This window comes from Pleurodeles waltl, chromosome 9 (genome assembly GCF_031143425.1).
Source record: "Pleurodeles waltl isolate 20211129_DDA chromosome 9, aPleWal1.hap1.20221129, whole genome shotgun sequence".
Taxonomy (NCBI): Eukaryota; Metazoa; Chordata; class Amphibia; order Caudata; family Salamandridae; genus Pleurodeles; species Pleurodeles waltl.
This window is the reverse complement of record NC_090448.1, coordinates 210,404,737-210,690,686: the sequence shown is the minus strand read 5'-3', so window position 1 is coordinate 210,690,686 and position 285,950 is coordinate 210,404,737. Positions and strand designations below refer to the sequence as shown.

General features: G+C 45.6%; 2 protein-coding genes across 2 annotated transcripts; one reads left to right on the top strand and one right to left on the bottom strand.

Moving 5' to 3' along the window:
- Positions 1 to 27,804: 27,804 nt before the first annotated feature.
- LOC138259090 (protein SPMIP1) lies at positions 27,805 to 36,846 on the top strand. Its single transcript, XM_069206563.1, has 2 exons — positions 27,805 to 28,351; positions 36,169 to 36,846. The coding sequence occupies exons 1-2, from the start codon at positions 27,919 to 27,921 to the stop codon at positions 36,297 to 36,299; spliced, it is 564 nt and encodes a 187-aa protein (XP_069062664.1). The 5' UTR covers positions 27,805 to 27,918; the 3' UTR covers positions 36,300 to 36,846.
- A 49,005-nt stretch (positions 36,847 to 85,851) lies between these two features.
- DNASE1L3 (deoxyribonuclease 1L3) lies at positions 85,852 to 222,599 on the bottom strand. Its single transcript, XM_069206562.1, has 8 exons — positions 222,386 to 222,599; positions 151,121 to 151,209; positions 144,967 to 145,065; positions 144,170 to 144,282; positions 140,722 to 140,834; positions 112,415 to 112,572; positions 93,268 to 93,364; positions 85,852 to 86,122 (listed from the first exon to the last, which is right to left on the bottom strand). Exons 1-8 carry the CDS (start codon positions 222,515 to 222,517, stop codon positions 85,994 to 85,996), a joined length of 930 nt encoding a protein of 309 aa, XP_069062663.1. The 5' UTR covers positions 222,518 to 222,599; the 3' UTR covers positions 85,852 to 85,993.
- Positions 222,600 to 285,950: the final 63,351 nt, after the last annotated feature.

The following is a 285,950-nucleotide window of genomic DNA, read 5'->3' as shown; positions in this document are numbered from 1 at the left end:
TCCAAATAAGATGCTATTAACTGTTGTTAGGCCTATGTAGCAGCTCCTGTAAGTTATGCTCTAGTCTTTCCTCCTTCAGCAGACTTGTTATCTGTGGTGGTATGCATTGTTGGGACGGGAATGTCCCCTCTATGGAAGATGTATATGCACTACTTCCCAGAATAGCCCAACTGCAAGTGAATCTGGTACCCTTACTTTCTTTTGACCGAGCATCCATGAAATTCAGCATATGTGTCTGGACTTTGGCCCGAAATTGACTATGAGGCAAAATGGTGTATCCCATAACTCACACCAGACATCAGTCGGTTTCCCTGAGACATGTACAATGAGTGGTTGTGACAACATACTGTTTTTGAATTCATAGTGTTCGGACAGGCCTATTTCAATGTTCTAAGAAAGCGTGCAATACCTGCAGGCCTGCTCATGTAAAGTCCTGCTTGCTTTTAAATCTCAAACCAATGTGTATGTGTCGAGTATGGTGCCTGTTACCATGACTGTGGCTGTTTGACTGTGCATGCTTTAGTGATTGGCATACATTTTGGACTAGCACTAGTATTGACAAGGCACAAGATGGAGTTGATATAGCAGCCCCATACAGTGGGAGGGAATCACCTGTATCTGCATTCCTGAGTTACACAATGTAGCTCCAGACACAGTTGAAGGGAAGGAGACAGGACTGCCTTTAAAAATTCCATTTGATTTATTAGCAGAAAAATGTTGATTAGATCTTAATGAGCACAGTCATTTGGGTTTGGGTGATGGTTGGGGAATGGAGGGGATGAGTCAGCAGATCCAGTTGTTTAGGGAGGGAGTTTCTAGGCAGGGCCTGTCCCTTTTGCCTTTCCCTGAGCAGCCCATCCAGGAATGCTAATGAAAGCTAGGTGCAAGGCACCATACACAACCAGCTCCTGAAAGGTAGAGAGTGGATTCACACCGCGGCCTGGAAACTGTAAAAGTGGACACAAACCTTCCCACTTTACTTTAGTTATAAGCTGTTTCATTGGCCAAGGACAGAGGTACTCCACAGATAACTCAAAGAGCTGCTGTGATCCAAGGATGGTATGGCTGACTATCATTCTCCTATTGGTGAGAGGACATTGCATGAAATTGCACATCTTGTTGGAAAAGCTGTGGGTCTGCTGAAACATGGGAGCCTGCCTGCCTGTTAATAGGTGACAAGAGAGTCCCTTTCCCCACAGGAGCTATCTGCCCAAAGAGGAGGCCCAGGTGCTGAGTCTGTGGAGAGGAACATCCCATAAAAAGCATTTTGCCAAGGGAGTGTGTCTGGAGCTGATCTCTGTGAACTCAAGGGTCTCATGACCTCCCTGCTTGATCAAGAAACCACTTATGAGTGGCAATCCACCAGCCCATCTTTTCCAGTGACCACCTCAGAGGAAGACAGAGAATGTGGGCTGTTCCTGAGGACATTGCTTAAGCACCACAAACTGGAGGAAAAGAATTGTCCTCCATGAGCACCTAAACTGGTATGTGGTGTGTCTTCCCTGAGCTGCGGCAGGCTTCACCTAATGACTTGGAGAATAAATGGCTGGACTACTGAAACAAGCTTTTGTGGTTTTGAACACAACTTCTCTCCCTGCATCGACAACAGCTGCACACCTGTGCTGAGAGGTTTTGAGTGTGTTCCACGATCAGGAAAAACAACAACGCCTGAGAGACATTGACTTTGAATGGGCTAAACAAACTCTAGTGGGGCTTTGAAGTATAACTGTAACATAAAGGACCTGCTTAGTCCAGGATTATGGACAGACCTAAGGGTCACAGTTTACAAGATAGCCTGCTCCATTTTACAATAGCAAGTCTGGACATGCACTTAAGTCAAAGACCTTCTCTGTCTCTGCATAGTGAACTACCATAGACCTTGTATTGTGAATCCTATTAGTACTACTTCTTTATGTAGTGAATAACGTTTTGGTTTGATTAAAATACATACCTTTTCCTAAAAGAAAAGGACTGGATTTGACATTCTTTTATTGTGCCTATTGTTTGATTGCTTGAGCTCTGAATCTCTAGCCCCTACACTTACTTCCCTGAGACACCTTGGACTGCATGTACTTGCTACCGAGAGTCAAGTATGGTGAAGGTGTACTTGACCCAGTTTTCACCATCCTAGTATGACAGACCCCATGACACCAATGGTAAATGGCCCCAATCACCATGGTTGAGACACAGTACCCCTGCTTGTGATGTGGCCCTCCAAACAGGTTCTGATATGCCCTAATTTACCTCTCAAAACTAATCTCACTCCCTTAGGGGTCCCCACACAATTTTGCATTCAGATCAGCTCCCAGTAAAATCAAACTCCTTGTTATGTGATTTCTAGAAATTTAGTAGGACTGTGTAGATAAACAAAACTTCACAATATAGAGACTGAGGTTTCTTATATCAGCATAGTCACCTGGTCAGTAAACTGTTCTGCCTCCCGTAGCTCCACCTGTTAAGTAGAACCCTTGTTCCTCTGAACTCATGACCCCTGTCAGGCGCTCGAGGCCCTCCTCCACCCGCAGGCTTCTGCCTGTGCCTCATCCCTGGTGTCCTCTCCTCTCCCTACTTAATGACAGCAGATGCGCAGCTGCACCACTGGCATGCCAAAGGCAAGCCCGTCTGTGCCCATCCATATCTGGACCGTGCCCAGTGCCAGAACCCCTGGTGCTTTCCCCCCCACCGCCGCTACTCTCGTCTTCGCTACGATGCCACCACCCTCCACGCCCTCAACACCGGCCACTCACCCACCTACCATCAAGCCACCCCACAGCTCACCCACGGACCCTTCTCCTGCTGGAACTGCACCTTCACCCCCTCCACGCCAACGACCCACCCGCCAGGACAAGACGCAACTCTCAGATGCATCCTACTCAACACCCGTTCCATTCACAAACATGCCGTCAAACTTTGGAATCTACTCAACTCAGCTTACCCAGACGTCGCCTTCCTGACCGAGACCTGGATGAACCCCTCCTCAGCACCCGACATCGCCATAGCCATCCTGAACGGCTACAAGATCACCCGCAGATACTGCTTCAAAAACCAGGAGGAGGCATTGCCGTCGTCCACAAGACCACCCTCAGGATCATGACCAGCACCGAAGACACCCTCGGCAGCGCCGAACACCTGCACTTCCAGATCCACATCGACCCAAACACCACTCTCAGAGGGACCCTCATTTACAGACCCTCCAGTCCCCGACAACAGTTCAGCGACTCCATCACCGACGTCATCAGCACGCACACTCTCGCATCCACAGACTAAATACTCCTTGGGGACCTGAACTTCCACCTCGAGTACACCAACAATAACAACTCTACCACCCAGCTCGACAACCTCTCCAACCTCGGCCTCAAACAGCTCGTCACAACATCCACCCACTCCACAGGACACACGCTTGACCCCATTTTCTCTGCCAGCAAACACATCTCCTTCAACCACTGAACTTCACTGGACCGACCACTGCTGCATCCACTTCTCCTTCGAGAAACTCACAACACACGATCATTTGCAACAGATTCCCAACCGCAGATGGAACGAGGTCACCGAAGATCAACTGATCACTACCCTCTACTGGAACCTACCCACTGACACCACCGACACTGACACAGCAGCCCACAACCTCAGGCAATGGATCAGATCAACGACTGTGCCAACACTCTCGCCCCAATCAAAAATCCTTCCAACAGACGCACCGACAGAAAGGCCTTCTGGTTCACCGCCGACCTCCAAGAATCTAAGCAAACATGCTGACGACTCGAAAAGAAGTGGCACCAAGATCAGACACTGGACAACCACACAGCCTTCAAGAACGCCATCCGCAGACACTGCCAACTCATTCAAACCGCCAAGAGAACTGCCTTTAAAGAACGCATCAACAACAACGCACGCAGCCACAAGGAGGTCTTCAACATCTTGAAGGAGCTCTCCAACCCCAGCTCCAACATCAACAACATCCCGCCATCACAAGACCTCTGCGACTCCCTAGCCACCTTCTTCTACCACCGGATCGCAGACATCCATGACACCTTCAGTACTCAGACTCCCCCATCAACCACTGACACCACAGACTCACCACCCACCAACCTCCTCCGCTCCAGGACCCACGTCAACAACAACGACACCATCAAAATCATGAAAACCATCAACTCCAGCTCACCATCCGACCTCTGCCCTCACCACATCTTCAGCAAAGCAAGCTTCGTCATCGCACCCCAACTCCGGAAGATCATCAACAGTTCCTTCGAGTCCGCCACCATCCCGGAGAGCTGGACACATGCCAAGACCAATCCCCTCCTCAAGAAACCCAAGGCAGACCCAAAGGACCTCAAGAACTTCTGGCCCATCTCCCTGCTCCCCTTCCCGGCAAGAGTCATAGAGAAAATTGTCAACAAACAAATGACCTGCTTCCTTGAGGAGAACAACACTCTGGACCCATCCCAATCTGGATTCCGCAGCAACCACAGCCCCGAAACTGCCCTCATTGCCACCACCAATGACATCAGAGCCATACTGGACAACGGCGAAACCGCAACTCCATCATCCTGGACCTCTCAGGCGCGTTAGACACCATCTGCCACCACACCCTACACACACGCCTCAGAGACACAAGAATCCGCGACAGAGCCCTGGACTGGATCATCTCCTTTCTCACCGGCAGAACTCAGAGAGTCTGCCTTCCTCCATTCCGCTCTGAAGCCACCAAAATCATCTGCGGTGTACCCCAAGGTTTGTCCCTCAGCCCGAACCTCTTCAACGTCTACATGGCTCCGCTCGCTAACATCGCCCGATCTCACAACCTCAACATCATCTCATACACGGATGACACCCAGCTGAGCCTCTCCTCACCAAGGACACCGCCAAGACCAACCTCCACATAGGAATGAGGGCCATCACCGATTGGATGAAGAACAGCTGCCTGAAACTGAATTCCGACAAGACTGAAGTCCTCATCTTCAGCTCCACCCCCTCCGCATGCGACGACTCCTGGTGGCCTGCCACACTGGGAACCGCACCTACACCCACTGACCACTCACGCAACCTGGGATTCATCCTGGACTCTTCACTATCTATTACCCAGCAAGTCAACACCATCTCCTCCTCCTGCTTCAACACCCTCCTCAGGCTTCAGAAGATCTACAAATGGATCCCCACTGAAACCAGAAGAACAGTCACCCAAGCCCTCGTAAGCAGCAAACTGGACTACGGCAATGCCCTCTACACAGGAACCATGGCCAAACTCCAGAAAAGACTGCAATGCACCCAGAACGACTCTGCACGCTTCATCCTGGACATCCCCCACCACTGCCACATCACAGCCTTGGCTCCCGTCAACAAGAGAATCACCTTCAAACTCCTCACACACGTTCACAAGGCACTGCACAACACTGGACCAGAAGAACTCAACAGATGGCTCTCCTTCTACACACCGACCCGACAGCTTCGCTCCGCCGACCTTGCCCTCGCCACCATCCCACAGATCTGCAGAACAACCACCTGCAGCAGATCGTTCTCGCACCTCGCCGCCAAGATGTGGAACACTCTTCCCACCCACCTGGTCAGACCATGAACCTCCTTACCCTCAGGAGACATCTCAAGACATGGCTGTTCAAGCAGTAGCAGCCCCCCACCCCTCAGCGCCTTGAGACCCTCACGGGTGAGTAGTGCGCTTTACAAATTCCCTGATTGATTGATCAGTAAATGTTGGTTTGTTTGGCTAGCTCACAGCACCAAATACCCCTAACCTTGCAGGGTGACAGCTGTTGTTGGTAACCTTGAAATGACCACTCCACTTCCCAAGGAATTCATGGAAACAGATCTAACCCTTTCGTTTATCACATTTGCATGCCCAAGGTGTCACAAAGAAAAGATATGAGAATACACTTTCAAATATTTATTGAAATGATCTCATCTATGTAAATAAAGCATGAGCTGCGATTATTAAGCAGAGGAGACACATCATTGTAGTAAGCATTATTAGAATGGTGAAAAACACAATCAATTAAACCACAATAGTCATTCCTGATGTTACTCCTATCTATCATTAGTACTTTACACTAGAAAGAGTATAGTGGGAGTACCCTTCTGTCAAACCTGTTGGAATGATCTTTCTCAATATCTTGGCATTATGTGTCAGAAAGCCAGCCTCAGTGCATTAACGAATGCACCAGTCTAAATGTGCAAGGTACATATTTCCCTTGCACAGCTGTCTTCCTTCTCAAGATGAATGTCCGGACCAGCAGGGCTGCATCTCATTCACAGCAGTTCTATGATAACTTCAGCGCAAAGTGCCTCTCGTCGAGTTCAGCATGAATGCAGAGATGTAGAACATTGGCTTTAGTTAGTCTGGAGAGAAAAAGCTGCCTCCTATGAGCACAATAATATGACAAACGATGACGTTCTAAATGTGTGACCCTGGAACTAATTGTACAGACTATAGGGCGACAACGTCTACCAGGAATAAGTATATGTGTGGCACATTCTTGTATTAGGGGAGAATATGTGCAAACCACCATCAGAAAAAAAAGCTAAGTTAAAAAGGAAAGCTAAAATGGAGGCTATTTGTAACCCCTACAACATCCTTCTTTGGCCATCATATACATTTATTACATAGAAACCATGGCCGTGTGCTGCACTAAGCTCCACCACCGAATATTGGTATTCTGAGCCATCTGCATCTAAAACAGAAGCCTGCAGATTGGTAAACATTGATGTTTGCAGGCACTGATTTACCCTTAGCCTCCCCTTCTATAAGCACATTTATAGTCGCATAACTCTCCCTCCTCAGCACATCACTAAGCACTGCATTCTCCTGCAGGAGACAGAAGTCAAAACCCTCCATAAAACAGTCAGTCTGAATCTTGTGCTTTTGCTCCCAAGCCCGCTGATTTCCAGGATACACACTTTATCTCAGAACCCAACTCCCCAGTCAGTGCACTTGATTCAGAGATTACCCTAACAGGCTGGAGGGCCAGATGGGGACAAAGATAGGTCTCCTGCTTGTGACTCTGAGTGACAACCTTCTATGGCGGGAAGAAGCTCACACTCCTTTAGTCTCTGCAGGGTGGAAAGGTGGCATACTTCGACTCAGTTCTTTCCCCACGAGTTCTCCAAGGTGTTCGGGATTTACTCTGCCCTGCTCAGAGAATTTTTTCTAAGGAAAAAAGGAAGCAGTATTCCCTCATTTCACCTGTCTAGCCTCCTGGCCATTCCTAGGCCCTTCCCTCAACCAGATGGATTGAACTGGTCTGAGTCACTGTTTCCAAGGCTGACAAGGGCACATTCATATTCAAATAGTTTCGATCTTGTTCCCAAGTAGTCGCATCTCTCTACTGAGATCACGTCTTCTCAGCCAATCCGGCTCCAGTTTTAACTTTCTTTTCCCCAAGCAAACCATGATTAAATCAGCCCTTGGTGACTGTCTTTCGGCCGGTGAAAGAGGCAGAACATTGGTCAGTACCATGTCACACGGCGTAATGACCTTGGGTGGACAGTAGAACCTTCCACTCTGGTACTTGTAGTTTTGTTTTCTAACCTATTAATAAATGACTCCAAGCACCAGAATGGAAACAGAACACTCGGATTGGGGGAGCAACCCATGCACAACACGAGTCACCGCAAAACAAATACAGTATTTTATTGATGTTAATCAGGGCGAAGTGCAGATGGGCACTTTATAGCAAAAAGAGCAAAAACATCTAAAATGATGTCTGGGAAGGGGGTCTTTTAGCAAAATACATGTCTTGCTACCAAATGTATCCATGTTCTATGAGACACAGTAAGAGAGTTTTGACTTTCTATTTGACAGGTCCTTGCATGCTGGAAATATTAAACACGTTCTTTTAATGAAAAAATCTACAAGTTCCAAAATGAAGACTGTTACTGGCCAAACATGAGCTACGCAAAAGGTAGAAATGCACGGCAGCTATGCACGTGAATCTTTAGTGGGAATTACTTGCATTCCCAACATCTAGAAAATGAACGCTTACTGTTCCTGTTTCGAACTTGAGCCCCAGCAGCATGTGATTTTTACACAACTGTGATCTCTCTCACTGTCCACAGAACCCCAAGGCACTGGCACTCATTTTTAGGGACCAACACTTATTTTTCCTCATCAGACATTTCCCATGAGAAAGAGGGGTAAAACATGTGAACGGGAAACATGGAGGAACAGGAAAAACTGAAAACAGTCACAAAGGGAGAAAGCAGGTACCTACAAGAGTGGAATAAATGGTCAGGGAGAACCTAGCAGTTGATTTAAGAGTCCCAAGGTGGATTCAGGTTTACAAATCTTGGTTATTGGCACACTGACATTTAATAGCGCCAACCACGGGTTTCTGAACAGTGCTTTAGGCACCAACACTCTTTATTTTCCAAATTAAGCTCTGGCAGTTGGACATCATTGCTGGATCAACAGGTGGTGTCCGTAAACATAAAGATTCCTGTATGATTCATGGAATGAGCACTCAGGTGGACACGTAAGACATGCATTTAACCACTAATGCACACGTTCCCACACACAAAAACACATAGGGCCTCATTATGACATTGGTGGTGATAACGCGTCCAGCCCTTATAAAATTACCTGTACCTGGACACGTTGGAGGTCGGTGAATCTTTTAACCGAGTCGGGCTCTCCTCATCTTCAATAGTCGAGTCACTCAGATCAATAAATCAATAACCGTTGTAATCAATAATCAGTACTCAATTGATAGATCAATATAGCACATCAGAAATCAATAACAGTTGGTATTTCGGTGCACCATGACCTTTCAGTCATGAATAACCACACCAGTTTATTAAAAGTTAGTGAATTTATTTCCCTATATTAACAAAGCTAGCACGATATATATATGTCTCAAAACCAATTGATATATGTATATGAACATTACTAGCTGTCCATAACGGCGGAAGAACGCAATCTACGCAAAATCTGGATGATGATACACTCTGTTATAGCAATGCAAATCACCAATGTGACTAACTGTATTTGACTAATTGCATACATTCGGTCAGCATAACAAGATTTCAATTCGGCATGGTACATTGGATGTATACCTCGACTAACCTCTAATTAGCATCGGCATGTGGGACTTCATGCGAAACGAATTTAGTCAACACAAATTTGGAAAACTTCTAGCTAGGGCCCTGTCAAAATAGCAGTTGGTGCCTAAAAGGAAAAACACAATGCATAATACATTTATCCTTTCATATTTACCAAATACAATCAGCATTCAAGAAAAGTCTTCGTCCTTCAGGTACCGGTTCGATCAGCATGGGGCAAGTTCAAAGGGGCAAAGTTAAGGGCAAGCTTCCTTGCAACGGCAAGGAGAGTAGGGCAAAGTTACTACATGGGCAAGACGGGGCAAATCAAAGTTAAAGTCTCTAGGGTGAGAATTCTTAAAGTCTCTTTCTCTCGGATAGAGAAAAGGGCATCAGGGTGTCGTTCCAAAATGGAGTCTGGCATCAGGCTTCAAACTGGCATCGAGGAAAATGGCTGACTTCTCTTTGTCCGGTGGGTTTAAGTAAGAAACATTCCAAATTCTGCAGGGTCTTCCATTGGAGGGTTCATAGGTTGGCTTCAAATTGTCCAATGAAAATTGCCTTTTACTAGAACTTATTTGTGCATACATTAGCCTTGGAGCCTTGGAACACAAATTGTATCATGGTTTGCCAATTATTTTTGGTATCTGTACCTTCATTGTCCGCACCTGCAGAGACTGACCTTGTATCAAAGGGGATGTAACCGGCCTAGCACGAAACCTTGGAGATAAGTGTACCAGCCAGTTTCTACTGGAAAAATACAACTTCAAGCAAGAATATATGTTTCATTAGTTCAAGGAAAAAAAAGAATCACGCAGTTAGAATTTGAAGCCAGGCAACTAGGCCAAAGCCTATACTAAATTTAAGCTAAGCAAAACAGTTTTCAAACAAGAAATCATGGCATACATTTGCGATTATGACGGATTACTACAATTTTAATACTTCGTGATTAATAAAGCTCGTTTATAATGATGGCAAACTAACCTGAGGGCACAATTCCCCTCGTACATTATTTCTTTTACTAAAATCACACTACATTACACGTATTGATCACATGGTATACATGAATATATGTCGGACCTTCTTTTTCTGCGTCATCAATCCCTCCTCTGATGACTAATTATGTCATCACATCAAATCCACCCACAAATTTTATTCCATTAAAATTCTGTATAGTAATTTGGCACTTCAGTCAATTCCCTTTTTCTTTTAGTCCCTTTTGATTTTTCTCTATAGATCTCCACCATTTTGTTTTCTATTTTCTCCTCTCTCTTTCTTTTGTTCCTTGCTTTTATTATTTTAATAGTTTTCCATATTCCCCAAGGACCTAATAAACAAATTAACACTATTAATATTCCCTTTATTATCTTTAATAACAATCCGTTCCAAACGTTGCTGAGCCAATTTCCCACGGAAGCAAATCCCTTTCCAACCTTCTCCCAAACTCCGGGCTCTTTCAATTCCTTTAAATCTACGCTTTCTCTTGTTATGTTCGTAAGCATTGTTCTAATCTTTCCACTATTATCTGGTATATAGGTACAGCAGTGACGTGTACCAAGCATTTTGCAAACGCCGCCATCCTTTGCTAAAAGAATGTCTAAGGCAAGCCGATTTTGAAGAGTCATAGCTCTTTCTGCAGCAAGTTCAGCATCCATCAGGATTATAGCTCCTGAAAACTTTGTCAGCATGTTATCCACAATAGTAGACAACTTTCGTATTTTGATTGAATTCAATATGACTCCTACTGAAGGAATCAATGCTCCAAATATGTCTCCTACCACACCAGAAGCTGTCTCCCTTTTCTGAACACGATGTGATTCAGACAGCTTTGGAAATTTCTTTAAGTCATCTAGTTGGTAAACTTTTGGGAACACTATTCCCAAATAACACCTCCCATACCATCCTTTGGGAAGACGATAATAGGCGTTGAGTCCACAAATATAATATGCTCCAGGAATAACTGGATCTTGTCCATTCAGCATGAACGTCCACTTAGATTGAAATGCATACGTATGTTTACATTCACTCGTTCCCACAAAAACTGTGTCATAATATGATGGAAATCTATGTATACAAAATCTGCCTACATGCAATGTATCTAAAGCTATTTTCCCTTGTGTCTTTATTGCAGCAAAAGCATAATTATCCACAGACGTCCTTTCGTGTAATTCCCTCTCTAATTTCTCCTTCATTTCATTCTTCCTATCATCAGTGCGGTCTAAAAATTATATTTCTACTGGTGAAAGCAAGCATGTAAGGTTCTCTCTATGTGCGTGAGCTGTGTGAAAAGGTGACATCGGTTCGAAGAATTCCCTCATTAATTTGGCATAATAATCTCGAGCTATCTTACTTAAATGCCCTATTATGGGGACATATGCAAATGTAACATCGTAATTAGAATAGAAATAATGAATGTCCTTTTGAGCATAAAATCTGGAAGCTACTATACTACATGTTATTCCATACGTAAGAGGCATGCTGTGATACGTTACCCCTTCCACTACTGAGGTAGGTATTTGTGTACACACATAACAATCTTTCGCATCCATGGTCTCAACATATTCACTCAGTAAGCAATAGAAAACGTTAGATGAAAGTTCCTTCTTATCATGCAAGTGTCTCTCGTCTTGCTCGAGTCTCTTGAGAGCTGTTAGTTCAGTAACGATAATAGGGTTAGAAGTAGAAGCATCATTCGTCTCACTCTCACTTTTACCATGCATTCCAAGAATTATTGCTACAATTATTAGTACGCATGCGGTTATCAAGCCTATACACATGTATTTACAATACTTCATTTTACGCCCCTGTGTAGTGAAACTAGTCATGATCTGTATAGAATCAGAAAGTTGAAGGCACTCTATCAAAGCGGTTTTGCAGATATTTACAAAGCTGAACGAGTTCAAGGTTCACACAGTTTGCTTTAGCAGCTCAGTCTCTTATCGGTTAGCAGCGTTGTCTCAAAATCGGTTTCAAAGTCAATCAAGTTAGCAATGTCTTAGCTGGTTGAAAGGTCAATCAGGTTATCAATGTTTTCAATCAACAGAGTCCATAGAACTTTTGTTTCCAAAGTGTAGCTCTGCTTCTTCGTTCTCGAGACTGAGGGATACGAATTAGTCTGACCAGTCGTTATTGGCTATGTATGCCCACTCCGGACCGGAATACCTTCTGCTCGGTATCCTTTTTCTTTTCAATTTTGCATCTCTCTTTGATTCTTTCTCACTCGTACTTTCCTCTTTGGCCAAGTCTTTTTCTTCACTTGGTGTTGGTACTACGACAGACACTTCCTTTCTTTTCTCTTTCACTCTTGGCCCTTCACTGTCATTCAACGTTTCTCTAGTCCTTAGTTTCACTGGTGATATGCTTTGTCTACGTTTTGCACTGGGTCCACTTGACGGACCTGCAACCTCTTCCGAAGGAGTTTGAACAGTTTCAGTCTGTCTGTTTTCGTCTTCTCCCTCTGGGAAATCAATCAGTTTTTCCTGTTCCCTTCCTGTGTCGTCTGCTCCTGGGAAAGCCCTCCTCTGATCAGACTTTCCTGCTCCTTCACCTCTTTCGAGCCCTTTGTCACCGTTACTTTCTTCAGGCTCTTTGTCACTCTCAGCTGCTTCAGGCTCTTTGTTACCTTCAGCTGTTTCATCGCTGTCTGAGGCTTCTCCTTGGTCTTCCCCAAGTGAATCAGTTGCTTCGTCCTCAGAGAATATTTCTCCCTCCTCTGTTTCTGCCTGTTCGCTTCTAGTCCTTTTTCGCTCTGTCTCAGCGCTTGGCACTTTGTTATCAGGTACTGGTAATTTCAGCGCTTCAACTTCCTCGTCTGTGGGACACAATACCCTCTTTGTGTGACTGGCGTGAATCCAATTGGGAACTCACGCACACTTTACAGCAGTGGTAGTCGTCAGAATCACTTGGAAAGGTCCTTTCCAACGGGGTTCCAAACACGACTTCCTCACGTGCTTCTTTATCACGACCCAGTCACCTGCTTTCAGGGTGTGTCCTGGACCTTGGATCGGTGGCAAGGTGGTTGCCTCCACCTGGTGAGAGAAAGAGCGAACCACATCAGCTAGACCTTTGCAGTAGTCTAACACCATATCATCTGTAATATTCAAAAGTGCATTTGCAGGAACTGCTGGAAGTCTCATAGCTCTGCCCATGAGAATCTCGTGTGGAGACAGTCCAGTCTTTCGGTCAGGGGTGTTTCTCATTGACATTAACACCAAAGGCAAGGCGTCGGGCCATTTCAAGTTTGTTGATGCGCATATTTTCGCCATTCTTGATTTCAATGTGCCATTCATTTGCTCCACTAAACCTGATGCTTCAGGGCGGTAGCTACAATGCAGCTTTTGCTCAATGTTCAGTGCTGCACAAAGCAATTTTATTACTTCATTATTGAAGTGACTTCCCCTATCTGATTCTAAAGAGATCGGGAATCCGAAACGTGGTATTAACTCTCTCAAGAGTAGTTTTGCAACTGTGAGACTGTCGTTTCTGCGTGTAGGGTATGCTTCAATCCAGTGACTAAAAATGCACACAACCACCAACACATACTTCAAGCCTCCATGCACAGGCATCTCAATGAAATCCATTTGCATCCTGCTGAATGGACCCCCTGCTCTTCCAATGTGGCTCAAGTTTACTACGGTTCCCTTCCCTGCGTTCATCTGTTGGCAAATGACGCAACGGTGGCAAACTGCTTCAGCAACTTGACGGAATTTGGGGTTAAACCAATTAGTTTTAAATAACCTAATCATGGCATCCCTCCCTAGATGAGCTTGTCCATAGTAAAATCTGGCTATCTGTGTCAAAAGGCTATTTGGAAGAACGAATTTCCCTTCACTTGAAACCCATAATTCATCTAGTCTCTTTACACATTGTGATTTAGTCCACGAGAGTTTTTCATCCTCACTGACATCATTCTGTAGGGATTTCAATTTGTCCATTGTATCTATAACCTTTAGAGCAAATATTTCGCTTTGTTCAAGTTCTGGTTCACTTATCAAATTCCATTCATCCCTGAGCAATATACAGTTCAATGCGCAAAACCTTGCGACTTGATCCGCATATCCATTTCCTAGGGAAACATAGTCTTGTCCCTTCGAGTGTGCACTGCATTTCACCACTGCTACTTCCCCTGGTAACTGAATGGCATGTAACAATTCTCTTATTCTTTCACCATTTTTCACTGGTGATCCTGAAGAGGTCATGAAGCCTCTCTGTGACCACAATTGTCCAAAATCATGCACTATTCCAAACCCGTATTGGCTGTCAGTGTAAATAGTAACTTTCATCAATGCAGAAAGTTGGCAAACTCTAGTAAGGGCTACCAATTCTGCTACCTGTGCTGAGTAAACCCCTTGAAGCCAAGAGGCTTCCAGAACACCTGTTACAGTACATACAGCGTACCCTGCTTTCAATACACCCAGTGCATCTCTTAAACATGAACCATCAACAAAAATGATTTGATCATTTTCTTCTAATCTGGTATCTTTGATATCAGGCCTTGGTTTGGTGCAAAATTCAGTCACCTGAAGACAGTCGTGCTCGATGTCTTCAGCGTTCTCAATTTCAGCATTTTCACTGGGAAACAAGGTTGCTGGATTCAACGTAGTGCACCTTTTCAGCTGCACATTAGGTGATCCCAGAATTATTGTTTCGTACCTTGTGAGTCTAGCACCAGTCATGTGCTGTGTTCGGGAACGTGCCAAAAGTATCTCGACTGAGTGAGGGACCATGACTGTTAAAGGGTGTCCCATCACTATTCCTTCACTCTGAGTGAGGCTGATACCAACTGCGGCTACGGCGCGCAAGCACCCTGGCAGTGCTGCTGCGACCGGATCCAAAGTAGCTGAAAAATATGCTACTGGTCTGTTTACGCCACCATGGGCTTGGGTCAAGACAGACAAGGAACATGCAAAACAATGTGAAAGGTTTTGTGTAGTCAGGCATACCTAAAGCTGGAGCCCTGCACATGCATTCCTTTAATTCAATAAAAGCATCCATCTCATCTCCTTTCAGCTCAATCTCATCCAACGCATCTTTCTGGGTTAATTTCAGCAAAGGTTTTGCTAGAGTTGAGAAGTTGGGAATCCATTGGCGACAGTAGCTCACCATTCCCAAAAACTTCCTCACTTCCCTCCTCGTCTTTGGGGGACTCATTTGAAGTACACTTGTTATTCTTTCCTTCATTATTCTCCGTGACCCTTTCTCTATTTGGTGACCCAAATATTTCACTTTCTTCTGGCAGAATTGTAATTTTGAAGGAGACACCTTGTGTCCATTTCTTCCCAAATGGTTCAATAGGGCAATGGTGTCAGCTGTGCAGTCACTTTCTGTCTTGGATGCAATCAGTAAGTCATCAATGTACTGTACTAGGGTTGACTCGAATGGTAATTCCAACGCTTCCAAATCTTTCTTTAGAATCTGATTGAAAATTGACGGTGACTCCGAAAACCCTTGAGGAATTCGACACCAACTGTAAACTCTGTCTAAGAATTTGAAACAAAAGAGAAATTGGCTGTCCTCATGAAGAGGCACCGAAAAGAATGCTTGTGACAAGTCGATGACTGAGAACCACTCGGCATCTCAAGGGACTTGAAACATTATCACAGCTGGATTTGGTACTACAGGGCAGCATTTCATTATTATGTCATTTATTTTCCTCAAGTCCTGCACAATTCGGACCTTTCCACTTGGCTTTATTAGTCCCATAATTGGTGAATTACATGGACTGCTTAACACTTCTTTCAGTACTCCCTGCTTTACAAACTCATCAATGAGTTGGGCGACTTTCATGAGGGTGTCTTGTGCCATATGGTACTGTGGGGTCTGAGGAAAGGTTACATTGGGTTTTACAGTCACTTTCACTGTTTCCACTCCTTTCACCAGTCCCACCTCTTTTCCTGTCATATCCCACACTTCTTTTCCGACCGTTTCCTGTAACTCAGCTGGAATATCTGCTTCAGTGATCATCGGAAAAAGGGTAATCAGAGGATACTCTTCATCGACAGTCTCCATCTCATCCCCTTCTACACTGTCCTCTTCTTCCCCATCACTGCTCGTCTGAATTCTAATTCCATTGTTCGAACACATGATCGAACATCCCAATTTGCACAATAGGTCTCTCCCTAACAGTGATATCGGGCTTGAGTCGCATACCACAAAATTATGTGACCCTTGATAGTTACCAATTCTGACTTGTACTGGATCTGTGATTGGGTTTGTCAGGTACCTGTTTGCTACTCCCACTACTTGAACTGTTCTCCCTGAAAGTGGCAGATTTGGCACTTCAATGCTCCTAACAGTGGAACGTGTAGCTCCTGTGTCAACCAAGAATGAAACGCGATGACCCATAACTCTTCCCTCCACATACGGACCCTTTTGATCAACTTCCAAAGATGCTGCAAGCACACAATTTCCCTCCTCATCTGAACTTCCACTCTCCCATACATCGTTTATTCCGTTCTCGCTGTGTAGTGGGAATTGGTGTACTGTGTCATTTTGACTCATTCCCTGACCCGTGACCTGTTGAGGAAGCATTGCTTGCTGCTGATTCATTGGTGCTAAGGGTATTTGCATTTGCTGATTAGGTACCATGGGAAACTGCTGTTGCATTGGCTGCAATTGTGTCATTTGCACACAGGGCATTTGCACCTGCTGCGGTTGCATGGGTTGTAGACCCTGCATCTGGTTCATATTGTTTTGAAAATTTGGGTTCGGACCTCTCAGTTTCGGTCCTCTCATAGTTTGAAATGCATTGACATCATTGTTTTGCTGGCCTACACCTTCCTGCACCATCATTGGGCACTCCCGTTTCCAATGCCCGACAATTCCGCACATGTGACATGGCATCACCTTCTTCATTGCCTGTATACCATTTGGAATCATAACGGTATTCAAATCAGGACCATTATTCACAAAACCTCCTCGGCCTCTGCCTCTCATCTGCGGCTGAAACATAGCATTTCCCTGTTGCTGCTGCTGCGGCATCTGTTGTTGAAAACCTTGCAAACCTTGTAAACCTGTCTGAGCTGCTCTGAGCTGCATCACCATCACCTTTTCCTTCAATCTTTTCTGCTTTGTCTCAATCTCATCACTGCAGTATTTTGCATAATTCAACACTTCATCGATCGACTTTGACTGCCAACAAATCAAATGCGATTTAATCATCTGGCTAATTTCAGGTCTCAGCCCTTCCACAAACCTGAACACAAAATGAAGCATGTCCTTTGGCTCAATCGTTTCCGTGCCACTGTAATTTTTAAACGCCTTCAACAACCTCTCATAATATGCGTGTATAGATTCTTTAATCTCTTGGGCGGTCCTGTCAATCCTTTGCCAATCCCCATTTTTCGACGCAACCTTGGTTTTCAAGTGCTCAATCACCTTGTGGTACAAACTCATTACCGTAGGTGATGGCGCACCTGTGTCCCTATCTCTCTCTGGTTCACTCGTCGGCCAACCTACAGCTCTTTTACAATCTTCCCACAAATCAGCCGGAACTACAATCTCAAATAAGGTATTCAGGTCTTCCCAGAGACACTTTGCGAGTTTCACAAATCTATCTGTTTGTTGATACCACTCGATCGGTTTTTCTCTCAATTTGGGAAAGTCGTCCGTAAAGGATTGAATATCGCACCTGTGCCATGGTACATGCACAAGTTTTCCCCCTGCTGTCTCTCTCATTGGTAACATGGTTATCAGATCGTCATTCTGTTGTTTTTTCTCACTTCTTTCTGATGTATTTTCCTTCTTTTTATCCTTTTTCTTGACCCACCTGTTTTCCCGCTTGTCTAAACATCTCCAGACCTGTGCACTCTGCAGTATCTCTTTAAGGTGTGTTTTCATCCCTGCGGATCTCATGTGTTCGAAGTCTTTTGTGTCGAAATCTAACCTGTAACTTCTACTCAGGTGTTTAGTCTTACCTATATCAATCTCGTGTCTGTCTGCAATTTCTTGTAATTTCTTATGTATGCTGCTCACTTCTCTTGTAATCCTAGGGCACATGTATCTTAGTTCTTCCTCCGTGTATGATTCTAATCTGTTCAAACCCATTGTTCCCTCAACCAGTTCATCTGCCTCCATACCCAACCTTATTTTATTCAGGTATTCTTCTCCCTTCCCGCTAGATACACTCTGTGGGGAGTTCAGGCTGTTGAACCATTGTGTTAGCTGTTGCGCGTTCAGTCCCATCAGTGTAGCAGTTACATCAACTGCCACTGACGGTTTCTGTAATGTTTCAGTCTGTGAGGTTAACGGTACTAATAGTGGTGGATGTGACCTTACCACGGTTGACGGAGCACAAATTGGAATTGGACTAAATTCCGACAAGGACCCAGATCCATTTGGCAGTGCCGCTATCGGAGTTGTCTCTGGAGTGGTTTCTATGCATCTTCTCCCTGTCCCATTCTGTATCATTAACCCTTGGTCGCTGGTGCTTGAATTTGCCTGTATGTACAGTGGTACTGGTGGACCTACAGTGATAGGTAGGGATATCGCGTCTGGATTCTGTCTGTTCCCCGAATTCTGTGGCATGTTAATCCCCACATTATGGTTCATCATTGCTGGCATACCTAACTGGCTTTCTACTACTCGCACTTCTTGTGTCTGCTTTTGGGGCATCGAGAACTGTGTTGATTCAGCTTGAATCAATGTCGGTCTCTGATAGTTTTGTCCTCCCTGCGCCATTGAATCGGAAGTCATTCCCACATTATGCTCATCACAACAGTGCCTTTGAACCTGTGGCTGATAGTTATCAGCAGGTTTCAATGTTGGCACGTCTGGGTACATCCTCTGAACCCGTGGTATTCGTGGTGAGAAAGGCATGTCAGAACTGCTCGGCCTCTGAGATCTTCTCAAATTTGGCGTTACATTACCCTGTATTGGTTCTGGAGGGGCAGTACTAATGCTTGAGCCTTTTTCGCTTTCCACATATGGCGGTGGGCGATCATTCAGCAATTGTATAATGAACTCCTCATCATCTGACTCGTCTCCCCTTTTCGAGTTTCTATTGCTCTCTCCCTCTCTGGACTGACTCCTGTTTGTCTTACAGGTGGCTTTCCTTCCTTCTGTCTCCGCTTCCTCGGCAATTGCTGGAAACAATTTAATTCCCTGCAATACGTCTGATCTCCAAACCTTTTGTGTGCTGTCCCATCTAGCATCCGCTAGTGTCTTTTCTACTTTTCTTATTCTTGTCTCAAATTTCTTTTGTTGTTGGTTTCTAGCTATTAGCTCCCAAATTGCCAATGCCTCAAACTGTGCTGGCCTTGGGGGTACTTTCATGTCGTATAGCGCAAACCTCAGATTTTCTAAAACCCTTAGGTTAAACGACCCGTGGATAGGGAACGCTACACTTCCATGTTTTTCTGTTAATTTGCACCATTGCTTTAGCCAAAGACATGGCGCTACACCCTTTTCTTTAATGACGATGTAAGCTGGTGTACCCTCAGGCGGTGTTTCTTCTCCTACATTTGCTTTAATATAAACATCTCCCCTCATGGCACTCTTAAATGCTTTGAAAAATTTCATCTTTCCGTCTTTTGTTTTTCTAAAAAATATGTAATCAATAAGTGACTTTAATTCCCGGAATACTCTTCGCTTGCCTTTCCCCTTCCAATTGCGCTTCACGGACTGCGTCCAATCCGTGTGCGACCCTTCTCACCAACCGACCTATCCCAGCGCGGCTCCTAGTGACGTCACACTCACACACTGCGGCTGACAAAGTCCTGCGGCTTGTCCTCTTTTCATTCGGCTTCACTCATAAACTAATTTCTGCAATATAACGCGAGCACTTAACCAAAAGAATAAAACGGATCTGTCGGTTTACTACAGGAAAGGTAATCCAATCGCTTCAGAAACCTTAGGGATTTTTCACTAGCCTCGGCAGTTATTCCATCTTTCTCGGTTTCCCACTTTCGCAAGCAAAATTTGACCTGCAAACTTTACTCTCGACTGATCAATGAACTATTCTAGTGCACTTTAGAATTCGTCAAATCTCAAAGTCGAAGTTTTCTTTCACTCTGCAACATTCATACCGACTTGTTGACCACACCCGATCAACCTATTAAACCGACCAGATCACAACATCAAACAAGTGTCACATACACTTTTCAACATACTCCGGAGTCTCTTGACCTCGCAGGGCCCGTCTCAACATCAACAACCACGTGGACAATTTGTTATTTTTTTTTGCTCAAAGCGCTACACACACGTGAAGTTCGACGACTTCCCTACTCTCACACCTTTGGAGGAACAGTCCTCTAATATCTTTTAACCCCTTAAATCCTCACAAACCTCTCAATTAATCTGCGGCGATAAGCTGTGCATGCGGGAAACCCTAACTTCACTCATACCGTCACTAGAAATGCTGAGACCATTCTCATACCTCTATATTCCTCATTCGCAAGCTCCGAGATCCCGGGAAAGTCATTGGGGACTTAGGGCATCATCATCTCTCCGACTTGTTTTATCAAAGAAAATTCTAACCTGATTCTGTCTATTGTTCGGATGGGGTCCCAAAGGGCTAAACCATCCTCTGCTACCATCTACTGATAACGCGTCCAGCCCTTATAAAATTACCTGTACCTGGACACGTTGGAGGTCGGTGAATCTTTTAACCGAGTCGGGCTCTCCTCATCTTCAATAGTCGAGTCACTCAGATCAATAAATCAATAACCGTTGTAATCAATAATCAGTACTCAATTGATAGATCAATATAGCACATCAGAAATCAATAACAGTTGGTATTTCGGCGCACCATGACCTTTCAGTCATGAATAACCACACCAGTTTATTAAAAGTTAGTGAATTTATTTCCCTATATTAACAAAGCTAGCACGAGATATATATGTCTCAAAACCAATTGATATATGTATATGAACATTACTAGCTGTCCATAACGGCGGAAGAAACGCAATCTACGCAAAATCTGGATGATGATACACTCTGTTATAGCAATGCAAATCACCAATGTGACTAACTGTATTTGACTAATTGCATACATTCGGTCAGCATAACAAGATTTCAATTCGGCATGGTACATTGGATGTATACCTCGACTAACCTCTAATTACCATCGGCATGTGGGACTTCATGCGAAACGAATTTAGTCAACACAAATTTGGAAAACTTCTAGCTAGGGCCCTGTCAAAATAGCAGTTGGTACCTAAAAGGAAAAACACAATGCATAATACATTTATCCTTTCATATTTACCAAATACAATCAGCATTCAAGAAAAGTCTTCGTCCTTCAGGTACCGGTTCGATCAGCATGGGGCAAGTTCAAAGGGGCAAAGTTAAGGGCAAGCTTCCTTGCAACGGCAAGGAGAGTAGGGCAAAGTTACTACATGGGCAAGACGGGGCAAATCAAAGTTAAAGTCTCTAGGGTGAGAATTCTTAAAGTCTCTTTCTCTCGGATAGAGAAAAGGGCATCAGAGTGTCGTTCCAAAATGGAGTCTGGCATCAGGCTTCAAACTGGCATCGAGGAAAATGGCTGACTTCTCTTTGTCCGGTGGGTTTAAGTAAGAAACATTCCAAATTCTGCAGGGTCTTCCATTGGAGGGTTCATAGGTTGGCTTCAAATTGTCCAATGAAAATTGCCTTTTACTAGAACTTATTTGTGCATACATTAGCCTTGGAGCCTTGGAACACAAATTGTATCATGGTTTGCCAATTATTTTTGGTATCTGTACCTTCATTGTCCGCACCTGAAGAGACTGACCTTGTATCAAAGGGGATGTAACCGGCCTAGCACGAAACCTTGGAGATAAGTGTACCAGCCAGTTTCTACTGGAAAAATACAACTTCAAGCAAGAATATATGTTTCATTAGTTCAAGGAAAAAAAAAGAATCATGCAGTTAGAATTTGAAGCCAGGCAACTAGGCCAAAGCCTATACTAAATTTAAGCTAAGCAAAACAGTTTTCAAACAAGAAATCATGGCATACATTTGCGATTATGACGGATTACTACAATTTTAATACTTCGTGATTAATAAAGCTCGTTTATAATGATGGCAAACTAACCTGAGGGCACAATTCCCCTTGTACATTATTTCTTTTACTAAAATCACACTACATTACACGTATTGATCACACGGTATACATGAATATATGTCGGACCTTCTTTTTCTGCGTCATCAGTGGCAAATGCCACCTACTGACATGGTGACAGCTGCCAACATACCGTCGCTGTGGCTACCGACCGTCCATCGAATTATGACCATAGCCGGAATTCCCTCCAGAAGGCAGGCGGAATTCCGGCTACGGTCATGGCGTTGGACGGTGGCGCTGCTGCCAGCAGCAGCGCCACTCCAGCAAAACACTACCTACCGTATCATGTTCCATTATACGGCCTGGCGGCGTTTTGCTGGCGGACGCTGCTGCTGGCAGAAGCGCCACGTCCCGTCTCCTGCCGGAGGACCCCCTGCAAGTAGGTAAGTCACGTTCTCCTACAGGAGGGGGGGGTGTTGTGTGTGGGGGTGTGTGTGACTGTGTTTGAATGTGTGCATGCGTGTGTAATGCATGTGTGCATGAGTGGGTGTGTGTGTACGTGCATGTTGTGTCGTGTGATTGCGTGTGTGCCTGGATGTATGTTAGTGAGTGTTGCTGTGAGTGTGTAAGAATGTATGCATGCATGGGTGAATGTGTGTATGCGTGTGTGGATGGGTGAGTATGTATGTGTGTATATGTGTGTATATGTGGGGGGGTGGGAGGGGGATGGGGATGGTAGGGGATGACTCTGGGGAGTGGGAGAGGGTGGGGGAGACCCCTGTCAGTCCCAGGGAACGAATTCCCTGGCACTGATAGTGCCTACTGCCATGGTTTCCGTGGCGGAACAGAATCCACGGAAATCATGGCGGTGGGTGGGGTCGAAATGCCATGGACGGCATAGTGATGGCCGAGGCGGTCGTTACCGCTGTGGCAGTGGTTGTGTTATTTTGGCGTTTGGCTTTGGCCAAACCGCCAATGTCATAATAGTGGAGGTACGTACCGCAAGCCTGTTGGAGGTACTACCTCCACTATTGCACCGACCGCCGGGGTCATAATGACCCCCATAATGACACATGTGCAACACAAACATAACATTGCGCAAATAGTAATGTCCTACTGATTAGTTTAACTTGCATATATTTTTCATTTAAAGTGTATGTTATTTTATATGCAGTTAACTGATGGTGAAAGATCAGCAAAAGAGTCAAAGAATATTTTGTTATTTTTTAGTCATTCCTTTGATTCCCCCTCCATCGTCACTGACCCCATCCCATTGCACTCATGATGACAGTATCAATACTTTTAATGAATCGTGACCTCGCACTGAATACCTAAGTAAAGTCTGAGATTTTTTTTTTTTCTTGATATTGTGTGAATTTAATCTCTGATCTGTATTTACTTAACATACTGCACTATGCATCTAAGCATGGACTGCTCCTCCATAATAGTGGAGGAGCATCTCTCTGCTGCTCAGAGTCAGGTAGTGTCAAATAAAATATTAAAACAATTTTATTATCATTTTATTTGTCTCTGTCTCTCTAAAAGCCAATGAATCTTGGAGGTGGCGGGGCTAGGCCACAGGGAGGAGGAATGGTGGGCACTGTAAAGTGTGCATGTCGGTTTGGCCGGCCATCTTAACCTGGCCAAACAGACATGTGCACTTAGATTTCTCCAACCAAGCTGTATTGCAGAGCTTGGTGTAGAAATGGCACGGACTCCCTGTGCCTGAGCGAGCATCCCAACAGCCCGCTCAGGCCAATCCCTGTGCTGCTTGGTATAGCATGAGAGCAGTGTCCGGATTGGGAACCTTTGCTTTTGTGGTGACTGCCAAAAGGAGAAGGAGCAGCCGGCAGCAGGACCAGGAGCATCAGCAGCCGATACTTTTTTTCAAATTATTTTTACACATCCCACCAATCCCCCAGCACCACCACTTTTGATTGGTGGTAGACACCATTGCATCTGACACAGTTGTACAAATACACTGTCCTCTGGTGATAAAGGGGTTTGAGAAAAAGAAATTAATCTAGTCAATGGATAAATTGCCTATGTGTGACCAGGAGACCTAGGTTCTGATCCCGGCTTACTTGCATGACTAAATTGTATGATCTAAGTCCAATCAAGTTACTCCAAGTGTCTAGCATTCTTGATAGTGACATTGAGAGAACTTTCACGTTATTCAGTTCAAGAGGGATAATGTACAAAACCGTCACTTGTATATGTTTTAATGGCCTTTAATGTTCCATCATCCACACAAATAATATTAGCCATGATGTAAGAGACGGAGACCAGACAATGGATTTACTTTGTTCACTCATAGCTTTGTCAGGAGAAAGGGTTTATAAGTGTTTTTAAGTTCATGTTTAGAAAATGTCAATTCAAATAAATGTCAATGCAACGTTGTGATCTAATGTACTGAACTGAAACACTTCCATATGTTAAAGAAATATTTTCAACATTTTAACATTAACTTTGTTATTATGTTCTTATATTTTGTTTGTTGTGTAATTTGCATCCCAAATATTTGTAAGGTTCTGCATTTTTTGGCACTTAAGAGTGAGCCAGACAACTGGTTCGGACTTCGCTCGGCTGCACAGCCATTTAGTGGGCAATTTCCCAAGGTCCAAACTTCCAAGACTTCCAAACTTCCAAGAGGCTCGGTACCTGCTGTCCTTCCACAAGCCCCATCAATGGACTATTGCACTGGCAGAGTTTGCCACAGTGGGTGGATGCTGGGTTCAACCACATGATGGTGCCTCTTCTGTTTCTGACCTCTCTGCTGAGACTATTTTCTAGCTACGTAATATCGCACATTATACTCAAGGAGGGGCCTATTTGGTCTGGACTTTCTTATTTGTCCGGTTTGAAGCAATTATGCTTTGAACCAGTTGCTCCAGGTCTCCCATCTGATTTCCACTTCACCGAGCTCTCTAGTTCTCGGTCTGGTGGTACGGGCTCCCGATTCTGAGATAAATGTAGAATTGCTAAGGGATACTCTAAGGCAGAAGTCGGGCTTTCTTGGTGCTATAAGACTATAGAAAAGTTATGAGTACCAGGCATCATGACATTAGGTGTGAGACTGTTGGCCACACAATCTGCACTGCCTCATAATTTTTTCAGGTTTGACGTCTAGTTGAGTGTGAAGTGAGTCAGATGTTTTTGTTCAACTTGTCTGGACTAGCAGAAGGCATTTCCCAAAATGTTTGCCATGGATTTTAAAATGTTTGTTTAGAAACATAATCAAATTTTGATGTTGCTATCTCACTAAGAAAGACTAGGTAGATTTGGGTAGGGGTGATGTCCCTAACACAGTGCTCAAGGGCATCAGCCCTAGCCAAGTAAAAGGACATAAAGCATCATGTGAATGTAGCTTACCTAGAGACAATTTCATAGAGCGCACAATGAATAAATAGTGCGATATAAAAATAGTTAATAAATACATAAAGTAGTGTGTGATGGCCACTCCTTAGATGTGTCTGTAAATCTGGCCTTTTGTCTTGAATTTTTACAGTAGTGCCCTGAATTTGCTTCAATGCCATGTGGTCACCCTGGAAATGAATGCATTGGTATAAGTGGATGGACAGACTTCACTTATCCATGATTTTGATTTACCTATGCATCAGTTCAGGTACTCTCTCATCCATTTGCTTACTGACCCACTCATCTTCCATGAACTCACATATTGACCCCACCTCCAGTCACTCATTGTAATCCACTCCTGAACTCATTATTACATTCACTTCAACGCCTCCTCAAGGGTAGTAAGTGCTATATAAATGCAATTACAATTATAATCTACTCACCTATCCACACAACCGTACACCCACTTGCCAGTCCACAAAAATGCCCTTTCACTTGCATAAATGTAAACCTATTGGCTTTGTCAATGTTTGTTATATAAGCACATGCAATAATCCATGCTGCAGGGTGTGCAAGAACCCCTTTAGCAGAAAGAGGAGTGTCTGTCGGTTACCCCCTGCTTGTCAAATCATGCTCCCAGCTGTTTTTACTTGGTTCTGCTCCTGGTCCCACTTTATTTGGTTGAGCATAGCAGCGCACAAGCGCTGCTTTTCCGACGTGATGTTATCAGTGGGCTTTAACCACACCCACTTCACACCCATCACTTTAACTCGTTCATGGGCCTGCCATTCAAAAATCCCTTGATGACATTGGTAAATGCTTTATTTTTGTCCTGCCTTGGGCCGGTTTTGTTACTGCCTTGGGGACCCACCCTGTTACATGGATTATTGCACGATTGCCGATACGTTTTACTGGAAGCTAACTGTTTTTTTTCTTTGGTGTCTCTCCTTTGTGCTCATGGCGGCCATGTCGCTGCTCCCAGCAGCTGCTTGTTGTTAAAAGCAGATTAGAGATTTCAGGCTGAACGCAAGTCAACTGAGTTCTCTTGCTCCTGTGGGGAAAAAACAAGCACATTGTTTGAGGAGCTGTTATAAGGTTAACTTTTTTTCTGGCACGATTATAGATGCTTCAGGTGAGAGTCCAAACAATATGTTGCCATCTGTCATTGTTAGAATGGCTCCTCGCACTTCCTGGTCTCTCGACGTCTAGATCGATCCACAGTCCCTGTGTGTTTCAAGCCCCACTGAAAATGCAAATTTGTGTACAATCAATCAATCAATCGTTGAATTTATAAAGCGCGCTACGTACCCGTGAGGGTTTCAAGGCGCGGGGGGAGCTTTTGTTGCTGGTCGAAGAACCAGGTCTTGAGGAGTCTTCTGAAGGTGAGTAGGTCTTGAGTCTGTCACAGGTTGGTGGGGAGGGTGTTCCAGGTTTTGGCGGCGAGGTATGAGAAGGATCTGCCGCCGGAGGTCTTTCTTCGGATGCGGGGACGACGGCGAGGGCGAGTTTAGTGGAGCGGAGCTGACGGGTGGGGGTGTAGAAGCTGAGTTTACCTTTAATTAGAGATCCTGCTGTTCCCTGGACTGACCTCGTCGTTACCTTCAACAATTATCACATCAGTATGTGGACACCACAGCAAAAATGAAAGCACTAGCTGACTCTTAACTGCCATTTCTCATTTATTAGTCTCAAAATTATTTTCTCAGTTAAAAAAAAATTGCCTTGGGTTCACAATGTTTCAGATCTCAACCCGTCAGTACGGCTACCACTCATTACTATAGGTGAGTGGCCCTTCTCTGTGCTCAAAGTATCTTATTATCAGTTTAAGTGAATAGCTGGCTTCGGAGTTAAGGGCGCGAATCCTCGTGCTATCGGTGTCTTTGTGTGGCCAAATAAATATTGTTTGTACCGGCCCAACTTCTTTGGGAACCGTAAAAAGCCGCAAGGAAATGAAAGTGCTCTAGTTATATACATGACCAATGGAATTATGTGGCAGGAAAAAGATCAAATTATGAAGCACGGTTGACTCATTTATGGCGCAAGAAAAGTCCAGTTGCTCTAACGCAAACAAATTCTTGTTTTTATATGTCACTCCTTGGTTTAAACATGTCTACATTAATTTTTCATAGGTGTTTATTTGTACTTTTTCTGTAAACTTGATTATTTTCACTATCGGTTGCGGCAAATTGTTTTAAAGATGGATTAAATGAATCCATTGTGTTTTTTTAACTTGAGTAAGAAAATCTGTAAATTTGAGCTGACTTCAGCGTGTTGTGCAGTGGCATTTGTTTGTTTCACGGTGTCTTGGCATTGTGCAGTCCTGTGCTTGCTTCCGGCTGCTTTTCATTTTGTGTCTAGTTACCTGTCCGGTCACGGTGCCCCTCCCTCTGCTCCCCTGGGAGTCTGTGCACGGAGTCCTGCCTACAGGCAGGGTCGTCTCCCAGGAGACCGAGGCTCGAGGTTTGTACACAGTGCTCCGCGGAGGCGCTGGGACTGTTTCCATCTATCTACCAGAGGCCGGCTCGGAGCGCATAAACATGAAGGACCTGCTGACCACCAGGAACCAGAACTGCTGGAAGGAGCTGATTGCGAAAGAGGCTTTCACCAGGGTGTCCTGGAAGGCCAAGTATGGGCAGCAGGAGCGCCAGCCGCTGGCCATTAGGAGGAGGCGGGTGGTCACCAACCTGCCTGTAGTCACCACCAAGCTGCCCATGATCCGCGCTCCAAGCAAAGAGGAAGAGGACAAGAAGGAGGAAGAACCCGCACCCCCCGAGCTCGTCAGAAGGAGGGGAACCCTTTCCCATGCAGAGATGAGACCTGCCACCCCTCACACGCGCACTCTGCTGTATCAGGGCTTCTCCAAGGAGGGGAAGGGAAGGTCCATGTACCTGCAGAGGCGGAACCTGGAGAGTCCCGAAGCCAAGTTTCAGCACCCACTGCTGTCATCCTGGGAATATGGCTGGAGGCTAGGTGAGGGGGTCGGGGGGCATCTGCGCTGGCACTGCGCCTTGTATAACCTCATCCTAAATATACATCTGTGGCCACCCTTAGTGTGTGTGTGCGCGCGCGGGGGGTCGATGTATGTATGCATCGCGTCTGTAATGGCTGCGCCCTAGATCACTGCTTCCTAAAAATCCAGCACCCTGAAGGAACCTTGGGTGGGTTTCGTGTGCGTGAGCCTGCGTGCGTGCCTCCGTCGCCAGAAATACCCTCGCGCATCACATCTTCACTGCCTCTGCATCTCCGCACCTAGTTAAAACTCACCGCCCTGAATGCTAAGTGGGTGCGCGTGAGTCTGCGTGCGAGTCGTGGGTCACTGTTCAGAAAGAGACACCTTCGCACGCAGTTGCCACATCTGAAGTCTGCACTCTGCATCACTGCTCACTACATGTGGGGTGGGAGGGGGCCCTGTTCAGAAAGCTATCTTTGCATAGTTATCATATTGTCTTGTGTGCACAGGATAAACCCGTTTGTCTTTTTACCTAAAAGTTAAGTGTGTTCTGTAAATGTGTGACCTTGATGTTGTGAATGGAGTAGGCCTCAGCTTTCGAATGTGCAGTAGAAACCCGCCCGCAGACTTTCAAGCCCTCCATGCTTAGCTTCAGTTTAGGGTCGTCTCCAGGGTCGGTCTGAACTATAGGGCAATCAGGTAGTGCCCGATTGGCTGGTTTCACAGATCGGTGTGTGGGTCTATATTTTTTAGCAGTAGAGGGCCGGTTTATGGCCGTGTGGGGCAGTTTTTACAGTTGATTTCCCTGAAATTACCGTTTTTTTAATCTATCGCCATTATTAATAGGGGGGAGGGGGCGCACTTATATTTTGGTGCCCGGGCCTATTTGTACCAGTCCCAACCAGGTAGACATCCCTTTCCGGCTTACTACATAACACAATCCAGCAGATGGTGCACACGAGTACATCGAATTACTCTGGCTCACTCAGTGGTTCAAGAGGTGCCGCTCTGTTCCAAAGGCTAAAAATATGTCTCTAATCTCTGAAATTAATAGTGTGTGTTTTTAAGTAGGGTTGATAGTTTGGCCCCCAACAATCCACATATTTTGCCACATTTTCTGCACTTGTATATCCCCCTGAGTAAAAACAGAAGCTAAGTGCTACTAGTGAATACGTAATGGTGTCGTAGTCATAATATCAATGATACTAAATATCGAGGGCAAAATCTATTTAAAAAAAAATCAAACTCCACATATAAGTACCAACGTGGTGTATCCTCAAGGTATGCTGATGTGGAGTTAGAATAGATAATCTAACTTCCCTGTATACCCTACATTTTCGACATATTGTCCCTTCATATTCAGTCCTCAATATTCTCGTATGTTGATATTCTTCATGTCGATATTCAGTAGTATTCAGTAGTATGGTCCAATATAGTAAACCAAAGTACAATTATAATTTGAAAATTAAAGTTTCTATTTTTCTCCAGTAAATTCATGGTAGTTAGATAATTGTTTCAACGAGATAGGAAAAGCTTTCAAAGCAAAAGCTCTGCCACCCTTGCAGAATGTTCTGATCTCAAGACACCTTTGAAAGAAAGACAGTGGTTGAAAGCAGATTACCAGGTGCGCGCCATGTAAAACAGCCCAGGGCTAAATAGAGGGACTTTGTTGTGAAAAGCTTTGATGCAGATATAGGGCCTTTTGAAGATGTACATAATAAATATGAACGTAATGCAATGTTCAACAAGGCTACTTCTCAATGAAAACAAGTACTCCTAGTTGCTTTATAACATGAAGCAAAATAGTGTATACCAGAAACTAAAAACCTATTTTTGGATATTACTGGGAGGAGCCAAATAAATAAAGCCCACCCTTTTTTACAAAATGCATGTATATGTAGGGCAAATTTATGTCGACTTCAAAAATGTATATACATTACACAATTCAATTTTCTCTGAAAATTAGCGTGGGCAGTGTTAAGAGAATGGATGCTACACGTGTGGTCTTCCGCCAAACATTTTGCCTACTTACCTTCTGTTGCTGATAATAGTATGTGTTGGGTTTAGGACTCTATGCACTTTACCAGTGCTATCCAGTGCAAAAGCGTTTGTGCTCCCTCCTTAAAACATGGTAAAATTGACCTACATCTAATTGGCATATTTATTTGATTTGCTTAGAAGTCTCTGGTAAATTGGTATACCATACAACCATGGCCAGTAAATTAAATGCGACCATCATGTGTTCTTTATGCTTTTGTTGCCCTAAGTGGGAATTTTATGCCCAGATGTGGGTCCTGTGCTCACTGCGCCACTGGATTCAAGCTGGCCTGGATGATGAAGAGTCATTCCCTGAAACCGGTCCCAGAATTCTTGATTTTGGTGCGGGGAGGACCTGGTTGGCAGTTCAAACTGGACTGTCTCATGTGGAACAGGGTCAAGACTGATTTGCATATGGCTGGATCCAAACTGGTGAGGCGTGGTGGGCAAAAAAATGATAGATTAAACCTAGATCTTTGTGACTGGGGTAAATGTTTGTATTGTTCTGCATTCCAGCCATCATCTATTCTTTTTGCTTTTGTTGCTCTAAGTGGGAAGGGTATGCCCAGATGTGGGTCCCGTGCTCACTGCTCCACTGGATTCAAGCTAGCCTGGCTGATGGAGAATGATACTCTGAAACCGGTCCCAGGATGCTTGGTTCTGGTCCAGTGAAGACCTGGCTTGGCAGTTCCGGCTGGAATGTTCCCACAGGGAACAAGGTCGAGGCTGATTTGTATATGGCTGGGTCCAAACTAGGTGGCATGATGGGCAAAAAAAATGATGGATTAAACCCAGATCTTTGTGACTGGAGGTGAATGTTTGCATTGTTCAGCATTCTGTCCATCATCTGTTCCTTTTACTAGTGGGCCTGCAGCACATATTGTGCCACCACCTAAGTAGACTTTTAAAACATGTCTCAGGTCTGCTATTGCATCCTGTGTACAGTTTTAAAGTGCCAACTCAACCTAGCAAAATAAACCTTTTGCCACACCTAAACCTCCCTTTTTACTGCATATAATTCACACCTGAAGGAGGCTTTAAATAGCCCATAGCACATGACACATTGTATTTAAAAAGTTAGACATGTGCTTTTAGGTATTCAATGCCCCAGTAGTGAAAAACTCACACTTTCACTACTGGGAGGCTTCCCTCTCCTATATGATAACATTAGGTTACCTTTTTTCATTATTAAGTGATAACGTTTGTTTGGGAACAGGTATAAATGTTATGTTTGGTCTCAAATGAATTGTAATTTAAATTTCTATTTAATGGTAAAGCCTGATATTAAGTCACCATTTTGAAAACACCACTTTTAGGAAATTTGCATTTTATTTTCCTACCCATTTATTGCCTGTTGCCAGTGTCCTGAGTCACAAACCTTTGATTAAAGGGACAGTAGACCGTTGTGTATTCCTACCAGACAGTGAGACAAAGGGTGACTATGTGCTGGCAGGATTGGCCACTCTGTCCGGATAGTAGGGGTGGGGCTGTTCCCTGCCCAACTTACATTTCAAAGGAGCTGCCTCCAGCACAGTCACAAGGAACTTGACATCAGTCTGTTCTCAACCTAGACATCTTGGAGCCTGGGCAGAGGAGAAGGGAAATTCCAGACCCAGATGTGAAGAGAAGTGTTGAAGTTTCTCCAACTTCAAAAACTGTCACCGGGTATAAATATTGGTCCCTAATACCAACTCTTCAGTACACTCCAAAACCTGTGGAGGACAATCAGAAGGCCTCCCTTGTACTTCAGTGGACTTCACTGTTACTTGAAACCTGCTTTGTATCCCTGGCGACTGCCCTAGGGCTACCAGGTGACTGCCCTGCTGCTTCAACCCTGCCTTGTCTCCTCAGAGGACTGCCCTGCTACTTGAAGCCTATCTTGCCGGTTGAATCGAAGACTGCCATACTGACTCTGAGGGCTAGTTGTCTGGCTTCCTGCTCTGAGCTACTGGGACACAAAGCACTCCAACAACTTAAACCCTGCACCTGGACCCTATCTGAAGTGAGTGCTATCATCTGATTAGTTCCCACCAAGTCCTGGACCTTTGGAAGTGGTGCTAAAGGAGCCAAAAAGCAAAACAATTGACTTTGACATTTTTCAACTAAAAAGTGTCCTAAGTACAGACAGGAGACTGAGACATACCTTCTTGCTGATCTGCCCAAGGTGCATCACCTGTCAACCTGACTTTGCAGAATCACCTGCTACCTTTTTCTCAGCAGCCTCTCATCTCTGGAAGAGCCCTCAATAGTTACAGCTTGCAGCTTAGTCCCACTGGAGATTTTCGACTTCCAAAAAAGTGACAAAGTCTAAATGTAGAAATCTTCACTGTGGGTTTGTCCATTGGCTCCCCGATGATGTTGCCTCCTCCTCGAATTTTGTTGGCTGACTTGCCTAGTCAAACTTTACCTACTCAAACATTTTTCTTCTAAATTTCTTTTAAGTCTGAAGATAAGCCAAGGCTGAGCCCAACCCACATTGTGTATCCGACCCGTGCTCCATCGCATTCGACCATAACATTGGACTTTTCCCTGGTCTCTTGTGACTAGATGCCAGTGGTTGGTGCTTTTAGGCGCTATTTGTCACTGTAAAATTTAAGAAATCATAACTCCAGTTCTACTGATTGGTTTTTTGTCACTTCACTGTCAAATGTTTTTTACAATTTTATTTTATTTTCTGAATTAGTGTGAGGATTTTTCTTATGGGGTATTTTCACTACATTACTCTTTCATTAATGCATAAATACTTAACACATTGCCTCTAGATTAAGACTGACTGCTTTTGTATTACACTATCAAAGGGTTAAGCACAAGTTAATTTAGTGACTTTTGTAGTTCACCAAGACAAGGATTGTGGCAGTTGCTTGAGAAGGGCTCACTCCTCCCTCAATATACAGCTTGATTTCTAACATTGGTGATCAGTGATGGGACTCAGTACTTGTGTTTGGGAAGTGACATTCAGTGATTTTATGTAACACTAAAATCTCATTATAAATAATTTGATACAAGATTTGACTTCCTTTTAATAGACCATTTTGCTTTTTCCAAATTTACTCACGTTCTACCTGACTGTCTCTGTCTGTGACTCCACCTGCAAGCATGAAGTCTGAGTTTAAGAATCTGGAAAACTGCACTGCAGCTAAACTCAGAGATCCTGCATCGGGGGCTTCTTCCCTGGGAGGAGCCCCACCAGTTACAACCCAGAGCAGAATAATAGGTTATGGAGGGGCAGGAGGACCTGGGCACAGGTCCTGAGCTGCAATACTCAGAGGAGGAGGACAAATCACCCTGAGGAGTGAAGCCTCTTGTCAGGGCAGGAAGCAGTGTACCCTTGTGTGGTTTGCCTACAGAAGAGCTGGAGGACAAAAGAGCTGCGAGGGAGCTGATGCTGCAGATGTCCAAACTACATTTGGAGGCAGCTGAGCAGGGATGGGACAGATATGCGCAGACGTGGATCCCATGCACACTGTGTTACAGGAACCAATCGATACGTGGCTCATGAGGCCTAACAAGGGTAAAGGTGATCTTGGGTTGCTTGTGTTCCGGTTAGGGAGGACCTGGTTTGGCAGTTCAGGCTGGACTGTTTGCATTGGAGCAGAGTCAAGACTGATTTGCATTTAGTTGGGTCCAAACTGAGGTGGCATGGTGTGCAAAGTAACAATGGACTGGGATGCGGCCCTGAATAATTACCAGTGGCCGATATTAATTCAGACATTCCATCCATCACTTTTTCGTAAGTTTTACAAAAGTGTCATTTTCAGAATTGTGAATTTAAATCCAGCTTTACCATTAAAGAACATTTTAAATTACAATTCTTTAGACACCAAACATGATATCTTTGCATTTTTCCAAGCAAAAGTTATCACCAGGGCCACTGAAATTATGTGATTATGCGGCTGCAGCAATTTTCACATAAATATAGGTTTACCTCATTTGCCACATAATCCATCATCTGCCTCATTCTCTGCAGATAGTAACAACAAAAAATGTGTTTCTAGCTCAAATGGGTCAAAAGTTACCAAAATACAGTGCCATGTTGCTGTGCAGTGGAAGGCCTTTTGCAAGTCTGTACTGGTCACCTTTCTGTTGCTTATTACTATATTTGGGGTTTAAACTGGTACTAATGAGGTGCAACCAATGCCCATACAGTGTTACCAAGTTTAAAAATGGTGAAATAATGAAGTAATACTATTGCAAAATGTGCTGCATTATGCTGCATAATTTTCCTATTTTTGCTGCATAAGCTATTCAACCCTGCGGCATAGGTTGGCCCTCTCTTGTACACAATTTCAGTGGCCCTGGTTATCACTTACTGAATGTAATAAAGTAACCCTATATTAACCTATGGGAGAGGTAGACCTCACGATAGTGAAAAACGAAGTGAGTTTTTCACTACTATGACATATAAAACTTTAAAGTACATGTCTAACTTTTGAAATATAATTCACCCTTGCTTATGTCCTATTTAGGGTCTACCTTTGGGGCGACTTAAATGTATTAGAAAGGGAGTTTTAAACTAGGCAAAGGGTATATTTTGCCAAGTCCAATCAGCAGTTTAAACCTGCACACAAAATGAATGGCAGGCTTGAGACATGTTTTAAAGGGCTACTTAAGTGGGTGGCACAATAAGTGCTGCAGGACCACTAGTAGCATTTAATTTACCGGCCCTAGGTATATGGTATACCACTTTACTAGGGGCTTATGAGTAAATTAAATATGCCAATCAGATGTAAGCCAATTTTACCATATGTTAGGGAGTGAGCTCAAGCACTTTAGCACTGGCCAGCAGTGATGAAGTGCACAGAGTCCTAAAGGCCAACACAAACGTGTTTAGAAAACAGGAGTGGTGAAGGAAAAGAGTTTGGGGGCAAATTCCAGTTACCCGAGGCATCACATACGTCTTCTATGATTTGTTCTAGACCAAATGAACAATTATTATGAAAAATAGTAATATAAGATATGTTAATGATTATTTTTTCATATATTATCATTTATGATTGTCGTTCAGTGTATCTGGTCCAGTGTATCCTGGTGATATCTCTATGTAACCTTCAGTTTACAAATCTACAAATCAAAGGTGGGCGTCTCAGCTTTTCAGTTTTTCTAAATTCAATAGCATGAGCACCATTGAGTGGGTTAATCGTAGGATCTGTTATTTATCCAAAGTGCTAGCAGAAACTGCTACATAGTGCAGAGTTTATCTTTGGTGATTACGAGACTGTTAAGTGGTGTCTAACTGATCATTGGGAGCCACAACAACGTTAGGTTTTTAGGATAACCACAAACTTTGCAAATCATCCCTATTTGGGTTAATTGCAGGCACTTTCTTCTCAGGTGTAAACCTTGTTAATATGTCGTATCTCGGCCCCCAAAAACCAGCACAGCTCATCTATGGATACATCTGATTCTCCTCAATTATTTTGCTTACTTATGGATCCGTACCTGGACTTCCCTCTGAAGGAGCTGACTTGGCTTTCATTCCAACAGCGAGAACAGTGCCATAACGCTTTCTTCTAGGCAGGACCCTGGTTTATCGAAGCCAAAATGCCCGACTACTTCCCTAAGCGAGCTTCCAGATATTCAGTAGCAAAGTTAAAGACGAACTTTAAGACTCTCCTGTCTGGCTAGAGACTTTAAAAGAGAAGCCAATCTTCTCAGAGTAGCGTTTCACAAAGTCCACGCGCCTTCAACTTAATGTAAACCTACTCTCTTCTTTGGGAATGTCATACATAACTCAGTGTTTTGAAAAGTGTATCTCTGGCTGGGTTTCACCCTCATAATGAAAACTTTGTATTTATTTCAGGAGATGTTGTGAAAGATGCTCGGAACCCCATCCATGGCCGCTCAGCAATAGTCAAGGACACCTTCTACGTCAGGAATGGAATCTTTCATCACCCATCAACAACTGATAGAATGTTGTACACCTTGGGATGAGTGATCATTGTTTTTTGCAGCAGAGGAGCCATTTTGACAAGAGGGCTTCTATATGTCTGTCAGACCATGAAGTTGGAGCAAAACATGGTCATCTAATGTAGAGCTAATGTATACACTTACTGAGGATGTGTCATCACTGATTCTCGAAACAAACAAAAAAATCTCCTAGCTGTTTGCAGGGCCTATTTAGTGAATGGCTCTACTTCCTATTATATGTCATCAACGAATAAGGAATTCTTATTGTGATTTGACCTTTGCGGCTGATGGTTGATAGAATGAAGCATCGCACTAGATCAGGAGTTTAAATATTGCTAAATCATTCATGAGCATACTGGCTACAGGACCATAGAGTTCTTCTCAATTTCATAGCATCCCGTTTATTAGCTGAGGATTTTACCAAAAAGATCTAAACACACATCAACAATTTTGAACTTGCTCGACTTTGTAGGAAGGTTAATATTTTAACCCTAGTCGAATTTGAAAAGATTTATTGTACCTTTTCATTCCTACTATATAATGTTAAAAATAAACACGTTCTACAACTGTATCAAGTGGATTATTCTAAAATGTGGATATTTCATGTTTGAATGTCCATGGTCTGCAACATCATGTGTACAAATAACAGTCTATAAAGTCTTCCACTGTAACTTGCAGGATTTCTATGGAATCTGTAAGTGTATTAAAACATCAAGAAGTATACCTGCTGGTTAAGGTAGTTGGTTTGGTGCAAAGCTCAGGAGCAGAACTGAAAAATGTGAGTCACATAAAAACTTGTCCTAAGGATGAGGCTGAATATACCATAACATGGAGTTAATAGTGGTTCAATGTGACTCCACATATTCATCAGCTCCTAAGAGGATGACCCACACAGAATTCGATAAACAGATTGTCAAATACACGTATCTTCTACATTTGGTTCACTAACTATACGCTTCGTCTTCTGATCATAGGTAGAATTGTCAGCATCTCAGATCTATCATGAAATGTATAGAATACAAGGCAATTTAACACGTATGTCAAAAGTCTTGATGTCCTCCATAGGTGGATGAAAGAATTTGTCTCAAGTTCAAAACAGCCAAGGGAGAGGTCCTCTGACTGTCTGTCAAGATACATCATTGTATTTACTGATGTCCAGTGATGGGAAGGACATTGTATTTTTACACGCCATATCATTGTGAAGTTTGAAGTCCAGACATCCCCTTATGAATGCCCATTCAATTTATTCGATGTGGCCTTGTCGTTTCAGTGGGAACACTTCAAGTGCTGTCTCCTTCCTGTCACTCTAATTAACTGTGGGCCTCATATATCAAAGGCTTTTACCCATTCTGTGTCTATAGGCTAATGCTTTGATATATAGAGGCCTTTGTTCCAAATGTAATAGATCTTTACAGTATCACAGGCTTTACCGTGCAAACCTCAATAGATTGTATGTCAGAAAGTTGTTAGAAGAAATATTCTGGCAGACGTATATTGTGTACTAAATATCATTTACAAAAGTATCATCCCACAGGTTATTGATTTTCCATTACTAACCACGAAGGGTCCATGTTTTTGTAAACAACATTTAGGAGACAATATTTCCATCAGACAACATTTTGGTTACAACATGTTTTCAATAGCCGCTGAGTTTACGGCCATGTATATCTATCATGATAGTGGATTACTAATGAATGCACATGACTAGGAAAACCTCGCAGCAAGCCTCACACAACAAAACTGTAAACACAAACTGGCAAAGTAGATAATGACTTGGACTACTTGTGAGCTGAAAAACAGGAATACACTCAGCTGAGAATTTAAGGGAATATCGAGGTAGCATTGCTACACAAGCCTCTCACACTATATTGATGTAATATTCTTTATTCTTTTGTTAGCTTTGTTACCCACTTTGTAGTGTTAATTCTACAACAGAGTGATTCAGTGAGGCTGCATAAGGTAGCAGATATAACTCCCCTTTGATAAACGAGGAGGTGGCAGAAAACCGGTTTGCCACGTGCAACAAGAATCCTTAGACTGGCCTTCTAATCATATTGTTAACTGTTTTCCCATTATGTAGGGAATAGGAAAATCAGGCTCCTCTATTAATACTCTCTACGCAAGGTTACCCTTTCTGGCCTATCCAAATGAGTTGGCGTCAAAAGACTCCTGATTTACTCAGTAGTGTAACACAAAAGGATGGCCCCCCTGCAAAGTCTTATGAGGGGCCCCTGATACTCCCACAGATATTCCTAATCTAAGGCTTAATGGGAGACCCCCGAAATGTGGGAGCCCCTACTGCATAGGCTGCAAGAAGCTTTGCTAGGCCGCTGGATTCATTGGTAAGCAGTTGAGATGCAAGGAGACACACTGATTTGCTACAATCATATTGTTCGTGATTTGCAAACTGAAAACTTCCAGGGCTGGCTAGCAGAATCCCAACAGGCAGACACAATTCCAACTCTGCGAAAACATACTCTGGTTTCTTACCAGCTGCCGGCAGCTGGCAGCATCAGGCAGAAGACTGCAACACTTGAAGTGAATATCCTGAAATAAAGTACCACTCTTTTAATCTGAAGCATCCCTTGCTTGTTAATTACACCTAGATGGCTTATTTGGGGAAGGACACTGTGCATATTCATGACGGAAATAATGGTGTTAGGAACCGATAAAACGACAAGAAGTAGATATGTACAGCTCAATCTAATACATCGCTCGGTTAAATTCCTTCTAACACATAAACATTCAGCCTTTTCAGATTACATTGAAAAAGGGTGAGTCCGAATGGTATTTTCGTGGCTACTAGCAATTATGTTATTCAGTAAGAGATCCATAAACAAGCTGAACAAAAATGGGAGGACCAGGGTGCATTACAATGATCCTAAGTGAGTCCTTAGCCCAATACGTAGTACTGTGTCCTGATCATAAAACATCGAATGAGGGACGATAGTACAGCTCATGAGGGTGGTGGACAGAAGATGCACAAAAACATTAGCAATGCCAGTAAGTCTCACCCCTATAACGTGAATGGCGAGCAGTTGACTTTGCCAATGTTTATCTGTAAAGTTTTGCTTAAAAAAGGTACAAAAATATTTAAGGTATCTCAAAACTGTTCACTGAATTCAATATGGTCAATCTTTATAAAGGGCATGGTTTGTTTCTCAAATAAGTTTCACTCAGGAAACTCTCAGCACAATTTAAAAGGAAGAAGGAAGTGTCTGAATGTAAAGGTAAACTATTGCCAAACCCTAATTTACTTTCTACAGGACTCAGCCTTTTGGTCATCTAGAAGTAGACCGGTGAACAGATTTATGGATCTCTAGGAGAACTGTCATGCTAAATGCACATTTTGCCTAAGATGCTAGCTTAGTTAGAGCAAACAGATTGACCCTTCCCTTGCACAATAAAAGCCTTTGTATGCCGAAGCTTGTGTTTTCATGAATTGTGTAGAATGCAAGGGCTAAAGCAAAAGCAACCCTTAAAGTCTGCTCTTTACCTATACCCCAGCAAAAATATCCCCGCTACTGGGATTTTGCAGATGATTTGGGAGGTGTGGAGAATAACACAGTATAGTGGTCTTTGAGGGGGCAAGCAGCGTATGAGGAAGAGAGCTAAAAAACACATGCACTCTCTTGGAGTGCTTGATGGAAAAAACGGGTAGGTCTCTAAATGTGATTAGTGGAAGGGTGCAAGTCAGCAAATCAAAAGGATTATACAAATGCTATGCTTCAGGGGAGTGACAAACACAAGAAGAAGAAGGCAAACCATTGAATAAGAAGCAAACAAATGAAAGTGACAATAAAACCAACCAATGGTAAGCAATAAGCAGGCTGTAAGCTCACAATATGTCTCTCTCAATCAGACAGCTTGCACTGTCTGATAGGCGATACCTAAAATCATATTTTTTGACTCCACCAAGATTGGTTTCTTTGCATGAGGACAGTCATCTTTTAAGATGAGATCAGGTGACACAGCAGACTTTATTGGAAGGATTATCAAAAAGTATGTCAAAGTGAAGCAACAGATGCAGTCATGATGTCATATCTCCACATCCACGGGATCGTAGCTACCATTAATGCAGTACATGCAAAGACATCCAGGCATGTGGGCATGGGGCCCTTGTTATCCCTTTTTATGGCTTTTTGTTACTATCCAGTTCGATGACAAGAGAGATATTTTCAATGCTGAAGTTAAGGTCAATGGGCAACTCTTGATCCCGCTACATACCCAACTAAATAGGAGATACACAACCGAAACAACTTCAATTTCTAAGACTGAATGCAGAGCAACAATAGTTGATAACCGTATTAAGACAGTATTGATATTCTGCACTGTTGAATTTGCCTAACTCACTCTCAAGCTACATCTACAACAAAAAAGAGGTAGTTTTAGTTTATGGCATTAACATTTTTGAAAGACAATAAAATGTGTTGAGCCGGTCCTCACTCCTGTTCCCTGTGCTGCTGCTTGCAGCCTCCAGTCTGTTTTTGCCACTGACATCTGTGCTGTTCTGCCTGCCATACTCAGTTGTTCTATACTAAGTATTTAGCATTTTCTCTGTTGACACAGCTTGTTTTCCATTGTTTTGCCATAGTTCTTCCTGTTTTTCTTTTCCGCTGGATTGCTCTCTTGCCGCTTTCCCACCCGTTTCACTCCTGCTGTTTCCCTCTTGCTTCCCACCTGCCCCATCCCCTCCCAGGACCTTCTTAATGAAGGCCGCAGCTCAGATGCACGCAGTGGGCGCACCGCTGACATGCCAAAGGCAAGCCCATCTGGGCCTGGGCCGTGCCCAGCGTCAGGAACCCTGGCCCTCCGGGCACCCACATGTACTCCACTGCAGATCTCCGAGCCCTGAACGCCGCAACAACTGTTGCTTCGCATAACCCCATTTCACAGCACGACCGTTCACTTGCCACCGCTGTCTCTTCACCTGCAATGTAGGACCTCCTGCCCTCACAGGAACCCGTGCCTCTCCCACTTCGAGACAACCCCTGAACAACTCCGATGCCCCTGATCAACACAAGATCTCTCTGCAAACATGCAACTGAAGTCTGGGACACCATCTCGCCCCTCGCTCCAGATGTGACCTTCATCACAGTGACCTGGTTCAACCCCTCTACTGCTCCCGACATTGCCACTGCATCGCCCAACAGCTACAAGATGACACACTAGGACCACACCAACAACCTAGGAGGGGGCATCGTCATCATCCACAAAGAAACAATCCGCAACATCACCACCGAAGATGACACCACACTGATCATAGAACACCTCAATTTACAAATTCACAAAGATGACAAAAACAACCATTAAAGGCACCCTCGCCTACAGACCCCCATGCCCATGCACTGGCCTCTGCGATGCCATCACAGACTTCATCGCTCCACTTTCTATCGAGTCTGAGCACTACATCTTCCTCGGAGACCTCAACTTCCACCGGGATGACCCCAAAGACATTAACTCCGCCAATCTCCTGGAATGAATGGACAACATCAGCCTCACCCAGCTGGTTACAGACCCCACACACAAAGCAGGACACACTCTGGGCCCTATCTTCACGTCCAGCAACAGAGTCAAATACAGCCATGCCACAGAACTCACCTGGACAACCACTGCATTGTCCACTTCACCATTGCAGGACCACCGCGCACCTCCACCAGCATCCCCACCACTTCTTTCTGCAGCTGAAGCAAAGTGACACAGGCCTCATGGAAGGCCTCCCTCAGCACCATCCAGACCGATGCTGCAACCAAACTAGAAGAAGCGGTTCAGAACTTCAACACCTGGATCACCAGTGCTGCTGACCGAGTCGCCCCATCAAACTAGCCAAAACCCGCAGAACCACCAAACAAGCCAGCTGGTACACACCAGAACTCAGTACAATGAAATGCAGATGTAAATACTGGGAGAGAAGATGGAGCACCAGCATAGACACTACAGACCAAAGCACCTTCAAGTCAGCCGTCAACGAATACCACCAACGACTCAAAGACATGAAAAAGGATGGCTTTGCAGACCGCATTGAGCCATCAAGGCAAGCGCCAATCACACCAAGGAACTCTTCACTATCGTCAGAAAGTTCTCCTGGCCTACAGCCACCAAGAACACGATGCCTGTCTAACAGGAACTCTGCAGTGCTGTAGCGACCTACTTCCACAACAAGATATTCATCATCTATAGGAACTTCAAGCCCCAACCCACCAACCCTCTCAGCCTCCTCACTCTAACAGAAGCATTCCCCAACCAGCATTCTCACTGCATGGAAACAGCTCACCACACCAAACATCACAGCCATCAGGAACTCCATCCACTCAGGAGCACCTATGGGCCCCTGCCCCCACGTGCCTTTTCAAACTAGGAGCAACGAGATCAGCCACCAACTCACCACCATCCCCAAAGCATCCATTTCCACAGCCACCTTTTCAGATGCATAGAAACACATAGAATTCAGACCCCTTCTCAAGAAACCCTCCCCCAACCAGAGCGAACTCCAGAACTACCACCCCATCTTGCTGCTTATCCTTGACCGCTCTGAAGCCTTTGACACCGTATCCACCACACACTCTTCAAAAGACTGCACCAAATTGGGATCAAGGGAGACTACTCATATGTATTGCATCATTTTTCACAAGATGAATGCAGAGAATCTGCCCACCTCCTTTCAACTTGGAACCCACGAGCACCATCTGCAACGTCCCTAAAGGTTCATCCCTCAGCCCTACTCTCTTCAACACTTAGATGACTTCCCTAGCCAACATGGTCAGAGCCCACAATCTCAACATCATATCATACCCAATAATACTCAGCTCCTCCTCTTGCTCTCAGTAGGCCCCACCATCACTAAGACCAACTTCCACAATTGCATAATGAATGTTGGAGATTGGATGAAGGACAACTGTTTGAAACCCAACACTGACAAGATCGAAGTGCTGGTCTTTGGCAACCATGCCTTCCTATGGAATGATAGCTGTTGGCCTGCTGAACTTGGACCCACTCCTTCACCAAAAGACGACGTCTGCAACCTCGGCATCATCCTGGACAGAAAACTCACCATGAAATGTCAGATCAACGCAATTTCCTCCACCTGCTTCCACACTCTCTGCATGCTCCAAATAATCTTCAAATTGCTCCCCATTAACACATGAAAAACAGTCACAGGTGCCTTATTCACCAGCGGGCTGTTCTACGGCAATGCACTGTACACAGGAACCACCACCAAACTCATGAGAAGGCTCTAGACGATACTGTACTCAGCTGCCAAACTGATCCTCAACCTGCCACAAAGGACCCATATCACCAAACACCTGAGGAACCTCCAATGGCTCCCCATCCAGAAAAGATGCCAATTCATGTTACTGACAAGCGCCTACAAAGCCCTCCACGACCAAGGACCAGCATACATGAACCAAGGCCTGGACTTCCACCTACCATCCAGAAACCTTTGCTAAGCCTCCCTCTCCCTTGCACAAACTCTGCATATCCGCCGCAGTGGCCGCTTCTTCTCCCACCTCGCCGCCAAGTCCAGGAATGCACTCCCTGTCCACCTCCGAACATCACCCTCACAGATGGATTTCAGGAAGAGAATCAAGACCTGGCTTTTTGACTAAGCCCAGAAATCCAGCCCCTGGATACCCTCACAGGTGATAAGCCACGCTTGACTAGTATTGATTGATTGATTGGTGGATGTGTGTTTTTATTAACATTTACTTGATTGAGCTAGTATTAAACTACTTCCCTTTATACATGTGTTCTTTAACAGCTACCACAGTCATCTTAAATTGGATATCCTTCCCAGCCTGCTCTATGAGGAGCGTATTCTGAGAAACGTATTCAGAGTTGGGTGGAAGTGGAACATCTGCCAAAAAATGGTGGATCTCCCGTCTGCCGAATTAGGTGTGCATTAATGTCAAAGTCACTGTAAATACAGCATTTACAGTCTTTGATGGCTGTCCTGTTCCACTAAACTCTAAATAAGGCGGATAGTTCCTATGCCAAGCTGGGAAGTGTTTTTGAGACATAATAAGATATACATAATTTCTGATAGAAATCAAGTTTGAAAGCCTTGGTAACTCCACCAGATTTGAGATTTTCTTGATGGGCAAGGCGAGTAGTAAACACAGTTTGTGGTCTTATAAATGCTGGTGCTTTTCCTTCTGCTGAAAACAAACAGAGTGGTTCAGTGCGGCTCTTTTCTTATTCATTCAGTGTAACTCTCTTGACAACACACAAAGCATTTCACTCTATTTATTCTCCACAAGAGGAATCGTTTCTCATATATAAATAAACTTAGTGCAGACAGTGCAGTGATGTGCAACATTTACAATGATACATATGTACAACGGGATGTCTCAAAGTTCCATAGCCAAACAACTGTGCAGAATGTATTTGCTGATTCCGTCTTCAATTTGATTGAAGAACCGACAAAAACTTCCAGCTTTCAGGTGCAGCCATGCGGAATGCACCACGATGCACGTCGACAACCCGCCAGATCCTGTGGACAACTATTGTCTATTCAGCGATAAGTTGGGATCCAGAGGCCCAACTATTAGTGATCACCCAGCACATAAACAATGTACATTGATGGGAGGTGTTGTGCCAGAGGACACGTTCTTGTCCTGAAGAGACCTGTGAAAATTGTATGTAGGGTCAAAACGTCAACAATTTTAAAAGGGATTGTCTGTTATTCAATCAAATTGAAGACAGGAATCAGCGAATAAATTTTGAACTGCTGTTGGTCTATGAAATTTCGAAGTATCCTGCTTGCACATATGTATCACTGTAAATGTTGCACACCACTGCACCTTTGAGTACTGCGCTGTCTGCACTAAGGGCCAGATGTATGTAGCTTTTTTCATGGTTGAAAATGGCCCGATTTGCTGAATGGGGCCGTTTGTGACGGAAAATAAACATTTTCCAATATACCAAAACCTATTTTTCGATTCAGTAACCTATTACCGACTCGCAGAATAGGTTAACAATTGGGTATTAGGAAGGGGCATGTTAAGGCCGTCCCTTCCTTATAGCAACTCGTAGTGATATGTATGAATGTTTTGCAAATTAATTGGGGTCGCAAAACATTTGCTTTTTACCATCAAATTCAATTTGATGGTAACCCATTCGCAAACGGGAGCGGGTCCCCAAGAGACCCCTTCCACTTTGTGTATGTATGTGAAAACTTTTTTAAGGACATAAAGTGGACCCATGGGCCACTGCCTGTTTATTTTTCTTTTTGAAACACATCCCGTTTTCCTTTAAATAAAACGGGGCTGCATTTTTAAAAAAATGCTTTATTTAAAAGCAAACTCCGACATGGTATTCTGGGGTCCCCAGCAATTGCGACCCAGTGGAAATCGCAAACAGTGTACACACTATAGCACATAGCTGTTAGCAAAATCGCAAAAACAAAGCTACATACATCTGACCCTAAATGTGTTTATAGATGATAAACTATACCTATTCCGGAGAATAAATTGAGTAAAATGCTTTCTGCGTGGAGCGAGAGTTTTATTGACTGAATAAGAGAAGAGTCCCACAGAAATATTTTTTACCCTGGTTCTGCTACTGAGCATAAGGGTTAGGTCCTGTGCATTTGTTACATTTCCTTCCGCTGAGGCAGCATCCCAAAGAATGTAATGAAATGGAAGTGACTTAGAAGAAGGATGGGTTTTGGATAATTTTAGCACCTTTAACATGATTATGAAAATCAGCCGGAGAACAACCTGCGGTCGGTCGCCTTCTTTTATGAGCAACCTCAACTTTTCTGTACGATGGAAAAAGGCATTCTTTTTATAATGCAGGAGGTCGAGATATCGCCTGCGAGCAGAACTGAAAGAAACCTCCTTATGTGACAACACGCACAGTATGCCCTACCAGCCCGTACTCGACTCTCCCTGTCCATGCATATTTTCAAATCCCCCATTAAAGTCACCTCATACTTTCAGTACCAGAGCAATGTTTTATTGTATGTTGGGTAGCTCCTGAGCCCTAAATCCCATTTCATACCCCTTGACTTTACCATGTGCTCTTACAGATTGGCCACTCGCCTGCCTCCTCCTTTTCGCCCCCATCTCGTTCAGATTATGTGGTCACACCTGCACTTTCCGTGGGATCTGATTATTCATATCCAAGGGTTTCCACTACTATCTGTTGAAAATGTACTTTTATCTGCTTCTTAACATTCGTTTATTGCCCCTTGTCTCATATTTGGGGTTGGTCTCGTATCTGTGCTCCCCTGACGTGTATAGCGTCCTGACACACGGACTAGGGCCCTGGAAGCGCTACATCAATGACGGTTAAATAACTACAGTGGCTGCTGGGAATTTTTAGAGAGGAAAAATGACACTGCAAACACTTGCCTTCTTTGTGTGCAAAAAAAAACCAAATTTATTCAGGTAGGCGAGCTTTTAAAAATATGTCTGAACACTTGTTTCTTCGGGTAACTTTTAATTAGAAACCTATATTGTCACGAATTATTTTTATGAATCGTTTCATTTGATTTAAGTAAGCGTCCTAACATCAATTATCGTAATACCTTAAAACTAGATAATAATAGTGTGCCACACTCTAACGAGCAAATGTTTTTTTGCTGTTGTTTACAAAGAAGACAGTTTTGCAGAACACAGAGGGCACTTTGAGAAAATTAGATGAAGCGAAAAAGTAATGCCAGAAATCTAATAAGGATTAGACAGCAGACGTGTGACGCAGCCTTCTTGGCAGCCCAAAGCGAGTCACAGAAGTGCTAAACACGATAAATAATGAAGCGATCAGTGGAGCGAGCCCCTGCAAATCAGTTACATGGTCAGAAGCCCTTGTCAAAGACGTTCTACAGAAAGTGCACTGCAATCGGCCACTAGATACATTTTTTGTTGACTCTTTTCTTAATAAAAGATCAAACACAGATGTGTGTTACAAACTCGTCCAGCAGCTCAACTAAAGAGAGGGTGAACCCCCAGGGACTGCCGAAGAGACGGAGACGGGGGCGTACTGTGATCACAGCTACATGAGGAATTATAAGTATCCTCTTTGGCTATAAAAGGGTCCATGTTAACAGGATTTTACAAGCTGAAATTCTCAGATAAACATTCACTAGTTTTGCAGAAAAGGGCGGAACTGGCGAACTCAAAAACAACATGTCAAACTCACAAGGCTCTTACACAAACACACGAGCATTGTGTTATTCACAGTGATGGTAGTTATTAAAATAGTGTTGTTGACAGTGGTAGTGATAGCATCGTTTGTGATGGTGATAGCAGTGGTGTAATGGTAAGCGTAAAATGGTGGTAATGTTTGTAACAGTAATGATGATGGTAGTAGCAGAGATGATTTGGTGATAGTGATGATGGGGGTGAAGGTGGTGGGGTGACAGAGGTTGTAGGAGTAGCAGTGATGGTGGTCATAGTGTTGCTGGTAGTAGTACTGATGGTGATAGTAAAAGAAAAGAGGTGGTGTTTGTGGTGATAGCGGTGGTGACAGTGGTTGTGCTGAAGGCCCTCTGGTGGTTGTGGTAGTTGTACTGATAATAGTAATGATGATGATGGTGAAAGAGTTGGTAAAATTGAAGTTTAGTGTTGAAGGTAGTAGCAGTGGTTCTAGAATAGTAATGGCAATAGTGGCAGTAAAGGTGACAGTAAAGGTGACAGTGGAGATGGTGGCAGTAGGGGTAATAGTGACGATGGTGATAGCGAACATGATGATGGTAGTGTTAGTATTGGTGATAGTGATATAATAATGGTAGAGGAAATGGTGGAAGAAGTGTTGATGGCAGAGATGATAGTGGTGGTAGTGCTAATAGTAGTATTTGTGTGAAGGCAGCAACAGTGATGGTGGTAATAGTGGTATTGATGGTGGTTGTAGTGGTATTGGAAGGAGCCATGGAGGGGATAGTGATGATGTTTGTGTTATTAGTGGTCATGGTGGTGATAGTTGTAGTAATTATGGTCATAGTGGAGAAGATCGTGAAACTAGTGATGAGAGTAATGGAAGTGATCATATGACTGATGTTGATGATGGTGGAAATAGTAGTGGTGATTGGTAGAAATGATGGTGGTGGTGATAATTGTGATTGTGGAGGTGGGGCTAGTTGTGATGGTTGTGATAGTGATGAGGAAGATAGTGGTAATGATTGTGAGGATAGTGATGGTGGTAACAATAGCAATAGTGATAATGTTGGTAGTGATGATATCACTATTGGTGGTGCAGGTATGGCTAGATACAATGGTGGCTGTGATAAGTATAATGATATTGGTTGTGATGATGATGGTGGTGCTGATAAAGGCATTGATCATAGTGATGGTGGTAATAGTGATGATGGCACTGTTGGTATTATTGATGGTAATCGTGGTGAGAGCGGAAACAGCCATATTGCTGGTAGTGGTATCAGCAGTGGGTGGGGTAATAGTGGAGAAGATAATAGTGGCACTAGTTGTGATAATGGTAGTGATGTTGGTGATAATGGTAGTGATAGATGTAGTGATTGTGGTGATGCGTTATGGTGATGTTGGGATGGTGATAATGGTGGTAGTGATGGTGGTATTGTTGGTAGTAGTTGTGGTGGTAGTAATAGATATTATGGTGATTATGGTGATGATAGAGCTGGTGGTGTTAGGGGTGAGGGTGTTTGCAGTGATAAGAAAGATTATACATGATGTCAATGAGCCTGGGCTGTATATACAATAATGTAAATGGGTTCCTTATAGGTCTTACAGAAAAATCCCTAAATGGTGTCTACTATGGGTAACTGACAGAATATCAGAAAGAAAAATATTGTGTGGACAGAATATCAAGTCAAAAATCTAAAGTACAAATATATCAAGAAGGTAAGTGAAAATAGGTAAGTATAGATTTACTATTCTTAGCTCCCTAACTATGTACCTTGCATATACATATATATCATCAAGGTACATGTATGTGGAGTTATACGTAGTAAAACTTTGCTTACCTATGGAAATGTACCTTCACAATATTCTTGTCCTCGATATTCTTGACACAATATTTTGTCCACATGATATTTTTTCTTCGATATTTTGCATAAATACTATCTACAATAGAGGAATTACTTACTACTTGAGAAACATCAATAGAAACAGTCACATACGTAATATGTAGCAGAGATACACAGGCATCATCACATAGTCCTCTTCAAGTCATCTGGAAAAACGAGTATGAAGGAAACGAATCGATCACTACGCATTTATTTTACAAACAAATGTGTCTTATTATTTTCATATCATTGCACAGTCCTTGTTTGATTTCATATGGAGATGTCCTGACACAACTGAAGTGTCAAAGTCCACCTGGAGATAATTCCAATATTCCTAAAATAGCTGCAAAAAAGCATAGCAGGGCTGAGCCATTGATCTGCAGCGCTAATTTCTTGTGAGTTAATCCTGGTGCCTGATGTATTTTATGTATTAGGAACTCTTCTTGCTAAAAAAAGGTGGACGTGTTTCGGCCTATTTAAATCGGGCCTATACTCCAATGGCTAAAAGGGTAAGACTCAGTCTTCGGGACCTGATTCATAAAACTAAACTTACACTTTTGTGTAAGTTTACTACTTTTAGGTATTCGCAACACATGTTGAGTTTTACAACTTGGTGCTCCCTGTACTTAGGCGTGCAGATTTCTCAGCTCCTCGAGTCTTCAAATTAAGGCCAGTGAACGAAGCACACATAAGTAAACGGAGTGCAGAGTTGTAAAACTTTACACATAGTTTGTGAATGCCTAAAAGTAGTTAACTTAAACAAAAGTTTAACTTGACCTTTGTGAATCAGGCCCAGTGTGTGCTGTCCTTAGGTCTTAACGAAAGAGTGAATGACAATTCACAACTATCAAACAAAAAATACACTGTTTCAAAATAGAAAGAAAGAAAAAAGGACAAAGGGAAGTCCTATTATTCGAAGCAAGAGCCCTCACACACCCAATGGATGTCATGCTTCATCATAGAGTCTGCTCCTCGTCAGACCGGCGCTGCAATGTCTGATGGGTACCCCATGAGGGGGGGCTCTTTGCCGGAGATCTTTTCTCAATGGTACGTTGCCTACAGCTCAAGGGTAGGCACAGAAGAAAAGAGGAGAGAAAACAGAAAAAATGTCTAAAATTGTCTCAAGACCCCGACCTTAGGGAAACAAATTTATTAATCCAAAGTGGGTATTGGCCAAGTTTAACCCCTTCGCTGCCAGGCCTTTTCCCCCTCCTGTGCCAGGCCTTTTTTTGCCTATTTGGGGCAGTTCGCGCTTAGGCCCTCATAACTTTTTGTCCACATAAGCTAACCAAGCCAAATTTGCGTCCTTTTTTTCCAACATCCTAGGGATTCTAGAGGTACCCAGACTTTGTGGGTTCCCCTGGAGGAGGCCAAGAAATTGGCCAAAATACAGGGAAAATTTTGTTTTTTTCAAAAAATTTGGAAAAAGTGGCTGCAGAAGAAGGCTTGTGGTTTTTCCCCTGAAAATGGCATCAACAAAGGGTTTGCGGTGCTAAACTCAACAGCTTCCCAGCTTTCAGGAACAGGCAGACTTGAATCAGAAAACCCAATTTTTCAACACAATTTTGGCATTTTACTGGGACATACCCCATTTTTGCAATTTTTTGTGCTTTCAGCCTCCTTCCAGTCAGTGACAGAAATGGGCATGAAACCAATGCTGGATCCCAGAAACCTAAACATTTATGAAAAGTAGACAACATTCTGAATTCAGCAAGAAAGAAAACAGAGGTGTTTTTTGCGAAGTGCCTACCTGTAGATTTTGGCCTCTAGCTCAGCCGGCACCTAGGGAAACCTACCAAACCTGTGCATTTCTGAAAACTAGAGACCCAGGGGAATCCAAGGAGGGGTAACTTGCGGGGCTCGGACCAGGTTCTGTTACCCAGAATCCTTTGCAAACCTCAAAATTTGGCTAAAAAAACACATGTTCCTCACATTTCTGTGGCAGAAAGTTCTGGAATCTGAGAGGAGCCACAAATTTCCTTCCACCCAGCGTTCCCCCAAGTCTCCCAATAAAAATGATACCTCACTTGTGTGAGTAGGCCTAGCGCCCGCGACAGGAAACGCCCCAAAGCGCAACGTGGACACATCCAAATTTTTGGAAGAAAACAGAAGGGTTTTTTGCGAAGTGCCTACCTGTAGATTTTGGCCTCTAGCTCAGCCGGCACCTAGGGAAACCTACCAAACCTGTGCATTTCTGAAAACTAGAGACCTAAGGGAATCCAAGGAGGGTGACTTGCGGGGCTCGGACCAGGTTCTGTTACCCACAATCCTTTGCAAACCTCAAAATTTGGCTAAAAAAACACATGTTCCTCACATTTCTGTGGCAGAAAGTTCTGGAATCTGGGAGGAACCACAAATTTCCTTCCACCCAGCGTTTCCCCAAGTCTCCCGATAAAAATGATACCTCACTTGTGTGGGTAGGCCTAGCGCCCGCGACAGGAAACGCCCCAAAGCACAACGTGGACACATCCAATTTTTTTAAAGAAAACAGAGGTTTTTTTGCGAAGTGCCTACCTGTAGGTTTTGGCCTCTAGCTCAGCCGGCACCTAGGGAAACCTACCAAACCTGTGCATTTCTGAAAACTAGAGACCTAGGGGAATCCAAGGAGGGGTGACTTGCGGGGCTCGGACCAGGTTCTGTTACCCAGAATCCTTTGCAAACCTCAAAATTTGGCTAAAAAAACACATGTTCCTCACATTTCTGTGGCAGAAAGTTCTGGAATCTGAGAGGAGCCACAAATTTCCTTCCACCCAGCGTTCCCCCAAGTCTCCCGATAAAAATGATACCTCACTTGTGTGGGTAGGCCTAGCGCCCGCAACAGGAAATGCTCCAAAGCGCAACGTGGACACATCCAAATATTTGGAAGAAAACAGAGGTGTTTTTTGCGAAGTGCCTACCTGTAGATTTTGGCCTCTAGCTCAGCCGGCACCTAGGGAAACCTACCAAACCTGTGCATTTCTGAAAACTAGAGACCTAGGGGAATCCAAGATGGGGTGACTTGCGGGGCTCGGACCAGGTTCTGTTACCCAGAATCCTTTGCAAACCTCAAAATTTGGCTAAAAAAACACATGTTCCTCACATTTCTGTGGCAGAAAGTTCTGGAATCTGAGAGGAGCCACAAATTTCCTTCCACCCAGCGTTCCCCCAAGTCTCCCGATAAAAATGATACCTCACTTGTGTGGGTAGGCCTAGCGCCCGCAACAGGAAACGCCCCAAAGCGCAACGTGGACACATCCAAATTTTTGGAAGAAAACAGAGGTTTTTTTTGCGAAGTGCCTACCTGTAGATTTTGGCCTCTAGCTCAGCCGGCACCTAGGGAAACCTACCAAACCTGTGCATTTCTGAAAACTAGAGACCTAGGGGAATCCAAGGAGGGGTGACTTGCGGACTCGGACCAGGTTCTGTTACCCAGAATCCTTTGCAAACCTCAAAATTTGGCTAAAAAAACACATGTTCCTCACATTTCTGTGGCAGAAAGTTCTGGAATCTGAGAGGAACCACAAATTTCCTTCCACCCAGCGTTCCCCCAAGTCTCCTGATAAAAATGATACCTCACTTGTGTGAGTAGGCCTAGCGCCCGCGACAGGAAACGCCCCAAAGCGCAACGTGGACACATCCAAATTTTTGGAAGAAAACAGGAGGTGTTTTTTGCGAAGTGCCTACCTGTAGATTTTGGCCTCTAGCTCAGCCGGCACCTAGGGAAACCTACCAAAACTGTGCATTTCTGAAAACTAGAGACCTAGGGGAATCCAAGGAGGGGTGACTTGCAGGGCTCGGACCAGGTTCTGTTACCCAGAATCCTTTGCAAACCTCAAAATTTGGCTAAAAAAACACATGTTCCTCACATTTCTGTGGCAGAAAGTTCTGGAATCTGAGAGGAGCCACAAATTTCCTTCCACCCAGCATTCCCCCAAGTCTCCCGATAAAAATGATACCTCACTTGTGTGGGTAGGCCTAGCGCCCGCAACAGGAAATGCTCCAAAGCGCAACGTGGACACATCCAAATATTTGGAAGAAAACAGAGGTGTTTTTTGCGAAGTGCCTACCTGTAGATTTTGGCCTCTAGCTCAGCCGGCACCTAGGGAAACCTACCAAACCTGTGCATTTCTGAAAACTAGAGACCTAGGGGAATCCAAGATGGGGTGACTTGCGGGGCTCAGACCAGGTTCTGTTACCCAGAATCCTTTGCAAACCTCAAAATTTGGCTAAAAAAACACATGTTCCTCACATTTCTGTGGCAGAAAGTTCTGGAATCTGAGAGGAGCCACAAATTTCCTTCCACCCAGCGTTCCCCCAAGTCTCCCGATAAAAATGATACCTCACTTGTGTGGGTAGGCCTAGCGCCCGCAACAGGAAACGCCCCAAAGCGCAACGTGGACACATCCAAATTTTTGGAAGAAAACAGAGTTTTTTTTTGCGAAGTGCCTACCTGTAGATTTTGGCCTCTAGCTCAGCCGGCACCTAGGGAAACCTACCAAACCTGTGCATTTCTGAAAACTAGAGACCTAGGGGAATCCAAGGAGGGGTGACTTGAGGACTCGGACCAGGTTCTGTTACCCAGAATCCTTTGCAAACCTCAAAATTTGGCTAAAAAAACACATGTTCCTCACATTTCTGTGGCAGAAAGTTCTGGAATCTGAGAGGAACCACAAATTTCCTTCCACCCAGCGTTCCCCCAAGTCTCCTGATAAAAATGATACCTCACTTGTGTGAGTAGGCCTAGCGCCCGCGACAGGAAACGCCCCAAAGCGCAACGTGGACACATCCACATTTTTGGAAGAAAACAGGAGGTGTTTTTTGCGAAGTGCCTACCTGTAGATTTTGGCCTCTAGCTCAGCCGGCACCTAGGGAAACCTACCAAAACTGTGCATTTCTGAAAACTAGAGACCTAGGGGAATCCAAGGAGGGGTGACTTGCAGGGCTCGGACCAGGTTCTGTTACCCAGAATCCTTTGCAAACCTCAAAATTTGGCTAAAAAAACACATGTTCCTCACATTTCTGTGGCAGAAAGTTCTGGAATCTGAGAGGAGCCCCAAATTTCCTTCCACCCAGCGTTCCCCCAAGTCTCCTGATAAAAATGATACCTCACTTGTGTGGGTAGGCCTAGCGCCCGCGACAGGAAACGCCCCAAAGCGCAACGTGGACACATCCAAATTTTTGGAAGAAAACAGGAGGTGTTTTTTGCGAAGTGCCTACCTGTAGATTTTGGCCTCTAGCTCAGCCGGCACCTAGGGAAACCTACCAAACCTGTGCATTTCTGAAAACTAGAGACCTAGGGGAATCCAAGGAGGGGTGACTTGCGGGGCTCGGACCAGGTTCTGTTACCCAGAATCCTTTGCAAACCTCAAAATTTGGCTAAAAAAACACATGTTCCTCACATTTCTGTGGCAGAAAGTTCTGGAATCTGAGAGGAGCCACAAATTTCCTTCCACCCAGCGTTCCCCCAAGTCTCCCGATAAAAATGATACCTCACTTGTGTGGGTAGGCCTAGCGCCCGCAACAGGAAATGCTCCAAAGCGCAACGTGGACACATCCAAATATTTGGAAGAAAACAGAGGTGTTTTTTGCGAAGTGCCTACCTGTAGATTTTGGCCTCTAGCTCAGCCGGCACCTAGGGAAACCTACCAAACCTGTGCATTTCTGAAAACTAGAGACCTAGGGGAATCCAAGATGGGGTGACTTGCGGGGCTCGGACCAGGTTCTGTTACCCAGAATCCTTTGCAAACCTCAAAATTTGGCTAAAAAAACACATGTTCCTCACATTTCTGTGGCAGAAAGTTCTGGAATCTGAGAGGAGCCACAAATTTCCTTCCACCCAGCGTTCCCCCAAGTCTCCCGATAAAAATGATACCTCACTTGTGTGGGTAGGCCTAGCGCCCGCAACAGGAAACGCCCCAAAGCGCAACGTGGACACATCCAAATTTTTGGAAGAAAACAGAGGTTTTTCTTGCGAAGTGCCTACCTGTAGATTTTGGCCTCTAGCTCAGCCGGCACCTAGGGAAACCTACCAAACCTGTGCATTTCTGAAAACTAGAGACCTAGGGGAATCCAAGGAGGGGTGACTTGCGGACTCGGACCAGGTTCTGTTACCCAGAATCCTTTGCAAACCTCAAAATTTGGCTAAAAAAACACATGTTCCTCACATTTCTGTGGCAGAAAGTTCTGGAATCTGAGAGGAACCACAAATTTCCTTCCACCCAGCGTTCCCCCAAGTCTCCTGATAAAAATGATACCTCACTTGTGTGAGTAGGCCTAGCGCCCGCGACAGGAAACGCCCCAAAGCGCAACGTGGACACATCCAAATTTTTGGAAGAAAACAGGAGGTGTTTTTTGCGAAGTGCCTACCTGTAGATTTTGGCCTCTAGCTCAGCCGGCACCTAGGGAAACCTACCAAAACTGTGCATTTCTGAAAACTAGAGACCTAGGGGAATCCAAGGAGGGGTGACTTGCAGGGCTCGGACCAGGTTCTGTTACCCAGAATCCTTTGCAAACCTCAAAATTTGGCTAAAAAAACACATGTTCCTCACATTTCTGTGGCAGAAAGTTCTGGAATCTGAGAGGAGCCACAAATTTCCTTCCACCCAGCATTCCCCCAAGTCTCCCGATAAAAATGATACCTCACTTGTGTGGGTAGGCCTAGCGCCCGCAACAGGAAATGCTCCAAAGCGCAACGTGGACACATCCAAATATTTGGAAGAAAACAGAGGTGTTTTTTGCGAAGTGCCTACCTGTAGATTTTGGCCTCTAGCTCAGCCGGCACCTAGGGAAACCTACCAAACCTGTGCATTTCTGAAAACTAGAGACCTAGGGGAATCCAAGATGGGGTGACTTGCGGGGCTCAGACCAGGTTCTGTTACCCAGAATCCTTTGCAAACCTCAAAATTTGGCTAAAAAAACACATGTTCCTCACATTTCTGTGGCAGAAAGTTCTGGAATCTGAGAGGAGCCACAAATTTCCTTCCACCCAGCGTTCCCCCAAGTCTCCCGATAAAAATGATACCTCACTTGTGTGGGTAGGCCTAGCGCCCGCAACAGGAAACGCCCCAAAGCGCAACGTGGACACATCCAAATTTTTGGAAGAAAACAGAGTTTTTTTTTGCGAAGTGCCTACCTGTAGATTTTGGCCTCTAGCTCAGCCGGCACCTAGGGAAACCTACCAAACCTGTGCATTTCTGAAAACTAGAGACCTAGGGGAATCCAAGGAGGGGTGACTTGAGGACTCGGACCAGGTTCTGTTACCCAGAATCCTTTGCAAACCTCAAAATTTGGCTAAAAAAACACATGTTCCTCACATTTCTGTGGCAGAAAGTTCTGGAATCTGAGAGGAACCACAAATTTCCTTCCACCCAGCGTTCCCCCAAGTCTCCTGATAAAAATGATACCTCACTTGTGTGAGTAGGCCTAGCGCCCGCGACAGGAAACGCCCCAAAGCGCAACGTGGACACATCCAAATTTTTGGAAGAAAACAGGAGGTGTTTTTTGCGAAGTGCCTACCTGTAGATTTTGGCCTCTAGCTCAGCCGGCACCTAGGGAAACCTACCAAAACTGTGCATTTCTGAAAACTAGAGACCTAGGGGAATCCAAGGAGGGGTGACTTGCAGGGCTCGGACCAGGTTCTGTTACCCAGAATCCTTTGCAAACCTCAAAATTTGGCTAAAAAAACACATGTTCCTCACATTTCTGTGGCAGAAAGTTCTGGAATCTGAGAGGAGCCCCAAATTTCCTTCCACCCAGCGTTCCCCCAAGTCTCCTGATAAAAATGATACCTCACTTGTGTGGGTAGGCCTAGCGCCCGCGACAGGAAACGCCCCAAAGCGCAACGTGGACACATCCAAATTTTTGGAAGAAAACAGGAGGTGTTTTTTGCGAAGTGCCTACCTGTAGATTTTGGCCTCTAGCTCAGCCGGCACCTAGGGAAACCTACCAAACCTGTGCATTTCTGAAAACTAGAGACCTAGGGGAATCCAAGGAGGGGTGACTTGCGGGGCTCGGACCAGGTTCTGTTACCCAGAATCCTTTGCAAACCTCAAAATTTGGCTAAAAAAACACATGTTCCTCACATTTCTGTGGCAGAAAGTTCTGGAATCTGAGAGGAGCCCCAAATTTCCTTCCACCCAGCGTTCCCCCAAGTCTCCTGATAAAAATGATACCTCACTTGTGTGGATAGGCCTAGCGCCCGCGACACGAAACGCCCCAAAGCGCAACGTGGACACATCCAAATTTTTGAAAGAAAACAGTGCCTACCTGTGGATTTTGGCCTGTAGCTCAGCAGGCACCTAGGGAAACCTACCAATCCTGTGCATTTTTGAAAACTAGAGACCTAGGGGAATCCAAGATGGGGTGACTTGTGGGGCTCGGACCAGGTTCTGTTACCCAGAATCCTTTGCAAACCCAAGGGGGGCAGAAATGGCCTAAATACAATTTGCCCCCCAGGGGAGCGACCCTTGCCTGATGGGTCGCTCCCCATCTCTAAAAAAACAAACAAACAAAAAATAAACAAACAAAAAAAAAATTCCCCTGGCGCCTAGAGGGTTCTGCCCCCAGGGGAGGCAGAAATGGCCTAAAATAAATTGCCCCCCCCCCCAGGGAGCGACCCTTGCCTAAGGGGTCGCTCCCCTTGCGTGAAATTCACGCAAAGAAAAAACTCCCTGGTGTCTAGTGGTTTCTACCCCCCTTGGGGGCAGATTGGCCTCATCAAAATAGGCCAATCTGCCCCCAAAGGGGGCTGAAATGGCCTAAATATAATTTTCCCCCAAGGGGAGCGACCCTTGCCTAAGGGGTCGCTCCCCACTTAAAAAAAAACAAAAAACTTAAAAAAAACAAAAAAAAACAAATTATCCCTGGTGCCTAGAGCAGAAAAGGCCTTCCCGAAAACATGCCCTCCCTGGGAGCGACCCTTGCCCAAGGGGTCGCTCCCTTTTGTCAGTATCAGTCAAAAAAAAAAATCCCTGGTGTTTAGTGGGGTTTCAAAAGCCGGATTGCAAGCAATCCGGCTTTTGAAACCCTCGGAGAGACTTCAAAGGGAAGGAAATACCTGACGTCACGGGGGGGGGTGGGAGGGGAAGGTCTTCCCCTTCCATCCCCGGCTTGGGGGGGGAAGAGGGGGAACGGGGAGCGCGCTAGCGCTCCCCCAAGTTCCCCTGTGCCATGGACGAGATGATCTCGTCCAAGGCACAGGGGAACTGTAGCCTTGGACGAGATCATCTCGTCCAAGGCACAGAACAGGTTAAAACAACAGAGGGAGTGAGGAATAAGATAATGCTCAATCACTCTCTACAAAGCTTAAAGAAAGCAGGGAGCGAGGAACTACCTTGCATTGCTTTTTAATAGGTCAACATGTTTCGCGTCTCAGGGGTCCATCCGGATCCAGTGACGCTTCTTCAGGACCAAACAAATCAATACTTCTCCTATTATCCAACACAAAGACACCTGTAGTCTAACACTATCAGTCTCAATGTCTCCAGTCACTTACAAAAGTCAATTACACCTCAGGCTTGTCACTTCTAGAGCTCAACCGTCCCTAATATGGAATAGGCTCCATAGGAAACCGCAGGCCTGGAGACGGAGGCAAACATTTTGCAGGCTCTCCGTCCTCTGTAGGGAAGCTTACCCCCCCAGCCCCGTTCCCGAAACCCAACAATTCACAACAACAATGACTGACATGGACTGACATAAATCCTCATTATGAAGTATTACTAAGAATATTGATGCATTCATTTTTAAGATTACAATAGGCTAGTAGGTCAGAGCTAACAAGTGTTGACCAGTGCCTAATTTGAGCAAGTGGTTTCCAGTGCTGGACACCAGCACTTATTTTTCTGCATCAGGCATTTACTGTGAGTAAAAGACACATATGGGAAAGACGGAGGAAGAGAAAAACGAAAACGTACCACAAGGGGAGAAAGCAGAAAGCTGAAAGAGTGAGCTGAAGGGTCAGCGAGTGGCTGTACATTGGTTAAAGAGTCCCAGATGGCTTCAGGATTACGCTGCCTCAGTATTCTGTGCTCGCACATTTATTTGCACAAGCCTTGCATTTCAAAGGAGAGCTTTGGGCACCGGCACGCTTTTAGTTGCAAATTAAAGCACTGGTATTGACAAAGCCGTTATGTTTGGCTCAAGGCTCCTCTCACATACACATACACAGACACACACACATGCATTACTCAGCCACTGTAGATATCTCATTGGGTCTGACCTACAGAAGTGAGTTTTTGTTAAGTGCTGGTCACCCACTTATTGCAAGCTTTTTGCAGCACGACTTTTACAACACACAGAGACCTTAGTGCACAGACAGATCTTATCTAAAAGGGACAGAGAGAACATTGAGAAAAAAAAAAAAAATCAAGTTTTGCGTTCTGCATTTGCTCTCCCGTGTGGAATTCCGCTCGTTCTCTCTCACATCTTCACTCCACCCTGCAATCTTTACTCGTCCATTGCTCTCCCACCCGTCCAGCTTTATACTTTTAATTTTTGTTTTAAATTTTTTTTTTACTTTTTTCTTGAGGGCCCAGCAGCTAAATACTGCTTCTTTCTTTGTCCAGTGTTCTTCTTTCTCCAATGTTGTTTGTTGTTTATTTAATTTATTTAAATACCAGTCATCTTCAAACAGTTTATTCAACTTAAAATCAAAAAGGGAAAGAGGCCTATAGTGCTTCACATAGAGTGCAGATGGGTCATCACCTCGTGATGGATTCACACTCACTGGTGACCATCGTGGAATGCTTTAGGCTTCTGAAAACCCATGCTAGGCGGTCACCTGTGTATACAAACAAAACACATAGGCGTGCATTGTGATGCACTGTCTGATGCGGATTTTTAAAAACTTTAAAATAATTCTTTACAAAGAATTCTGTACATAAAAGCCAATGGCTTGGCTCTCGCATTATAAAGTTGCGACCCATTGGTTTCCCCAATGCTTGTAGGGGCTGTACAAGGGAACAAGAAGGCGTCTAAGAAGAAATCACCTTGCCCAAAATATCCATATTAACCAATCTCGTGATTTGGTAAAAAAATGTACCTACGAGTTAGTAAACTTGTTCCTGCTTTTTTTTACACAAACTTTTTTTGTATCATTCAGAAAAATGAATACATAGGGGGTCATTCTGACCCTGGCGGTCATGGACTGCCAGGGCCAACGACCGCGGAAGCACCGCCAACAGGCTGGCAGTGCTTCTGGGGCCATTCTGACCGCGGCGGTAAAGCCGCGGTCAGAAAAAAGAAACCGGCGTTCCCGCTGGCCCAGGGAATCCTCCACGGCGGCGCTGCAAGCAGCGCCGCCATGGGGATTCCGACCCCCTTCACACCACCCTGTTTCTGGCGGTTTTCACCGCCAGAAACAGGATGGCGGGAACGGGTGTTGTGGGGCCCATGCCGCTGGCATGGGCACTGCAGTGGCCCCCTAACAGGGCCCCATTAAGATTTTCAGTGTCTGCTTGGCAGACACTGAAAATCGCGACGGGTGCAACTGCACCTGTCGCACACCAGCAACTCCGCCGGCTCCATTCGGAGCCGGCTTCATCGTTGCTGGTGCTTTCCCGCTGGGCGGGCGGGTGGCCTTTTGGCGGTCGCCCGCCAGCCCAGCGGGAAAGTCAGAATGACCGCCGTGGTCTTTTGACCGCGGTACGGTCTTCTGGCGGTGACCGCGTGGCGGGCAGCGACCGCCGCCCGCCGTGGTCAGAATGACCGCCATAGTGATTATTTTGTTTAAGAAAATTGGTAACTCAAAATATCTTATGGGCAGTAAAACGTGGGCAATATTTTTAGCCCATCAACATGCATTTTAAGAGGAAGGAGGGTTTATCTAACTGTTCCTATGCTTCTCCATTTATGAACCTGGGATTGGTTTTCTCTCACATACATATTTACTGTGACCACAACATTATGACCTAGATTTCCTAAGGGTGGTGCGGGTGCATTTGGGTGATGCACAGTCTTCTGCTGTGCCAGCAGGGTGTTTTTTAATGGTAAGTAAATTAAAGCGATGCTTTGCGGTGCTCTGTGCCATGTGTGCGCCCGTGCAAAAGGTTACTACAGACCCCTGTGGGTTTCTTACTAACTGACCTTTCACCTACTGATCCCGGTAGGGACCCGTTCCAGAGGCTGAACTTCATTTCCCGTACTGCGTTTGTGTACATTGGTTCACAGACGAGGTGATGAAACCGAATAATACTTGTCTTCACTTCAAAACAGTTTCTTTTTGTTAGTGACACCCAGCTTGTGCCCGATCTTTTATCTAATATTCATTATGAAAATACGTAATCAAAATCCATATTTTAATTTTATTGAATAGATTCCACGTATGTTGTATACAGTTTAAAGGTACATAATATTTTGGGTAAACCTTTGTACATCTTGCCGCTGTTGTACAGATTAAGAAGCACTTGGCACTTTAGCACCGGAACATATTTATAACCTGGATGTATATGGCTTCAGGAAAAAAAGAGGAGATTCAGTCCTAACTAGTATACCGATTTTATTTATTTAATTACACTTTTGCAGTGTTCAATACATGTTGGCTGCATTCAATGAAATATAACAAGGGAAGAACATGTATAAACACAAAGCCATGTCAGAGATAGGCTTTCTCATTACCCACTGCCTAATTTGAGGTTTTCTACCTCGTATGGGATTAGCATGTGTGAGCAGCAAACCACACGCACACGCCTGGAAAAGATGCATGGCCCTTTATCTTAATCTGTGAATGTTTCACGGAAAGAGTGAGAAGTTTCCCTGCAGACTGCACAGCCTATTCAAACTGGCTGGCATTGTCCATTGGTCTAGTCATGAAGACACTCCTAAATATCTACTTGACAAACTGATCATCTTGGGTGGATCTCGACCACTCCGAACTGCTGCCCTTTTCTTCCTTCAAGCGCCAGGCTTCTAGAAAGCAGCCACCGTAAATCAAGAACTCCCTTGAAGTTGACCTCCACTCTTCTAACAGGGCTGATCCTTCATACCTACCTTCAAGAGATATCTAAAAATTCTTACTCTCCTAAAGCCACTTCCAGTTGGGAGCATCTGGACGTGATTGTCAAAGTCTGGGAATGTTAAATAACCCAACTAACCTAGCTTTTATGTTTCTATATAATATCTCTTGCTGGATGTAAATCATGTATTGCAATTTAGGCTCCATGCTATCACACCTCTTAGAACCTCATACACAAAGTCCCCAAACAGATATGCCTTGGAGATCAATAAATCTGACCATCTTTCATGTGATACCATACATCAATGTCTTCATTAGTTGTTACTGAGTGTTAACAGCAAGCTCTGTATTTGTCTCACATTCAGAACTGTGTCAAACACTCTGCTACTCTGGGAGGGGGAGTAGGGTTCGAGGAAATTGGGGTCTGGTTCACGCTATATAAAACTACAAATAAATAAATATGCCAAAGGCAAGCCCGTCTGTGCCCGTCCGCGCCTGGACCGCGCCCAGCGCCACGACCCCTGGCCCCCAGAACTCCTAAACCCCGCAGCACTGCTACGACCCCAACACCCTCCACGCCCTCAACCCGGGGCGCTCCAGCACCTGCTTCCAAGCCAACCCGAAACGTACTCACGGACCCTTCGCATGCCACACCTGCAAACTCACCTTCCACCGCGAAACCACCCCGGCCGCCAGCCCACGTGCCAACAACCACCTCAAATGCATCCTGATCGACGCACGCTCCGTCCACAAGCACGCTATTGAACTATGGGACCTCCTGGACTCCACTGCACCGGACGTTGCCTTCATCACTGAGACCTGGATGAACGCCTCTTCGGCCCCCGACATCGCCATAGCCATCCCCGACGGCTACAAGATCTCCAGGAGAGACCGCACCAACCAAGTCGGTGGAGGAATCGCCATCATCTTCAAGGACTCCATCAACGTCACCACCTCCACCGAAGACACCCCCCTCGCCGCCGAACACCTGCACTTCCAGATCCACACAGACCCCAGGACCACCCTCAGAGGAACTCTCATCTACAGACCCACTGGACCACGCGCCCTCTTCAGCGACTCTATCACTGACTTCATCTCCCCGCACGCCCTTGCCTCGCCGGACTACATCCTCCTCGGTGACCTCAACTTCCACCTGGAACAGAACAACGACCCCAACACCACCGCCCTGCTCGACAACCTCGACAACCTCGCCAACCTCGGTCTCAAGCAACTGGTGAACACCCCCACCCACATCGCCAGACACACGCTCGACCCCATCTTCTCCGCCAGCAACCACGTATCCTTCAGCCACTTCTCCGTAATACACTGGACCGACCACAGATGTGTCCACTTCACCTTCCGAAGCGAGACTCGCCACCTCAGCACACAATCCATCCCACGCCGACATTGGAACAAAATCCCAGCGGAACAGCTTCTCTCCACTCTCAGCGACAACCAACCCACCTTCTCCACCGACCCCAACGACGCAGCCCTCAGCCTCACAATTGGATCACCAACTGCGCAGACAACCTCACTCCCCTCAGATGCCTCCCAAGTCAGACCAACACCAAAAACCTCTCTGGTTCACAGACACCCTCAAGGAATCTAAAAAAAACTGCTGCACCCTCAAGAAAGCCTGGCGCAAGGACCACACCGCAGACAACATGTCTGCCCTCAAGAACGCTACCCGCGAACACCACCAACTGATCCGCTCCACCAAAAGAAATTCCTTCACAGACAGACTGGACAAGAACACTCACAACAGCAAAGAACTCTTCAACATTGTTAAAGAGCTCTCCAACCCTAACGCCAACGCCCTCACAAGACCTCTGCAACTCCCTCGCCACCTTCCATCGTAAGATCACTGACCTACATGACAGCTTCGACACCAGACCCAGCCAACCACCACAGAACCTACAACCCCTGCCATCACCCTCAACGCCTGGACTCACATCAACACGGAAGAGACCAAAGCCCCCATGAACTCCATCCACTCCGGTGCCCCCTCGGACCCCTACCCACATTTCATCTTCAACAAAGCTGACGACATCATCGCCCCGCATCTCCAGACCATCATCAACAGCTCGTTTGCTTCTGCCACCTTCCCCGAGAGCTGGAAACATGCAGAAGTCAACGCCCTACTGAAGAAACCTATGGCGGACCCCAGCGACCTGAAGAACTTCCGCCCCATCTCGCTCCTCCCCTTCCCTGCCAAAGTCATAGAGAAGACCGTCAACAAGCAACTTACCAACTTCCTTGAAGACAACAACCTACTCGACCCCTCTCAGTCCGGATTCCGAGCCAATCACAGCACAGAAACCGCCCTCATCTCAGTCACAGACGACATCATAACTCTGATGGACAACGGAGAGACAGTCGCCCTCATCCTCCTCGAACTCTCGGCTGCCTTCGACACCGTCTGCCACCGAACGCTAATATCCCGCCTCCGCTCCACCGGGATCCTAGGACAGGCCCTGGACGGGATCACCTCCTTCCTCTCCAACCGCTCCCAAAGAGTCTACCTCCCACCTTTCCGCTCAGACCCCACAGAGATCATCTGCGGCGTCCCGCAAGGCTCCTCGCTCAGCCCGACTCTCTTCAATGTCTACATGAGCCCCCTCGCCGACATCGTATGCAAACACAACATCAACATCACCTCCTACGCCGACGACACTCAGCTGATACTTTCCCTCACCAAGGACCCAACCAGCGCCAAGACCAACTTGCAAGATGGAATGAAAGACGTTGCAGAATGGATGAAACTCAGCCGTCTGAAACTGAACTCAGACAAAACGGAAGTCCTCATCCTCGGAAACACCCCGTCTGCCTGGGACGACTCCTGGTGGCCCACGGCCCTTGGTCCCGCACCAACCCCTTCAGACCACGCACGCAACCTCGGATTCATCCTGGACCCACTTCTCACCATGACCAAACAAGTCAATGCAGTATCATCCTCCTGCTTCCTCACCTTCCGCATGCTCTGAAAGATCTTCCGTTGGATCCCCGCCGACACCAGAAAGACTGTGACCCACGCCCTCGTCACAAGCCGCCTGGACTACGGCAACACCCTATACGCAGGAACCACAGCTAAACTCCAGAAACGTCTGCAGCGAATTCAAAACGCCTTCGCCCGCCTCGTCCTCGACATACCCCGCAACAGCCACATCTCCGCCCACCTGAGACACCTGCACTGGCTCCCCGTCAACAAAAGGATCACCTTCCGACTCCTCACCCACGCACACAAAGCCCTCCACAACAAGGGACCCGAATACCTCAACCGTCGCCTCAGTTTCTACACGCCCACCCGTCAACTTCGCTCCGCCAACCTCGCTCTCGCCGCCTTCCCTCGCATCCGCCGCACCATGGCAGGTGGGAAATCCTTCTCCTACCTGGCGGCCAAGACATGGAATTCCCTCCCCACCAACCTCAGGACCACCCAAGACCACCTCGCATTCCGGAGGCAACTCAAGACCTGGCTCTTCGAGCAGCAGAAACCCCATCCCCCATCCCCCTAGCGCCTTGAGACCCTCACGGGGGAGTAGCGTGCTTTATAAATGTTTGTGATTTGATTTGATGTACATTATATGTATGTGGTAGGGTATTTCGCTTGGGCAGCAGCACCTGTAGACTTATAAGAGAGCTGGTTTATTAGGTGTATTAATTAATCAGGACAAACTCTTCTTTATTGAAGCCATACTTAACCACTCACCCAATGTGATGTGAACTAGGCAAAAAAGAAACAGTCCATACTTTATAGGCCCTAAACAGTATTGTTGAACTAAACACCTCTACAGAAGATTTCTGCTACAGTAACTGGACAGTACTGGGGCATCAACCTCATGCATAGTCATGAGCAGTTCATAAGGAGCTAAACCTTATATGTATGAGCATGCCTGTAGATGGTACAACCCATTTGCACTTTTGGGAGGATTCTAGCTTAGATCTCCATACTTAAATTTTTTTGCCACTGTCCCTTTCAGCTGTACTTTAAGATTTAAATTTTTGCGTAGGAGTCAAAGTGCTCGTGAGAAGCTGGCATGTTCTTATTTGCCCTGGCAATGAGACTACAAGAATGGGGTCAACCTGGGACTTTCCAGCTCTGCAACCCTTGTCTTCAGCAAGCTCTCAATGCAGGAGCCTCAATACTTTTCATATATTTTTTTATACTCGACAGGTCTGATCATATTTCATCAGGATCCCAACTTCCTCAAGAAGCACACCAAGACATTAATAGGAAATTTTGGGAGTGGTGACTTAAACTGTAAGGATTGTGTGCACCCTGGCATCAAAGGCCAGGACAGAGTGCCTGTGTGGTGGCCCTCTTGGTTCTGGACAGGCAATCAGATTTGGATGGCATATGCCCCTGTTGTATATTTACTGCTCACTCTCAACAAAGATCACACAAGAGAGGGACAGAGGGAAAGCTCTGATGTGCTTCGACTGTCCCCTGGTGAAGGGGAATGCCATAGCAGACAATAGCATGTTCCTTGAGGTCCTGGCTGAAGGCTAGCTTGAGTCAGGGGTAGTACTCAGGTCTTTTACTTTTTATTAATTGAGGATATTATCTAGTATGGACTCAACCCTAAAGCATGAAAGAGTGCTGTACATAGGAGAGAGTAGACAGATCAATGACCAATTTTTTTTTACTGTATACAGTGTTTGGTAAATACCGGGTGATGTACAACTATGTATAAAATGCTACTGAATGGTAAAGGATATGAATTGCACAAGGTCCAAGAAATAACTAGGTGCAAAAAGGACAACAAATCAATAATGAAACATGCACAGGATATACAATAATAATCACAGTGACAGCTTCACAAGAAATACTTGAAAGGCTGAATATAAACTTATCAACAGAATTTTCATCTGTGCCGTAAAGGCCTCAAAAGATGGGTTATTTCTGATTGAACAATCTGGGAGCTCATCCTGAGAAGCCTTGTTTGAAGGTACGTTTAATCTGTCATGAGAGAAGTTCAAGTTGGATTGTGTTGGTGCTACAAATGAGACAATGAGCTCCAGAAATCAATCTCTCAAAAAGATCAGAATCTCTGTGTGAAGAGATTTATGAAAAGTGCTAGTCAGTTGGAGAAGGCTTCTTGCTTCAGTCGGTTGCCAGTTCAGTGAAATCAAAAACGGAGAGATGTGATTGCACAGCCTTGAACCTGTCTAACCTGGGGCCTGAATGGACATCTGTCTCAAAGGAAGCCAAATGGAGTGTATGGATCCGCATTGGTAGATCATTACCATAGTCCAGTATTGAGAGGACTTAAGATTGAACTGTGATTGAAATCTTCAGACCGGAGGAGATGTTTCACTCTGTGCAGGAGTTTGATTTGAGATTGATGGTCAAGGTTTTTGTGGAGTTGAAAGCCTAAGGATTCGGTGCAATCAGTGCTGGAGGGTTGGCAAGTGTCAATGCTTGTGGCTTTTAGCCAGGTTTGTGCCAGTGAGGAGCTGCTGGGAGAAACTATTACCATCCAGCATGAGAGTTGAATATCATCAGCAACCCAAAAGGAAGGCGCTCATCCAGCCTAACATCATCCCTCTCACTCCGTCCTTTCCACCAATATGGTATAACACCTGGTGTCAAAACCTGCAGGGAAGTCCAGTAGAATTAGAGCTGTATCACGTGGCAACAAGCTCCATGCCCGTTCCATGGCAGGTGCGGACCCCTACTTGCTGCTGATTGACATGGCATAGTGTTTTCTCTAATGACCAAAGAAAGCTGGATATGAACTACTTTTTCAGCAAGGTTGCTGCAGAAAGGCAGCAGACGTATAAGGAGATGGCTGCTTAATAAGGAAGGATTTAGGGAAGGTTTCTTTAACAGATTTTAGAAAATGAAAGTGAGAGATTGGTAAGGCTAGATACTGCACAGATATGGTGAGAGGGTTCCAAAAGTGAACAATTACAGAACATAAAGGAGTAGGTAATTGTGTGCCTTATGAGAAACAACGGGGTTCACTTGAGACATATCTTCCAAAAGAGCTAAAAGTGCAGCTTGGTGCACTAAACGTGTGCAATGCACCATAGAAATTTCTAAAACGTAAGTTACCAAAAGCCTTTTGGTATATTTATTTGATTTGAAGAATGAACACATCTTCCACCTGAACAGAGAAAACCTTCATTGCGGTAATGCTAAGAGGTAGACCTTGGTTACATTAATCCCTTCATCTGTGCGTTGCAGTTGGTTACTGGCCTGGCGTAAACAGGCGCATACAAACATATTTGCAATGGGCATCAAGGAGACTCTTAGCAGCAGAGCTGTATTTTCATATTGTACCAATGAGGATGCTGTGGCCTCTCTGGGAGTGGGGCTTACTTTATAGCTGTGTGCTTTGCCTAGTGCAGGCAATACAAGAGATCATTCTAGGTTGTCCAAACTAATAAATGGGGACATGATTTACAAAAAGTGCGTTTTAAATTTTCGGAATAATACGTATCTTGGATGTTAAATATAGGCATAGCCAGAGTTTGGTTGAGACAGCAGAGAGGTCACCTCTGCTCTTTTACTCTTTCACTTCGATATGGGGAACCAATAACAGGCCAGCTTGCATTGAGCAACTATAGAGTGAGGGATGCTATTGCCCAGTATTCTCTTGGTTATAATGGCGCTGTCCCTTTTAGTCATCAGTAAGAAAGTCAAAGAATTTAAAAGAACCCTTGCTTGCACAAGGAGCCAGGGAATTCTTGAGCTTGATAGAGACAGGCTAGTATTTAATCAGGCTGAATATGAGACACAGTTTTGCAGCCTTCTAAGTTACTACACTGGATAGACCATCATACCAGTGTCATCTTAAGTCTTTCAAGGGGCCCAGGCTAAACATATTTTGAAGGCCCCTGTAAGGAACAATTTTTAATTTTATTATCCATTTCCAGATAATTCAATCCCACATGATGTCAAACAATTCTAAATTATGTGTTTAATTTTCGAAGGATTACACGAAAGAGTAAAAATATTTTTTACCTGGACCCCAAATATTATCACGAGAGACTGGTTATGAGAGACAGAGTTAGGTAATGGTAGGTAGAGAGACGGAGATGTTTATATAGGGAAATAGAATAGAGGAAAGTCACATAAAGAGAAAGTTCATTTTCCTAGGGGGCCCTTGTAAGGTGGGGGCCCTGGACAATTGCCCACTTTGTCCATGCCATAAACCGACTCAGGGGGTCCGTGACAGCTTAGAAAATTGAATAATATTAGCAGATTATGGGCCTCATTACGACCCTGGCGGGCGGCGGAGGCCGCCCGCCAGGATGCCGCCCTCCATAATACCGCTCCGCGGTCAGAAGACCGCGGAGGGTATTATGAGTTTTTCCCTGGGCTGGCGGGTGGTCTCCAAAAGACCGCCCGCCAGCCCAGGGAAAAACTCCCTTCCCACGAGGATGCCGGCTCGTAATCGAGCCGGCGGAGTGGGAAGGTGCGACGGGTGCTACTGCACCCGTCGCGTATTTCACTGTCTGCTACGCAGACAGTGAAATACAAAGTGGGGCCCTCTTACGGGGGCCCCTGCAGTGCCCATGCCATTGGCATGGGCACTGCAGGGGCCCCCAGGGGCCCCACGACAATCCTTACCGCCATCCTGTTCCTGGCGGGCGAGCCGCCAGGAACAGGATGGCGGTAAGGATTGTCAGAATCCCCTCGGCGGCGCAGCGAGCTGCGCCGCCTTGGAGGATTCTTAGGGGCAGTGGAAAACCGGCGGGAGACCGCCGGTTTTCCCGTTCTGACTGCGGCCAAAGCGCCACGGTCAGAATGCCCAAGGGAGCACCGCCGGCCTGTCGGCGGTGCTCCCGCCCCCGTTGGCCCTGGCGGTTCTCTACCGCCAGGGTCATAATGAGGCCCTATGTCCCCAGCTTTCAGTAATGACTCATTGTGGGGTGGTGGGAACGGTCCCCGTATTCCAATAATTATTCAGTGGGGGTCCATGGGTTCGAGTACTGATAAAGTGGGGGTCCACAGAAGTCAGAAGGTTGGGAAACACTGATATAGGTCATTGATATATCCAAGGCTTACGTTCACTATTGTGCCAACCAACAATGGTTGTTTTTTCAGTTTGGTGAAAAGGAGAGTCTATCTTCAAGTTTAGCCTCAGAGTGAGCCGTGAGCCGTAATCCAGTTTACTATAATCCAGCTGGAGAGGATCCGTTGGCATAGATAATCCTGAATTTTTAATAAATGCAACAAAATTATTCTAATTGTAAACAGCGACAAACCATTCACACATGTGCGTCAGCCTTGTGCCCTGTTCCTTTAACCACAATTTGGACTGTCACTGTTTATAGACAATACCAGACATCAAAATTCCTGTTCATAGGTACAGAGGTGGTATTGGTATCGTACATCTTCCCCTTTCACAATAACATATGAACACAGTGATGGGTCAAATGGGGGTTATTTTATGATGAGTTTTTGAACTTGTCATGTTTTTGTGGGTGATATGGGATTCAACTGTCTGGACAGCTCGATACATAATTAATTGCCATGTTAATTGCATTAGTCACAAGAGGAAGCATTGTCTCTACGATGCCGTCCTGCGTTTTTTGCTCTTTTTGTTCTTTTTTGGTGCATGCGATTTGATCATGTCCAGGATTCCAGTGTTTGTTTTCAGCTCCATCTCCACCGAGAAGTGGTCACTGACTGCCAGAGCCTGAAAAGTCAAGCACACGAGACACGTTGTTAAGATGCCTCGATATAAGCACTTGAATGACTAACACAAGGCTACAATACAGTGGCCAAAATGTACGTCAAACACACATCACACTTTTAGAAAATGGCATCAAACCATGTAGTAGGCTTGTTGTTAGAAATGGGGTCTCTAGTTGGCAGAGGTATGCACCCTTGTCCAAATAGGGACCACAATCCTAGTCAGGGTAAGTCGCACGCAATCCAAATTATCCTGTGCCCACCATCTGGTAGCTTGGTACTGAGCAGTCAGGCTTAACTTAGAAGGCAATGTGTAAAGTATTTGTGCAATAAATCATACAGTAACACAGTGAAAACACCACAGAAATATGCCATACAGGATTAAAAAATAGATAATATTTATCTGATTAAAATAAGGTAAATGCTATAAAGATTCAATAAGCACAAGTTGAAATAGAAATTTGGTAAGTTTCAAAAGAGTCTTAAATCTTAGAAATCAACAGTTGTTCCGTGGTTACACAAAGTACCTTGTTTGCGTAAAAAAATAACACGCACGGAGACCGCAGAGGAGGATATGCTTGGAAAAATATGGTGTGCGTCGGATTTTCCAACGCGGCACAGATGATGCGCCATTTTTTTCCACGCTGCAAGGGGATTGCGTCATTTTTCGGCACGCAGTCTTGGTTCCTCACTGCAATGGGGGGATGTTTTTGATGCCCAGGGACGATGTGGGGAAATCCTGGACACGCTGGAAGAAGACACAGGCGTTGCATTTATCCAGTAGGGCGATGCGTCGAATTTTCTGTCTCACGGAAGGCGCAGCGTCAATTTTCCTCTCAGGGAATCGGCTGCATCATTCCGGTTCGGCTGTGCGTCGATCCGGTGGGGTGCTGTGTCGAAATTTCAGTTACAAGGCAGGCGCTGCGTTGATTTTCCACTAGGGAAGTCGGGCTGCGTTGTTCCGGTTCAGCTGTGTGGCGATTTCTCGGTCGCAAGGCAGGCTGTGTGTCATTTCCGGCAGGCTGTGCTTCGATGTTCGGCGCACAAGGGATTTCCTGAAGAGATGAAGTCTTTTTGACCCTGAGACTTCAGAAAACAGGAGGCAAGCTCAATGCAGTCCCTTGGAGAGCACTTCTCAGCAAAGTCAGAGGCCAGCAAGGCAGCAGGGCAGCAGTCCTTCTCAGAAAAGCAGTCCAGATGAGTCTTTTGGGCAGCCAAGCAGTTCCTCTTGACAGGTTGCAGGCTCAGGTCCAGAAGTGTCTGCCTTGGTGGGGTCAGAGACCCAGTTTATATACCCAAAAATGCCTTTGAAGTGGGGAAGACTTCAAAATGTGGTTTTGAAGTGGACATGTTCCCCTTTCAGTACAGTTCTCTCTGCCAGGGTCCCAGTAGGGGGTTTGGCAGCCCATTGTGTGAGGGCAGGCCACTAGCCTTTGAAATGTAAGTGTCAGGCCCTCCACCCTTCCAGCCCAGGAAGATCCATTCAATATCCAGATGAATGCAGATGAGACCGAGGGCCTCATTACAACCTCGGCGGTCTTTTGTAAAGACCGCCGAGGCTGCGGGCGCCAGAATACCGCCAGTGCTGGCGGTATATCTGGCTCCCTATTTCGACTTTTCCGCTGGGCCAGCGGATGGTAACAGTGTTAACGGAAAAGTCACATCAGCATTGCAGCTGGCTCGTAATAGAGCCGGCGGCAATGCTGATGTGCAGCGGGTGCAGTAGCACCCGTCGCGCATTTCACTGCCCGAAATTCGGGCAGTGAAATGCGCAATGGGGCTGTGCCTGGGGGCCTCTGCACTGCTCATGCCAAGTGCATGGGCAGTGCAGGAGCCCCCGGGGACAACCCGAGTCTCCTTACCGCCAGCCTTTCCATGGTGGTATCTACCACCATGGAAAGGCTGTCGGTAAGGGGAGTTGAAATCCCCAGGGCAGCGCTGCCCTGGTGGATTACGACCGCCGAGACCGCCATGGCGGTATACCGCCGGTCCCGGTGGTATGACCGTGGCGGAAGCACCACGGTTGTGATAAGGCTGCTAGTACCGCCAGCCTGTTGGCAGTACTACCGCCCCGATAGCCCTGGCAGTCAACGACTGCCAGGGTTATAATGAGGGCCTGAGTGTCCTGTGTGTGTGGTTGTCTGGGTGAAATGCACAAGGGAGCTGTCAACCAGCACAGACCAGACATTGATTGGAGACAGGCTGTAAGGCATAGATGTTTTTGAGTACAAAGAAATGCTCACTTTCTAAAAATGGCATTTCTAAAATAGTAATATAAATTCCAACCTCACCAATAAGCAGGGTTTTCTATTACTATTCTGGCAATGCTAAAATGTGAAATTCACGCAAAGAAAAAACTCCCTGGTGTCTAGTGGTTTCTACCCCCCTTGGGGGCAGATTGGCCTCATCAAAATAGGCCAATCTGCCCCCAAAGGGGGCTGAAATGGCCTAAATATAATTTTCCCCCAAGGGGAGCGACCCTTGCCTAAGGGGTCGCTCCCCACCTAAAAAAAAACAAAAAACTTAAAAAAAACAAAAAAAAACAAATTATCCCTGGTGCCTAGAGCAGAAAAGGCCTTCCCGAAAACATGCCCTCCCTGGGAGCGACCCTTGCCCAAGGGGTCGCTCCCTTTTGTCAGTATCAGTCAAAAAAAAAAATCCCTGGTGTTTAGTGGGGTTTCAAAAGCCGGATTGCAAGCAATCCGGCTTTTGAAACCCTCGGAGAGACTTCAAAGGGAAGGAAATACCTGACGTCACGGGGGGGGGGGTGGGAGGGGAAGGTCTTCCCCTTCCATCCCCGGCTTGGGGGGGGAAGAGGGGGAACGGGGAGCGCGCTAGCGCTCCCCCAAGTTCCCCTGTGCCATGGACGAGATGATCTCGTCCAAGGCACAGGGGAACTGTAGCCTTGGACGAGATCATCTCGTCCAAGGCACAGAACAGGTTAAAACAACAGAGGGAGTGAGGAATAAGATAATGCTCAATCACTCTCTACAAAGCTTAAAGAAAGCAGGGAGCGAGGAACTACCTTGCATTGCTTTTTAATAGGTCAACATGTTTCGCGTCTCAGGGGTCCATCCGGATCCAGTGACGCTTCTTCAGGACCAAACAAATCAATACTTCTCCTATTATCCAACACAAAGACACCTGTAGTCTAACACTATCAGTCTCAATGTCTCCAGTCACTTACAAAAGTCTATTACACCTCAGGCTTGTCACTTCTAGAGCTCAACCGTCCCTAATATGGAATAGGCTCCATAGGAAACCGCAGGCCTGGAGACGGAGGCAAACATTTTGCAGGCTCTCCGTCCTCTGTAGGGAAGCTTACCCCCCCAGCCCCGTTCCCGAAACCCAACAATTCACAACAACAATGACTGACATGGACTGACATAAATCCTCATTATGAAGTATTACTAAGAATATTGATGCATTCATTTTTAAGATTACAATAGGCTAGTAGGTCAGAGCTAACAAGTGTTGACCAGTGCCTAATTTGAGCAAGTGGTTTCCAGTGCTGGACACCAGCACTTATTTTTCTGCATCAGGCATTTACTGTGAGTAAAAGACACATATGGGAAAGACGGAGGAAGAGAAAAACGAAAACGTACCACAAGGGGAGAAAGCAGAAAGCTGAAAGAGTGAGCTGAAGGGTCAGCGAGTGGCTGTACATTGGTTAAAGAGTCCCAGATGGCTTCAGGATTACGCTGCCTCAGTATTCTGTGCTCGCACATTTATTTGCACAAGCCTTGCATTTCAAAGGAGAGCTTTGGGCACCGGCACGCTTTTAGTTGCAAATTAAAGCACTGGTATTGACAAAGCCGTTATGTTTGGCTCAAGGCTCCTCTCACATACACATACACAGACACACACACATGCATTACTCAGCCACTGTAGATATCTCATTGGGTCTGACCTACAGAAGTGAGTTTTTGTTAAGTGCTGGTCACCCACTTATTGCAAGCTTTTTGCAGCACGACTTTTACAACACACAGAGACCTTAGTGCACAGACAGATCTTATCTAAAAGGGACAGAGAGAACATTGAGAAAAAAAAAAAAATCAAGTTTTGCGTTCTGCATTTGCTCTCCCGTGTGGAATTCCGCTCGTTCTCTCTCACATCTTCACTCCACCCTGCAATCTTTACTCGTCCATTGCTCTCCCACCCGTCCAGCTTTATACTTTTAATTTTTGTTTTAAATTTTTTTTTTACTTTTTTCTTGAGGGCCCAGCAGCTAAATACTGCTTCTTTCTTTGTCCAGTGTTCTTCTTTCTCCAATGTTGTTTGTTGTTTATTTAATTTATTTAAATACCAGTCATCTTCAAACAGTTTATTCAACTTAAAATCAAAAAGGGAAAGAGGCCTATAGTGCTTCACATAGAGTGCAGATGGGTCATCACCTCGTGATGGATTCACACTCACTGGTGACCATCGTGGAATGCTTTAGGCTTCTGAAAACCCATGCTAGGCGGTCACCTGTGTATACAAACAAAACACATAGGCGTGCATTGTGATGCACTGTCTGATGCGGATTTTTAAAAACTTTAAAATAATTCTTTACAAAGAATTCTGTACATAAAAGCCAATGGCTTGGCTCTCGCATTATAAAGTTGCGACCCATTGGTTTCCCCAATGCTTGTAGGGGCTGTACAAGGGAACAAGAAGGCGTCTAAGAAGAAATCACCTTGCCCAAAATATCCATATTAACCAATCTCGTGATTTGGTAAAAAAATGTACCTACGAGTTAGTAAACTTGTTCCTGCTTTTTTTTACACAAACTTTTTTTGTATCATTCAGAAAAATGAATACATAGGGGGTCATTCTGACCCTGGCGGTCATGGACTGCCAGGGCCAACGACCGCGGAAGCACCGCCAACAGGCTGGCAGTGCTTCTGGGGCCATTCTGACCGCGGCGGTAAAGCCGCGGTCAGAAAAAAGAAACCGGCGTTCCCGCTGGCCCAGGGAATCCTCCACGGCGGCGCTGCAAGCAGCGCCGCCATGGGGATTCCGACCCCCTTCACACCACCCTGTTTCTGGCGGTTTTCACCGCCAGAAACAGGATGGCGGGAACGGGTGTTGTGGGGCCCATGCCGCTGGCATGGGCACTGCAGTGGCCCCCTAACAGGGCCCCATTAAGATTTTCAGTGTCTGCTTGGCAGACACTGAAAATCGCGACGGGTGCAACTGCACCTGTCGCACACCAGCAACTCCGCCGGCTCCATTCGGAGCCGGCTTCATCGTTGCTGGTGCTTTCCCGCTGGGCGGGCGGGTGGCCTTTTGGCGGTCGCCCGCCAGCCCAGCGGGAAAGTCAGAATGACCGCCGTGGTCTTTTGACCGCGGTACGGTCTTCTGGCGGTGACCGCGTGGCGGGCAGCGACCGCCGCCCGCCGTGGTCAGAATGACCGCCATAGTGATTATTTTGTTTAAGAAAATTGGTAACTCAAAATATCTTATGGGCAGTAAAACGTGGGCAATATTTTTAGCCCATCAACATGCATTTTAAGAGGAAGGAGGGTTTATCTAACTGTTCCTATGCTTCTCCATTTATGAACCTGGGATTGGTTTTCTCTCACATACATATTTACTGTGACCACAACATTATGACCTAGATTTCCTAAGGGTGGTGCGGGTGCATTTGGGTGATGCACAGTCTTCTGCTGTGCCAGCAGGGTGTTTTTTAATGGTAAGTAAATTAAAGCGATGCTTTGCGGTGCTCTGTGCCATGTGTGCGCCCGTGCAAAAGGTTACTACAGACCCCTGTGGGTTTCTTACTAACTGACCTTTCACCTACTGATCCCGGTAGGGACCCGTTCCAGAGGCTGAACTTCATTTCCCGTACTGCGTTTGTGTACATTGGTTCACAGACGAGGTGATGAAACCGAATAATACTTGTCTTCACTTCAAAACAGTTTCTTTTTGTTAGTGACACCCAGCTTGTGCCCGATCTTTTATCTAATATTCATTATGAAAATACGTAATCAAAATCCATATTTTAATTTTATTGAATAGATTCCACGTATGTTGTATACAGTTTAAAGGTACATAATATTTTGGGTAAACCTTTGTACATCTTGCCACTGTTGTACAGATTAAGAAGCACTTGGCACTTTAGCACCGGAACATATTTATAACCTGGATGTATATGGCTTCAGGAAAAAAAGAGGAGATTCAGTCCTAACTAGTATACCGATTTTATTTATTTAATTACACTTTTGCAGTGTTCAATACATGTTGGCTGCATTCAATGAAATATAACAAGGGAAGAACATGTATAAACACAAAGCCATGTCAGAGATAGGCTTTCTCATTACCCACTGCCTAATTTGAGGTTTTCTACCTCGTATGGGATTAGCATGTGTGAGCAGCAAACCACACGCACACGCCTGGAAAAGATGCATGGCCCTTTATCTTAATCTGTGAATGTTTCACGGAAAGAGTGAGAAGTTTCCCTGCAGACTGCACAGTCTATTCAAACTGGCTGGCATTGTCCATTGGTCTAGTCATGAAGACACTCCTAAATATCTACTTGACAAACTGATCATCTTGGGTGGATCTCGACCACTCCGAACTGCTGCCCTTTTCTTCCTTCAAGCGCCAGGCTTCTAGAAAGCAGCCACCGTAAATCAAGAACTCCCTTGAAGTTGACCTCCACTCTTCTAACAGGGCTGATCCTTCATACCTACCTTCAAGAGATATCTAAAAATTCTTACTCTCCTAAAGCCACTTCCAGTTGGGAGCATCTGGACGTGATTGTCAAAGTCTGGGAATGTTAAATAACCCAACTAACCTAGCTTTTATGTTTCTATATAATATCTCTTGCTGGATGTAAATCATGTATTGCAATTTAGGCTCCATGCTATCACACCTCTTAGAACCTCATACACAAAGTCCCCAAACAGATATGCCTTGGAGATCAATAAATCTGACCATCTTTCATGTGATACCATACATCAATGTCTTCATTAGTTGTTACTGAGTGTTAACAGCAAGCTCTGTATTTGTCTCACATTCAGAACTGTGTCAAACACTCTGCTACTCTGGGAGGGGGAGTAGGGTTCGAGGAAATTGGGGTCTGGTTCACGCTATATAAAACTACAAATAAATAAATATGCCAAAGGCAAGCCCGTCTGTGCCCGTCCGCGCCTGGACCGCGCCCAGCGCCACGACCCCTGGCCCCCAGAACTCCTAAACCCCGCAGCACTGCTACGACCCCAACACCCTCCACGCCCTCAACCCGGGGCGCTCCAGCACCTGCTTCCAAGCCAACCCGAAACGTACTCACGGACCCTTCGCATGCCACACCTGCAAACTCACCTTCCACTGCGAAACCACCCCGGCCGCCAGCCCACGTGCCAACAACCACCTCAAATGCATCCTGATCGACGCACGCTCCGTCCACAAGCACGCTATTGAACTATGGGACCTCCTGGACTCCACTGCACCGGACGTTGCCTTCATCACTGAGACCTGGATGAACGCCTCTTCGGCCCCCGACATCGCCATAGCCATCCCCGACGGCTACAAGATCTCCAGGAGAGACCGCACCAACCAAGTCGGTGGAGGAATCGCCATCATCTTCAAGGACTCCATCAACGTCACCACCTCCACCGAAGACACCCCCCTCGCCGCCGAACACCTGCACTTCCAGATCCACACAGACCCCAGGACCACCCTCAGAGGAACTCTCATCTACAGACCCACTGGACCACGCGCCCTCTTCAGCGACTCTATCACTGACTTCATCTCCCCGCACGCCCTTGCCTCGCCGGACTACATCCTCCTCGGTGACCTCAACTTCCACCTGGAACAGAACAACGACCCCAACACCACCGCCCTGCTCGACAACCTCGACAACCTCGCCAACCTCGGTCTCAAGCAACTGGTGAACACCCCCACCCACATCGCCAGACACACGCTCGACCCCATCTTCTCCGCCAGCAACCACATATCCTTCAGCCACTTCTCCGTAATACACTGGACCGACCACAGATGTGTCCACTTCACCTTCCGAAGCGAGACTCGCCACCTCAGCACACAATCCATCCCACGCCGACATTGGAACAAAATCCCAGCGGAACAGCTTCTCTCCACTCTCAGCGACAACCAACCCACCTTCTCCACCGACCCCAACGACGCAGCCCTCAGCCTCACAATTGGATCACCAACTGCGCAGACAACCTCACTCCCCTCAGATGCCTCCCAAGTCAGACCAACACCAAAAACCTCTCTGGTTCACAGACACCCTCAAGGAATCTAAAAAAAACTGCTGCACCCTCAAGAAAGCCTGGCGCAAGGACCACACCGCAGACAACATGTCTGCCCTCAAGAACGCTACCCGCGAACACCACCAACTGATCCGCTCCACCAAAAGAAATTCCTTCACAGACAGACTGGACAAGAACACTCACAACAGCAAAGAACTCTTCAACATTGTTAAAGAGCTCTCCAACCCTAACGCCAACGCCCTCACAAGACCTCTGCAACTCCCTCGCCACCTTCCATCGTAAGATCACTGACCTACATGACAGCTTCGACACCAGACCCAGCCAACCACCACAGAACCTACAACCCCTGCCATCACCCTCAACGCCTGGACTCACATCAACACGGAAGAGACCAAAGCCCCCATGAACTCCATCCACTCCGGTGCCCCCTCGGACCCCTACCCACATTTCATCTTCAACAAAGCTGACGACATCATCGCCCCGCATCTCCAGACCATCATCAACAGCTCGTTTGCTTCTGCCACCTTCCCCGAGAGCTGGAAACATGCAGAAGTCAACGCCCTACTGAAGAAACCTATGGCGGACCCCAGCGACCTGAAGAACTTCCGCCCCATCTCGCTCCTCCCCTTCCCTGCCAAAGTCATAGAGAAGACCGTCAACAAGCAACTTACCAACTTCCTTGAAGACAACAACCTACTCGACCCCTCTCAGTCCGGATTCCGAGCCAATCACAGCACAGAAACCGCCCTCATCTCAGTCACAGACGACATCATAACTCTGATGGACAACGGAGAGACAGTCGCCCTCATCCTCCTCGAACTCTCGGCTGCCTTCGACACCGTCTGCCACCGAACGCTAATATCCCGCCTCCGCTCCACCGGGATCCTAGGACAGGCCCTGGACGGGATCACCTCCTTCCTCTCCAACCGCTCCCAAAGAGTCTACCTCCCACCTTTCCGCTCAGACCCCACAGAGATCATCTGCGGCGTCCCGCAAGGCTCCTCGCTCAGCCCGACTCTCTTCAATGTCTACATGAGCCCCCTCGCCGACATCGTATGCAAACACAACATCAACATCACCTCCTACGCCGACGACACTCAGCTGATACTTTCCCTCACCAAGGACCCAACCAGCGCCAAGACCAACTTGCAAGATGGAATGAAAGACGTTGCAGAATGGATGAAACTCAGCCGTCTGAAACTGAACTCAGACAAAACGGAAGTCCTCATCCTCGGAAACACCCCGTCTGCCTGGGACGACTCCTGGTGGCCCACGGCCCTTGGTCCCGCACCAACCCCTTCAGACCACGCACGCAACCTCGGATTCATCCTGGACCCACTTCTCACCATGACCAAACAAGTCAATGCAGTATCATCCTCCTGCTTCCTCACCTTCCGCATGCTCTGAAAGATCTTCCGTTGGATCCCCGCCGACACCAGAAAGACTGTGACCCACGCCCTCGTCACAAGCCGCCTGGACTACGGCAACACCCTATACGCAGGAACCACAGCTAAACTCCAGAAACGTCTGCAGCGAATTCAAAACGCCTTCGCCCGCCTCGTCCTCGACATACCCCGCAACAGCCACATCTCCGCCCACCTGAGACACCTGCACTGGCTCCCCGTCAACAAAAGGATCACCTTCCGACTCCTCACCCACGCACACAAAGCCCTCCACAACAAGGGACCCGAATACCTCAACCGTCGCCTCAGTTTCTACACGCCCACCCGTCAACTTCGCTCCGCCAACCTCGCTCTCGCCGCCTTCCCTCGCATCCGCCGCACCATGGCAGGTGGGAAATCCTTCTCCTACCTGGCGGCCAAGACATGGAATTCCCTCCCCACCAACCTCAGGACCACCCAAGACCACCTCGCATTCCGGAGGCAACTCAAGACCTGGCTCTTCGAGCAGCAGAAACCCCATCCCCCATCCCCCTAGCGCCTTGAGACCCTCACGGGGGAGTAGCGTGCTTTATAAATGTTTGTGATTTGATTTGATGTACATTATATGTATGTGGTAGGGTATTTCGCTTGGGCAGCAGCACCTGTAGACTTATAAGAGAGCTGGTTTATTAGGTGTATTAATTAATCAGGACAAACTCTTCTTTATTGAAGCCATACTTAACCACTCACCCAATGTGATGTGAACTAGGCAAAAAAGAAACAGTCCATACTTTATAGGCCCTAAGCAGTATTGTTGAACTAAACACCTCTACAGAAGATTTCTGCTACAGTAACTGGACAGTACTGGGGCATCAACCTCATGCATAGTCATGAGCAGTTCATAAGGAGCTAAACCTTATATGTATGAGCATGCCTGTAGATGGTACAACCCATTTGCACTTTTGGGAGGATTCTAGCTTAGATCTCCATACTTAAATTTTTTTGCCACTGTCCCTTTCAGCTGTACTTTAAGATTTAAATTTTTGCGTAGGAGTCAAAGTGCTCGTGAGAAGCTGGCATGTTCTTATTTGCCCTGGCAATGAGACTACAAGAATGGGGTCAACCTGGGACTTTCCAGCTCTGCAACCCTTGTCTTCAGCAAGCTCTCAATGCAGGAGCCTCAATACTTTTCATATATTTTTTTATACTCGACAGGTCTGATCATATTTCATCAGGATCCCAACTTCCTCAAGAAGCACACCAAGACATTAATAGGAAATTTTGGGAGTGGTGACTTAAACTGTAAGGATTGTGTGCACCCTGGCATCAAAGGCCAGGACAGAGTGCCTGTGTGGTGGCCCTCTTGGTTCTGGACAGGCAATCAGATTTGGATGGCATATGCCCCTGTTGTATATTTACTGCTCACTCTCAACAAAGATCACACAAGAGAGGGACAGAGGGAAAGCTCTGATGTGCTTCGACTGTCCCCTGGTGAAGGGGAATGCCATAGCAGACAATAGCATGTTCCTTGAGGTCCTGGCTGAAGGCTAGCTTGAGTCAGGGGTAGTACTCAGGTCTTTTACTTTTTATTAATTGAGGATATTATCTAGTATGGACTCAACCCTAAAGCATGAAAGAGTGCTGTACATAGGAGAGAGTAGACAGATCAATGACCAATTTTTTTTTACTGTATACAGTGTTTGGTAAATACCGGGTGATGTACAACTATGTATAAAATGCTACTGAATGGTAAAGGATATGAATTGCACAAGGTCCAAGAAATAACTAGGTGCAAAAAGGACAACAAATCAATAATGAAACATGCACAGGATATACAATAATAATCACAGTGACAGCTTCACAAGAAATACTTGAAAGGCTGAATATAAACTTATCAACAGAATTTTCATCTGTGCCGTAAAGGCCTCAAAAGATGGGTTATTTCTGATTGAACAATCTGGGAGCTCATCCTGAGAAGCCTTGTTTGAAGGTACGTTTAATCTGTCATGAGAGAAGTTCAAGTTGGATTGTGTTGGTGCTACAAATGAGACAATGAGCTCCAGAAATCAATCTCTCAAAAAGATCAGAATCTCTGTGTGAAGAGATTTATGAAAAGTGCTAGTCAGTTGGAGAAGGCTTCTTGCTTCAGTCGGTTGCCAGTTCAGTGAAATCAAAAACGGAGAGATGTGATTGCACAGCCTTGAACCTGTCTAACCTGGGGCCTGAATGGACATCTGTCTCAAAGGAAGCCAAATGGAGTGTATGGATCCGCATTGGTAGATCATTACCATAGTCCAGTATTGAGAGGACTTAAGATTGAACTGTGATTGAAATCTTCAGACCGGAGGAGATGTTTCACTCTGTGCAGGAGTTTGATTTGAGATTGATGGTCAAGGTTTTTGTGGAGTTGAAAGCCTAAGGATTCGGTGCAATCAGTGCTGGAGGGTTGGCAAGTGTCAATGCTTGTGGCTTTTAGCCAGGTTTGTGCCAGTGAGGAGCTGCTGGGAGAAACTATTACCATCCAGCATGAGAGTTGAATATCATCAGCAACCCAAAAGGAAGGCGCTCATCCAGCCTAACATCATCCCTCTCACTCCGTCCTTTCCACCAATATGGTATAACACCTGGTGTCAAAACCTGCAGGGAAGTCCAGTAGAATTAGAGCTGTATCACGTGGCAACAAGCTCCATGCCCGTTCCATGGCAGGTGCGGACCCCTACTTGCTGCTGATTGACATGGCATAGTGTTTTCTCTAATGACCAAAGAAAGCTGGATATGAACTACTTTTTCAGCAAGGTTGCTGCAGAAAGGCAGCAGACGTATAAGGAGATGGCTGCTTAATAAGGAAGGATTTAGGGAAGGTTTCTTTAACAGATTTTAGAAAATGAAAGTGAGAGATTGGTAAGGCTAGATACTGCACAGATATGGTGAGAGGGTTCCAAAAGTGAACAATTACAGAACATAAAGGAGTAGGTAATTGTGTGCCTTATGAGAAACAACGGGGTTCACTTGAGACATATCTTCCAAAAGAGCTAAAAGTGCAGCTTGGTGCACTAAACGTGTGCAATGCACCATAGAAATTTCTAAAACGTAAGTTACCAAAAGCCTTTTGGTATATTTATTTGATTTGAAGAATGAACACATCTTCCACCTGAACAGAGAAAACCTTCATTGCGGTAATGCTAAGAGGTAGACCTTGGTTACATTAATCCCTTCATCTGTGCGTTGCAGTTGGTTACTGGCCTGGCGTAAACAGGCGCATACAAACATATTTGCAATGGGCATCAAGGAGACTCTTAGCAGCAGAGCTGTATTTTCATATTGTACCAATGAGGATGCTGTGGCCTCTCTGGGAGTGGGGCTTACTTTATAGCTGTGTGCTTTGCCTAGTGCAGGCAATACAAGAGATCATTCTAGGTTGTCCAAACTAATAAATGGGGACATGATTTACAAAAAGTGCGTTTTAAATTTTCGGAATAATACGTATCTTGGATGTTAAATATAGGCATAGCCAGAGTTTGGTTGAGACAGCAGAGAGGTCACCTCTGCTCTTTTACTCTTTCACTTCGATATGGGGAACCAATAACAGGCCAGCTTGCATTGAGCAACTATAGAGTGAGGGATGCTATTGCCCAGTATTCTCTTGGTTATAATGGCGCTGTCCCTTTTAGTCATCAGTAAGAAAGTCAAAGAATTTAAAAGAACCCTTGCTTGCACAAGGAGCCAGGGAATTCTTGAGCTTGATAGAGACAGGCTAGTATTTAATCAGGCTGAATATGAGACACAGTTTTGCAGCCTTCTAAGTTACTACACTGGATAGACCATCATACCAGTGTCATCTTAAGTCTTTCAAGGGGCCCAGGCTAAACATATTTTGAAGGCCCCTGTAAGGAACAATTTTTAATTTTATTATCCATTTCCAGATAATTCAATCCCACATGATGTCAAACAATTCTAAATTATGTGTTTAATTTTCGAAGGATTACACGAAAGAGTAAAAATATTTTTTACCTGGACCCCAAATATTATCACGAGAGACTGGTTATGAGAGACAGAGTTAGGTAATGGTAGGTAGAGAGACGGAGATGTTTATATAGGGAAATAGAATAGAGGAAAGTCACATAAAGAGAAAGTTCATTTTCCTAGGGGGCCCTTGTAAGGTGGGGGCCCTGGACAATTGCCCACTTTGTCCATGCCATAAACCGACTCAGGGGGTCCGTGACAGCTTAGAAAATTGAATAATATTAGCAGATTATGGGCCTCATTACGACCCTGGCGGGCGGCGGAGGCCGCCCGCCAGGATGCCGCCCTCCATAATACCGCTCCGCGGTCAGAAGACCGCGGAGGGTATTATGAGTTTTTCCCTGGGCTGGCGGGTGGTCTCCAAAAGACCGCCCGCCAGCCCAGGGAAAAACTCCCTTCCCACGAGGATGCCGGCTCGTAATCGAGCCGGCGGAGTGGGAAGGTGCGACGGGTGCTACTGCACCCGTCGCGTATTTCACTGTCTGCTACGCAGACAGTGAAATACAAAGTGGGGCCCTCTTACGGGGGCCCCTGCAGTGCCCATGCCATTGGCATGGGCACTGCAGGGGCCCCCAGGGGCCCCACGACAATCCTTACCGCCATCCTGTTCCTGGCGGGCGAGCCGCCAGGAACAGGATGGCGGTAAGGATTGTCAGAATCCCCTCGGCGGCGCAGCAAGCTGCGCCGCCTTGGAGGATTCTTAGGGGCAGTGGAAAACCGGCGGGAGACCGCCGGTTTTCCCGTTCTGACTGCGGCCAAAGCGCCACGGTCAGAATGCCCAAGGGAGCACCGCCGGCCTGTCGGCGGTGCTCCCGCCCCCGTTGGCCCTGGCGGTTCTCTACCGCCAGGGTCATAATGAGGCCCTATGTCCCCAGCTTTCAGTAATGACTCATTGTGGGGTGGTGGGAACGGTCCCCGTATTCCAATAATTATTCAGTGGGGGTCCATGGGTTCGAGTACTGATAAAGTGGGGGTCCACAGAAGTCAGAAGGTTGGGAAACACTGATATAGGTCATTGATATATCCAAGGCTTACGTTCACTATTGTGCCAACCAACAATGGTTGTTTTTTCAGTTTGGTGAAAAGGAGAGTCTATCTACAAGTTTAGCCTCAGAGTGAGCCGTGAGCCGTAATCCAGTTTACTATAATCCAGCTGGAGAGGATCCGTTGGCATAGATAATCCTGAATTTTTAATAAATGCAACAAAATTATTCTAATTGTAAACAGCGACAAACCATTCACACATGTGCGTCAGCCTTGTGCCCTGTTCCTTTAACCACAATTTGGACTGTCACTGTTTATAGACAATACCAGACATCAAAATTCCTGTTCATAGGTACAGAGGTGGTATTGGTATCGTACATCTTCCCCTTTCACAATAACATATGAACACAGTGATGGGTCAAATGGGGGTTATTTTATGATGAGTTTTTGAACTTGTCATGTTTTTGTGGGTGATATGGGATTCAACTGTCTGGACAGCTCGATACATAATTAATTGCCATGTTAATTGCATTAGTCACAAGAGGAAGCATTGTCTCTACGATGCCGTCCTGCGTTTTTTGCTCTTTTTGTTCTTTTTTGGTGCATGCGATTTGATCTTGTCCAGGATTCCAGTGTTTGTTTTCAGCTCCATCTCCACCGAGAAGTGGTCACTGACTGCCAGAGCCTGAAAAGTCAAGCACACGAGACACGTTGTTAAGATGCCTCGATATAAGCACTTGAATGACTAACACAAGGCTACAATACAGTGGCCAAAATGTACGTCAAACACACATCACACTTTTAGAAAATGGCATCAAACCATGTAGTAGGCTTGTTGTTAGAAATGGGGTCTCTAGTTGGCAGAGGTATGCACCCTTGTCCAAATAGGGACCACAATCCTAGTCAGGGTAAGTCGCACGCAATCCAAATTATCCTGTGCCCACCATCTGGTAGCTTGGTACTGAGCAGTCAGGCTTAACTTAGAAGGCAATGTGTAAAGTATTTGTGCAATAAATCATACAGTAACACAGTGAAAACACCACAGAAATATGCCATACAGGATTAAAAAATAGATAATATTTATCTGATTAAAATAAGGTAAATGCTATAAAGATTCAATAAGCACAAGTTGAAATAGAAATTTGGTAAGTTTCAAAAGAGTCTTAAATCTTAGAAATCAACAGTTGTTCCGTGGTTACACAAAGTACCTTGTTTGCGTAAAAAAATAACACGCACGGAGACCGCAGAGGAGGATATGCTTGGAAAAATATGGTGTGCGTCGGATTTTCCAACGCGGCACAGATGATGCGCCATTTTTTTCCACGCTGCAAGGGGATTGCGTCATTTTTCGGCACGCAGTCTTGGTTCCTCACTGCAATGGGGGGATGTTTTTGATGCCCAGGGACGATGTGGGGAAATCCTGGACACGCTGGAAGAAGACACAGGCGTTGCATTTATCCAGTAGGGCGATGCGTCGAATTTTCTGTCTCACGGAAGGCGCAGCGTCAATTTTCCTCTCAGGGAATCGGCTGCATCATTCCGGTTCGGCTGTGCGTCGATCCGGTGGGGTGCTGTGTCGAAATTTCAGTTACAAGGCAGGCGCTGCGTTGATTTTCCACTAGGGAAGTCGGGCTGCGTTGTTCCGGTTCAGCTGTGTGGCGATTTCTCGGTCGCAAGGCAGGCTGTGTGTCATTTCCGGCAGGCTGTGCTTCGATGTTCGGCGCACAAGGGATTTCCTGAAGAGATGAAGTCTTTTTGACCCTGAGACTTCAGAAAACAGGAGGCAAGCTCAATGCAGTCCCTTGGAGAGCACTTCTCAGCAAAGTCAGAGGCCAGCAAGGCAGCAGGGCAGCAGTCCTTCTCAGAAAAGCAGTCCAGATGAGTCTTTTGGGCAGCCAAGCAGTTCCTCTTGACAGGTTGCAGGCTCAGGTCCAGAAGTGTCTGCCTTGGTGGGGTCAGAGACCCAGTTTATATACCCAAAAATGCCTTTGAAGTGGGGAAGACTTCAAAATGTGGTTTTGAAGTGGACATGTTCCCCTTTCAGTACAGTTCTCTCTGCCAGGGTCCCAGTAGGGGGTTTGGCAGCCCATTGTGTGAGGGCAGGCCACTAGCCTTTGAAATGTAAGTGTCAGGCCCTCCACCCTTCCAGCCCAGGAAGATCCATTCAATATCCAGATGAATGCAGATGAGACCGAGGGCCTCATTACAACCTCGGCGGTCTTTTGTAAAGACCGCCGAGGCTGCGGGCGCCAGAATACCGCCAGTGCTGGCGGTATATCTGGCTCCCTATTTCGACTTTTCCGCTGGGCCAGCGGATGGTAACAGTGTTAACGGAAAAGTCACATCAGCATTGCAGCTGGCTCGTAATAGAGCCGGCGGCAATGCTGATGTGCAGCGGGTGCAGTAGCACCCGTCGCGCATTTCACTGCCCGAAATTCGGGCAGTGAAATGCGCAATGGGGCTGTGCCTGGGGGCCTCTGCACTGCTCATGCCAAGTGCATGGGCAGTGCAGGAGCCCCCGGGGACAACCCGAGTCTCCTTACCGCCAGCCTTTCCATGGTGGTATCTACCACCATGGAAAGGCTGTCGGTAAGGGGAGTTGAAATCCCCAGGGCAGCGCTGCCCTGGTGGATTACGACCGCCGAGACCGCCATGGCGGTATACCGCCGGTCCCGGTGGTATGACCGTGGCGGAAGCACCACGGTTGTGATAAGGCTGCTAGTACCGCCAGCCTGTTGGCAGTACTACCGCCCCGATAGCCCTGGCAGTCAACGACTGCCAGGGTTATAATGAGGGCCTGAGTGTCCTGTGTGTGTGGTTGTCTGGGTGAAATGCACAAGGGAGCTGTCAACCAGCACAGACCAGACATTGATTGGAGACAGGCTGTAAGGCATAGATGTTTTTGAGTACAAAGAAATGCTCACTTTCTAAAAATGGCATTTCTAAAATAGTAATATAAATTCCAACCTCACCAATAAGCAGGGTTTTCTATTACTATTCTGGCAATGCTAAATATGACCTGGTTACCCCTTTCAGAATCTATCACTAAAAAGTATGTGAGGGCAGTCCTAATGCTAGTCTGTGAAAGGAGCATGCCTCACAGTGGCGGAAAGCTAATGTAGGAGTTTTTCACTACAAGGATATATAAAACACATATGTACATGTCCTGTCTTTTACCTACATAGCACCCTGCCCTATGTGTTACCTATGGCCTACCTTAGGGGTGACTTATATGTAGAAAAAGGGGAGTTTAAGGCTTGGAAAGTACTTTTAAATGCCAAGTGGAAGTGGCAGTGAAACTGCACACAAAGGCCTTGAAATGGCAGGCCTGAGACATGGTTAAGGGGCTACTTATGTGGGTGACACAATCAGTGCTGCAGGCCCACTAATAGCATTTAATGTACAGGCCGTGGGCACATGTAGTGCGCTTTTATAGGGACTTACAAGTGAATCAAATATGCCAATTGGGTATGAGCCAATGTTACCATGTTTCTGGGGAGAGAGTACATGCTCTTTAGCACTGGTTAGCAGTGGAAAATTGTCCAGAGTCCCAAAGCCAGTAAAAATGAGGTCAGAAAAAGAAGAGGAGGAAGGCAAAAAGTTTTGGGGTGACCCTTCAGAGAGGCCATTTCCAACACTTAGGTATCTTTCACAACGTCACATCACAGATACAACTTTGTACAAAAAAGATAGCAACACCAGCTCGTGCAAACTCAAGTCACACTTTTAGAAAATAACAGCACACCAGTTCAAGGCATTGCCTTCAAGGCACTGCGCGACTCCGGCCCTGAGTTCTTGAAGGAGGCCTTTAAGTGGTGTGAGCCCAGCAGAAAGCTGTGCTCTTCCAGTGCCAACAAAATAATGGTTCCCAGGTTCAAGCAGGTGACCTTGTGAGGAAGAAGTTCCATAACAGGCACTGCTAAAATGTGGAACTGTCTCCCTCCTCACATTAGGTCCTTCAGGAGTTAAATACTTGGCTTTTCTGTAACTCGTGGTTTGATCCTTTTTCTTGAGCAGAGCCAGTGCCAAGACATCCCTGGCTAATCGTGTGCTCAAAACATCCTTTTAACATAACTTAACATAACATAACCTACCCATTTGATACACTTTGTATCTTACATAACTTCACAACACAATTTAGATATATAACATTATGAAAAAATACGCTCTGTATGCATGGATCAAACTGCAATCCTTTTTTGAGCTTCCTGTAACATTTGTTTAGAAAATCAGGCGCATCACATCATATTAAATAACACTGACTACTTAGATAGAACACACATCTTAAATCATAGATGTTATTGGTACGCACTTAATGGGACTCATTTTTTATATCTGAGAAAAATAAAAGTCTGAATCGGACCTGCTGTGATTCACACCTGTGACCTGAATGGTTCTGGGTAGGTGATCAGCCTGTTCTTCTATATTTGTAGAGATTTTGGTTGGCTGGGGTTTCCACTTCCATTCGTTATCTCGGTACATAAAACCCCTACTACAAACTAAACCCCATGCAGTGGGGAAAAACTGTGGGAACTTGGTTTTACTCTATGGAGTCCAGCATGGATTTCCCCATTCAGTGAGTTTAACACACACATTTACCACACACTCTGAGCAGGTTGTATTCATGTGAAAGAAGGCCGTGGCAGGCGTGGTGTCTGGGAGGGAGTGGTGGGGTTGGGGAGGGGCAAAGGTAAAGTGAGGGTGTTGCCCAGCAGCTGTGAGTAAGGAGTGTCTGGGGCTGAATTGAACTGAAGCCCATTCCTAACTTTTAACAATACTTCCAGAAAGATTTTCTGGTGGGTAATATTGTGTGTGGTGTTCCCGCACCCGGAAGGTCCAAGTTCCGGGACACAGCCCACTTACAATTGTGCAGAGTTGAATCCCACACAGATATTCAACTCCACCCACCTCGTAATCTAGGCTTTTACAAGCTTCTGTGCATTCGTTTACAAATGAATGTCTGCAGAGTCTCAGCCACCTAGCAGATTGTTTTCTGTCAGCTGATTTCTGAATGACAACGCTGTTTCTCCTTACCTTCTTCAACACTAAATCAAAGGCACCAGCTGTGTGTTAACTTTGCACCCTGCATCGAGGCTATTGTGTCACTTATTCCTTCAACTGTGATTTCACAATGTTGAAGAATTCAAGACCAGTCCACGGAGAGTCAAGAGCAGTACTAAAGATTAGCTCTGTGAAATGCCACTATAACGCCCTTCCTTTCCTTCTTCTACACATAGAGGTCGCTTACTGGGCAGCTGTTTTTTATGTTAAGGCCATCCACCTTAATTTTGCACATTTCAGGGAAAGAAGAAGAATTGCCATGGAACACGCAGACCCAAAGAAGCTGTCATTTCCTAACGCATTACATTTGCCTTCTATTTTGGATTAATACAAATAAGAAGAAACCGTTTCTGAGAGACAGGCCACTGGCGAACTGGTTTTCTGTAGATAATTTAGATTTATTGGACCCCTGCAGATTTTGAAAATTTTGAAAATGTCCCCACCAATTTTGGAAATTTAAAAACATTACTGAATATCTTCTGTTCCTTCTTGATTTCACAGAAATAGTGATGCAAGAAGCAGAGGTGCAGCCCCTGCTTTAGCCGTGACATTGAGGGCACAGGCGGAAGTAGAAGTGTATTAAAATGGCAGCGCGGGTGAGTTACAGCTGGGCTGATCAGTGGGCACTTGCACAATCAGTGTTTCCAGGGAATCTGCCAAATCAGAAATATTCATTCATCCAATGTTGGCATACTCCTGTGCCCTATGGCAATGTGCTAAGCATGTGGGTTCTTGTGGGACCTAAAATATGCAAAGAGAGTCACAGGTGACACATGGACGTTTGCAAGAGATGTTTCTGAGGGGAATAGACATATTAACAACAGGATGCACAATGGTGAGGGAAATGTGTGGGAGAGAAGTCGTTGCACAACAGATTTTATATAATTTATCTTCTACACAATCATGAATATTGTTAATTAATAAATATGTTTCGCCTGTGCATTATGCTTTTTTAGAATTTATTTGTCATTACATTGAGAATCATTCATATACACTTTCACTGTCTTTTAGACAGATTCCTTAGGTTATTCCACCAGATTTGAGCTTTTGTCTACAAAATTGAATATCTCAGCATATTTTCGCATATATTGCCAATGACCATCACAACTTTTAACATAAGAGTGTGCAACAAATATGTGCTCTCTTACATGATCCCATCAGCTGCACACACGAGACCAAATTCCATATTTGATAGCCTAGATGCGAGTACAGAACAGGCCTCAATTGTCTAAGACCTCCACTCATTTCATATCCTCCTACTTTCTGTCTGAACGTACAACGATGGAAAAATAATTGAAGAATCACAGAAGGGAAGAGATTCGTGTTCTGTCGTTGGGGAGTAAAGCGTATTCCCCTCAGGGAAGTAAGAACAGACAAACAGCTGGGAAAGAGGATATATGGGTTTGGACCGTTCTTTCATAATGAACTATCTCTGTCAGCTTGGAATGCCTGAACTCCTTTTAAATGTGCAAAGATGGAGCATTTCCTGTGGTAACCAGTGGCGTAGCGTGGGTTGTCAGCACCCGGGGCAAGGCAAGTAATTTGCGCCCCCTAACCCGGGGCAAGGCAAGTAATTTGCGCCCCCTAACCCGTGGATTTTAGCACTCGAGTCTCTTCCAAGATGTTGCGCCCGGTGCGGCCGGCCCCCCCTGCGCCCCCCACGCTACGCCACTGGTGGTAACACATACTGACTGAAAAATATACTCAGTATTCATTTATTGAAAATGTGGATATTACCAGTTGCTTCCCATTAGAACCTCACTTAGGATTCCCCCCCCCCCCCCCCCACAATCCTTCCTTCTACAGTTTATTCCAATGTTGCATCTCCACCCAAAACTGGCTGTGTACTACTGGATAACCTACTTTTAAGTATCGCACGATAAAACTGCTGTAGCCAAAATATCAACTACCAAAATAGTGAGAGGGTAAGGATATGTAAGTAAATACACATGTAGTATTCTTAACAGCACATATATGTACCTTGGTGATATATGCATCATCAGGTTATGACGATGTAGATTTAAGAAAAGGAAATCTCTACTTATCTATACGTACTTGCCTTTGTGATATTTTTGTAGTTAATATTCAGGCTACAGTATTTTTGTAGCACAATATTTTTGCCACTGATATTCTGATATTCATCAAAGCAACCATCCACCTCTGTGACCCTCGTGTGATTGATTGGTTGATTGAAGCAGGCTGGATATGACGGGTATCAGTCTTCCGGTGAGGCTGGTGAGCTTTATCACATGATTCCTTATCACATTCACACGCAATGTTCTAGGGTAACCATTGGAAACAGCTGCTATCCCTGACTTACTCTTTCATACCCATGACATAAGGGGGGCCCAAATGAATCAACATGAACAAAAAGAAGTAAATAGGGTTCAGGTGAACTGTTTAGGTTCTGTAGTTTTCTCTCCTTTCTCTTCCCTTAGATACTTAGCAGCGAATATTGATGGGCTACATGTGTGACTTTGGATGAGCCCTGTGGTTTCTGTGCAGAAAGTCACTTCTACACCTGGAGATTTGGTGGTTTGTTGTCCATCTTCCTTCGCCATATTTGAACTACAGAGGATAACGACAGTTGTCACCTACTCCAAGATAAGGCTACAGTCTAGGCCAACAGGAACAATCCTTTCACCAGATTGGATGTTTCTCCATTTGGAGTGCAAACACAGATGTTTTATTTTCAATGAACAGACCGATGCGTTCAGATGCAAGAAGTGGAAGGTTAAAAAAAGATATCGGGAATGATGTCAAGCTCACCTGCTCTTCAGACAATCCAAAGGCCTCCCTAAAATTGAAGATGGCTGCTGAGTTGGGAACAATGGCACTGAGAAGGGATTCACCATGAATAACAATCCTGAAACAAGAACACAATGTCAAGCTATACAAAACATACTTTAAGCCTACAATGAAATACATCCTACAAAATCGTTCACAGTGTTTAAACATGGTTCCATGGTGTGCCAACTAGTTCAAGATTTTTTTCAATATTGTTTGGTGATTCCTCACGATACTCCATCAGTGATTGATCGCTAGTAACATGCCTCCAGGGACTACAATGAAGATTTAGATCCATGGTTTTGAAACCAACATAGCGACTGTACTTATTCTGTAAATAAATATAGGATGCACCTAAAAACTTTGTCAAAGCCTTCAACAACAAAAAATAATCTATGTTTCTATCTATTTATATATTACATAAATGCCCTCGTCTCATCCCTGATAACATAGGAGCATTTCTAAACTTCTTGCAGAAATTTCGAAAATACTGCAACAGTTTTGGGATCCTGAATCTTTTTTGCAGTTTGTGGTATAATTCGAATGTGACATTTCACTGAATTATACAGCTTTGATCTTATAACAGAACTCTATCTATGTGATAGAGATTTGAAACGGCGAGCTGGTCATCAAAGAGTGATTTGAAAGCTCTAGTTTGGGTGTTTTTACTATTTTTCTGTGTAAGTAAATGTATATTTTTTCTTATGCTTTTCACTGTTATCTGCATTAACATCTTGAAAATGAGCCAGTCCAAATGAGATGAATGCACTTTCTTTTGTAACTGAGTCACATCACTACTGTTCGAACATTTGCAGGTGGAATGATGTTGAACTTTCAATGTGTTCAAAATGCATCAGACGAAGTAAAGATTTGCTCAGAGAAGGTTTTCATTTTGTTTACCAGACTAATTATTGACATTTTGTAAAGTATTACAGATTCATGGAAGAAAAGTGGTGGTCCACTAATGGCAGCAGCCTGCCACAGATCTGCGTTCTAACTAGCAGCACAGGGAGATCTGCTCTATTTGGGGACACTCCTGGACACAGTGCCCGCATACGTAATCTCCTTAACATTCTGCATTGGTGCGCCTTAGGTGATATCATGCATATCTTTCCATCAAAGTCTGCCACTCTCTAACTGGCAGTGTTTCACAGAATTAACTTTGAAGACTTGGTGGCAATCAGTCGCCTTAGATGGCTGCTGATTTGCCAGTAGGTCTGGCAGAGGTTGGCAAGCCAGGAGCAGAGCTATAGGAGTCCGTGTTTCTGTCATTTGCCACCTGGTTACACTAAATAAGACCATCATAAACTCAAAGGTGCGGATTCTACATTCCACCATTTTTTAAATCATGGCCCAGATGTTTACATTATTATTAAACATGGCCGGCCGAAAGTGTGTGTCATTTTCAGCCTCAACATTTAAAAATGTTTCAAACATCTTTAACTTCTATAGGTGGTTCATTGCTGGAATTTAAACACAAGAGGCATATGGCCAGAGACAGGAAATCAAGATGTCAGAAAGGTCCTAATGCCCTTCGAGTTAGGTGGTAATGGAAAATCTTAAGATTTCTGGAGGTAGTAATGCATTAGGAAGAAAATCTAACAGTGGAAGTTCCTCAACCAAACTTTGCCCATGAGGGAGGGAAATGCACTGCTGCATTCTATGAAGGATTTATCACTTCCTCCAGTGATGGATGTGTGGCCTGTCCTCCTATATGGTTGAGAAATTCTCACAATAGTCTAGAAATGTCATAGCTGTGATAATTCTGGAAAACTGTGTCAGTCAGATTACTACTTATAACTTTACATTGTACCAGGTCACCTTCTGTTCTATACTCTTGGTGTTCTACTGGTAAGTGCATTGCAACTTATTTTTATTATGTTTTTTAACTTGGAGATGTTAGTTCTGTGAAAAGGAGCATTAGATGCAAAATAGACCACCTCTGGATACAAGTTCTGAGTTAAGAACACACATTAAACATTAAATAATTTTTATACCCTCCCCTCATTCCTCGCAACCGAACCATCGGCTTTGCCCCCAGTTTCTTTCACAGCATTCAAAAGCAATTTCCCACTTTGCTGCACCGCAGTTTTCAGCTAGTTAAAACACAACGCTGTGAGACACAGAGCACAGACAATTCATTTTATAGTAACACTATTTGCTGATCCACTGTTTGGTCTTTCTATTAACAGCACCAGTGGTTACTCATCGTTACATGCAGGGGAAGGACTGTACACCACAAAAAAGATTAGCATTATCTGTCATGGCTATGAAAATACCAAAGCCTTAACAAATGAATGCTGATGCAGCTCAGGCCTTGTTTTTTTATTTCTGTATTGTAGTTTGTATGTATATGCTTTCACCATTACAAGATAAAGTGGAAAATGACAATGCAGTTTCTGTATGGCAAACTGGTTTATTTTGTTATGTTATAGTACTGATGGGGGGCGTGGCTAACCGTCAATGGAGTAGGATGCGTGGAAGTAGAGCTCCCTGGCCACGCTCCGCCATCCAGGCCCATCCTGACTGCTTTGCAATGATATCAACCCACATACTGGCAAGAGGGGGTGAGGATCGTAGTGCCCCCAAGTGGCCAAAGTGGGAACAGGGCACAATGCGCAGCACATGGAGGCAACATGACTGAGACCTCCGTGGCGCACCATCCCCCCCCCTACAAAATGGCAGCATGCGGAGGGTCTCAACATGATCCAATGATGAGTGGCTGAGTCTGTGCAATCTCATATACCCAGTGGGTGCTTGCAGAAGGACCCCAAGAGCTGGACTGCAGCAAGGGCAGCATCTGTTGCTTGGCGCAGCCCAGGAGTGTAGCACGGCCTGTGGCAATGCAGACCTGGGGAGCCAGCAGGCTGAAGTGTGCTGCTAGCGAGCTCCCTGCTGAAGAGGCTCCTGGACTGAGGGAAAAGACCTGCATGGTGATGTTCTCCTGCCGCGCATTATCAGGGCTACTGACTGCAGGGGCAGGGGAGGCAGCTGCTCCTGATCCGGCAGCTAAGGCAAGGAGGGCTTGCTGCTGCGGTGGACTGCGAGGCGGGTGCTAGAGATCGCAGGTGCAGTCACAGTGTGAAGCGGGAGGCAAGAGGGAGGTTTTTTAATATTCCCCAGGCGTGACCCCACGGAATGATCCACGATTAATGGGACTGCAGCAGCATTGGGTATTAGGATGCTGAATTCATATGTCCAAATAGGGGAAGGAAATTGCTGCCTCCCCTCTCCCCATCGAGAGCTGGCACTGGTACAGTATGTTAAAGGAAAGATGGGCGGGGAGCTTGAACTAACACTTCCTTGATTATTGGCCTCCACTTTCAGTCCTGCGGGTGCTGGTGCAGCTGTCCCATTGCTACATGGTAATATCCTGAGTGACGAGTGAGCTGCCCACCCTGGGGCTAATCTTCGATTTTACAGTGAAGGTGGGGGCTCCCCCCGTTCTGCTTCCATCGCTAACTTTGAAATCGATGGGCGCTTTGACATCCTGCATTCTTGGGGGCACCCTTCTGGATATTCAAGGCATTTATTGAGAGCCTACCCACTGTGCAGCGGGGGTACATAGATGCCAACTTAACTTTCTCTTTCCCGGTGGACGGCATAGGGTGCTAATTAACTGACGGCACCTCCCCACCAAGAGCAACAGAGATCGTACTGGCCTTCTGACTGTAGGCCACACCACAATGGTTAAATACTCAAGACATAAAGAAAGTGGTGACCCCAGCGAGTCTCTAGATAATGTCACTCCTGCCACGCCGGCAGCTGTGGCAGTGATGGGGCGTTACTTGAATGAGGGGAATAGCACAGGAACACTGAATACCATCCTTCAGGCCTTATCTGCGACAGGTGAAGCACTTGAGTTCAAGATGGACGCTGTAGTCACCAACCTGGGACTACTGAGAGATGACTATAGATGGCTCGCAGAGAGAGTTACCACTACTGAGAGAACCTTGGAAGATCTGAACCCTGAGATGACTGCTATGTAGGGTCGAATCACTGGCATGGAGAACAGAGTAAAACCACTTGAGCTGTGGGCGGAGGACACAGAGTACAGGGCAAGGAGAAACAACCTTCAAATTGTTGGCCTGCCAGAACGCATTGAGGGATCAGGCACCAACATGACTGCCTTCCTGGAAACATGGTTACACACTGAAATAGGGCCAGAGGGCCTCTCCCCCTTTTATGCACTCGAATGTGCCCACTGAGTACCCTACCGACCTCCACTGCCATATGTGGGACCCCCGTCCTGTAGTAGCCAAGGTCTTGCATTTCAAAGATCAGGATCACATCCTATCTAAAGCAAGAGCCAAAGGAGACATCATGATCTTCTCTAACTTTACAAAGGAGGTGTGGTGGCAGAGGGCCTCTTTTGACAAGGTTAAATGGAAACTAAGGGGCTTGGGTGTCAAGTATGCTATGCTTGCCACGGCCCGACTCTGGGTGACCTATGACTACACATTGCAGTTCTTCAACTTCCCACCCTAGCTCTGGGAATGGATTGAGCACCTCCCTCAGTGAGAAGGCAGTCTGGTTGTTGAGGATGGGCGTAGCACCAAACAACTTTCAAGAAGGAGGCCTAAAACCAGCATGAAAGCAATCCTGTCCTGTTCCCAGGCACTGCAGGAATGCCAGAGAGCGGTGGAGGTGGTAGCGGCCATCAGTGTGGCGGGCTCGGCACCAGCCTCTGAGTTTAGTTACAATGACTTAGACATCCCTGACTCAGAGTTTGCCTCACTCTCCTCCAGTAGTTCTGATGTTTTTCTTCCACAGGTCACCGTTGGCAGACAAACTTATTTAAAGCCACTACATGAATTGTGATACGATTGCAAAGCTTGGGGGAAAAGTGTCTGTTTCAAAGCCATGTGGGAGCTAAAACAGTGAGTAATGATCGATAGGGTGAGATTGATATTCAATATCCTTCTTCTCCAGTTTCCTGGGTGGTGAGCAGCGAGCCGGGAAGCGACTAGTTGGATTCCCAACACCCGTTGGGTTGAGTTGTGCATATGGAAAATGTGTGAAAGTTGCATTTTGTTTGCTAGTTTGGACGGGGGTGATTTCACTTCTTGTCCTAGGGTAGGGGAGTTGTGGGATAATTGTTGTTTATTTTACAGGGACTATGACTGGGACTATTCCTGCCTCCATTGTCACTCCCTTTGTATGACTGGATGAAACTATTTACCTTCCCCTGGGCCTCTTCCTGAGGGTGAAGGCTCCTGGTTTCCCCTTCCGCTTCTTGCAATGGCAGCCCCCTTAACTGATAGCTTTGTCTGCTGGAACATTAGAGGTACAGCAGACAAACTTATTTAAAAACACTACATGAATTGTGATATGATTGCACAGCGTGGGGTAAAAGTGCCTGCTTAAAAGCCGTGTGGGAGCTAAAACAGTGAGTAATGATTGATAGGGTGAGATTGGTATTCAATATCCTCCTCCTCAAGTTTCCTGGGTGGCGAGCAGCGAGCCGGGAAGTGACCAGTTGGACTCCCAACCCTGTGGGGCTGAGTTGTGCATATGGAAAATGTGTGAAAGTTGCATTTTGTTTGCTAGTTTGGACGGGGGTGATTGCACTTCTTGTCCTGGGGTGGGGGAGTTGTGGGATTATTGTTGATTATTTTACAGGGACTATGACTGGGACTATTCCTGCCTCCATTGTCACTCCCTCTCTATGATGGGTTGAAACTACTTACCTTCCCCAGGGCCTATTCCTGAGGGTGGAGGTTCCTGGTTTCCCCTTCCCCTTCTTGCAATGGCAGCCCCCTTAACTGCCAGCTTTGTCCCATGTAACATCAGAGGCTTGAAAAGCATGGCAAAATGGTACAAGGTACATATATATTTAAAGAGGTGGGGAACCCACATCGCACTCTTGCAGGAGACTTACCTCACTGCTCTGGAGAGAGACCCGTACGCAAGAGATGGCGGGGACAGATATACACCACCACATACTCTGCATTCGCCAGGGAGGTCCTGATTTGAATCCAACCCAGGGTCCCATTTCAGAAGACAAGGGAACTGACAGACCCTTATGGGAGGTATATCCTGATATCAGGCCAACTTGCAGGCCGGAATCTCACCATCTCCAGCATATGTGCCCTTTGTGAGTTTTTTCACTACCAGGACATGTAAAACAGAAATGTGCATGTCCTGCCTTTTTCCTACATAGCACCCTGCCCTATGGGTTACCTGGACCTACCCTAGTGGTGACGTACGTGTAGAAAAAGGGGAGGTTAAGGCTTCGCTTGAATGCCAAGTCGAAGTGGCAGTGAAACTGCACACACAGGCCTTGTAATGGCAGGCCTGAGACATGGTTAAGGGGCTACATATGTGGGTGGCACAACCAGTGCTGCAGACCCACTAGTAGCATTTAAGTTACAGGCCCTGGGCACATTTAGTACACTTTCCTAGGTACTTACAAGTAAATTAAGGCCCGTATTTATACTCCGTTTGCGCCGAATTAGCGTCGTTTTTTTCGACGCAAATTCGGCGCAAAACTAACGCCATATTTATACTTTGCCGTTAGACGCGTCTAGCGCCAAAGTATGGGCAAATAGCGTAATTTTTTTGCGTGAACGCCTTCCTTGCGTTAATGAGATGCAAGGAAGGCGTTCCCGTCTAAAAAAATGACGGCGACGCAAATGCGTCGTATTTATACTCCTGGGCAAAAATCACGCCCGGGAGGTGGCGGGTCAAAAAACCCCGCATTTGCGCCACTATTTAACGCCTGGGTCAGGGTAGGCGTTAAGGGGCCTGTGGGCTCAAAATGAGCCCACAGGTGCCCTCCCCTGCCCCCAGGGACCCCACTGCCACCCCTGCCCACCCCAGGAGGACACCCAAGGATGGAGGGACCCACCCCAGGGACATTCAGGTAAGTTCAGGTAAGTATAATTTTTTATATTTTTTAATTTTTTTTGGGTGGCATAGGGTGGCCTTATTTGTGCCCCCCTACATGCCACTATGCCCAATGACCATGCCCAGGGGACATAGGTCCCCTGGGCATGGCCATTGGGCAAGGGGGCATGACTCCTGTCTTTACTAAGACAGGAGTCATTTAAATGGCGTCTGGGCGTCGAAAATAATGGCGCAAATCGGGTTGAGGCGATTTTTTTGCCTCAACCTGACTTGCCCCATTTTAAGACGCCCTAACGCCATTTTCCCCCTACGCCGGCGCTGCCTGGTCTACGTGGTTTTTTTCCACGCACACCAGGCAGCGCCGGTCTGCTAGCGCCGGCTAACGCCATTCCATAAATACGGCGCCCGCATGGCGCTTCAGAATGGCGTTAGACGGCGCTAAATTTTTTGACGCTAAACTGCGTTAGCGCAGTTTAGCGTCAAAAAGTATAAATATGGGCCTAAATATGCCAATTGGGGAGGAACCAATGTTGCCGTGTTTAGGGGAGAGAGCATATGCCCTTTAGCACTGGTTAACAGTGGTAAAGTTTGCAGTCCTAAAACCAGCAAAAACAGTGTCAGAAAAAAGGAGGGGGCCGACAAAACGTTGGGGGATGACCACCCTAAGGCTATCAGGTCTAACATGCCCCTAATTCGGACAATGTTTTTTTTTGTTGACTTATCTCGAACACTGGCACCACAGCTGATGCAACCTATCCTGCCAGGTGGGGACTACAATAGTGTAACTGAACCAGCCCTTGATAGCTTCCATCCACTCCTGAGGGATTCCCCTGTACTGCGACTAGCGTGGATATTCCAGAACTGGCAGTGTCAATGGGACCTGGTCGACTCCTGGAGCCAGTTGAACCTGGGAACCAGGGATTATTCATTCTTCTTGGGAAAATATGACCTCCATGTGAGGTTGGATGCATTTCTCTGTTTCCCACATATGCACAGGTCTGTGCGATATGCAGAAAATCTCTGTCTCCTATCACAACCCTATGTTGCTCACACTGGACTGGCATAGGGAGCGACCTCCAGGGTCCCGGGCTGGTGCCTCAACATGTAGGCCTTGGAAGACCCAGGGCCATATTTATTATGCCCTAGATCCACCTTGCGCCACATTAACGTCATTATGTTTTACGTTAAAGTGGCCCAACGAGGCCAAAATGCCTGCGCCGTATTTACATGGTGGCCCAATGCATGCAATGCGCCAATCTGTAACCCTCTGCGCTATATCATGCCTGCGCCAGGCATAATTTATGCAAAGGGGGCATTCCCCCATTAGGGTACCTGGAAAAATGGCATAAGGAAATCTAGGAGATATCCTTGCGCTACTGCTGAAGAGCAGGCGTTAAAAGGGGGCTTCGGTACTTTAGAATGGGCCCTATGTACTTTGCAGGATTAGCACCAATATTTTGGCGCTACTCCTGCTGAGTACATCAATAGCGTCATGAGAAATGACGCTATTTCTCCCTACCCTGCGCCATGGTTCGCCATATTTTAAATACGGTGCACACATGGTGGTGGTAGGGGGGTGCTAAGCGGCGCAGGTAAAGTGGCAATGCACTCCGGCCATAAATTTGATCCATAGCGTTTAAACAATCTACAGGTGATGCTATCAGAAATGACTTTGTGGATAATACACACTTACCAGCATTCCTTCTGACTGAGTGGGATGCTTTCAGGGCAGTAATATGGGGTAAATGTGTAGCGGAAGTGATGGATGTTCGGGGTAGTCTGCTGCAAGAAGTGGAGACACAGGAACAAGCCCTCAAAGATGACAATGAGAGGGCCCGCCCTGGGAATCGGGGACTCCAACAGCAGCTCCTGGATGCAAAGGAACATGTCTCAGTCTGTATGGAGAAGCTCAGACGCTTTGATCATTGTGAATATATGACGAGGGCGCACACAGAACGAGACAAAGCGGGAATGCTATTGGTGTTGCGCGCTAACTCCAATCCCAGAAGCTCTCTAATACTAGAAATAGAATCAGCCATGGGCGAAGGTCTCTATAGTCAGAATGAGATCAATCAGAGATTTGAGGACTATTATGCAACCCTGTATGCCTGCCCTCAAGCTCCCACGGGAGACTTGGGTTGACTTTCTGGAACCAGTAACACTACTGCAACTGAGTGCAGAGGATGCTGAGGACTTGGGGGGGCCCAGAATCCTGCAAGAGGTGTGTGCTGTTATCCAAGCCATGGCATGGGGCAAAGTGCTGCGGACTGACAGCCTCCCCGTAGAATTTTATGCTGCGTACATTGAGGAATTAGCTTCTAAATTAAGAGAATGGCAGCTAGGGGGGCATGTTGCCAGCCAGTCACCACTGGAGAGGCTCTGGTGATTCCCCTAGTAAAACCGGGTAGACCCCCTTTGGATGTACATGCATATTGGGGGTCATTGTGACCCCTTTGGACAGCGGTAAAATGTAGAAAAGTACTGCCAACAGGCTGGCAGTACTTTTCTCCATATTATGTAATTTGAGGTTTGGCTCAAGCCAAACCGCCACGAAAACCAGGGAATCCGGAAGGACATCTAGCACAATAGCAATCTAAACACAAAATGGCCCAGGAAAGACAGCTGTGCAGGGATGGCATATGGAGCAACTATGACAAGCAAACTATGACAAGCACTATGAGTAGCATAGGCAGTGATGTGAGAGATGTGAGAGATGGAGGTGAGGTGTAGAAGGACACCTCATGTGGCTGGAAGATTTGAGCTGTGAGACAGCCAATTTAAGTAAACAGGCAGTGTACTGTGCAAAATAATGGGGCAGGGAATGCAGAAATATGTGGCAGGAAGTAGTTTGGGTCCAGCAATCTTGTGATTTGGGAGAGGTAATGGTGTATGGCAAATATTAGTGCCTGGTACACACGCCAGTAGGAGGATGAAAGTCCTGCCCTTACAATCGAGACATTATCACTGGTCAGTTCATGGAAAAGGAAATCTGCATATGACTGTTGACTTCTCACACTGCCACTGGCCTGGTCAAGCACAAGCCCTTGGAAACAAAGGAGGAAGGCCAGATCTCTGGATCCAAACATAGGACGGTAAAGTTTTCGAAGTTTTAATAGGAAGCAATCAGGCTGCTGTTTCAGTTGTGGGCAGAGATGAGGCTTCCAGGGAAGATCTTTTCATAGCCTACTTTAAGCCACCATGTTTAAATGTCCCAGAAGGCTGTGAAGGAGGGTTGAGGCAGGGGTGGAGAGATGATGGTGGACCGTAGATGTGGCCAAGGGGGCCAGGCTTCTAGAACTTTCCACCATCACTTAAAAACCACTGCACAAGGGAGAGGATCTTGAAAAGACACTGGACCTCGAATTGTGATGCTGGAATCATGGCCAGCTGGAAGGAGAAGCCATTTTGCAACCAGGTCTAGGATTAGTCTCACCAGGCTTAGTGGTGTTGGCCCCCTTATCCTCCCTGAGAACATTTGGGAGAAGGGACATACTAGGGAACCCTCAATGTTCCCCTGGGACGTCTGTGCACTGGCCCTTGACTCTGCTGACACACAGGTGCCCTGCTGTGGGACTTGGGAAGTTTGGCATGGCCTGTGTTCAGCTTGATGGCTGTTGAGGGGGTTTGAAGACATTCCACAAGCAGAGGAGAGCATCAGGAGTCCAGGTAGAGGACAGGTCTGGCAAAAGAGCAGCAACATCAAGCTACCCATCAAGATGTATCCTTTAGATGCCGGGAACCCTGACGAAAATGCTCCTGTGGTTAGAGCTGGCTACCAGAATCAAAAAAAGACCAAGATTGTGCAAACTGGCCTGGCGGGGCAGAGAAACAGGCCTTGGAAAGCTTGTTCCCCTGGGGGGTGTTTGAGGGAGGGGTAGGGCAGTAAAATAGAAAACTGACCACATAACACTCCACCAGAATTTCTTAGTATTCCCCAGCAAAGAGGCAAGCCCACAGGGGTTGACACATTCTCACAAAATACAATTTCTAATGGGGAGAAGAGGGATGTATGGGGCCCCCTAGCTGAGATCAACTATAGCCCCAGGGATCCCATCACCTTAGGGGGGCAATGCACTCATATGTGTCCCAGCGGACCCCATGCTCTGGGACAAAAGGGATAAAAAATGGCAGCATAGCGCACCAAAGGTTGACTGCCCTTTTCTGCTCCTCATGTCGGTGTTTGGTAGGTGTGGGAGGCACCTAGCACCATACTGCCATGCCTGCACACACCAAGGCATGGGAAGTAAGGAGGCAGCTCTTGTGCTGGGAGTATCCTGTGTTAACCGAACGTGGAGTCGGGAGAGGCATGCATGAGTGGACGTCCTGCACTGCCCAGGGCCTTGCAGAACCTAGGTACTCAGGGAAAAGCAAGGGCACCCAGGTCCCCTTTAAGAAACATTAGGATGTACAGTGAGAGGCCTCCTAACTAAAGGAAACAAAAGTAAAAATGTGTACAGTGCAAGGCTGCATAAGGAAAGTCACTTATAAAATATTAATCGCCTCAGGTGCTGGCTCACCACATAAACCCTTGCAAGGGCTTGAATTTGCATATTGTTTTTTCTCTGGTGCCCAGAAGGGGCAAGGGCACCACCAATGGACTTAGAGTGTGTTTGGGGGACTGCAGGAAGAGCAGCTGCACCCCGGAAGATACCCCTCGAAAACCTGCCCTTAGCTTCCCAAATGGTTACTTTAAAGCCTCAGAGAGAAGTTTCACGGTTTGTAAAACACTTGTGGAAGCTGTATTTTTGTACATAGACTCTGTTGTGTGAGGATCTGTGTTGGTTGGTCCTAAACGTTATAGTAGCAGTATATTAAAAGTACAAATAAAACTTTGGGACATGTTATTCAGCACAGTGCATTATTTACAATACTTATGGTTGTGAGTGCAAGGTTTTACATTATAATCAACAGTAATGACTAACCCCATTGATTTCAGATGTTTTTAATGGTGGATATACCATGTTGTCTGCCTTTACTCATGTCATGACCCTCTGACAAAGTCAGTAGGTCTGCCTCATTTATACTAACACCTCCTTAAGTTGTGATACTGTATCTAGAATAGGTGGTGGGGGTTGTGGTTGTGTGTTCAGATATTGCTGGGGGTGTAAACTGTTCTGAGCATATCATCAAAGGTAATTCCATCTACCTGGTTGTAAATATTTTTAATTAATGCATAGCATTCAGTTGTGTGTATGTTTTCCTTTCTATAACAAATCCGATGAGAGGACTGCCAAGATCACTGCAACAATGTGTTTTTCTAGGTGCCTTACTGAATCTTGCACAGGGGCAAACCAAAGAAGACTTGTAGTGTGCCAGGGAGGTTTACTTTCTTTATGTGTGAATTATTATGCTTTTCTCTGCCTTCAATCCTCAGGGCCAACTCTGACAATGAAGAACTGAAATGCATAGATGAGCAAATGCCACACAAAGGTGGTGCAGTTTAGTGTAATATCAACAGGTTTAACTTATTTAAATATGGTACAGAAAAACATCAAGACCCAAAACACACCATACGGCCTCTCCCCACAAAAATATGTACTCGTACCTTGTCTTCCAAGATAGTAGTTGGATCTATGCAAGCAACACCACACTGGATTCACCTGGCACTCTATGGGATGTACAAAGCCCAAATTGTGAGTCAGAAACTGGTTACTGAATCATAGTTTGGGTGTTGCGATTCGATATTAGAAAGGGGCATGTTGAGGGCGTCCTTTCCTAATACCGAATCTGAAAGGTGTGTACGAATGTTTTGCGACCAAAATGCAGTCCCAAAACATTTGCAACTTACCGCCAATAGAAAGTTGGTGGTAACCAATTTTCAAATAGGAATGGCTGGGAAATATTTTTAAGAGCTGGCAGTGGTCCCATGGACCACGGTCTACTCTCAAAAAATGAAACTTAAACGTTTCATTTTTTTCTTGTTAAACGCATCCCATTTTCCTGTAAGGAAAATGGGCTGCTTTAAAAAAAAAAAAGAGTGCCTTATTTAAAAAGCAATCACAAACATGGTGGTCTGCTGAGCCGAGCAGGCCACCATCCCTGTGATGGCTGACTCCTAATGGGTCGCAAATTCCAACCTACCTCAATAAAATTAATGAGGTAGGGCTATTTGCAACCAGCTATGAATCGCAAATGAAACTCTACAGGGTTTCATACATTTGAATTTGGAATTTTCTAATTGCGATTTGCGGGAACTCGCAATTAGGAAATCACTTATTCAAACATTTGTAGATGTGACCCATGGTTTCAGAAAGGCCCAATGTTAATAGGTTTTCCTAGTTGCCAGCTGACCCTGACTCTGAATACTGCAGCCATTCACCATGGAACGTGAGAAGAAATTGAGATTTGCCCTCTCTCGTCCAGCCCATATGTCAAAACTATGCCCAAAGAAATTCAAAGTTCATCTCGCTTACCATAGGGATGGGGATCCTGGAGGCTGCAGGCTGCAGAAAGACTGTTGAGACTTTAGGGGTGGAATGCAACCTAATGTCAGGAGGGCCAGTCCACATCCCATTAACAAAAAACACCTTGGCATCCACCTGGCGGGAAGCAGATTAATGTTCCCTGGGGGGACCTGAAAGTCAGCTGGGACTGATACAGACGGCAGCCCACTCCGATGTCTGAGCAGGCTGCCGCCACCTCTTCTTTCTATCACTTTCCTCAGTGTCTAGTGGGCTTTCTGCACCCCTCCCGCCGAGCCAGGAGAGCAGGTGGAAAGAAAGAAAGACAGATGAGATCATTTCAAAGTGGGACAAAGGTCTGATGCTTGGAAGGACTGCCCCTACCCCTTTTCTTCTATAAAACAATGAGTTCCCTTTCAGAACTCATGTTCTATCTCAACTTTATCTGAATGTGGTGCTGTAAGTTGTGCTATTTAGCCATATTTAAAAAAAATGTTTACTCTGCTTCTCCATCCAAATAAAGCTGAGTTTGCTCATTCTTGCACTTCAATTTGAGAACTTCTTTTAAAAATCACCAATACAAAATCTGAAGGCCATTAAATAGGGATTTATAGCCCAGTCCATAACCTCCCTCTAAACATCACCCTATTTCACTGCCTAGCCCAGCCACCACCTTAAATTAGATAAGTACCTGATCTTTTTCTTTCACATACAGCACCACAAATTACAACACCTGGACTCTGCCTCTGCCATTTTGCAGGTAGCAGTCTGTAGCACAACAATATAAGCAAGCTACTTTATTTATAATACATGGGATGCTGCAATCCCTGTTAAAAAAACTGTCTCTAATATATTTATAATTGGTGACCTTTGACGCACCCAGTCACAGATTATAAAGAAAAGACGTCAGAACTCGACTGTAATAATTTATTACAGTTGAGTTCTGATATCACAATGCCTGCTGTCACAGACAAAAGGCAGGTTAGGTCATGGGGCATAAATGAAGCATCTGTTTATAGGACAAAAATGAAACATGGGCTTTCTTTCTTTCTGCTCTGTTTTTCTAGCTGTAGAATGATAACCAGAAAGGAGATAACAATGGCAACCTGTTTATTTTGTGCACTCCTTAGGTTATTATAGAAAAGGTAGAATCTTTCTACATGTTCTTACCAGTGGCGTAACAAAACTTGAGGTGGCCCCTGCACAGGACATGGAGGGGACCCCCTCCAGACACACTCAGGAGAGCTCCACCGCCACCCCAGGGGCTGCGGGGGGGGGGCCTACACCACTGGTTTCTACTCATTCCAAGCTACAGTGCCTTTCAATAAATCAAAACCGTCTTGTATTAAATAGGGTCGAATACTTTCTTGCAGCAAATATCTCAGATCTTTTTAGATGTATTTAATTTTCTACAATCAATTCTATTTTTATTCTCCAAGTTTGCAAATATGCTCTCTCTTTCACATGAATGAAGTACAAAACGAGGGTTTCAGTAGTTTGTGGCAAAGGCGAGGGTTTGACTATGTATTACAAGGGATAAGGTACTCCCTGCCGTACATGATAAGGATAGTGCAATCACCTTGGAGTTCCATAACTTTATAACTTAACTCAGCCTATGGCCTCATTCCTCCATATGGTTATGGAACTCCTCGTGGACTTGCATCATCCTTATAATGTACGGCAGGGTGTACTTTATCCCACATATAATGTCGTGTAAGAACATAAAAATATCTTCAAGACAAAAATCAAAACAATAGCAGCAGCAGACAAGGCAAACGACAACCAAACAATACGAAATTGTACATTGCCATGAACAGATAATCATAGTTAATTCAGTCAGACATATATAAAATATGTAACATGCAGCAGCAGAAAAAAAAAACGTAGGAGTGTCTGACAATAGTAACCAGTATGTTACCTTCATGGTGGGTTAGGCGCCATTTGGGATCTGACAGTCTATGCTTTGTGTTAGAGTGAAGGAGCTTCGCTTGCCAATGGCATGACAATTCTACACGAAGCAAAGGCGATTTGCAATCCAGTGCTTTCTAGACTAGGCTAAGTATCTGTGATGGACTTGAAGTCCCATCGTAAGCCACCACAGTTAATATTTCTTCAATGCTAAATGATCATTGTTTTTACGTGAAATGTAGTGTATGTAGCTCTATTTTGAACTTCCTGTAGTTAGGAAACTTTATTCCAGCCTCGAGTAGCCTGGTATATGTTGTATTCTGGATAACACACTTGCCTGAACCAACGTTTTAAAGTGCTAAGAAGTTAACAAAGGGTGAAAAATGCATAATCGGATCCTGATTTAACCTTTCTTAAGGTCCATGTATAGTTCAGAGCCTAATAAAACCCTTAAATTGTGGGTCACCAGAGCATAAGTGGTGTCTGGTCCAAGATCGGTTGGTATATGTAAGATGAATGCAGAGTCCGGAACATTGACGAGAACAACAATTCCACCTTGCTGCAGTTAGGCCACGGACCCTTTGTGCACATCCAGTTTTTATGTCTCTGAGACAGCTAGTTTTTCATCGCATTGAAAATCTAGCAACAATTGGATGCCAGGTACATATAGCTCATAGCTAAATCTTCTATTTTTAATCAAGTGGGCAAGAGGGAGCAGGTAAGGGCCAAAATGAAGAGGCGGCCAAGAAAGAACTTCGGTACCCAACATTCGGCTGAGAGCAGAATTCTACTAGTTAGATATTTTGTGTGTAGTCTTGCATGAATGATTTGAACCACACTCACATCCTATCTAGGATATTAAACCATTCTTTTGATCTTTGGAGGTGAATGTTATAGGCCCGTTATCAAAGCTGACAAGAGGACTATTAAGACTAGGCATGCTGAATGGACCTGGTCAATTAACTCTTGGGTCTTTGCTCCAATATCCTCAACACCTATTTTGGTGCACTGAAGAGGGTGAAAGCTAGATTGGGTGTCTGCAGAGTATTTTCCATTAATAACTTGCTATTGGAGCTATTGACGTATCTTAGCTTCAATCACTTTAGCTAAGAATAAAAAGGTAAAGATGGATCTGAAGTTGGTAGGCTTGGAGAGGTACAGTTTTGTGATTGTTTAATCTTACTTTAGCTCATTTTACAACTTTGGGACAGGATCCCCATTGTAGTGATGCAGTTATAATGCAATCAATGGCTTCGGCCATATCTTCAAAGCACTTCAATGCACTTCTTAACCCGTCCAACTTGGCTGGCTTCGTTGCAGATCTTTAAGATTTACAACTCTCTACGCTACAACTCAAATGGACGCAATTTCAAATGTCCTAAAATAATGAGAGAACTCTATTGGTTCACTGGGTGAAGGCCCATTGTAGAGATTGGTGTTTGACTTAATGGGCGCTTGAATGGCTTCTTCTTTGGACAGGAATTAGCCAGCAAGCTCATTGCAAAAAGTTTGTGGCTGAACCAATTTCTTTTTTGACTCCTTGTTCAGCACTATCAGCTCCTTGTATATCTTTATCAGTTTGCTGGATGGGCTGGCTGCTGAAAATGGTCGCTCATTATAGCGCTTTGAATTTTGTTGCAATTTTCATGCCTGCAGCAAACCTGTTAAATAAGGAGAAGTAAATATGATGAGTCTTTTGATTCCAAAGGGCCGATGTGCAGTCCATGTCTGTTCCTACAACTTAACGGCTTTATTTATGCAAGACTCGCAGACTCAACATAGTGGTCAATACTATTTATGAGAGAATCATACACCTAGAAACAGGTGTTGGTGGGGTAAAATGTATGTCTCAGGTGCCCAACAGTAATTGGAGAGGGACAGAGTACTGTGACTAGAAGAGTGCTCAGTAGCTCAAACAAATAGGATAGCCTGAGTTTCATTCATGCACATTTTCACCTAGAAAGAGATTTAACTGCCCGCCACACTGGTGTACCTATAGCCCCCGCAATCACCCCAGTGCAGGGAGGAGCTCTGAGCTCCAGGGGGCCCCTCACTGCACAGTACACTGTGCTAGGGCAGCGGCCCCTAGCCTGAAAGCTACTCACTGGTTCAAGGGAGGCCCTTCATATACTTTGCAGGGGGCCCCCCTCAACCTTTGTTGTGCCACTGGCCCACCAGCCTCATGTTTTTAATAAAAATACACACATATAAATGTAGATAGGGGCCTTTCATTCCGATCTCTTCATCCATTGGTCTGTTTGAGTGTCACTCATTTTTTTTCTTCAGCCCATCACACTAAACAGCATGGAGCTTCTGATAAGAACATTTCAGCTTTTGGCTCTCTTCACTGTGAGTGATGGCTGTTTGCTCTCGCACACATGCACATCCACTTATAAAGTAGTCCATGTCTCTGTCAGTGCTGGTAGGCTTTCTCTGCTTTCATGTTTTTCATGTCTGCTTTCATTAGTTGATTTTTACATACTTTTACGAAGCATCTTTTTAAACCTTCTTTGCAACCATGCATCAACACCTTTAAATGGCAGCATTTTTACTTTTTATTACATTTATATTTTGCATATGATTGCAAAAAACCTGAAACCGGTCCCTGAATGCATGTTTCCTGTCCAGGGATGATCTGGCCCGGTTGTTTGGGCTGCACTGTCCCCATGAGGAACAGGGTCAAGACTGATTTGCATATGACTGGGTCCAAACTGGGGTGACATGGTGAGCAAAAGAACAATGGATTAAACCCAGATCTGTGACTGAGGGGTCAGTGTTTGAAAAGTTTCAGCACTCCATTCATCATCGTTTTCTGTTGCAAAAATATGAAATCATTCAAGCTTGCCAAGTTCCGCCCTATAGGCTTTGACAAAGCTTCTTCCCTCATGAGGCATATTAGACCTGACATCTTTTGGTGTGTTTTCCCTATCTTTTTGCCTTTTAACCTCCCGTTTTTGTGATGTGTTGGACCTTGTTTTTGCTGGTTTATTGTCTCTGCGCACTTTACTACTGCATGTCGCACCGCCCCGCTTCTCACTGCAGCCCTGGTCTCACCAACGCCTCAGGATGCTGTCACCAAGCCGCTGCCTGCACCGGGACCTGTGGGCACCGCACATTGCGTCTTCCGACATTGCACCACCGCCTTGACGCCTTAGACGCTAGCGCTCCTGACTTCATCATCAGCACGGAGTTCGATCTGCAATGTGCTTGACTTCAATGGCCCAACGACTCCTGCACGACCTCCGAAACGAACGCCCACCAACGCCTACCAATGCCAGCGACGCCACACTTCAGATCTCATTGCGAAGATCACAATGCCCTACATTTCCAATGTATTGTTTGCGAGTCTTCCTGACACCTTAGGTGGCTGCGACCCTGCGGTCGGCCTGAACTGTTGGATTTGTTGTTCATGACGCCATGATAGACCCAGACGGAGCTATTAACTTCAAGAAACTGTATTTTTAAGTTAATTATTTCAAAAATGTTATCTTTAGTATTGTATATACGATGTTTCTCATTTTCGTCTTTTTTTACACGGCTAAATATTGGCTATTTTTCTAAAACAGGTGTGGTGTCCTTTTGTAGTGTTTTTACTGTATTACTGTGTGTTATGTGCAAATGCATTACACATTGCCTCTGAGATAAGCCTGGCTGCTTGTGCCAAGCTACCAAGGGTCGGAGCACGGGTTATCTTAGATATGTGACTCCCTTATCCTAACTAGGAAGAAGAGTCTCTACTTGGACAGGGAACAAGTCACTGCCAACTAGAGACTCCCATTTCTAACAAGGCACTTCTCTGATGCACTGACAATAACATTAACAAATACTCTTTTTAATAAACCTTGCTTGCTTTTCCAAACATATGCACCAAAAAGTAACATGTTGGTGAAGAAACATTTGGGCCACAATTATACAAATATTATTTACCAAAATAATATATATGTAGAAAAAAAACAGTGTTTTAATATTACCTGTCATACGCACAGTTCGTACTTTCCTTGACAGTTGTGTCATTTTTATCACCAATTAGCCAAACAAATTCAGAATTTTCTCTCAGTCTGATGTTTTTCCAGTGTTTCTTACGCACGTACTCACAGCCAGCATTGAAGTCCCCCATAAAGATGAAGTTCTGTGACAAGGAGAGGACGAACTGGGTTAAACGCTTTTATTGATTCTCATTTGTGCACCGTTGTTGATGACTACATGTACGAGTGTTAGGTTTTCCGACTCGCAAATTGCGAGCCATAGCGACGCACAATTTGCGAGTCGCAAAACCTGATGTACAACAGTGTCAATGACACTGTTTGTGATTCCCAATGAGGTCGCAAATGAACTTCCTCATAAATATTCATGAGGTAGGTCACAATTGGTGAGCCCATTGGGAATGGCCACCCTCATAGGGATGGTGGCCTGCTGCAGACAGCAGGCCACCATGTCTGTGACAGCTTTTAAATTAAGCAGTTTTTTAAAAAAATGCAGCCGTTTTTCCTTAAAGGAAAACAGGATGCATTTCAAAAACTAAAATTAAAAGTTTTCTTTTCTTTTTTTTTAGAGCAGGCAGTGGTCAGTGGGACCACTGCCTGCACTGAAAAATTATTTTCCAAATACCAAATCACAGTGGTATTGGCTGAAATGTGGTTGCAAAACATTTGCAAGTTACCCCCAATTTCAATTTGGTGGTAGCACATTCGCAAATAGGAAGGGGTCCCCAAGGGACTCATTTACCTTTCTGAATGTCTGTAAAAGCATTTTTTAAGAGCAGGCAGTAGTCCCACGGACCACTGCCTACTCTTAAAAAATGAAAAGAAAACTCTTCATTTTCTTTTTTAAACTCATTCCTTTTTTCTTTAAAGAAAACAGGCTGCATTTAAAAAAAAAAGATTGCGTTATTGAAAAGAAGTCAGACATGGTGGTCTGCTGAACCCAGTAGGCCGTCATGTCTGTGATTTTTGCGATTCCCAGTGGGATGCAAAGCGAGACCTACCTCATCAATATTAATGAGGTAGGTCTATTTGCCACCCACTGGGAACCACAAATAAAACTAAAAAAAAATTGGTACATTTGAAATTGCAATTTCCTACTTTAGATTCGCATAGAATCACAAATGGAAACTCACAGTTTCTACCATAGTACACGTGGCCCCATGTTCAGGATGCAAATTAAATTGGTATAGAAGTCCTTAAATGAATGATGTTTTACGGTAGGGGGTTTCTTTTTTACTACCTGATTTGACTTTAAAAAAAATTAATGTATTTTCAAATTATTGCCAAGGTGGCAGCATCAGAGCAGATTACAGTACATCGTCTGATGCAGCGCAGCAGGTAAGTATGTGCAAATAAAGACATCCAATATTAACTTATGTAATGAATCATGACTCAACATGGAATACAATTTAAAAACTATGTAGGAGTCACCCGACCATCCTACAGTCGCGGCTCACGCAACGGTGAAGGGGCGGGGTGGTGTGTGGGGGAGGGATGGGTGGTACGGGGGGAATTCAATAAAAAATAAAAAATAAAAACAACTTACCTGGGCCGCTGCTGCCGTAAGAACCACGCTACTCCTCCACTCTTCCTGCAGGAACAGGCTCCCAGCCTGCCCTGTGCCAATCCTGAAGCTGCTCAGAGGAGCGTCAGGATTGGCTGGGAGCGCCCAGCAAGGGCGCTCCCAGGCAGACTGGGACCCTGTTTGGGCTCTCTCCAGCCCAGCAACCATGTTGCTGGGCTGGAGAGAGCCCTGTGCGCATGTGTGTTTGGCCGGCCTGAGATGAAATGGGCCCCATATATTTTTAGGATGGCCTGTCCTATGGAGTAAAGCATCTTACATTTCAGTATGCCCTGAACAAGTAGATAGATCCTTAACCCAAGTCACTTAACATTAAAGCAACTGCAGCAAATCTCCTATGGGTGTTCAGGGAGTTCTCCACATAACTCAAAGGGCAACAAATGTGACAAACTCCACATTTCCCTCCAACATAGACCCTCAGCACTGGGATAATCTTCTGCCAATAGCAGGATATTAGTGGGCAAGTCCAGGCCAGGTGTAAAAAGTCAGTATTCAGTGATCCACATCTTCGACAATTTGTGTTGGTAGCTAATCCACAGCGTACTGTATTGACTTGAGTATATTATATTATATGAACATATTTCAACAATATTACTCATATGAACATATTTCAACTATATTACTCTAAATGTACCATTTGTGGAGACTTATTTTATTTGATGGGGGTAGTATATCCATTTTACTACTGGTATTTCATGACAAAATTCATGCTCCCATTTATCCTTTGCACACAACGTTGTGATAGCCACGTCATTCACCACACAGTTTTGCATCTAGGTAATGGGTTGTGTGGGGATGTATTAGTAACAACCAGAGTAAGCAAGGTCCACCCAGCAAATTCGTGAGATAAGCTGTGGAAAAGCTCACTCATTGAACGATGAAGCAGCTGATACATCAGTACTTCCTTAGATCAGCACAATGAGCCAGACGAATATTCTGCATGAGTTACATTTCTTAGTACTGAACATGTTCAGCAGTGTACCAATCTTACTGTTGTTTAATTGTCTGATCACTCTCCATTCACTTGTCAATTTTAAGTGAGGATTATAAACCAATGTGAAGTGGTGGGACTACATTACATCCCTAGTGGCCAGCACAGCCAGCCTGGACCACACCCATATTGTACGGCGTACTGTGTGTATTTCTCCCCTGGGTCTATGCGGTTTTTGCATTAAAGTGATACTTAATGGGGCTGGAGCAGCCAACCCTGCCTCTAAATCTCGATGAAGGTCCTTCTGGTACCGTGAAGCCAGTGGTGTGAAGACTGGTACAACCAGATAGTAGATTTCAAAATTAGGAAATGAAAATAAATCCTTCCTTATTATAGGGCAATAGCATAGTTGTCTGGGCATTACGAGGTTACCTATTGGCCAATGCTAACTTTACCATTAGTGACCGAAGTTAATTGAAAAAGGCTCTAGCGAGAATATTTTGAAACACATATAGGGCCTAATTATGACCCTGGCGGACACCAGAATGCCAGGGTCATGGTTGCGGTCGGCCCGCCACCAAAGTGGCGGTCCGACCGTGACATTTTAACCATGGTGAAAGTGCCACAGTTAGACCGCCGGCACCGGCAGGTTGCCGCCAGTCGACAACCCGGCCGTCTCAGTGGTTGTAATCCGCCACTGCAGTGCTGCTTGCAGCACTGCCCTGGGGATTACGAGTCCTGTTTCTGCCAGCCTTTGCATGGCGGGAGCCGCGCCATGCAAAGGCTGGAGGAAAGCAGGTACCGGGGTGTAACGGGAGTGCCGCCGAACGCAGCTCCCAAACACCTGTCGGGGGAGGAACACAATGGCCCGGGGGCACGAGAGGAAACCTCCCTGCCATGACGTATGACGCTGAGGGCGTCATAAACATCAGAAGAGAAGACGGACGAGAGAGATCGGGAGAAAAGAAGGAGGAGGCGAGAACGCGGGGAAGCCGGAGTGAGGAGATCGCCATCGGAGCATCGGAAGAAGAGAAAGAGACCGCCGTGACCGGAGAGCCGACAACGGAAAGGGAAACCGCCATCACCAGGGGGCCGGAGGAAGAGAAGGACACCGTCGAGGTCGGAGAGTCGGTTGCAGCGAGGGGAAGCACCGCCATCCGAGGGCCCAGGACGGAGGAAGAGACCCAGAAGTCAGGACGCCTCGAAGGAAGGAGGAACCACTGGGCAACTCCCGGCCCAGACGAAGAGAAATCGGGAGATCACCCACGTGCCGGCCGCGCCCCGGGAGGGACGTGGCCCTCCCAGGTACGTCTATACCCTGCCTGGCAGACTCTGTCAGGCTGGCTGACAGGGAAAAGAGGGAGGGGGGGGAAGAAAGGGAAGACGGGAAGACCTCGTGAAAGAAGGGGACTTACCAGAAAAGGAGAGGGGGACCTAAACTGCTTTAACCCACGGACAGGGACACCACCCGAGAAACCCTAAGAAAAGGAAGAGAAAAGGGGTTTTTTTTTGGAGTAAAAAGGAAATAAGGGCACAATACCCACCACCAGCACCAGCCCTACCTAGTCCACACCACCCTACTAACCCTGTTTGAACCCTTGTCTTACCCCTACTTTATTCACTTACCTGATTACTTTGATTTTTCTTTTTCTTTTGGGAATACGGGAGATCGGAGGACGGAAAAACCAGACCGCCTCAAGACGGAACCAAGACACCACCAGAGACTGTAAAACCCAAGCAGGGTTTTGGGGAAATAGAAAATAGGGCTAATCTTGTGGAAAGAAACAAGAGAGAATTGGCCAACTTTAAATAAAACAGTTATTATTCCCTCAAATAGTGGTGCCAGTCGCATTCTTCCAATATCTTACATCATTCCGATAACGAACCCATCAACAGTGGTGTCAGAAGTGGGATATTGGAACAGGCGACAGGAGAACCCTAGAAAAGGGAGGGGGTGCCCACAATGGCGGATATGATGCAGCAACTAGCTGAGGGGCAACGCCATCTGCAAATTGTATGGGAGGAGCAACAGAAGGCAGCCAAGGTGGAAAGGGAGGCTCTGCAAAACGCGCTTAAAAGTCAGGCTACTATCATGGCCAACAATCAGTTGGTACATGACAACGCGATAAAGACTTTGACGGATACCATTGCAGCAACTCGGGTACATCCAAATGTACCTAGTTCCGTTTTGCAGAGATATCAGGAAGGCGAAGACCCCGACGCCTTCTTTACTAACTTTGAACGCGTCGCCATTTCAGCCACCTGGCCGCAGGACAGATGGGGTCAATATATCGCTCCCTTATTAACCGGGACCCTCCAAGCAGCATATCAAGCGGTTAACCCGGGTGGGACAACACCCTATCCGGACATCAAGAAGAGCATCCTAGAAAGGGTCGGCTTTGATACAGAACACTATCGGGTTCGCTTCAGGAAGGCCAGGTGGGGCCCCTCTGAGAACCCTCGAGCTTTATATTTTAGGGTCAAAGATTTAGGTCTCAAATGGCTTGGACCCATAGGGACGAATAGGGAAGATGTTATTGAGGCCGTTCTCCTAGAACAATATCTAGACGCCCTACCCGCCAATACTCGCCATTGGATCAAGCAACACCCGAACCCCGACACGAATACTACCATTGAGCTGGCCTGTGCTTTCCACCGCTCCCTCGAATTCAAAACACCCCTTCCGCGGTTGTTACCTCAACCAGTTAGGCAAAACACGGGACAATCCGCAGCCTCGGGGAAAAGGCCGATAGAGGAACCGGGAAGGTTACGAGGGATAGAGAAGCCCTCTGGACAGCAGCCCCAGTGTTTTAGTTGTGGGGAATGGGGACACATTGCCCGATTTTGCCCGCTGAAGTCCGGCAAACCCGAACCCATGGAAATAGGGGTTACGAGAGGCCGGGTTTTCTACACGGGGGGGAAAGATACCCAATACAAAAAGATACTGTCCATTAATGGGAGGGACACACTAGCGCTCATCGACTCCGGATGTAGTCAGTCCGTAATCAGAGCGGATCTGATTGCCGAGCATACACTTGACCCAGGTTTCACAGTATCCATATGTTGTATTCACGGGGAAACAAGAGAATATCCCCTAATATGGACTACCCTTTTTTGGGAAGGAACAAATACCCCCATACGGCTGGGGGTAGTTGAACGGTTGGTGGAAGAGGCCATCATAGGAACAGACTTTAAAGACTTTCCGATCCTTTTGGACAGCACACAGAGCAAGAAAGACCTGGATGCCTGGTTGGGAAGCGCCCCTTTTTCTGAATTACCCATAACAGCCCCGGTGACCCGCTATAAACCCACTAAAAGAGAAAAACGAGAAGCCAGGAAGTCCTATAGAAGAGAGGATACAAACCACGACAGAGATAACGCACAGGTATTCGCCCTCGTTGGTCTTCCGCCCTTCCGATGTAGTCAAAGGGACGATCCCAGTTTGATCCACGCCTGGAGAAGTGCCAAACCTCGAACCATAGATGATAAGGGTCCCTCCTTTGTGATCAATAAAAATCTGTTATATCGAATCACCAGTAACGAGAGAGGGGAAAAGAAACAGTTACTGATTCCCGAACCCTATAGGCAGCAGGTGTTGCATCTAGCCCATAATCAGCCGGGGGGGGGGTCATTACGGGAGAGAAAAAACAGAGGAATACCTATTAAGGAAATTCTACTGGCCTGGGGTTTTTTCCTATATCAGAAAGTTCTGTCAGCAATGTCCTAGATGTCAGTTGATAGATCCCGGACCCAGGAAAAAAGCCCCCCTACATCCTCTTCCCATTATTGACGTACCGTTCTCTAGAGTAGGAATGGATCTAGTCGGGCCCCTCCTACCGTCTTCCAAGGGATACCGTTACATTCTAGTATTGGTCGATTACGCCTCTAGGTATCCGGAAGCTATCCCCCTAACTAGTATTAGCACTAAAAGTGTCGCCAACGCCATGATAGGTTTCTTCTCACGAATAGGATTTCCCCGAGAAATATTGACGGACCAAGGGACCCAGTTTATGTCCAACTTGATGGCTCAGATTTGTCAATTATTAGGGATACGACAGATAAGGACAGCGGTTTATCATCCCCAGACAGACGGACTAGTAGAAAGGTATAATCGCACCCTGAAAACCCTTCTGAGGAAAGCGATCTCCGAGTCAGGTAAAGATTGGGACAAGAAACTTCCCCTAGTGTTATATGCCGTCAGAACCCATGAACAAGCATCTACAGGACATAGTCCATTCGAACTGCTGTTTGGGCGACAGCCTAGGACCCTATTAGACATGGCAGCCGAGTTATGGGAGGAAGACGAAAGCGGGGAAAAACCTCTCCTAGAGTACACCAGTGAGTTAAAGTCCCGACTACAAACGATATGGGAAGATGTGAGAGGGCACATGGAAAAAGCTCAGGAGAAACAAAAGCGTTATTACGATAGGAACACTCAAATGAGATCTTTTGTAGAGGGAGACCAAGTATTAGTGCTTTTACCCAGTTCAGACAATAAACTTTTGGCAAAATGGCAAGGCCCATATAAAATAATAAAGGCAGTAACTCCGGTTACCTATAAACTACAACTCGCGACTAATCCCAAACGATTTCAAATCTTTCATGTTAACTTACTAAAAAGATGGGAGGAATCTCAAGTAGACCAAAATATAAACTGTTTAGTTAACACAGTAAAAGAGCTAGAAATAGGGTGGTGCCCCACAGACCCCCCCTCAAAGGGCGATATACCCCTCCGCAATGCGGAGTTAACAGTGCAACAGAACCAACAACTAAACCAACTCCTTAATGCGCACCCCCACGTGTTTTCCCCTGTTCCAGGTAAAACAGAGCTAATCCACCACCAGATTATAACCCAACCGGGTAAAATAATCCGGTTACGTCCCTATCGCATTCCCGAAGCGAGGAAGGTCATAGTTGAAGAGGAGGTAAAAAGGATGTTAGATTTGGATATTATAGAGCCGTCCCAAAGCCCCTGGTGTTCCCCGGTGGTGTTAGTGCCAAAACCGGACGGATCCATACGCTTTTGTATCGACTTTAGACAAATCAATGTCGTGTCCCAATTTGATACGTATCCTCTTCCCAGGGTAGACGAACTTATAGAACGGCTCGGTAAAGCCAAATACATGTCTACCCTAGACCTAACAAAAGGATACTGGCAGATTCCTTTAGCTAAAGCCGATAAAGAAAAAACGGCGTTCTCCACCTCTTCCGGTCTATATCACTTTAAGGTACTCCCTTTTGGACTGCATGGAGCCCCCGCCACTTTTCAGAGACTCATCGATACTATATTACGACCACATACCAGATACGCGGCCGCCTATCTGGATGACATCGTTATTCATAGCGAAACCTGGGAAGACCATTTAAACCATGTAGGACAGATCTTTAAAGCACTGTCGGCGGCCGGATTGACCGCCAATCCTTCCAAGAGCCGACTGGCTTTCAATGAAATTCCCTATCTGGGTTATCATATTGGGAAGGGGAATATCAGGCCCCAAATGAGTAAAATAGAAGCCATTTTACGTATAAGCGCACCCACCACAAAGAAAGAGATCCGATCCTTCCTCGGACTAGTGGGGTATTATCGAAGATTCATACCCCACTACTCTACAGTGGCCGCCCCCCCTCACTGACCTCTTGAGGAAGGGGCAACCCAAGAACATCACAAGTCTAACCATTCCACAATCACATAGCTACCGTACCTTGCAACGGTGCCTAACCACGCAACCCGTATTAAAATGCCCTGAATTCAGTCGTCCCTTCCATCTCCAAACGGATGCCTCGGACGTAGGCCTGGGTGCAGTACTGTTCCAAAAAGATGAAAATGAGATAAGCCATCCGGTGGTCTTCATTAGTCGTAAGCTATTTCCACGGGAACAGAACTATCCCATAATAGAGCGTGAGTGCCTGGCCATTAAATGGGCTGTTGAAAGCCTTCAATATTATCTCCTAGGGAGGTCCTTCCTTTTATATACCGACCACGCCCCTCTTACCTGGCTCTCGAGGTATAAGGACACCAACGTTCGCATTTTAAGATGGTTTATGGAGCTACAACCTTTCTCCTTCCAGGTTTGCCATCTCCCTGGAGACCTTATGGGACAAGCAGACTATTTGTCTCGATTTCCGGGACCTGGGGGGCTCGAACAGCCCCATCCAAGGGAGGGGATGTGTAACGGGAGTGCCGCCGAACGCAGCTCCCAAACACCTGTCGGGGGAGGAACACAATGGCCCGGGGGCACGAGAGGAAACCTCCCTGCCATGACGTATGACGCTGAGGGCGTCATAAACATCAGAAGAGAAGACGGACGAGAGAGATCGGGAGAAAAGAAGGAGGAGCCGAGAACGCGGGGAAGCCGGAGTGAGGAGATCGCCATCGGAGCATCGGAAGAAGAGAAAGAGACCGCCGTGACCGGAGAGCCGACAACGGAAAGGGAAACCGCCATCACCAGGGGGCCGGAGGAAGAGAAGGACACCGTCGAGGTCGGAGAGTCGGTTGCAGCGAGGGGAAGCACCGCCATCCGAGGGCCCAGGACGGAGGAAGAGACCCAGAAGTCAGGACGCCTCGAAGGAAGGAGGAACCACTGGGCAACTCCCGGCCCAGACGAAGAGAAATCGGGAGATCACCCACGTGCCGGCCGCGCCCCGGGAGGGACGTGGCCCTCCCAGGTACGTCTATACCCTGCCTGGCAGACTCTGTCAGGCTGGCTGACAGGGAAAAGAGGGAGGGGGGGGGGAAGAAAGGGAAGACGGGAAGACCTCGTGAAAGAAGGGGACTTACCAGAAAAGGAGAGGGGGACCTAAACTGCTTTAACCCACGGACAGGGACACCACCCGAGAAACCCTAAGAAAAGGAAGAGAAAAGGGGTTTTTTTTTGGAGTAAAAAGGAAATAAGGGCACAATACCACAGAGTGATACCCACCACCAGCACCAGCCCTACCTAGTCCACACCACCCTACTAACCCTGTTTGAACCCTTGTCTTACCCCTACTTTATTCACTTACCTGATTACTTTTATTTTTCTTTTTCTTTTGGGAATACGGGAGATCGGAGGACGGAAAAACCAGACCGCCTCAAGACGGAACCAAGACACCACCAGAGACTGTAAAACCCAAGCAGGGTTTTGGGGAAATAGAAAATAGGGCTAATCTTGTGGAAAGAAACAAGAGAGAATTGGCCAACTTTAAATAAAACAGTTATTATTCCCTCAAATAGTGGTGCCAGTCGCATTCTTCCAATATCTTACATCATTCCGATAACGAACCCATCAACACGGGGGCACTTGGCATTGGGAGTGCAGGGGCCCCCATGGACAGCCCTGCCACGCTTTCCACTGCCCGAATTACGGGCAGTGGAAAGCGCGAAGGGTGATGCTGCACCCGGCTCACCCCCGCATTGATGCCGGCTCGATTACGAGCCGGCATCAATGTTAAGGCCCTGTTCAACCGGGCAGTGGAAAGCGCAACATTGACACTGGCTCGATCACGAGCTGGCGTCAATGTTAAGACCCTGAGGTGAACACCTAATAGGGCCGGCGATGTTCAGGCCTCACAGGTGGCATGATGGTGGGGCGAGTTTGGCGGGCAGAGGCCGCTGCCCACCAAACTCGTAAAGGGGGGCCATAGTAATTTGGGCAGGAGGAGCATCTTTAAAAATGTTATCATCCCTGCTATCAACAAAGGAAGCTTAATCCATTTCTATACTAATGAGTCTATATTTGTCAAACGTTTGCCATAATTCTCCTTGAGGACAGTATCCAGGTCATAGTGATTTTGTATGCCCAGATAGCGTACTGGCTCCAGTTGTCACCTTGTTTGTAAATATAACATTGGAGCTGAAGTGCTGCTGTTTAATGGCATCAGCATCGACTTTGACCAGTTTACATTCAAGCTGGACCATCTACCAAATACGGTGATTTGTTGCATTATTGTATTTAGGTTATGTTCTGGATCTTTAACTAGACATAAGAAATTATCTGCATACATCGACAGCAAGGTAGCCTAAGTACAAATGTTTTGCCACAATGGTAATGATTCTCCCATCAGATACTGGCAAGAGGCTCCAACAACAAAGGAAATAATATTGCAGCAAGGGGCAGCCTTGCCTCATGGCCCTGTCAACCTCATTTCCGGTTGTTAGTGCAGTATACAGAAGCTCTATCCATTTCAGCTTAGTCTTACGCACCCCCTTCCTTTCTGTGACTGACAGCAATATGGTCACTCCCTGGGGTCGAATGACTTAGCAGCTGCTGAAGGCTGCTGATGGTGCATATCCAGGTCAATTTGACAGGCTATAGCATACGAGGTTTTTAATTGTTTGTAACAGCCAGCATGATCATTGAGCACGAACACGAGAAGGTACGCACGATGCAGACACAGAGTGATGCAGAACTTGGAGCTCCGTGAGAAGTTGGCTGATTGGGCTGTGACTGCCTGCGGCTGCATCCCCGCTCCACCTTACCGCTCTACATTGCATGCCCAGCCTGTCGCCTTCTCAGCCTGTCAAAGTGTGGCGCCTCCTGCCTTTCTGCCTTGCGGTCTCCCCTGCCATTCCAGCTGTTTATTGGCAGTTTTTTGGGGGAGAGGGTGGCGTGAGAGGCACGTGTTGCCACCTATGCAATCTGCTGAGCTGCTGCCCCTCCTGCACCTTCTGCCTTGCCACCTCTCCCGCTGGTGAGGGATGGTTTGTTGGAAGGGAGGGCGGCATGAGAAGCCCTGCTGATCATGTGTTGCCCCGATTTGGGTCCAGTTCTTGGCCCATAATTTACTGGGCACTAGTTGAATTCTTCTTCAACATTCACTGGGCACCTGTAGAGAAACTTTCTGAAGGTGTAACTTGCTGGAGTGGAAAGGTGTCAACTGAAATTGAGGAAAGGTTAGCAGGGGAAGGAATTCCGTGGCTGGAGTCCCCCCATAAGGGGGCCGGCTAGGAGGATTGTGTGCTTGGCAACGGAGGTGGCCTCGGATAGTTTGCAGTTTCGCGGTATTGCTCAGCCTGTCAGGGAAGTTTGTGCATACAAATTACGTAGGAGTTACTGTGTTATTGATTAGATATCCAAAGTGCCAAACATTTAACAGCTACCTTCCTCCCCTCCCACTCTGATGGTCCAATCCCACCAGAGGAACATCCCCCTCCCTCAATACAAGAGGTAGCACACCAAACATGATGCCAGAACTTGGAGAAAAGGAATGACTTAAGATCTCTGGAGCTTGCCTGGGCAAATTAAGCATATTAAATGGTAGAGAGAAAGTAGCAGCGGGTAAGAAAGGAAGAAACAAAGGCCAACAACAGTGAGAACATAGGCAGCAGGTTAGAGCAAGAGACGAAGATAATGAACTTGTGGAAAAGGACAAAGTACTTATAGGTATGCAAAATTAGAAGAAAGAGAAGAAACCAAAGTAGGCAAATACAACTCCCAGGGGTAACTTTTGGGGTGGTCAGCTAGAGTGACAGGCAGTTCCTCCTCGTGTGAATGAGGGAGCCCATGGATAACATGTAGACTTCCCGCCTTGCCCCCATCACTGTATCATACATTAGACAGTTCATTATATAATCATTTGGTTTGAAATAATGATGGACATTAGAGGCAGGTGTGACTCTCTGGCATATCTCTAAGTTTAGGCTGCTCCTAGAACTCCCCTTCGCCACACTCACAGTCACAGCCCACCCAACCACATACACCAATACAATGCAGATAGGGAAGTCATTCCACTTCCGACAATGGTGAGGAGGGTCTGCAGGCATGTGTCAATCTGGAGGAAGGTAAGATACTTCACAGATTTCGCTTCAGGTACTCGCCAGCCTGTTGAGGAGTCTTAAAGATGTGAGCCTTGCTTTAATGAGTAATGCGAAGTTGTACTGGATAGAGCATTGCATATTGAATGTTAGCTTGCTGCAGTTTTTGCATGATGGAAATGTATTTTCTGTGCCCTTCCTGGACTGCCAAAGTAAAGTCCAGGTAAATGGGCACTGTGTTCCATTCAAATTGTAACACCCTCTTCTCTCTAGCCAGTCCTAAGACTGTGTCCCTGTCCCTTGCGATGATGTGTCACCCAGCTGCCCCCGGTGGAAGTCATGCCATCAAGGCACGGTGCGCATGTTCCACTGTGAGGATTCTTAAGAAAGGTTGCGCCTCAAACACTACGATTAATAGGTGTTCAGTGGTCAGATAGTCCAAGGGAAATGCATGAATGATTTCATTCACCCCAACGCATCTTTCAAACCTAGCCAATAATCTGTTCTGGAAGATCATCCATGTACAGCAAAGTAAAATGCATATTCCAGCGAGTCAGGGCATATGGCATGCAGAAGATCAAGCAAATTTGCTGTATTGTATTTTTCATTGCAGACAGCCGCCACCTATACTATCCAAAATTGCCTGCAGGTATAGGTTGAAATCCCCACTCATATAATGGGGTGCAGTGCCCATTTCAACAATTTACTCTTGACATCCTCCAAAAAAGCTGAAAGTCGCCAAAGTTTGGGCCCTATGTGTTAATAAATGTAAGGTGTGCTGTGCTAAATAGACACGGCATCATCAAGTAGCAGCCCACTTTGCCTGTTGAATCAAAAGGGGTATAAAAAGAACTCTCTGACTAGTCAAAGTGGCCACACCTCTAAAGAAGATAGAATAAGAAGAAAAGTACCAGTGGGAGCTCCAGTTTTTAGCAAAGGAGGTGGCAGAATCCAAGGGCAAGCAAGTCTCTTGAAGGAGAGTAATAACTATTTTGGGCCTGTTAAGGGATGCAATCACTTGACAGACTTGCAGTATTTTTTCAAACCTCTCACATTCCATGTCATCAATCCAATTGTACTTTCACGCCCGTATTTATACTTTTTTTAGCACCGCATTTGCACCGCTTTTTGACGCAAAACGGCGCAAACCTACAAAATACAATGGTATTTTGCAAGTTTGCGCCGTTTTTGCGTCAAAAAATGACGCAAATGCGGCGCAAAAAAAGTATAAATACGGGCCTCAGTCTTTTGGCCATATTTATTGACTTTGCTGCAAAACTGCACTAATGTAGTTTTGCGTCAAAAGCCATAGCGCCTGCTAGCGCCATTCCATAGCGCCAGCCAGGCACCATATTTATGGAATGGCGCACGGTGGCACAAAGGACAGGCTAGTGTCTAAAGAAAAGACGCTAGACGGAGGGGAAAAGGCGGTAGTGGGAAAGAAATGACACTAGGCTGGTTAGCGCCAATAAATATGCCACTAACCATTTTCTGACACACTACCACCCAAACATGACTCCTGTCTTAGTAAAGACAGGAGTCATGCCCACCACCCCAATGGCCAGCCCAGGGGACCAGTGTCCCCTGGGTAAGGCCATAATACCCAGTGCCAGGCAGGGGGACCCATATAAGGGGCCCCAATGGCACAGAAAAAAATAAACTTACGTTTACTTACCCAGGATGGGGTCCCCCATCCTATGGCATCCCTCTGGTGTGGGTGGGCAGCTGTGGGCCCATTCCATGGCGTCTAGCCATGGAAATGGGTCCACAGGTCCCCTGATGCCTGGTCAGACCCACTCATTAAATAATGGCACTAAGCACGTTTAGCGCCATTATTTTGGTCCGCCTACTCCATGCCTGTCGTTTTTGCGCTGGAGTATAAATAAGGCGTTAGGTGGTTTGCGTGATATTGTGGACAGGAACGCCTACCTTGCATCTAATTAGTGCAAGGTAGTTTGCCACATCCACAATATGATGCTAACCCCTATATTTTGACACTAGACAGGTCTAGCGTCAAAATATAAATATGGAGTTAGCTATGTGCCGTTTTAGCGTAAAAAATGTTGACGCTAATATGGAGCAAGCAGAGTATAAATATGCGCCTTAATCTCATGGGCATAGCCAGCCATAGTCATTGTGTGACCATGGTGCTACAGTTATCTGACTCCTGTTACTGTTGTGCCAATATCCACCTATTAATACCTATCTGAATCTGTTGCATTCCACCAACATATTCCCATTGTCCGAGCACCCACAACTTCTTGATGAGATTATAGATAGTAAGGGCCAGATGTACGAAAGGATTTTACCCATTCTGTGTCTATGGGAAAAAGCGTTCGTACATATGGCCCTAAATCTCCTGCAACTAAAACATAATAGCTTTTTATACAAAGTCAACATGTCAACTAGAGAGAACTATTATTACTGCCCTTGGGATAGCCAGAACAGCCAAAGTTGGGTATGTCACCCATACTCATTGAGACAGGTGCTTATCTATTTAGCATCTGTACTATTAACATAAGCAGAACACAATTAGTATCCAGCAGAATATATGGGCATTTCGAGAAGAGTGGTCAACCACACTATAATTGCAAAGTAGGGACTCAACACTGCAAGTACTGTGTTACCATGTCCGGCAGCAGCGGGGTGAATAGTTAATCTCATTCTGTCTCGTACTCCAGTAACCAGCTCCTGTTGAAGAGGATGTCAGTCATTCTCCATCATTGAAATGTTGGTATGACATCAGGTCCACCCATCACCTCCCACCCTCCTCTCACGATTGTAAATCCTCATAGCATGTTGGGTGCCTCCTTTCTGTGTGAAGGATCCGAGTCTTGTCATGCTTCAAGGACTGCACTCTTATCAGGCAATAGAACTGCATGTTGGATACCTCATTCATGCAGCTGCTTCTTGATAGGAATAAACTCACTTCTAAAATTTTGCATTGCTTGAGTGAATTCCTCATATTACATCCTGTTTCTGTCAGCTACCATCTTCAGGATCTTGTCACAGTGTTGAGCAGTTTAGCTGTAATAGGGCATGGAGGGCTGCCCAGGACAGGGCTAGAGATGAGGGTATGATATGCACGTTTAACCACAAGTACTGATGATAGTTTAAATATGTCCAATAGTAATTGCTCAACATAATCCACCATGCAGCCCATTTTCCAAGATTCTGTCATTCCAACAATGCAAAGGTTACTTCTTTATGAGTGTGCATTAAAGTCTTCATTTTTAAACTTGACCCTCTCCAGTTCCACCTGAAACTCCCTTTGTTGCTTGGATTGGGTATTTGCATCATCTTCAATTTGAGAACATGTCCTGGCTTGTGTCTTCTTTGTTTAGGTGTTCCTTCATATCATCTAGATGCCTATTTAGGGAGTTCATTTTGGCATCTATTGTGAGCAAGCTACCCCTCATTTCCAGGAGTAAGTCAGTAAGGGTCTGATTTAGAGTTTGGTGGAGGGGTTACTCCGTCACGGTGATGGATTTCCCATCCATCGAAATATAAGTCCCATAATATTGTAAGGGATTTATATTTCGGCAGACAGGATATCCGTCACTGTTGTGTCGAAGTAACCCCTCGACCAAACTCTAAAGCAGGCCCAAAGTCTCTTATATCAGGCAGGTCACCCAGATCCTGTCTCTGGAAGGCTTCAGAGTCTTTCCCTTGTACAGTAGTACGCTCCAGTGAGCACCATGTCCTCTGCACCTCAAAGTTTAGCTTAGGTTGTTTTGCACCTGATTTAGCCATGTCAATGGTGCTGTAGCATGGATGGTCAAGAGAAGTGATCAGCACTGATTAAGTTTCAAATAACCCTCCACACAATTTGGGAGATACTGGCTACTTAATTGGGTGTGGATCATGGACACACGCTCTTGCGCTTTCTGATGCTCCTTAAGCAATCACTGGCTTGTCCGTTGTGGCATTTCTCCCAATGGAGGAGTGGTGGCACGTGTACTGGCACCACCTCAGCCCTGAGGCCTCCTCCCGCATGCCTTCCCATCCAGCCCCCAACTCAGTCAGAAATAAGCCACAAGTCCAGCCGCTCACGACAACAGCAGCTCCAGGCTTCTGGCAGCTGATCTTCCTCCAGGCTGCGGTATAGGCTCCGATTGACTAATCTGTCAACAGAAGGCTCATTATAAAGCTGGGGACGATCCGTGCCCAGTCATGTTATTTAGTGAGAACATGAGTGACCTTAGGGAGGTTTGACAGATATTTATTCTGGCCTGCCGAGCTCTTTCAAACCGTGGTTATCCTGATTGGCGATCTCTGGGGCCCCTACTACTGGTCTGACTTTTGATCAGGGGTGCCTCCTTTGCAATAGCAAAGGAGCATTGCCCCCTGGCTGAGCCAGCAGCAGAAAAATAAAACGATAGTTCACTATCGTTTTATTTTTCTGCTGCTGGCTGAGCCAGCATGTGAAGAGAGGGGTGGAGCTGGGCCCAGGAGGAGGGAGGAGGAGAAACTGCACCTAAGTGTGCATGTGTGTTTGGCTGTCTGTCTTAGAAAATGCACAGACCCCAGGGTTGTGCCTGGGCGGTAGTCCAAGCCGCTCAGACCAAGCCTGGTGCTGCTTTCATTCTAGGTTTAGCATGAAAGCAGTGCCAGGATGGCTAGGGAGCCTGTGCTGGCGTCCCAATGAATGCTGGGACACCATAAAGAGGGAAGAGGTGTGACGAGCGGGCGGCTGAGGATGATGGCAGAATGGTAAAGGTAAGTTTTTTTTTTTAGTTTTTTTATTTTCACCCCTCCATCTCTGTCCCCTCCGCCCCTCCCCTTGAGATTTGCGGCTGCTGCCTTTGATGCCACTTCTGCTTCTGTGTGTACTGTAAGTGTGAGATGGTTTAAGTATACAGGTTTAATTACCGGACCCTTCTTGACTCAAAAGTAATGTCACTCACATGCATTCTAAAGGTGAATGCAAGAATTCCAAGCCACGAATCGCAACCGAAAAAACATGTCGGCCATCCATACAGAGAGAAACACAGAATATGGCTGTAGGTCATAAGGAACAGACCCAACCATTCTTCAAATGTTCTGCCTAATCTTATGATACTGACTCTACATTGAAGTGCATAACATGGGCCCTTAAACCTGTACGCTAATTGAGTTTTCAAGATAATAACTAATAATTGTAGTTTAGCTTCATTTTGATTCAGAAAGTGCAAATGTCTCTCCTGAATGTTCATGTTGTATGTTCTGTAATTCTGCCCCCCACCCCCACAGAATGAAGTTGTGTTGAAAATTCCATCTGCAAAAGATGGAGTTGTATGAAATTCTGACTTCAAAGAATTGAGTTGTGTTGGAGTTTCAATCCTCATACAATGGAGTTGTGTTAAATCCCGATCTTCAAAGAACAGAGTTGTTTTGTAGCTCTAACCCTCAAAGAATAACGTCGTGTGAAATCCCCACTCTCAAAGAATGGAGTTTGTTGACGTTCTGCTCTCCTTCCTGCCACTGGCCGTTGGTGCTGACTGGAGCACTGTAGAGAAGGCGATGACATTCTGCACATGTGGCAACAAATGGCTAAGCTGAAGCCATTTTCTTTTCTAGACACAGCAGCTGGTGGCAGGAGCTCCTGACTAGTTAATGTATGGGATAAGTGAAACAGAGAGTTTCACTAGTGTTCTCTCATAAATTTAGTAAATGGACTAATTTGCTGAGGTAGATGAGCTTACCCGTGAGGGTAAACTATGAGTGCTTCCATTTGGAAAATGAATTAACTACTTTGAGTGAGAATGTATTAGCTCATCTAGGCCCATATTTATACTTGGTTTGCACTGAATTAGCGGCATTTGTTTACGCTAATTCAACAGAATCCTAACTCCATATTTATACTTTGGCACTAGACACATCTAACGCCAAAGTTATGGAGTTTACATCATTTTCTGGATGTGGAAACCTACCTTGCGTCAATGAGATGCATGGTAGGCGTTCCCGTGCAGAAAACGACGGTATGGCCCTTGCGCCATATTTATCCCCGTGCTAAAATCAGAGACCATGGAAAGAGCCCACAGGTGCCTTTCCTTGGCCCCAGGGACACCCTCACCCACTCACACCAGGAAGACACCTAAGGATGGGGGACCCCATTCCAGGTAAGTAGAGGTGAGTATTTTTTTTTAAAGTGCTACAGGGGGGCCTAACTTGGGCCCCCCTACATGGCACTGTGCCCAATTACCATGCCTAGGGGACATATGACAGGAGTCATATCCATGAGGTTTTAATGTCAAAAAATGACGCTAGTCTGGGCACAGGCTTTTTTTTTGCCTATGCCCGTACTAGCGTCATCCTCTGATGTTAAACCCTCTGTTCCCCCTACGTCTCCCCCACCAGGCTAGGTCCTTTTTTATCACGCTAACCGGGCCTTACCGCCGGCTAGCATCTCACCATAAATATGACGCCCTGCCAGCGTCTTGGTATGGCGTTAGCGGACAGTAAACTTTTTGACGCTGAACTGCGTGAGTGCTGTTCAGCGTAAAAAAATATAAATATGGGCCCTACCGTGACTTGAGCTTCCACAAGCTAAAGGACCTATGTCTGGTCAAAGGACAGGATGAAAAGCCTGTAGAAACTGTGTTCTCGCATGAGAGTGCAAAATACTTTAAAAACAGATACATTTTATGTTGTGTTATGCTATATTATTTTATGTTGTGTTTTGTGCTATGTTTTAGAGTGTGTGCTGTCTAAATTCCAACACAGCCTCGTTACTATTAGTCCACCAGATTTCCAGGACATTAACTTGTTAAAATCGCTCTGTAATAAACAATTTTTCAATATTTTATGAGCCCTAAAATGAACCTGTATATAAGCTTAGGGCTGTCCATAGGAGTACCTCTTCTCATGGTTAATGCTCTGCACTACATGTAGTAGGGTATGTGTGGGGGATATCAAACTGGCCTGACCTGTGAGTTCTTTCCATAGGGGACCTGGCTACATTGGTGCTGTTGACGGCCCTGGTTTACATGGCTCAGCGAATCGGGCACGCACTGAGGGGCATATTTATAAGCCCCTTGCTCCGTCGTTGAGTCTCTTTTTGTGATGCAACAGCGGCGTATACCTTGCACTTATATCTATGAGGCCACGCAAAGCCTCTTCCCATGGCTATGAATGGCCTCATAGATATGGAGTAAGGCAAACAGGGTAATTTGCTGCGTTGTCTTACTCTGCGCAAGGAAGGTGTTCCATGGGCATTGAGATAGGTGTTCCCACGCAACACTGTGAGATTCTGACGCATCCTCAGATTTACAAGAGCTTGCAGACCTGGGGATGCACCAAAACCTTATGCCTCCTCAGAGAAGGCACAACGAGGAGAAATATCTTTATTTCTTCTAGTTTTTTCATCTTTCTATGTGTGCTGCATTTCACAGCACACATAGAAAGAAGAAAAAGCCTCCTCGGATTGTTTTTATGGAGGAAGCTGAACACTTCCTGCACAAAAACTATCCTGCCTACAACACAGACACCCTTGCACCATGGTGAAATGGTGCCTGCATTGGCACTAGGCTGCCAAAACGTCGCCAATACAGAGGCAAAGGGCAGGACTGAGTTGTAGTGCTTAAATACGGTGCATTCCTGCCCTTACCCTTTGAGGCAGGGCAGCGCAGATAGTAACATTGCTGCACTGACCTGCTCCAAAAGCCCATTAATATGGGCCCAAGTATTAGACGATACAGCTGTGCATTAGTACCACATGATGTTCTTACTGGGCAATTACTGGATTGTACCCAGTGCATCTCTGTTGCATGTTAAGTTTTATAGTTTTACTTTATCTTTCCTGTTTGTGTCTCTTCCCCTTCTCTTCCCCATTCCATTGTACTTTTGGTTGGCTCCATCGAGCGTTGACATTGTATTGTCCTTCATGACAATTGTAAACGTTTTTGTCTGTGTCTACGTTGTAAGATGAGTTATCTTGAGGACAAGGAATGGGGTTGTTCCCCTCATTTCAGTCCTTGCTTCTGTCCTTGGTCTCCTGAGTGGGATGCGTGCTGCCATTCTTTCATAGACAGTTGTGACAAACGCCCCATAATCAACTGTTAGCCTCAGGACCGCATTGGAGGACTGGTGTCCTGTGGCACACCTCAGTTGTATCCAGTACCGGTGGCTTTTGACTGTTCCTGCACCATCACTGAAGCTCGCCACTGAGGGTAACGGAGACAATTATTCAGCCCCCCTGTACCTCCAAATTCCTTTTTTCCTGCCACAGGACTTCCACTTCCTCCGTTACCTGTTGATCCTCCCCTGGGAGTGGAGCACCATAATCGGCTCTTGTCATCACCACCAGTGAAAGCTTTTCCGAATGACATCCTCAGAGGCAGACACCTACTACTTGCCTTTAACTGGCCACCATCTTATACATTGGTTTCCTCAATATTACTTGTTTTTCACTGCTGACCTTAGCTCATCACTCTCAGTAAATACGAAGCTATAAAAACACTGTAGACAAATAAACAAAGACCTTCTGACCAGCAACTACAATATTGATTCCTGCCAAATGTTTCACTTTGTTTGCTGTTAATTGCCAATATTCACCTAGTTCTCGACCTTCAGTGAACACACTTTTCTTTAACAAACCTATATTGTGTTCTCATCTCATCACTGACCCATCATGCAGTTTGATTCACCACAAAATAAAGAAGACTATCCTATCCCTTGGAAACACTGGAACGCAGAATTACAAGCTTATCTTGTGGCCATTGATGCAAGTAAAATGTCAGTGGAATGCTAAAAAGGCTTCCTCCAAGACTACCTAGGGTCAGAAGGTCAGGACATCTTTCACACACCACCAAAGGCTGAGGCACGTGAAAGTGAGGAGGAGTATAATGATTTTGAAGAAGCCGTATTGAGACTGGACAATGGGTTCAAACCCATCACTCTGAAATGTTACCACTTGTACACAAGAAGCAAAGGGAAGATGAGTTTTTTGATGAGTTCATTACAGCTTTGAGAGAATTATCTACTACTTGTAATTTTGATGAAATGATACATGACCAGTTAATGGTCAATACTAAAGGTAAATTAATCCAAGAGAAGGACTCGGCACACTTTACCACCTCTAACCAGTGATAAAGTGCTTGTGCTCTCTCCTCTATTTAATTGACTAGTAATTCCCTAGGAAAGTGCTAATCTATGTACCCATGGCCTGTAAATAAAATGCTACTAGTGGGCTTGCTGCCATCATTGTACCACCCACTTAAGTAGCTCTTTAAACAAGTCTCAGGCTGACCATTGCAGCCTGTGAAGGCAGTTTTAACCCCTCGGGTGCCCTGGGCGTCCAAATATAGGCCCCCGGGGTAAGCGCTAGCGCTCGCCCCGAGGGCCTCGCATCCCCCTCCCATGGGCAAGAATGGAAAGAGAGTCGCTTCCCCTAAACACCACAGCCCCGACCCCTCCCAGTGACGTCTGATGACGTCAGCCAGCGATCGCGCGCTGACCTCATCAGAGGTTGCCTCCAAACGAATAAGGGAAGAGGCCCCTTGGGCAAGGGTCACTCCCCAATGGGGGGCATTTAATCAAAGGCCATTTCTGCACACCCTTGGGGTAGAACAGCCTATTTTAATTAGCTCAGCTATCCTGCTACTCAGCTGTCCTGCTGCCTGAGTGAGAAGGACTGGACCTGCCCTACCCTAAACCATACTCTCGCTGTCCTAAAAAATACCCTGACCCTCCACCCTAAAACCTACCACACCCTGCCCTAAAAACTACCCTGCCCTGTCCTAAAAACGACCCTGACCCACTACCCGCTCCTAAACCCTAAAACCTACCCCACCCTGTCCTAAAAACTACTTGCCCTGTCCTAAAAACTACCCAGCCCCCCTGCCCTGCCCTTAACCCTAAAAACTACCCCACCCTGTCCTAAAAACTACCCCGACCCCCCGCTCCCACTCTGAACTCTAAAACCTACTCTGCCCTGTCCTTAAAAATTCCCCACTCACCCCAGCCCCACTTACCCAGCTGCTGCATTCCTCTCTTGGGTGTTTCTGCTGTGCACCTGAACCACACATATGCATGGTGCCTCAACCATGCATTTGTGGGGTTCAGGCACATGCGAGGTTCAGGCAAGAGTGGTATGCTACACGTTGCTCCGGCCGCGTAGAAAAGGCTGTTTCCCCCACTGCTCAACCCATCCTCCATGAGAGATCTTGCAATGCTTTGCAACCAGGATTTAAGGTACTTTGTTCAGAGGGCCTAACCTGACCCCTGTATCCTGCCCACACTCCATCACGGTCAGGCTGAGGTTGTAACTTTGCCCCTGTCCAGTGTGAACAGATAACCAGAGTTCGTGCTTTGTGCTTCTAAGCACTATTTTTTCCTAAATCTTTAAAATCTCTAAATTTGCATATCATTGGTTCTACTGACTGGATTTTTGTCATTTGGTGTCAAACAATGTATTTAAAATGTTACTGATATATAGTAATCTCACTGATCCCAGAAAGCTTGCAAAGGAGGCAGACCTCTGGGCCAGCCACAGAGTGTCCAAGGAGGTACCTGGAATTGACCCCAAGAAGGCTGGTTCAGGATCCCTCAACAGAGTGAGGGGGAGGTTAAAAGTGACTCAGTCAAGTCCCAAGGTACGGTGGGGGAGCGGGTAGGGTCCCAAGCCCCTTCTTAGAAACAGGGGGGGGAGGTTCTAGTGAGAAGTGGACTAGTGTGCTCTATTTCCACACCCACTGCTTTTGAGTGTTCCCAGTTAGGACACAAGCAATGGAACAAATAAGGTGGTCCAGCTTCAGATGTGGAAGTAATTCACACATAACATCTTACAAGTTTATCTTCAGGAAAAGAGTGCAATATGTGCGACCACATAGGTCATTTTCGCCGAGTATGTAAGGATGGCAGACCTACAGAAGGACCAAGAGTTAGACAGGACACCAATATGACGTGAAAACTTTGAATTAAAAACTTCCAGAGTTTTGATTGTGTATGGTAAGTCAGAGTCCATTATTACTACTAACTCATGATTTAACACTTGTAATGTGCACATTGGTGGTTTATCTATTCCCCCACCAATTTTGTTTTGCTCTTGGATTGCTAAAATCCAAGGTGTAGGTTTATGGTCAGGGGCCAGCACAGGGAGGAAGTAAGAGTAGTTTCAGATAAAAAAGTTTCTGCTGCTCCCTTCAGTGGACTCGCTATCACCTTGTACTGAGGGTGAGGTGTCGCCCACCCATAGAAGGGACACCTGAGAAGCAGGAACCTGGCTGCTACAGAATACTCTTTTGTGGGCCTGCAATTGTAGTTAAAACCTGCAAGGGGATCCTTCTGAATGGCTGGTCAGCTCCAAATAGTCTTCTCTGGGTGCTAATGGAAGTTACTGCATTTTTTACGGGCAGTGTCATATAGCTCGGACAGCCAACATGTAGATATGAAAGACAGTACCCTATCTATTAGATCCAATGGACCAAAGTAAAGGTAAGATTAATTATGTACGGAGGTAGATGTGGAAATTGCATGCTGTAATACTTATCCCATCTACGTTTCCCCTGAGAATTTGAAATCCAAGCTTGCTAAAACATTTTTACCTGTTCACATGGGTTGGTAGTACTCTCATGAACACTTGTCATGGGCACGGGATGGACTTTGGAGGAGCAGGTTGAATGGTCACACAAAAAATTTTGGCAGCTATTTTTCTTGTTGCACTAGTATCCTGTTTATATTTCACTCAGTCACATAGTGCCCGAGGAGTAACAGGGCTCTATCACTCATGCATATAGATATGTAATCAGTGATGCCACCAATTATTTCATGAGATGTCATAAGCACTGCATGGCGGGATGCTAGTTCTAGTTTAATCAGTAAATTATAACTGGTAAATTTCTGTGTGTTTTTTTTGTTCATGCTAATTGTTAATTATTACAATGTTTCTTTCAGTGGATTTATTTTATTTGTTTAATATAACCTAAATTCTTAGTACCTTACCTAACTATAACATTACTTTAAACTTTGTTTTGTATTTTTCAGTGAATTTCTGAGGTTCTTTTAACGTAAAGTAAAATATTATGACCAGACCTAACTATAATATCATACTAACCTTTGTTTTTTCAGAGACTTTCTGGGGTTAGTTCAGCATAAAGTAAGATCTTATCACCTCACCTAACTAGAACGTCACTTTAACCTTTGGTTTTTTCAGAGCCTTTCTGTTTTTTAAAAATCATATTTACCAAACTCCCTCACTGAGCGTACCTTTTGATCTAGCGCAGTAAGGATTCTGATGTACCGCCTGCAGATAGGCCCTGTGGCCAAACTCCTGCAGGCAGTCAACCCCTCTCCAAGCATGGCTTTGCGCCCTGTGGGTAGGGGCAGATACCAGTGAGTACCACCCACAAGGGCTAGTGGGTGACCATAGCCCTACTCTACCGCCTCCTACCTTATTTTATTTTTGTTTTCAGGACACAGGGACATAGTCCATGTTTCCTGTAATGGTGGCTGAAACATTTTTCTCAATGTTGCAGCCAGCCAGTCAAATTGCTCGGTACCACAGGACAGTGTCAGTCCCACGGTACAGAGACAGCAAATAGAGAAAAAAAACTCTTAGCCATTTTTTAAATTTGTTGGTCCTGTGGGACACCCAGAGGACCAATCAGTAGAGTGTTGTACAATGTAGTGGCAAAGAGTGGTGTACAGTCAAGTAAGTACAGTTCAGTGTTGTGTAGTGGAGTGTCATCTAATAGAGTGGCAAAAGGTCTTGTACAGCGTAGTGCCATGCAGTGAAGTTTCGTAGAGTGTCATGTTGTACAGGGGACTGTTGTACAGTGTTGTACAATTGAGCAGAGTGTTGTTGAGTGGAGTGCTGTGTTAGTGGAGTGGGGTGCCAGAGAGAATTTGAGTGAAGTAGCAAAGTGTCATACAGTGTAGTACAGTAGCATAGAGTGGATAGAGTGGCATAGACTGTAGTAGAGTCATGTAGAGTGCAGTTGCATAGAGTACGGGAGGGTGTCTTACAGTGGAGAAGTGAAGAGTGGATTGCACGTACAGTGTATAGTAGTACAGAAGAGTGAGGTAAAGTGTTGTGCGATGGAGTAGCGTGGTGTAAAGTATAATAGAGTGGATCTGCGTGTCGTACACTATCAATCAATCAATCAATTAATCAAGGAATTTGTAAAGTGCACTACTCAGCCATGAGGGTCTCAAGGCGCTGAGGGGGGGTGCTGCTACTGCTCGAACAGCCAAGTCTTGAGCAGTCTCCTGAAGGTAAGGAGGTCCTTGGTCTGACGAAGGTGGGTGGAAAGAGTGTTCCACGTCTTGGTGGCGAGGTGCGAGAATGATCTGCCGCTGGTTGTAGTTCTGCGGATGCGTGGGTGAGGTGCTTTGTGAGCGTGGGTGAGGAGTTTGAAGGTAATACGCTTGTTGACGGGGAGCCAGTGCAGGTCTCTCAGGTGGCCTGTGGTGTGGCAGTGGCGGGGATGTCCAGGATGAGGCTTGCAGAGGTGTTCTGGATGCGTTGCAGCCTTTTCTGGAGTTTGGCCGTGGTTCCTGTGTAGAGGGCATTGCCGTAGTCCAGTTTGCTGATTAGTGTACAACACAGTAGTACACTAGAGTGGACTGCTGTGTTGTAGAGTGGAGTAGAGTGATGTACAGTGAAGTACACAGGCATAGACTCAAGCAGAGTGTCATAAAGTGGCACAGACAGTAGTAAACATTTGCAGAGAGAGCTATATAGAGTAGAGCAGAGTCTTGTAGAGTGGAGTGGCATAAAGTGGTGTGTCAAACAGTGACGTACAGTAGAATAAAGTATCGTACAGTGGAGTTGAGTGGAGTGGAGGTGAGTGGAGTCGTAGGATAAAGTGAAGTGCAGTGTTATACTGTAGAGTAGAGAGGCATAGAGAGGAGTAGAGTTGCCTGACATATTGTATAGTCAAGTAAAGTGTCACAGAGTGGAGTGCTGCATTGTACAGTGGAGAAGACCGCATGTCATAGAGTGTTCGAAAGTGTATTAGAGTGGAGTGTCACAGAGTGGATTAGAGTGTACTACAGTGGAGTGAAGTGGGGTACAGTAGAGTGAGTTACAATGTAGTAGAGTGAAGTGGCATAGAGTCTAGTGGAGTTGAGTGGCATAGAGTAGCATAGAGTGAAGTGGTGTAGAGTGGAGTAGTGAAGTAGTAGAGTAGGGTACAGTGGAGTAGTGTGTCATAGAGTAAGCAGTAAAGTGGGGTGGAGTGGTATTGAGGGAGTTGCGTAAAGTGGTGTAGAGTGTGATACATTGGCCTGGAGTAGCTTGCACACCACTAGAAAGACTGGAGTACACTGTTGTACAGTGGAGTGCTATAGAGTACAGCATTGTGGGTTAGAGTAGAGGGGCTTTGATTGTTGTTAAGTCGAGTAGAATGCCGCAGAGCAGAGTGGGATGGAGTGGAGTTGGGTGGAGTAGAGTGGTATACACTGGAGTAGCGTTGAGTGGATTGGCATTGAGTGGAGTGGTTCAGTGTGGAATGGCATAAAATTGAGTGGCATTGAGTGGAGTGGTGCACACTGGAATAGTGTGGAGTGGAGTGGTTTAGATTGGAGTGGTGAGTCATAGAGAGTTGGAAAGGGTTGTAGAGTAGAGTTTAGTGGAGTGGCATACAGTGGAGTACAGTGTTGTAGAGTGGAGTGCCGTACAGTACAGTGTTGTAAATTGTGGTAGAGTGTAGTGGTATGGAATGTTATAGATTTGAGTGGCATAGTATGGTTTAGCGTGGAGTAGTGGATTACAGTGAAGTAGAATAAAGTAGTGTGTTATAGAATAGAGTGGAGTAATTGTGGCAGAGTGGTGTAGAGAGAGCGGCATAGGGTGTCGTAAAGGGTCGTAGAGTGTCGTAGAGTGGCACAGAATTGAGTAGATTGTTGTAGAGTGGCACAGATTGGAGTAGACTAATGTACAGTTGAATGTAGGGGTATCAAGTGTTATAGAGTGTTGTACAGTGGCACAGAGTGAAGTAGAGTGTTGTAGAGTGGACTTGTATAGAGTAGAGCTGAGTGCTGTAGAGTTGTGCATCATAGAGTTGAGTGTCATACGGTGCTGTAGAGTGGGTTAAATTGTTGTACACTGGAATCGAGTTGAGTGGGGTTTTTGTTTCTGATATTCTGCCTAAACACCGATGCCCATTATGTGCCAAAACATTGACCTCTCAAACACCCTCAACAAATACCCAGACTCCACCTTGTGTGCATCTAAGCATCCACATATGGCATTCCTTCTGATTTCTCTTCATTCGATGACCTAGGAAGCACACTGACATCCTTCAGAGTAACCTCATAGGATCATAGATGAAGACCATTGCACCTCAACCGCCCAGCCGTTATGTGGAGGAATAAATAGAAATAGCAGGTCAGGTGGTATTGATTAGTGTAATCATTCTGTGCAAGGGCTTTACGCCATGCATCTTAAAGATTTTTCGACCTCCTCGGAGAATAGGATTATTTATGTAATGAGAGGCTGTTATTAAATTTAGCCCTTTAGCCGTTTAGAAGGAGACAGAGAGATCTAAATTAGGATGTGATATATTCTACAATTATCTCTTTGGTCACTTAGACATTTCCACAGTAGTAAAGATAATTTTTCCATAATGCTCTTTTGTAGTGCATGCTGAAACCAGCGCTCTAGGAGCAGCATAATGCCTGCATTGAACCTTTCTTAATTCAGTATTATTGCAGCAAGCAATAAGACACCGGTAAGACCACTAACAACTGACATGGCTTAGAACAGTGGTTTCCAACCTTTTGACTTCTGTGGACGCTCACTGTATCATTACTGGAACCCAGGGACCCCCATTAAATCATTCTTGGAATCCGGGGATTCTCCACTGAGTCATTACTGAAAGCTGGGGACCTAATCTTTAATATTATTAAATTTTCTGAGCAGTCGTGGACCCCTGAGGAGGCTTTGAAAAACCCCTAGGGGTCCCCGGACCACAGGTTGGGAACCACTGGCTTAGAAAATAGGTCTCTGATTTCACATTTCTCTTCTTTTGAACTTTTGAAGACACATTAAACTCAGTATATTCCGAGGATTCCTAGACCTGTTGAGAACTTGACCTTTGCAAATGGGATGTGTTACTGTGACTCACCGGTGACGGCCAGTGCTTTTTCACGTCCATGTACACATCATACAATTCATCAATCTCTCGAACTGCAGCCTCTGGTGTTGTATGTTGAGGGATGATCACAAACTCTTTTGCATCTAATCATAAAAATGATAAATTAAAAACGTATTGTACACTTCAACTTGTCTGCCCTGTTTTATTTGTTAAATTATATTTAATGAGGCTAGATTATTTAATAAAATACATAACCTCTATCCTTACAGGACCTTTTACCTGCAGACTTACATAAGTATAATAAATATTTGAAAAAAAATCAATACCCAGACTTTATCTTACAAAACTCTAAAAGCAATTCAATTTAGAGGAGAGTGGTAGGTCTAGGTGGTGGTCTAGGTGCCACTTGAAACACCTCCAGCTCCGCCATTAGTTCTGCCCAAGCTGACATGTTTGTAGAACAGCTGGCCTATCTTTTGTGACCGCCATAAAATTGTAATTACCTTCGTTTTGGCGAACCAGATGAAACATGCTCATTTGCTTATTCTCATTATACAACTTAAACTATTGCTTCTTAGAGTCTCAACATGTACTATATTGCAGAGGACTAAGAAAAGCCTAGACTTCACCAGCAGGGTTAGTAGCCTGAGTCGGGCTCTCGCTTTGCGTCGCCCACTGACTGTCTATTCAATGCACCTGGAGGACCAAGCTCACCTTCTCTTCTCCATCATCTGCATGTTGATACACCTAGCCAGAACTGGTTGAAGAATCATGTCAGTACGAATCTGCCTGCTAGTGGTTTGACAGTGGTTGGTGCCTAGCTGTGCATTCATTTGGACCCCTTGTTTGTGATCATTCCTTTAGGTTTAGGCCCTGGAACAGGCAAGGGGTGATGGCTGGCTTGGCAGGGGATGCCCTCACAAGGCCACTCCATGTGCCACTCCTCTCTCCTCAGAGACAAGCTTCAACTCTCTAATCTAGTGAAGTCTACTTACAGTATATGCTCTGGTACATGCAGGGTAGGCAAACAGGTAACAGCGGCCACCTTCAATCATCCTAGAAACAGTTACATTATCATTTATACATCATTCTTCTTCTGTAAGAAGATACACGTGAACTTCCTCCAGGGCTTGCAAACATGCCCCTTACCCTCTGCTCTGCGGGGCACCTGCTGCAGTCACACGTGTCTCTATATAGAACCTGGCCATATAGCCATATAGCCTGCACTCGCCTGTGGCCTCCAGTTCCTGCTTGTTCCAGCCTGATCCAGTTGCTGCCATTTGATCAAGGTACGCCACCAGTGTCTGGGTTTTCCCGCCCGGGTTTACCAGTGCGCCATTCTTCCCACCAAGAGAAGCCTCTCCTACCCCAGGACCTACTTAACTGAGGCCACAGAGCAATTGTGCAGTGGATGCACGCAGCAGGCACGTCAAAGGCAATCCCATATGCGCCCTTCCACTCCTAGACCATGCCGAGTGCCAGGAACCCTCGCCCCATGACCATCAAATGCAACACCACAACTACAGCCGTAGCTGCTACCAGAGCCAATGAACAACTCCAATACTCCTCCACCATCCTCCACGACATCAACAACACCCCCCGCAAACACGCTACTGCCACGCATTCCCCAGCACCACAGTATGACCTTTCTCCTACTTCCGTGGCGATTTCACCTGTGATGCCTCACACACAACACCACTACCTCCAAATAACCGGCACATGCCACCACCCCACATCAGTTGTCTGTCATGCTCCTTAATGTCCGATCCCTCTGAAAATACTCCACTAAAATCTGAGAGTTCCTAAACAGCAACATACCCAACCTTCTCTTCCTGATGAAAACATAGCTCAGCCAAGCCTCCAACCCGGACATCACCACAGCCATCCCATCTGCCTACAAAATCATATACCAGGACCAAACCCACAAGCAACTACAAAGACATGATTGACTGTATCATTGCCACCTCCACGGACTCGGACACCAACCTCATGAAACACCTTCAAAATATGAATGGACTACAATGCCATCATGAGGGGAAACCTCACCTACTATCTCCTGGGCCCCAGCTAAATTCTGCAACCACATCGCAAACTTCATTGCTCCCCTTTTCATGCGATCAACCAACTACATCCTCCTTGGGATCTTAGTTTCACCAGGAAGACACCACAGACTCCAACTCCACAGCTCTTCTTGACAGGCTCAGTAACCATGGACTCACCCATCTCGTCCAAAGACCAACCGACACAGCAACCCACACCCTTGGCCCTATATTCTCCTCCAACTACTGGCTCACTACCACCCACTTGACCCTGCTCACATGGTCCGATCACATCATAAATTTCAAGATACCCACCCATGAAGCCACCCTGCCAGAAAAGCCCAAATTACCATCAAGACACCAAGGCAATTAGAAGAAGAAAACTGGACCAAGACCCTACAGGAATGCCCACTCACCCAGGCCGGGAACCTCGATGTTGTTAGACACCAGGGCTCTCTTTCACATTATAGAGACCCAGCCATCAGATACATTGCTGCATCCATTCCTATGACATACAACTCAGGTCTCAGACTGTAGAGGTATATAGAGGCTGATGTAACATATTGGACAATGTGTAGCACAGGATGAATGGAGCGCTTAAGTCGATGGTACACACAAAACACAATGACATTTTTGGATGATTTTACAGCACACTCAGTATTAGAACTGGACAATCCCCATGGCAAGTGAATATCTTGTACACAAGCAACATGATGAGTAGGAATAAGTAGCAAGTACATACCAAGACATTAATTTTCCTCATTGTAAGGTATACATTGATATCTGGATGTGAAAGTGATTGTAGTGAAAGTGGCACAATAACACTTTATGACAGTGTTATAACTTTGAATGCATTCTTAGAATCAAGATGCAATAGACAGTCACTGGTGTCCTATCTTTGTCAGAACACAGTGCACACATATTAGGAGTTAAAGAGACAACACCATCTGCCTGCCAATGATTTCCCTCTCAACCTTGACTATTGAAATCAATAGGTGCAGTAAAAATCTTTACAAATGTCAAAGGGTCCTTGTGGAAATCTGAAAATCTCCTGGGAACTGACTGTAAAACAAGTCTGTAAGTGGATACACTTAACTTAACCTGAATTTGTTTGCTTATGCTGGACAAACCTTTTACCTTTTAACTGAAATTGTTATGGAAGTGAGCTCAGTTCAGCAGGTACCGTTTCCTTTGACAATGGTGATCTTTCAGTTATGGTGTGTTCTTTGATATGGACTCCTCATCCTTTCCAATATATTTGCGATTAGTAGCTCCAATACTTGGAATTATTGCTACCCATTTTGCAACAAGGTTGAATCAACCAGTAGACCCCCATGTCTTTAACAATGGAGGTGTTTAAATCATTTAGTTGGTATTGTCTGCCCTCCACCAACTTAAGATACAACAAATTTGGCATTGAGATGAGATGGTCATCTTACCAGTTGTTGCAGCCTGGAACCAGACTACGAAAGGCTCCCTGGAGAAGGCATCCACATCACCAACTTTGTCATCAGGGTACTGATACACAGCTTTCACTGAAACCACCTGGTGCCTGCAGCATACAGAAAATAGTGAAGATTTAGAAGCTTTACCACACTCTTAAATTACATTCTACAAACAGTAAATGTTACAAAAACCAAATACCTTACTTAAGGCAAATATTCTTTGAAGTCCAGGCTCTAGGTTTTTAATGCAATATTTACATATAGCATTTGCTCTCACTTATTTATTGCAATAGACATTGCCACTACAGTTTTGAAAGTAACACCAAAAATACAGTTTAAGAACAATAAAAGTAAACATTTGAAAGCACAAGGAAACTCTTAAGAACATGTAGCCTAAAAGGGTTGCAGTGGACATATTCTCTATTATAACTAGTTAATTAAATTGTATATGTTTATGAAAGTCAAAAATACTTTTAAACAATACCAACTAATTAATAATAACTTGATCCATAAAAGCCAAACCGTTAGTTATACAAAAAAGCAATGAAACCTATTCATTATTTAAATCATATTTAAATAGGACATTGAAACAAGCAATGGTTTATAGTTCCTTTTTATGAAATCATTACTTGACTACAGTAATAGATTCATTATATGTAATATATCCAGTTTACTAGATAGGAATGCCCAATTAACTGAATCTATAGCCAACATGAGGTGCTATGTCTTTCAAAAAGTATTTAAACTTCAATGGTGATATCCGGTGAGAAAGATATAAGACTTATACTTACTTGTAAATAAAAGCATATTGTTCTTTATAGGTTTTTCTTCCGAGCCGTTGGCTGATGACATACTGATACACATCTTTTGTAGTCTTTGTTTCTGATTGTCTAGAAAATGAAATAATTGTGACATCAATTTATGATAGGATTACAAGCCTGTAGAATAATGTCTGCATATGTATCTTCATTTCTAGTATCTCCCACTTCAATGAGTTCCTGATATGGGCAGAGTATTTAACCTGTATAATGTATATTTTCATTTTTTGGAAAACTCCTTTATTCACCTAGACTGTTCATAGTTGGACTGCATATGATTATAGAACAAATTCTCTTTATGTGATCCATGTGATATCGGAGACATGGAGTTGAAGGGTTAAAAGTGGATGGGGCAACATGTGGATTGAATGCACCATTTGCATAATTTATTTATGCAACCAAAAACTACAAATATGTACATTACTGTCTTTGACTGGACTCACAATTTGCTCCTAATTTGAACCCTGTTATTGGATTGAATTTCTTGTTTTAATAAATATTTTTTGCAAAATATCAAAAACAAAGTGTATATGAATGATAGTAGTTTTCTACTGAGAAATACAAGATTGCTGATTTTTGGAGATTGTCTAATTCAAACAAAAACATTGAGCAAAGTAGTCTTTCTTTTCTTTTTCTTCCATGCAGAACAAAACATGGAAATGAAGGGAGTCTCACAGGTGACAGGGGCATGAATGGAACCCTGCCCAAATATGAGGAGAAAAAACATGTTTTTTTCTCAATTGACTGGGTATAAGCAATGAATAACCATGTTTTATTCAACAACATAAAAGTGGAACAGCAACAAGGCTTATGGATATTATAGCCAAGGTACTCATAATTTCAGTAATGCTCTGGAGACATATTATTGCTGTCACTGTCATTATTAACAACAATAATGTTGTTGTTATTATGCGTAGTAATAATATTATTATAATTTTTGTTGTACTAAAAACAATTGCACAAGAACCAACAAGTGCAACTAATGTCATTGTAATTTTCGAGATATAGCCTTAATACATGTTGGTTAACTTGTAATTGATGAGTTATTCTTTCATGCATTCACTCACACTTCATTCAACAGCATAATTTCTAATCAATTTGCGGTCCACTATCTGTCCAGATATTCAGTAAGGGCCCTGTACTCAAATCTGACAATATACGGATACAAACTCATCTATGCAAACTGAATTGCAAAAGGTATAACCTTACCCTTTGACTGCACACCTGCGTGCACTAGTACCGTTATGTCTGCTCCACTTTATTAAACTAAAAAAACACACTATACTGAGTGACATCTGGATTTCTGACCGATCTTTCGCATTATATAATGATGTCTGTTACATGTACTCTTCACTAAACATTCATTAAGAATCAATGAACTTAAAGCCACCTAGCTCTTTAGGAAAGAGAAAGGATTCAACACTCACACATGCATCATGATTACAGAACATTTATTTCAATTTCAAACTAAACTATGTAGGCGACTACCAGCTTTACCCCATCCAGTCAATCTACATTCCAACTCGTAAAGAAAGCAATTGTTTGCGGAAAGCCATCAAGTTTCTAAGCAATCACAAGAGCAGTATCAATGATTTTTTCAATGAAATACATTAAACTAGGAAATAGGACACCTTGCCCATCACAAGACAATCTCTCCTTGGTACAAGCCGAAAATCTAGGGCATAATGTCATGTGCATGTAATTGGCCATATATTAGGAGGTTTAAAGAAAACAGAAAGTGCGTGCATTCACCTCCACGGTTCTCAAAATTAAAAATAATCTTTTGCTGTAGACCACCCAGCTAAAACTGCTGTCCAAGCTTGCTGAGCATCTCAAATCATGTTCAATCCTCTCAAAGCTGTTTTGTCGTATTCTGATCTTCAGCTAAACAAATAGGCCACATAACCTCAACCTATTCAAGCTTAAATTAGTTATGCAATGAAGCATAAGTACAATTTAAATTCAGATGTCTAACCTATGAAGTCCTAGACTTGAATTCAACGTCTTCTCTCGCCAATCAACTAAAGATATTGGGCAGGCAAAGAGAATTTAGAAGCAGGAAGCTTTTTTTGTAGCTAGAAGTAACTAGCATCAGATTTGTGCAAACCCAACATCAATCTTTTTCTGCACCTAAAGGTACTGCTTTGAACTCTTCTCCAGTTGATCTAAGCTGATCAAACCTTGCTTATGTTATTCCGATGAGACCCAAAAGTTCATTGTTTTCATTATATCTGAGTATTGTGTTTTATCAGACATCTTTAACCTTGTCTTGACAAAGCCAACTTTAGTGCAAATTGTTCTAACTGTTGTATGACTGTAAAGCTCCGTCAGACATTCATTGGTGTATGAGCTCTAAATAAAGCAAATAAATACATTAAAAACATTGCAGGCACCTCCACGGTATCCTCAAAACCTGTAGACAACGCAAACTTTCTAAAAGAAGGAACAACAAACCCCCAGCCTGAGAAGTGTAGCAGTGGTGCACTATAATGCAAAAACCCAGTTAGGCTTGTCAAAAATATTATCTTCTTTCACTTAATATACTTTGCTTTGATAATTTCAAACTACATTATGTGGTCTGCGAAGATATAATTCTCAGTACTGACGTCAGTAGGAACCAGTCGTTGTACATGATGAAAATAACAAAAAGTAAAACCAGAGCAAACTCTTCCAATGTTAACAGTAAATTCCTGATGTGTTCCTCTGGAAAGCAGTTGGGAATGTTCCAGTGGAAATGCACAAACATCCAACCATCGTATGTGCTTACATCTCAATTTTCATTCTATGTAGCTGCAGATCACTAATATTCCTTCGCAAACATGTTGTCACCCATGCATGAAAACTGGAAATCACATTACAAGAGATATTAGGATCCTCAAATACCACAGAACATCATTATCTAACTCAAATGTGTCGGTCTATTCAGATGTAATGATTACATTCGATTTATATTGGTATTTAAGAAAAGTAGAAATACAACATTGTAATACATTAACACAAAGATGTATAATATCACAACTTAAGATGATCAATAGGCTGCCAAAAACAACCCTACTACGGTTTTCTGAAAACCCGCAGTTCAAACAAGGACTTGGTTGACCCAAGCACACTTGTAGTCAATGACACTGAGGCAAAAATATGTGCTAAATCAGTTTTTACCTGTAGCCATATCTCTCCAAAAATGAAGAAGCACCAGACACTTTAAAAGACTTACTGGCATCCTCATTCCACCAGAGCAAAAATAATCTTAGGCCAATTTAACTCCACAATTACAAAACCACTTCCAGATTCTTTTATGGATCTTCAAAGTCCTACGAAAGGTGATGATAGACTAACTACAACACCAAGAAGTGACTCTTTATGCCCCCCCACCTTCTTCAGTTGAACTATTCCCATCAAATCCAAAGGAAGAAACCTGGGAGTCATTTGGGACGATGACCCCGGGCTTACCTCCCAGATTGGAGCAGTAGTAAAAGCCACATTTTCCAAATTAAACTACTAAAAATAACCTTTTTATACACCACTCCAGAGAACTATTCACTGGTGGTTGAAGAATAGGTCACTTCCAGCCTTGACTATGGCAACACCTTATATGCTGGTGGGAATGAGGACATGAGGATCAGAAAATTAGAAAACGTGGCTAACAACCTCAAATTCAGGCTAAATTATGCCACTCGGCAGTCCAGTTAAAAAGCATCCACTGACTTGCTTGACAAAACTGAGTTATAGGTCCTCTACTTAGCCTACATATCCCTGGTAGTCTCTGCCCTGAAATACCTCCAGTATAAGATAAAATAAACATGCAAAACATCCAGCTCACCCTGTTCTGCTGATAACCTACAAATCTCCCCAAAAAACAGAAAAGAGAACAAAGGTGATAGGAGATTTATAGTGGTGGCACACCACCTCTAGAACATCCTCCTGTTACCTGCAATGGCACATCCATCATGCTCTTCAGACTAGCACTAGTCAATGTCTCGGAACTTTGGGCCAGATTTACAAGAAAGTGGTGCATGAGTAGTGATGCGCCACTTTTCTTGTGTCGCCCTTACCCCACCTAATGACACCATGTGTGTAAATTATTTACAATATGGCACACTTTGGAGGTCGTTAGAACAATAGCGTCAATATTTTTGGTGCTATAGTGGCGCATTGCTAAGTGCAATGAGGCCCACGGATTTCAATGAGTGAGTCATTTTAAAAATGACACCAAAAATGATGCAGTGAAATCTTGTAGATTTCCCTGTGCCATTTTTGCGGGCCTCCTAACGCCATAAAGCCCCCCTTGCATACATTGTGTCTGGCGCAGGCATAATGTGGCGCAAAGGGTCGCAAAGTGGCGCAATGCATGCAAAAATTGCCTCCTTGAGCCACATTACCAAAACAAATGGCGCAAAGAGGCGTTAGGGCCTTCTAAATCTGGCCCTTTGTGTCCATTGCCTTTTGTATTGCTACACATCTGGTGGGGGATTATGTGGTCTGTCGTATGGAGATGGTATATGTCCATCTGTGTTTAAACTCTAGGCGCCCATCACCAGTTCCTGTGGCATTTTCTGTACTTCACCTAAACAGGTATATTTGTATTGTGGAAGCTGCAAAGTGAAATAGCAATCAGTGATGCTCTCCCTCATCCCGAGGACCAGGCGGGCATCAAGGTGCTTTGCCAGGCTGAAAAGATCACGTCCACAGGAACTGTGCACAAAAGCAATAATGTGTGGAAATGTCATCAGCAAATGTATTGTTTATCGCACTAAAATATTTGTTTCCACCACACTTCAGAATTACCAAACAATTTGCTCAATTTGTGGTTTGCATATTCTGAAATATATGCACAGTTCATTTAAAGATATTTACATTTTGTTTTGTGCTAAAAATAAAATAAAATTGTACAGCACACCTGGAGAGCCAGCATGAATGTCACATGGATCCTCTCACTCTGAACCTAGAGAAAGAAAAGTAAACAACAAGCTCCCTATAAGACAGAGCCTGACATTCAGCCTTAACAATATTCAAAGGTCTGTTTACAGAAATTCAGTACTGGTTGAAGAGTACAGCAAATGGTGCTTGGGCAAAGGGAAGGGACAACCTCAAGCTGGACAGCCTTAAACAAACAAATCCAGCAAATAGAAAGTAAACAAATGTGAGTTAGAAACCACAATGCCAATGGGCGAAAAGCATTACCAGAAAAGCGTTACGAATTTCCCCAAGATGTCGTTAGCAAACCAGACAGCTGCACTTTCTGGTAGGTTTCAGTGTAAAAATGGAATGCTTGGTTTTACCTCAAACATAAATCCAGCTTTCACGTCTGAAAAGTGGGATTAAAGTGTGAAATACGTTTGGGAGGTGTTTGCCCTGGTGCAAATACCATTTGTCACATTCTGTATTACACAAATTAATAATAGTACAAATGGGTCACAGGACCTACTGTAAATAGTGTCCCTTCATATACACTTCATGTAAAACATGATAGCTTGCTACAGGTCCCTACACTTTTTTATTCATATAAACTTGTTCTATTTGTGAAAAAGTGGCAAGAACATTTTGAGCAGAGTATTTCTCAAAGTTTTTAAGTACACCAAAAAAACTACCATTTTGAGAAGGAAAGTAATTGACGTTGCATCCCAGCCTTGAAACAATTCTCTATGTACATCCCCCATTCTAATCCTACTCAAAGGTATCTGTATCCAATATACGTGTGCACTGTATACACTACATATGTGTAAGTAGGAGTTCTATACATACAGTGAAGGCTGATTTTTTATATACTGAATGCTTAATTTACACATGGGCGTTTTATTACTTTTCCAATTGTAAGTTTTACATATACTAGGGAACAAAATAATTTGATACCGTCTTTAAGTACCCCGTGAGGCTCCATTTGTAAATAATTTCTCTTTAGAAAGGATTGACCGAGATTTGACAGCATCTATTTAGAACTATTTGTAGATGCAGTCGGCAATTTTCAGCCCGGTATTTTTGTGCTTGGCATGCAATGTGTTTTTGAATTTCCCTATTTTATAAAAAGTTCAGTTTCTCTGATACTTAACAGTGGTCTATAGCATCACCCCGAATGCACAAAATTTGTCAAGATTTTCAACTAAACAGGAACAAAAACTGCTGCTCTGACCTGTTCAGTTTTTCCATTAGGAACGGAAGAACCTTGTTCCCTGAATCTTTTATTTCCATCAGCAGCATGACGTCACAGCGGCAAATCACCTGTGGAAGACAGGAGGCATCAATTAATGGAAAATATAAATAAATTATTGTAAGCTTCGTTTCAGGTGATGCAACATTACTTTTAGGGGCTGGATATGACACAAGTATAATTTACTACAGTGCACACATGACCTGTACTATATGGTAACTGAGTGTATAACAGAGGAGTAGTGGAAGTAACACCAGGCACACATTAATGACGTAACAGGGTTGACCCTTTGGGAGACAGCGCAAAAAGGAGATGGGAAGGAGCACTTGGGAGAAAACCCTATGTGACAGGGTGGGATAAGCACATAAGGGCGGGGAAAGGACATGGACATCGAGTGCGGAGGAGGAGATTATATGAGGGAGACAGAAAAAAAAACCACACACACTAGTAGAGTGCTAATGCAAAAAGAAGTGTCTGAAATTGGAGCAGTGGAAGTACACTAGTACTTGGTCCATGCAGCAAAGGAGGAACATACCCAAGAAGAGGAAGAGAAAACAACATACGCTAATGAATTAGTAGCAAGCAATGAAAGTGACAAGGAGGCTAACCAACAATGTGCAATGGGCGGGCTCTAAGCCCGCTGTAAGGTAGCACATTTTCTTGCAACAGACAGCACATGCACTGTTTTAGCTGTGCCCTAAAAAGATGCCTGTTCTCTGTGGACTATCGTGCAAAGATATTGGGCCATATTTATGACCCTACTTGCGTCACACTTGCAACACAATGTGGTGCATGCGCAATGCAACTCAAAAATGAAATTTATGAAGCCAGTCCCGGAGTGGCTTCATAAATCTCGAGTGAAGGCACGCAACGCAGTGAAAATCGATCAGTTTCCTTATTCTGCGCCAGGGAGGCATTCATTGGGTGTTGTATGTGGGGTTCCCATGCAACATCCATGGATTTTAACAAATTCCCAGATTTACCAGAACTGGTAGACCTGGGAATACACCAAAAACCTATGCCTCCCCAGGAGAGGCATAACGAGGATAAATACCTTTATTTCTCCTAGTTTTTTTTCTCTTTCTATGGGTGCTGCATTCTGCAAAAACCCATAGAAAGAGAAAAATGCCTAAAGGGATTGTTTGAGTGCAGGAAGGATGGTGAATCTGTGCTATAGTCATGTGGCTCATGGAGTGTGTTCACACATACAGCCATTATACATATTGTTACCTTTTGTGCATGCTTGTTACTCCAAATTCTGGACTTGTGTTGTCACAAAACGTGAAAGCATTTGAGTGTAAAGAATATATAGTGAGGCGTAACACCTTATAAAGAAACACATGTCTCAGACCTAGGAGCAGTATCCTGAGATTGTCCCAGATGTAGTACACTCAAAGTTATCAGGAAAGGTGGAATAGGCGAGAAGGCTGTGATATGTCTATGATTCTGCTGATCCACCTACTAACCTTCACAATGCTTACATACCTACTTGGCATGCTCCTGCTTTTTTCTGAGGGCCCGCAATAAGTGCCATTACCCTCACACCAGGTGTCCCTATTGAGATTTTCCAGTTTGATTCCTGAAATGGTGAAATTGTGAAGGAAGAAAATGCAATGTTATGTTATGTATATTTGTACAGCACAGGACTCACCTGCAAGGGTATCCTATTGCTGAAGGTAATGCGTCATGATGGCAATTACTTGAAGGGGATTGTTCTTATTATGGCATTATGGAGGTAACATGTATTCCTTGTGTGAGTTCTGACCAACCTATCATGGCCACTTGTTGGCCTTCCACTTCCAGTTAGTTGTTTCCCATATTAAGTCTATATGAGCAGGTCACAGGGTGTTTTCATTGCTGGCACCTTTCCCAGCCTGCTTCTTTAATTGGGCAGTCCCTTGCTTCACGATCGTACTCAGCCAAATCTTTCTTGTTCCCATGTGCCATCTTTTGTTCCATCACCATCTTGTATTAAGGTACACGTTCTATATGCTGTTGTCTTGATTGTCACAGTTCTACAAGTTCACATTCTGCAAAATCAGCCCAGCCTTTAGTCTGAAGGCTATTTAAACTCATCCTGGTATAGAATTATGGGCAGAGATGTTTTTAAGCCTTTGTACCTTATTTCTTGCTGGTGAAAATGGGCACTACTTTTCAGGTGATATCTTTTGATAAGCTGTACACATTTTGGGAATGACAATGACTTCTGAAAGTGTCACCTCTATTTTAAGAACCTTAGGGACCCATACCTATCTCTAGGACTTGACACAACCTAGGTTGCACATGACACAAGGATATTCTCCTGACAGGGTGACAGCGTTCCACTGGAAAACAGATCAGCACAACTTTCGACTAAGCATACTTACGTCTTTCTCTGAGGTATGTCATTGCTACATAACACAAAATTAACATACCTATGACTAACTACATTTGTCAAGTGAAAAAACTCTGTTGCAAGACCTTGGGCCAAGTTCAGAAATAGGCCGCTCCACCTCCAGGCCCAGCTCCTCCTTGCTGCTACATTGCTCTTTCTCCTGTCTTCTCTTTGCGTTTTTTCCCCCCGTTTTTTGAGTGCCTTCTCCTTGTTTTTCCCTTGATCTCCGTGGTTTCTCCTTGCTTTACCCCCATTTTTTTTAACCCTCTCTTTGCTTGTCCCTCATTTTCATTGCTTTCTGCTTCCTTTCTCCCCTGTTTTATGTGTATCCACTTCTTGCTTTCCCCCTTATTATCACTGCTTTGTCCTTGCTTTTTCCCCTGTTGTTTGTGTACATTCGCCTTGCTTTTCCCTCCTTCTCACTGCTTTCCCCTTGCTTTTTCCCCCCTTTTTAGGCCGAGCGCAAGTGCATTTCGACTTGTTGTAGGTATTCTGTGGGCTTTTAACCATGTCCATCTCACACCCATCACTTTCTCTCGTTCATGGGCTTGTCTTTAAAAAATCCCTTGATGTCATTGGTAAATGCTTTACGTTTGTCCCACTTTGGGGTGGTTTTGTTACCTCCTTGCAGACTGACCCTGTTACATGGATTATTGCACGGTTGACGCTTTACTTCAGCGTGGGCGAACAATTTTTTTCTTTTGTCTCTCCCCTTTGTGCTCCATGGCGGCCATGGCGCTCACAGCGTGAACTCCATTGGAGGTATTGAAGCGCTGGTCACGTGGTTCACACTGTTACCTAATCAGAGACATTTCTTTTGGCTCTCCCCTTCACGTTCCATAGCTTTCACAAAAACACTTGTAATTGATAAATGCTTTATGTAAAAAACACAGAAATCCTCAAAGCGGCTCTCCCTACAATATTCAGGGCACTCGGGAAACTCACCCTGTAATGCTTTGCAAGCATTCTTCTACAAAACATTTGTGCCCATAACTCAGCCTGTGGTGGTCCTAGGACAATGGGACCACCACCAAAATGTTCAGCACAACACACACCTTCTGTCTAGGTCATCTCTAGGTTCCCACACTGGGTTAGGGGGGAACCCAAAATAATAACCCCTCGCAACATTCAGTGTATTTTTAAACTCTTTGGTGGCTAGAAAGTTTGTTTTACAGCTGAGAGTAGTTCATGTTTTAAGGGCCTTTTTTGTTATATTGTTGTAGTAGGCTTATCAGCCCTGAAAATGTGTAATGTACTACATAATGTAAGGGCTAAATATATGCTTGCACTGCTTTATTTTCTGCCTTTTTGTTTTCATGTGTTTATGCGCTCTAGGGACTAAGTATATGGTTACATGACCATATTTCTTAGAAATGCAATTTTTTCTTGTGGTGTCCTCTAGGGGCTTTTCTGAGCATTAAAGTCAGCATACTACAATATTCACATCACTTGGAAACTCACCCTATAATGCTTTGTAGGGTATTCCTTTTACAAAACATTTTTGCTCCCAGCTCAGCCTATGGTGGTCCTACGAAAACGGGATCACCTTCAAAACGTGTTCACCACAATGTGCTCTTTCTGTCTAGATCATCTCTGGGACCCCAAAATAATAACCCATCCCACCATTCAGTGTATTTGTAAGCTCTCTTGTTGCTGGAACTTTTGTTTTGTACTTGGGAGTAGTTTGTGTTTTAAGGGCATTGGTTGAAAAAATATTCTAGTAGGCCTACTAGTCCTTTAGTTATATGCAGGGTGTTGGTAATGGTCCATTTTGCAGGGTTATCCCCAAACTCTTTGCCTTCCTCCTCCTATTTTTTCAGAACTGTTGCTGGTTTATTGTCTCTGCACACTTTACAACTGCAGATCAGTGCTAAAGTGCAAGTGCTCCCTGTGTAAATTGTATTGGTGACTGGTTTATCCATAATTTGCGTATTTGATTTACTAGTAGGTCCCTAGTAAAGTGCACTCTGTGTGCCCAGGACCTGTAAATCAAATGCTACTAGTGGACCTGAGCACTGATTGTGCCACCCACATAAGTAGCCCTATAACCATGTCTCAGACCTGCCACTTTAGTGTCTGTGGGTGTAGTTGTGCACTGCCAATTCAACCTGGCAAATGTACCCACTTGCCAGGCCCGAAGCATCCCTTCTACAACATGTAAGTCACCTCTAAGGTAGTCCTTAGGTAGCCTCTTCACAGGGCGCAGTGCATTTAAAAGGTAGGACGTGTACTGGTGTGTTTTACATGTCCTGATAGTGAAATAGTTCCAAATTTGTTTTTCACCATTCCAAGGCCTATCCCTCCCATATGTTAACATGGGGACTGACTTTACATATCTTTTAAGTGCAGTTTCCCATTGAACAGATAGAGGTATGGAGTTTGGGGTCTCTGAACTCACAATTTAAAAATACATCTTTTGGTAGAGTTTGTTTTTCGATTATCTGTTTGAAAATGCCTCTTTTAGAGAGTGGGCATTTTCTTGCTTAACCATTCTGTGCTGCTGACTGCCTGTGGAATCCACACCTGGGTCAGACTGACAGTCGGGCTGTTTGTGAATTCCCTCTAGACAGTGACACAAAGGGAGCTGAGGTGTGCCCTGCATATCCTGATGAGTCTTACTGGGCTAGAGTGGGGGGGGGAGCTGACACCTGCACCTGAAAGGGCTGTGCCTGTCCTCACACAATGCAGTCTCCAACCCTTTGGAGTGTTTCTGGAGCCAGGCCTGGGCAAGGCAGGATCTTGTGAACAACATTGACTTTCCTTTGAAGTTTGACTAATTTAAAGGCAGAAGTGAGCATAAGTAGTGGACCCAAAACCCCAGACTTTTAGAACACTTCTGGATCAAGAGGAACATCTGCCAAGTAGAAGAGCTGAAGAGCTGGAGGGGCAGTACTGCCCCTTTGCTGTGTGTGGTTTGCTGGGTTGGCCTGCAGTTGCTGCTTCTGCTTTAAAGAGGACAAAGACTAGACTTTCTGTGTTTCCTGCCTGTGAAGTTCCTCCAAGGGCTTGAAGTAGAACTTGCCTCCTGTTAGACATCTCAGGGATATCAAAGACTTCAAATTCATCTGCTTACAGCACTGGGAATTGTGTGTTTTGTGCTGCAACAGAAGAAAAACCACCACACTGTTGTCAATTACACTGCTGCCTGCACCGTGACCTGACGACGATGCATGGAGGCGTGCCCCACTTCGCAACGCAACCCTGGTCTCACCGACAACGCCACCTGACGCCATCACCGAGCCACTGCTCCCCACACTCTGCATCGTCTCGCTCACACCACAGCCTTAATATCCGCAATGCCACCACTCTATGCTGAAACCGACGCCGCTGCTTGCTCCATGGTTTGAGGTACACGAAGCACAGTCCAGTTCCGCACCTCAAACCCAGCCCACTGACTCCAGCACCATTGACTCCAGCATCATCAACAGATGCCCCTGTCTGCACCATGACCCATGGGTTCCGCACGGAGCATACCCCGGGTCGTACTGCGGCCTTGGGCATACTGATGACAGTGCTTCAGCAGCGACGATGCTGCTGCCTGCACTGTGACCTGGAGACACCGCAGCCCTGGTTTCACTAACACCGCAGGATGCCGTCACCGAGCCGCTGCCTACACTGTGACCTGTGTGCACCACCCATTGCATTGTCATGCTTCGCACCTCAGCCCCAATGCCATTAATGCCAGTGCTCCTGACTTCGACATCAGCCCAGAGTTTTATCTGCAATGCGTGTGACACCAAGGGCCGACAGCCCCTGCACCGACCTAGGGAAATGATGGCTGCCGACGCCGGCAATGCCACACCTCGTATTTCATTGCGTGGACCATGAAGTCCTACACTTCCAAGGTACTGTCTGCAGGTATTCCCGAAACCATAGCTGGCCTGTGACCCTGGCACTGTTGGATTTGTTGTTCACGATGCCGTGATAGCCCCAGAAAGAGCTATTGACTTCAAGGAACTGTATTTTTAAGTTTATGCTTGCAAAATTCATATCTTTATTACAGTATGTTTGATTTTTCTCGTTTTGGTTTTGTTTTACATGGATAAATATTGGCTATTTTTCTAAAAGTGGTGTGATGTCCTTTAGTAGTGTTTTCACTGCATTACTGTGTGTTATGTTCAAATGCTATACACATTGCCTCTGAGATAAGCCTTACTTCTCGCGCCAAGCTACCAAGTGTGAGCAGAAGTATTTTGAGCTGGGTATCTCCTTTGTCCTGACTAGAGTAAGGGTCCCTACTTGGACACAGTGTAAACAAACTGCCAACTAGAGACTACCATTTCTAACACAGGGCCACTAGAATTATGTGGCAGTAAAGACCAAAATATGCAACAGAGTTGACCAATAATGTGGCTGAAGAATTTCAGTTATAAATTTGCAATGCCAATAGCTCCAACTCAAGTAAATGTGAGACCTATTGCATTGCAAATGCTTGTTTTATGTGCCTTCTTCTTGCATTACCCGTGTTTTCATCTCTTTCTATTGGAACTGCAAGCACCTTTATACTCTGTCGGGTGATTAGTCGCACTTTACAAATCCTGATTGATTGATGATTGATTGATCATCTGCCTGGCAAACGGATTTAGGGAGCATCGCTGTGCAATGTGGCTGTGCGCAGGGACATGAGTCCTGACACATTCACATAAGTAAAGTGGAAATCAGCTATGAGCTTTAATGTGCACAGTAGTGAATGCTGGGACAGTGGCCTATAATGGAGAACAAACCTCGGCTGCATCATTCATATGTTGGTAAAAGGGACAGTGTTAAAAATATCACAAAATGGGTCAATGTGAAAGGGACATTAAGGGGACCAGGCAGCATTCCCTGTGACCACAGCATGGTCTTCCAGATGCCGGCACACTGCATGTGCAGCATGGATACTGCCAGAAATTGACAGCTTACATTTTGGAAGGTTAAGACCTGCTATCGACAGCTGGCATCTCTTTGTTACTTGGATGCAGTCTCAAGTCATACGTGCATTGTCTTGTGAGTTGGAAGGATGTCGGAATGCCCTTTTGACAAATCCTTCTTCATGTGACAAGCAACGTGTGCATTTCTATCACTATGGCGAATCGCAATGCACATTTGTTCACTATGAACTGCGTGAAATATGCCGTCACGTTGACAAAGTCAGCTCCTCAGGCTATGTAATTGCAAAGCACTATGTTGAAATCTGGGCCCTGAAGTTGACATGGGGTAATTTGACATTAACGAACAAACTCAGAAAGACAATGCAACAAAAAGCTAGAAAATCAGTTAAACATGGTAAAATTACTTAAAGCTGTTTAGCAAGTTGGTATCAGCACATCTAATCACAGGCATCGATTGCTATCATGATTATGGTATTTAATACCATATATGAAGACTCTTCAAGTTAAACCCCTCCAAGGGCATGGTGATCTTTGCAGTTAAGTGCATTAATTTTTTTAATGTCAATGATATGTCTGGAACCTCCAGTCCCATGGCAAGTGCAGGAAGGGTACTGAAAGGGTAGCCTTCCAGTACAAAATACTATGCCTAAACCAACACTAAACCTTTCCACACACTGAACTTGTGCCATAAAGTGCAACACATATACAATGTGTGAATATTTAGGAGAAATTAAACGATGTATCCTTAGAGCCTGCATCAAGAAAGCATTGTTTTTATTTTTTTGGCACCAAGCACCTATCTAACAATTTTAGAAGATAGTGCTTTTCATCAAAAAGCATGGTTGGTTGAGTGGGAATGCTCATGTACCACCCACGAAACGCCCCCTTTAAGCAAAGTAGTGCAAACCAGTGTAAAGCTTTATTCGCATTACTTTAAGGGCTATTTTCTGGCACAAAAAAATGTCTTGTGCTGGAAAGTAAATCTATTATGAAGACTTTTGCTGGTTTATGTCACTAAGTTTAACTTTACACTGACAGAAGGTTTGATAAATTTGCCGCCATTTTCTTATTAGAATTACAATGGGAAGCCTGGAGTAAATCGTATGCAGAAATTAGGGAGCTAATAATGTTATAACTTCGTGATAACTGAACATGATTGTCAATGACAATCCGTGTAAAATAAGATGCCCCTGAAACTCTAAGAGCCAGATGTACGAAAGGATTTTACCCATTCTGTGTCTATGGGAAAAAGCTTTCGTACATATGGCCCTAAGCTCTGCTCCACCAGTAATGTGCCACCTCAAAAAGCTCTCATGCAGTTCGGGTCTCCCACCAGCGTTTGGGGCTCTGACTTTTAATGTCACTGAGGCACTGTCCTGCTGTCAGTAACAGGTATTAACCTGCTTCCAGAGTACTGATCCCCGACTTTTAATGACAGTGATGTTGTGCCCTGCTAGCAGAATCTGGAGTCCACACTGTGAATGACAGCACAGTACTTATGTACCAATATTGTCTGATGCAATTAGCTTTGATGACAATGGGACTCAGTTCTGCTGCCTGGGTCAGGTGAATTTAGAATTCATGACAATAGAGCCCTAAAGCCTTCTATCCGTGTCTATACCTCTCAGTTTTCTTTACAGTATGGTTCTGACCAGCTGCCCTTTCCTTGAGCCCTCACTTTAAATGACAGTGGGATGCTGCCATGCTGGTCATGAAGGGTACCCTAAATTTTTATGACAGTTTGTCAATAATCCGCTGGCCACGTTTGGTGCCATCGGATCTAATGGAAGCGAGGTTCTGCCTACCACCGGTGTACTGAGCCCAAGATTTCAATGATGGAGGCTCTGATCTGCAACGAGTGTCTGGTACACGAAAGATCAATCATCCTGGATTTCTGACCTGCTACCAATATCTGGTACCCATAGATTTAGTGGCAATCAGGTTCTTCCCTTGAACCCTGGTTAGAGACTTCCTCGTAGGATGTGGAATCCTGTACCTCAGTGTTACCGGTGTGTGCTATGCCCCAATCAAACGTTGCAATATTTTATCTCCCTCTGGATTGGTACTCAGTGTTTTTCCAGTTACTGGAAATAGAAACTTGATGAATAAATGTGATTCCTCATTATATTTTATGGCAAGATAGTAATAGTCCAACTGTAGGTGTACCTGGTGCTTATCTTAGAAGCTCGGTGTATTATTTGTTGTCTACGAACCACAAAACTATGCATAGTTACCCTGAAACAGCCTTTAGGTTGCTTATAGCCTTAACCAAATTTTCAACATATAACATTGTTGCAGAGGCCAGACAAGCCCAAAGGTTAAGCTTAGGACTGGTATGCAGTAATGTACAGTTCTCTTTAAAAAAAAGAAGACACAAACAAGGATGTCACGTGCTACTCTATTCAGAGTAGATGTCATGCTAACTAAGCATGTCCCTTATTCTTTTTCTAAAAACAGGAAGTTGAAAGCTGGGTTGGGCTTCCAGGGGGCTGGAAGGAAGCAGCTCCTGAAAGAGAAGAGTAGAACACAGCTTCACGGCAGGACTAATGATGCATCCTGGGAAGGAACTTTACAAAGCCCTGGTATGCCCTCGGAATAGCAAAACTACAATATGGATGGGATAGAATGTGAAGGACAGAATGTCGAAAAATAAAATATGGACAGATGTCGATTTTCTATATCTAACACATATATGTACCTGCGTGGTACAAGGTACATATACAAGGTACGTAGATGTGATCAAGGTACGTAGATGTGGAGTTAGGAATAGTAAATGTAGAATACCCTATATGCATTTACCTTTCCGTGAATATTCTACCCTCGATATTCTTTTACCACAATATTCTTGGTGTTGATACTCAGTAGTAATCCAGCACCCTATCTTGTGTTTATTCAGGTTGAATGACACCAAGGGGTACTTACATCCTACACTAAGTGGTGCTTTTGGACATGTATTGGCAGTCACGAAAGCGACCGATAGATGTCCCTACCCTACTTATCTATTGGCAATTGCAACCCTAAAAAGATATCAGATTAAATTTACAACAGCAAAGAGAGAGAATGCAGGTGTCACAATGAGTAGCATCCAAACGTGTTGGTCAAAGGGCAGATGGGTTTGCTTACCCATTCTAAGAACTGCTGTATACAGATGGCAACGTTGCACAATACCACTGCTCTGTAGGAGTGGGCACATTTTCGATTTTATTTGTGCAAAACGAGCATAATTTGTTAGTAGATTACGTTTATCAACCAAAATATGCGCATGCCGTCACCTGGGTGAATATTGAAGGCGTGTCGCGCCGCGTGGTGCGGCGCCAGCCGAATGTTCGGCACAAGCCGGGCGTTCGGCTGGGGCTGCACAGCGCGTTTCTAAAACGCGGCGCACCCCCAGCCTTTCATGCACTTTTCGAGGCATTGCATGGGGCCTCGCTCTATCGTTTTCCACCGCCTTGCTGGGGTCTCCTGACCCCCTTTACCTGTTCTTCTTTCTTCCTTCTTGTCCTCTTTCTTTTCTTCTTTCTGGGGTCTTTTTGTTGTACTTTTTTTTATGTCTTCTTCCCTTCCCAGGTTACCTTTCTCTTCCCAGCATTCATTGTTCCCTATTCTCTATGGTTTCTATTCTGTTTTGTTCTATGTACCTCTCCCTGTCTAATATGGTGTCCTTTTACTTCCTGTGGGTCACTTCCTGTCTTTTGGTATATAAGGGCTGTGTTTTCTTCATTTCCTTGCGCTGCAACACTTTCTGCTCAGTTAGTGTCTTCGCTCCTGATTTCCTCCCCTTTTGGTTCTGGATTTCAGCATTCTGTGTTTCCTGACCTTTGCTCCTTTTGGATTCCTGTTTGTTTGTTCTTGTTTTTTCCAGGAATCTTCCTGTTTGGAGGTTTTTCCCCTTTTTCTAAGGGTTTTTTTCCCTCTGGCGCTATTTTCTGAAGGGCACGGTCTGTTCTTGGCGTCTCCATTGCCTACAGCACCGTGGCTACCAGAAAGAGTCGCCCCTTTTTGGGCCAAAGTCGAACATTGAAGATCCACGCCACCAGATCTGCAAATTCCAGGCGCAAGCAGCACGTGAGTCGTGACAGATTGCAGCGCCCAACCATTCCGACGTCCTCAAACACCATGGATGACTCAGTGGCGGCTGCTGCAGATCCGGAACAATCTCTTTTGACCACGATTCAGCAACAAGCTCAGGAATTGCAACAACTACGCAATGAAAATGCTGCGTTACGACAGGCTTTGGCTCTCCGCACCAGTGATGTTCCAACTATCTCCGCTTCCACCCCTTGTTTCTCTGGTGAACCAACCAAGCTTCGCGAGTTCCTGGATGCATTAACAGTGTACTTCGCCTTCCGACCTACCCAATTCTCCCACGACAGGACCAAGGTGGGTTATCTTATCAGTGCCTTATCCGGTCCAGCCTTGGCCTGGGCAACCCCGATGGTGTCCTCCAACGACCCGGTATTGTCGGACTATTCCACCTTTGTGAGTCGCTTCAAACAGATGTTTAGCCGTCCTGGATTGGAAGCCTCTGCTGAAGAAGCCCTATGTGACATCCAACAAGGCTTGCAAGACGTCCTGCAATACATAACCCGTTTTCGTCAGCTGGCGGCAGAGACCACTTGGGTGGAACGTACTCTGGTAACTTTATTTCGTAGAGGACTCAAAGAAGAAATAAAGGATGAACTAGTATATTCTACCAGAGCAGAAGAGCTTCGTGGCCTGATGGATCAAGCACTGTCCATCGAATATCGTCTTCAGGAACGGAGATCGGAAAAGAAAAGGAGTAGAGGGTTTTCCCAGCCAAGTAGCTCACGAGCTTGCCTACAGCGTTCCGAGGAACCTCGCACTCCTGCTAGAGACATCGAAGGGGAATCCATGCAGGTGGATACTACCCGAGGTCCGCTCTCTTCTAGTGAACGAGAAGACAGACGCAAGAGAGGGTTGTGCCTGTACTGTGGTTCTGCTGGTCACATGCTTCGTACCTGTCCTGTACGTCCGCCCAGGCCTTCGGGAAACGCCACCTCCCGTCCTCTGTAAGAAGGGAGGGGACGGGATCTACAGCTATACCTTCCATCAGCTCCTTTAATGACAATACAACCGCCTTGTTCATTTTTCCTGTCCTGTTACAACTTCCTGACGGTCGTCAAGAAAAGACTATGGCCCTCATTCTGACCTTGGCGGGCGGCGGAGGCCGCCCGCCAAAGTCCCGCCGTCAGGTTACCGTTCCGCGGTCGAAAGACCGCGGCGGTAATTCTGACTTTCCCGCTGGGCTGGCGGGCGGTCGCCTTCAGACCGCCAGCCAGCCCAGCGGGAAAGAGGCTTCCACGATGAAGCCGGCTCGGAATCGAGCCGGCGGAGTGGAAGCTGTGCGACGGGTGCAGTTGCACCCGTCGCGTATTTCACTGTCTGCGCAGCAGACAGTGAAATACATGTAGGGGCCCTCTTACGGGGGCCCCTGCAATGCCCATGCCAGTGGCATGGGCACTGCAGGGGCCCCCAGGGGCCCCGCGACCCCCCCTACCGCCATCCGGATCTCGGCGGTCCGACCGCCGGGATCTGGATGGCGGTAGGGGGGGTCGGAATCCCCGCGGCGGTGCAGCAAGCTGCGCCGCCGCGGAGGATTCAATGGGGCGGCGGTACACTGGCGGGACCCCGCCAGTGGTGCCGGTCCGACCGCGGCTTTACCGCCGCGGTCGGAATCCCCATTGGAGCACCGCCGGCCTGTCGGCGGTGCTCCCGCGGTCCTCCGCCCTGGCGGTCAAAGACCGCCAGGGTCAGAATGACCACCTATGGCATTACTAGATTGTGGTGCTAGTGGTATATACATGGACAAGACGTGGGCTGCTGCTCACCAAGTTCCTACACAAGCAAAAGAAGTACCCGAACAGGTACACACCGTGGATGGATCCTTGATATCCTCGGGTCCTGTAGACACCACTACCCTGATGTTAAGTCTACAGGTGGGAAACCATCAAGAACACATTTCCTTCGATCTTATCACGTCCCCCAACCATACCATCATTCTTGGAATTCCGTGGTTCATCAGACATAACCCGTATATAAATTGGGTAACCCGGACAGTTTCTTTGTCTTCGCAATTTTGTCATGAGAACTGTTTTACTTCCGACAAGTATTGGTCTCCGAAAAGATCCTTAGATACTGAAGGTGCCACTGGTATGTCCATTAATACGGTCCAAGGGGTCCCAGACCACTATTTGGAGTTTCAGGATGTTTTCCAAAAACCGTCAAAACCTGTGCTACCTCCACATCGAGAATATGATTGTGCTATTCCATTGGAACCCGGCACAATTGTTCCTTTTGGGAGGATGTACTCTCTCACGGAACCCGAAAGAGAAGTTCTAAAAGAGTATCTGGACGAAAATATACAGAGTGGTCTTATTGTTCCACCGTCGTCTCCGGCTGGGGCTCCTCTCTTTTTTGTGCCCAAGAAGACAAAGGATCTTCGTCCTTGCCTGGATTTTCGAGGTCTGAATAAAATAACAATTAAAGATCGTTATCCTTTGCCTCTCATCAGGGACAAACTAGAAGCTATCAGAGGGGCTCAACGTTTTACTAAATTAGATTTACGAGGAGCTTACCACCTTTTACGCATAAAAGAAGGCGACGAATGGAAGACAGCTTTCAGGACTCCATTTGGCCATTTTGAATATAGGGTTATGCCGTTTGGCCTCACTAACGCCCCCGCAATCTTCCAGAGATTTATGGACTCAGTGTTTTCAGACCTTCTGAATCAGACAGTCGTGATCTACCTAGATGATATTCTTATTTATTCTAGAAATCCTGAACTCCATTCTTCCCATGTGAAACAAGTTCTTCAAAGACTTCGTGCTCATCAACTATTTTGCAAACCAGAAAAATGTGAGTTCGACATGACGGAAGTCAAATATCTGGGCTATCATTTAAGTCCCACTGGCATAGCTATGGATCAAGAAAAGGTACAAGCTATCCTAGAGTGGCCTTCTCCTTCTTCCATAAAAGAAACACAATGTTTCCTAGGGTTAGCAAACTTCTATCGACAATTCATTCTAGACTTTGCCAGACTGACTAGCCACATAACTCACACCTTAAAAAAGGAAAATTTAAAGAAAGGGTTTGTCTGGACTGAGGCGGCTGAAGCAGCCTTTCAAGAATTAAAGAGAGTCTTCACCCAAGCCCCCATCTTGAGACATCCAGATACCACCAAACAATTTATAGTCGTTACTGATGCTTCTGAGAGAGCCATCGGAGCTGTCTTACTCCAACGACAAGAGGATGATGGTCTTGAACATCCTGTTTTCTACTTGTCTCATATCCTTTCCACAGCTGAACAACACTATTCTGTACTGGAAAGGGAATTATTGGCTCTGAAAACAGCCTGCCTTGAGTGGAGACAGTTTCTGATGGGTTCCAAGGAACCATTTGAGGTGAGGACAGACTACCGTAACCTACAATGTTTACGAAATTTTGTATGCCAGAATAGTCGTCAGGCCCGCTGGGCCTTTTTCTTCAGTCAGTACGATTTTTTTATCACATATATTCCTGGATCTCAAAACATTCTGGCTGATGCTCTGTCTCGCCGATATCCAGAGTGTACTCCTTCCTCATCTCAGTATCTTCTGGAACCCCGTAAGATCATTGGAGTGGCTCAGTCTTTCCTGGAAGAAGTACAACTGGAATACGCCAACCTATCGGACCACGACATTGAAGAACTAAGACCATTAATACATAAGGAACAAGGATATTTTTATTATCAAAACCTGATATTCCTCCCCACTAACAAGGTGCAAGAAAAGGCATTACAAATGTGCCATGATTCACCTGTAGCTGGTCATAGAGGCATCAAGGCCACACAAGAACTTCTTTCACGATTTTTCTGGTGGCCTACCTGGAAGCTGGATGTGGAAAGATACGTTCAGGCCTGTCCCATATGTGCCCAAATCAAGATACCCCATACCAGACCGGCAGGATTACTACAGCCTTTGCCTGTTCCACCGGCCCCATGGCATACCATCTCTACTGATTTTATGTGTTCACTCCCACCATCAGCAGGAAACCGGGTCATCATGGTCACGGTGGATTCTTTCACGAAGATGGCTCATTTCACTGCCCTCAAAAGGCTACCCACTTCTCAAGAACTAAGTCAAATATTCATTGATCATATCTTCCGTCTCCATGGACTTCCACATACCATAATATCTGATAGAGAACCTCAGTACATTTCCCGATTTTGGAGGCATTTTTGTAAAACACTAAATATTAATAGAGCCCTGTCTTCAGGATTCCATCCTCAGACCAACGGCCAGACCGAGCGTCTGAACCAAGGACTAGAGCAATATCTTCGATGCTTTTGCAATTCTACCCAAAGTAACTGGAACACTTACCTCTCTATAGCAGAATTTTCCTACAATAACTCAGTCCATAGTGCCTCCAAGGTCACTCCCTTTTTCTGTTCATATGGTTTTCATCCTACCTCTTTTCCTACTTCTCCACAATCCAACTCTCCTCTACCCGCTATTACCTATTTCTCCAAACGCCTTCTCCAAATCCATAGACTAATTCGATCTAATTTGTTACATACCAAGAGATATATGAAGAAGGCTGCTGACAAGAGACGTGCTACCAATCCAGACTATCATCCGCAAGATAAAGTCTGGCTCTCCTCCAAATTCTTACCCTCACGTCTTTCTCAAAATAAGTTCACACCTCGTTACTATGGGCCTTTCCGTATTCTTCAGTTGGTCAATCCTGTCACTGTCCGTCTTCACTTACCTCATACATGGAAGATTCATCCGGTCTTTCATGTTTCTCAGCTTAAACCTTATGTGCCTGACCCTTACTCACGTCAGTTTCCTTGTCCACCTCCTGTACTCGTGGATGATGTTCCTGAATATGAAGTACAGGAAATTTGTGACTCTCGTCTTTTTCACAAACGCCTTCAGTATCTGATTCATTGGAAGGGTTATCCTCTCAGTGAATGCTCTTGGGAAGATGCATCTTCTGTTCACGCTCCTCGCCTGATTCAACGCTTTCACCGTTTATTTCCTCTCAAACCTGGCCCTTCGGGAGGGGGACCTACTGTCGCGCCGCGTGGTGCGGCGCGAGCCGAATGTTCGGCACAAGCCGGGCGTTCGGCTGGGGCCGCACAGCGCGTTTCTAAAACGCGGCGCGCCCCCAGCCTTTCATGCACTTTTCGAGGCCCCAGGCATTGCATGGGGCCTCGCTCTATCGTTTTCCACCGCCTTGCTGGGGTCTCCTGACCCCCTTTACCTGTTCTTCTTTCTTCCTTCTTGTCCTCTTTCTTTTCTTCTTTCTGGGGTCTTTTTGTTGTACTTTTTTTATGTCTTCTTCCCTTCCCAGGTTACCTTTCTCTTCCCAGCATTCATTGTTCCCTATTCTCTATCGTTTCTATTCTGTTTTGTTCTATGTACCTCTCCCTGTCTAATATGGTGTCCTTTTACTTCCTGTGGGTCACTTCCTGTCTTTTGGTATATAAGGGCTGTGTTTTCTTCATTTCCTTGCGCTGCAACACTTTCTGCTCAGTTAGTGTCTTCGCTCCTGATTTCCTCCCCTTTTGGTTCTGGATTTCAGCATTCTGTGTTTCCTGACCTTTGCTCCTTTTGGATTCCTGTTTGTTTGTTCTTGTTTTTTCCAGGAATCTTCCTGTTTGGAGGTTTTTCCCCTTTTTCTAAGGGTTTTTTTCCCTCTGGCGCTATTTTCTGAAGGGCACGGTCTGTTCTTGGCGTCTCCATTGCCTACAGCACCGTGGCTACCAGAAAGAGTCGCCCCTTTTTGGGCCAAAGTCGAACATTGAAGATCCACGCCACCAGATCTGCAAATTCCAGGCGCAAGCAGCACGTGAGTCGTGACAAGGCGAGGTCCGCCATGACATGCAAATGTATTGAGACATACTGCTCAATGTATTCTTCAGTTTCTATAGTCATGGTGAAAGTTTCTAGCGCAGTTCTTGCAGCCACTGCACACATGAAGTTTTCACAGTTCCACAGTAATTTCTTGCTCAAACCAAGACCCGGGAAGGCGGAGGAGCGATAATTACATGAAACGTGTAATCAGACGAAAACAAAAAATATATGGAATAAACAAAACCCAATAATCTTCATTTACGAGAAATTACACTCACAAATGTAAAATAGGTTCAGGTCAGGTGCATAACACAAGCCCCTGCAGCCCCAGCAGTGGAGAGGGGTGGTGTGTCAGTGGCCAGTTCCCTGATTTTCTGATGCACTACTATCGCCTACTTCTGCCTCGGATGATGTTCCTCTTCCCCACAAATAGACCCGTGACACTCAGGCCATATTTATACTTTTTTGCGCCGCATTTGCGTCACTTTTTGACGCAAAAGCGGGGCAAACTTAAAAAAGACAATTGTATTTTGTAAGTTTGCGCCACGTTTTCGTCACTTTTTGAAGCAAATGCGGCGCAAAAAAGTATAAATATGGGCCTCAGTTTTGGAGGTGTGGTTGTATCTCTTCTGTCTGGGGAGGCGTTGCAGGAGCGCTTGGCCCGGATTTATGAGGTGTCAGTTATGGCCTCGCGGTGGTGAACCGATTAGTGCCTCTTTGTGGCATTTACGGCACCCTCACTCACTCCAATCCTCATTGGCTTTTCCTAAGGCCCGCGGACGGTGTCAGCTCTGCCCACCAATTTCCAGCGTTAGCGCCAAATTTATGATTCACTTTATAAAATAGACATTGGGTGAAGTCTGCATGGACTGTTGCAACAGACCTGCCTAAGACGGTGGTGACTGTCTATGAATCTTTAACCTCGGATTTGGAGGCACCATTTGAATCTTCTGAGGAGATATTTGTCTTCCGTGTGAAATGGTAGGATATTGTGGCACCTATGCTGGTCCTCTTGGGGTTTTCAGTACTTTCCGGCTCCATACTTTGGGGGTGCTCAGTTTCTCCAGTAGGTTCAGCCCTCTGGGTTTGCCATTCCCTTTCCAGTTCCTGTTGGATTATGGTTCTGAGGGACAGGCAGGAGGTTGATATGTTTCAGGTCCCTTGTTTTGTACAGTTATTGTACCTTTTTTGGAGGGAAGACGCTCTTCCCCCTTATGTTTGCCTGGCCTCTATTTTGGCTACCCTCTTGGCCTCACAGCCTTTATTCAGGAGTGTGGTGCACTCTCTGCTGCCTCAGATAGATTGGTGGATTCTGGATTTAGGGGTGTGGACTGCTGAGACATCGTCTTTTATCTGCATCTTCGGCACGCTTCTTGGTACAGGTATTCGATCAGCTGGCTGTGGCCATTCGGGAGGATGCAGAGTATTACGATCTGTTTGCTGCTATTGAGCAGCGAGCGGGGTTGCTGCAGATGCTCTATTGGGCATTATACCTTCTTTGCTGGGGCTCTGTTTGTAGTCGTTCGTTCGTTAAACTTTATTTCAGCAAATATTGCCATAAAAGTCAAGACAAGAGATAAATACAACATACATATATACATTTCACAATTAAATATAAGATACAATACATACAATTGGCAAGAAATATATGGGTGTCTCCATGATTAAGCAGTACCGCATGTAAAAATATAAATAACAGTTTATAAATTAATTAAAAGCCAGAGCTAAAGAATTAATTAACTTGGATCGAAGAAACAGTGCATCATATACCTTTACAAGGAAGGGAAAGAGCGGGCCACCTAATAGAATATTACAGCTTGTGACCAAGTCGTTTTCTGATAAGGTACACATTAAATAAAAATCTACTCGTGCCAAACACCACTAATTGTGAAGCATTGGACTGAAATATGTGCTCTGCTTCTTTGTAGGATCTAACCCCCACATATTTACAAACGGGTTTGATCCAACAATCCCTTGGTTTCTTGTATACTGGGCAAAAGAAGAGTAGATGAGCAACATCTTCTTTAGCCCCAAAAGTACAGAGAGTGCACAATTCACAACCTTTTACCCCTCCCCAATTACATGTGTAAGCATTAATCTGTGAGACCCCATACCTAAACTGTAGATATAGTGTTTTTGCCAGTGGAGGACCGATCTCATCCAAAAATTGTTCGAATTTAGGTGTATCTTTTATGTTCAAAAAATTCAAAGTCAGAATACCAATCGATGAACTATGCAATAGCTCTCTGTTGACATAAGACCAAAAGGTGTCCTTTACATATTTCCTGGTACATGTTGTCATATTCTGAGGAACTTCCCATAGGTGTGATAAACCTAATCTCTCATACCACTTAGATACATATTTTAACCAAGGGGTATTCATATGACCATCTATCTGAGTTAGTTCAGTCAATCCACTCTTATAATCACTCAACTCCGGGGTTACCCATAACCTGACCCAATACAGCAGTGGTCTTAATAATGCTTGATAGTCTGCTCTTTTAAGGTTAATATCAAGGAAAACAGGGACTAGAGGAGTTCTTGTCGGTATTTTAAGTAGCCTTCGTACAAAGTGGTATTCCGTTTTTCCAAAGTTATTGTTACAATAGTAGCCCCAGAGTTCAGCACCATAAAGGGCGGCCGATTGGGCCTTCGCTTTATATACTTCAAGTGCCGGTGAGATTGCTTTGGAATAACTAGCTCCATGTACTTTTAAAATAGGCATTGAGTTTTGTTTAAGGGATAAGATGCTTTTATCCATCTGTCCTTTCCAGGACATGTTACTATCCAGCATTAACCCCAAATAATTAAAACTCCCTACCTGTTCCAGTTTTTGATTTTCCAAGGACAGATTAATCCTGAGGGATTTCTTGGGGTTTATGGACATATACTTAGCTTAGTTTTGGTAGGATTTATTTCAAGCCCCTTCCCCACACAATACTTCTGGAAAGAATCCACCAAATTTTGCAAACCTCTCGGAGTTTGGGAAATAAGGATGGTATCATCGGCAAATAATAATGCCGTAACCGGCTCACCACCTAGCTTCGGGGAGTCATGTACACAATTCCTTAAATAGCTCGGAATATCATTAACATATAATGAGAAGAGTGTAGGTGCTAACACGCAACCTTGGCGCACACCACGATCTACAGGTATGGCCCTTGAGGTTTCACCTTCTTTTCCCCATCTAATTTTTGCATAGTTCCCTGTATGAAGCTTGATAAGTTCTTTAAGTAGTTCCCCAGGGACCGCCATGTTCCTTAATGTAATCCACAACAAATTGCGCGGAACAAGATCAAAGGCGGCCCTTAGATCCACAAATGCCACATAGAGACTACCCATCCTTATGTTTATATACTTCCAACAGATGCACATAAACCTAAACACCTGGTCAACCGTACTGATTTTTATTCTAAAACCAGCCTGATATTTGGTTAATATTTTAGTCTCTTCAATCCAATCTAAAAGCCTATTTAAAATGTGTCTGGCATGTATCTTTTGAAAAATGTCTATTAAACTTATTGGGCGGTAATTACTTGGATCATAGCGATCACCTTTTTAAACATTTTTTATGATTTCTGCCCCTTTCCATGAATCGGGGATCGGTGTGCCTGCCACAATGGAATTACTCAGGTAATTTATATAAGGCCCCCACACATCCACATCATATTTTAGTAGATCGCCGGGAATTTTATCAGGGCCTGGGGCTTTGCCCATTTTCACAGCTGATAAAGCCTTATTAGTTTCTTCTAAACTAAAGGTTAATGGAGCAATGCTCATTTCTAAGTTTGTCTCGTAGTCCCCGAAGGGCAAACTCTCCTTTTTGTTAGCATAGAGCTTAGTGAAGTGATCACACCAAGTATTTTCATCTAGGAAAATATCCTTTGTTGATCTACCCTGCTTATTTCCCTTAGCGATTAAATTCCAGAACATGCTCTGATCCCGTAACTTAGCTGCATTCAAGAGATCCTCCCAAAAACTTTCATCCCATGCTTTTTTAGCTTGGGCCATAGTGTTTTTGTAGGCTAGTCTATCGCTTTTTATATCCAAACAGCTCTCGGATTTTACTGCCTGGATCAGTCTTGATTTTGCTATTCGACAATCTTTATTATACCATGGGTTCGCTGCCTCAAGATGGTTCCTTATCCTATTACCATCTTTTTTATAAATTTTACTCAATAGTGGAGTTAGTGCATCTACCAGCTTAAGATGTAAATCAAGAACACCTTGTGTTCCTACTAATGCTGACTGTAAGTCTCCTACCGTTTCAGTAAATACATTGTAAATATTTATCAGCGTCTTTTCTGTTCCCAAGATATATGGCCATCTTAGAGCACGCCTGTTATTGGTTACCTCTAGCTCCGTGACCGTGGTACTTAATAGGGTCACTTCTTCGGATCTAATAATAAATGATTGAGAGTCTAGCCATAGTTGGAGGGGGAAATGATCACTCTCCGTCCTATGGTCTATCTTGAAATCGGTTATTCCGGGTAGCCATTACAAAATCTATATGTGACCTGGAATTTCCCTTAAAGAAGGTTGGAGCTGCTGGTCTGTCTGATCGGAATTGACCATTACAAGCCCTTAGATCGTGTACCACAGTCAACTGTAAAATCTGTAAGGCGGCTTTTGTGCTTTTAACTGAACTTGCAGATTCTAAGGGCAAGATATCATTAGCAGCATCTTGTACATCAAGTAATTTTTCCAACCCCAAGACAGGCTCATATTTACAGTTAAAATCCCCACCAACTAACACCTTTACATTATCTCCTAATGAATCTAGAAAGGAATCCAAGAGTTCTACCACCTCTGATTCCTTGTTAGATGGGGACGGTCTATTATATATATTTATTAAATGTATGGTTTCTTTCCCTCTAGTATCAATTTTTAGGCCTAGTAGGTCCGGAGAGGGGATGGATAACTGGGTGATATCTATTTCTAGAGTCACTTTAACCCAGATAACCAGCCCCCCTGAGGCTCTACCTCTAATTGATGGAATAGCATAAGAACAGTATGTTTTATACCCCAACCTATGGGGGGTTTCTACCATCCAAGTTTCCTGTAGGAGTATGATATCGTAATTCTCAATATAGGAACACCATACCACATCCTCAAAGTTCCTGGCTAAGCCAGCTATATTCCAAGATATCATTCTAATATTTGTTTTCCCTTTTACACAGGGTGAATCTAATACTATAGGTAAGTTGTCTTTTTCTGTAACATCCTCTAGTTCAACTAACGGATTTAACTCTTTGTCTTGATTATAGTCTTTACTAACGTCATTAACCTCCATAGTCACTATGAGGCGCTTATCAGGTATGCCCAAACTGATTACCTCACTCGAAATAGAATAAGGGGATTTAACGCTGTTTACCATTTTAACTGTCCATGGATTTCTGGGGCTCGAAGGTACTATAAGTTTCGGTTCTAAATATTCTATACTCTGTTTTTGTTCCCACGTCTGGGTATATACTAACATTTCTGTGATAAATTCCCCTGCTCGTGGGAGTCAATCGTTTTCATCCAGAGTACTCAGTACCGAAAATCTATTTTCAATTGGAGTATACAAATTTGTGTTTCTTCTATTAGTCAAGAGTCTGTGTTTTTTAGAAAATTCTGATGTACTGGCTAGATGTCTATAAAAATAACCCAGAGGATGCACACCCACGTCAGACTCCTCTACATCCAAAGAAGCTGCTCTAAGAAGAACAGTCGCAACATGTTGAGGGTGCCTAAAATTAACAATTACACAATCCCCCTTACATTTTTTCCTCGCGTTTCCGATCCATGGTACCCGTCTAGTAGACAGTATATGATCGGATAGAAGTGGGGGGAAACCACAATTTTTGTTTAACCAAGCAACTGATTTCCGTTTGAGAGAATCATGTGATTCCTCACGGAAATTCATTGCTGTTGGGTCTAAGGGAGGAACATTCGAAAGGACTATGACATATGGTTCACAATCAGGTGGAAGATTAATATGATTTGGTCTGTTCACGGGAGTAGTGTACCTCACGGTATTAGTTGCAGCTGCTTTCATATGAGAGTTACTATCCACCATACATGGAGGCTCCCTAGATTCTGGTAAACATGACCTCTGTGCTACAACCAGTTGTGCAGAGTTACCGGATTGAACGGGTAGTTCAGACTGTTTCATAGTCTGTTCCTTACACATCTTATCTAAAAGACCACCCAACCTAGATACCTCCGTAGATAACAAATAAATTTTTTCTATAAGAGGTTTAGTCATATGGTCTAGTTTTTCCTCATATAGCTTAGCGATGTGACCCAAGAGATCACAATTCACATCGTCCTTATTAATTATAATCTCGTTATTAGCTACATTACTTCTATGACCATGTTCTATCGTTGGTTTAAGATGTATGTTCCCCCGCTTAATTTGCGTTTTTCTGCATTTTCTAACAGCTCTCTTAGGAGGAGAGTGAGACAATGCAGACTCACTCGGGGGCTCCAATGGGTCTTGAATTGGTGGTTCTAAAACTAAGGGTAAAATGGCTGGGTTTTCCAAAGGGAGAGCTTCAATATTAAAGGGATTCACCATAATAGAACCGCTACCATCGTCTACAGAAGAAAACATTTCTGAGGTGGGCTCCTTCCCTAAGGATTTCCTTCTATCAATGTTTATCTTGCTCACCATTTTAACCAGGTAATTATCCAGGGTGGAGATATTTTTAGCCATTCTACACCACCCTCACGTATATAACAACCACTACTAGTATTGATAAAATTCTCGATGGACTGTCTAGTATTTATAGCCCTGCCCTACACAGAGCTTTTATATCGTTTATATCGTAACAAAGTATAGGGCACCTACATATATCAGCAATAACACAGAACAACAAGTGTATATGACCCAGAAGGCACAATAACTCAATTAAATGGGGCCCAAGTATACAGCTTACTAAAGCGTTATCAGATTAAATAGAAGCAATTAACAGCAATTAACAGCTTAGCGAATTGGCCCAACCCAACCCCTTCCGGCACCCTAACGGCCAGACAACGGCCACACAACGGCCCGCCCGCCCTTTGCCCGCCCGCCCTTTGCCCGGGCTCAGCTCCCGCTCAGCCAGGGGCAGGATCAGTTTAATAGCGCCTTCGGGCGCGCAAAATGCGTTGGCTCCGCTTCCGGGGTGCAAGGGGATCTAGGTAATGTAGTCTCGTCCTGTCCCGTCAAACACTCCCCCCACACAGCGGTCGCGATGTCAGGCGACGGCGGAGGGGAGACGTGGAGACCAGCAGAAGGAACAGCAACCCCGAGGACCACAGGGGCACACAGGTATACAACACAGGTATACAGGTATACAGCACGATGCGGGCGTAGGTAATTTCACCGCGATCTCTGACTCTGACCTCTGACTTGGCCTCGTGACGTAAGAGATCAACCAAGACGTTTCCAGTTCCGTTACTTACAAAAGGAGAGACGTGAAAGGAGACTTGGGGTTTTAGATAACCAAAAGTGGGGATGGAGACAGTTCCAAATGAGTAAGAGCGACAAGCTGATAGGCTGTAGTTTCAACCAGACTGCGCCTTTGGCAGACGTGGTAATCGCGCCTCCTCTAGTAACGCTGGAGGAGCTGACGGTACTTGTTACCAGGGTGTTGTTCCTCTGAGTGCTTGGCACACTGTGCCACTTGTGCCACTTGTTAAGCTCCCGCCGCTCCGGTTTCTCGTGCTCCACCTCCACCTCCGGCCTCCAAACAGCTCAGCAGTGGAAAGATGGGGGAGCAGAGAGCAGCCGTGAGGCACAGCAGCCCGGGACTGGAGTCAGGATACTAGAAGGCCGGGTTCTGTGCTCGCTCTGCGATCGCGGCAACCTGGCGGCCGGAGGAGGAGACGCCGTATGCTGGCCTGGCCTGGCCCGTCCGTAGGGGGGTGCAGCGGGGCTCCCGAGCCGCGAGCCGTAGTGTGGGCGCGGAGCGCTCCCCCCCGACCCCCTGCGGTACTTGTATTCCTGGGAGCGGAGCTGAAGAGAGCAAGAAAAACAGCTGCAACGCCGGGAAAACAAATCTGACCCGCGATGCGCTGAGACCATGGCTCGGAGGTCCTGTACGGCGCGGCTTGAGCTTGAGCTCCTGGTTGAACCCGGGACGGCGAGGCTGGAGGCGGCTGCGCAGTGTCTCGGAGCGGCGGGCCTAACGTAGTCCGGCCAGTGGCCAGGAGTGGGCTCAGGCGGAGGGACCCCCACGTCCCGTGACCAGGACCCCTACACTGGGATCAGAAGGTGGTCGGTGCTCAGGGCCGGACCTCTCCACCCGCCTCTCTCCCAAGACTCCCAAGTCTCGCGGGAATTCACAACCCTTCTGTTTCAGAGACTGTCCACAGACCCACTCAGGTAGTCAGAAGAGCTCTTTGGAGGTGCTGCCTTGACGTATGTTCCATTTGTGGGTCAGGCACTTATTGGAGTAGGGTTACCTGCCATGTTCTCCAGGGCATTTAAGGAACAGCAGCCTGCCTTGCCCTTTTGGAGTGTGTCAGATCTATGGGTCCATTTCATTGTGGCCATTGGCTACGCAATAGCCTTCATGTGCGTTCCCCATTATGCTGGCATCCTTCTGCCTCCAGTTCTGGTGGTCCTGAGGGAATGGTTGGCACTTCAGGTTAGAATTGGGGTTTGATGTCAGTAGGGGCCGTCTGCATGGTTTCTCTTCCTGGTCACGGGGTCGGGACCTCTTCCATCGTGTTTCTGATTCAGTAGCTGATGGGGGTGTTTTTACCAGTCCTGAATGTCCAATGGGTCTAGTCATGGATGGGTTCTGTTTCTTTTCACCTGTTTATGATTCAGGTGATTATTCATTTGATTTTTCTGGAAGATTTTTGGCATCTGTGGGTTCCTGGGTATCTGTCTTCCCACTCCTGTCACAGTTCCTTCTCTGCGGTTTCTCCGGTTTGTGATGGGGACGATCGTTTCCAGTTTTGTGTTCTTCCCTATGGACTCGAGTCATTGCCCAGGATCTTAATGGCAGTTCTGGCTTTTCTTTCTCTGGAGGGGGTGTTTGTTCTTTCCTTTTTTGATGATCTGTTGGTGCACTCCCTTACTGCGTCCCTGTTAGTAGTTCCTGTGGAAACGGTGTTGCGGGTCCTGCAGGGGCTCAGATTTTTGATGACTTGAGGAATAGTCTTCTTTGATTTTGTCACCGGATGTGGTGTTCTTCGGGAACACATTTTCAGCCTCACAGGAGTGGCTGTGGATGCAGGGTGGCTTGGCATCAGCTGTACTTCTAGTGCTTTGGGACATGTTTCGCATGCACATACTGGTTAACCGGATTCTTTTCCTGTGGGGACCAGGGGCTTTTGATTTTCTGGTCCATTTGTGGAGATCAGCACCAGACCACGGGTTTCCATTGTGATGGCTGGTAGAGGCTCGTGTAGTGGATGAGATTTTTCTTTCTCTGCCAGCTCCGGTGGTGGTGTCGATGGACGCCAATCTCTCCGGTTGGGGGGATTGGCTGGATTCAGCACTGGTCCTGGGGTTCGGGACTCTTCAGGCCTCTTGGAGGTCTTCGACCTGGTGGGAGTTTGTCTCTTCTGCTGGCTCTAGTTCATTTTCAGGCAGGCCTGAAGGGTTCAGTGGTGCTGGTTCAGCAGGAAGGTCAGCTGACGCAGTCTTTCATCCTTCCACAAGGCAGTAAAGATCCAAGTCCTTGGGCGTGTTTGCACAGGACATTTTCGTCTGAGCTCTGGACTATATTCTGTCTCTGATTGCTATGTGCATTAGGGGGTGGTGAATGTCTAGGTGGATCTTTTAAGCTGGGCATTTCCGCCCTCCGAGTATTTGTCTCTGCACCTAGCCTGTTTGATATGTTTGTTCAATGGTGAGGTGTTCCGGTGTTTGACCTGTTTGCTTCTCCTGAGGATGCCAAGTGAGGATGCCCAGGGGCATATGTTTTGTTCAAGGGGAAGTTGTCCTCGGGCTTTGACAATCTGCGGGTTGCCTTGTCCTTGGCCTCAGGGTCTGAGGTATGCTTTTCTGCCTTTTCCATTTGTTCAAGGAATTTCTGGAGTGGGTCTGATATGTGAGGGTTCAGGGATTTTTGATTACTCCACGGTGGCCCTGGGCAACTTGGTTCCCTCTTCTGGCATTGTTGGTGTGCAGTCAGGATTGGGCACTTCTGGTCGTCCCATCACCTCTTTTGTTTCTGGCTCTTCCGCTGGAATCACTAAAGTACTTGCACTTGGTGGTTGGAAGGAGCAAATTTGCTGGTGTAGGGGGCCCAGCATGGTTGTCTCTGCTTTACATGCTTCGTGGAGTTTATTTCCGCTGCTTTCTTCTACCAGGCATTGCACAGCGTTTTCGGTATGATGTTCAGGGCAACCAGTGGATCAGACTCTGGCCAAGTCTTTTCTGCTTATGCAGGGTTCTCTGGGTGGCGATTCAGGCTTTTTTTTGGCTCTTGGTATATTCTGGGCGGTGTCGTTGGGCTGATGCCTAAGTGCTTCCGAGGGTTGTTGCTTTTGTTTCCTGGTACAGCGCATTCTTTGACTGGTTGAAATTTGATGTTGGTGTTCGTGGCTTTGCCTTGCCCTCCATTTGGGCCCCTTGTTCGGGTAGGCTGGCTGCCCTTAACTTTTCATCCTTATTTCTGGTGGCCACTACAGTGGCTGAATTTGCAGGGGACCTCAGTGGTGGGATTTTTTTGGCTGTGACTTGGGCTACTCCTTCTGCATTCATTCTGCAGCCCACATAGAAGGAGCAAAAGGCCATGAATGATTGTTTATGTGCAGGGCGGTGTCCCTTCCTGCACATAAACAATCATTCCCTTCAACCCAGACAGCCTTGCACCATAATGCAAGAGTGCCTACGTTGATGCTAGGCAGCTAAATGTTACGGCAGTGCTAGGGGAAACACCGGGGTGTGCAGTATTTTTGTAAATACGGCACATCCCTGCTTTTCAGAACTGACACAGAGCCCATCAAAAAGAGTGCAAACGATGCCCCATTATAAGTATTGCTGAACATTAACAGAAGCCCATTGGAAGGTATTGCTAAGAGGTACCAGAACTCCCTTGTTAAAAAGTGCTTGAAGAACCTGCATAGACAATATGCACTGCTAAGTAGCAACCACACACTGGCTTGCCCTATCTGAAGCACTTCTGACTATCCTTGGCGCTCTGTGCTGCCCAACTATTATAATGTTGTCACTCTGATTTGGCCTATTTTGCTCCACTGATATTATAGGTGCCTTGATGAATTCAACAGAACTCCAGATTTAGAAACAATTCCTACTCTCTGAGCTTCCTAAGTACCGGGTATGCACCTGGGGAAAAAATGCAGTTGCGTCATGTATTTCCCATGAACTATTTCAGATCTTCTCACCCCTTATTTCCCACTTTCCTTTTGCAGAGCCTGTGCTGTACCACATACTGCCCACTGGCAATGCCTGGTTTGAGTCATTTTTTTAAAACTCTGACCAGCCCGCTAGCACCGGCTAACGCCAATCCTTAAATAAGGCACCCACCTGGTGCGTAGGAATGGCGTTAGCCGGTGGTACATTTTTTTACGCAAACCAGCGGCGGCGCTGGTTAGTATAAATATGGGCCTAAATCTCACCAAAGCTGATGAGGTTTTCATACAAGGTTGTGAGACCCTCATCACCAGATGTAACCAACTTTCTCCTGTAACTTCCTTCTCCACCGCTTAGCAATGCAACATTCCCAGACACATTTATACAGTTTCAAACATTATAACACTACACTCCAACCCATGCATTCATGGCAACCTAAACATTTGGTTTGGCAGACCCAGTGTGCCCTATCCAACACCCATCATCACTGGCCTAGTCTTAAGGAACCTACATCAGCTAGTACACAAACCAATACACACATCACTGGACACATCCTAGATATAATTTTTGCAAATCCAGAACTAGTTCCTTTTCAAAGGATTACTCCAGTCACAAGGACAGACCACCATTTGCTAGCTTTCCAACATAAAACATCACAAATCACACACCTACAACCACCTTACACGCATCCACCTATCGACCTTGGAACAAACTCAGTTTTGAATACATAGAAACACAACTAACATCCAGCACAGATTTAGACACAATAAATTCCACTCAAAAGCGTTATGAGTAGATACAGGAAGCTTTTGATATCCTAATATCACTAAAAACAACAAAGCAGGACAAAAGAAAACCTTGGGAACATACAGAACTTAAAGAGGTGAAATAACAAATTAGAAAGCTGCAACGCACCTGGCTCAAAACAAACAGCAATAAAGACAAGCTTTACCTACAGAAACTTAACAGAATATACAAGTCAACAATCAAAAAAGCTTAAAAAGGTATTATTCAGACAGAATTCAAAATGCTCAACGTACAAATAAAGAATTTCATAAGCCTAAGTGCACAGAAGGAAGTCCTCATATTACTCACGGACACGTTGGACTTCTATTTAAAACAAAGGAAAACCAGCAGCACCAACCCATTTCCAAAAATCCCCTTGAAGTGTAGGCTAACCCAGCCTTTGGACTCCTTCAAACAAATATCACAAAGTGAATTTATGGATCTGGTCAAGGCAAGCAGACCAGCAGGTTGCCCTTCTGACCCTTGTCCAACACAGACCTTCATTCTGCCATACCAGTAATAAGAATCATCAATAATTATTAACTATAAGAATCTTTCTGGAAGACCTAAAAAAGACATATAAATGCTCATTATTAAAGAAAACAACCATGGACCAGCATGACCCCAACAGCTACAGACTTATTGCAAATGGGCCTTTTCTGAGCAAACTAATTTAAAGAGCAGCATTCACCCATTTGTCACAATTCATTGAAAATAACTCCCTACTTTCAGACTACCAGACAGGGTTCCGCCGAGGAAGAGGCACAGAATCTGCCCTCATCGCCATCTGGGATTACCTTAAAAATACAGTAGACTTTAACGAGGTCTCAGCATTACTTCTCTTGGACCACTCAGCTGCCTTTGACACAGTTGACCATGACACTCTAATACAAAGACTCTAGGAAACTGGCATAGATGGGACTGCTCTCGACTAGATCACATCCTACATTCAAAGCAGAACAAATGTAATCTATACTTCCCCTTTCTCATCAAAACCGTATTTCACAAATGTAGGAGTCTCTCAAGGCTCTATCATATCACCCATGCTTTTCAACATCTACATGAAGTCACTACCGAAAATGCTCAATGAATTTCAGCTCACATGCTATAACTATGCAGATGACACAAAAATATTACATTGGAAAGCCCAAAGACACTGGAAACTCACAAATATTTAGTTGCCTCAGAGCCGTAAATCAGTAGATGACAAAGCCATCTCAAACTGAATGCATCCAAAACTGAAATACTAACTTGTGTTGAATGGAAAAATTATGACGCACTCTGCGCCTTATGCTCTGGGACCACTTCCTAAAGTATCCAAGGATGTAAGAAACCTTGGAATCCAATTTATCAATGAATGCCCAAGTGTACAAATTAGCAAGATCAAGCTTCATTACTAGGAAAACTAAGCAACGCAACTTCCCTCACCTGGGATTCCCACTCAAGGTCCAGGCTACTATCTCTCTTGATCTGTTGAAACTAGATCACACCCATAGCCTCTAACATGGATCATCTTTATCAACTATGGAAAGACTACAACAGGTTCAGAACTTTGCTGCCAGACTACTCCTACATGTAAGTCACAAGCCACATCTTCCCTGCCTTGAGTGACCTACATTGGTTACCCGTAACCAGAAGATCCATCTTCAAGCTACTTTGTATCACCCATAAGAAATACATGAAACAGAACCACATTTCAACAGGAATAAAATCACCAAATACGTTCAACTGATTGGCACCACACCTCAAAATCCCACGGTACAAGAAAGAAAACTAAAGGTGGCACATCCTTCTCTGTCCAGTGAGCCAAACTATGAAACTCATTACCCCAAAACATAAGATCCACTGATAACTATCTTATCTTCAGAAGACTACTCAAGAGTTGGCTCTTTCCTACATTACCACAATACTCAAACACTAATGTACAGCATATGCCTGTGTATATAAACATTTATAATTTGATTATATGTATGTGTCTATGTATATGTATTTCTTTGTACAAATATGTATAATAATTATGTTTTTAAAATACATAGATACTATATAGGACTGTTTAACATGAATATATTACTCATGGTTACATATATTTATATATGTATATATTATTCTATGCTTAACATGTATATAGGTCTCTCCATAGTTTCCATATAAGACATTTAAATAGATGTTTATGGGTCTCTGTTTTATTTATCTATCACAATATGTAAATAGTATCATAGCTATTTTTCTACAAGTGCTTCACTATTTAAATATGTTAAGGAAAATATTTAAAAAAAATAGTTAAAAGAATTCACAAAGAAATTAGCTTAACATACAGAAACACTTGAAAGTCTAAGTTTATAAAATACTACTTTAAATCGCAATATGTTTGCTTCCTTATACATGTATACTCTCTCTATGTACTTATGTATATATGTATTTTTTCCTCCTATAGAAGAAAAAAACATTTGACTCTATGTATCACTCTATACCTCTCTCAATATACCCTCTGCCTCCACTCTCTGACTCATCCCAAACTTCATTCTACTACTGATCTCCAGAATAACCCTTTCTAGACTCTTCTCTCCTCTATCCATCCTTCGATCACCCCAAACCTCATTTTACTACTATGATCTCCCAAACAACCCTTTCTAAATTCTTCTCTCATGTATCCCTACTTGGATTCATCCCAAACCTCATTTTACTAGTATAATCTCCCTAACCCATTCTATTTACTCATCCCAAACGTCATCTTGCTACTATGATCTCCTCAACAACACTTTCTAGACTTTTCCCTTTTCTATCACTCCATTATCCTATTCAATCCAAATAACAGACACCGCTCAAATTAACTCATATTTCCCTATACTAACCCACCACTAATCCTTTTTGGGTTCCGGAGTAGCTTGGTACTCACCGAAAGGCCCTTCGACACCTTGTTGGGGGTAGCAAGCGCTATATAAATACAATTACAATTACAATTCCCTATGTGAGTGCTTCGGCTCTGATAACTCACAACGACGGTGGCTGAGGGGGAAGGAAGATTGCGTACTTGTTGAAATCGTAAACGTAGACCAGAGTGGACCATTTGTAGAAGGTGAGACAAATGGCCACCAAGTATCATTTCTTATCAATACTTGAGGTACCCATTCCTCTTTTGGAACAGCAGAACTCCCATACCTACCCCGCTTGGGAAAGGAGATCCAAGGTGTAGGTTCAAAAATGGGCAGATAACAAATCCCATTTCAGAAGAAGTTCTTGTAAAAATAGGTTCATTTATTGAAAAATACCAGTTTGCACTGTGTGATTCAAGTCCTATAAATGTGTTAGAGAGAGATCTGTTGTGCAAGTTAAATTGCACAATTTACTGCACACTGGATGGTGTCCAGTTTCAAACTGATGAAGATGTGGATTTCAAAATGGCCCAACAAGAAGCAGCTATAGGACTGTATCTAATGAGGACAGTAGAGGATTTACCACCCGATTTGAGAGAAACTGTGAACGCAGAAGTATGGGATTTTACAGAGAAGGTCATTGGTCTAACCAAAGGTGCAGAACCAGTTTGAATTATAGTGAAGCCAAATACAAAGTTCATGAGAACACCACCAGAGAATTTTATCTCAGAGACAGCGGCACGAATAGCACAAATTGTTGAGACCCCTTGCAACTCTCTGATTATGGGATTGCAGAAGCCTAGTGGTAAATATCAGATTGTTCAAGACCTCTGAAGATTAATAATATTGTTGTTAAATATTGTCCTGTGGTACAGAATCCTGCCACCATCTTTTTCCGAATTCCATGCGCTGCAGAATGGTTTATCATTGTGGACTTGTGCTAGGCCTTTTTCTCTACCCATGGCATGAGAACAGCTAATTCCTATTCTCTTTTGTATTGAGGGAGAGAAATTTGGTATGGTGCTAAGTTCCACAAGGCCATACTGAGAGTCCTTTTATATTTAATAGAATTATGAAAAATCTTGAATCTCTGCAGATGCCTTGCGATTCAGTTCTTGTGCAATACATCAATTACCTACTTGTGGCATTAAGAACTCGAGAAGCCTGTAGGTAGAATACCATTGTGTTATTAAATCACCTAGCTGAGAATGAACATAAAGGGCCTGATTCTAACTTTGGAGGACGGTGTTAAACCGTCCCAAAAGTGGCGGATATACCACCTACCGTATTACGAGTCCATTATATCCTATGGAACTCGTAATACGGTAGGTGGTATATCCGCCACTTTTGGGACGGTTTAACACCGTCCTCCAAAGTTAGAATCAGGCCCAAAGTGTCTCTGAGTAAACTGCAATACTGTCAAAAATAAGTCCAATGCTTGGGACATATTATTGAAAAAGGAATGAGAAAGGTGTCACTCAGAATGTACCTGGGAATGGTTGTCTATTGTAGACAGTGGATACCATTTTTTGTTCCTAGTGGCTAAGCCTTTACTGAGGCTGACACTCAAAGATTTGACTTATCAGCTTCTATGGGACAACAAGTGCTTGAATGCTTTTCTAGAGCTAAGAGAAAGTCTCTGTCATGGCCGGGCCCTAGGAATACCAGATGATAGCAAGATGTTCACATTGGTTTGCGGTGAGAGGGAGGGATGCTCTCTCTCAGTGCTTACATAGATACATAGAGATTCTTGAATACCTGTGGCCTATTTTTCTACTACCCTTGGCCCTGTAACTGCAGGACTGCCCACCTGCCCAAAGCGATCGCAGCAGTGGGTATCCTTATTGAGAGATGTGAAAACATAGTGATGGGACAACCTTTAACTGTTATGGTGCCACACTCTGTAGAGATCCTGCTCACTCCTGCAAAAACACACTAAGGCCCTCATTCTGACCTTGGCGGGCGGCGGAGGCCGCCCGCCAAAGTCCCGCCGTCAGATTACCGTTCCGCGGTCGAAAGACCGCGGCGGTAATTCTGACTTTCCCGCTGGGCTGGCGGGCGGTCGCCTTCAGACCGCCCGCCAGCCCAGCGGGAAAGAGGCTTCCACGATGAAGCCGGCTCGGAATCGAGCCGGCGGAGTGGAAGCTGTGCGACGGGTGCAGTTGCACCCGTCGCGTATTTCACTGTCTGCGCAGCAGACAGTGAAATACATGTAGGGGCCCTCTTACGGGGGCCCCTGCAATGCCCATGCCAGTGGCATGGGCACTGCAGGGGCCCCCAGGGGCCCCGCGACCCCCCCCTACCGCCATCCGGATCCCGGCGGTCCGACCGCCGGGATCTGGATGGCGGTAGGGGGGGTCGGAATCCCCGCGGCGGTGCAGCAAGCTGCGCCGCCGTGGAGGATTCAATGGGGCGGCGGTACACTGGCGGGACCCCGCCAGTGGTGCCGGTCCGACCGCGGCTTTACCGCCGCGGTCGGAATCCCCATTGGAGCACCGCCGGCCTGTCGGCGGTGCTCCCGCGGTCCTCCGCCCTGGCGGTCAAAGACCGCCAGGGTCAGAATGACCACCTAAGTGACAAACAGGAGACTTACAAAGTACAACCAGCAGATCCTTGCCACTGAGAATATTATCTTAAACAAATGTCAGACATTGAATACTTGAACTTTGCTGCTCCTTCCTGAAAGTGAAGCTGATGATGGGGAGCTTGAACATGATTATCTAGATGTCACAAACATATACACTTAGCCAAGGCCATATATAAAAGATGAACTTTTGATTGAGCCTGATCATGTAATCTTTGTGGATGGCTCATGTCTGAGAACCAATGAAGGTACTTTGAGAGCAGCTTATGCTGTCTGTACAATTGAATAGATTGTGGAAGCTCCATGGCTTCGAGGTGTTACCTCAGCACAAGTTGTAGAACTGCTTGCCCTTACAAGAGCTCGCCATCTGCCAGCACAATTGAGAGTGACTATATTTACAGATAGTATGACTTTGTTGTGGTCCATGATTTTGGACAGTTATGGTCACAGAGGGGCTTCATGACCCCATCTGGGCTGTTACACCAATTCAGAATGGTGAACATGTAAGAAAATTGCTTGACACATAGAAAATGCCTACCAAAGTTGCAGTGGTTAAATGTGCAGGTCACAGAAGGCGTCAATGGGTTTGTCACAGTTGGAAAAAGATTTGCAGATGAAGTTGTACAGTATTGTGCACTTGTGGCCTGCACATTTGAAGGGGTTTACACATGTACATGAGGTGGATACTGCTTTTTCAATGTTGTTTTCAGTTGCTGATACTGGGAAGAGCTCAAGGGATTGCAGGAAGATTTTTCAGAGGCAGAACAGCAGAATTGGATCAAAGCAGGATGAGGGAAAAATGCAAATTACATTTGAATTTCAGCAGGCAGAAGACCAGTGTTGCTATACAGTCTACTGTTTCCCATGACACAACATTTCCATGGCCCACCACATCTAGAGAGAGATGCAATGGTGAGATTATTTAGATAGAATTGGTTTAACCCCAGATTTAATATGCTTGCAAAAGAATTGTGCCAGCAATGTGTGACACGTCAGCAGATGAACATTGGGAAAAGAACACCAGTAATGCTAAGTTGAATAGGAACATCAGGTGGTCCCTTCAACAGTACGCAAATGGATTTCATTCACATGCCTGTCGTAATGGGCTGAGTTGTGTCCTAGTTATAGTGTGCATTTTCTCTCGATGGGTGGAAGCCTACCCAACATGAAGAAATGACAGTCTCACTGTAGCAAAACTGCTGTTGTGGGAGTTAATGCCAATGTTCTGTTTACCGGTTTCTCTGGAGTCAGATCGTGGGTCTCATTTTAACAATGAAGTCCTGAGGATGCTATGTGCAGCTTCACAAGTGGAACAGAAATTATTACATTGTAGTTATTGTCCTTAAGCATCTTGACTAGTTGAACAGCTGAATGGAACTATCAAATTTTGATTGACAAAAGTCTTTGCATCCTTTTCACTGAAATGGTATGATGCTTTGCCATTGGTGTTGAGGAGTCTTTAACATACACCTCACAGGAAGACAGAATTAGTAGTAGTACCTTTCCCAAAAATGGGGAAATAGGGCAAAAAACTACCAAAGTGTCCTTGCGTCAGACGATTTGCACAACCCACTCAGCACTTTATTATGTCTTTATTATGTCTTGTAAGTTATATCATGACATTAGGAAACACTTTTTAAAACCTTTATTTATTGCCAACAAACTGATTTATTGTAATGAAGCTTTTAACTATTAATGTAAACTGGACACTGAAGAAACATGTTGTACAGTTATAAAATGTATTCAATGTGCTATTAAACGGAGACAAATGGATGTGCACTTAGAAAACCTCTACTACAGGAATGAATAATTACTAATTTGTACAAACTGGGGATTCTTTCTGTTTGTTATTAGTGTGCAGTACTTTTTCAATGCAAATTACTTTTTTTAATCATTGTGTGTATTGGATATTGAAGGTATTTTGGATAAGGAAAATGTATATGCACTTAGAACGTTTCGAATATGAGAATGAATAATGGCTAATTTGCACAATTTGGGGACTCTTCCTGTCTACCATTAGCATGCAGTGTTTTTAATGCAGATTTCTTTTTTGTTTTTTTAACCATTGTGTATATTGGATATTGAAGGCATTCTGGACAAGCTATGTATAAGGATGCATAGCAAAAGTTATCTGATTAATGGATTTTTTGATTGTATGCTACATTGTTTTAAATTGTATATCATTTATTAATTGAAATCTGAATAAAGATTGCTTGCTATGCCTCCAAATTCACTTGTGAACATTGCAGATGACATGATACTTGATTACTGCAAGGGATTGGCTGATGTGGTGTGTTTTGTTTCTTAATAGGTTGAAGCTGTCACTACAAATCCTCATCAAGAGCAGTGTCATGACATTAGTGCCAGTGACTGGGTCGTACGCGTACTTATTGATCTCTCTCTAATTGGAACTCTTTATGGGTTTCTGGGTTTTGCCACCCTTTCTGTTCCCACTCATAGAACAAGGATGCTTTCCTTTATGGAACATGCTTTGTAAATCTATTATGATTTATTAATTACTCATTTTGATTATAGACAAAACTAATGCCTGATATTGATGAATTTATATGCTGCTTTTAATACAGGTGGATTACAAAAATATTTGATTAATAAAACCCTTAAAACTCATACTAAATTCTTATTATTGACTTAAAATAAAATTGAGATTGTCATGACCAGTTGATGTGATTTACAGATCCTAGTTAATCTCAGCCAGCAACAAAGATCTATCCGCCTGAGAGGAAGAATAGCAATGCTGATTTCTCTAAGATGAATGGTAAATCTTTCTCATAAACTGATAACTTAACTGAGATTTCCCCCCCCCAGAAATACAATCTGAGCCATGTTGCACGGCAGCTGCCTGTGTTCTGGTTCAGAGACAACCTGACTTGGCAGTTTGCTCTGGACTGTTCCCATTGGAGCAGGGTCAACACTGATTTGCAAATGACTACATCTAATCTGAGGTGGCATTGTAGGCAAATGAACAATGGGTTGGAATGCCACTCCGAGTGATTGCCAGAGGTTAGACTTATTGCAAGTATCCTCCCATCACCTTGTGTGTGTTTGATGTCAAAGTCCTTCTACCTGGTTTGCTATATTGCTTCTTTATTACCTAACCTAAATACTCTACTCAAAGTATCTAAAACCATAAACCATCACATATTCATTGCAATCAGATGTATGGTCTGCAACCAAGGCTTGCAAATTGCCAAACCTTAGAACTTCACGGCCTACTGGAAACCTGTATATTACTTACTCCTGGACATTACTATTTCTAGGAAACTGTACCACTTTTGGAGAGTCACCTAGATCACCGACTCCTACCAGAATCTTTCCAAGGAGTTTGTGATGTAGTCAGTTTAATGAACAAGCTATTATTTCACCTCATTGATGCAAAATGATTCCTGTTCCTTTGTGGATTGCCTGTACAGCTTCTATTGTTATCCCTACTGTCTGAGGTCAGAGGACACTATAGATTGTAGTTCTGGCTGAAACCTTCACATGTCAGACATCACACATCTCTGTTGTCCTTGTTGCAGCTACCCTTATATTGTCTTCCTTTCAAACCAATGAGTCTTCCTTCAAATGGAAAACTATAGACCAATATCTAACTAGCGCTTTGCCCCTTAAGTTTTAGAAAATGTAGGTGTTAATATGGTTCTACCCTAAATTGGTCAATAAATCAATTATTTCAAACCTTTGTTTAGTACTGTAAAAGAAAGATGGTGGCTGGCTAGCGGAGACTGTCGGATCGTGCTGATCACCTTTTCTAGCTGTACCTTCTGGATTTTCATTTTGTCACCTACTAACACTGCAACAGGAATGAGAAGCATGTGTGCTGGTCTATTCTCCTCTTGCTTTTTTATGTGACAACTCATATTTGTTTTTTAGTCATAGCACCTACCTGTGGCACTTGTAGTTAAAGAAACTGAGAAAGGACTTAAGCCTCCATCTTTGTGGAATTCAATACACATTGTCTTCTTTTTACAAAAACAAAAATGAGCTGAGGTCACTTACTAATTACGATGCTAAAATTTACGATAAAGTTTTAGCAATGAGATTTCCTAAAATCACTCACAAATTAGTTAGCAGCATACAAAGTGGCTTTGTACCCAGGAGGGACACCCCAATTCACATCAATAATGCCATTGCCAAGTTTGACGCTGCACAGACTGTATCATGTGATGCAAGTATGATCCTGCTTAATGCAGAAAATGCCTTTCATTACATTAATTGACAATTTCAGTGGAATGTCATGTATAAAATGGGGTTTGGACATAAATGCATTCACCTTATTAAGGCATTATGAGTCTCCCAAGGGTTGTTCTTATGGGGAAGATTGCAGATACTATTTCAATATCTCAGGGTTCACATCAAGGTTAACCAATATCACTTATGCTTTTTGCTTTCTACTGACAAATATATCTTCGAACTTTGATCATTAGTTCTAACATTTCACCAATAAGAGTGCACTGTGTATGTATGAAAGTTTCTGCCAAGGCAGGCGACATTGCCGTTTATTTTTCTAATATAGCACAGGTAATATTTGCCATTGAGTAAGCTGATATGTTTGTGGTAGTCTCTAGCAATACATTAGATCTAGCGAAAACAAAGATCTGAAGAATAATAGGCAAGCATATATAGATTGCAATGAAGTCAGAGAATTAGCAGCTTAAATATGGAGGTTTTTAGTGACTCAGACTCTACGATGATGCAACTTGGCTTTGGCACAGATTACAAACTACCATTGTGGAAATGTTTTGATTGACGTTGTTTTAAGCGGCTTTGATTTAATGTCAGATAATCCATTCATTATATTTGGGAGAAATGTGGCATCTTGTTTAATATCCTACTAATAAACAGTTATACATCCTTGTGAAGTAAGTCATCTTTTCCTGGTATTTTGCAGGATGTTATTGTTAAAAGCTGGACATAAAGAGGATTGATAACTGTTAAACAAACATATACTAATGGGACATATGGATTAGTGAAATATAGGGTAGTAGAGAGTATTTTTAATTTGTAAACAAATTAAAGTTTTTCAAACATTTTAAGTAGCATGGTAATTTGTTGGTATTACTGTGGTACTCCAAAGTGTTTGCTATTTTATAAAGAATGAAGTTTGTTAAAAAATGATAGTACGCTGATAGTACACTGTAGCACACTATTTTAGTGAAATATAATGCAGTAGAGTGTATTTGTAACTTTTTTTTTAAAACGAATTAAAAAGAAATAATTTAAAGCACTGTGGTACTTCCTAAGTTGTGCCACGGTACTCCGTAAAAATTTTTTCAAATTATGTTCAAACATCGAATTAATTTTCCCTACCTATTACCACTGTAATAAAATGGTAACAGGTAGGCAAAAAAATAGAAAATGTACTACTTACCTATATCTAAGGCACGAACCCAGAACACAAATAATATGTGGGTAAAACACTATGGCCCTCATTCCAACCCTGGCGGTCTCTGACTGCCAGGGCGGAGGGCAGCGGAAGCACCGCCAACAGGCTGGCGGTGCTTCCTGGGCTATTCTGACCGCGGCGGTAAAGCTGCGGTCAGAAAAGGGGAACCGGCAGTTTCCCGCCAGTTTTCCCCTGGCCCAGGGAATCCTCCATGGCGGCGCTGCTTGCAGCGCCGCCATGGGGATTCCGACCCCCTTCCCGCCAGCCTGTTTCTGGCGGTTTTCACCGCCAGAACCAGGCTGGCGGGAACGGGTGTCGTGGGGCCCCTGGGGGCTCCTGCACTGCCCATGCCACTGGCATGGGCAGTGCAGGTGCCCCCTAACAGGGCCCCACAAAGATTTTCACTGTCTGCTTAGCAGACAGTGAAAATCGCGACGGGTGCCACTGCACCCGTCGCACCCCTGCAACTCCGCCGGCTCCATTCGGAGCCGGCTTCATTGTTGCAGGGGCTTTCCCGCTGGGCCGGCGGGCGCTCTTTTGGAGGGCGCCCGCCGGCCCAGCGGGAAAGTTGGAATGGCCGCCGCGGTCTTTTGACCGCGGGGCGGTCATTCGGCGGTGACCGCATGGCGGGCGGCGACTGCCACCCGCCGCGGTCAGAATGACCGCCTATGTCTGCCTTTTGCTTTTGTAAGGGAAGACATTACCCAATACTGCCTTGTTATTGGCATGTATCATAAAATACCCGCTAATTTCACAGTATTTTGTGAAATATTTAGGTATTTTGTGGCCTGAGATATCACCAAGTTTTTGTGTCTTATAAGGCCAAAAGAGCCAAACATATTATCAGGAAATCCCAAAAAACATCCTTTCCACACCATAACATTTTCCTGCCAATTTCATGAAAATACATTCAGCAGGATTTACAGCTACGTCTGTTTAAAATGTAAAAAAAAGCCAATTGCAAATGTATTGGTAGGAAAACCAATTTAGGGACTCCTCTTTTTTTCTTTGCACTCCTTTGATGAACCATTGAGTACCTTTGCATCAGCCACCAATGTAGAAAAAGAAACAGGTCTGCAAAGTTTCTTGGTGATTCATCCAAAGGTGGCAAAGTTATTAGCGAGCAAAATCTGAGACGTTGCTGGGTGATCCGTCAAGCAGGGGGCAAAAAAAAGGGGGGCCCCAAAATGCTTTTTCCCCATTCATTTTTCTATAGGGATTTTGAGAAGCAATAGCGCCCGAACCACTGGACGGAATTACACCAAATTTCGCAAAACTATAGCTCTTGGTCCAGAAAGAGCCCTTTTTAGGGTCCAGTGCGCAAAGCGCTCTGTCCCTCTTGTAATCTTTCTATGGGCTTGTAACCACGCCCATGTCACTCCCATCAGTTTGGTTGGTTCGTGGTTGCCTTTTAAAATACACTTGATTTCATTAGTGAAAGGCATGCATACGTCATGCCTTTTCCGGTGTTTAGCCCTCCTTGAGCTCACCTGCCAACTACATTCATTATTCAAAATACATAAACACTCATTAATAATTTCTAATTAAAACATCTGCTTCAGCATCAATTATGTTATCAAAGATGTCATGAGCGCTGTAATTTGGAGGGTAATTAGCAGTGAATGGCAAGGGCTCAAGATCTAGTTACCTTAGATTAATAGTTATAGTTACTTTAGATGACACTAAGGCACTCATTTATGCCAAAGTGGCACAGCATAGTGCTGCATCAAAAATAGTTGTGCAGCACTACTTTCGAAACTCAGGGATGCGCAGTATTTACGGAATATAGCGCACCCCTCCGTTTCCCCCACACCAGCGCTGAATTAAGCTGCCTGCCCCAATGCATGCATACTTGCACCATAGGGCAAGGGGATCTGCAGTGAGAGGATAGATTGTTTATGTGCAGGAAGGTGTCCCTTCCTGCATATAAACAATCTATAATGACAACGTGGCAATTCTACGTGTGCCGCAAAATGCAGCACACATAGAAGTACCAGAGTCATTTAAGAGGCTCCATGTTTTCCGTATGGTTTCAGGACTACTTTTCCTCTTTATTTCATTGGCAACGCGATCTCGCTGGGCAGTAGTTGAGAGCTTTGCATGACATCGACCCTGTTACATGGATAATTGCACTGTTGCCGGTTACATAGATTATTGGACTTTTGCCGGAAACATGGATAATTGCACTTTTGCTGATACGTTTCACTGTGAGCGAACTTCTATTTCCTTTTGTGTGTCTGCTTCATGCTCATGGCAGCCATCGGCTCGCTTATGTGAAACTGTTTTACTTTTCATTTTCCATTTATGTGGCAAGAAAAATCCGGTTAGTAGTTTACAACACTAATAGCTCTAACTCGAGCAAATGCGAAACCCATTGCATTGAAAATGGTTATTGTTATTTGCTGTAAATCTGTTCAGTAGTTTTTGAGAAATTCAAATTTGTAAATGTGGCGATGTGAGGGCTTTGCGAACCCTCCCAATCTCATGCTGAGATCTGATTGGCTCCCAGCACTTCATCAAGGAAGTGTTGTCAGCTCCCAGCAAAAAAGTTTAAAAAAAGAAAATGGGCCAGGTTAGGGACACCCTGACCCCTTAGCTCTAGTGCTGGGTTCCTAGAGGGACCCCCCAGAACTAAAAACAATTTTTTTTTAAATGTTCGACATGCTTGTTTTTTTTAACAGCACCCGGGTAAGCCAGGTTTGGGGGGCACTGAAATTTTTGTATGCGGTGGGCACCTGCCCCCCCCTCCCCAGTGCTCTGGGAACTGCCACATCCCCGGACTTGCTAAGTGATATGATGCAGAGGAGCTACGTGGCCCTTCTGCTCCCCATGGCCAATATGACAAGGGGATGTGCTGCCCCCGCAGCCCTGAGGACTCCCACCTCCCTGGTGCTTCTAAGTAATATGATGCGGAAGGCCGCACCCTCACCCCCCCCCCACTCCCCTAGGAACCAACACCTCCCCAGGGTAAAATCTAAAATGAATGCGGGGGGTGCGCCCCTCCTGCAGCCCCAGGGACCACCACCTCCCTGGGGCTACAACAAAAGAGTGAAGAACGTCCATTTCAGCCCCCAAGTCCTAGGGACCACCACTTCCCAAGGCAATAGTTGTTGGAGGGGGGCCGCACAGCCCCCTCGAGGAGCCAATCTCTTTCACCCACTCAAACACCCACTGAGACCCTTACTCCCCACCTCACAGACCCACTAAGACACTCACACACCCACTCATAGACCCACTCAGACTCTCATACATCCACTAACAGACCTACTGAAACCCTCACACCCCCACTCACAGAAACTGATGCACCCACTTAGACAATGATGCACCCACTCTCACACCCAGACAAACACTCTTACAGCCACTCTCACCCCCAGAAACACACTCTCACACCCAGAGAGACAGGCCGCAATCAACTCCCGCTGGGCATGGCCAAAGGGCATGGGGTTGGGTGGTTAGATTAACATGGGTGGAATCAAAGGCCACTACATATATTTTAAACTATTGGTAACAATGTGACTGGCATCAGCTGCTCTGTTAAGTAGGACTTAATGAAAAAAGAGCTACAAACAAGGTTCACATGCATGAAGATGGTATATGAGTGGCCAGTGACCCTGCAGAAGACACCATAACACTGCTGGACTGTCCACAATGACTGTGAATAAATGTGCTCCTATCATACACTTCCTCGACGGGTAGGTTCAATAAGCTCACTCATCTTTTGTACCTCCTCTTCTTGCACCTCCTCTTCACTGTAATGTAATTTTCATGGGGGTTCATGCTGCGTACTGCCCTGAAATTATAATTACTAATTTCTGACGCACGCAGGAAGAGCTGATGATGGGTTTTAAGAGCCAATCATTTTCTTACTTTTTGTGAATCGGGATTTTGCATGGTCATATCCAATTCTGGGTCTTCTTAACATTCTCAGAGAATTTCCATTCCTGCTTTTTTTAAAGTACTCATTTCAAGTGTGTATCACGCTAGGGCATATTGGGTTGCACAAGGATGTAATCAAGTTACGTACTGTATTTGTACATTATGACGCTCCGGTGGTGTTAACCACTGCTCCATATTTACAAGGAGGTGTAATGCCACTTTTGGCATTACACCTTCTTATAAATATGGGCCCCTCTGACGCAGTTTTCTGCGTCAGAGGGGCGTGCAATGGGTGTTCCAGTGGGCGTTTCACGGCAACACCCATTGCTTAGGACACTGCCTGAGATATACGAGAATCCCCTGGGGTGGCAGTAGCATGACAAAACAAGGAGGAATGCTTTTATTCCTCCTTGTTTCGTGTTTTTTCCACGTGTGCTGCATTCTGCAGCACACATAGAAAGAGCAAAATGCCATGGATTATTGTTTTTCACATAAACAATCATTCCAAAATGACTCTGGTACTTCTATGTGTGCTGCATTTTACAGCACACGTAGAATTGCCAAGTTGTCATTATAGGTTGTTTATACACAGGAAGGGACACCTTCCTGCACATAAACAATCTATCCTCTCACTGCAGATCCCCTTGCCCTATGGTGCAAGTATGCATTCCTTGGGGCAGGCAGCTTAATTCAGCGCCGGTGTAGGGGGAAACGGAGGGGTGCGCTGTATTCCGTAAATACTGTGCATCCCTGAGTTTCGAAAGTAGTGCTGCACAACTATTTTTGACGCAGCACTATGCTGTGCCACTTTGGCATAAATGAGGGCCTTAGTGTTATCTAAAGTAACTATAACTATTACTCTAAGTTAACTAGAACTCGTGCCCTTGCCATTCACTGCTAATTACCCTCCAAATTGCAGCGCTCATGACATCTTTGATAACATCATTGATGCTGAAGCAGATGTTTTAATTAGAAATTATTAATGAGTGTTTATGTATTTTGAATAATGAATTATGTAGAGAATGAATAATGCAGAGAAAAACAATGCGCACGTTTGAAAAAGTGACTTCAAAGAATGACCACCAGTGTTCACGAAATGTACTAATTAATGATTAATACTTATGAAATATTGAAAATGTATTAGATTAATGTAGTAATATGTCATATTTAGGGTTATGAAGTATGTTTTAGCTATTAAATGAAGGCCTTGACTTAGCAAGTGTCTTGGGCTAGATTTGCCAAGCCTCATGCAGAAGCTTTATTTCTTAGCGTTTAACCCCTTCCCCGCCACGGACGTAATGGTTACGTCCATGGCAGCGCCCGTGTGGCGCCATGGACGTAACCATTACGTCCAGGGACTGGCAGTCGGGGGAAGCGCTAGCGCTTCCCCCGAGGGCCGCCCCCCAACACCCCCAGGCCAGGGCTGAAAGGGGAATCCCTTCCCCTTTCACGCCCCCCCCCCCTGCCCCCCCCCCATGACGTCAGCGCGCGATCGCGCGCTGATTTCATGGAAACGGGGAATGACGCGCTGGAAGCCATTTGCTTCCAGCGCGTCAAGGGAGAAGGTGAGTATTTCACCTTCGTGCGGGGTGGGGGTGCTCTCAGAGAGGCATCGAGGGAAAGGAAAGGGTTTTCCTTTCCCTCGATGTCTCTTTGAGCATTCCTGCTGCCCGATCGCGATGCGATCGGGCAGCAGGAATGCCCACTAGACACCAGGGATTTCTGTATGTGTGTGTGTGAGTGAATATTAGTGTAGGGGAGCGACCCCTTGGGCAAGGGTCGCTCCCCTTTGGGGGCACATGCTTTTTACGTCGTTTCTGCCCCCCCTGGGGGCAGATTGGCCCTATTTTTAGGCCGATCTGCCCCCAAGGGGGGCAGAAAGCCACTAGACACCAGGGATTTTATTGTTGCTGTGTATTTTTTGTGTTGGGGGGCGGCCCCTTGGGCAAGGGTCGCTCCCCTTTGGGGGCACATGTATTTTACGTCGTTTCTGCCCCCCTTGGGGGCAGATTGGCCCTATTTTTAGGCCGATCTGCACCCAAGGGGGGCAGAAAGCCACTAGACACCAGGGATTTTATTGTTGATTTGTATTTTTTGTGTTGGGGGGCGGCCCCTTGGGCAAGGGTCGCTCCCCTTTGGGGGCAAATGTATTTTACGTCGTTTCTGCCCCCCCCTGGGGGCAGATTGGCCCTATTTTTAGGCCGATCTGCCCCCAAGGGGGGCAGAAAGCCACTAGACACCAGGGATTTTATTGTTGATGTGTATTTTTTGTGTTGGGGGGCGGCCCCTTGGGCAAGGGTCGCCCCCAGGGGCCCTCATGTATTTTTGGGCAGTTCTGCCCCCCTTGGGGGCAGAGAGGCCTATTTTTTTTAGGCCTTTCTGCCCCCAAGGGGGGCAGAATCCCAATAGCGCCAGAAATAGTATGTATGTATGTGTGCTTTGTGTTGGGGGGTGGCCCCTTGGGCAAGGGTCGCTCCCCCCAGGGGCGCAATGTATTTATTGTCGTTTCTGCCCCCCTTGGGGGCAGATTGGCCCTATTTTTAGGCCGATCTGCCAAAGCCACTAGACACCAGGGATTTTATTGTTGATGTGTATTTTTTGTGTTGGGGGGCGGCCCCTTGGGCAAGGGTCGCCCCCAGGGGCCCTCATGTATTTTTGGGCAGTTCTGCCCCCCTTGGGGGCAGAGAGGCCTATTTTTTTTAGGCCTTTCTGCCCCCAAGGGGGGCAGAATCCCAATAGCGCCAGAAGTAGTTTGTATGTATGTGTGCTTTGTGTTGGGGGGTGGCCCCTTGGGCAAGGGTCGCTCCCCCAGGGGCGCAATGTATTTATTGTCGTTTCTGCCCCCCTTGGGGGCAGATTGGCCCTATTTTTAGGCCGATCTGCCCCCAAGGGGGGCAGAAAGCCACTAGACACCAGGGATTTTATTGTTGATGTGTATTTTTTGTGTTGGGGGGCGGCCCCTTGGGCAAGGGTCGCCCCCAGGGGCCCTCATGTATTTTTGGGCAGTTCTGCCCCCCTTGGGGGCAGAGAGGCCTATTTTTTTTAGGCCTTTCTGCCCCCAAGGGGGGCAGAATCCCAATAGCGCCAGAAATAGTATGTATGTATGTGTGCTTTGTGTTGGGGGGTGGCCCCTTGGGCAAGGGTCGCTCCCCCCAGGGGCGCAATGTATTTATTGTCGTTTCTGCCCCCCTTGGGGGCAGATTGGCCCTATTTTTAGGCCGATCTGCCCCCAAGGGGGGCAGAAAGCCACTAGACACCAGGGATTTTATTGTTGATTTTTATTTTTTGTGTTGGGGGGTGGCCCCTTGGGCAAGGGTCGCCCCCAGGGGCCCACATGTATTTTTGGGCAGTTCTGCCCCCCTAGGGGGCAGATATGCCTATTTTTTAGGCCTTTCTGTCCCCAAGGGGGGCAGAATCCCCATAGCGCCAGGGATACTATGTATGTGTGTGTGTGCTTTGTGTGGGGGTGTGGCACCTTGGGCAAGGGTCGCCCCCCCCCAAATGGTGCAATGTAATCTGGGTGATTTCTCCCCCCTCCCCTTGGGGGTAGATTGGCCTATTTTTTTTTTAGGCCCATCTTCCCCCAAGCAGAGAAGACTAGACACGGGAAAATGAAAAAATGGTTAGTGGCGGAGTGTTTGTCAACTGGCGAAGTATTTACTTTTATGATAATAACAGTTTTTCTCCTTTTTGTTTTAGTTCAAAGCTTTTGCTGACTTTGCTGTGGCTTGTTGCAGTTTTGGCAGTAGTTGTCCTGCGGTTTGCGTAGTTGCATGTTTTAGGTAAGTAAATAAATTTACTCCAAGTGAGTATTGTTGCAATGCATGAATGACATGTTTGTAGGTGGTGTACTGAATGCAGGATTGTGTGTGAAATTGTCCTTAGAGTTATGCACAATGATTATTGTGTTGTCTTATGTCTAATTTGCTTTTTTTTTTCTCTTTTTAGTGGGATATCGTTGGTGATTGCTGTGGCTGTGCAGAGTAGTTGCTGGTGAGTCAAGCTTTTTCAGGCAAGTGAGCAGTATAGTTTTTGAGTTTATAATTCTTAGTGATAAACCTATACTTTGTTACTTATCTTACACAGTGCTGGTTGTTGGTGGTGTATTTGTCCAGTTAATTTTAGTAGGAAGGATCATGGCCAGCCGTAGGATGACCGCTCAGCAGGTTGTTAGTGTGCTTTTTGAGTCATCTTCTGACCATGAATATGAGACTGACTCTGCATCTGAGGCAGAGGAGGAAGTGCAGGATTCTGGAAGTGAATTTTCTGTCAGAGATGAATCATCTGATGATGAAGCCACTCTCAGTGCTGATGAAGGGCCTGTTTTAGAGGAGGGCAGTGATGTGCCAATGGTGCAGGAGCCAGCGGCTGAAAGGCTTCCCATTGGAAGACCTGACGCATGGGTTGCACCAAACATGGAGCAGCCACAGTTGCCTGCGTTTACTGGTTTTCCAGGGTGTCGAGTTAATACGGAAAACTTTTTGCCCGTCAACTTTTTTGAGTTGTTTATGGACGATATATTTTTGGAAGAGATTGTTGAGCAGACTAATTTGTATGCAGAGCAGTTTTTGAGGGACAACGCTGCCAGACTTAGGCCACACTCTAGAGCTAGCCGGTGGATTCCCACAAATCTGGAAGAGTTGAAAAAGTTCTTGGGTTTAACTTTTTTGATGGGGCTGATAAGGAAGCCGTCGCTGTCTTCATATTGGTCTACTAGTCCCTTGATGGCAACTGCTATATTTCCTGCCATCATGAGTCGTAACCGGTATGAGCTTCTTCTTCGGATGTTGCATTTTGTAGATAATGCTTTAGCCTTGCCACGAGATCATCCTGATTCTGACCGTCTTTTTAAGATTAGACCTGTCCTTGATCATTTGGTAGATCGGTTTTCAGAGATCTATGTTCCAGGGAAAGAAATATCTGTAGATGAGTCTTTGGTCCTGTTCAAGGGTCGTTTGGTTTTTAGGCAGTACATTCCTAGCAAGAGGGCACGGTATGGAATTAAATTGTATATGCTGTCAGAAAGTAGTACAGGATATGTTTATAATTTCCGGGTCTACACTGGTAGGGATTCCAATATTGACCCCCCTGGTTGTCCTCCCACTTTTGGAGTTAGTGAGAAAATTGTGTGGGAACTTGGTAGACGACTGTTTAACAAAGGTCACCATTTATATGTAGATAACTTCTACACTGGAGTTCGGTTGTTCAAGGAGTTGTTCAGAGTGGACACTGTTGCTTGTGGCACAATCCGCTCTAATCGGAAAGGCTATCCAAAAGAGCTTGTCTGTAAAAAACTTGAGAAGGGACAGTGCAGTGCCTTGCGGAATGATGAGCTGCTAGCTCTGAAATTTGTAGACAAGAGGGATGTATACATGCTAAGCACCATCCATGATGAGAGTACTTCACCTGTGGCTGTTTGGGGTCAGGTTGCCGAAGTGCGCAAACCTGTGTGCATCTTAGACTATAATAAGCACATGGGTGGTGTTGATAGAGTAGATCAGAGGTTAGAACCTTACACTGCTGCTCGTAAGTCTTATGTGTGGTATAAGAAATTAGCGCTTCACTTGTTCCACTTGGCAACTTTTAATGCTTTTGTTGTGTTTAAGGATAGTTCTCCAGAGTCAAGGATGACATTTGTGAAATTTCAGGAGTCTATCATAGCTAGCCTTGTTGTGCTGGAACAGGCAAGAGTTCCTAGAGAAGCAGTGGTGGAGGATGTGGCTAGATTGAAAGATCGTCACTTTGCTGAGCACATTCCTCCCACGGCCCAAAAAAACTTTCCTGCTAAGAGATGTAGAGTCTGTGCTCGAAGAGGTATCAGGAAGGAGACTAGGATGTACTGCCCTGATTGTCCTTCAAAGCCTGGGCTGTGTGTGGGTGGCTGTTTCAGGAGCTACCACACACAGAAGAATTATTGGGAAATTCCGTGAGCGTAAACTGGTGTTTTATATTTTTATATGTTCGGTTTCACGGTTGGCATTAGTCATGTATTCAGTTAGAGCTTTTGTGTTTGTAGTTTTGTACTAATTTATGATTAGTGGTTTCTTTGTTGTTTAAAAACAAAAAAAAGGGGATGGCATGTGTAGAGTGGCGCTTGGCTGGTGGTGTGTGTGGGGTGGCGCTTGGCTGGCGGTGTGTGTGGGGTGGCGCTTGGCTGGCGGTGTGTGTGGGGTGGCGCTGGGCTGGCGGTGTGTGTGGGGTGGTGCTGGGCTGGCGGTGTGTGTGGGGTGGCGCTTGGCTGGTGGTTGGGTGGGGTGGCGCTTGGCTGGCAGTGCCGGCCAAACGCCAGTCCACACACTCATCAGCTGGTGTGATTGCTGTATCAGGCATGTGGGCGTATGAAAGTGATGGGCCCTTGACTGGCGCTGTCTGTGGATGCGAGTCTTGTAATGTGCTGGGCCCGTGGCTGGCGGCGTGAATGGTCTAGTGCATGTCATGTATGAAAGGTGTGTGAATGGACTGTAAAGCGGTTGGTGCCTTGTCGTGGCTTTACAGCTCACGAGCTGTGAGTCATTGGTTCAGTTTTTTGGCCTTTCAGTTATTACCAGTGCATTTCACTTTTGTGAAATCTCTTGTTAATAAAATTTGATCTACTGAACCATCACTCACCCTCGTGCCAAATCCAACCAGTATGTGTGGTACAAATGACAAAACCTGCTCCGCTGTAATCAGGCGTCGCAGCACACTTGAGACACGCTAGGTGCCTCAGGTGGGACCCCGATGATGAAGCATGCCACCAACTTGGTTGGTGGGTGAGGGGTCTTCTTCACATAACCTAAGTGTGTTTCTTTTCACAATTTTAGTGTTTGGCACATCACGGACGTATGTGCACACATCAAAGTGATATATTCCAAAAATACCTGTGTTTGGGGGGGAGGGCCCACCTATGTTTTTGGTCCTGGGTGCGGCCGTCATGTAGGGAAACCTACAAAACCCAGAAACTTTTTAAAACTAGGCACCCCAAGGAGTCTAGGGAGGTGTGGCTTGTGTGGCTCCCCCAACATTTTCTTACCCAGACTCCTCTGTAAACCTCACAATTTGCATAAAAAAGCATATTTTCCTGATTTTTCTTAGTAGGATCACCGCTCCAGCACAAAATTCCTACTCCCCAGTTTTCCCCTCAGTCTCCCAAGTAAAATGACACCTCACTTATGTGGGTCCCCAAAGCAGAGTCCGTCTAAAGATGTATAAAAGAATATGCCCTTATAAACTTGCTGTGCTATCCCTTCTATCCCTTCAGGTTTTGGGCCTTATTATGTTGCAGGCACCTGGGCCACCCACACAAGTGAGGTATCATTTTTATCGGGAGACTTGGGGGAACGCTGGGTGGAAGGAAATTTGTGGCTCCTATCAGATTCCAGAACTTTCTGCCACAGAAATGTGAGGAACATGTGTTTTTTTAGCCAAATTTTGAGGTTTGCAAAGGATTCTGGGTAACAGAACCTGGTCCGAGCCCCGCAAGTCACCCCTCCTTGGATTCCCCTAGGTCTCTAGTTTTCAGAAATGCACTGGTTTGGTAGGTTTCCCTAGGCGCCGGGTGAGCTACAGGCCAAAATCCGCAGGTAGGCACTGTTTTCTCCCAAAATTGTGGATGTGTCCACGTTGCGCTTTGGGGTGTTTCCTGTCGCAGGCGCTAGGCCTACCCACGCAAGTGAGGTATCATTTTTATCGGGAGACTTGGGGGAACGCTGGGTGGAAGGAAATTTGTAGCTCCTCTCAGATTCCAGAACTTTCTGCCACAGAAATGTGAGGAACATGTGTTTTTTTAGCCAAATTTTGAGGTTTGCAAAGGATTCTGGGTAACAGAACCTGGTCCGAGCCCCGCAAGTCACCCCTCCTTGGATCCCCCTAGGTCTCTAGTTTTCAGAAATGCACAGGTTTGGTAGGTTTCCCTAGGTGGCGGCTGAGCTAGAGGCCAAAATCTACAGGTAGTCACTTTGCTAAAAACAGCTCTGTTTTCTGTGATATGTCCACGTTGTGTTTTGGGGCATATCCTGTCGCGGGCGCTAGGCCTACCCACACAAGTGAGGTATCATTTTTATCGGGAGACGTGGGGGAACGCTGGGTGGAAGGAAATTTGTAGCTCCTCTCAGATTCCAGAACTTTCTGCCACAGAAATGTGAGGAACATGTGTTATTTTAGCCAAATTTTGAGGTTTGCAAAGGATTCTGGGTAACAGAACCTGGTCCGAGCCCCGCAAGTCACCCCTCCTTGGATTCCCCTAGGTCTCTAGTTTTCAGAAATGCACAGGTTTGGTAGGTTTCCCTAGCTGGCGGCTGAGCTAGAGGCCAAAATCTACAGGTAGGCACTTCGCAAAAAACACCTCTGTTTTTTTCCAAAATTTAGGATGTGTCCACGTTGCGCTTTGGGGTGTTTCCTGTCGCCGGCGCTAGGCCTACCCACGCAAGTGAGGTATCATTTTTATCGGGAGACTTGGGGGAACGCTGGGTGGAAGGAAATTTGTAGCTCCTCTCAGATTCCAGAACTTTCTGCCACAGAAATGTGAGGGACATGTGTTTTTTTAGCCAAATTTTGAGGTTTGCAAAGGATTCTGGGTAACAGAACCTGGTCCGAGCCCCGCAAGTCACCCCTCCTTGGATCCCCCTAGGTCTCTAGTTTTCAGAAATGCACAGGTTTGGTAGGTTTCCCTAGGTGGCGGCTGAGCTAGAGGCCAAAATCTACAGGTAGTCACTTTGCTAAAAACAGCTCTGTTTTCTGTGATATGTCCACGTTGTGTTTTGGGGCATATCCTGTCGCGCGCGCTAGGCCTACCCACACAAGTGAGGTATCATTTTTATCGGGAGACGTGGGGGAACGCTGGGTGGAAGGAAATTTGTAGCTCCTCTCAGATTCCAGAACTTTCTGCCACAGAAATGTGAGGAACATGTGTTATTTTAGCCAAATTTTGAGGTTTGCAAAGGATTCTGGGTAACAGAACCTGGTCCGAGCCCCGCAAGTCACCCTTCCTTGGATTCCCCTAGGTCTCTAGTTTTCAGAAATGCACAGGTTTGGTAGGTTTCCCTAGGTGGCGGCTGAGCTAGAGGCCAAAATCTACAGGTAGGCACTTCGCAAAAAACACCTCTGTTTTTTTCCAAAATTTAGGATGTGTCCACGTTGCGCTTTGGGGTGTTTCCTGTCGCCGGCGCTAGGCCTACCCACGCAAGTGAGGTATCATTTTTATCGGGAGACTTGGGGGAACGCTGGGTGGAAGGAAATTTGTAGCTCCTCTCAGATTCCAGAACTTTCTGCCACAGAAATGTGAGGGACATGTGTTTTTTTAGCCAAATTTTGAGGTTTGCAAAGGATTCTGGGTAACAGAACCTGGTCCGAGCCCCGCAAGTCACCCCTCCTTGGATCCCCCTAGGTCTCTAGTTTTCAGAAATGCACAGGTTTGGTAGGTTTCCCTAGGTGGCGGCTGAGCTAGAGGCCAAAATCTACAGGTAGTCACTTTGCTAAAAACAGCTCTGTTTTCTGTGATATGTCCACGTTGTGTTTTGGGGCATATCCTGTCGCGGGCGCTAGGCCTACCCACACAAGTCAGGTATCATTTTTATCGGGAGACGTGGGGGAACGCTGGGTGGAAGGAAATTTGTGGCTCCTCTCAGATTCCAGAACTTTCTGCCACAGAAATGTGAGGAACATGTGTTTTTTTAGCCAAATTTTGAGGTTTGCAAAGGATTCTGGGTAACAGAACCTGGTCCGAGCCCCGCAAGTCACCCCTCCTTGGATCCCCCTAGGTCTCTAGTTTTCAGAAATGCACAGGTTTGGTAGGTTTCCCTAGGTGGCGGCTGAGCTAGAGGCCAAAATCTACAGGTAGTCACTTTGCTAAAAACAGCTCTGTTTTCTGTGATATGTCCACGTTGTGTTTTGGGGCATATCCTGTCGCGGGCGCTAGGCCTACCCACACAAGTGAGGTATCATTTTTATCGGGAGACGTGGGGGAACGCTGGGTGGAAGGAAATTTGTAGCTCCTCTCAGATTCCAGAACTTTCTGCCACAGAAATGTGAGGAACATGTGTTTTTTTAGCCAAATTTTGAGGTTTGCAAAGGATTCTGGGTAACAGAACCTGGTCCGAGCCCCGCAAGTCACCCCTCCTTGGATCCCCCTAGGTCTCTAGTTTTCAGAAATGCACAGGTTTGGTAGGTTTCCCTAGGTGGCGGCTGAGCTAGAGGCCAAAATCTACAGGTAGTCACTTTGCTAAAAACAGCTCTGTTTTCTGTGATATGTCCACGTTGTGTTTTGGGGCATATCCTGTCGCGGGCGCTAGGCCTACCCACACAAGTGAGGTATCATTTTTATCGGGAGACGTGGGGGAACGCTGGGTGGAAGGAAATTTGTAGCTCCTCTCAGATTCCAGAACTTTCTGCCACAGAAATGTGAGGAACATGTGTTTTTTTAGCCAAATTTTGAGGTTTGCAAAGGATTCTGGGTAACAGAACCTGGTCCGAGCCCCGCAAGTCACCCCTCCTTGGATTCCCCTAGGTCTCTAGTTTTCAGAAATGCACAGGTTTGGTAGGTTTCCCTAGGTGCCGGCTGAGCTAGAGGCCAAAATCTACAGGTAGGCACTTCGCAAAAAACACCTCTGTTTTTTTCCAAAATTTAGGATGTGTCCACGTTGCGCTTTGGGGTGTTTCCTGTCGCCGGCGCTAGGCTTACCCACGCAAGTGAGGTATCATTTTTATCGGGAGACTTGGGGGAACACTGGGTGGAAGGAAATTTGTAGCTCCTCTCAGATTCCAGAACTTTCTGCCACAGAAATGTGAGGAACATGTGTTTTTTTAGCCAAATTTTGAGGTTTGCAAAGGATTCTGGGTAACAGAACCTCGTCCGAGCCACACAAGTCACCCCTCCTTGGATTCCCCTAGGTCTCTAGTTTTCAGAAATGCATAGGTTTGGTAGGTTTCCCTAGGTGGCGGCTGAGCTAGAGGCCAAAATCTACAGGTAGTCACTTTGCTAAAAACAGCTCTGTTTTCTGTGATTTGTCCACGTTGTGTTTTGGGGCATATCCTGTCGCGGGCGCTAGGCCTACCCACACAAGTGAGGTATCATTTTTATCGGGATACGTGGGGGAACGCTAGGTGGAAGGAAATTTGTGGCTCCTCTCAGATTCCAGAACTTTCTGCCACAGAAATGTGAGGAACATGTGTTTTTTTAGCCAAATTTTGAGGTTTGCAAAGGATTCTGGGTAACCGAACCTGGTCCGAGCCACACAAGTCACCCCTCCTTGGATTCCCCTAGGTCTCTAGTTTTCAGAAATGCACAGGTTTGGTAGGTTTCCCTAGGTGGCGGCTGAGCTAGAGGCCAAAATCTACAGGTAGTCACTTTGCTAAAAACAGCTCTGTTTTCTGTGATGTGTCCACGTTATGTTTTGGGGCATATCCTGTCGCGGGCGCTAGGCCTACCCACACAAGTGAGGTATCATTTTTATCGGGAGACATGGGGGAATGCTGGGTGGAAGGAAATTTGTGGCTCCTCTCAGATTCCTGAACTTTCTGCCACAGAAATGTGAGGAACATGTGTTTTTTTAGCCAAATTTTGAGGTTTGCAAAGGATTCTGGGTAACAGAACCTGGTCCGAGCCACACAAGTCACCCCTCCTTGGATTCCCCTAGGTCTCTAGTTTTCAGAAATGCACAGGTTTGGTAGGTTTCCCTAGGTGGCGGCTGAGCTAGAGGCCAAAATCTACAGGTAGTCACTTTGCTAAAAACAGCTCTGTTTTCTGTGATGTGTCCACGTTGTGTTTTGGGGCATATCCTGTCGCGGGTGCTAGGCCTACCCACACAAGTGAGGTACCATTTTTATCGGGAGACTTGGGGGAACATAGATTAGCAAAACAAGTTCTATTGCCCCTTGTCTTTCTCTACATTTTTTCCTTCCAAATATAGGAGTGTGTGTAAAAAAGACATCTATTTGAGAAATTCCCTGTAATTCACGTGCTACTATGGTCACCCCGGAATTCAGAGATGTGCAAATAACCACTGCTCCTCAACACCTTATCTTGTGCCCTTTTTGGAAATGCAAAGGTTTTCTTGATAGCAATTTTTTACTCCTTATATTTCAGCAAATGAATTGCTGTATACCCGGTATAGAATGAAAACGCACTGCAGGGTGCAGCTCATTTATTGGCTCTGGGTTCCTCGGGTTCTTGATGAACCTACAAACCCTATATATCCCCGCAACCAGAGGAGTCCAGCAGACGTAACGGTATATTGCTTTCGATAATCTGACATTGCAGGGAAAAGTTACAGAGTAAAAAGTAGAGAAAAATTGATGTTTTTTTCACCTCAATTTCAATATTTTTCTTTTTCAGCTGTTATTTTCTGTAGGAAACCCTTGTAGGATCTACACAAATGACCCCTTGATGAATTCAGAATTTTGTCTACTTTTCAGAAATGTTTAGGTTTCTGGGATCCAGCATTGGTTTCATGACCATTCCGGTCACTGACTGGAAGGAGGCTGAAAGCACAAAAAATTGCACAAATGGGGTATGCCTCAGTACAATGCCAAAATTGTGTTGAAAAATTGGGTTTTCGGATTCAAGTCTGCCTGTTCCTGAAAGCTGGGAAGCTGGTGAGTTTAGCACCGCAAACCCTTTGTTGATGCCATTTTCAGGGGAAAAACCACAAGCCTTCTTCTGCAGCCCCTTTTTCCAATTTTTTTGAAAAAAACGAAATTTTCACTGTATTTTGGCCAATTTCTTGGCCTCCTTCAAGGGAACCCACAAAGTCTGGGTACCTTTAGAATCGCTAGGATGTTGGAAAAAAAGGACGCAAATTTGGCTTGGTTAGCTTATGTGGACAAAAAGTTATCAGGGCCTAAGCGCGAACTGCCCCAAATAGGCAAAAAAAGGCCTGGCACAGGAGGGGGAAAAGGCCTGGCAGCGAAGTGGTTAATAGAAAGTGCTGACAGAGTGAATTAACTGTGAAATGTTCATTGTTTTAATAGAATGTTTAGCGGAAGCTTTCCATGAGAATCAACTAACAGGAGACAGTGTCCTTAAAGTGTAACAACTGTGTGTAATGTGTATGAAAGGTACTTTCCCAGGATGCGAACAATGAAGACACTGACTGAAGAAGAAGATGCAACAAATTCGATACCTGACGAACCGGATGATGAGAACATCGTAAGGCAGACCAATCAACTTCGTGTGAAAGGCGAAATATTAGAATTCATAGATTTGGTATAGAAATATTACTGGGTAGAGTAATAACGTACGATTAGTTGACCAATAGAGAATTAGGGGATAGTTTAGGTGACTTTGATATAACAACGCGACAGAGGGAACTTAGTTAGATTACGAGACCAGAGATGTAGAGTGGCTTTGGAAGAAGAAGAGATTCAAGATTCTGTCAATGGCCTAATACTCTCTGACTGAGAGCATAATGCTTCGCTGATTAATTGATGACCTGAGGACGAAGACTAATTCTGCTTGCTGACCCATACCGTGGATAGGTAGATATGACAACATGACTGAAATGCATTTTTATGCCTTTTCTTTCTAGGTACCAACTGCGCTGTCTTGATAAGTTTCCTTAGCTAGATGTTTTTCTAAATTCGTGTTCTAAATTGCTTTGCATGAAGCCCCCCATGCTGATGCTAATCTGGGTTAGTTGAGGCTATCTACATGACGACTGACAATTTGCAGGGACAAATGTTTGACAAGCTATCTTGCTGAATTCTATGTATCGTATAACACTATCGCAGCTGACTCTACTTTTGATTTGCACCGTTGCCTTTGAATGTGTTGTGATTCAAGCCTTGATTAGATTGCGTTTCTTCTGTCACTTTGGTCAACCAGTACTGTTCTTATATGTGTTTCATGTGATATTGAGATTAATCTACATGACTTTAGCATTGTTAATATGAGGGAAATAAAATTACTAAACTTTTAATAAAGGTGTGGTTATTCATGGCTGAAAGGTCATGGTGCATGACCATTACTAACTCCATTGATTATTGATTTGACTAATGATTATTGATTATTGTGTATTAATTATCGTTTTCTGTTCTGGAGCTATGGTAAGAACATCTTAAACAAGTCAAAAGGTTCATCGACCTATACGCGTCACCTTCTAAGTGTACTTATTAAGGATCTACGTGCTATCATTGATAATGTCACTGTAACATCTGCAGTAAAATTATTGATCAGATAACTGTGCATGGAGGGGACACAAATTACACTTACCTTAGGGCACGAGTTATACATACTTCAGATAATTTGAGATTGCTGGAGGAAGCTATAGGCCAAACCTATGTCCTGAATGGTTAATACAAGATTTTAGGTAGCTTTTAATGTTTTGATAGAGGACACGCTTTGATATGCCCCTGTTGTCTTCTTTTATTTCTTCACTTGCTGTTTCATTTCAAACTATGGATTGGAACAAATGGGATTACATGGATGTAAGTGACTGACGTGACATGGGCATGGTTTGAAGCCCAAAGAGAGATTACAGAATGGACGGAGCGCTTTGCGCTCGCCCATAAAAAGGACGATGGATTCAGTGATCAAGACCCTGTGAGAGGTTGAAACGCGTCTGTGTAAAACTTCTGAAAGTATAAATAAACATGGACTGGTGTTAACATCAATCTGGAGTGGCTTGTTTCTCTGTTGCAAAGGTGAGGGAGGAAAAATACTTGGAATACAAAGTGGCAGTGGCCGCTAATGAGCCCCAGCCTGCCTGGCGGGGTGCCTGACAACCGTCTTCTGGAATATATATATATATATATATATATATATATATATATATATATATATATATATATATGTGTGTGTGTTAGACCTGACAGCTTTAGGGTGGTCACCCCTAACTTTTTGCCTGCCTCCCTCCACTTTTTGGACACTGATTTTGCTGGCTTTTAGACTCTGCGCACTTTATCATTGCTAGCCAGTGCTAAAGTGCATATGCTCTCTCCCTTTAAACATGGTAACCTTGGATCATACCTGATTGGACTATTTAATTTACTTATAAGTCCCTAGTAATGTGCACTATATGTGCCTAGGGCCTGTAGATTAAATGCTACTAGTGGGCTGCAGCACTGGTTGTGCCACCCACGTAAGTAGCCCCTTTACCTTGTCTCAGGCCTGCCATTGCAAGGCCTGTGGGTGCAGTTTCACTGTCACCTCGACTTGGCATTTAAAAGTACTTGCCAAGCCTAAACCTCTCCTTTCTCCACATATAAATCACCTCTAATGTGTGCCCTAGGTAACCCCTAGAGCAGGGTGCTGTGTGGGTGAGAGGCAGGACATGTACCTGTGTAGTTTACATGTCCTGGTAGTGTAAAACTCCTAAATTTGTTTTTGCACTACTGTGAGGCCTGCTCCCTTCATAGGCTAACATTGGGGCTGCCCTCATACAGTATTGGAGTGGTAGCTGCTGATCTGAAAGGAGTAGGAAGGTCATATTTAGTATGGTCTGAATGGTAATACCAAATCCTGCTGACTGGTGAAGTTGGATTTAATATTACTATTCTAGAAATGCCACTTTTAGAAAGTGAGCATTTCTTTGCACTTAAATCTTTCTGTGCCTTACAATCCACGTCTAGCTGGGCTTAGCTGACAGCTCCTTGCGCATTCACTCAGACACACCCCAAACACAGGGTACTCAGCCTCACTTGCATACATCTGCATTTTGAATGGGTCTTCCTGGGCTGGGAGGATGGGGGCCTGCTCTCACACAAAGGACTGCCACACCCCCTACTGGGACCCTGGCAGACAGGATTGAACTGAAAGGGGACCTGGTGCACTTCTTAGCCACTCTTTGAAGTCTCCCCCACTTCAAAGGCACATTTGGGTATAAAACAGGGCCTCTGCCCTACCTCATCAGACACTTGCTGGAAAAGAAACCTGAACCAGAACCTGCATCCTGCCAAGAAGAACTGCCTGGCTGCCTAAAGGACTCACCTGTCTGCTTTCTACAAAGGACTGCTGCCTTGCTGTTGCCCTGCTGCCTTGCTGTACTCTTGTCTGGCTGTGAAAGTTCTCTCCAAGGGCTGGGATAGAGCTTGCCTCCTGTTCCCTGAAGTCTCAGGAACAAAAAGACTTCTCTTTTTCATTTGGACTCTTCGTGCGCCGAAATTTTCGACGCACAGCTTGTTCCGTGGCGAGAAAAACGCCGCACACTGACGCTGATCAACGCAACGCCTTCGGGGCGACCAGAACTTCGACGCACGGCCTTGCAAGGACAATGCCGCCCGACTTCAGAGGAGAAATCGACGCGACGCCTGCCGTGAGAGCAAAACTTTGACGCACAGCCCCGCGGAACGACGCGCAGCCGGAAAACAAGCAGAAGAATCCACGCACAGACCCCGGACATCTGGTAATCCCCGCGACCCATAGAAAGAGACTGTCCGCGCGCCGGAAAACGACGCACGACTTCCCTGCGTGAAAAATAACTACGCAAGTCCGTGTGTGCTGGGGAGAAATCGACGCACACACCATTTTTCCACGTATCTCTTCTTCTGCGGCCCTTTGCGGAGATTTTCCACTCCAAACCAGGTACTTTGTGCTTGAAAGAGACTTTGATTGATTTTTAAAGACTTAAGACACTTGATATCACTTTCCAGTGATATCCCTACAATTTCACATTGCATCTTTATTCGTTTTGACCTACAATTATCCTGATAAATATTATATATTTTTCTAATCACTGTGTGGTGTATTTTTGTGGTGCTATATTGTGTTATTGTATGATTTATTGCACAAATACTTTACACATTGCCTTCTAAGTTAAGCCTGACTGCTCGTGCCAAGCTACCAGAGGGTGGCACAGGATAATCTTGGATTGTGCGTGACTTACCCTGACTAGAGTGAGGGTTCTTGCTTGGACAGAGGGTAACCTGACTGCCAACCAAAAAACCCATTTCTAACAATATATATATATATTTATATATCTTGTTTGTTGTTGTGGTTTTATGTAAAAATGTGAAATACAACGATTCCCCTTTTAGTGGGAGTGTATTTTAACATATGTAAAGTTATTAGGGGTAACTTACCTCTATCGTACATTGTAAGAATATTGCAAGTTACCAGGGCGTTCCAAAACCATATAGAGAAAGAAGGGCGAAGGCCGACTTTACAAAGTTATGGAACCCCAAGTTGACTTGCAATATACTTATAATGTACCCCAGGGGGTACTCTATCCTATATAATACATGGTCACACAATCACCTTTCCCACAAACTACTTAAAACATTGTTGAAAAATAAAAATAAAACAGCTGGTGCAAAATTAAACATATCAAAAACCTATTAGATATTTGTCACAAGCAGATATTAGAAACTGTTCAATACAACTCAGTTAAAAAAAAGATGAAATAGCTCAGAATGTGTAAAAGCATGCAGAAAGATTCTAGCTTTTCACTGTCTAGGAGTGCAAAAAATAATCATATTCTTTCCACTTGTCATCTATTAAAACAGAGCAGAAGAAAGACAAGCAACACTCCATTTGCTGTCTTAAACAGCTGCTTTATTTATTATCTGTGGCCTGACCTCACCTTGGCTGCTCACTCTGGCAACAGCCTTGTGATTTAGAACTGACTGTAATAACCATATAATAGTCATGTTCTGGCGTCTCTTCTTTATAATCGGTGAGTGGGTGCGTCACAAGTCACTAGCTATAAAGAAATTAGGGTCATATGTACAAACACATTTTCCCAAAGTCACAGAATGAATACAACCTTTTGATAGATCTGGCCTTTAGTGACTGATCTTTACACAGAGATTTCAGAATCCCAAGGACAAGGGCCAACCAAGATAGACTGGGTTGAATTTGGCATGAGCGCACCACACTCATTCAGAACAAGTGTCTTAAGGCACCATTTCTAGTAGTCTTTTCAAATGGCTCAGTAGGATAATACATCAACAGCAGCGATCTAAGATGGACGCCCTGGTCATGGGTTTAAATCCTGGTCGAAAATCTGCGTAAAGACCATGGGATCTACAAATACTAGGGTGACCACCCGTCCGTAAATTTCACGGACTGTCCGTAATTTCGCCCTGCTGTCCGTTGTCCGTGATGAAAGCTTTTACAGACGGCATTTGTCCGTAATTTTAGCTTTCACCTAAAGGGCAACGGAGGAAGGGCGAAATTAGGGGCAGAGGAGTTTCCCCAGCTGGGCTGGAAGGCAGGGGGTCTCCTGTGCTCTGAGGGAGGGAGGGGCAGACAGATAAGAATAGGCCTTCTTGCCAGGGGGTCTCCTTCCCTAAACACATGCAAATGTGGGCAACTGGTAAATCTGCAAATACAAAGGGGCTTGAAAACCTGCATTGACTTTACTAAAAGGAGTCACTTGAAGTGTTCTGGTGGCAAAGATATTTTTTTCAGAGACGTATTGTAATGGTGTTCCAAGGTGAGCTGTGGAGTGTGTGGTTTTAATGGAGTGTTATAATTTTTTTATCACTAGGTATAAACTGTATATTATTCAAATCTGTATTTGAGAAGCACTTTTTATTTATTTAACCGAAATGTATTTGCGCATTTTGTAGCAGCTACATTATTATGATGTAATTGTATTTTTCACAGTTCTTTCAGATACCACGGTACCTCATAGTACTAACAAACATTGGCAAAGCCAATAGGTCTCATCTACGAAAGAGTTAATGGCTTTGCTAATGTGTTTTAGCCATTAGCCATGTTATACACCAGAGTAGCTGCTGTTCAGCACGGCTTAAAGCTAGTGGCATAGTGGTGTGGAGTGGAGTAGACTAGCATAGGAGCAGTGGCGTAGAGCCCAGTGGTGCAAAGTACAGTGCAGTGGGGTACAGTGCAGTTGTTTAGAGTGCATTATCGTAGAGTGCAGTGGTTTAGAGTGCAGTGGCATGGAGTGGCAATGGACAGAGTAGAGTGGCATAGAGTGCAGTGGAGTAGAGTAGCATACAATAGAGTAGCAGAGAGAGCAGAAGTGTAGAGTGGTGCAGTGGCATAGATTGCAGAGTAGACTCACATTGCAGGGAGTGCAGTGGTGTAGTGTAGAGTGGTGCAGAGTAGGGCAAAGTGCTGTAGAGTGGAGTGATGCAGAGTAGAATGGCATAGAGTGCAGTGGCATAGAATGCAGTAGTACATAGTACATTGGTGTATAGTATGGTGGTGGAGAGTGCAACACTGCAGAGTAGAGTGTCAGTGCAGTGATGTAGAGTGGAGTAGAGTGGCACAGAGCAGTGGCGTAGAGTATAGTGGTACAGAGTAGAGGGCAGTGGCGTACAGTGCAGTTGTTTAGAGTGCATTGGCGCAGAGTGCAGTGGCATAGAGTGGCATGGGGTAGAGTTACATAGAGTGCAGTGGAGTAGAGTGGCATACAATAGAGTAGCAGAGAGCGCAGTAATGCAGAGTGGTGTCATAGAGTGCAGAGTAGACTCATGTGGCATAGAGTGTAGTGGTGTAGAGTGGTGCAGAGTAGAGTGGTGTAGAGTATAGTGCCTAGAGTGCAGTGGCATAGAGTAGAGTGGTATAGAGTGCAGAGTTGCAGAGTAGAGTGTCAGTGCAGTGGTGTAGAGTGGTACAGAGAACAGTGGCATAGAGTACAGTGGTGCAGAGTAAAGGGCAGTGCAGTTGTTTAGAGTGCACTGGTGTAGAGTGCAGTAGCATAGAGTGGCATTGGGCAGAGTAGAGTGGCATAGAATGCAGTGGAATAGAGTATATTGGTGCAAAATGCAGTAGTACATGGCAGAGTGGTGTAGAGTATAGTGGCGACCAGAGCAGTGTTGCACAGAGTCAGCTTGCAGTGGTGTAGAGTGAATTGAACTAGAGTGCAGTGGTCAGAGTGGTATAGAGTACAGTGGCGTAGGATAGATTGTTTCAGAGTAGAGTGCAGTTGCATAGAGTGGAGAGGTGCAGGGTAGAGTGTAGTGGCATAGAATGCAGTGCACAGAGTGCAGTGGCATAAAGTAGATTATTTCACAGTAGAGTGAGGTGGCTTAGAGTGGAGAAGTGCAGGTTAGAGTGGAGTTGCATAAAGTGGCATATAGTGTGATGGCATAGAGTAAAGTAGTGTAGAGTGCCGTGGCATAGAGTGCAGAGGTGCAGAGTAGATTAGAATGATGTACAGTGTATTGATGTAGAGTGCAGGGGCATAGAGTTGAGTGTTACAGAGTAAAGTGTATTAGCTTAGAGTGCAGTGGCGTACAGTGCAGCGTTGCAGAGTGGCAGAGAGTGGAGTTGTGCGGATTATATTGGTGTTGCCTAGACTGGAGTGGTATGGCGTGCAGACGAGCAGAGCACAGTGGTGTAGAGAGGCGCAAAGTGCGGTGGCTTAGAGTAGAGTAGTACAGAGTAGAGTAGAGAGGCATAGTGTGAAGTAGCATAGAGAGCAGTGACATAATGTAGAGTGGTTCCGAATGGAGAAGAGAACAGTGGCATGGAGTGGCATAAAGTGGAGTGATACAGAGTAGGGTGCAATTCTGATATATTCTGAAGTCTATTTAAATGTTGTCATGTGATAGAAAAAACTCTTTCCTAACCCCAGTATCCAGCAAGATTGTTGCATAAATCCTCTCACTTTGAAGTCAGAGAAAGGAAAGGAAACACTAAGTTCCCACCGAAGACAGAGCCTGACATTTGACTTTGTTCTTTGAATGCACAGCAAATATGATGAGATAAGAACAAGATTTACAGGCCTGTTTACAGAAAGGGAGCACTCGGCAGGATACTGTAAATAAGGTTTTGGCAAGGGAAGGGACAAATTCAAGCTGCATGGCCTAAAACAAATAAAGCCAGCAAATTGAAAGCAACAAATTGTGAGTTACAAACAACAAGGCCAATGGCAAGCAACGGGCAGAATGCATTCACAAGGAAGCACTATGAATTTACTTAAAGTGACAGCTGTGGGATACTTTGTGGGGAAAGTCCAGTATTTTAGACCATATATTGCAGAGGTTTTGCTACATCAATCACCCAGGTAGTATGACAAGAAGACCTTGAGTGGTTTCCATGTTGCAGGATAGGTCTGTACACCCATTCTATCAGTTTGCCACCATTTCCTATGGTACAGAGTTTCTGGCACACCTCTTGTAGGGTTAGTGCTAGGTAGCAGACATGAAATAGGGCATTTAATGATTATTTAAGGTGGTTGTAAGTAAGGAGTTGACCGGGGTGAAGATGGTAGTCTGCCACAAGGGTTTGGAAATTTAGTAGCTCACTGTTCAGAAACAAAGTCCCCAATTTTAAGACACCTGCAACATGCCACTGATAGAGTTGCTCTGAGCACAGCCATCCTGTGCGAGTGGGAAGGCTTAGCAAAGGTAGGGCAGGAGCATAGGGTTTCTTCGTGTCAGTGAGTTTACAGGTTCTGGCAAGGCAAGAGAAAGCCATGCATGATAACCCCGGAAGGTGATCCATAGAATGGTCAGTAGGAAACGATGAGCAGTGCATAAAGCCTTCCTTAAAAGTCTTTACTGGTAAACCCCATCTCATGCAGGGAGGTGGGCAGAAAGCCAGTGAGCCACCCATTGGACATCTGCAGCTGAATAAAAGCATTCTAAGTCCAGAAGATCTAATCCACCCGCAGTCACAGTTAGCTTTAGAGTGGAAAGAGCTCCTGATGGCGCCGCAGCGACCAGATCAGATGTGTGGCCTGTCTGAAGAAGGAATGAAGGACGAGCAGGGGAAGGTTTGCAAAATAATACTATCACTGGGGTAGCACACCATCTTCGCTAGTGCCACATGGCCTCTACAGAAAGCAGAAGAGAAGACCAAAAAGCAAACTGGGCTTGGAGGGACTGTTCGCTCTGCCAAGATTTTCATCCTGGAAATCAGTGTAAGAATGGTAGATATTAATCACTAGGTATCAAAAGGTAACTTGTTCCCAGTTCAATCTGAGATCTAATTGTGTATGAAGGCGAAAACAGTGCCATATGTTAATGAAACACTAATAAAATTTAAAAATTTAAAAATTTTGTTTGTGCAATTTACATCCCAAATATTTTGAAGATTGTATGTGTACTTGACACTTAGGGATAACCCAGATCTCTAGTTTGGCTTTTGCTCAATTTCAAAACCATATAAAGACATGGACTAAGCGGGCAATTGCCTTGCACAACCTTGCAAGGGGTCTGGCCCCTGCTCACCCTTCACAAGCACTAACAGAGAACCATTGCACCAGAAGAGTTTGCCAAGGTGGATGGGTGTTGATTTTTCAACCACTTGACAGTGCCCCTTCTGTTTCGCTCCTGTGTGCAGACAACTCCCCAGGTACCCAATACCTTCAAATAGTCTTGGTGGACCCATCTGTCTGATTTTAGGAATTGTCCCACCTTGTTCTTCTCTTCTTTATTTATCCAGTTGTTAGCAACAACCCTTTGAATTACTTGCCGTGGATCTCCCATTTGATCTCGATTTCATCCTACTCTTTTATTATCTTTGATTGGTAGTCCGGGCTCCCATTTCTGAGATAAATGTAGAGTCCCAAACATACACTCTAGTGCAGTGAGACTACAGACCAGTTATGGGTACATCACATCCTGTCATTAGGTGTGAGACTGTCACCCACACCATCTGCCCTGCCTCTTTAAAAAAAAATAGGTTGAAAGTCCATGGGCGGTTGGGGTAAGCCAGATGTTTTTGTTCAATTTGTTTAAACTAGCATAAGGTTAATTACCTTAATGTTTCCCAAACTGTTTGCCAGGGGTTTTGAAATGTTCAGAAACATAATCAAAATGTTGCTGTTACTTTCTCTTCAGGAAAGATCAGGTGGATTTGGGTAGGGGTGATGGCCTTGCCGTGAAGGGCATTAATTTACTACTGAACAAGGACGTAATGTGACACCTGTCTGTAGCACACCAGGAGGCAATCACAAAAGGTCCACAGTGAATAAATAGTGCTATGTTGAAAAAGAGTACATAAATGCACTGACAACATAGTGAGGCATGGCCTCTCTTGCGTGTGTCTGTAAAACTGACGTTTGTTCTTGAATTTTTGTCCTGAATTTTGACCCTTTGTCCTGAATTTTTGTCCTGAATTTTGACACTTTTTCCTGAATTTTTTACAGTCCTGTCCAGAATTTGCCTCAATGCCAGGTGGTCACCCTAACAAATACTCCTGTTGTGTATGTTCGTGACTCTTTCTTCGTGTGTATTTTTTATGCTGACCTCTTTGCCCCGTCCCTGTAGTCTCTGATGCCTCAGATTATACACTGTCCCTCCATGAACACATTAATTTAAGCCTAACACACAATCCCTTCAGTGGTGTCACTAAACACACCTACAGACAAGAGAGGCAATGCTGCACGCGGAATGGGTGGCGCGCGCTTTGTTTGCGTCATGGCGCCTTAAAAAGGTGTGTGTCCTCGACAGACTTCCCGTGATGGGATTTAACATCCACTTAACACCTTCGCTCGGTGTTTTCAGGGTGAATGCAAATTCTAAGGCCCTAATTTAGAGTGTGTGGGGCAGTATTCCGTCACAAACGTGACAGAAATTCAGTCCGCTCAATTACAGCTGCATTAGGATATAATGCACTTGGAATAAGGCTGAATGGAAATCAGTCCCCTTTGTCACGTAGTACCCGTTCGCTAAACTATAAATCTTGCCCTAACTCACCTAGGCCGTCTGTTTTCTTCCCTGAACAAAACAAATATATTCAAGTGAAAAAATAATGCACAATACATAAAAAATATTCAGTGAGGATGCTGTACCAGCTGTTTCTATTACTCTCCTGACCATTCTCAAACTGCCAGACACAAACTTTATTTAAAAAGCATTTCTGAACCTGCTACACAACATGAAGCCATATAGCATAGTAAGGTATTTTCCCCGCTACTAAAAATCTGTTTAGGTATTACTCTTTGGAGACAGATCGACTCACAAGTTGTAAATAATGAGGGCCATATTTATACTCCGTTTGCGCCGAAATTGCGTCGTTTTTTTTGACGCAATTTCGACGCAAAACTAACGCCAACTAACGCCATATTTATACTATGGCGTTAGAGGCGAATAGCGCCAAAGTTCCTGGAATGTGCGTCATTTTTTAGCGTGAACCCCTTCCTTGCGTTAATGATATGCAAGGGAGGCGTTCCCGTCTAAAAAATGACTCCCAGGCCTTTACGTGGTATTTATACTCCCGGGCAAAAGAGACGCCCGGGAGTTGGCGTGGCAAAAAACGGCGCATTTGCGCCACTTTTTAACGCCTGCTCAGGGCAGGCGTTAAGGGGCCTGTGGGCTCAAAATGAGCCCACAGGTGCCCTCCCATGCCCCCAGGGACCCCCCCTGCCACCCTTGCCCACCCCAGGAGGACCCCCAAGGATGGAGGGACCCACCCCAGGGACATTCAGGTAAGTTCAGGTAAGTATAATTTTTTATTTTTTATATATTTTTTTGGTGGCATAGGGGGGCCTTATTTGTGCCCCCCTACATGCCACTATGCCCAATGACCATGCCCAGGGGACAGAAGTCCCCTGGGCATGGCCATTGGGCAAGGGGGCATGACTCCTATCTTTACAATGATAGGAGTCATGTTGATGGGGGATGGGCGTCGTTAAAAAATGGCGCAAGTCGGGTTAAGACGATTTTTTCGACGTAACCTGACTTGCCCCATTTTAAGACGCCCATGCGCCATTTTCCCCCTACGCCGGCGCTGTCTGGTCTACGTGGTTTTTTCCCACGCAAACCAGGCAGCGCCGGTCTGATTGCGCCGTCTAACGCCATTCCATAAATACGGCGCCCGCATGGCGCTTCAGAATGGCGTTAGACGGCGCAAAACTTTTTGACGCTAAACTGCGTTAGCGCAGTTTAGCGTCAAAAAGTATAAATATGGGCCTGAATGTGCCTTGCAAGCTCAGGAGCACCACATTAAAGTTAAGTTCTTCTTCACACGAGGGGAGGCAAAGCCAATGGGTCTGGCTTGCATTTTGAACCCTGATTAAATATTTAAACGAGCCGCCACAATCAAAACCAGGGCCAGGACTGTGAAGGGCCCATTGCACCCGAATCATGGTTATCTTTTACTCCACAGCTGAGGAGTGGAGGAGCCCATATTTACTTGCTTCGATTACAGCCCATGGAACCCTTGTTATGCTATCCAGATGCAACAAAGGAACACTACTATTATACTTGATACCATTTTCTATGGCTTTGGTCACAGGTGAACAAAGTGGAAAAGTAAAATACGGTCAGGACAGACCCTGAACATGTGGCATGAATCTGCCCGTCATGAACTGTAGTACTGACAAATTCATTATCATGACATATGTGGGGGACATGTAATGGACTAGAACATGGCCGCATATTTAGAACTGAAACGGGCAGATCGCGCTGCAGTGACCTAAATATATTATCCATGGCTCTTAGGATTTAATGCATATAATATGCAGCATGTGCCCCAATTATTCACGCTCAGACCAGCTGCTGTAAATATTTCACAAAAGGGAGGGTTGCAGTAAGTGTGAGCACTGGGACTAACTGCTTTGGCGTGCACTGTCGGGGCGCACACAGTGCTATGTCAATGTCAGGACGTTGCAGCCTCAGGCGTGCGTCACCCCAAAACTATTTCACTGTGACATCATTCAAATGCAGAAGGATTAACCTACGCTACAGAGGTATGCCTAAACATTCCTATGATCATATTACAGTTATAGGCTATGTTCACAGAAAAAGCCGAAATGTATGCATGGTAGACTTACAACTCTGGTCTGCAGACAGGACCGCTCAGTGAGTTGAGCGCTCGTCGCTGAAACATACAGTGATTTGCACAGTGTACATTTGGATCCCGGAATGTCTGACTTAGTTTCCATCCTTCCAAGGTAGGTAATTTGAGTATCGTTGTTTGGGTGGTTACATCGGTAAATTTGCAGTGCTTAGAAACTAAGGACGGTTCTTTGAAGAGCTATATAAAAGGCAGTATTATTTGCAGAGACTGGGCATTTTCATCTACTGACAGAATTCCAATAAGGACCAGAATAGAAATGTATGCAAATTGGACTTTACTAGGACTCAAGTCCACTAGTTGTATTTCATAGGCATGTCTACGGAGTCTGGAGTAGAATTGACAGAAATAAGCAAAGGTCTATTTTTATTTCACTTCATTTCCATCATGGGAAAAAACAGACATACCCATTCCTAAGCCACCCGGGCAACTTACTCCAGCTGTTTGCAGCAGCCACTCTCCAGGTTAGAAAGGGACCTGCAAACATTTTTAAATACGCACATACATGTGAACATGTTCACCACAATATTGAGAGGCAACCACCGATTGATACCACCATTTTTAATAGATTCAAGCACATACATTACTTCAGTGGGGCTGATTTGAACCTACGAGCTAATCAGCATCGCACTACATATTGTCATAACACATTTCCCCTTTTAGGTTTTATGCCAGTCAGTGCAGTCTGGCAGTATCAAAACCGTAGTTTGTATTTGGTGCACACACAAATACATAGATTGATTTTTATTATCACGAAACCGCCCAGATCGCTACAATAGGATTTCCTCACTTCCACAACTAGGAAAAGTGACCCTCCTCTCTCCATAGCCTCCTCCCTCACTACATTTAATTTGTATTAAAGCGCTGGTAATCCACTCAGCTATCCACAAAAAAAGAGAGATCTGTTCTTTGCAGCTGGCATATTAACCCTCTGTGCTACTTTATGAGTCAAATCTGCCACCAGACAAAATCTTGATCTCTCTATCTGGCAGCAACATTAATCACAAGAGTTATTTTGGGATTTTTATTGCCTTCTAAAAAGCTGGAGGCACAAGGAACTCTGCAGAAGGTGTTTTTAAATCGCAAGTTATTGCTATACACAGCGCCCCGCATCCACCCCCTCCACCCACAGGTCAGTGTCCCCCTTCCAGGTCAGCGTCCCCTGCGGCCGCCGCTCCAATCGCACTGCCCTACAGCCACCATGTTGGCAGGTACTACTTTGCCTATGAAGAAGGTGGGCCGGGTCACAAAACATTTTTGACTCGTGTTATTTTAGGTCCTCCGTGGTAAATCTAAGACAGTGTTTGTCCCAAACATCTTTTATAGCTGTATTAAGGGGGCAGAATTCTGGAGGTGTTAATGCTTGATAAGTCTGTGCATGTTTGTTGTGCTGCATTTGGTTGTGGTAGCGATGTGTTCTGCTGTTTTGTGTTGCTGGAAATTTGTGATTTTGTGGTGTTTACTGTTTTGTTGTGTCGTGCCCTGTGATGTTTTAATTCTGATTTCATGTTGCTTAGTGTATGCTATGGTGCTATTTTCAGTTGTTTAGCTTAGATATGTCCACAGATGTTGTTACATTTCCAGCCAAAAGCAGCACAGGCCTTGAAAGTTCCTGTGACAAGCAACCTACAACCCACACAGCTGAAAAGCGCCGAGATGCGCCCAGTCTAAAGCACCGAAGACAACTTACCTTGACGATGACGTCAAGAACCTCAGGTTTGGCAATCTTTGCTTCCCCGAACGACCTCACGTTGAAGGAGCAGATTTTCAGAGCCAGGATGTTGTTAAAGACATAAAACAGAAGAAAAGCGGAATAAAACATTGTTAAAGTTTTGGAAAAGCAAGGAGCTGCTAGCAATAGGCGAAGATGGCAGCCCGCAACTGCTGCAAAAAACAGAGTTTCCGCTTCTTAATGCAGTGTTATATATACACACCAGCGATCTCGGCGTAAACAGGACGAAACAATGGACTTCCTCTCCCCCCTTTCACTTCCACATGGTGAAAACTGATAGGAAAGTACAATTCTTTCTTGGAAGATGGGGATGGGCGCGCAATTAGCATTCTGAACGGAAACTCGTTGCAAAAATATATCTACAACTAGACATACACATACAGAAATGTTACTACTACCAGACAAGGGCCACACCACCTCTCCCCATATGTTCACCGTTTCCACTGCTACAGCGTCATAGCCGCAGATTATAGGGCGTGTGCAGGTGATACGTGCAAATTACAAACCCGCTACTTATTGTTACCAGGCGTGGGGGAATTTGCACCTGATTTGTCCATCTGTCCAGAACTGCGCAAATCTGAACTGGTAGCAATTTCCACTCTCGATACGGAACAGTTTTTAGCTATTATCGAGCGTGTTTTGCACCCAATGTGTAATTTCGCTTTGGGGCAAGGAAGAACGTGGACCAGAAACATCTTTTGTGGCTCAAAAGCATGGGCGTCATTTAGTGGTCCCACGTGCGACCCCTGGCTTGCTCCTTGCGGCCTCTGGGACTGTACACTCCGCTGAATGCAATACATAAAATACAAATAAAAAATGTAAATTTGAAAACAAAATATTTTGAATATTGTGAACATTTAGAAAATAGTGTGTTTAAATAAAAACTTTTCCCAGGTGCTATAGGGAATCACAATGCCTTACAAGTGACGCTAACCAAATGCATTCACAAGGATGAGGGACAATTGTTGTCAATAACATTGTTTACATTGATCTACATAAAGGAATACAGGCGGACAAAAACAGTAATGTTTTGGGAATATTTTGGTGCTTCTTTCTGAATTCACGCTTAAGGGATATACTAGGGAAACTATTAAATCAGGAGCTTGAGGAGTGCCTTGTCAATGGTTTTATGTGTTTCAGTTGAACTATATTTTTCTCTTCCAACAGATACATAATTTTTGTGCAACAAAAAATTGAAAAGTGTAATGTTCCTATTATATTAGGAGCCTATTTAAAATGTAAGTGGTATTTAAAATCGATATTTAGCAATGGCTGTAAATTGTGTTACGACATAATTTTGCACTTTAAACTTCAGAAATATTAGTTATTGTGATGTCAGTGGGATTAATGAAATGTGACCACTTCTTGGTGGGATTCAGCGCCAGACCATATGATGCTACTTCCTATGATGTCATTGCGTCAAAAGGAAATTATGTGATGTCACATTCACTATCCCTGCCATTTTCGCGACTTGACGCTCTTGATCAAATGATACTATAGCTGTAGATTTAGGGTCTTGTCCCGACATATAAATCCCGGATTGAAATTGCAATCACAGCAATAATTACACACCTCGGTGGTTGTTGCCTGCCCACTTTTGGTAGGAAAATGTAGAACAAATATCCCTGTAAAACGCAGTGCAGTCCAGTGTTTCACATCTTGAAGCATTGAAAACACGCACAAGTAGCACGTTATTCCTTATTTTGAGGTCCTGAAAGTTAGGGCCAGATTTAAGAAAAGTGGTGCTACAACGCATGTAGGGCCACTTTTCTTGTGGTCCCTTGCGCCCCCCCAACACCACCTTGTGTGCGCCGTATTTAATATACGGCGCACCATGGCGCAGAGTAGGGGCAATAGCGTCAACATTTTTGACGCTATTGATGTACTGTGCAGGATTAGCACCCAAATGTTGGCACTAATCCTGCAGAGTACATAGGAGCCCATTGAAAACAATGGTATGCCCGCTTTTAACGCCTGCTCTGTGCAGGCATTAAAAAGAACTGCTAAAAATGGTGCAGGCGAATCGCTTAGAGCCACTGCGCCATTTTTGCTGTCCCCCGGGTGGGTAAACGGCCCCTTGCATACATTATGCTTGGCGAAGGCATAATGTGGCACAAGGAGTTGCAAAGTGGTGCAATGCATGCATTGCGCCACTTTGTAAATATGGCAGGGCGAATTTGACCTCATTGGGCCACATTAGCGTAAAAAATGACACTAATATGGAACAAAGAGACACTAAGTCCTCTTAAATCTTGCCCTTAGAGTGCCACACAAATTCTATATCTGTTAGATACCACACCCTGCTTTGTTGGTATCTATCCGCTGCATGGTTGGCACCCAGAGCTACTTGTAAGTGGGTAGGAGGTCATTTGTCTACCTTACTCTACTTACTTTCTTTGCATGCAGTACTTTTGCGACTGCAAACTAGGTTACATTTGTAGAATAATCTTGCTGGAAAAACCGAGCATTCAAGACAATTCTGGCCTCCAACAGAGGTGTAACTCCCCTTCAGCGCAGGTGGTCCCTATCCCTCCAAGGCCCCTATGTGGCACCTGACTTTGAACAAGTTTACTTACAGGAACTTGTAATAGTGCCTAGGAAAAAATCACTTATCTTCAAGCGCATTTTGTACCTTGCTCAAATGACAAATCACAGCAGATGGAAATATTTATGGATCTGCCAATGGTTCATTTCCACCTACATTTCCTCCTACTCATTTGCCTAATTTGCTATTATTATTCTGTATTTAGGGGCAAAGGTACAAGGTGGTGTTTGGGGTGTGACACTAGCTCAACCAAAAGTACTCTCAGCTTAGTAGTTGTGTCTGAGGGGGATTGCTCGGTCTGTGTTGAATTTCTGTATTACCAGGCATAACAAGATAGGATCCGGAGGCCTCCAAAACGGCCCACACTCCCCCCACCAGGAATACACAGAGAGACAAGTTTGTATCGTTGGAAGAGGTTATTTTATTTTTAAAGACATATTTCAAAACATCTCATAACTCAACAAGCCAAAATATTAATAGCAAGTATAGAAAGGTTAATCATTTAAGAAAACATTTTTATTTACATGTTAACGAGAATTTCTTGTGACCATAAATCAATCTGACAGGATCCATTCCTGTCCTGAACCACCATTGGACCACACAGGTGACCCATGTCTCACCTGTATCCGTAGGAGGGGCGGTTACCCTGACTACACCGTACCTTGTCCTCATGTTTCGGGTTCCGCCCCCCCTCCAAACACCAATCAGCCCTGGGGTGGAATGGGGGGAGCCAAGAGCTGGCGCCCCATGTTCCCCCCAGCGATCTGAGGTCTCTTACCCCCTGATCTGGTGTGTACATCCGCTGGTTGGCTCAGAACTTCAGGATCCTTTCCCAGATGTCCTCCCGGGGGCCCCAGCTTGGGGACCCCCTCCTATTGTTTCTAGTCACATTTATATCTCAATTGTTTCTAGTCACACTTATATCTCAATTTCTAAAACCTTACTTCCCAAACTGCTAACATAAAGGAGAGTGTGGGTGGGACAATCGCGGGCTGCTGCACAGGTCTGGCCGCCGCACACAGGTAAAGAAGGACTAGCCTTCTTGGGGGGGCTCTTAAATAGCCCCTCACTGGTTTGCGGTGGCCGGATCCGGCCCAACTGCGAACGTCGGCCCCACGACATGCCCCCTGCTGAACTTCCACCCCAACGCATCGCGAGGCGCGAGGGCGGAAACCCGGCCAACACCATGCACCCCTGGCGAGATCGTAGGAAAAGAAGGGGAGTGCCACAGGGCCTTAGAGGCCCGACCCCTAACGGGCCGCGCCCCCCCCCTTCGGTGCAGTTGCTTTACCCTAGGATCCGGAGGCCTCCAAAACGGCCCACATTCCCCCGCCAGGAATACACAGAGCGACAAGTTTTTATCATTGGAAGAGGTTCTTTTATTTTTAAAGACATATTTCAAAACATCTCATAACTCAACAAGCCAAAATATTAATAGCAAGTATAGCAAAGGTTAATCATTTAAGAAAACATTTTTATTTACATTTTAACGAGAATTTCTTGTGACCATAAATCAATCTGACAGGATCCCTTCCTGTCCTGAACCACCATTGGACCACACAGGTGACCCATGTCTCACCTGTATCCATAGGAGGGGCGGTTACCCTGACTACACCGTACCTTGTCCTCATGTTTCGGGTTCCGCCCCCCCTCCAAACACCAATCAGCCCTGGGGTGTAATGGGGGGAGCCAAGAGCTGGAGCCCCATGTTCCCCCCAGCGATCTGAGGTCTTTTACCCCCTGATCTGGTATGTACATCCGCTGGTTGTCTCAGAACTTCAGGATCCTATTCCAGATGTCCTCCCGGGGGCCCCACTTTGGGGACCCCCTCATATTGTTTCTAGACACATTTATATCTCAATTTCCACCACAAGGGCGACCAGGGCCTAAAAGGTCCTTCGCCCTCCCCCCCAAAAAGAGGCTGCGGGCAAAACCCCACATGTCACGGATAAATTGATCGGTTCCCTCATCAGATAAATGCACCTGGTCCTTGTGAAACATGTGGGCGCCCTTCAACAGTTTGTGGGGGATGTTCCATAGGCGCCCCGGGCCTGGGCAGAGTTTTGCCATCTCAGCGTTAAGCCGGCGAACTGACACATTGATGGTCCTAGATCTTATCCCTACCCCCCACTTCCGACGTGGTACCATGTGTGACCAGGCAAATGCTGCCCCTGGGAATTGCTTTGCCACTCTTGTGATTTCTAGGAATACTGTCTCCCTCATGGCCTTTCGGCCTAAATGCACTAAATCGTTGCCCCCCAAGTGAATAATGATTAGATCCGGAGACTGTGGTCCCCCACATCCTTTCGCCATATCGACCAGATGCTGTAGCTGCGTGATGCCTCCTCCACCAATGCCACACCAGCGAAATGCCACGGCTTGCATGTCTGCCGGCTTCGACCCACGGAGCTGTTGCACCCGGTATGCCGCCCGACGAACAAATGAATGCCCCAAAACCCAGACCACACGTTGAGACATTTGACTGAAAGAAAAGAAACAGGAGCGTGAGACATCACCACCAAGCATCTGAGTTACCATTACACCAAATCTGGCCTGATGTACCGCTTGTAACATTCTGAAGACCATCGACCTATGCTTTTCACTGCAGTCGTTGGAAGGCCTGCTGCCGCCGCTACCGTGGCTGCCCCTATTATAAATGAATTTGTGATCCACCCTAATTGCTTTTAGGGACAACTTAAAGACTTCCGAGAACTGGTAGCACGATAGGCAGTCTCCACTGGGGTGAATGAACAAGGCCGGATAGCCTGCCGTAGGACGGACTGCAAGATAACTGTTTGTAAGTGACACAGGGCATAAGGGGGAACCAGGCACAGCACAGAGCGTGATGCGCATTCCTTTTTTAAGCTGGTCCGTCTTTGATTTGTGCAACGTTATGGATAGTGACCCGGCGCATATCAGCACGTCTCTCTGCTGTAAACCCCTGAATGGTCACCCCTGGAAGAGCCCACCAACTTGCTGATGCGGAAAGCCCCATAAAAGGCCAAAGCGAATGCCGCGGCGAATAGTGCCACCTCGGCCGGAGAAGAGCAGATGACGTGGAGTGCCCTTAAAATTCTTTCCAACAAAGGGGTAGTGACGGGACGCCTGGCATCTGTGCTACCTGGGGATCCCTTGGCCCAACCCACTAGGGGCTGTCTTATAATAAATGGATTCAGCGGCCTCTCTAAATTACGTATTTTTGCAAAGAAGCGTATCGCCGCCAAGTAGGCCTTTGCGCATGACACAGGGCGTCCTATGTTTTGTAAATGTTGCAGAAAAACCCCAACTGCTGACTCAGAGAATGTATCCGCAATATGCTGCGACCGCAAAAACCGCCTCTAAAGGAAAAAACTGTTCTTATAAGCTGCTTTTGTGCGTGGAGCCAGAGACATCGCTACTAAGTCTGGGAGGGTGGGGCACCAATCTTCCACAGAGATTCTGGGAACTCCGTCATCTTCTTCATCGCCTGAGGGTGATACCACATAAAATCCTGCATTAATGAGCGAGACAGTGCCTCAGCTGCGTTGTTATGGACCCCAGGCACATGTTTTGCCTTGAACGTAATGTTGTGCTGAAGACAAGCCAGAATCAGGTGTTTCAACAGGCGCAAGACCAAAGGGCATGAAGCCCCCTGGCAGTTAATAACTTCTACTACCGCCATGTTGTCGGACCAAAAAATTACAACCCTGTTCTTTAATTCCTTTGCCCAGATGTTTACAGCGACCACAATTAGGAATAATTCTAGGAAGGCTATATTCTTGGTCCACCCTCATCCGACCCAATCTCCAGGCCAATCTGCCCTACACCATAATGTGCCCAGAATTGCGCTGAAACCTATGCTACCCGCAGAGTCAGTGTATAGGCCCAGCGTAGGGCTGGATATCGCTTTTTGTGGCCAAATGACAGACCCATTGAACGTCCTTAGAAACAGGTCCCATAGCCTTAGGTCGTCCCTAACTTCCCTAGACAAACGAGTGTGGTGATGTTTTTCCTTCAGCCCCGCCATTGAGCGAGCTATTGACCTGGAAAAGGGGCGGCCCATGGGGATGATTCTCAGAGCAAAATTCAGCTGGCCTACTAATACTTGTAACTGGTGCAGGGTCACCTTCTTTTGGGACAACACAGCACAAATGGACTCTTTAAAAGCCAGCACCTTATCCAAAGGCAAGCAACACTCCCCCGCCATTGAGTCGATTTCAATTCCCAGAAAAGTGATGCAGGTAGAAGGGCCGACCGTTTTCTCTGGCGCCAAAGGTACCCCGAATTCTTCAAACAAAGTGATCAATGCCTGCAGGGCCCACCTGCACCTGTCAGAACTAGGAGGGCCCAGAATCAGGAAGTCATCTAAGTAATGGATGGTCTCGCGGTGTCCAGTACGCATAGAAAAAACCCACTGAAGAAAGGAGCTGAATTGTTCAAAGTAACTGCATGATATACTACAACCCATGGGCATGCATTGGTCATAAAAATATTCACCCCGGAATTGGAAACCCAATAGGTGGTAGTCGTCGGGGTGGACGGGAAGCAGACGGAAGGCTGACTCAATGTCGGTTTTTGCCAACAAAGCCCCCCGGCCCAACGCCCTCACTTTATCTACCGCATTGTCCACTGATGTATAGCGGACCGAGCAAAGCTGGGGATCAATGGCATCGTTGACCGACGACCCCCGAGGGGCCGACAAATTGTGAATCAGTCTGAACTGTCCTGGATCTTTTTTAGGAACCACTCCCAACGGGGAACACACAAAACCAGCTAGCTGTGGGCATTTGAAAGGGCCAGCAAGCCTGCCCAGGGCCCTCTCCTTCTCCAATTGTTTGGCTACCACTGCAGTGTTCTGGGAAGCAGATATTAGGTTCTTACAGTGATTTACAGGAGAAACGTTGGGGGCGGGTATCCGGAAACCGAAGGAAAAACCGTGAAGAAGTACCAGTGCTGAGTCCAATGAAGGGTAAGCCTGCAACCAAGGGCGTAACGCATCTAACCTAATCGGGGAGGGCAGGGTGTGTTCAATTTGATGGTTTACTAGGGTCTTTTCCCCACTCTTTTGATTTCTTGATACACTTTGATTCAGGGTGGGAGGGGTGTCCGCAAAAGGAACAATTATGTCTCAATTTGCAGGTTCCTGCGGTACGTGTACACATCTTTCTGTTGAATGCCCAGCACGACCCTTTCTTCTCACCTGACAACTGAGGCCGAAAGGGCTGCCTCCCTGGGAGCTTGTTGTTAACGCATTCGAGCCAGACATTAACCTCAGTCTGATCCCACCCAATGGATGGATCCTCAACCTTTGCCCAACGGAAATCTCTATCGTATTCTAACCAAGCCAATCCCCCATAGGTGTGTTGGGCTTTCAATATTTTATTAGCGTAATAAATCAAAGAGGTGCCCAACTCCGTTTTTTTCTCCAGCAGGATGGACATAAAAACGTTAAAACCAAACAGCCAATTTGTGATGTTTTCCTCAACTTTGGGCTTCCTTTCCACATAGGAGGATGACTTAGTTTCTTTCTCCTTTACTTCTACCTCCCTTCTTTTTGCCCTTATCAATGAAAAAATGTCCACAAATTCCCCTTTCCATATCTTCTCCTTAACTTCAGCACTAACTTGAGCTGCCAGCTTACCTGGTCTGGATAGTAATAAATCTGTAGTCCCTTCCTTAGTAGGGTTGACCTGATCCGGAACCTTGCTGGCGCTGGGCAAGACGTTTTGAACCCCAGGGGGAGAGGTGAGACCAGTGCTCGGAGCCAGGGCAGTGCTCGAGCTACTGTTTGAAGCTTGTAAAGGGTTTGAAGTATGAGCTGCCACCAGTGAATCTACTTGACGCTTTAGGTCTGATACAGCATTCTGCCAAGAGTCATTTAACCCCCACGGTGCTGTAAGTGGAGGTGCGGTGATAGTAGGAGCATTAATACCAGCCAATAACTTAGATACCTCTAATAGCGCCAACCTGGAAGGATTCTGGTCCTCCGCCTGGTGTTCGGGCAAGCGCACTGGCGGGGAACCTGATGACGCGGGAGCAGCTAACCCTGGGAAAGGAGTGGGTGATGCCCTGGACTGAGCTGTAGGCGCCAAGGCCGCCAAGGATTTACGGATATCCGCTAGGACACCCTCCACACCCATGCCCGGTGGTGCCGTGATGTCCGTAATACATGCGGGAGGCGCAGGGGGTGGCACTGCAGGCGGGGCCGGGGTATCAGGTAAGATAATCTGTGCTGGCAGACTAACTGCTGTGGGAGGCGTGAGGTTGATGGATGCCGGCACCAGCGCTTTCCCATTCCTCCTGCGCTTAACTGGGGGAAAAGCAGCACTGGGGGCCAAATGGGATTGTTTTGGGCGCGTACCCCTATCTCTACCCACCTCCTTCTCAGGGGACACAATGACCTCACTTGTGTCCTCACTCCCCAATTTCTGTAAGACCAATCTTAGAAGCTGGGATAACTCGGGGTCTCGACCTGCCCCTTTTTGTGTGCTAGCCTTCTTTGGTGGCATGCTGGCCTGTAAGGATGACAATTATTCTGAGGCAAAATGAAAAGATTGCCTATAATTATTATTTTTGAAGGACCTGTAAAATTAAGGAAAATACAACACAGTCAAACACAAGGAATACTAAGAGAACCCTTCCCCAATGCTTAACTTTCGACAACCACTTTACAATTTTTTGGCACCATGCAGCTCCACGAGCCCTGTGGCTAAGTCTGAGCGAGCCTAGTGGAGAACACTGCAACAAAAATTTGCAGCTAGGCAGCTGCTCGGCCACTTACAAAACCTTGCCCCGGAGTCAGGTGAACTGTGCCTAACACCGCGACCCCTGTGACTGTTTATAATTTAAACAAATAAATCCCTCCCACGTGCGCCAATACTTGCCCATAAAATGGCAATAAACCTTGCTGCCCACGTAGATCAATAAATCAGCTTCAACAAACCCCGCTGTATAAATAAACAAACCACCTTATGTTATGGGCGCAAGGTTTTTTTGCTCCACAGACCCCCGGGACCCAGCTACTTTAAAACGCTAACAATGCGGAGGACGTGGGGGGGGCAGACACGCAGTGCGTGTACCCGGCGCACAAACAAACAACGCTCACCTGAAAGAGCTATTTTTCTTTTCTTTAGCGACGCGCGTAAATAAGCCAGACATGAACAACAACGCTCTCCTGAACAGAGCTAATTTTCTAGCGACGTGCTTAAAATAAAACAATGAATTAGCAGCGCTCGCAGATACTCGATGGCCCACCCTGACCGAGCGTCTTTACCAAAATTCTCCAGCGCTCGTGCTCCAAAGCACACTCAGCAGTCTAGGTTGCCACTCACCTCACTAGACGCCGAGTTGGTAAAAATGTTTTTTCCCGTGCCGCTCCATAACAGCGCTCCCTGCACGACGAATTCAGCCCGAACACCAGATGCCGGTTCCAAGACGAGGAAAAACGAAGGAAAAGGAACCCAGTTCTTCAGATCCGCAATCGCGGGCTGCTGCACAGGTCTTCCCACTGCACACAAGTAAAGAAGGACTAGCCTTCTTGGGGGGCTCTTAAATAGCCCCCCACCGGTTTGCAGCGGCCGGATAGGGCCCAACAGCGAACGTCAGCCCCACGACATGCCCCCTGCTGAACTTCCACCCCAACTCCTCGCGAGGCGCGAGGGCGGAAACCCGGCCGACACCATGCACCCCTGGCGAGATCGTAGGAAAAGAGGGGGAGTGCCACAGGGCCTTGGAGGCCCGACCCCTAAGGGGCCGCGCCCCCCCCACTTCGGTGCGGGCGCTTTTCCCGAAGATGGGGGAGGAAAGGCAGAGAGGGAGAGGGGGAGAGCCGGGGTGTGGAGAGAGAGAGTGAGAGAGAGCGAGACAGAGAGCCATTGGTGCCTCAATGAAATATGAATTCTAAGGTTGGGAGACACTCTGTTACATGCAGTCACCTCATTATTGAGTGGTAGGCCTTCAAAGGGAGAGTAGCTCCCAGAAGGACTCCATTTGTAGACAAAAATCTCTCTCTCCCGAATTTGACAAATTTACATTAACGATTAGGGCTTTCATCATCACTGCAAAATATTTGGGATATTGTGTGACCGGTTTTGATGGATTTCACCCTAACTTGTGAGTCGGTAGGTGTCAATTTAAGATTTTAAGAAGACATAGAGGATGGCTTTCTTGTAAAGCACTTATCATTGCATGTATTACGCATCTTTGAGGATTGTTTGCCAGTGTTCACAGCACTTGTTCCCTTATGAGATGTAACTGTGGTCCTTCTGACTCCTCAGTGCTTTCCATTGATATCTTGTTTTTTTCTTCTATAATCTTTCTTTGGCGGCAATTGCGAAGTCCAAAAAAAGTGGGAAAACAAATACTTTTTTTGGACAATAAAAGATATATGTGATTTTGCCTGACAACTTAGCTGTCTTGCCAGAATCCATTCTTTATTCTAGGCATTCCACTTCATTTCATTCAGAGCTCTTGTTCACAATTACAATATTGCAAGAAGTGCTTACTCTCCACTCCTTTCATGCCTATCTGGCTGTGTCTACTTATACAGTACTTACATTAGTTACAGATGTTTTAGATGCAAAATATGATGGAGGGTGGGGGAGAAACAGTCCCCAGCCAACACTAAGATCCTCATTTAATGTTGACTTTAACAGGACATCCATCAAAACAATATACACCAGCACCATCTTCCCATCGATTTCTCAGACTCATTTAGAAGTTAGGGTGATGCTGTGCTTCCTCTATGGGGCCATTGTTGGCTCTGCCTTTGAATACTCCCTGTTCAGCCCACAAATGCATTACATGACAGGTAGGAAAATGTCTCAAAATATGCTGGAAGAAAAGTCACAGTGCATATGAGACATTGCATTTTCATTTTCCAAAGACAATCCCCTGCTTTGGAAAACAAAACAATGCTGATCAGTCTGCCATGTTGCCAGGGCATGGCATGCCAGACATTACACTTTTTTGTTCATGGCAGTGACTCCCTCCAGGATAGCAGGAGCAGTTTCTGCACAAACTCCTATTGATAAGTTGAGTAATTTTAGATATGATGGGATGGTCCAACCTGGGCCAGCAGAGACAGTGAATCCAACTTCCCAACAGCATGGCTGAAATTAAGTCACTGTGTAGTTATAAGGAGTTTCCATATGCAAAGCATTTGTTTTTCACTAAGAACTAACACTTTCTCACGGATCTCCCAAAAATTAAAAAAAAAACGTTCATCCACCTCTGCTCCTTAATGGAAAGTTTTGAGTGGATCCGTCAAGTGGTGGCTGAGAAAAAGGGGTTGAATGTGCACAAGTATTTGGTTCAGAGGGAAAGCTGTGCACACATTGCGTTTAGTCAACCAAGGAGGGCTTGACTGCCTGGAGGGAGTGGGCTGTCCATGAGGAGTTGGACACAGGGTAGAGACCTCTTACAGGGCCATACCATGTTAACGAGAAATGTTTTAATTTCTCCTCATTTTTCTATTTTACATCTGTGCTGCTCTGTACTCACGGATACAAAGTGGGGCATCCTTTAAGGATAGTTTTTTAGGGGAATGGCCTCCTTCCAGTCCAACACTATGCCTTACATGATGCCCACATCTTTGCGCTAAGACGCAAGGGTGTCTGTGTTGATGCATGGCTGTCTAAAGTGTGATAGTGCAGGGAGAGAGCATAACAACAGGGTGAAGACTGGTCTGCATATGGCTGGGTCCAAACTGGAATGGCATGGGCAGCAAAAAAACGATGGATTTAGGCCCAGATCTTTGTACTGGGGGTGAATGTTTGACATTGTTCAGCATTCCGTCCATCACTTGTTCTTTTTGCGAGAGCATAACAATGCCACTTCTTAGTAAATATGGTGTTGTTTTGCTCTCTGCTGTTCAAGCAATGCAGGGGAGCAACTTCACTTGCCGCCCTGCAGTTCAAGACTTCTCTGTAAATCTGTGAATTCTAGTCTGCTGTAGCTGACAATTGTGTTCATTAGACTACACTTTTATTGTTACCTGTAGGCTGCTGTGACAGATTATAAGGACATACCAACAATAATGGACAGATGTGACAAACAAAGAGAACTTCTTTTTCATTTTTCAACCAAAGCTGTTCCCAACTAGAAGTTAAAAAAAAAGTTTTTTTTTTTTTTTTTTTTTTTTGATTGACCCCAAAAAGGGAGAAAAAAAGGGACATCAAACTTGGATTTAAAAACAACATGTAAAAGAGCCTATTTTTGCAAACTTTCTAATGGGTAGCTAACTACCTGTCCATGCTTTCTGTAATATTTTCTCCTGTAGACACAAATTTCCCCCCAATCCAAGCAATAAAGATCAATTCACCGGTAAAGGGGGTTCTGATCACGGACCAAGGTGGAAGCAGCATTATGAGGGTGTCCAAAATCTGGTCTGTGGGAAGAGGAGCTGTATATGTTGAATCTCCCTCTTGTTCATCTCTCTTTTGCTTTGTAGCAATTGGAAGCCTGGTGTGGCAACTCAGCTTCTGTTTTCACATGCCAAATGTTAAAAAAGTATACTTTTTCAGATTATCTCTTGAAAAATCCCGTCCACAGAAATAACACGTAACAATCAGCGCAATCTATCTTCTGGAATCGTAAAAAGATCTCACACAAGGGACTCAAGTGTGGTCTCTGGCTCATTCTCCTGCACCTCCTCTTTGTGGTACTTTGTTTCTTACTTTTCTGGAGATGCCATTGTAATTCAATCCAAAATATAATTTTGGAAACACTGCTTGAATCTTCTCTCATTCACTCCCTGTTAAGAGAAAAGGGTGGGGCATCTGGGGAATACATCATACTAATGACAATGCCCAATTAGATTAGGTTTTGCTCTGAGTCACAGAAACTGCAGTACTTTTTGTCAGGCACCACAGTACCTCAGCATTTAAAAACATAGAAAAATTAACAAAATTTGAAGATACCTTTCTTATTTGGCCCTGTGAAGAAACCTCTGGGTTCAAATTATGAATAAAAATAACACCTCCCACCAAATACAATTCTTTTAAAGAAAAATAACTCCAGCAGGACCCGGAACAGGAAGTAAAAGCTATGCGGGACTGTGGGACTCCCACAGGACCCATAGAGCTATTAACATGAAGGTGGAAGGGGTGGAATAAAAAAATGAAAACAGCCATTTGAGTGACCACTTAGCAGACACTATTCAAAAAATCCCATACCCTTTAGAAACCATCTCAAAATATTTTACTAACCACCATCACTGGATTAGTGTTTAAAAGAGACAGTTTGCAGTAAACACAATCCGAAGTCATCATGGCCTCAGACAGAACTGGAGACCAGCAAACACCAAGGGCACATCCAGCACGTCTATGAAAGGTTCTTCATCAGAGGATGTTGATGCCATTGTGCTCCTAAAGACTTCTGCAGCACCACAAGAAGAAAGGTTGGTGAAATAATCACTGGTGTGAAGGTTTTTCAGCTTCCAGGTGGCAAAAAAACACAGAGGGAAGACTGGCCAACATTGAAGTAGAACCACTGGAATGTTGATGCACCCAAACATCATAACGCATGTAGAGGTACAAAATAAAATAAATGGAAGAAAGACAACCAGCTGCTCTGGAGGAAATGCTGCAGCAAAAAGAGGAAGACGATAATGACATTATGCAGCATTTCGGAATATACTGCAGGCACTGTCATGAAGTTGTGGCCTCTGGTAAATAGAAGGATATGTTCAAGGGTCATGGAACAACACCTGCACCCAGAGCATAACAACCTATATAAAAATAAAAAAAATATAATAAAAGCTAAAAGAAAAGTTATAAAGAACATCAAAGCATTTTTAAAAGCAGTAGTGTCAAAGGTTGTGCACAGTGGAAGGTTGCTCACTGGTGGGGATGGGGTGGGGTTTAGGGACCAGACTAGGCCCTGTGGCCAACCTCTTTTCGTATCGGCCAAAAGCTGACCTCAGTAGGAAAGCTGAATGAATATGATCAAAGAATCCCAGAAATTGACTGAAAAAATAAAAAGTTAAAATTACGTTACATTTATGTGTGGTAATAAGCGTATTTTAAATTAAAAACCATAGAAAGGCACTAAAAAAACAAAGGTTAAGGTGACAATATAGTTAGGTAAGGTAACAAGATTTTCATTTGCATTTAAAAAAAAAACTGGAAATACACTGAAAAACCAAATTGTTAAAGTCATGCTACAGTTAGGTGTTGCAATAATGTAAAAAACTAACATTCAATAAACAAATGAAAACACTGGACTTCTTCAATTATAGTTTAGATAGCTAACTATAACTTCTGCCCTGGCCATGTCCTGCATGGATCTTACTTAATACAGGCCCCTATTCCTGGTGCCCTCCCCTCCTGGTGCGACTCGCTGTCCCAGGAGTCACTTGGTGTTGCCAGGGGCCGGACTACAGACGCGGGTGCTTGAAAATGCGCTGCGCTGCTTCGCTGCTGGTTGCCCTTGCTCCTGGTGCCCTCCCCTCCTGGTGAGACTCGCTGTCCCAGGAGTCACTTGTGTTGCCAAGGGCTGGACTACAGACGCGGGAACTTGAAAATGCACTGCGCTGCTTCGCTGCTGGTCGCCCTTGCTCCTGGTGCCCTCCCCTCCTGATGGGACTCGCTGTCCCAGGAGTCACTTGGTGTTGCCGGGGGCCAGACTACAAACGCGGGCGCTTGAATACGTGCCACGCTGCTTCGCTGCTGGTCGCCCTTGCTCCTGGTGCCCTCCCCTCCTGGTGGGACTCGCTGTCCCAGGGGTCACTTGGTGTTGCCGGGGGCCGGACTACAGACATGGGCGCTTAAAAACGCGCCGTGCTGCTTCGCTGCTGGTCGCCCCTGCTCCTGGTTCCCTCCTCTCCTGGTGGGACTCGCTGTCCCAGGAGTCACTTGGTGTTGCCGGGGGCCGGACTACAGACGCGGATGCTTGAAAACGTGATGCACTGCTTCGCTGCTGGTCGCCCCTGCTCCTGGTGGTGCCCTCCCCTCCTGGTGGGACTCGCTGTCCCAGGAGTCACTTGGTGTTGCCGGGGGCCGGACTACAGACACAGGCGCTTGAAAACGCGCAGGGCTGCTTCACTGCTGGTCGCCCCTGTTCCTGGTGCCCTCATCTCCTGGTGGGACTCGCTGTCCCAGGAGTCACTTGGTGTTGCCTGGGGCCGGACGACAGACGCGGGTGCTTGAAAACGCGCTTCGCTGCACAGGACACGCGCAGGCCACGCCCGGGCAAAGCCCAGACCAAGGGCGGGCCCGTCCACACCCGTCGAGGACCGTCAGAGGCCGGGCTGGGCAACCCTTCTGAGTCTCAAGCGGCTACACCTAGCGGGTCCTGGATTATATTTTTCCCAGCGCGAACCATGAGAGTCGGTATACTAATTGGCGTCCCTGGGTAGGAGCTGCCAACTGCTGCACTTGTCACCACCCGGAAGAGGTTGGGCTGGATGAACCCTTGTGGATATCTGTAAAGTAAGAAGGTTTAAAAAAAACATTTTATTTGTGGGGGAAATGGGGAAAAGGAAAGCTGTTGATTCTGCTGCTCCACGGAGTGAGGTAAAAAAAGCAAAAACTAAGTTAAGTGACCAAATGAGTTCATGGCCTATTGCAAACGTGAAAGCTCTCCATGCCTTTGATCAATTATTTGAAGAGGTCGAGGCTATCCTCTATGGTAACTCCCAATTGCCACGCATTGGTAATGGAGCGTCCAAGGGAAAGGAAATTCCATCTATGTTCACCCAGGGAAAGAGTGGGAGGATGCAAGCTAATTGCACCCGCGTCAACACTGATAAAGTCAAGGACCCCCAGGATATAGGTGGGCCTCCTTCTTACACCCCTCTGATATTTTCAGGGGGAGCTTTGGGTTCTCCTGTAAGCAGCACAAAGGATGCTCCAGTTTTGGGGGCAGAACCATTCCCTATTCCATTGAGCCCTGCTGTTAAGGTGGTCCCTAATATCCTATGTGCAAACCGCTTTGAGCCTTTGGCGGTGGAAGAGGACTTGATTACAAGCACAGCAAACCTCGATCCGGGAGTTATAGTGGATGACAATATAAACATTTTTTTTTTTTTTAAACCCATCACACATGACCTTAAATGACATCGACAATGATATCACTGATGACATTTAAAATTACTATCACTGATCACATCTCTGATTACATCGTCTAGTAGTTATGACAGTATGTTATAAGCTTTTCATACTGGAAGGTATTCAACATTGTACAAGTAGACCAAATATTGCATAACCTCTGCAGTACTTATGGGCATATCCTTTCGCAACAGGCAGAACAAGCAGATGACAAAGCATATCTGTGAAATTACCCACATGAAGTAGATTATGTATTCTTTTTTTTACTGGTTTTGATGTGTGTAAGAAATGCAATGGCCCTATAGACATTAATGACATGAGCAACTTACTTAACCCTTAGTGCATTTTTTGAAAAACAAGTTTAGTTATATTTACCTTAATTTAATGTCTCAGTTAATTATCTCATCTGACTTAGAATTTTAAGGCAATGGCTTTACTTCTCTACATTAGCCAGTTATAAAACATGCACTACCAGGCCCGTGTATAATACTCACTAGCATCTACAAATAACTTACATGCACTTCTGAAATGAGTAGAATGGTATACACCCTTTTATGAATGCTTACAATCATTCTGCAATTTGGACTGCTTGTAAGTGAGTCAGTTATACATTTTACATTCTTCAACAATGTATGACCCAGAATTTTCAGTGAACTTTTGGAAATAAAATTTCCACTTTATAAATCTCCAGTTTTTATAGACATTGGCCCTCATTCTGACCCTGGCGGTCGGCGGAGAGACGGCGGTCGGACCGCGAACAGACCGGCGGTATTAAAAATGGCATTCTGACCGCGGCGGTCCCCGCCGCGACCGACCGCTACTTCTCCACTCCGACCGCCACGGCGGTCATGACCGCGGGGCTTGAGTTTGCGCACTCCGGCCCGGCGGTCGTCCCAAGACCGCCAAGGGTATTATGACCCTGCCTACCGCCGCGGTTTCTTGCGGGCGGGAACCGCCGTGCGAACCATGGCGGTAAGCACTATCGGGGCCAGGGAATTCCTTCCCTGGCACTGATAGGGGTCTCCCCCACCCCCCACTACCCACCCGAGTCCTCCCCCCACACCCTCCACCCCCCTGCCACCCCCCAGAGGTGGTACGAACCCCCTCCCCACCCCCACCCCGACATGCACATACATGTACCCCGACATGCACACACCCCCAACATGCACATATACACACCCCCTACACACACATACACAACGGGGACACATACCCGCACACATACATGCCGACATGCGCACCTGCCGAACAGCACACATTACCCATAGACACAGCAGCACCCCCCGCCCGCATACACGCACTCACACACCCCCTCTACACACTCACACGCACACCCCCATGCACGCCCACATCACACAACACCCCCCCACCCCCTCCCCTCACGGACGATCAACTTACCTTGTGCGTTGGTCCTCCGGGAGGCGACGGGAGCCATAGGGACGTGACCGCCAACAGAAGACCGCCAACAGAAGACCGCCACACAGAAATGTGGGTCGTAATTCTGTGGGCGGTGTTCTGCTGGCGTGGCGGTGGAGGTTGACCAGTCTCCACTTTCCCGCCAACCGCCAGTGTGGCTGCTGGCGGTTTTCCGGCGGAACGCTCCCAGCGGTCAGAATGCGCACAGCGGCACACCGCCGCGGTCGGCGGTCTTCACCGCGGCGGTAACTCAGCGGTCTTGCGAAAAGACCGCCAAGGTCAGAATGAGGGCCATTATCTGTAGACCAAGATGAGAACTCTTTCATGTCAACATCTACACATACTTCACACAGTAGAATAATCTATTGTAAGGAGAAGGTTTAGTTTTTCTCATGTATTTTATGTAATAGGCCTTTGAAATAAGGCACATCTTATTTGTAAGGTACTACTGTAACTCACAGTAGTCACAATCAGGCCCTCATTATGAGTCTGGCAGTCCAAGGACTGCCAGACACTCGGTGGCAGTCGGCGGCGGTCCGACAGCTACATTATGACCGTGGCAAAACCACCACGGTCCGACCGCCAGCACTGCCACTTTTTCACCGGCCAATGGCCTGGCAGTGCTGGCGGCACTGCTCTGGGGATTACGACTCCCGTGTCCGCCAGCTTTTGCATGGCAGTTCAACTGCCATGTAAAGGCTGATGGAGACGTGGTGCTGAGGGCCCCATTGGGGCCCCTGCACTGACCTTGTACTTGGCATGGGCAGTGCAGGGGCCCCCATGGGCAGCCCCATCACGCTTTTTACTGCCTGAATTACAGGCAGTGAAAAGCGCGACGGATGCTGTCGCACCTGATGCACAGCAACATTGTCGCCGGCTCGATTATCAGCCGGCGTAAATTTTGTGGGTAGTTTCCCACTGGGCCAGAGGGCAGAAACTCTGTTTCCGCCTGCTGGCCCAGCAGGAAACTCATACTATGTCCAGCGGGTGGAAGACCAAACTGGCGATCTTCCGACCTAATGTTCTGCTTTCCTACATATCTCCTATCGGAGCCTACAGAACCTCTCTGGAATGCACTTCTGAGTTCAAAGAAGACCTTTATTGTTGTTAATTCTCCCCCACCCACAAGTTCTTGAGAGATGAAATTAGTAGATTTCAAGCACAAGTTTAAAAGTAGTCGCAGCAATGAAAGCAAAATATATCACAGTACTTCTCAGTTGCAATGTACACAGCAAATATATAACATAACCGTAAAGCAAAGCATAAAAGTCAAATTCATCACCGTATGGGCAAGGCGGTAGGGCCAAACTCAGCTTCATCTTTCTGGGGTCTGCAAGTTGAATGCTCCGGTCAACTGCGAGAAAGAGATTATCTACCCAAACGGGAGACTGGCAACTGACGTCTAGCTCCAGCCTGAAGTCAAGCAGATTCGAATCTAGCTCACTGTAGCTCAGAGTCATCCTTAAAAGCAAACTCAGTGTGAGATCCGAGTAACCTTGGAGAGTGGCCAGTTCTCCTGAGCTCTTCGTTCTCAGACTGGATTGCGAGGTAAACACAAAATCTATGTGCTCTTATCAGCTAAGGTCTGGTGTGAAGAAAACAGCTTGGTCCATCTTGTGGAGAAACACAGCTTGGAAGAACACAGACATCGATAATGTCTCAACTGCAATGTCTAACCCCACGTTAAAGCCAAGAGGCAGCTAACCTAAATATCAAATGTAATGTCTAATGTCATGTCAAAGCCAATAGGCAGCTAAGCTGCTAATGTCATGTCAAAGCCAATAGGCAGCTGAACTGAATACAAAATGTAATGGCTAATGTCATGTCAAAGCCAATAGACAGCTGAACTGAATACAAAATGTAATGGCTAATACCATGTCAAAGCCAATAGGCAGCTAAACTGAACAAAACATATAGGCCCTCATTCTGATTCTGGCGGGCGGCGGAGGCCGCCCGCCAGAATTCAGCCCTCCATAATACCGCTCCGCGGTCAAAAGACCGCGGAGGGTATTATGAGTTTTTCCCTGGGCTGGCGGGCGGTCTCCAAAAGACCGCCCGCCAGCCCAGGGAAAAACTCCCTTCCCACGAGGATGCCGGCTCGTAATCGAGCCGGCGGAGTGGGACGGTGCGACGGGTGCTGTTGCACCCGTCGCGTATTTCACTGTCTGCAAGGCAGACAGTGAAATACATTTTGGGGCCCTCTTACAGGGGCCCCTGCAGTGCCCATGCCGTTGGCATGGGCACTGCAGGGGCCCCCAGGGGCCCCGTGACTCCCCCTCCCGCCATCCGGTTCCCGGCGGGAGAACCGCCAGGAACTGGATGGCGGGAGGGGGAGTCGGAATCCCCAAGCCGGCGCAGCAAGCTGCGCCGGCTTGGAGGATTCCTTGGGGGCATCGGGAAACCGGCGGGAAACCGGCGGGAAACCGGCGGGAAACCGGCGGGAGACCGCCGGTTTCCCTTCTCTGACCGCGGCTAAGCCGCCGCGGTCAGAATGCCCCGCGGGGCACCGCCGGCCTGTCGGCGGTGCTCCCGCGTGCCGCGGCCCTGGCCGTTCTATACCGCCAGGGTCGTAATGAGGGCCATAATGTGCTGCTGGTGAACATTGAGCAACTAATATGCGCAGTGGTGAAACACAAAGTCATTGGTCAAACACAATTAATAGCATCACATTCCACCCTATGACCAATGAATTTTGTTTCAAGTACCTCTTATTACAAACAAAAAACAAAAACATCAACACAAAAAAAAACATTATCAGCAAATCAGATGTGAATGATCAAAGCAATCACTGTAAAGCAATGGAAGTGGACTAACATATTGATCTCATAACCTTTCACATCAGATACATCTACACAGAAAAGACTGAAACTCATATACTCTGATTGGGATAATAGTGTATCTAAAACAGCAATTTGATGTAGCATGAGTTCTACTCATGTAAAGGTGCACGGTCCACCTGAAAGGTTTGCTGGAAGGTAAGTGAAAGTCAGAGTTCCACATGAAAAAACACAGACAGTTAACTGTTAAGGTTGCTTAGTTCCAGTGGAAGAATGTAATCAAACAAGTTGAACTTGAACTGAAGGCGCCATTTGCGCAAAATGGATCCATGGTGCTTGCACTTTACTCAATCAGGTTCAGGTTGGGGGTTCGGTCCCTTCCCCGACTCCACACGCACACACCCGAAGGGAGACCACACAGCACACTCAGGATCAGTGGCGAAACGTGGTAGGATCTGCAAAAGAAAAAAATATGACTTTTCTTGCAAATAACATTTGTCATCTGAAATGTGCCCTTCCTCTTCCTTTCCCTATTTTATAATAAGCAGGACGTTTTTGGGGCCCTTTGTTATAATTTCTGCAGGTTCTGGAGGGTCATTTGGTGATTCAACCCACACCTCAGCACTGAGGTTTTTATTTGCTGCACCACAGCTTCCCTTTTCTTGCACTGTCAGAAGGGCTGGGGCAGACTTCTTCTTTACCAAACCTCCATTCACTGCACTTTTGACAAGTTGGGCCATTCTGACTCCAATTTGTATGAATGAATCAGATTATTTTCTAGTTATCAGCATAATTTTGATTTCTCCTTGGTAATCTGCAGCAATCACTCCCCCTAAAACCTGATCAATTTGCCATATCTGTCCTGGTAACTTTCCTCTCTCCAACTGCTCTGTGACTGTTTGGGGGACAGATTTCTCTTGTGCGTGCTGCACAGTTTTGATCAAATCTAGGGGAATGTGCATCCCTCTCATCTCTGCCCACCTGTAAGTGGCATTTTCTCCCAGCTGTCCACATTTCTGGTGCACCCACTTAGACATCCCCACTAAGTCAGAATTCTGGGTGGACACTTAAGACTCTGAATTTTTCTCTTTAACATCTGCAAGGGAAGTGAACCAGTTATGTACAAGCCATGTGTAAAACCAAACGGCTAAACCATTGGCAGTGAACCAAGAATCAGTGTAAAAATGACACATCTCAAACAGCTCTCGCTTTAAAGTCTGACACACATTGTACAACGCTGTTCCTTCTCCTGTGCTAGAAAACAACTTTTCAGTCAATGAATCATTAGTCAAACAAACATGCTTTCTATCCTCAGGGGACACAAATTCAATGGTACACTCAATGTCACTGGTGACTCTTTTACCTGTGGTACTCTCTGCACCCTCTCCACATCCTGAAAAGGGGCTTGTGGCACCTGTTCATGTAGGGCTGCAGTGACTCTAGCCCTGTCTTGCAGGGGCACTCTTTTCTTCCCCTGTTCCTGATTTACATGTAAATCAGTGTTTCCCTCTTGCACTGCGCACAAACCTTAAGTCTGAATTATTTCATTTGCCAAATCACAAGCGTGCAGCTGCTTAAATTTTTTCCTAGTGACTTTATACCAAAGTGTTAAGATTTCACTCAGATGAGGGCTATACTGTTTCCAAAAATCAAACAAGCTAATGAAACTCGGTGTCTCTTGCTTAGTGCAAACAGTAAGAAACTCTAAAATCTTTCGAGGGTCCCTCGTAAATCACATTCTGAGCTCTGTTCTCTGTGCTATCAGTTAAGGAATGCACTTCAGCTGCCAAAAAGTCCGGCTCACACGGAGGCTCAGACTGGCTCACAGCTGTCTTAACCCCCTCATTACTGGAATGGGAAAAGACAGAGGGGGTTATTCTAACTTTGGAGGAGGTGTTAATCCGTCCCAAAAGTGACGGAAAAGTGACGGATTTACCACCAGCCGTATTACGAGTCCATTATATCCTATGGAACTCGTAATACGGCTGGTGGTATATCCGTCACTTTACCGTCACTTTTGGGACGGATTAACACTCCTCCAAAGTTAGAATAACCCCCAGATTCTTCTAAAACAGCAGTTTTATAGATTTCAGCATTATCTTGCATTAATGTGTTCTGGCTAATTTGCTCACGTAAATTCTTATTTTCATGTTCTAACTGGCTACATCTCTCCTGCATTTTTCCGTAAGCAGATAAAAGTATCCAAACCCTTCTGTCAAGAACAAAAGGCACATTTTCTAAATATGCTTTTTCACAGCAAGAAAACATGTTTCTCACAACACCATTAGGCAGTTTAACTTCACATGCATTTTCAAACATGGTCTGCCGTGCTTCTGTAATTCTCTAAACAACAAAAAAACAATTACACTTAAATTGTGCAGGTAGAAATCTCCAATTTGACTCTCAAAACTGCTGACTGCGGCATAATGTTCTGCTTTCCTACATATCTCCTACCGGAGCTTACAGAACCTCTCTGGAATGCACTTCTGAGTTCAAAAAAGACCTTTATTGCTGTTAATTCTCCCCCACCCACAAGTTCTTGAGAGACCAAATTAGTAGATTTCAAGCACACATTTAAAAGTAGTCGCAGCAATGAAAGCAAAATATATCACAGTACTTCTCAGTTGCAAAGTACACACCAAATATATAACATAACCGCAAAGCCAAGCATAAAAGTCAAATTTATCACCGTATGGGCAGCTTTATCTTTCTGGGGTCTGCAAGTTGATGTCTCCGGTCAACTGCGAGAAAGAGATTATCTACCCAAACAGGAGACTGGCAACTGACGTCTAGCTCCAGCCTGAAGTCAAGCAGATTCGAAACAAGCCTACACATACACACACATATTCACACTCTCTGTCACATAAACACACTCTCACTCGCAAGCATGGAGACACCATTCATTGAAAGGCATTTTTACTTACCTTAGTTGCTAGTAAGTGTCATATTCCAGCTAATAGTACTCCATTTTTATGACGCTAATAGTACATATTATTCACTATTTTTATAATTAAAAAATGACAGAAAACCAGGAAAGTTGAGCCCCAACCAAGGTCCATAAGGATGCGCTGCCCCTGTGTCCCAGGCACTGATTTTGCCTTCTCTGAAGCCAGGGGTCCCAAAGGCGGTGCCAGGGGTCGCAAAGGCAGTGCCTGGGGTCGCAGCGGTGACCCCCGGCGACCCCAAAATGATGCCAAGGTTCTGTCATTGCAAGGTGGTGAAAGGCCAGCTGTCTCACGTGGCCTAAGGCTAAAATACACAAAACAGTATTGGACCCCAAAACACCGCTATACTCAGTGTATATCCGCTTCGTTTTCTCACTTGAAACCCGCCGCTGGAAAATATGATTTCACACATACTCTGGTGCCAAAACTTTCATTTTAAATTTAATAGCCCTAAAATATTGATGTTTAACTACTAAAGTGAGGGGAAGTTGATGGTGCAACTTTGTAGTTATTTCATAGATGATTGTATCTGAAATGTGAATATGAGGTTTTATACCACAGCCAAAAACCAGTGTTCCTTGACTGTATATCATCCTAACTAAATAAATAACATTAAAAGAGGAACTACACGTCCAATAAACCCAATATCTTATTGCCTAAACTGCCGTATTGTCTGCTGCTATCGGACATGGTAATGTGCATGTGATGCTTCTGACATCGGTATGGGAGCAGCCCTTCATGCTAGAGCAGAATAATTTTAGTTCTCCTTAATTTTACTAATTATGTGTTAATCAATATGCTAATACGTTCATTTGTTTGTTCATATGTGGCAGTATATCCATCTAACCAAGCTCCATTTATGTAATCGAAGTACAATCCATGAATTGCTTATGTTGTAGGTAAATCCATTCAACTGAGATTTTCTTAAAATTTAGCCTGACTGTGAGTAATCTAGAGCCTCTTAAAAATTTCTTTATGAAATGTATTGTTGATGTCTGTGTGCTTTCACATTTTCCCTTCCCTTGCATGTGCCCTATCATCCGTGTGTTTCTAATTGTTATTAACTGTTTTAGAAAATGTTTCTTAGTTTAAGTGGACATTTTGTATTCTTTATGCAGTGTGTAGTGATGAGAAGGAGCCTTCTATAGCAGGCAGATTGTACTGCTAATAACTAGCATCTGGTGGTACAGCTGTATGAGATTTTGTCCTGGGATGGGACAGTAGGGAGACTTCCTGAACTCAGAAGAGAGTGCCTCTGATTGGCTGCATCCTGAGGGAGGTGGAGACAAAAGGTTTTTACAGAATTTTGTTTGATTTAATTGCTTGCTTCTTAGAATAGTTTAGCAGATCCTCTACTGACTTCTTTGAGGGAAGTCCTTTTCCTAACTCTGCTGATCTCCCTTTCTCTGGCTCTTGAGCTTTGCTCCTGAGCGTCTGTGTCTATTTCCCCTGAACTCTAATTTAGTTCACTTTGAGACTGATACTTTCTGTTTAGAATTTCCCCTTGACACTCTTGATGCTTTATTTACCGTAGAGAAGTTCCTTGATGCAATCAATATATTATCTGCATCTTGTATTTGGATATGCAAAACATAAGATGATTTATCGAATGGTTAAAGCTTGTAACTTTGACCTATCTGCTAATAAACCTTCATGATTCTGACACCATCTTCTCTGTCCTTCCTGTGGAACCACTGTGGTTGTGATTTCACTGTAATCTGACTTGTGGTGCTGATGCTAGCTCCTTCCATACACATCAAGTCAATACTGAAAGGTCCCTAAGACCAGGGATGCAACTTGAGCGATGATTACACCAGAGTATTAAGGTACAGGGAAGTGTGCCGGATCAGTGCTCCTATTTTATGTGACACTCAGCTGCTACAGTCCAGTTCCAACCTGCTTGTACTACAATATGTAGTCATATATTGCCATGTCTTGTGGTGAACTGATCATTAACCTTGCAAAGTCAGTGCCCATTAGGCCAGCTGCATCATCATCTGTTTATTTAAGGCTGATACCCTGAATGTAATTAAGGTTGGTATGAGCACACTCCTGTTTATTAGAATTCCCAATGCCTTATTATAAGGGTTTGCTTGTGGGGTGTCACCAAATAGCACTTCTCCTGTCACTGGACCGTGACTCTCCTCGAGCACTGCTAAAAAGACCCTCAGGGTTTGTTAGTTTGATCCCCGTGTGCCAACTTCTACAATCATATCTTTTATCCATTAACCTTTTCACTGCTAGGCCCTCCCCTCACATTGCTGAGTCTTTTTTGGCTATTTGGTATAGTTCGCTGTTAGGCATCCATAACTTTTTTCTTCAAAGGCTATCCCTGACTTATTTGAGTCCTTTTTCACAACATACAGGGTTCTCAGGGTTTGAAGATTCCCATCGGGGGACCAAGAAATTAGCCAAAATATAGCAAAAGTTTGGGGTTTTTGGGAAAAAATGGGAAAACAGTGCTGCAGCAGAAAGTGTCTGTTTTATTCCTGCAAATGGCATCAACCAAAGGTTTGTGGTGCTAAAATCATATTCTTCTCTGCTTTCAGGAACAGGCAGACTTGATTCAGAAAACAAACCTTTTTAACACAGTTTTGGCATTTTACTTGGTGATAGCCCATTTTTTTCTATTTTTGATGCTTTCAGCCTCCTTCCAGTTTTTGGTGGAAATGGGTGTGAAACCCATTGTGGATCCCAGAAAGCTACACATTTCTAGAAACTAGGCACAATTCTGAATTCAGCATGTGGTCAATTTTGTTAACCATTCAAGTTTTACCAAAGAAACAATGTTGAAATAAAAAAAAAAATGAAAATTAGTAGGAAAAAACATCCATTTGTAACAACGTTTTCATTTGTAACTTTTCGTCACGATGGCCAATGTGCAAAAGCAATCTACCATTTCATCTATTAGGCCCTTCTGGTTGTGGGGCTATAAAAGGTTTGTGAGTTTTGCAAGAACTCGAGGTACACAGAGCCAATAACTGAGCTACACCTTGCAATGGTTTTTCATTGTGTGCTCAGTATGGGGCAATTCATATGGCAAAATATAAAGAGTGAAAAATATGTAACAAGGAAACCTATATATTTCCGAAATGGACACAAGAAATGGGGTTTAGAAGCAGTGGTTACTTGCATGTCTCTGAATTTGTGGGTACCCGTACCAGCATGTGAATTATAGGGCATTTCTCATAATGTCTTCTTTCTTATACACTGGCTTACATTTGGAAGGCACAAATGCAGAGAAATACAGTTGCTAATAACATTTGTTCTACTATGCTGTATTCACCTAAGTCTCTTGGGAAATTGGACTACACCTGCGTAGCTAGGCCTTGTCCATAATAAAAAAGGGGCCCAAAATGCAACATGGACATATCACATTGTTCCACTGAAAACTGACTATTTTGTGCAATGTGCCTAGCTGTGGGTTTTGGGCCCTAGCCCAGCAAACACCTGGGGAAACCTAACAAACCTGTACAGCTTTGAAAACTAGACACTGATGTTGATCCAGGAAGGGGTAACTTGTGTGGCTCCCACCAGGTTTTCCTACCCCGAAGCCCTAGCAAACCTCAAAATGTGACTAAAAATAAATTTTTCTCAAGTTTCTGTGATGAAAGTCCTGGAATCTGCAGGAAGCAACTAAGTTCCAACCACCTACCATTTCCCGATACCTCCAGATAAAAATGGTACCTCACTTGTGTGGGGAAATCTAGTACCCTTGACAGGAAAGGCCCCAAAATGCAACATGGACACGTCACATTTTTCCACTTAAAACTGACCCTTTTTTGCCATGTGCCTAGCTGTGGGTTGTAGGCCCTAGTTCAGCCATTACCTAAATAAGCCTAGCAAATTAGACACCTAGGAGAACCCAAGGTGAGGTGATATGTGAGGCTTCCACTAGGTTTTCCTACCCAGAAGCCCTACCAAACCTCAACCTTCAACTAAAAAACAAATTTTCCTCAAATTTCTGTGATGGAAAGCTCTGGAATCTGCAGGGAGGAACTAATTTCCTACTACCTATCATTTCCCTAGGTCTCCCGATAAAAATTGTTCCTCACTTGTGTGGGTAGGGCTAGTACCGGCAGCATGAAAGGCCCCCTAACACAACATGGACACATCATATTTTTCCATTGAAAACTGACCCTTGCTGTGGAATGTGCCCTAGCCCAGCCGGCACCTAGGAAAACCTAGCACCTACACATTTTTTTAAAACTAGATGCCTGGCTAAATCCAGGGTTGGGTGACTTGCGTGGCTCTTACCAGGTTTTCTTACTCAGAAGCCCTTGCAAACCTCAAACACTGACTAAAAATCATGGCCCAGATTTAAGAAAACTGGTGCTTCATGTCATTAAGCGCCACTTTTCTTGCAGCCCATTGCGCCCTCCTAACGCCACCATGTGTGTGCCGTACTCAACATACGGCGCATCATGGCTCAAGTTAGGGCCAATAGCATCATAATTTTTCACACTATTGTTGTACTTTGCAGGATTAGCACCAAAAATGTTGGTGCTAATCCTGCAAAGTACACGGAGGCCCTTTAAAAATACTGGTGTGCCTCCTTTTAATGCCTGCTCTGTGCATGCATTAAAAATGCCGCTAAAAATGGCGCAGTGGAATTTCATAGATTCCAATGCCCCATTTTTGCGGTCCCCCTAAGGGGGAACGCCCCTGTGCTAGAGTTTCCAGGGAGGATATCAGGACATATTGGTTCTACTATATACGCAAGTCAGTCAGTGTAATCGTCAATAAAGTATTTATTTCTGGTAATTTCACAGGAGACTCTTCAAAACAAAAAATATATATTTGGTTGTGGCTTTAATACTCTGAATTCCTTCTCTGGATTTTAGTTCCTTTTCTCCTGGTTTGTCTCCTTCTCTTCCAGGAGATTCCACAGCCCTCCAAGGGTTTCGTCACCCAGTTGCGTGGGGAAGAGAAAATAAAGGCCAAGGTCAGTTAAGGGGTCTCTTCTATGTTTTGTGTTTGTGTGTTTTTTTTCTTTTTTTTCAGAAATCAAAAAGGGATTTTTGTTTCGTGGTTGGGTGAGAAAAGATAGAGAACAACTCCCTTGTGCACTGGCTCGCAAGCGCAAGAAAACGATCTAATCGTAATAATGTCACCTCTGTGAGACCTGAAAAACAAAGGCATGAAAGTCACTGTGAGATCATGCTATCGCAAATTAGTAGTGTTTATGCTGGTGAGTCCCTGGTTCCCCACCTCTTCCCATTTTGATCCTTTCCCTTTTTAGATTGAGCATAGCAGCGCACAACCACTGCTTTTCTGATGTGTTGGTATGTATCTGGGCTTTTAACCATGCCCACCACATGCCCATCACTAGCACTCGTTCATGGGTTGTCCCTTCATAAATCCTTTATTTTCGTTGGTAAAGGCCTTATGTTATTCCCTTCTTCGGGCGGTTCAGTTACCGCCTTGGACATCGCTCCTGTTTCAAGTCTAATTGCACTTTTGCTGATATGTTTGACTGCAAGCAAACTTCTTTTTCCTTTTGTGTGCTGCTTCACGCTGATGCCGTGGCACTTTGCATCGGCTCGCTTATGTGAAACTGTATTACTTTTCATTTTCAATTTATGTGTCAAGAAAAGTCCGGTTAGGAGTTTACAACGCTAATAGCTCTAACTCGAGCAAATGCATGACTCATTGCATTTCTCCGAACCGTGCAAGCAATTGCGAACCTGCAGAAGCCACATCCCTTGAGGGACGTGGCTGGCTTCCTCGTTCCTAACCGGGACTCTCCTTCCATCACGTTCTTCTCTTTCTGCTCGTCTGCCTTCTCAGGTCGGCTCTGTTGTTCCAGTGGTTGACGGTAGACTCCCCTCGCGCTCTGTGCTCTCCTCCACACCTTCACCGTTCCTTTTGTCTCTGGCGTCCTCCTCCTCAGCCCTCTCCTTTCCTTGCAATAAATCCTCTTCTTTGTAGATGTCGGTACACTTCCCTATGCGTACCGACGTAATCCTCTCTAACCTGAGGGCTCAGAGCTCTCCGGGCTCCTTTCATCCACCGTCGGAGTTACCTCCCTGTTACAGCCCCCTTGAATACATTATGCCTGGCGATGGCATAATGTGACACAAGAGTTTACAAAGTGGTGCAATGCAAGCATTGCTCCACTTTGTAAGTATGGTGCTGCATTTTTGCCAATCTAATGCCACATTAGCGTAAAAAAGTGACGCTAATGTGGCGCTAGTTGGCGCTAGGCCCTTCTTAAATTTGGGTCATATTTCCCTCACATTTCTGTGATGGAAACTTTGGGAATCTGCATGGAGCAACTAATTTCCTAACACCTACCATTCTCCCAAGTCTCCAGATAAAAAAGGTACCTCTCATCTGTGGGGAGAGCTAGTGGCAGTGACACGAAAGGGGTCAAAACGCAACATAGACACAGCACATTGTTTCATAGAAATTGACCCTTTGTTTTGCAATTTGCCTAGCTGTAGATTTTGTGCCCTAGCTGACCCAGCACTAAAGAAAACGCAGCAAACATGCACATTTGTGAAAGTTAGACACCTGGCAAAATCCAGGGTGAGGTGCATTGTATGGCTCCCACCAGGATTTCCTACCCAGAAGGCTTTCAAACCTTGTACTCTGACTAGAAACACATTTTCCTCACATTTGTGTGATGGAAAGTTTTGGACTCTGCAGGAATCCACAAAAGTCCTTCCTTTCAGCATTCTCCCACTTATCCCATAAAAATGCCACCCCTCTTGTGTGGCTGAGCATTTGAAGATTGCTAAATTAAACAAATGTACAACCAACTTCTTATACCAAATGTATGACTTACGAACAGCACTATAGGGCTCCAACTTTTGATCTAATCTATCTACACCAATCACATGCTTATTGTAGTCTCAAATGCATTCAGGTTTGCACACTTCAGCAACCTGATCCCAAACAGTCTCAGCTGAAGTACATTCATCATGGATGATTGTCAGCAAGTGGACATCTCTACTGTCTGAAAATTTCACAGCTAGAAGTTCATCCCTATGTCCCTACGTAAGGCACTGCACTGTCCCCTCTGAAGTTTTTTGCATACAAACTCTTTAGGGTATCCTTTATGGATAGAGCAGATTGTGCCATGTGCAGCAGTGTCCACTTCGAACAATTCCTTGAACAATTGCACACCAGTGTAGAAGTTATCTACGTACAAATAGTGACCTTTGTTTAAAATTCCAATACCAAGTTCCCACATAATTTACTTGCTGATTCCAAAAGTGGATGACAACCAGGTGGTAAAAAGAAGAATTCTTACTAGTGTACACCCTGAAATTATAGACACATCTAGTATTACTCTCAGATAGCATATACATCTTTATTCCATACCATGCTTTCTTGCTAGGAATGTACTACCTAAAAGCCAAACGGTCCTTGAACAGGACCAGCGGCACATCCACAGCTATTTCTTTCCCTGGAACATAGATTTCTGACACAATAAAAAGAAAAGAAAATTAAAAAACAAATAAAAATGCTAACAAAATATTAGTCAAAAGACAGTGATATTCTCCCGAAACCAGATAGAAGAAAAGCTTTACCCCAGAAGCAGATCTCCTATCACATACATAATCTTATTCCATCACCATTCAGAGGGCAAATCAGCCTTAAAACACCCAATTTGCCTCTAGAGGAGGGCAGAATAGATGGTCCTCAAGGATCTCTCCCCTTTAAAACACAATCCCTGATGTCTAGTAGGCTCCCGTCCCCACCAGACTGCAGATTGGCATAACAACAGCTGATCTGCCCTCCAGGGGGTGGAATACAAAAATAATTACCCCCCAAGGGGGGGGGTCAATCCCCGCAATACTCAATCTTCTTGGTATCTAGTGGGTTTTGACCACTCTGGGGGGGAAATCAAATGAAAAAAACATGTGAACTACCCTTAGGGGGGCAAAAACATGAATATTTAATTATCTTCCTTCGAGGAACGACCTTTCTCAAGGGGATGCTCCCCACAAAAAACAAAGCCCTGGTGATCCAGTGGTTAGATTCCTGCTCTACAAGCACAGCCCCATCCACAATCGTGGAATAGTCCACTCCAAACAGGCACGGGGGAAAGGAAAAACTCTTTCCTTTCCCTCTGTGTCAGTTTTCTAAAACCCTCCTCCCAGAGAAGAACTTAACATAGGGATGTCCTCTCTCCCGACATGCTGGAAGCAAATGCTTCTAGAGCGTCACCTGCACCATTTGATGAAATAAGTGTGCCTTGCATGTGTCAGTGTCATCAGATCAGCAAGGGGGGTTGGAGGTGGCAGTGGAAGTGGAAGTGCTTCGACTGCCACCTCCAATAGAGACATGATGCAGGGTACGGGGGCCCATGAGGGGAGCGCTAGCACTCCCAACACAGTGGGTGACAGGTCAGCTTGGAGCCATCCTGAGCACACGACAACCATGGCTGAGGATGCCTCCAAGCTGTACTGAGCATCCAAGGGGTTTTTAATCAAATAAATCAAGCCGCTTCCATTTGTTATTATCCATTTAATTTTATTTATTTTAATTCATTGTGTAATTCATCGAACATATTAATTGTGATTGACAGTGCATTTCCGTGCCAACTAAATTCCACAGTGCATTTCGGACCACTCACGGTCCTTTGTAAGGAGGTACCTGGGTGATATCATGGGGCTGCGTACCTCTCAGCGTGTACTTTGACCCCGTAATACCACCTGGACACCCCCTGACTGTGACTGGTCCGAAATACACACAAATATTAAGCTCAGAAACCAAAGGAACATTTAAGTAGTGCTTTAGAAAGACACTGTCCAGTCACAGGACTAGTGCTTCTTGGACACCATGAATACAATCACATTCCCCATTAACAGTCCTCATTAAAATTTATAAAGGTAAACGTTTTTAAAGGTATGTTATGCTTTACACCTTTTGTGCTGAAGTGTCTGCTGATTTTAGTCCACTATTACTATTTACCTGAGTATCATACATAAGGCAAAAAATGTCACACATAAGCAATCCTAAAACTTGGATGCTCTGTATAATATTTGCATCTAAGAAGATGCTTAATAAACTGACGCAACAGCTGTCCAACATCAATATTTTTCTTTGGAGAGACCATTATCATGGGCCAGATATATTTAGGTAATGGTTTTCATTTACCAAATAGTGAATTTTGCACAAACACCCATGTACTGGAGGGTCTTTGACACATTTTGCAATTCCCAGTGGGTTGCAAATAGACCTAACTCATGCATATTAATGAGGTAGGTCTCGCTTTGCAACCCATGGGAATCACTAAAATCACAGAGATGGTGGCTTGCTGGCCTCAGCAAATCACCATGTCTGTGATTTCTTTTAAATAAAGCAATCTTTTAACAAAAAAGCCCTAAACATGCCCCTTTCTACTACTGAATAGCAAAGCCAAAACGCGATTCGGTAACATGATACCAAATCACACTTTGTTGTGTGTACATTCAAAAATGCTTTTTTGCATTCTCAAACAGCCTGATTCTATGAATTGGGCCATTTGCGAGCACAAAAAAGCTTTGTACACTTGGCCCCAAATTATTAATCAAGGAAAATTTCAAGAAACAATTATGTGTGGAAATTATTTAAAAAGATGAGATACACATTCAAAGAAGAAATCCAGACAACAAACCTCTTCAGCAATTAAACAGATTAGATTATGCAACTGGTGGCCACTACATACACATTGACAAAAAAACATTTGGTTTTGTTAGAAGAAATTCCAACAATTTTTCAAAGATCTAAATAAATTAAAATCTGGCCATTTGGTACGAGACATGACAAGTTGACTAGCAGGAACTGAAGTCTTTTCAGAATTACACCTCTTCAAGGGCTGCCACTAACATGAGGGAGATATACAATCCAAATATCTAACTGGCTTCTCACACACCCGGGCTTCTTTCAATGTAAGTGACTTAACTTTGTAATCTCATCTGTGGCGTAGATCTTTCCGAAACTATTAGAAACATAATTACTGAGAAAATAACTGTTTAAGCTACAGTGATGATATCCTTGCTTGGACAAACTCAGAAGAAGCATGATACTACTCAGACAGAAGAGTGTACATTGCTCATTAAAGCAGGCCTTCTGTAATCCAGATGCATGCGAGTTTGATAAAAAAGGAACTGACATTTTTGATGGTATCTGCTCAAGCTAACCAATGCTATCAGATGTCACAAAAGGCAACACCATTCACAAAATAAAGATACCCATTGATGTATCTGCTATTTGATCTTTCTTAGGACTGGTAAGTTACTGCACTAAGTACATGCAGCAATTTGCAAGAACAACCTCATCACTAAGAGAACTAACTAGGAAAGGACATTATTTTAAGTGGACGAAAGAAGGCGCTCATTATTTACTGGTAATCTTCATTACTCCTGTGGCCAGATGCAGGATACGTTTAGCGACTCGCAAACGGCAAAAATTACCGTTTGCGACTCCCTAAACGCATTTCCCTATGCAGAAATGCATATTGCGAGTCAGTACCAACTCGCAATATGCATTTCAGAATCGCAAATAGGAAGGGGTGTTCCCTTCCTATTTGCGATTCTGAGTGGTATGCAATACCATTCACAGTTACCATCCACTTCAAGTGGATGGTAACCCACTCGCAAATTGGAAGGGGTCCCCATGGGACCCCTTCCACTTTGTGAATGGACCCACAAATATTTTTTCAGGGTAGGTAGTGGTCCAAGGGACCACTACCTGCCCTGAAAAAAAAACGAAACTAAAGGTTTCAGATTTTTTTTTAAGTGCAGCTCGTTTTCCTTCAAGGAAAACGGGCTACACTTAAAAAAAAAAATAACTGCTTTATTTAAAGCAGTCGCGAACATGGAGGTCTGCTGACGACAGCAGGCCTCCATGTTTGCGAGTGCCTAGACTCGCTATGGGGCCACAATTAGCGACCCACCTCATGAATATTAATGAGGTGGGTCATTGCGACCCCATAGCGAGTCGCAGACGGTGTCTGAGACACCGTACTGCATACCAATTTGTGAGTTGCAAATTGCGTGTCGCATGGACTCGCAATTTGCAACTCGCAAATTGTTTTTTGCTACATCTGGCCCCTAGTCCTTCGTCCAGTCAGTTACTTATTAAATTGATCTCACCTCCCCTGAGACAGGAAACTAACACTGAAAGCATGCTTAAATCGAATGTTGGCCATCTAAAGGGGCTTGGACCTCAAGCATCCTCCTCAAAATACCAAGCCAACATATAAATGCTGAACGTTGCAAATATCTAGGAGGTCAGGATGTAATAACTAGTATGAGTACAAGTTTAACCATAAGTAACAAAGACTACTTGTAAGTAATTAAGGCATTACTTCTGCATCCTTTGTCCTTATATCAGTCATTATGTAAGAGTAATACCAAAGTAAGATACTTGGATTTCAATACTAATTCACCAACTCAGGTTACTTTAAGCAACACCCTTGTATTTTAAATAAGGCAATGTAAGTGATGTAAGACATGAGAGAATGCAAAACCTCAACACCAAAAGCATTCTTTTCTGAGCTCCGTTTATTCAGTCTGTAATGTCCATCAAAAGTGTTCATGCAAGGCCATGTCACTTCCCCAAAGAGCTCTGTAATGGAAACCTATTGAAGCAAGAAGCAAAAAGTTCCCTTTTTGATCTTCCTTGAATACCTTCCAGAAGGGAAGAATCTGAAACACTGTATGTGAAGGCAATAGTTAATATTATCCACCTGCTGGATGTTGACATTTGATATCTTATGTCTTTAGCTTTCTAAATCAAAAGTTACCAGTAAATTGTCAAACAAAGGTGTTTTGTTCTTTCCAGATAAATCATGATAGCTCTTTTGGTATTGAGCAAATGTCATATTTCATCTCGTTTTGTTTGATGGATCTGGAAATAAACAGGAAGGAAGATATCTTGATTTGCACTGTTAACAGAAACAACCTTTGATATGAAAGAATAATCTGTTCTCAACAGAATGCAATCTTTTATATAGATCAAAAAGGAGGATTACAAATTAAGGTGCGTATTTCTCCACTTCTGCTTGCTGAAATGATTGCATAAAAACACACACTTTCATATTAAGAAATTTCAGGTCAACAATTTCCAGTGGCTCAAAGGGATAAAACTGTAATGCCTTTAACACCAACAGTAAGTCTGAAGCTGGAGTAATGTGGCAAGCACTTAGTCGCTAAAGTCTAAGGCCCATATTTATGGATGGTTAGTGTCACCTTAGAGCCATTTCTAGGATGCGCGAAACCACCTTGCATCAATGTGATGCATGGTAGGCATTCCCGTCCTAAACACAATGGTAACCACCTAACGCCATATTTAACTCCCGATGCAAAAATGACTAAGGAAGCAGACTCAATACATGGCGCAAACTCCGACTAGTGCCAACATTTAACTACTCAGACCAGGTGTTAAAAAGAGGCCCACACACAACCACTCAAGGAAAACACACAGAAGGAGCTCTGGAAACGTCCAGGTCAACATAGAAATTGAGGTGCTCCAGCTGGGTACACGCCGCAGATGTCTGCGAAGACAGCAGATCCCTTCACCACCACCACAGCAACCCCAAACACCACCACAGCAGTCACAAAGGCAGTGCCAAAGGAGGGAGAGGATATTCAGACTGAGGACAACCACCCTTGGAATGAGGGAACAAGATGTGTTCCAGATGTACAGACTCAACCGGGAGTCCATTGTACACCTGCTGCACCATATTGCAACACACATCACGGCAAGGGTGCAAACGCCCCATAACATTCCAACCATGATAAATCTTCTTGCGGACCACCATATGAGGGTGTCAGGATCATTCCAGATAACGGGGACACAAGTGGCTGGCATTTCCCAGGCTTAGGATTGCATCCCAAAGGTCCTGGATGCAATCTCAAGCCTCACACACCACCACATTGCCTTCCCAAACACCCAGCTGAAATGATTGCATTTCAGGCAAGGGTTCTATCAAATTGCTGGGTATCCGCATGTCCTGGGTGCACTGGACTGCACCCATGTACAACTGGTGCCACCTGCAGCGACAGAACACCTCTATAGGAACCGCAAACACACACATTCCATCAATGCCCAGGCCATCGTGGACCACCAGGGGCTCTTCAGCAACATCCTGGTAAAATATCCTGCCAGCGTCCATGACACATACATGTTTCGTCATTGCACCATCAACCAGCGGTTCCAGGATGGCCAATATGGCAATGGGATACTCATAGGTAAGCCACTATACCAATAATTACACACAACACACCAACCACCTAGGACAAACAAGACAAACACCACACTAAACACACATGGGCAGGGCCACAGACATGTACAGGCATCTGCAACATGCCACACTACACTGCATACATTGCATGTCACAAACACATACATCCAAATATTCATGACACAGCCACACCCTGAGTGGCACACCACGTGTGGACAGGTGCAAGTTCCCTTTGCATACAGAAGCTACTCACAAACCACTACAAGTGTCCACAGTTTGACAACTACATACAGATCTCACACACACATTACACCAAACAAAAAAGTGCACAGGCATGTCAATGGCATAGGCTATGGCCACTTTGAGGAACTCACACATAGGCACAGTCCCACATAAACCATGGCGTGCAAGCCTCTGCCAAAACCTATATCAAATGCCACACAAGTGGTGCCATTAACAAATATATATGTCAGCTACACATCCCTGGCATACCTGTAGTGTGCACATACACCTGTCTGCTACATTGTGTCGGACACATACAAATATAAAATAATCTGCCATTAAAGACCATGGGGCTGAATCATGAGAAATGGGGCAGCACCTACTACAGTGCCACCTCACATGCACTCCTAGTGCCCCCTAACAACACCATGTTCGTTGCAAATCCCAGAAATGGTCCACCATGGTGTTGAGTCTGTAAAAACAACAATGACATTCATGGATGTCATAGTAGGACTTGTTAGGAGTATTAAGGACATACCTGACCTTACATGCACCGTACCAAGGGGCCCATGTTACTAACAGCTCTAGCCAGTCCCAAAGCCTGCGCTGTGCATGTGTAAAAAGTGTCTGTCAGAAAACATGTATTGGAAACTAGGACATATTACTGCACCAAATTACATCATCTTACTAATGGGTGATATACACCCTCCTACTCTGATGGCTGGCACACCCATCATCTGTCACAAAGGGTCACAAAGTGTCACACTGCATGTGTAGTGCCACATGGTAACATGGTCGGCACAGTCTGGCCTTGTAGGGCAACTATGGTGTTTCTACATCTGACACTATAGTGGTGCTAGGAGGTGGTAGGGTCCATCTAACAATAAAACACTTCTACAAATATGGACCACATGACACATTTACCTAAATCATTACCATCATTTTGGGATCAACATAAATTTATCCAAGCCCTTGAGCCACTACCCAGGATTGCCATGTCCATCAACACAGTTTCACAAGAACAGGACCACACACTATAGCACAATTAAGTCTGTGTCACCACTTCAACTAAAAAGTACAACTGCCATGGTATGTCCAAGACCACTATCAACACTTAACAACACATCTATTCTTTATCCTTTGCAGCTGATCAAGGGTACGGCATACAGCCGTGGGTGATGACCTCTTTTTTCCGTTCCTTGCATTCCCCAGCTTTCGCGCTCTTCCCAAAATCCACTGCTGCATCCCCTGCGGCCCCACCCCCCTTGTGCCCCCTTTGGCCCACTGCTACCGCCTCCCAGCTGCTACTCCCTCCCACCTCTCCTTCTTAATGGCGGGCGCGCAGCGGGTGCACCACTGGTGCGCCAGAGGCAAGCCCATCTGTGCACGTCTGCTCCCATCCGTGCCTGGACTGCGCCGAGTGCCAGACCCCATGGCCCTGTGATCCCTACGCTGCCTGACGCTGCTACAGTGCCAACGCCCTCCACGCCCTTAACATGGGCCGTTCAGCCACCTGCTTCCAGGCCACCCCGAAGCTCACCTACGGACCCTTCTCCTGCTGGAGCTGCAGCTTCACCGCCCCCCGAGCCACCGAACCTCCCACCAGAACCAAACACAACCACCTCAGTTGCATCCTCCTCAACACCCGCTCCGTCCACAAACACGCCGGCGAACTTTAGGACCTTCTCATCTCATCATCCCCAGACGTCGCCTTCCTAACCGAAACCTGGATGACGCCTCGGAACCCGACATCGCCATAGCCATCCCAGACGGCTATAAGATCACCAGCAGAGATCGCACCAACCGACCAGGAGAAGGACTCGCCATAGTCCACAAGAGCACCGTCAGAATCTCGACCAGCACCGAAGACGCCCTCGACACTTACACTTCTAGATTCACATCAACGCCAACACCACCCTTAGAGGAACTCTCGTCTACAGACCCCCCCCGGCCCCCAGCCGCAGTTCAGTGACTCCATTGCTGACATAATAAGCACTCGCACCCTTGCTTCTACAGACGACATCCTCCTCAACGACCTGAACTTTCACCTCGAGAACGCCAACGACAGCAACTCCGCCACCCTGCTCGCCAAGATCGCCAACCTCCGTCTCAAACAACTCATCACAACACCCACCCACCCCGCCGGCCACTCTCTCGACCCCGTCTTCTCTACCAGCAGCCACGTTACCTTCAGCCACACCACTGGACCGACCACCGTTACGTCCACTTCACCTTCAAGAAACCTACCACACGCCACCACCCTCAACAGATCCCCTGCCGCAGCTAGAACAAGATTACTGAAGACCAACTGATCTCCACCCTCGCCCGAGCTCCACCACCCACCACCGCCGACCCTAACACAGCGGCCCTCAAACTCAGACAATGGATAGACGACTGTGCCAACACCGTCGCCCGGATCAAGAAACCCTCCAAGAACCACACCAGCACTAAGGCTATCTGGTTCACCACCGACCTCCAGGCCTCTAAACGGGAGTGCCGAAAGCTCGAGAAGAAGTGGCACCACAAACAGACAGAGCAACAACACCGCCTTCAAGAACGCCATCCACAAGCACAACCAGCTCATCCAGACCACCAAGAGATTATTCTACAAGGGACGCATCGACAACAACGCTCACGACAGCAAAGAGCTCTTCAACATCGTTAAGGAACACACCAACCCCGGGTCCTTCTCCAACAACACCCCACCTTCACAAGACCTCTGCGACTCCCTCTCCTCCTTCTTTCACCGGAAGATCACTGACATCCACGACAGCTTCAACACCGCAACCCCCAACAACCGCTGTCACCACAAACCCCGACTCACAGGAACCCAGCCACACCAACCTACTGCTCTCCTGGACCCACATCAACGACGAGGATACCATCAAAACCATGAGCTCCATGCACTCCGGTTCACCCTCCGACCCCTGCCCCCACCATGTCTTCAACAGAGCAAGCTCAATCATCGCCCCCCAACTCCGAATGATTGCCAACAGCTCCTTCGAGACCGCCACCTTCCCGGAAAGCTGGAAGCACGCTGAAGTCAACGCCCTGCTAAAGAAACCCAAAGCAGACCCGAGAGATCTCAAGAACTACTGGCCCATCTCCCTCCTCCCCTTCCCGGTGAAGGTCATTGAGAAGATTGTCAACGGCCAACTGACCCACTTTCTTGAAGACAACAACACGCTGGACACTTATCAATCCGTCTTTTGTAGCAAACACTGCACCGAGACCATCCTCATCGACGCAACCGACGACATCAGGACCAGGCTCCACAGAGGCGAAACCAAGCCCTCATCCACCTAGACCTCTCTGCTGCCTTTGACACCGTCTGCCACCACACCCTTCACACAGTCCTCCACGACGCAGGGATCCACCACAAAGCCCTGGACTGGATCACCTCCTTCCTCTCCGGCAGAACCCAGAGAGTCTGCCTCCCTCCCTTCCTCTCTGGAGCCATTGAGACCATCTGCGGCGTTCCCCAAGGATACTCACTCAGCCCGACCCTTTTCAACATCTATATGGCACCGCTTGCCAACATTGTCCGATCACACAACTTCAACATCATCTCCTATGCTGACGACACCCAGCTGATCCTCTCACTCACCAAGGACCCTGCCACCGCCAAAATCAACTTCCAAGGCCATCGCCAGCTGGATGGAGAACAGCCGCCTGACACTGAACTCAGAAAAGACGTAGATCCTCATCCTTGGCTCCAACCCGTTCACCTCAGATGACTCCTGGTGGCCGGCCACCCTAGGAACCACACCGACAACCACCAACCATGCACGCAACCTAGGTTTCATCCTGGACTCATTGCTCACCATGACCCAACAAGTCAATGCCGTCTCATCTTCCTGCTTCAACACCCTCCGCATGCTCTGTAAGATCTTCAGGTGGATCCCCACCAAAATCAAAAGGACAGTCACCCAGGCCCTCTTTAGCAGCAGACTGGACTACGGCAACGCTCTATGCAGGATCCACGGCCAAGCTCCTGAAAAAACTACAACGTATACAGAACGCCTCCATGCGCCTCATCCTCGACATCCCACGCCGTAACCACATCTCAGCCCACCTGAGAGATCTACACTGACTCCCCATCAACAAAAGGATCACCTTCAAGCTCCTCACCCACGCTCACAAAGCGCTCCACAACGCCGGCCCTGCTTACCTCAATGAGCGTCTCACCTTCCACGCTCCCAACCAACTCCTCTCCACCAACCTCGCCCTTGCCACCGTTCCTCGCATCTGCAGAACTACAGCCGGCGGCAGATCGCTCTCTCACCTCGCCGCCAAGACCTGGAACTCCCTCCCTGTCCACCTGCGATAGACCCAGGACCTGCTGACTTTCAGGAAACGCCTCAAGACCTGGCTATTCAAGCAGTAGCACTCCCCCTCAGCGCCTTGAGACCCTAGCGGGTGAGTAGCACGCTCTACAAATATCTGATTGATTGATTGATTGATTGATGACTTCAATTTGCCAATCCCACAATGGTGGAAGAGCTGGGCTACAATGAGGGACACAGGAAAACTCGCAATGTGGTGGAGAGGACATTTGGGCATCTGAAATCCAGGTTCAGGTGCCTGGCCGTGACAGGAGGAAGCCTCTTGTATGCTCCACATTTGTTTGCAAAATCATTCTAGAATGTGCAATCCTGCACAACATTTGTGTCCGGACAAATATCCCCCAGGATGAACAGGTTGAGGTTCCCAGCAATGAAGAGGATGAAGATGGAGCAGATAATGTGTAGGGGGAACAAATGAACACTGCTACAGGAGTGCGTAGGAGACTCCACATTGTCGAGAACTTCTACACATAATCACTATACTATAAATATCACATTGGAAATAGCACCTGAATCTCCTTAGTCTACTAATTCTCCACTACATACACCATTGGAATGTGATTCAAACCTCAGTGAGCAGGTAAGTAACACAAAGGTGACAAATTTGGTAGCAACATTGCTTTGTGACGTAAGAGGGTCTACTGCCACCATTTCACATATCAGTGACACACAATTTGAGGCCATGTGACTCCTCAAGATCTAGATCCATGCACTGCTACATATCTTGTTCTGACAAGTGGGCAGGATGCAAATACTTAGCCCATTCACCACAACAACACCATGCATAACAGGATGCATGCAGGGAGAGCACACATAAGGTAGGGGCTGTCAACAAATGCATATCAAGTAATGTAGGAACTGAACACTGTCACAACTCATGGTGACAGTAGCTTTGCCTGCATGGTACATGTGTGACAAGGGTGGAACATCATTGCTAACTGTGGTCCTTCAGTAAACGTCAAGGGATTGTAACCAATGTCTGATTTCGAGTCTGCACAGTGTATCCATGGGAATGTGTCCTGGCACTGCCATTGGGCACAACCCTGGCACATGGTGGACTGTACCTCACTCACACATGTTGGCTGTGGAGTGCGCAATGGGTTGACTGACTCAATTATCAGCTATGGGTGCAGAATCACTATCCAAACACAAGACCCATACTCATGATCCATGAGGTTATTGGGACAATGCACAACCAAAATCTTATCTGAGTTGAATGTAGGCAGAGTGTCAAATTTTCACTATGTACACAAGGTGCACACTTGGCACACAAATCTGCTGGCTTGACACATGCCTAGAGCAAACTCAGGCAAATATGTGAAGACTGATATACAGGTGTATGTCCTAGGTAGCAACGGGTTTGCCAGTATCAACAATTAATGTTGTGTCGGCCTGTATACCTAGGATGCTGTGTATAAATACATCACACAGCACAAAGCAATACACATCACTCATTGTCACTCACATGACAGAACACATGCATGAAAGCAATAGTAACAAATTGTCCCATTCATGTTGTGGCCTCCAACATTGCAAACAGGTGTGGGATGTGCTAATATGTCCAGCATTTATGTAAAATGTCTGAGACACAACACCAATCTGAGTGTGAGTAGACCAAGCCAGATATTTAGCAATTTGCATATGTACTGCACAGCACTGAGATGATTTACCACCTCAATATCATTCAGTCATGGTAAGAGTCAGGTAGGTTGTGGCATGGTGGCAAAAATGCATACCCATGTCCAATGGATGTTGTGGATTTACAGCTTCAAGACAACCAAAGATTCTTGCAAATACATCACAGGAGGTGAAATGGAGAGAACACAAGTGCTGTGGCATGTGTGTGTGGAACTCATGTTATCTCACAAATACCGTCAATGGAACTGTAACTTTCAAGTAGCCAGTAGACGGAGATGTGTACATCTTCCAATTACACATGTCACATGTTGCATCCTGTCCATGTATGACCAGACAGTGTTTGCTGTAAAAGATGTGTACAAAGTTCAAGCAGCCTAAAAAATGGGAGCAATCTAGATGACGATACATGCCTTACCTTAGTAGTGCAGGAATACATGGAGAAGGGACACACATAAACCAACACTAACTTTACAACACATCAATGTCTACATGTCAACATTTCACATATCTACGGAGAGGGTGGGCAGGTTAGAACAAAACTCAGTCATGCTGGGCAGTAGCATACTATGGTATTTGCCCATTGTATGCCACCATGATAGGAGGCTGTGACAGACAGCACCATCTGTGCCCTGGCACATTTTCAATATTGAAATCACAACAGCTATACAAGCCCAACAAACTGCCCAAAGAAACAGCTAAGGACATGAAATAATGTCAGATGTCACCCATGTGCAAGCGCCTGAGCTCTGTACATGAGAGTGTAAAGCTTACATCAAATACCGCAGAGGAAAATGTGATATCCTGGTCTATATGACCATAACTGTGCATGTGTCTGTCTGCTGGGGAGTGTGCATAGTTCTGCTGAGTAGCAATCATTAAGATGCTAGGTCCCTGCTCAATAAATCCATACACAACTGCTCTCGTTACATAAACGGATCACTTTGTCAGGGGTCTGATGCATGTGCACAGGGGGATGAGTTAATTGGAGCGCCATCAACTTCCCCCTTCACATGCAACCATGGGTTGTGTTGCCATACAAACTTATACAGTTGTGATGATGAGTGTCTTGCCATCTATGTCAGACTGCAAGACTGTTACACAGTGGTATGTCATTGTTTGTGACTGTCATAACAAACATTATGTAGGCAAATGTGAGTGCCCAGTAGATGGCATGCACACATATGCTGCATTTCACAGCACACATGTACCACTGTAATGGCTCGGTTATGGCAATGTGTATGAATTCTGAGCATAAGCCAGCCTAGCACTATAGTAAGGGCATAGATGTCACAAGACCAGTGACTGCAAGAAATGACCTTCACAAATGTTCCGACATACGGGAACATAGGTGGCAGTGATGTGACAACGCACGAATTTGTCAAATGCCAACAAGAGTCCATACAGAAAGATAGTAATGTGAGGTTTCACATCCCATGAACACACCACTGTTGTTATATGTTACAGATATTACAAAACACATGTCAATACACACACATGGCATATACCATTCTTCACCAGCACATGTGTACAGTACTTCTCCTGCAACTAAGATGCATGGGGGAGCAAATGGCACATGTTTAACAGAGCAGCATGAAGTAAGATCCAACAACACACCACAGAGTGGACAAACATGCACATGCAAATTGGCAGGGTTTACGTGATGTCATTGCAGTCCAAGTCCACTGAATACTGTTAGTGGAAACTGTCATGGTTGTCACATGCTTTACCATGTGTTGGATATAGGCCACCATATATAATATGTTGTAGGTATGTGTACATTTGTATCTCAGACATAACAATGTAGTCCACCCACAAATTAGTATACATACACATGTGTACACAGTGTAGCTACACATGCACATATGCACAAGGTATGAGTAGTCGCATCCAGCAGACTCATAAACAAACCTATAGGTTACACATACCATTGTCACCACAATGACAGTACTGGATATGCACGCACATGTTGCCATAACACATATTCAACATTCTTGCAGAGCCCATGTAACATGTTAAGTTAATCAGGGTGCACTCAAGGCCTACAATGCAAAAATTCATACAAATTTGTCATGCGTCAAAATTTTTAGCTGCAAACGCATAAACCACACATTGCAACGTTGTAAAATTATAGCTGGGCCCTGAGCAGCAATTACATGTACACACGCCTCTGAACACACCATGGTGTATGATTCACGCATGACAATCATGCGTACATTTTTTTATGTGTACACATATACCATACAATACCCCTAAGCTACAAAGACGCCTAGCCCCTGAGAGTATATCACACGTCCACATGCCTTTTCACACTAATGGTTTGAAAACGACACATGACTCTCATGCATTAAAAAAATTAGGCATGACTGGAAACCTGACCCACACGCCCAGGAAGTGATGAAACAGCACATCCTGCCTCCAAACATGGTACAGTGAGTTCGTTTTCACTTTAACTTCACATTCTTATTGACTGTGACTGAGTGAGGTTGAGTGGAGGTGTTTTTGGAGTTGGACTGGTGCTTTTTGGAACATTTGTAGAGTTTCTTGTGCTGTGTCTTGTAGGTGTTGTCCTTAGTTGTCATTGAACTTGTATTTTGTAGTGTAATTGTATTATATTTTGTCTCTGCATTGTGGGGTGTTTGCCTGGTGTAGAATAGTTGCTGGGGTAGTTGGGTTAGGAGTTAGGTTTACTTTCATTTTTTGTTTAGGGTGAACTGCAAGTGCAGTATGTCTGGAAAGGAGAGGATGCAGTGGATGTCTGCGGATGAGCTGGGGGGGTTTATCTTTCTCGTACAACACTACCTCCCATTGACGCTGCAACTGGGTGGCTAGGTAATAATTGGATACCACACAGAGGCACGGCAGCTGCGGTGGGGCAAGGTGCTCCACCACCTCAACAGGATACTCAGCAGTGGAAGGAACGACCACCACCTACAACATCGATGGGCAGATCTGGTGGCAAAGGAGCAGGATCTGCTGGACCATCTTGGAATTGAGATTGGTGGAGCAGTTGGTAAGTCTCACATTTCCATACAAAGGCCCTCATTATGAACATAGCAGCAATCACCACTCCGCCGGCAGTGGCGGTAACTGCCGCCAAAAGTCTGGCAGTCCGGACTGCCAAATAATGAAGCACATGAGAAACAGCCAGCAGGCCATCCACATACCTCCAGCATTAGAGTGCCTACAACGACTGAAGAGTCTGCCCAAAGGCCGACAGAAAGGCCCTACCCGTCCAACAAATAATGAAGCACAAGAACGCTGTCAGTTCTGGGGGTGGAGGAAACGAACCAAATAAAAGGAAACACTCACCGTAGGCACACACAACACACCGAAGCAGACATGGAGAGAGATTTGCAAATAATGCCAGTCCTGCTCCTTGCAATATACCTACATGACCGTGACCGCCGACGAAGACGACGACGGAAAGTACCGCCGTCAACATAGTAAACAAGGGAAGAAAGGGCACAGTTACACACCCACCCACCCCACCCACCCTGCAACGCACTCCCAACCCCTCACACCATCTCAAGCCATACACACCAGAATAAGAGGTACTTACCCGACACAAGGCAAATAAAACCTGCCCAAAGTACACACATGTGCACACCACACCCCACAATGAAACAATGAACCACGTCTCCATATTGTGCCAACAACACCACTGGGCACACAAACCTTATTACAAAAGTAATATAGGAATGTCCAATTGAGGCCATTGGCCAGTCCGTGATAAATAGCCTGAAGGGCCCAAATGGCCCGAACTTGACTCCCATATGTGCACAGGGTACTCCACCGTAAAGGGACATCAATGGGGCAGCCAAGCACCTCAGGGAACAGGGTAGGGAGTGGCGGGGGTGGGGACATATGTCTGGAAGGGGGGCTTGGGCACACATTTGGGAGGTGGAGGGGGTTTGCCCTTGGAAGGTGGGGGAGCGGGCTTGGACCGGGGGATGGCAGAGGGGCCTGGGGCAGCACAGGGCTTCTTCCCCTTCGGGAAGGTGCACGGGAATGGAAAGGGCGGACTGGGGCAGACTTAGATGAGGAAGGAGTGGACAGGGTAAGGAGATGGGCACACTTAGGGACAAGACACGGTGGGCCAGTGGGTTCAAACAGATCAACACGGGACAGGAAATGTTTTTTAGGGGCAGTTGGGGCGGGAGTGGAGGTAGAGGGAGTGCTTGTAACGGGTGTAGGTGTGCTGGGCGTGGATGCAGGTGCCCGTACAGTATGCTGATGTGTGGTGGATGTGTGTTGAGTGGGTGTCTGGGAATGTTTGAGTGTCTTGGGAGGAGGGGGAGTAGACACAGTGGGACAAGACAGACTGCCAGTGTAAATGGATGTTGTCTGGGTGTCTGCAGGTCTGGTGTGTGTGCTTCATGTGTCAGTCAATGTAGTTGTAGTGAGTGCAGGTGTGGTGTCTGGGGTGGGTGACTGGATGTCAGATGTTGTGGTGAGTGCAAGAATGGGGTCAGCAGCAGTGACTGAGGGTGCAGTGCTTGTGGGTGTGCATATGGAGGTGACAGACAGGGAGGCGGGAGAGTGGACACACTGGGGGAAGTGGATGTTGTCGTGTGTGCCTTTGTATGTTGGCTGTGTGGATGTGTGTGGTGGGTAGTGTGGTGCTTGTGTTTCTCTGTGTGCTTCTTGTGTGTTGAGGTGTGTGCATGGCTGTCTGAATGTGTGCTTGGGATGGGTGGAGGAAGTGGGGTGCTGGAAGGGGGAGAGGTGGTTGGAGGGGGGACAGAAAGACCTGGGACACTGGCTGCCGTCAGAGAGGAGGCCAGAGCCTAAAAAGTTCTCTGTAAGCCAGACATGGCACTGTGAATGCCTTCCATGTATGCATTGCATTGCTGCATCTGAGATGCTAGCCCCTGGATGGCACTCAGGATAGTTGTCTGCCCTAGAGATGGTCCACAGGAGGTCAATAGCCTCCTCCGTGAAGGCAGCAGGGCTGTCTGGGGCAGGGGATGAGGTTCCTGGGGTGAAGGAGACGCCCACCCTTCTGGGTGAGCGGGCACGGGCAACTGGGTGGGGAGCAACTGGGAGAGCGGTGATGATATGGGGGTGGCGAAAGATGACAAAGAGGAGGTCTCAGAGTCACTACCACCAGTGGTAGTTGCCTCCCCCATGGTACTCCCCTCGCCCTCCAACCCACTGGTCCCCTTGACGTCGGTCGACTCTGCGTCCTTGGAACCATGGGCCGATGCATCCTCACTCACCGGTGCCACTGCTCCCTCGCCAGATGATGCTAATGTACACAAAGAACACAAGAGCACAAGGGTGGGAAGACAAAACATGAGAGAAATCTGTAAATACATGAATGGATGTACATACTTTGTGCAGACACACTCCCATCCAGCTTACACACCTACACGCAGTACCTACAATAGTCATGACTATGCCCCTGTCTAGTGGCCACTACCCCAGCACACAACTAATTTACCACATGAAACACAGACCTGATGAACTGTGTGGACTTCACACATGGGGGACCATGGCCAGCCAATGCACCCACTAGTCCATGTGCCCACAAAGAACCCTACAGTACAGGAAGATCAATCCCTACGGGCCTATTGTGACTGTTTACACCTGCCTCACACTATTTCTGTGCCCATGGGGGGCAGGACTGCTGGAACACACCTGTCAGAGTGCCAGGCACCAGACAGCATACATACCACAGCACCCAAACACATCCATCAAAGTGGTATGAAACAGTGTTGCTACTCACCCCCTTGTGGCTGCTGTACTGCCTTCAAGCCCCCATCCAAATATGGATATGCCACTGCCAGAATGCGAGACATTAGGGGGGTCAAGGTCAGACGGGCACCCCTTCCTCATTGGGAGGCCTTCCCCAGCTGGGCCTCACATGTCTTACTGGCCCAGCGCCACAGATCCTCCCACCGTTTCCTGCAGTGGGTGCTCTGCCGGTTGTAGACCACAGGGTCTGCACCTCCCTGGCGATGGCCTACCAGAGTTCCCTCTTCTGATGGGCTCTGACCCGTATGGGACACACAGAGAAGAAAAACAGACGTCAGGATATTCCCATCTGATACAACTGACATGTGGTCCCCAATGGGACGCAAACTTCACAGGATCATTTTACCACCTCACTAACAGTACTTGCCACACAATCTACGCCTGTGCAGTCCCATATGCATATAGGTATCTGCCATCATCACACACATCCATGCAAGACGACCGCCAACTCATCTGCCTCATCTGCTCCGGTGGTCGCCTATATAACTTGGCATACAGGGGTAGGACCCTGTCCACCTGCTTCTCCAGCTCCTCCATAGTGAAGGCCAGGGCCCTTTCCCCTGTGACACGTGCCAGTGGAGTAACTAGAGCCAGGACACAGCAGCACACTCAGTGGAGTACTTGATTGCACGGGATTCGGGAGTCAAGTGAAACTGGGGTGATGTAATGGTGTACTCTCTGCGGCGGTGTGCACCGTCACCGCCAGTGGCGATAATGATAGGCCCAGGTTCCCCATTGACAACCATGTAAACCAATGAATGGGTACACAGCGGTGAACACCGTTTTCTGCCATGACAACTACCGCCAGCAGAATAATGTCACTTCCACTCCTTCATATCTGGATGGCAGGAGGCTGCCATTTTGCTAGCACCACGCACATATTTACTGGTTATGGGCCCCATTCAGGGCCTTCAGATCCCAGCCCTTAGTTGCCTGGCCACATGAGTGTCTCTTCCTCACATCAGACCAGAGGTATCACTGCATACATGTCCCTAAAGTCGTACATCATACATCACTTGTGTGTGTAACCTACGTATTGAACACCATTTATTCATACACAACATGTTTTGCATGTGTGTCAGTGTACCTCATATGTGTTCTTTCCTCCCCATAGGTACAGACCCATGTGGCGAGGGAGGGCCCATCTGTGTACAGACCTCTTGTTGATTTGGATACCATGGTGGAACATCACATCATTGTCACCTACAGACTCAATCGTACAACAATCCAGGACAGATGTGCTTTCCTGGATCCTGTACTGAGACCGGCTAATCAGAATCAGCATGCCATTCCTACTGAAGGGCAAGTACTCTCTGTACTGCATTTCTTGGCTACGGGCTTGTTTCAGGTGACAGTGGGCATGGGTGCAGGGTTCTCCAAGCCACATGCAGACATATGTCAAGTTTCCCCAAAGGGCAGAACTCCCTGCCATCAAGTCTGAATTTTATGCCTTTGTTAACATTTCCCATGTGATCTGTGCCATCGATGGCACCCACATAGCTCTCATCCTCCCAAGAGTGAATGAACAGGTGTTTAGGAACAGAAAGAACTTCCACTCAATGAATATACAATTGGTGTGTACCGCTGACCAGTACATATCACATGTAAATGCCAGGTTTCCAGGATCAGTTCCTGATTCCTTTGTCCTGAGGAACAGATGTGTGCCAAACATGATGGAACAACTACAAGGGGGCAGAGGATGGCTCATAGGTGAGTTTTTATGACACTGGATCTGTACATAGCTGACAGCCAGGCAGTATGCAAGTAATGGCAGTTTGTTACAGTCCTGTTTCACCCACTTTTGCAGATGATTCTGGTTACCCCAACTTGCAATGGCTCCTGACACCTGTGAGAAGGCCGATGGATGCACTAGGAGGGTGATTGAGCGCACTATAGGTCTTCTGAAGGCTAGATTTCATTGCCTCCATCTTTCTGGGGGATCCCTGTGCTATGGCCCTGAAAAGGTGTGTAGAATAGTGGTGGCCTGCTGCATGCTGCACAATGTGGCTGTGAGGAGAGCTATCCCCCTACTAGAGGAGGAGGGTGCTGTACATCCAGACCTGCTACCTCTGAGAGGGGATGAGAGTGATAGTGAGGATGAAGAGGGGGAAGATGTCCACTCCAGGAACCAGCTGATCCACCTATACTTCCAGTGACTATGAGGTACTGTTCACTGATGATGTTGTCTGCACTGCAAAATGTTTGTCTGACTCATTTGTTTGGGGATGTGGTGTCTGTAGTCATTGACACTGTCACCTGAAGACTATGGTGGCATGTGCCTTGGAAAAAACATGGTGTACATTTTGATTTACTCCAGACGATGTTGTGCGTGGGGTACCATTCCTGCAATAAAGGTATGACTATGGAATTGACTGGCTAATGCATTCACTCTTACAATTTAATATTCATAATGACAGGGGACAAACAAAATGGTGTAAATGTGTTTTATTACGTGTCACAGCTGCATAGGTGCGCTGTACAGGGATAGGGAGTGGGCTCATTGTGGATGTCCATACCAGGTACATGGGCTCAGCGATTGGTGGCAGTGGGTATTGGTCCATATGTCCCTTGCAAATTGTTATGATGTTATTGGCAGGTGAGGATGGCAGCACAGTGGCACACTTGGGAGACATTTCAGGTCAGAGTCACCTCTTAGTGGGGGCCTTGGCAGGTGTCCCAGTGCCATATCTGGGTCTGAGAGCACGTTTGAGTGTCTGCTGCTGGCCTGCACGGGTAGGGGTGGTCTCTTGTGTGTCCTCTGCCAGTTCCACCAGTCCAGTTGTTGCTGCAGATATAGAGGGCAGGTCTATGTCCTGGCCAGTGGTAGGGGCTTCCAGGTTTGTGGGGTTATCAGGCTGGCTTGGGTAGTGGTGCTGCAGCACCCCTGGAATAGTGGCGATGGTGGCACTGAATTGTATCCACTTCTCCATGCTCTCTTGGTGTTGGGCTATCTGCAGCCTTCAACTTTGCTCCAGGGTGGCCAGGATCAGGCCCATCCTGTCTTGGGTATGGTGGTATGTTCCCTGGACCTCAGATATAACCTCCTGGGCAGCAGCATCCATCCTTTGGCCTCCCCCCTGGGCCACTGATGCCCTCTGACTGGGCCTAGCCCCCTGCGCCCATGTCCCTTGCACAGGTCTGGCAGTCCCACTTGCACTGGGGCCATAATCATCCTGCCTGTTAGTTGGTGGTGACTCTGACCTCTGTACTTGTGGTCCACCAGTCTGTGGCCTGGAGACACTGGCGTGGGGTTGTTTGGCCTGAGCTGAAGGTGGTGGCTGGGTGGTAGGGGTGTCAATGGGATCCTGGGTGGGGCTGCTGGAGGATGACAGCCCAGGACTGTGTGACGGGGCAGGGTAATCCTCACTGTCCACACATCCCTCTACAGTCTCCTGGATGGGGCCTCTGTCTTTGTGTGGGGTGCTGGCACTTCTTGGCCTTTTCTGTCAGGGTGGCATGGGTGGTGGTGCCTGGTGGGGGGGAATGGATATGTATGTTACACGTAATATTTTGAATAATGATGCACAGCTCTGTCCTGTTTTGTGCTGTTTATTCCCCTGTTGGGTCATACAGGGACCTATTGTGGGGTCGTCCTTACATTTTGCATGGGATGTGGAGGTGCATTGTGGGTGCAGTAGTGCCATTGTGATTCCTTGCAGGGGTAGGTGACTGTGCACAGGGGGAGGGATGTGGGCATGCAGGGTGGCTGTATGTAGTTATTGTGGGCTGGGTGGGGTAGTGGTCCTGGTGGTAGTTGGAGGGGTGGTACTTGCATTAGGGGTGTGGTGGATATGAAGTAATTGTAGATGACTTACTCGAGACCAGCCCTCCAGTGAGTCCAGTGAGGCCTTCAGGGTGAAGGATAGCCAGTACCTTCTCCTCCCAGTCGGTACAGTCGGAGGGTGTAGGTATCGGTCCTCTCCCAGTCTTTTGGACCGCAATGTTGTGCCGGAATGCCATTGACCTCACCTTCCCACGCAGGTCGTTCCATCTCTTGCAGATGTCGTCCCTTGTGCGTGGATGGTTTCCCACTGCGTTGATCTTGTTTACAATCATCTGACATAACTCCATCTTCCTGGCAAAGGGTGTGTGCTGGACCTGTGCCCCGAAGATTTGTGGCTCGACCTTCAGTATTTCATCCACCATGGTCCTTAGCTCTCTATCTGTGAAGCGTGGGTGCTTAGGGGGTGCCGTGGTGTGTGTTGTGGGTGGTGTGTTGTAGGATTATTGGTGAGGCTGCTGTTGTGTGGTTGGGTGTGTGACTTCTGTGATGATGAGTTCAGTGTATACGTGTTGTGTTGTCAATATCTGTTGTGCTATTGGCGTTGCAAAGGATTGTGGGGTGCGTATGTGGGTGTTTTATAGTGTTGTGGATGTGTGTCAGGTGTGTTGGTTTCAAACATGCAATGTGTGCATTTCTTGCTGTTGGGTCCCATTGCTGGCAGTGGCGGTCCGTACCGCCAATGGTTGTTCGAAATCCAGTATCCGCCGCAGTGATTTGTGGATCATTATTTGGAGGGCAGAGGATTTGTCTGCTTGGCTGTGGCGGGGTGGGGTGGGGTGTACAGCCTTTCCACCATCAAGGGCCCTGGCGGTGCCTGGAGGTAGCAGAATTTCTGGAGGTTTCTGTTTTTGGCATCTTTATATGGCGGTGTGCTGTTCACCGCCAATGGCGGTTTTCTGTTCACCATCGCCACGACGGTCAGTGGTGTTTCCCGCCATGTTCATAATGACCACCAAAGTCCTTACTTTTGCATGTGCATGACAGTTACACATACGTTTCAATCAATCAATCAGGGAATTTGTAAAGCGCACTACTCACCCGTGATGGTCTCAAGACGCTGGGGGGGCTGCTACTGCTCCACGTCTTGGCCTTGAGGTGCAAGAATGGTCTGCCCCGGTGGTTGTTCTGCAGACGCGTCGGGCGGTGGCGAGGGCCAGGTCAGCAGAGCGAAGCTTTTGGGTCGGGGTGTAGAAGGAGAGGTCTGTTGAGGTATTCTGGTCCGGTGTTGTGCAGTGCCTTGTGAGCGTGTGTGAGGAGTTTGAAGGTGATTCTCTTGTTGATGGGAAGTCAATGTAAGTATCTCAGGTGGGCTGTGATAAGGCAGTGGCGGGGGATGTTCAGGATGAGGCGTGCGGAGGCGCTCTGGATGTGTTGCAGTCTTTTCTGGAGTTTAGCCATGGTTCCTGCCTTTGAGGGCATTGCCATAGTCCAGTTTGCTGCTTACGAGGGTTTGGGTGACTGTTCTTCTGGTTTCAGTGGGGATCTATTTGTAGATCTTCCGAAGCATGCGTAGGGTGGGGAAGCAGGAGGAGGAGATAGCGTTGACTTCTTGGGTCATAGATAGTGAATAGTCCAGGATGAATCCCAGGTTGCATGCATGGTTGGTGGGTGTCAGTGCGGTTCCCAGTGTGGCAGGCCACCAGGAGTTGTCCCATGCGGAGGGGGTGGAGCCGAAGATGAGGACCTCAGTCTTGTCAGAATTCAGTTTCAGGCAGCTGTTCTTCAGTCATTCGGTGATGATCTTCCGTAGTTGGGGTGCAATGACAAAGCTTGCTTTGTTGATGATGTGGTGAGGGCAGGGTTCGAATGGTGAGCTGTAGTGGATGGGGTTCATGATTTAGATGGAGTTGTTGTCAGTGACGTGGGTCCAGGAGAGCAGGAGGCTGGTGGGTGGTGAGTCTGTGGTGTCGGTGGTCGGTGAAGTCTGAGTACTGAAGCTGTCATGGATGTCTGCGAGCTTGCGGTAGAAGAAGGTGGCTAGGGAGTCGCAGAGGTCTTGTGATGGCAGGATGTCGTTGACGTTGGAGCCGGGGTTGGAGAGCTCCTTCATGATGTTGAAGAGCTCCTTGTGGCTGTGTGCATTGTTGTCAATGCGCTCTTTGAAGGCAGTTCTCTTGGCAGTTCGGATGAGTTGGTGGTGTCTGCGGATGGCATTCTTGAAGGTTGCGTGGTTGTCCAGTGTCTGATCTTGGCGCCACTCCTTTAGGAGTCTTCAGCATATTTGCTTAGATTCTTGGAGGTCGGCGGTGAACCGGAAGGCCTTTCTGTTGGTGCATCTGTTGGAAGGATTTTTGATCGGGCGAGAGTGTTGGCGCAGTAATTGATCCAATGCCTGAGGTTGCAGGCTGCTGTGTCCGTTTCGGTGGTGTCGATGGGTGGGTTCCATGAGAGGGTAGTGATCAGTTCGTCTTCGGTGACCTTGTTCCAACTGCGGTGGGGAATCCGTTGCGGGTAATGGTGTTTTGTGGGTTTCTTGAAGGAGAAGTGGATGCAGTGGTGGTCGGTCCAATGGAGTTCGGTGGTGTGGCTGAAGGAGACATGTTTGCTGGCAGAGAAAATGGGGTCGAGCGTGTGTCCTGCAGAGTGGATGGGTGTTGTGACGAGCTGTTTGAGGCTGAGGTTGGAGAGGTTGGAGAGCAGGGTGGTAGAGTTGTTATCGTTGGTGTTTTCTAGGTGGAAGTACAGGTCATCATGGAGTATGTAGTCTATGGATGCGACAGCGTGCATGCTGACGATGTCAGTGATGGAGTCGCTAAACTGTTGTCAGGGGCCGGGGGGTCTGTAAATGAGGGTCCCTCTGAGGGTGGTGTTTGGGTCGGTGTGGATCTGGAAGTGCAGGTGTTCGGCGGTGCCGAGGGTGTCTCCGGTGCTGGTTGTGATCCTGAGGGTGTTCTTGTGGACAATGGTGATGCCTCCTCCTGATTTGTTGGAGTGGTCCCTGCAGGTGATCTTGTAGCCGTCCGGGATGGTTATGGCGATGTGAGGCGCTGAGGAGGGGTTCATCCAGGTCTCAGTCAAGAGTCTCCTACTGGGGAAGCTGAGTCGTGTAGATTCCAAAGTTCGACGTCATGTTTGTCAATGGAGCGGGTGTTGAGTAGGATGCATCTGAGATGGTTGCGTCCTGCTTTGGTGGGTGAGTCGTTGGCGTGGAGGCTGGTGAAGGTGCAGTTCCTGCAGGAGAAGAGTCCGCGAGTGAGCTGCGGGGTGGCTTGATGGTAGGTTGGTGAGCCGCCAGTGTTGAGGGTGGTGGCTTCGTAGTGAAGATGGGTGTAGTGGCAGTGGGGGGGAGAGAGCCAGGGGTGCCAGTGCTGGGCGCATTCCAGGAGCGGACGAGAGCAGATGGGCTTGCCTTTGGCGTGCCAGCGGCTGCCATTAAGTAGGGGGGGAGTTTGAGTGCTGCATGCCATGCCTGTGGATGTGGACACATCACATGCTACCTGTATGATGAGTCCCAGCACCACCTTAGGTCTGCAAGTCAGATGTACAATGATGAAGCCAATGCTGGGCAGATGCACCATTTTCACTGCACAACCATTACGAAGTGTTGTGATGAATGCATAGGGCAACTCAGTGATGAGTAGTGCCAAATTAGGCCTGCGCCATGCGTCAAGTATAGAAGGGGGTCCCAAAACCTGTATGAATGGAATATGTATAAGCCAATGAGCACGTTGGGAAATCCCTTAATACAATTATGGCAGCACTCTGAACTGCTGCTGAGAGCAGGTGTGATATCTGGGGATGAAAATGTATGAGCTGGGCCCCCAATGTACTAACTAGAAGTTGTGAGGATCTGTTGCAACTCCTGCTGAGCACATCATTTACCTACACAGAAATAAATTCATCAGGAATCTACCTGCATCATGCTGTGCCTTAATTCTTATTAGGCGCACACATAGCGGGGCTAGGAGGTGCACTGAAGGCCACAAGGACTTTATTAATGCAATTGGTGTAGCATCCCTGTTGTTCTATTGGCCCCTTTTGTGTCCTTGGCCAAGGCCGTGTAAGGGAGCGTAATCCTGCACATCTGTTTGGTAACAGACATACCAAAGGGTGTATGTGCAGCACATACACCCTATGTTATGTCTGTTACCAAACAGATGTGCAGAGTCTGTTCCACAGGCCTGCCGCTTCTCACTGACAGTACGGGGTGGTCCTGCATCTGCTCCTTCACTGGCACATCACTCAGTAACCTGCAGCAACAAAGGCATCCTTGGACCACAGAGTAAGTGTTTCTGTGTTGAGGCATATGCTATGGCCATGTCCTTATCCCTCCCTGGACAAATAATGGTAGCCCGTGGCAACAATGCCTGGCCACAAACTAATGCCAAGATATCCATGATTTAAATCAGTCAATGTGCAGGTAGGTACAACTGTCATCACATTAGTATAGTCCCATAGTATTATTGCTCTTGTGTGTGCCTTGTGATGGCACACACACATTACTAACTTCACTGAAGGATGTATCACATAATTCCTCAACACTTTTGAACAGACACACAACCCCTGGGCAGTAGTTTGTCAGTTTGCTGTGACAATGAGGTAGATGTCTACTACATCTGAGGCAGCCCCAATTGCTATGGGTGTCTCAATGGGACAGCCGCTGCAACAACTACGCATGTCCCTCAGATGCAACATACAGTGTCAAGCAGTCCCATATGGTCATTGAGGTGTAGAGCTAACTGACACCTGCATGGAAATGACATGTTTAAATGGTGCAGTGAGAAGCACCACAGGAGTGACAGGGACAGTGCTGGTTTGTAGGTGTGTGGGTCTACATTATCTGGGACTATGTGCGGTTGGCTCATCACAGATGTTTGTTAGTGACTCTGCCCTACCACCAGGATGACATGCTCACACAAGTTAACAGTATGCAATTTTGTCCATTCACTGTAATGTACAAATCACACTATCCAATGTGTTCCATATATGTCTAGCAGGTGGACCTGCACCCTACACCCTGGGAGAGGTTGCACGATTCGAAGACCCTGATGCTTCCAGTAACTGTCATCTTGTGCATCATGGGTGCTAATCCAGGATTCAGTGTGAGTCAGTCTGTGGTGTGGAATGCCATGAAAGATGCTTTTGCCTGACCAATGATCTGATATCATTGGCGAATGGATGGTGACATCATGTTTCTAGGAATGCTGTGCAATGAGAATGGCTTGCATGTAGTACAAGGGGCAACTTGTGCTGGCATGGAATTGTGTGAAATGGGAATTGTCATGGCTAGCCAGTGAGTCATTGGTGTCTACCATGATAGGTCTCAGGGCAGCTGTCTATGCACATAATATGCCTGTTTACAGACACTTTGTCACAGCACCATTGTCAGCACAGTGTCCCACACATAGCTTACACTTACTGACCAGGAAGTATAGATGTGGGTGATATCTGCAGAGGTCTCCAGGGGACTTATCTAGGAGACACATACACTACAGGTGCCTCAGTACCCTTCAGATATGATGAGTCTGCAGTACTGCATGGAGTCATATTGTGCTGTACAACAATCAGTAGTGCACATATTTAGTAGACAACAAGATTCTTCTCAAGCAGTTTTCACAACATGGTCCTGCCACCATGATATTTGTGAGTGATGTAGGTCACATCGGATATGCATATGATGTGAACGCCATGTGAGTACCTGGTGCTTTGATGATGTCTGACATGTATGTGCAAATGATGTACAACTTTATTGGTTTCCTGTTGCAGCACCCACTGCAATGCCAAACTCACAGTGGGCATAAGGGAACCCATACAGGAACCAGGTGTGTGCCATTTAACACATCTATCACTACATTGAACAGGATAGGGGGCTTTAGTTCTGGGATGTGTTCACAACTCCGATGTGCAGCTCAGGCGTAAAGCCAAACTTTCTGGGAAGTTTCAATCAGTTGTACATGTGGTCACATCATGGGCAATTGCATGCCCCCTTGTTGCATATGCTCAGGTCAGGTCTTACAACAGGACACATTAGTGTTGATTAACCAAACCTTTGAATATTAACAGGTGGAAAGTTACCTGACCCCCATCATATGGCCCACACCTTGCCTCCGTGATGACTGGGCAAGCGTTGATGTTTCACCAGGTGTGTTGCAGCAATGCATTGCATGCACAGCCCCGTTATGCACAGGGACACAGGAAATCCAGACTTGTAGGGGCATGTGATCCTCACCAGTTAGAAGACACAAATGGTGATATGGACAATTTTGTCCACTCAGCTCTGTGCCCTTTTGTTTCAAGTACATTTCCGTCATCCCAGTGACATATACATGATATTGATGATGGCTGGTAGAAAATAGTCATAGATGAGGAGTCTGTCATTTTTGAGGAATGTGTGTTGGACTGTATGCGTTATCTGCAGTTGCAGTGTACATTATATGCCTGTGCAACCTCCACATAATGCTGATACTGATGCCTGCTTCTTCACGTTTCAGCTGCCAACATGACTGAGGCACAGAGGCGAGACTTCCATAGAAGGGCCAAATGCGGCCGCCACATAATGGAGGTTGATGATGCCTAGCACCGAATGGGCAGGAGATTCCGTTGAGAGAAAGCATCAGGGGAATGGCATGCCTTTTCCCATGGGGGACCTCCAAGTCAGCCACAACCGGACATTGGTGACAAGACATCAGAGGTGCAGGGGGCCCCAGGTGGACCACAGCCCTCAACATCTACAGCAACAGTGACAATGCAGCCTCCACCATAGCCGCCTGCAGCCATAGTGCTGACTCAATTCGAGCAGGACACGAGGAGGGACATTGGCCAGATTTTGGAAAGACTCACAAAATTGGAGCAGGATGCTGGAGAAAACCGCAAGGTAATGAAGTCCATCAAAAAAAAGGTAAAAAGAGCAAGAAATGAACCCCTTACTTGTGGTACAACATCCCAGTTCATTTCCCTCCCTTTTATAGTTTTGTATGGTTCATATGGGGTTTTCCATGTCATGATCTATAAGTGATGCTTACATTAGTACTGCATTTCTTGCTTTTACTATGTGTGCTGCATTATGCAGCACACAGAATAAGAGCAAAGCACACTTTCAGGTTGTTGTTGTGCAGGATGGAATTCCTTTCAGCACAGACACATTCTCCCCCTCAATGCAGCAATCCTTACACTATTGCACAAGGGTGGTTGCACTGGCGCACAACATCTGATTACCACTTGCCCAGGGAGGTACACAGGGGAGCGGTGTATTGTAATATATATGGTGTATCCCTGGCTTTTTAATAGACGGTTCGTGATGCTGCCTAATTTTGCACAGCAGCACACACCTTCATTTTCTGTTACGTCTAGCCTTCTGACTTGTCAAATGATGAGAATGCAGCCACTTCTATATCTTCACACATGATGTTCCCATACATGCACAATGTGTTGTATGCATTTATTCTGTGGCCATTTCCATGTGATGCATATGGTTGTGTGTGAGTTGTGGGTTCAGCCTGTATGTGTTGTCTTCCACAGGTTTCAACCTTTGGGCAGATATTTACTCATTTGGCATGGCTCAGGGCAGCTGCAAAATGCGTTGCAGTACACTGCAGCAGTTTTGATATGCAGTGATGAGCCAAATTTTCCTGTATCCAGTACAGCCCTGCAATTCCTCCTATGCCTGCACAAATTAGTGCTCCCTGCACCACCACTGGCATTGTTGCAGCATGATGACAGGGTGGCTGCCTTGAAGTGATGATTTGTTAACGTGCAGGGAGGTGTCCCTTCCTGCACACATACAAGCTATTTTGCGGGAGATGGCATTTCAATATGTGCTGCAAGATGCAGCAGCTATCAGTATAGGCAATGTGACATTGAATTAGGGAAGCATTTTGGCCTGATGCACCACCCTGACACCACCCCTGTGGTGGTATTGACTTCCATCCTAGTCTCTGATGTCTAAGTTATGTTGGTACAGGGGCTTAGACTTTATGCAATGGGTGTTGTGATTGCACAGCCACAGCAACGCTAGTTGCATATGCATACCAGGCAATGTGGTGCATATTTATATGGTGGAGTATAGCCACAGTGACTGGCCTATGTTGACGTTGTCTATATCAATCAATCAGGAAATTTCTAAAGCGCACTACTCACCCGTGAGGGTCTCAAGGCGCTAAGGCAGGGGCCTGCTACTGCTCGAACAGCCATGTCTTGAGATGTCCCCTGAAGGTTAGGAGGTCCTTGGTCTGACGCAGGTGGGTAGGAACAGTGTTCCACGTCTTGGTAACGAGGTGTGAGAACGATCTGCCGCCGGCTGTTGTTCTGCAGATGTGTGGGACGGTGGCGAGGGCAAGGTCGGCGGAGCGAAGCTGTCAGGTCGGGGTGTAGAAGGAGAGCAGTCTTTTGAGGTATTGTGGTCCGGTGTTGTGCAGTGCCTTGTGAGCGTGGGTGAGGAGTTTGAAGGTGATTCTCTTGTTGACGGGGAGCCAGTGTAGGTCTCTCAGGTGGGCTGTGATATGGCAGTGGCATATGTGGCTTGGGTGAGTATGGTATATCTTTGCTCAGAGTCTATGGGCCATATTTATACTTTTTGACGCAAAGCTGCGCCGGCGCAGCTTTGCGCAAAAATTTTTAACGCCGGCTAACGTCATTTCGATGCGCCGTGCGGGCGTCAAATTTATACTTTGACGCACGGCGGCGCAACCAACAGGTGAGAGTCATTATTTCGTGACGCACACAGCGGCGTCAAGTCGTAAAGAAAACCAACGTTAACGCGACGCACATCACTGTGGGTCGATTTACGACAGCGCAACCCAGAAAGAGCTGGGTTTTTTTACGCAACAGCGTCAAATTTACCCGCGAACACTGCCCTTTCAGCAGAGGAGAGCCAAAATGGATCCCAGATGCCACAACAGACCCCAGGAAGATGACAGCAGACCAGGAACCAGCCAGGAGGACCCATACCGGAACCAGGACATTTTCAGAAAAAAAAGAAAGTGTCGCTTCAGTGCAGAGGAGCAGGAAATCCTGGTTAAAGAGGTGACGGAACACCAGCACCAATTGTTCATCACCTCTAAATTGCCAATCAGTAGGAGAGAGGCCATATGGCAAAAAATTGTGGACAAGATCAACAGTGTGGCTGAAGAACGCAGAACAGTCCCCGAGTGTAAGAAACGCTGGCATGACTGAAAACGTAGGACAAAAGAAAAAATGGCCAGGAACAGGAACTGCAGACTGGAGGGGGGAGTCCAGCACACCAGGAGGCCCTGGACCACATGGAGGAGATGGTCGCAGCCGTCATCCCTGAGGAGATCGTCACAGGGATTCAAGGACAGGACAGCGCAGACTATCACGACACAACGCACACGCAGGGTAAGTCGCATGGGGAATTAAAATGCAATAATGATACATGCAACCGGGGGGGGGAATACCTACTACACAATGCATGTAACTCAGCATATATATGAAGTGGCATGGGTAAAGGGGCACGGCAGGGGGGCATGGCCAGCACAGACTGAAGCTGGGGCACGACAAAATACAGCACCAACAACAGTCCCATGGGGCCATACTGTAATTACAACAATAGAGCCAAGGGAAAGCAGCGACAGGTGGGAAGGCCACTACGTCAAACTAACATCCTGGCACTCGTCAGTCAAAATGTATCCTACATCAACTAGGTCCCTATCAGTAATCCAGTAGCCAAAACAACAACTGTAATGTAACTGCGACAACAGTTGACAATAACACCTCTGATCTCTGTGCAGCTATAGTAGCAAATGGCAGGAACCTCCCCATGGAACATACCTACCTAAATTAGGGGGTGAGGATGACATCTGCAACTATTTATAGAAATAAGACAAAGGCACCAGTACACTCAAATGCCAATGCCCATACTTGACACATACATCAGCCAAAGTAAACAGCAATAGGAGCCACACAGCACTAAGGACACACACATGCTGCATACGTCAGGGTCCCTCACGTGCCTGGCTAACAAGGCTACATCACTAATATCATACTGCTCAGACAACAACATTGAGGAGGGGACACATGCAACTGGTCACTGAAACACACCTGCACAGTCTGACAACCAAATAGAACTTTGATACGATAAACAGGGCAATCCAATTAAACACACATTACCCAACATCATCTAGAAACATCAACAATCTTTACATCCATACCACATCCTAACATTGCCATGCATAGGATATGCCACATTACATGTACATTTAGGTCAATGTGAATAAAAAGTGTTTGGGGCAGGTCCTGAGAGGCAAGTGTGCTGCCAGGGCATTCACAACACCCACAGCCAGTCAAAGTGTAGTGTGGTAAGTTTTACGTAAACTTTGCGCATTAGCTTCAGGCTTTAGGCCTTTGTGCACCTTGCCCTGAATGTACTTTTACTCATTTGCTTACATCTAAGAGCCTCTGAGCACTTTGCACTAAAAGCTTTTTATTAGGCTTCGTATCAGTTAATTTTGCAAATAGCCAGTTCTACTGTGTTGTTTTTTAGTCAAATCACACTGTTTTGCCTACTTCAGCACTGGAGTTCGCCAGAACATATTCACTCTGTGCCCCAGTCAAGGATACAGTCTGGTACATTGCCGATAGACGTGGTAGGAGTTAAGATTTGGCATTCATGCGTAGGGACACTTTGTCATCACAATGACATGTTACTTATAAAATCACTTCCTTGTCCCAAGACACGCAAGAGGGAGTTTCCGAACAGAGAACCACAACTAGACGCTGCCTGCCTTGCTGCAGATGCTGAACCAGATCACAGGCCATTGCTCTGATATGAGGGATGATGTCTCCCCAGTGATTCAGACAGGCAAGCTCGAAGCTTAACATGCTGTGCTCTAAATAGAACAAGCAGAGGGATAGTAGAAACAGTTAGACACCATGATAGCTTTGTTCAAATGTTTTACTCTCCTGGTGACTATTTCAATTCTACCATG

Coding starts and splice junctions, on each gene's coding strand:
- LOC138259090 (XM_069206563.1), top strand. CDS start 27,919: ATGAAGGACCTGCTGACCACCAGGAACCAGAACTGCTGGAAGGAGCTG. Junction 28,352..36,168: donor GGAATATGGCTGGAGGCTAG/GTGAGGGGGTCG, acceptor TATTTATTTCAG/GAGATGTTGTGAAAGATGCT.
- DNASE1L3 (XM_069206562.1), bottom strand. CDS start 222,517: ATGTTTTATTCCGCTTTTCTTCTGTTTTATGTCTTTAACAACATCCTG. Junction 151,210..222,385: donor TTCTTGACGTCATCGTCAAG/GTAAGTTGTCTT, acceptor TGTCTTCCACAG/GTGATTTGCCGCTGTGACGT. Junction 93,365..112,414: donor ACGAACTGTGCGTATGACAG/GTAATATTAAAA, acceptor TTCTTGTTTCAG/GATTGTTATTCATGGTGAAT.